The sequence below is a fragment of the Nerophis lumbriciformis genome, linkage group LG09, assembly GCF_033978685.3.
Source record: "Nerophis lumbriciformis linkage group LG09, RoL_Nlum_v2.1, whole genome shotgun sequence".
NCBI lineage: Eukaryota > Metazoa > Chordata > Actinopteri > Syngnathiformes > Syngnathidae > Nerophis > Nerophis lumbriciformis.
The window spans coordinates 31,823,636-32,083,902 of NC_084556.2; the positions used below are offsets into that span (position 1 = coordinate 31,823,636).

A 260,267-nucleotide genomic window follows, 5' to 3' on the forward strand; every position below is an offset into this window, starting at 1 on the left:
CAATTAAAAAAAACTAATTGCCGGTCAAAAATGGCCCGGAGCCTCGGTTAGGATAGCCGTGACTTACAGTTTAGTCTGTGTTTGCACTTTCACAGGCCCATGGTCCATGTGACCAGACTAAACAATCCCTATCTGACAGACATACACACACAGAATCCCCTTACTGGGCTGGAGTTCAACCACTGCTCACAAAAGCCTGCAAGCAATTAGACATCCACATGCACGGCTACATGTGTTGGATGTACAGGTTATTTTAGGACGTTGTACCGTGTTGCCATGGTGAATCCGATACTTGCTTGAGAAAAGGTCTTTAAGTCTTCTTTTTTTGTTCATTCCCAGCATCCTTCTCACTCTGAAGCAAAATCTCAAAGCAAATCTACATAAATCTAATACTGAAAATATAAGGCACAAAAACAAAACAAAGAAAACATGTAAGGGCCAGTTTTCCCAGAACTTGAAGGAGGTGTATCCCAGTCCAGGAAAGAAACTATAAAATGTTCAGCCAAATTCATTTAACAGGGGAAAACACAGAAACACATTTTTTTGACATTGTCATTGGCAAAGATGTGCCGGTTGGCCAATATGTAAGCAACAAACCCAAAATTAAAATGATTTGTTAATATGCTTTGTTTTGAATGGACTAAATGCATTTAATTCCGTTGCAGTCCACAGTAGTGGATTCCCATCAACTATCGGGGAATTGCGGCCCTTCCCCCTTATTGACATTGCAACCCCTGCAAACCACCTTTTCCACCATAGCCTGACCCCTCACTGGAAGCCAAGAGATTTGTGACCTAATCCATCACTTCCCTCTGCTAGCTAAACTGTCCTGACTCATTGTTGGCCACAAAAGGAAGGGTAATGGCAGAGGACAGAGGACATGGCCCTGTAGCTACCCCCACTTCTTCATGCAAATACATACACTATAATATCTCGATGTGCATGCATGTGCTGTCGTTTAAGCCTCCTTTGTCCCAATACAAAATAACTCAGTGAGTGTCGTTTGTTATGTCAACATAACTCAGATTTTGGTGAACCGGCTATGAAATGCACTGTTGATTATTGTTTCAGGAGATAACAATTACTAGTACAGTGGTACCCCAACTTAAGAATGTTTTGAGATAAGAACTGTCTCTCGACTAATTGTTATAAATTAAGTTGGTTTGGAAAATGTCACAGTTAACCCCGTAAGATCCTTCTCAAAATATCTGGTCCTACTCGCTAGAAGGAGAAGCGGATGATATTCATTGAATTGAAGAAAATCATCAAAAACATGACCGAGCTTATCACTGCTAGTCCGCTCCATACTGAAGCAGAATGAGTCTTAACACCAACCAAAGACGTTAAACTATTATCTAAACGGCAGACATTTATCCATGAAAATATGAAAAATCTGCTGATAGTATGTTTGACGGAGAAGCAGCTAGAAAGAGATACCGTTGAAGTCCACTCTATTATTACTTCAAAAAATCTGCACTTGTTAGTAGTACAATTTATTGTATTGTTTTTATACAGTATTATCTAAAAGTTTGTTTTTCATTTGACAAAGTGTCTTCTGTGTTAAAATTATGCTATTTAGGGGCACCAAGCACCCATAAACTTGAATTCATTTCAATGGGAGACGCTGATTAGAGAAACAAGTGTTCTGAGTTAAGCGCTCCGTAACATAACAAATGAAGCTTGTGAGTTAAGGTACTACTGTATGTTAAGTGCATACAATATATGGGGATATTCAATGTGCCTTCTGAAATCCACAGGCACTGCGTGGCAATGCATTAACAAAGACGCTTCATATTTCCTTGCATCCATTCCAAATTGTAGACTACACACTGTATAGGCGTCTTTAAATGGTGTAATTTGGTCGAGTAAAACCAGAGTTATGATCAATAATATTCACTGTGTTTTCATGGTCACTTTTCATTGTGCAAGAAAGCACGCGCTTTGTAAGCAAACGTAAATCAGGCGATAAAACATGACACCAACTTCCTTAGAAAAAGCTTGTGTTCAATCAATCAAAGAGGCTGTTTGGCTGCAAAAGGGGACAAAGGACAAAGTAAGCCAACACTTCCATCAAGTGTCCAACAACACACCTTTGCGATTCCTACACAAGGCTGACACTTCAATGATGTTATATTTATTTTAATGGCACACATTATTTGTTGTGTAAACAGTTAGTAAATTATAACTGTCTGATCCTACTGTTTCTGTAAAATCTGTGCATTTGTTTTTTATGTATACCTTTTATATTTGCATTCGTTATAGCAAGGGTTCATTACACACAATTTTACAGTACCGGTATAAGAACAATCTTACATTTTCCCTATTCAGATTTTACTGTATGCCAGGGATATTCAACTAGTTTGTCATGGGGGCCACATTTGCAGATAGCTAAGGACTGGGGGGGCCGGAATTTGAAATGTGTATATTTCCTAGAACCAGTGTCCTTTAGTAGACATTTGATTTTGGGGTGTGTTATATAGTCAGTTACAAGAGTGCTCTGTAATTCTGCAAAAAAGCTTGTCAAAAATTATCTCAATGACAGCACTCTAGTGTTTTTAGGAAGCAGCTGTTTTTTAACTAAACTCATGGGCCACCAGTTGAATAGCTCAGATGATGAAAAAGAGAGCGCCTAAAATGGAACCTTGAGAAACACTACTAGTATAACTACAAAAGAAGTTGAACAAACCACTACTGCATCTGAAGTAAACAAACTACAGCAACACCTGTGTTACATAAATCACATTATGAAAATTGTAACTGCCAAAAAAAAGAGAGGACTTAAAGGGGTGCCTTGAGGAATTCCTTGGTTATGTAAATCACAAGTTTGGACCCCAGTGGTTTATGCAAGGTTAAAATGTCAGTGCAAATATTTGCCAATGTGCTTACAATGGCCCAAGTTCCAGGAGCATGCTAGTGTTTTTAGGAATTTGCCACAAAAATGTTTGTCTCCCAAGTTTTGAACTGAACTTGGGGGCTGGTTTGTTGTCATTCCTGGGCTGCATTTGGCCCCCAGACCGCCAGTTGAATAGCCCTGCTGTAGCTAGTTTGTTAATAATAATAAAAATGACAGTACAATCACTCGTGAGGTTGTACTGAGGGAAAAAAGGCAACCAACTAAGGCAAAGTAAATAGTTTTTTGTTGAAAACATAAAGGAATGAAACCGTTAAACTTTCCAGCAGTTAAGAACAGTTATAACTAGAAAAGCCACATCAGCATCTTAAATTGACACAGAACAGCTCCCAGAACGATGTGTTGATTCCTATTTTTTTAGACAGTTTTTTATCAATGAATTATGTTTTTAGCTTTTTAACTGCCATCTTTGATCAGGATGCAACCCATTTTTTTGTCTTTTCATATGTTTCTCTGTATCCTTTCTGTGCGGTTACAATCCAGACATGATGTACCGCATGCAGTAAAACGTTGCTGCAACCGAGTGATACCAGAGTGCACTTCTTTGCCTTCCAGGAAACTTCCAGACGATCCCAAAGTCGAATGGAGCATCTCCTTGGCTGCCTCTATAATTGCGAAACACTTGGAAGCTCACTCTGTCAACATGGTATGCACACTTCTGGTCTCCTTTTCTCTCTGACTTTTCTGTGTGATAACACATACTTTCTGTTCAGCCAAATAAATCTATATGTTATTTTCTTAAGCCTATGTTTTGGCTGTGTGTGTGTCACCCTTGCCATGCAGCATCTTACTTTGCACTTGTGGTTTCTATAAAAATCCTGCAAGCCACCTATTATTTCTGCTCAAGCATGACTGTACTTAGAGCCTCCCTGAGGTTTTAGAGGGGGCGTTTTTAGATTTAATTTGTGTGTTTACAGAAAGATTCATATCAACCCTGGTGCAGTTCCGTGCCATTGGCTAATGGGAATGTAAAATGAAAATCAAGTAGTTGTTTACAAAAAGAGGTACCAATAGTGAGTGCAGCGATACAAAATAAATACACAAAAGCAGTATTATCGATGAATGGACAGTAGTTTATTTACACTATCCTGCTAATGAGGGTCTTTTTAATTATCAGATAGGACAGATAAACACACCATCTCCTCCAAACACAATCCATCGATTGACTTCCAAGTTGTTCTCATTTCCAATGATCTCAAATTTCTCCATATAAAATTATGTCAAGCCTACTTAACTCAAATGTCATTCAAGTGTAAAGAAGTTAAACTCTGTATAAACACAAGTTAATACACATATAATTTATGTAAATTAAAATGATGATGCTTGCCTGAGAGTGGACAGTGAAGTGCAGCAAAGTCATACTGGCACCTAGTGACTGGAATTAGTAAGTATTACATGTCTCCTGTCAGCGGCCAGCATTAGAAGAATAGTTACAGACGGGTTATATTCATGCTATTCTAATGTATGTAATTAATATTTAATCATTTGTATTGTCCATATTTTACTGAGCAGCAAGACTCTTTACTATGTCAGAGTGAGTTTCATTTCAGGTTTAATGGTTTAATTGGTTCTATTATAACGCTTCTGCTTTTTTCCATGACTTTTCGTCACAGTTAATACTGATGCAGCTGTTCTTCTGCTATGTTTTTTCGTTTGGCTATCGATTCATATTTTCCAGATGTATTTATTTTTACTTCCAATTCCAACCACTTTTAGGGCACTTAACATTTTTGGTAGACAGAGGTCTCAAACCCAATTTAGATGGGGCAGCTGTAGGAAGAGTCGGGTTGAGCCTATATTGCGATATATATCGCAGCCACATGCGATAATTATATAAATCGCAATATATTATTTGTTATATGAATTATAATAGAAATGGGTTACAAAGGCTCCATTTGTTTACATTTAAGAGTTCTACTTCCCGGTTAGCGGTTCGCATAAAGTGTAGCATGTTTACTATTTTTGTATAAGAAACATAGTTTATTTACTGCCATTGAAGCGAGGATTACTGACCTAGCCGCTAGCTAGAATGCAAAATTGCTTTGTTCACCTTTGTTCGATTGTCACTGTCAAATTTGCGGGACACAGCTAGAATATGTCATCAACATCCATTATCACGATATAACGATTGTATTAAAAGCTCTATCGTTGGTAGATTTATACTGTATATACTGCACACAAAGTATTTACTTCACAAGTATGTTGTAATCATGTGACAAAATGTTTTAACTACTTCTACACAGCTGTAGTGACCCTGAGCTATGGTAGACCAAAGGTAATTTTATATCTTAAATTGAAAATAAAAAATGTATATTTTGACTTGGGTTATCAAATTATCGTGTTAATTGTGATTAATTTAATACAGTCATATTTAGCAAAATGTTTTTTTAATGGCGTAATCCAATTATTTATCTCAATTCTTACGGTCTCTGTATGTCTGCAAGTAGTTTGGCCCTCTTCTTGTACCTGACTGAGAGCAACAACAGATACTGTCATTGCACAATTGGTACCGAAAGACACAATCGTTCTACGCATGCGTGAAGACTGTCATTTCCGTCAACTTTTTTACGGCAGTTATTTTCGTGCACGCCGTCACTGTTATCATGGTTTTCTTTATTGTAATCTTTATTTGAGTAACAATATCATATAAAAAGATTACATACAAAACAAACGTTGCTTAAGAACAGGGTATTTATTTTTGAAACCGTACAGAAACCTGAACGATGTGCTCAGCAGCATTAAATGGCAAAGAAATCAGTCTTTTTCCTACTACTTTATTTTCATCTAATACATCGATTCAAAAATACTGATTATTTATAAGTCTTATTTTTGTTAGGCCGCAGATATAGATTCAAGTTACAGTAAGTGATTTGTTAAAAATAAAAAAAATCAACATTTTACAAAAGAAATTCAAAGTATATCAAACCAACCTTTAACGATGAGTCAGTGGTGCCCCCGTGTATTATTCATTGCACTGACAGAAGAGTAAAAGTGGTTGAAACTGTGGCAATAATACTCCCTGATTTTTTTAAATCTACCCCTAGTTTATGTTTATATTCGTGTTCCCTTTTACTCATAAGTAAGGTATTTTTTTATAGGAAACATTAATTATACATTCAAATATCAAAGAAAATTATGTCGCAAGGCTCCATCGTAAAAATATGCAAGTCCAGGAAGTGACGTAGTCTTCGCGCCTGCGTGGACCGATCGTGACTTCTGGTATCAATGGAGTAGTGACAAATACCATGGCGGCACAAATATAATATGTAGCCACTGCGAAAAGGAGATCTCACTCTGCCACGAGAATAATGTTAGCAGCTTTTAATAGTGACGCTGTGTGAAGTAAAGTGAATTATATTTATATAGCCAGGGTGTACACCGCCTTCCGCCCGATTGTAGCTGAGATAGGCTCCAGCGCCCCCGTGACCTCGAAGGGAATAAGCGGTAGAAAATGGATGGATGTATGGATAGCGCTTTTCTCTTGTGACTCAAAGCGCCTTACATAGTGGAACCCATTATCTACATCTTTAAGTTACATTTAAACCATGTAGTGTGTGAATGTGAGTGTGAATGTTGTCTGTCTATCAGTGTTGGCCCTGCGATGAGGTGGAGACTTGTCCAGGGTGTACCCCGCCTTCCGCCCGATTGTAGCTGAGATAGGCTTCAGCGCCCCCCGCGACCCCGAAGGGAATAAGCGGTAGAAAATGGATGGATGGATGGGTGGCACTGAGAGCAGGTCCCCAAGGACACAACAGCAGTGACTTGGATTGCGGAAGCGGGGATCAAACCTGGAACCCTCAAGTTGTTGGCACGGCCGCTCCACAATTCGAGCCACGCCATCCCCCCTATGATGAAGTATATCTAACAAATAGCGTAAAATATTCATACTAATTAAAGAGTTTCAGACCCGTGCGGTAAGATGTAGTTTTGGTGTACATGTAGATTACAAACAACCCTGAATGATTACGCTTTTTTCCCAGCCCTCTTAACAAATATTGTGGAATTTCGTCTACATTTACATGGCTGTTTGAAGTGCTAAAGCATAGTTACATCGGAATATGCTTTGTAGAAAGGTTTTTAGGCGACCCCATTTGTTTTTTGCTCTCAAGGTCTGTTTTTTATTAGAAACGTGTTCTTGGAAAAAGTATATCAAGTATCAGTTGATGGCTGCCAAGTACCTCAACTAATTTTGAAAAATAATTCTCTCACTAAACACCCCAATCTGGCTTTTCACCCGCAGTCTTTTGTTCTGTCAGGTGCTGACCTTCGATGGAAGAGGAGTGAGTGGCCATGCCAACCACATATCCATCTATAAAGCTGTCAGGTAGACTGAAATTTCACAGCTTTAATTAATCCACATTGACAAAAAGTTAGTTACCGGTACATAAAAATCTTTCCAAAAATGTGAGCAGGGTCCAGCTACGGCCTGGACGTTTCCATCATGACATAAGAACGTCTAATGTGAAGTGAATTACATTTATATAGCGTTTTTTCTCAAGTGACCCAAAGCGCTTTACATTGTGAAACCCAATATCTAAGTTACATTTGGGCATTTCTGGATAGCGTTTCATTAACCAATCATGTATAGTTTTGCGAAGCTGACAGGATATGATATACTGTGATTTCTCCTTCCGTATTGGTAATTTTACGTCGTTACGGGGGGAAATGATGAGAGATAATTTCAGTAAGCAGGCTATTGTTTCTTTTTCTTTTGTCTTTTATAACTATGGCCTTTCCCCTCTTCCTAGTCCTAAACTTAACCAACTCCTTAGACTAATGTTCTTTAGATGGCTTACTTAGTTATTTCTACGTTTGTTCTACGCAACCTGTACCGACTGAAGATCTGATATTGAAACTCTGAGCGGATGTTGGGGAAGGGGCTTTCCATTCTGTGAAAACAAGAAACCCACCATCACAAGCTCGCCCATTTGTGGCCGCAATTGGATGACACTGAAAAATGTCACCAACAACGACACACACGCACAGGGACGCAGGACCAAATTCTAGGCCCCCATCCACAAGACTCCTTAAGTGCCCCCCATCCCACCCTAAACCCGACGTCATCGCTCCATACACCCACACTCGGTATGTTTACGTGCACTAAAACCACATTTTTTGCATGGATTTGATTGAAACTAGCTTTTTAAAACACTTAATTAGGTTTTTTAATTTTTAAAGATGGGATGAACACTTCTAGAATACAGTAATACCTGAATTTACGGGCTTAATAGTTCTGTGATGGAGCCCCTAACTCAAAACACTTGTATCTCAAACCAATGTCTCCCATTGGAGAGAAAAAAATGTAATCAATTTAATTGCTGCTTTTTTACCACAACTTTATAACTTTTAAAAAGACAAACAATCTTTGAATTAAGAAATATTGTATAAAACAATACAATAGAATGTAGTACTAACGACGACAACAGTAGTTTTATGAAGTAATTTTATAATAATGTGCAGCACTATTACGGTATCTCCATCAGCGTTAATTCAGTCACTTCTTCTCAGCACTATCCTTCAGACCCAATTTCTTATATAAGCTAATGCTCGCGAGTATGACCAGATGTTTTTGTCGGATCTTACGTGATTCACTGTGACATTTGCTACACCAATTAATGGTGAAGATGCTTGTAACTTAAATGTTTGCTTGCAACTTAAAGCACAACAATTAGCCAAGAGACAGCTCTTATCTCATAACACTCTTAGGTTGAGGTACCACTGTCTATCTAGATAAACCATCCAGCCATCCATTTTCTACCGCTTGTCCCTCTCTAGGTCACGGGAGTGGCTGAAAACATAACGCAGTTGCATTCGGACGGAAGACAGGCAACTAAATAATTTGGTTTTAGTTAAAAAAAAAGAAGTATAATGATATGAGTACAATACAACATGAATTTAAGTAATCAATATATATATACTTAATTATAATTACAAATCTGACAAGTTTGCCTTTTCTCAAATTACCATTATAGGATTATTATCAGTGGATAAAACAAATCATAATAATAAATCAATGTTATTATTAAGATTATATTATTAGTGCATCTTCTGGGAGTTCAGTCTTTCCATATTTTTTAAAAACTAGTAACGCCTCTGTTTCTATCTTTAATGAAGGGTCTTTGAAAGCACCACAGTTATGGGCAATGAGATGCAAAAGTGACACATGTACATAACGTTCTACTATTCTGCCACAAATGTATTTAGTATATTTTTACACTTTGTCTATCACCTCATCTTTATTCCAAAATGCTGGTGCTGTGTGTGATCAAAGTGGTGAAGCCTTACCAAACAAGCTGCATTAGCCTGCTGCTGTTTTCTTGGCAAAGATCACCTTGTTATCTTCCAACCAGATAGGTCTCGTGACATTCTTGCTTGCTGATCTTTACCTTAACTGTGCCACAGCCTCACATTGATAAAATGTGAAATCTTAAAATAACATTCCTGTATGAAACTAAAAGTTGTAACACTGCACAGCTTATTTTCAAGGCATTGATTGAATTTGTGTTGTCGTTTGTGTCCGTGTTGCCAACAGCAGCCCCATGTTGTTGATCATGATGATTTTTATAAAATGTTTCTCTTTTTTTCCTCCTACAGGCACCTTGTTTACACTGACCAAGTACCCAATGGTATGATTTTTTTATTTTACATGGATGATTTGCTGACCACTCCAAAAAAACACTAGTTGTACTGATATAATATTAAAGTAATACATACACAATCACTTTTCCCAGTTCAGTCTTACAGTTGATACGTTTTTCGTTAATGTATGGCGCCCTCTTGTGCACACTAATCACCATCTACTGCAATGATGCCACGTTCTTTTCCAGTTTAAATCACGTTTTGTAATAATGTTTAATACTGACAACATGCTTGAAAGTATTGATTTTGTTTGTATTCCTTTAACTATTCTTAGTTTCTTATCGTAAGAAAACATACCAAATATCTTAGCAGTAAGGTCAACAATGTCTATTGTCTGTGTGCACAGAAACCATCTAAGCAGGCATGACCGGTTACTGACGTGCATGCATGACGTACCTATTGACAGGGTAAACAAACACCCAAGTGAGTCATCTGTAATTAACAGGAGTATCATCAATTAAGCTCACAAGGGTTGTACAGTACATAAATGACACGTGCCCTGTCTCGTTGGCCACGCATGTGCCTGGAGGCCTGCCAGTCAATTAGTCCCAATCTGACTGTTAAGCTTATTTACTGGCTGTATAGCAAGTCTGTGTTATCTGAACACACAGAAAAGGCCTTAAGTGGCCTGCAAAGTGCTTTTCACCCGGCAAAAAAAGATTAAATAGCTGAAATTTAAGGTAGAGCTGGGCGATGACAAAAAAATGATCACGAATATTTTTTTTATATCATCCTATCTCGATTAGTGCCACAATTTTTCTTTTGTCCTGTGCAGGATTATAGCAAGTACAGTTGCATCCCTACTGTTTACTACTGCGGTATCTTATAACAAACATTTCCACCATCTTTGATCGAGGTAATATATAACCGCTGACTAGAGGTACAACAGTACAAGTAACCCACCCTACGGTTTATTATTTTCTCTCCCTATTAAAAAGACAGGTGAACAGACTATAAATAATTGTTGAGACATGTAGATAGGTAGGATTGATTTAGCTCTGCTTTATCATCCTTCTCAGAGGGCGATTTGAGCAAAAGTAATACTCTTAATATAAAGTGTTTAGTACGTTTAAACCAAAAAACAATTACCATAATGTAAGCAAATTTCACTTTTGTTTTTGAATCATTTTATTTGGGGTTTCATTCACATACAAGAGCATTTGAGACACCCACAATGTTTTCTCAGAAAAACATAGGCAATTGTTTTGTGTTTACACAATGCACATTTGTAAACAAGCAATTTTCACTTTTTAATTTTGCTTAGATCGCCTCCTGTTTCATGTCCCCAAAAAAGACTGAATATGTTTGTAGAACCGTATACAACCGGCAAGTCATTTAATTGGAATAGTAAAATATTTGTGGATCAAGTGGTTAGAAAAATGCTATATTAGACAGTTGAATCAGTTTTTGACATTGAAGTCTTCCCTGCACTATCCTCCATTCCTGGAACCAGAGTATGCAGTTATAAATGGCTTACAATATTCATAATCATGTGCAGCTGTAGTGAACATTAACTACAAACTCGGTCTCTTCCTGTTGCCCCAGACTGTTGTTTTCTCTCCTTGGTGACTGTTGGCCTGCTCCGGAAGTATGTTTCTTTCTTGGAACTTCCTTTCAGCTGGCTGCTGCCCTCCTCCCTCTGCTGTATGAATGGCTCGGATGGCTATAGCCAATGCAAAGTAGGACGAATCAACACCACTCCGAGTTTGATTGCTATTGGCTGTCTTTATGATTTATTTTAATCTTTAAGCTATCACTTTTTTTAACAGGCTGCCATGCTTTGTCATCGCACTCAACTCGTCTGGTTTCGTTATCTGTACGTCACCTTCTCAAGATACATGTACATCAACACATTCCAAATGATTCCACAAGCACCAAAGTGTCACAAAATGTATTAGAAGTTGCTCTAATGTATCCATTTTTCTTTACACCTTGTTAATAAGTCATAAATCTGATAAACCTTTTTTAGGTCAACTTTGTAATAAAATGTACAAATGCACTCAGGTTTGCCACATGAACAACTTCATGACTATCAGTCATTAAACTGTCATTGCACTGTTTGACCTTTGATTAGTACTGAATAAAAACATCTGAATTTGAGACAACACTGGAATTATTTAGTATTTCTCAGTTCTTTTGGTTTGGACATGTCTCTGATGGTTTTGTGCACTTCCATGCTTTCTTCCCATTTGTCTCCTGTAAATGTTTCTACTGTGATGCTTTGCACAGTACCTGGATCAAGACAATGTGGCGCAATACCTGGGAAGAAGATGGTAGCAAAAACAAATATGTAATAATTTGAACAAAACTACCGGCTACTATATTAGCAAACCTGCAACAATGACTTTTTATTATTGAATTATGTTTTTTCCATCTAGATCTGTTGTCTAACCACATTATAAAGGGGTGTCCAAACTTTCAGAAAAAATGAGGTACAGTATGTGGGGTGAGGTCCACTTTAATATATTTTGTGCATCAAAGGTGAACTTCACTTTTTGGGGAAATTTTCCCAATCATTTACAATCCCTGTATCTTTCGCTTTTCTGTGCATTTTAAATCGTAAAAATCTGCGAGCAAGAGGTGGCTAACAATGAATGGGGAATGGGATTCATCTTTACCACCTATAAACCTCTCAAAAAAACCTCCATCAACATTTAATATACATGCTGTAGTTATATATGTAATGTAGAAGCAGGCACATTCTTAATATCATGTAATACTTACAGTATTTCGGTCATTTTAAGCATTACCGGAACTTCTTACCTGGACACATTTATTTCACAGAGTACATTGCATCGTTCACTATTTCCTTAAACAACAACTACTAATTATGGCAGACTTCATGAGAGCCAACGATGACAGCTTTGTGACAAATATTGATCCAGAACATTATATTTTAGAGCCTGATTCAGAGGATATACAGTGGATGAGCGACAAGTTCTAGGATTTGAGTGCTAAGCAGATCCAGCTATAGTAAAACACATTAGGCCTGGTCTACTAAGATAAAAATACCACATGCTAAACAACGTGTGAAAGCTATAAATGTGCGTGTACTATTAGTGAGCGTGTTGCGTGGAATCTACTAAGACTGTGTGTACAATTGATAACTGGTGCAGACCGCCATATTTAAATAACGTTCTTTACTGCCCATCCATGTTATCATGCTCATACCTGTGGCGTTTTGTAGCAGACATGTACCGTTTTTTCTGGGTATTTTGATGCCGTCTTCCATCTACAATAGAATCCACTTTTTGCGCGTTGAAGGTGCCCTAATGAAAGATGCTGGCCACTAACTGCGAACATCCCCTGGAATGTTCCAGGCGCAGGAAAATGCATATTGCAATAGAGATGTTGATAATGTTAATATCTTCTATATGAACAAACCAACTTCATTAAAAAAGAATGCCAGCAGATACCAAAACGTATCAATTGAATGTGTTTATTAATTAGCCCCATTAGTCATTTACAGCTATAAATTATAAAATGATATTGCTGAATAGACAATATCTTTAATATTTGTATTTTAGACATGTACCTGCGATGAGGTGGCGACTTGTCCAGGGTGTACCCCGCCTACCACCCGAGTGCAGCTGGGATAGGCCGGTACATGTACATGCCATTTCTAATACAAAGTAGCATATAGTTCGAACTTAATCTGTCAGACATGCAATCGAGGCGCTAAAATTACAACAACATGGCGGCGAGAAGACGATGTCGAAGTGGAACCACGTTAATTAGACCCGCCCACAAAACGGCGCATGCTGAAGAGACGGTCAGACAGCGCCTTGAAAACGATCTGTAAAACAAAATCTATGCAAAATTTTGACCAAAGAACCACCATCACATGTTATAAAGGCCACGAGGAAGTGTTTTATATGTAGAAAAAAAAAATCGTAACCCTTTTAAGAGATGCAATCCCCTACACACACTTTTCTCCACAAAACTGAAAAAGTGGCTTTAGGAAAATCAGAAGTGCGAGCATTAGAACTGGATGTAGTATGGACAAATGGGGCCAATTATTTTCAATGTGTTTTTATTTTTTTACTTGTCTTAATACCTTTGTATGTGTTTTTCACTTTTCGCAACTTTAAAAAAAAAGTCTAACCAGGGAAAAGGATTGCAAATTAGCCTGTGGCTATATGTCTTATGTACTTTGACATCGGTTACCTGTGAGTAGCAATGTTTAATTGTACTGTACCTGTCAAATAAACGGATAAATAAAAATAAAAACATGTTTAGTAGATCAGTTTGTCAAGCGCTATCAAGTTTCCACGTGTTTTAGTACACGCAAACCTTTAGTAAATCAGGCCCTAAATATAACGTTGACGGTTTTTGGATGTTTTAGAGGACTTCATAGGCAAAATAGATTACTTAAAATTACCTGCATTGTTAGCCGCCTCTTGCTAGCACTTTTTTTTTGCAATTTAGAATGCACAGAAAGAGAAAGATGTGCGTTGTCTCACATAAAGATTGTGGATAAAAATTCCCCAAAAACATTGCAGTTCCCCTTTAAGATGCTAATACAAATCCGATGTAGGTCAATGCATGCCAAGTTAACTTACCAAAACATCCAGATTGTGGCTTAGTGTTACAGTTGTCAAAGCAAATTATATCTTATTTATAATGTATTTATTTTATTGTAGGAACAATAAAAAAGCAAGCTGCGGGCTGAAAATTGGGAAACTCTTGGCAAGCTCTTTGGACACCCCTGCTCTGCACAGTAAATCATTTTGGAAAAACAATAAATAGACACGGCATGTGAAGAGCGTGTGAGTCATGTGGCGTGTCAGCAGCTTTTGCTCGTACCGTATCCATCAGGGTTGGAGCGTGGCGTGTAGAAACTCTGAACCCCGCAGTTTCTACAGAAGGTGTGCTTCGCATTGTGAGTGTTAAATGTATATGTGGTCAGATGATCCAAACCCTAGAGGGGGAAGGGGAGATATGCTGAAAACATTATGCTTATAAATGAAAAAATTGGATGCTGTGTTTCCTACCTGCAAAAGTGTAAAGTTGTCTTTGGGGACAATGAAATGATGATTTTGTTTCTTTGTACAAATACTGCAGCTGAAGATAGGAAAAACAAGAATAATTTAAAAACATATTTGGATAATACTTTTTTTTCCCAATTAACAAATGCTACTGATAAACCTAATTCTGTACTGAATGTCCATACTTGCAATGGAACACATGGAGGTCTGGAGAGCTCCACACTTCAAACCTCACAGCTCCACAATGGCAGCCACCGGTATGTTTCACAAGATCCATTCTGTAGGAGAAAACAAGAAAAGATGACTATTTCCTACTTAATTGCTCTGGTATTTTTCTTACATCTACAGTGTTTACAAAATAAACATGATTTTATTTACCTAACCTCAGAAAAACAGGTCTGAGGGAGTATGTTGCGAAACGTGTCGTGGGCTCAGACGTCCCACCAGGAACGCCTCAAAGTTCGTCACAGTAAATACTATTTACATAAGTAAGATGTCCTCATTCACGGCAACTGATCACGGAAATGTAAAAGCCTCCAACGTCTTTGTTGTCCACAGCCTTAAAAAACTATTTTCATATGAAAATTCATTAACTTTTTACAACACAAAGCTAGCAACAGGCCTTTTCCTGGAACATTGAAGAGGCACTGATTATTTCCAGGCAAGGGTCAGGGCAAAGTACAACAGACCCGCACAAACACGTGCCTGCAGGGGTGAACTGGTTCAGCCTGACACACAACTCAGTCTGTGTGTGACGTGGCACATCACGGGTTGGGTGTCATATGACATGCTGCTGGAGGAAATGTTATGACCCAAATGCTGTACATAATGAGCTCCATCATAACAGCACAAATAGAAAACCCCTACTTTTTCAATTCATTGATACATTTTTTACGTGAATGACTTTAAAACCAATAGGCAATCAATACATGTTGAACTCTCTGGAAAAAAATACACAATTTAGCTTTGTGTCATACGTGACAAAGCCAATTAATGTCATATCTAATCTGACCCCCTGGAGTGGAGATATTTGAATTTCTTCCGTGTGATTTTACGGTAAAAAACAAACAAACCCTGAGTCGCCAGAATTAGACTGTAAAAATAAAAGTGGTACCATTTTTCAGTTCCAGTAATACAGCAACTGTAGATTTTACAGCAAAAAAATCTCTGTGACCAGAATTTTACCATGAAAATAATTTACATTTACAGTAATTCGGAGTAAAAACCATGGTAATTTTTAAGGCCAAATTATATTTTTAAATTCAAATAACAAATGTACATTCTACATTTTTTTACTACCGAGTTTCTATTTTTTTTTTTTTTTACAAATATTAGTATTATATAATTACCCCAATTAAAACCTGTTTGAGAGCTAAAGCAAACTCAAACACTTACATTATTTGTACACATGTTCATCATGACAAGACGCGGGGAAATCAACAAAGACCATATACAGTACAGTGAGACGCACAGGTTGTTGGACATTTTGGTTTTTAGCGCTCATTTTTGGAAGGATGTGGGCCGGTTACATTTTTTCCTAAATTTTGTAATGTTTTAATCCAGGATGTGTTTCTTTAGTCTGCAGAATGTGCCGTGGGCAAATAAGAAAACGAGCTACGGGCCACAGCAGCTTGGACAACCCTGATTTAGAGTACCGTATATAGAGTTTACACCCTCAGGAATTAGTTTTTCAACATTGCCCTCTAGACATGAAATAACAACCTTTAGTCAGCTTTACACTATTTTAATTCAATATATTAATACTGCCTGAGGCTGAGCCAATCAATGGCCATGATATTGAACAGCGTGCTCTGATTAATCTGGTCTTGGTATATACTGTACAAGTCAACTCATGTGATTAATCACAAAAAATGGTTGCATTAATCATGCACACTCTTAGATTAATGATTAATTTATATTGACCATACAAGCTCTCTTATCTTAACCGTTAACAGTCAGTGATCAGGTCAATGCAATCGTCAGTACAAAAATGAGTAAGTAGACTCAGACTGGTGTGCTTGCTGGCAAATTTCACTCCAAAATACAGCCTGAAAGAACTTTAGATAAAACTGTTTCCAAGTTTTGGGCAAGTAGATTACATGGATTTAAGTAAAACGTTTAAATACATCCCTGGATGACATTTTTAAAATAAAATTGCATTTGTGTACAAATATTGGGGTCTTTTTTCAAGCAAATTGTAATTATGCAAGCAAGTAATCAACTGTGGTTAATCATGATTATTCCAAATTCCAAAACGTGATTAGTCTGATTTAGAAAAAATAATCATTCGACAGCTCTAATATATGTATACGCCAAAACAATCTGCAATATGGTTACCCCGTATTATTTAAAGAGCAAAGTGGTGATTAGTTGTAGTATCAACATCAGTTTTTCCTCGCTTTTTTGTTTTTTCCATTTTTGCTATTGGATATTTCTTTGCAGTTAATACATTCTTAGAATTTGCCCTGAGAAAAAAAAATAGCGGTGCGCCACAATTGGCCCCCTCGCCACACTTTCGACAACCCTGCTCAAGATGACTGAATTGTGTTCATCATTTGGCTTTTGGTGCCTGCAAAAACACATATTACGTGTTGTAATTAGGCAACATATTCATGTGACATAAACGTGAAATGTGTAAAGGAGACCATTAGGTTTTCCCCTGCGCCTAAAATAATCCAAGCAAATGTTGCAACAGCTGCTAGCATGTGTTATCCAGGCACGTTTTCCGACTGATCTGTTTCATTGAGATCACGTTGTATCTTCTCATTCTGCATTAGATGTCATTGAGCTAAATTTAAATGTATTTATTATAACAATATACTAAACAAGCTTTGGTACAGTACAGTATATAATACATATTGGTCTCTTAGCAAATTAAACTGAAAAAAACCCAAATCAGTTTGGTGTCTTTTACCGACATGTACCAATGGGTGTGGTTCATGAATATAACTCTTTATTCGACGTTTATTGTGTTTAAAGATAGTCATGTAATATTTAGGTCACTTCCTGCTCAGCAACCAATAGCAAACAAAACAAACAATCTTCTGTCCAATCAAACGTCGTGGACGTTGTTGTTGCGTGATCCTTCTCGAAAGTTCTAGAGAAAAGAACCGTAGTGCAATGTATTATTCCGCAAGGCCACTCACGTTTAAATGTCTCTTTCTAGTAACTCTATTATACATATGTATAAATATACATGAATAAAACATTTTTAAGGTGATAGGTGTCGAAATAATGAAAAATACAGCTTGAAATGGTGCGTCCGGAGAAAGATTGAACTATTTTTGGGTGCGGATGAATACAGCCGGATGACGTGGCAGCCTCTTGTATATAAAGGGGTTTGCGTTTCTACGCCATTATTCGCATCAAACAGCGTCACGACAGCTGCGGTTGAATTCTTCAACATTACTTCGTCGCAATCGTAAGTAATCAACTTTTGTAGTGCAAGGAATTTAAGCCGTTGACTAATGTAAACGGAATTGTTTGAAGTTGTAGTTTTACCTCAATTACGTAAGCGTTGGTGTCTGTCTCGTTGTAGAATGTACATTCTCAATTGAAAATTATGTTTAGACTTGAAATAAGAATAGTACTTTAATTCCATCGTCGTTGGTACGGCGTTGGTTGGTAATTGTTGGCTGTTGGCTATGACTCGTCATTTCCAGTACTAGCATCCATTAGGGGTGACTGCGGCAGAACAAAAGGGAGTCAACAGCCATTTCAAAATGGCGCTGTCGATCGGAATCTTTGCTAAGTTATAACTTCTCTCATGACCTACAACACAAAAACCGACACCCTATCAAAAAAAAAAAATGCCGTATTTGTTAGCACTGTAAATTGATAATGTAAAATGTTTTGTACCTAATTCTTATTTTGTCTTCAGTTTAAACATGCAGATCTTTGTAAAGACCCTCACTGGCAAGACCATCACCCTTGAGGTGGAGCCCAGTGACACCATTGAGAATGTCAAGGCCAAAATCCAGGACAAGGAAGGCATCCCCCCAGACCAACAGAGGCTGATCTTTGCTGGCAAGCAGCTGGAAGACGGCCGCACCCTCTCAGACTACAACATTCAAAAAGAGTCCACCCTCCATCTTGTCCTGCGACTGAGGGGAGGCATGCAGATCTTTGTGAAGACCCTCACTGGCAAGACCATCACCCTCGAGGTGGAGCCCAGTGACACCATTGAGAATGTCAAGGCCAAAATCCAGGACAAGGAAGGCATCCCCCCAGACCAGCAGAGGCTGATCTTTGCTGGCAAGCAGCTGGAAGATGGCCGCACCCTCTCAGACTACAACATTCAAAAAGAGTCCACCCTGCATCTTGTCCTGCGACTGAGGGGCGGCATGCAGATCTTCGTGAAAACCCTCACTGGCAAGACCATCACCCTTGAGGTGGAGCCCAGTGACACCATTGAGAATGTCAAGGCCAAAATTCAGGACAAGGAAGGCATACCCCCAGACCAGCAGAGGCTGATCTTTGCTGGCAAGCAGCTGGAAGATGGCCGCACATTGTCCGACTACAACATTCAAAAAGAGTCCACCCTCCATCTTGTCCTGCGACTGAGGGGAGGCATGCAGATCTTTGTGAAAACCCTCACTGGCAAGACCATCACCCTCGAGGTGGAGCCCAGTGACACCATTGAGAATGTCAAGGCCAAAATCCAGGACAAGGAAGGCATCCCCCCAGACCAGCAGAGGCTGATCTTTGCTGGCAAGCAGCTGGAAGATGGCCGCACCCTCTCAGACTACAACATTCAAAAAGAGTCCACCCTCCATCTTGTCCTGCGACTGAGGGGAGGCATGCAGATCTTTGTGAAAACCCTCACTGGCAAGACCATCACCCTCGAGGTGGAGCCCAGTGACACCATTGAGAATGTCAAGGCCAAAATCCAGGACAAGGAAGGCATCCCCCCAGACCAGCAGAGGCTGATCTTTGCTGGCAAGCAGCTGGAAGATGGCCGCACCCTCTCAGACTACAACATTCAAAAAGAGTCCACCCTCCATCTTGTCCTGCGACTGAGGGGAGGCATGCAGATATTTGTGAAAACCCTCACTGGCAAGACCATCACCCTCGAGGTGGAGCCCAGTGACACCATTGAGAATGTCAAGGCCAAAATCCAGGACAAGGAAGGCATCCCCCCAGACCAGCAGAGGCTGATCTTTGCTGGCAAGCAGCTGGAAGATGGCCGCACCCTCTCAGACTACAACATTCAAAAAGAGTCTACTCTGCATCTTGTCCTTCGGCTGAGGGGAGGCCTGTAAACTATTTAATGTTCAAAAAGTAAAATTGTGCAGTGAAAAAGGCATTTTCCGTTATGACCAAAAGTTAAGTGCATGTTGCTTGAATAAATGATTAAACCTGAACATCTGGTGTCGTTCTATAATAGCAAACATTAAAATGGAAAGTTTATATTGGTAAGCTTCAGCTAAGTTTTACAAATATCTGATTTATACATAGCAATTGCAAAAGTAAACCCTGGCAAATAAGGTGAGTCACTCAAACGGCAAATGTTTCTTTTTTTTCTGATGGCTATTTGGAAACACTTATTTTAATAGGTTAATAGAATGCAGGCAGTGCAGAAGAACGCTATTTGGCCCTTTGACTTCTATATAGTTCCAAGATTGTTCCCCAACAGCAGCAACATTTAAAATGCACAGTTTACCAAACTGATTTCCCAAGAGCTCAACATTTGGAAAACCTAATTTTAAGTTTTGCCAGATAAATTAAGTATATTTGCACAAAGTATCGCTGATACTAGTCTGAACTTTACTTGGCTTGGAAATAGATTGCGATTGCACATCACCAGTTTATATTGTATTTTGTGAAACTTTTTTCTTTTTTTTTTACATCAAAACCAGGCTTGGTTGAAATGTTTCATCCGTCTATTTTATACTGCTTGTCCCTTTCGGGGTTTGGGGGGCATCCTCGAGCCTATCCCAGCTGCATTCGGGCGAAAGGCGGGGTACACCCTGGACAAGTCACTATCCCATCACAGACAACATTCACACTAGGGCCAATTAAGCGTTTTTTACTCCTAATTAACATAGTAAACTTGGTTTATTTCAGAAGTGTCTTGCTGCAATGGTCAGCCATTGATCTGTCAGTAGTGATAATACAGTAAGAGTCATGTGAAGGTAGAATATTTTAAGTGATGAAAGTGGTGTAATGCACTGTGAGCGTGGTTTTCAAGATTAGTGTGAAGTGTTTGCATGGTAAGTGCAGTAGTGCACCCCAAACAGGTTTATGTGAGGAACGCAACTCATTTATCTGAACAGGAGACTTACAGTAATAAGAGGTGTGGGGTTATGGATGGACAAATGTGATTTTCAAGTGTCTTAAGCTATTGCAACTTCATTGTAATGTTTATTGTGATACTGACAGTAACTCCATGTTTAGCGGACAATCAATGTTCATAAAATAGTATCTGCTGATCTTTGGCAAACAACTCTTGATGTCATTAAGGCCGTGGCCAGGATTTGACAAATACTGAGGTCAAAAGTTAACCACTTCACCCTCTTCTCTTTCGTTTCCCGTATCCACTCTGTTCCTGCCACTCCATAATCTCTCTCTCCTGACAATTGTATTACAAGAGCATTAAGTAAAATGAAATTATATTAACATAGGCACATTTGAACAAGAATGACAGAATGTAATCAACACAATAAGCAGCACAAGAATACAAGTACAATTTAGGTAGAACAACACCATTACTCAATATTGTTTGTACATTGTACATTGGTGTGCTGTTACATTTAGAAAACATAAGTTCCACTATGATTGCCAAAGAAAACCTGTGGGAGTTATTTAAAGTCGATCGTCTGATCAGAGACAGTTTTGTTTTTTTAACATAATCAGTTTGAATTTGGTAGGGATGTCAATTTACATCCAAATCGTGATTCTTATTAATCCCGATTATAAATAGTATCATAATTTAGAAAAATTTATTGAAACAATTTTTTGTTTGTTTGTTTTGAAGAATCAAAGTTTAAAAAGGGGCTTCACGGTGGGAGAGGGGTTAGTGCGTCTGCCTCACAATACGAAGGTCCTGAGTAGTCTTGGGTTCAATCCCGGGCTCGGGATCTTTCTGTGTGGAGTTTGCATGTTCTCCCCGTGACTGCGTGGGTTCCCTCCGGGTACTCCGGCTTCCTCCCACCTCCAAAGATATGCACCTGGGGATAAGTTGATTGGCAACACTAAATTGGCCCTAGTGTGTGAATGTGAGTGTGAATGTTGTCTGTCTATCTGTGTTGGCCCTGCGATTAGGTGGCGACTTGTCCAGGGTGTACCCCGCCTTCCGCCCGATTGTAGCTGAGATAGGCTCCAGCGCCCCCCGCGACCCCAAAAGGGAATAAGCGGTAGAAAATGGATGGATGGAGGGAAGTTTAAAAAGACATGTTTAGGCCATTTCCGTGCAACCACAAATAACCTTTGTAACCTGTAACCTGTTTTGAAAAACTTTCAATATAATTATTATACCAAACGATACATTGCTAGAATCAGTTCGTTTCGATTCAGAATCGTGTTAAATTCGAGAATCGATTCTGAATCTTATCATCACTCCAGGATTTGAAATCGGATTGGATCAGCAGGTGTTCAAAGATTCACATTCCGAGTATGTAGTGCTACCATACTGTATATTGTCCTACAGTATGTGTATATGGTACTACAGTGTGTGTATATATGGTACTACAGTATGCATGTATAGTACTACAGTATGTGTATATGGTACTACAGTATGTGTATATGGTATTACAGACTGTATATATGGTACTGCAGTATGTGTATATGGTACTACAGTATATTTACATGGTACTACAGTACATGTATATATGGTACTGCACTGTGTATATAAGGTATTACAGAGTGTATATATGGTACTACAATGTGTGTATATGGTATTACAGTGTGTACTGTGTGTACTACTTTGTATGGTACTGCACTGTGTGTATATTGTACTACAGTGTGTATATATGGTACTAAAGCATTTGGTATTACAGTATGTGTATATATGGTACTGCACTGTGTATATATGGTACTACAGTGTGTGTGTGTGTGTACATGGTACTACAGTATATGGTATTACAGTATGTGTATGTATGGTACTGCACAGTGTATATATGGTATTACAGTATGTGTATGTATGGTACTGCACAGTGTATATATGGTAATGCACTGTATATATAGGGTACTACAGTGTGTGTAAATGGTACTGCAGTATATGGTATTACAGTAAGCGTATATGGTACTACAGTATATGGTATTACAGTATGTGTATATGGTAATACAGTATATGGTATTACAGTATGTGCATATGGTACTACAGTATATGGTATTACAGTATGTGCATATGGTACTACAATATATGGTATTACAGTATGTGTATATGGTACTACAGTATATAGTATTACAGTATGTGTATATGGTGCTGCTGTCGCAGCACTTGGCTTCTCTCTGTGTCACTCATCATTTTTCCCCCCATTTCTCCTCATCCTCCTCTTACTTTCTGTTTTTCCCCAAAGGGAAGCAAAGTGTGTGTACATTTCTTCATCTTTGTGAACGGACTAATCACCTGACTGGCATGACAAGTGACAGCCAGGGAATGTACTGGCACAAAACATTTGGCCCTGAATTTTTTGGTTCTAACCAGCCCACGACAATCCAAGTGCAGATATTGTGCCAGCTCACCCCACTGATGTAAATATCATAAAGCCCTTAATAACACCACTATACTGAACAATATCCCTTTACATTCTGGAGCTGGGATTAAACTAATGACAACTACATAGTGGGTTGCTCACTTGCTTTTAAAAAGGTAATGGAGTAAGGATTTAAGATTTAGGACTGTTTTTTATTACTCACCCGTACAGGTAAAACTATCAAACTACCATTGTATTGGCAGGCTGGCAGTCAGGTACTGCTGATACTCAATGGGGTCACCGGTGATATCATCTCCATCAAGGACTACAGATACTGCATGGGGTCACTGATGATATCCATCCATTTTCTACCGCTTATTCCCTTTTGGGGTCGCGGGGGGCGCTGGAGCCTATCTCAGCTACAATCGGGCGGAAGGCGGGGTACACCCTGGACAAGTCGCCACCTCATCGCAGGGCCAACACAGATAGACAGACAACATTCACACTCACATCCACACACTAGGGCCAATTTTAGTGTTTCCAATCAACCTATGATATCATCTCCATCAAGTACTGACAGGGGTTGCTGGTGTTATAATTTCCAATAAATATGTTGTACTGGGCCTGTCACCTATCAAAACATCTCACCATAGAAAATACAGCAATGGTGTAGAATACATTTGAACCAAATTACATGCAAATAGTCTGCATGCAATCAGAACTTTGACTGGTTGGCTGAAGTATTGAAAACAATAATATCAATCAATCAAAGTTTATTTATATAGCCCTTAATCACAAATGCCTCAAAGGGCTGCACAAACCACAACATCCTTAGCTCTGATCCCACATCAGGGCAAGAAAAAAGTCAACACAATGGGAACAATGAGAAATCTTGGAAAGGACCACAGATGTGGGGACACCCCCGAGTGACCGGTGCAATGGATGCCGAGTGGATACAGTTTATAATGTGGGAGGTCAGCAGTGGATCCTCTTGCATGTAGACATGTCGGGGCGCAGAGACATCACCAATGCAAAAGGAGTAGTCTAGACTTTGAACAGCTGACACATCCTACGTGGAAAGTGATCAGTGGCCACCTAAAAGCCTCTCCATGCAGGAGAGGGGGGCAGAGCAGAAAAGAGAGACAGCAGATCAACTGGTATAAAAAGGTGTCTATTTAAAGGCTAGAGTATACAAATGAGTTTTAAGATGGGACTTACTGTAAATGCTTCTACTGAGGTAGCATCTCTAACTGTTACCGGTAGGGCATTCCAGAGTACTGGAGACCGAATAAAAAACACTATAGCCCGCAGACTTTTTTTGGGCTCTAGAAAACACTAATAAACCAGAGTTCTTTGAACGCAGATTTCTTGCCGGGACATATGGTACAATACAATCAGCAAGATAGGATGGAGCTAGACCGTGTAGTATTTTATACATAAGTAGTAAAACCTTAAAGTCGCATCTTAAGTGCCCAGGAAGCCAGTGCAGGTGAGCCAGTATAGGCGTAATATGATCAAACTTCATTGTTCTTGTTAAAAGTCTAGCAGCCGCATTTTGTACCAACTGTAATCTTTTAATGCTGGACATGGGGAGACTCGAAAATAATACCTTACAGTAATCGAGACGTAACGAACGCATGAATAATGATCTCAGCGTTGGTGGTGGACAAAATGGGACAAATTTTAGCGGGTCATATTTAGATTTTTTCCCCCTAAGTTTAGAACACTTCCTTGTGGTCTACATAACATGTAATGGTGGTCCTTTGGTCAAAATGTTGCATAGATTATGGTTTTACAGACTATTTCAAGCTGCTTTCTAGCCTTCTCTTCAGAATGCGATATTTTGTGGGTGGTCTTATTTACGTGGCTCCACTTCGACTGCGTCTTCTCCCTGCCATTTTTTGTTGTAGTTTTTAGCACTTTCATCGCGAGTCTACAGACAGCTAAAAGTTCAAACTAAACTTTACTTTGTATTGGAAATGGCAACAGAGGAGCATGCATGCGCTTGTACGAACCAGTCCGCCCCACAAGAAGAGGATAGAGAAAAAGAAAAAGCTTATTGACTACAGCGCGGACTACAATGGCAAACTGGCGCAAAGCACTCTGGGTACATTTATACCATATATGGATAATCCCGTGATGTTTTTCCCAACCGGTGACGTCCCAAATTGTGCAAATTCCAAACGGAATGTTTGACGGAAGTAGTAAAGAAGGCAAGATTATTTTATAGATATCTTAGCAAATTGTTGGGACTTATGCAGATCCAAAATACACAACAGCTGGTACAAATAGGTTAAAAAAAAGTTGGTTAAATCTTTCTATCTCTCTCTTAAACGTGGACCAAAAGATACCAGACTGGAATGATTTTAAGAAAATGTGAATGATGGAGTCATTTTGTGTTTATGGCAGGCAAGCATTGTTTTTAGAAGTAAAAATATGTTCTAAATTGAAATAAGGTGTTTACCACACTGTAATCTGAATGCTTAATGTTGTATTTTACAAAAATCCAAGATGACCTCTGTTGAACGACGAGCATTTACTTTTTGGCATAGTTATAGTAGTAATAGTTCCAAATGATAGAAAAATGAAAAAAAAAACATGTTTTTTAATGTCTTATGGGGTAAGGAATCTTTTGGAACTATTATTTTTAAGTTAAACTTTACAAATGCGAGAATACAGGGTACTTTTACGGACTTTTCCACAGAAAATACAGAAACACATGGGCCGTCATGTCATTATCAAGCAGAAATTTGTCAATATAAAATATATATTCCTTTTAATGATTACCTAGCTGCGTTCTGACAAAACCCGTATAAAAACATTAAACCCGTTTTCACAAAAAAAATCAAGATCAGAAAAATGTACTTACAGATTCCATACATTTTGAAACAGAAATTCAAACATAATAAACGGGTCAAAGTAATGATGGCAATTGTTTAACAACTTATTGTCCTTGAATTATTGTTTCAATTAATTAGATGTCAATATTTTACAACAAATTATGACGTCTGGCACTTAAGAATAATCTCTAGTATAAGAATTGAGATGTGATATGTCCCTTTTATATAATCAAACTTATCCTTGCTGATCAATATGCACCATAAGAGCCCAAATTGTAGATGAATTGGCAACAAAGTCAGTTGTGGGTTTTACTTCCAATTCATCAGAAAATACCTAAAAAAATAACATTCATAATCTAGCTGCTTATTCCTGCAATCACCGTGTTCGTGGCATTTGCATGATTCTATGCATGGTAAACACAATTTTCTGCAACTGCATAGCTTGTTACGGCACTATTTTGAACATCCACAAGATGTTTTTGTTGTGGTGGTAGTGAGAGCAATTTTGGTATCAAGTGACCCTCTGTATGTGTCCCTCCCATATCTGTAACAAGTGGAGTGGGAGTAGGGCTACATGCTTGGTTTCAGATACTTGTTTGGCAGTGAGCTTGCCTGATGTGGAACTGAATTGCATCTGATGTAGGTGGCAGAGCCTCCTGTGCGTGTCCCGAACAAAAAAGGTACATGCTCCATATGTAAAGCAGATGGATTTTTCAGCTGATTTGATTGTTATCTAATAAAATGCCCTTTCCCAGATCCTTCCACGTCTTGTGGTGTTCTTGGAAGATATGACATGCAGTTTTCTTACTGTGACCACTAAGGTGTGACACACTATCACATCCAGTAAAAGCATGAAAGGTCAGTATAGAAGACACATCACAGCGAGGATATTTAGCCCAAATCTAATGTACTGGATTATTTGGGGCTGTTTTTTTTATTTATTTTTTTAACTTTATTTATTTATTTATTTTTAATCAATCCAACAAAACAATACACAACAATACCATAATAATGCAATTCAAATTCCAAAACCAAACCCGACCCAGCAACATTCAGAATAGCTATAAACAGAGCAATGGAGGACACACAAACATGACACAAAACAATCTAAAAGCAGTCGGACAAAAATGAATATTATCAACAACAGTATCAATATTAATAACAATTTCAACATAGCAGTGATTAAAAATCCCTCATTGACATTATCATTACAGACATTTATAAAAAATAAAAATATTTAAAGAAAGAAAAGAAAGAATAATAGCATCACAGTGGCTTACACTTGCATCGCATCTCATAAACTTGACAACGCACTGTGTCCAATATTTTCCACAAAGATAAAATAAGTCATATTTTTGGTTCATTTAATAGTTAAAACAAATTTAAATAATGGATCCCATATTCCAATATATGACTCATTATTATCTAAACTAAATGCAGTTTTTTCTATTGCTATCATCTCCATAGCTTGTGTATACCAGTCAGTATGAGTTGGACTATTAACATCTATCCATTTGTTAAATATTACCCTTTTTGTTATGATGCATATTGACAGAAATGCATTTTTACTCTTTGATGACACGTTACTAAATTGATGGAAATGGGGCTGTTTTGATGTTCCTGCCTTAATGGAAAGAGATGTACATCCAATTTTGTCCTAGTGTCCTAGCAGAAGTCCACAATGATGAAAATACGGTTTGGACTTACAAGCTCATAACGTGAGGAATATATTTTTTTTATATTGCTAGGCTTTGCAAAGCCTAGGTTTAGATGTTGGTATTTTTTTAACATAGGTAAATGGTTGAATTTACAGTTGTATAGGTCTTCATGTGCTAAAGATTTTGACACCAACATTCATGGTTTGGTCCCCTCTAAAATTAACATTTAAACTTTCTCGCCTTTTTGTTCCTTTTCTCATTTTTGCTATTAGATATTTTTTGTAGTTTTATTATTTTATTGTATACTCTAAACTACCTCTGCGCCACAATTGGCCCCTGCGCCGCTCTTTGGACACCTCTGCTAAGATTACTTTTGTGTTCATCATTGTGTTTGTGGTGGCCACAATACATGTATGTGGTGTAATTAGGATACATGCTCATATGAAACAAAAGTAAAATTGGTAAATGAGGTCAACAAGTGGTATATTTTTTCCCCTGTGCCTAAAATAATCCAAGCAAATGTTGCAACAGCTGCTAGCATGAGTTATCCAGGCACGTTTTATATTTGATGACTGATTCGTTTCATCGGGATCATGTTTTTTTCTTCTCATTCTGCATTAGGATATGTCACTGAGCTCAATTTAAATGTATTTACACTGGTAATATACTAAACCAGTATAGTATCCCACAGTATGATACATGTTGAAAAAATAGAAAATTAGACAAACAAATCAGTTTGAAGTCTTATACCGACATGTTTAAATGGGTGTGGTTTATGATTATAACACTGTACGTTTATTGTGTTTAAAGAAAGTCATATAACATTTAGGTTACTTCCTGATCAGAAACCAATAGCAAACCAAACAAAAATATCGTCTGTCCAATCAAACGTCGTGAACGTTGTTGTTGCTGCCATCATTCCAGAAAGTTCCAGAGAGAAGAACCGTAGTGCACTGTGGTATTATTCCGCAGGGCCACTCGTGTTTAAATGTCGTTTTCTAATAAATCTATTATTCATATTTATAAACTTACATGAAGGAAACATTTTAAGGTGATGGAAGTCGAAATAATGAAAAATACAGCTTGAAATGGTGAGTCCAGAGAAGGACCGAACTACTTTTGAGTGCGGATGAGTACAGTCAGATGACGTGGCAGCTTTCTGTGATATAAAGAAGTTGGCACTCTGTCGCGTCAGACAACGTCAGGAGAAGGTAAACTAGAGGACCGTAACTGTGGGCGAATTATTTTACAGCTCCACGTCGCAATCGTAAGTAATCTAATTTTGTTGTGGCAGGAGGTTAATCTGTTGACTCAATTAAACTGAATTGTTTGAGGTTGTAATTTTACCTGGGTTTCGTTGGCGACTGTCCTTTCAGTGTATGTTTTCAACTTAAAAATGAACAGTCTCCTAAATCCATCGTCGTTGGTACGGCGTTGGTTGGTAGTGTTTAGCCGTTGGCTATGACTCGACGCTTTCTTTACTCCAATCCATTACAGGAGACTGCGACTGAACAAAAGGTCGACAACAGCCATTTCAAAATGGCGCTGTCGACCGGAATGTTTGCTAAGCTTTATTCTTTCTCTTGACCTCAAACACCAAAACTTATAACCACACGATTTATTATACTCAACGGTATGTTGAAGTATAAAACTTATAGATCTATTGGTGCTGTACAGTACTAATGTAAAATATGTTTTTATTCATTATTTGTCTTAATTTTGTCTTTAGACTAAACATGCAGATCTTTGTGAAGACCCTCACTGGCAAGACCATCACCCTTGAGGTGGAGCCCAGTGACACCATTGAGAATGTCAAGGCCAAAATCCAGGACAAGGAAGGCATCCCCCCAGACCAGCAGAGGCTGATCTTCGCTGGAAAGCAGCTGGAAGATGGCCGCACCCTCTCAGACTATAACATTCAGAAGGAGTCCACCCTCCATCTTGTCCTGCGACTGAGGGGTGGCATGCAGATCTTTGTGAAGACCCTCACTGGCAAGACCATCACCCTCGAGGTGGAGCCCAGTGACACCATTGAGAATGTCAAGGCCAAAATCCAGGACAAGGAAGGCATTCCCCCAGACCAGCAGAGGCTGATCTTTGCTGGAAAGCAGCTGGAAGATGGCCGCACCCTCTCCGACTATAACATTCAGAAGGAGTCCACCCTCCATCTTGTCCTGCGACTGAGGGGCGGCATGCAGATCTTTGTGAAGACCCTCACTGGCAAGACCATCACCCTCGAGGTGGAGCCCAGTGACACCATTGAGAATGTCAAGGCCAAAATCCAGGACAAGGAAGGCATCCCCCCAGATCAGCAGAGGCTGATCTTCGCTGGAAAGCAGCTGGAAGATGGCCGCACCTTGTCCGACTACAACATTCAAAAAGAGTCCACCCTCCATCTTGTTCTGCGACTGAGGGGCGGCATGCAGATCTTTGTGAAGACCCTCACTGGCAAGACCATCACCCTCGAGGTGGAGCCCAGTGACACCATTGAGAATGTCAAGGCCAAAATCCAGGACAAGGAAGGCATTCCCCCAGACCAGCAGAGGCTGATCTTTGCTGGAAAGCAGCTGGAAGATGGCCGCACCCTCTCCGACTATAACATTCAGAAGGAGTCCACCCTCCATCTTGTCCTGCGACTGAGGGGCGGCATGCAGATCTTTGTGAAGACCCTCACTGGCAAGACCATCACCCTCGAGGTGGAGCCCAGTGACACCATTGAGAATGTCAAGGCCAAAATCCAGGACAAGGAAGGCATCCCCCCAGATCAGCAGAGGCTGATCTTCGCTGGAAAGCAGCTGGAAGATGGCCGCACCTTGTCCGACTACAACATTCAAAAAGAGTCCACCCTCCATCTTGTTCTGCGACTGAGGGGCGGCATGCAGATCTTTGTGAAGACCCTCACTGGCAAGACCATCACCCTCGAGGTGGAGCCCAGTGACACCATTGAGAATGTCAAGGCCAAAATCCAGGACAAGGAAGGCATCCCCCCAGATCAGCAGAGGCTGATCTTCGCTGGCAAGCAGCTGGAGGATGGCCGCACCCTCTCAGACTATAACATTCAGAAGGAGTCCACCCTCCATCTTGTTCTGCGACTGAGGGGCGGCATGCAGATCTTTGTGAAGACCCTCACTGGCAAGACCATCACCCTCGAGGTGGAGCCCAGTGACACCATTGAGAATGTAAAGGCCAAAATCCAGGACAAGGAAGGCATCCCCCCAGATCAGCAGAGGCTGATCTTCGCTGGCAAGCAGCTGGAGGATGGCCGCACCCTCTCCGACTATAACATTCAGAAGGAGTCCACCCTCCATCTTGTCCTGCGACTGAGGGGTGGCATGCAGATCTTTGTGAAGACCCTCACTGGCAAGACCATCACCCTTGAGGTGGAGCCCAGTGACACCATTGAGAATGTCAAGGCCAAAATCCAGGACAAGGAAGGCATCCCTCCAGACCAGCAGAGGCTGATCTTCGCTGGAAAGCAGCTGGAAGATGGCCGCACCCTCTCCGACTATAACATTCAGAAGGAGTCCACCCTCCATCTTGTTCTGCGACTGAGGGGCGGCATGCAGATCTTTGTGAAGACCCTCACTGGCAAGACCATCACCCTCGAGGTGGAGCCCAGTGACACCATTGAGAACGTCAAGGCCAAAATCCAGGACAAGGAAGGCATCCCTCCAGATCAGCAGAGGCTGATCTTCGCTGGTAAGCAGCTGGAAGATGGCCGCACCCTCTCAGACTACAACATTCAAAAGGAGTCCACCCTCCATCTTGTCCTGCGACTCAGGGGAGGCATGCAAATCTTCGTGAAAACCCTCACTGGCAAGACCATCACCCTTGAGGTGGAGCCCAGTGACACCATTGAGAACGTCAAGGCCAAAATCCAGGACAAGGAAGGCATCCCCCCAGACCAGCAGAGGCTGATCTTTGCTGGAAAGCAGCTGGAAGATGGCCGCACCCTCTCGGACTATAACATTCAGAAGGAGTCCACCCTCCATCTTGTCCTGCGACTGAGGGGTGGCCTGTAACAATTCCAAGTTCTTATACCCTAAAATATTGTGCAGTCTATTTGAGAAGGCCTTTGCCATTATGACAAAAGTTAAGTGCATGTTTGAATAAATAATTAAACTTAAACATCTGGTGTGTCTTTTCTATAATATCAAACCACTATAATGTGAAGTTTATACGGCAAGAAAGTTGTACTTATCTTGAATCTTGTAATATATTTTTTTAACATCAAGACTGTTTACAGTCAGCATAGTAAATTTAGCTGCATTGCTTTCACACATTTCCTGCTGGAATGGCCAGCTATTGCCCCACCACTTATACAGACCATGAAGATAACATCTTACAAGTTATGAAACCTGTGTAATATACTAAGTGTGGACTTTGTGACGTGTTTGGTCGGTAAGTGAACCCTTAACTTAAAATTGAGGAACACCACATAATTGCCTAAACGTTTACAGTAATGTGTTGGTTAAAAGGCAAAATTATTACAACCTAATGGTAATGTATATTATAATTATGTCAGGGACTCTTAGTTGGACAATGCATAAAATAGTATGCTAATTTATTGATGTGTTAAATTAACGTTATAACAAAATTGGGGACTACAATGTTGTACAGTGCATCTGTCTCTTGTGATTCAATATACAATCGAGGACCATGTTAAATATAACAATAGATTATATTATTGCAATTATATTTGTATGGTTTAAAGTGATTCAATATACAATCGAAGACCATGTTAAATATATATTACAATAGATTATATTGCAATTTTTGTATGGTATAGTAAGTCAAAAGTGGTTCATTTCTTCTATTGTAAATACAGTATAACATGGAACTATTTCCATTGCGGATGAATATGAGCTGGTTACCGAGCTGTGCTGTAACTACTGCCGCTAAGGAAAGTACCGGAAACGGATGTAAAAGGTATTGTGAGCGACTCGACAGTTCCTGGCTATGTTTCGTCACAATGGAATTGAAATAGGTATAATTTGAAAAATGTTGTATTACATACGTAATAGTAGAGTCTGAGTTTGGACACCAGGCTCAATAAGTGCTGCTTGACTGGGCAAAAGTAGGAGACAAGGAAGAAAGAGGAGAGTAGAAGACAGACAGATAAAAGAGTTAATAGGATAGACATGTGAGTGTGATGAACATAATACAGTGAACAAAAAATAAATACAAGACTGCTTCTTAAGAATACCACAATATTGTGTCAGAGTATTTGCCATACTGTGTAATGAAGCTATGATGCCAACATTTGTGCTAACAGCCACTAGAAGGCGTACTTGCTTAGTATTTGGCAGAGTCATGTATAAAGGAAGTATGGCCAACTAAACAGGCGCCATGACTGCTACCAAGGACGTGTGCAGCGGTGCCTGGAATCGATATCGATATCAATTGCATGCAACCGGGGCCTGGATGGATGCAATGTATATCGTTTTGACGAAAGTTTTTTTTGAAGAAATAAACCAAAAATAATACGTTCCATTGGACATACTCCAGCTCAAATTATTACCCTCATTTTGGCAAAATCTTCATTAGCTTAGGACCAACGATCACGAAGAAATCATGACTTGTGTGTGAAGTATGTTAAGTGTGGTGGCTGCCTCCAATGTATTTGTAATCACGTATGTATCACTCATTATGTATTATTCTAACTGATCTTTCTTTTTTGTAACATGCTCTGTGAGTATGTGTTATTTTGTACTTATTTCTCCATATTTTTGCACAATAACTCAGATATGGTAACAGAATATGGAGTGATTTTTGGTCCACAACTATTTTTCTTTATTCATTATCGCCCCATTTCTGGCCACCTTATGTTGTATATATTTTTTAATGAGATTCACTTTCCTATCTATTACACACCTCAAATTAGGTTTATTTTTACTCAATTCAATGTCCTTCTATTCGTATTTGTGTTTGACTTGAATTAAATCATTTTGTTTTACTGAGATTCAATGATATTTGTACACGTTGAAAAACCAAACCTAACTAGGAATCACCGCAAACACATACTGTTGGTCTGTGTTATTTTTTTGCCTCATCCCACACTTAAATGGGTCCTGGTTAGCGCCTTGCATGGCAGGTCCTGCCATCAGTGTGTGAGTGTGTGTGTGCATGGGTGAATGTGGAAATAGTGTCAAAGCGCTTTGAGTTCCTTAAAAAGGTAGAAAAGCGCTATACAAGTATAACCTATTTACCATTTACCATTTAAAGCGCAAGTGAAGAATGTATGAAGAACACACTACCGACCTGCTAAGTCTGAAAAAGAAAGAGATGATACAGTATTGTCCGCTACCTGCATGGTGGTTGTTTGAGCACACTGCAGCAAGTCCTAGATAAATTAATTAATCGCCACTCCTTAATGCTTCAGCCACACACAGGATTCTCACAGGAATGAGACAAAAAACTTACCAAGACCTACAAAGTTGATAGCAGTCATGGTGCACGGTAGTTACATGAGTGCTTTTTGTCCACTCATTGAAGAGATCGCCTGAAACTGGGTTGGCTATACTCTCTTTATACACTACCCTGGTATTTGGGGATTGCTATAGCCCATGGTGCACTTGTTATGTTTATTGCCTTCACTTCATCCAGCTGAACCTCAAATTCCTGTTAAAATATTTTGATACCCCATTTAAACCCTTGATGAAATAGTGAGTTAAATGTATTGCCCTATAGATCTCACAATTCACTTTGTTGCTTCTGTCAGCCGTCATCAATAATGATAAAAAACACAAGTCACCGTTCTATTGACTTAACTGTAGATAACAAAACTGATTTTCTGTTCACATAAAACACAAACTACATTATTTTGAGGCTGTCGCCCATTTTAATGACTAATTATTTTTTTTAATGTCTTTTATTAGATACAAGGATTGTTGACAATTTCACAAAGTATGCATTTTACTGAAAAATCGTCATCACTAAAATGCAATGTTAACATCCACAAAATACATTTTAAAAATGTTACTTGGTTTTTGATGTACTTATTTCTAAGCTGGTCAACATTTAATTTTATATTGTGGGATCTGAGCCGAGGATGTCATTGTGGCTTGTGCAGCCCTTTGAGACACTCGTGATTTAGGGCTATATAAATCAACTTTGATTGATTGATTGATAATGAATGGATTTAATCATATTAGTACTGCTGTCAAATGGTTAATTATTGTAATCAGATTTATCAACCTTTGAAATTTGAATTAATCACAGGTTACTACTCGCTTGCATAATTTAAATTAACTTACAAAAAGAGGCCAAAATTTGGACACAAATAACAAAATGTTTGAATTGCTTTACTTACATGCACATTATTTAATTGTTCAAAATTACACCAACAAATAAATAAATACATACCCAAACAATAATAACAACAATATAAACACCTTGTCAAAAACCCTCATTCTTATATCTTGAAAATCATGTCCCTAAAACACCCTCTCTCTCTTTCTCTCTCACACACGCTCACTCACTCACTCATTAATGATCTTGCTGGCCAAAAAAGTAAACCATCGATTCTGATCAAAAGAGAATCCCCTGAAAAACAGAAAGAAAACTGGTTATCTCACTTTAAAAATCTGTAGGAGGGGAGCAACCAGCTTACACCCAAGAGAACAGAGCCTTACCTCTCTTCCAGATTGCTGAGCTGCTCGACATTAGCGTGTCTCCATTCACCATACAGGAGCTACGCAAGGAAGTAGTCTCTGAGAACCACCAAGTCTCCTTGCCTCGATAACATCCCGAGTCTCATCTGAATATATCATGTTTTTCACGACCTACTGCTCAGGTTTTGTAACCACACTTTTTCTGTTTTATCGCCACAATCTGCCTGGACGAAGTCTGGTATTGTGCCAATTCCCCCAAAAAAGCAACCTGATATTGGCCTGCGATTATCGAGGCATTGCTCTTAACACCGATCGCAGCCAAAATCTACAACAAGCGCCTGCTGAATCGGCTTGTGCCTGCAGTTGATCCGCTGCTGCGCATAAACCAGAATGGCTTTAGAAGAGGCCGATCTACCATCTCACAAATGTGGGCTCTACGTCGCATTATTGAAGAAATTAAAAAGATCGACAAGCACTTTATAATGTGCTTCGTGGACTTTCGGAAAGCAATCGACTATCAATCGGGAAGCCATGTTCAACATCCTCCCCCTTTACGGCATCCCACAACCTATCATTGCCGCCATTAAAGCACTCTATTCCAACACTCAAGATAGAGTTATTACAGCTGATGGTTAAACTGCGTTTTTCTAAATCGAGGCAGGAGTTTTACAAGGGTGCACACAAGCTCCATTCTTGTTTAACATTATATTGGACTATGTTCTGCGCCTCTCTCTGGACACAATTAACCACAAACGCCTGCAGCTCCCTCCGAGACGCAGCAGAAGGCAACCTGCCACACACCTTACTGACCTTGATTTTGCAGATGACATGACTCTGGTCTGGTCTCCCATCTTGTCACAAATGCTGGATCCCTTCTCCACTCACAAGAAAATGTCGCTTGTCTGATAGGACTCCATTGCAATGAAAGAAAGACTGAAGTAATCTTGTCAGTTCCAAATTGCTGCATTTTGTCATCTTCTGGGAACAGTATAAACCAGGGGTGTCAAACTCATTTTAGATCATGGGCCACATAGAGAAAAATCTACTCCCAAGTTGGCCGGACTAATAAAATCACGGCACGATAACTTAAAAACAAAGACAACTTCAGATTGTTTTCTTTGTTTAAAAATAGAACGAGCACATTCGGAAATTGTACAAATCATAATGTTTTTTTTATTTTTTATTTTTACAATTACCTGTTGGGGTTAATAGTATTCTATCTTTATTTGTCGTTATTCATATTTTCTGAATAAATGATGTGATAATGGTCATCAGTCAACTCCATCCATCCATTCATTTTCTACCGCTTATTCCCTTTGGGGTCACGGGGGGCGCTGGAGCCTATCTCAGCTACAATCGGGCGGAAGGTGGGGTACACCCTCGACAAGTCGCTACCTCATCGCAGGGCTAACACAGATAGACAGACAACATTCACACTCACATTCACACACAAGGGCCAATTTAGTGTTGCCAATCAACCTATCCCCAGGTGCATGTCTTTGGAGGTGGGAGGAAGCCGGAGTACCCGGAGGGAACCCACGCAGTCACGGGGAGAACATGCACACAGAACACACACAGAAAGATCCCAAGCCCGAGATTGAACTCAGGACTACTCAGGACCTTTGTATTGTGAGGCAGACGCACTAACCCCTTTTCCACCGTGCTGCCCTCAGTCAACTCATTGGTGTCAATTTTCAATCGACCAAGATAAAAAAAAAATATAAAAATTAAATTACAGTATGTTATCTATGTCGTTTGATCATTTTCCTCGACTGATCATTTTCCTCGACTGATGTACTAACAAATGTGGTTTATTTTGTACATATGTAGCATCATCTACAAAGATACAAAGAATTGCTATTGCGACATCCAGTGGACACATTTAGAACAGCTGTTTCTTTCAATCAAAAATTTCAGGTTAAATTTAATACTTAGAAAACCCATGCTGCTGGCCGGATAAAACCTGTTCGCGGGCCTGATCCGGCCCTCGGGCCGTACGTTTGACACCCTTGGTACAAACCAAGTAACCGACTTCAAGTATCTTGGATCTTACATAATGGATGCTGCAAAATATATGAAGTCCTGCAAAGCCTCAGCATGGACAGCCTGCAATAAGCTGCATAAGTTATAGCACTCGACCATCGGTAATGAGATGAACATTTACACCTTTAGAATGCTGATAGAGCCTATTCTCTATGGCATAGGAACATGGACTCTCACCACTCAACAACAGAAGCACCTGGATGGAGCTTACACCAACTTGCTCAACTGGTCTGAGCATACTACTTTAGAGCGTGTATACGGAAATATTATGCCACTATCTCAGAAGGTTGCTAAGCGGAGGCCTTCGTTGGCTGGGCACTCCTATTCGTGCCACTGCCGGCTGCCACAGAGGCCTCACCTTCCCAAATCTACTATCAAAGGATGCAGGGCTCGAGAAACAGGACATCCCTGTTGCCATGGCGAACCGCAAAGTGTGGCAGCGTATAATCCACTGCGCCCCGGTCCCCAGGTTCGACCAATGATGATATTAAATGATGTGAGACCACATTAGATGATGTGATGGACAAAACTAAATGACATGGTGAGCCATGTTAATGACGTGGCAGACCACGTTAAATGAAGTGGCGGGCCAGATCTGGCCCCCGGGCCTTAGGTGTGTGGTCTAACGGGTTATTTATAGGAATTTTCAAATCATCCATGATTACTCTATTATCTGCATGAGTCACCAGGTCAGCAACAAACTCAAGATAATTTGTTGATAAAGTCCGAATAAGGCCAGATAGAGCAGTAGTTGTACTATAAAGACGTCATAATAAGAACCTCAAATAAATTATATTTAAAAAAAAAGACTAATCACACTTTCGATTTTGGAATAATCATAATTAATCACAGGTTATTACTCGCTGATAAACTTAAAAAAAGGCCCTAATATTTTAATATTTACTTTACCCCCCCCCCCCCCCCCCCCCACACACACACACTTTCTTGTATTTCTTATCTTCTTGAGACCTCCGAAAAATGCCTACTTCTTTAGGACAACCCTTTCTAGATCAGTGTTGGGACTAACGCGTTACTAAGTAACGCGTTACTGTAACGCCGTTAGTTTCGGCGGTAACTAGTAATCTAACACGTTATTTTTTTATATCCAGTAACTCAGTTACCGTTACTACATGATGCGTTACTGCGTTATTTTACGTTATTTTTTAATGTAGTATCGGCTAGAAACAGAAAAAGTGTCGTCCTTCTGTCTCACAAGGAAAAGAAAAGGCGTGCTTTCCTCGACCGAGGAGCGGAGCGCAGGGGAGACGTTCCTCCAGGGCCTATGTACTTCGGGGCTAACACCCTTCACTTTACCCGGCAGTGGGTCTTTACAGCTCCGGACTCGAGGGTGAATGACGAGGCCGGCGGTTTGTTGCAATTTTGTGACTTTATTGGTGTCTTGCACGTAGCCATCCACCAAGCTAGAGCACCTGCACGCATCCACTGTTGCGCTCCCTCACCTCTCTCGCCCACTCACTCACTGACGTCACTCACCTCACATGCTGTCATTTCTTAAAGGGCCACACACACACACGCTACTCTCATAACAACTAAAAAGACATCATGGCGAAGCCAGAAGTCGAGTTACATGGAGACATTGTCACTACTTTTCTTTTGTCGAGCACAAAGAAAATAACATTTTAGTTAAATGTAAGTTGTGTCTTGGATCAAAGATCCCATCTACTTAAAGTTAAAGTGACAATGATTGTCACACACACACTAGGTGTGGTGAAATTATTCTCTGCATTTGACCCATCACCCTTGATCACCCCCTGGGAGGTGAGGGGAGCAGTGAGTAGCAACAGTGACCGCACCCGGGAATACTGCCCAAAACAGCAATTCAAATCTGCTGAAACAGCTACATAAATGTAAATGGGTTATACTTGTATAGATTTTCTACCTTTTTCAGGAACTCAAAGCGCTTTGACACTATTTCCACATTCACCCATTCACACACACATTCACACACTGATGGCGGGAGCTGCCATGCAAGGCACTAACCAGGACCCATCAGGAGCAAGGTTGAAGTGTCTTGCTCAAGGACACAACGGACGTGACTAGGATGGTAGAAGGTGGGGATTGAACCAGTAACCCTCAGATTGCTGGCACGGCCACTCTCCCAACTTCGCCACGCCACATAAGCAACATGCTTTGACGAAGCTAGTAAAGAGAGACACAGACTCCGATGCCACTTCACCTCCACCTAAGGATTTTAACGGAGGGACTGCTAGCCAGGACAACATTGATAGAGCCATTGCAGCGTATGTGCTAGAAGACATGCAGGCTATTTCTACAGTGGAGTCACCCGTTTTCTGGCAGCTAAATAGCATGATACCGGCATCAAACAACAAATGGCACAGAAAACATGTTCCAAGTACCTGGACAGTGAGTACATAAACATGGAAAGCGAGCTAAAGAAAACACTCCAAACTCTGCCTCTGCTCATCATTGAAGGTACACACTGTCAATTCTCTTATATACTATTTCATTCTAGACTTCTAGAGTGTTTGATTATCACATCACTCTAAATGTATAGACTATAAAGTTCACAAACATAAAGAGGGATGCTAGTGGGCCCGGCCAATCTTTCATTTTCTCTAAACTAAAACTGGCGAAATGTGTAGAGTCTTCTGGGCTTCACTACAGTGTTGATCTCCTGAATACATGATTTTATTTCACAATTCCTTGAGAGAGAAAAAATGCCTGATTAGGCTTTGTGTATGTCATGTGTGCCTTCCTTGGGTGAAGCCAGCTTTACAGCTATGTTGTTATTATGCGGTTTGTTACTTATGTATGTTATGTTGCAGCTATTTCAAATAGTTTTGTCAATTTGTTGTGGCCTGAAATAAATTGGCCCTTTGAAACATATCTTTGTCTTTGTGTGTTGTATGTAGACCACATTGCTTAGCAGAGTTCAGTGATGCAAATGCATGTCAAGTTGATCAACACATTGTATTATTCTCCAGTGCAATAACAGTACTGAAACGAAGGCTAAAAGGGCATTAATGGGAGCCTTAAAAAAAGGAGAAAAAAATAAGTAACTAAATAGTTACTTTTCACAGTAACGCATTACTTTTTGGTGTAAGTAACTGAGTTAGTAACTGAGTTACTTTTGAAATAAAGTAACTAGTAACTGTAACTAGTTACTGGTTTTCAGTAACTAACCCAACACTGTTCTAGATATATAAAGATTTGTATTTACAACATTAATAATATATACATACTATGCAAATAATTAAAAAGCTTGTTGTGAAAAATAAGTTGGAATTTCACAAGAAAAACTTTGAATTTTGGCAGTACCATAATAAAAGTCGTAATTTTACTCGACGCAAGTCAACATTTTACAAGAAAAACGGAACATTTGTGCAATATTATGATAAAAGTTGTAATTTTACTCAATTACAGTCGCAATTTTATAAGAAAATATTAACATTTTGGCAATTGTATGAAAAGAGTCGTAATTTTACTCGATAAAAGTCACAATTTTATAAGAAAACTTTAAAATGTTGGTAATATTATAATAAAATCGGAATTTTACTTGGCAAAATGATGACAAAAGTCATAATTTTACTCAAAAAATGTCACTCTTTGACAAGAACAACCAAAAAACTGGTAATATTGTGATAAAAGTCAGAATTTTAGATGACGAATGTCGCCATTTTGCATTAAAAAGTAATAATTTTACAAGAAAATATTGCAATATTACAAAAGCAGAAATAATGTGAGAAATTGTTCCCAATTTTATAAGAAAAAAGTCGGCACATTGTGAGAAAAAGACTGCTTTTAGTGATTTTTTTTGTTGTTGAATATTTTGTTGGTACTTTGTTTTAATCTTCATTATTTACTTCAAGTTATTACAGTATGTCTCTGTATACATATTTATTTTGTTTTTTAAAATTAATTTTGGCCAAAGGGGGCGCCATTCAATTTCTTACACACACTTGTTATTACATATGTTGGCCAGAGGAGGAGCACTTCAAATTTTTACACACACTTGTTATTTCATATGGCGACCAGAGGGGGCGCACTTCACATTTTTACACACACTTGTTATTTCATATGTTGACCAGAGGGGGAGCACTTTTAAAAGCGACACACTGTCAATGTGAAAAATCCCTCCTTTTTGGGACCACCCTCATTTTGATAGATTTCCCCACCAGGGATGCAAATGAGATCTCTAATTTTTGTTTTTTGTAATGTGCTTAAGGCCGATGACAAAGGAGTCACAGACCACAGATGGCCCCTGTGCCGCACTTAGGACAACCCAGCTGTAGAAGCTAACTGTTAATGGTCACTATAGTCTTAGTACCATAGTGTATTTGTTCATCCTATGGTCACATCCTATGGTCTTACGTCAGCACCATAAGTCGTAAAATCGGTTGTTCACCTGGTGGGTTTTTTCCGGGATGAATGGGGAAGTCCTTCTTCAGCTGCTGTCTTCCTTTGTCATATATTGCTGCCTTTGCACCTGTCAATGTTTACTTTTGTATGCACATTAAATCAACCAAAAATCCTGACTTTGGAGCAATGTTCACGGACTCTAGTATTTGGCTCTCCATTAAATGCAGTGGTTTTCCGTATTGGGACCATGATTTCGGTCCTACTTGTTCACTGGTCCTCACATGGACGGTACTTTTCCTTGTTGATGTCTCCAGAAGGGTAGAAACACACACACACACACACACACACACACACACACACACACACACACACACACACACACACACACACACACACACACATACACACACACACACGGCCCTGCTTGTATCTCCCTTCCAATAGAAACTTTATAAAGTTCACCCATGTCCAGTTTGAGTTAGATGGAAGTGAACACATGTTGACGTTGCTTTCAGGCATGTTTGAGGAGCATGCGGACTGACTGAGTGGTCCTGACGAGAGGACCAGCTGAGCAGGGGACACTCCGCTGACAACATGGCTGGCTGGGGCACATTCTTCGTTTCTCTCCTCAACTACAAGACGGAGAAGTACGTGATCGCAGAGAACAGGAAGATCGGGATATTGTTTCGAATCTACCAGCTGGCGGTGCTGGGATACATCATCGGGTGAGCTGCACTCCATGTCGTTTTTTTTTAGCCGTTTGCGCTACGTAACCTTGCACAAAGTGATTCAGCAAGTTAAAAATAGTTGCCCATTAGGCGGGTTTGCTTGGTTAGAGCGGCAGAGCAATTGTGTCCTTTTTTGTTCTTTATTACGACTTTTAACTTCCTAAAGTGAGAGTAAAGAACCCATGTTTTGTGACGTCACACCAGAGACATAATGAAAGTGGAGCAGGTGACAGGAGGCATTCGGGAAGCGCGCCCGGGGGCCATTTAGGCACATGTCCCTTTTTTACTTTATTGTAAAAATAATTTAGATTTATTATAAATGAGATATATCATATATGAAAAAGATTTGTCTTCTATATACAAAGCTAAAATGTGGATGTTTTGTTTGTAGCTCAGCATGTATGGTGATATAGATCAGGGGTCCATCCATCCATCCATTTCCTACCGCTTGTCCCTTTCGGAGTTGCGGGGTGTGCATTTGGGCGGAAGGCGGGACAAGTCGCCACCTCATCACAGGGCCAACACAGATAGACAGACAACATTCACACTCACATTCACGCACTAGGGCCAATTTAGTGTTGCCAATCAACCTATCCCCAGGTGCATGTCTTTGGAGGTGGGAGGAAGCCGGAGTACCCGGAGGGAACCCACGCCGTCACGGGGAGAACATGCAAACTCCACACAGAAAGACCCCGAACCTGGGGATTGAACCTAGGACCTTCGTATTGCACTAACATAACCCCTGTTCCACCGTGCTGCCCTAGATCAGGGGTCCTCAACTAAAATTTAGATGGATCGAGATTCAGAACATTTCCTCATGTAAGCGTCCGGGACACCCTCCTTAATAAAAAACACAAACCAGAAAAATGCAGGTCAAAATTTGACACCCCTAGGTTTGTATTGAGAACCAGGGGCGTAGGAACCGGGACACACGGGAGGACATGTTTTACCCAATATTGAGGAAAGAAGCCCACCTAAAAAATGTACAGCGGACGTATACAGGCTTTTATTTTTAGGGCGCAACACCGCGTCATGTGACTTCATTCATTCTTTCTTTTTTTTCATTTATCTCAGACAATGACACATAAAAAGTACAAGGCAGACAGCATATAATAATATTAGGTCATGTAGTGCAAAAAGGACTGCACAGTATGTAAACATTACGATCCAATTCTGCCTGAAAGGGAGTGGAAAGAAGATCTTTTATTTAATTTATTTAACATTGAGCTTCACTGTTACTTTGTTCAAGGATTATTATACAAATGTTGTATCATGGTGGCGTTACCACAGGTAACAAATCATTTTTACATTGTGACAACAATTTATTCATCATCAACCTTCATCAGCTCTGAGTGCAGGGGGAGCGAGAGAAAGACAGAGTGCAGGCTGAGAGGACGACACTAGCAATCAGACGGTCTGCTGATAATGTTGCCATAAATATTGCTTGTTTATAACGCCTTGCTGTTTGTTTACACTCATATTTAGAAACAATGTTTTTTGAGTTAAGTCATCTTAATTCTGCTAACTTCGTCAGTTTTCCCAAGTGACGTAAATACTAGTTGTGTGAATGCCACATGGCATTCAGGTTGTTCTACACCAAAAAGTGTTTAATTTATTATTATTATTATTATTTTCAAATGATTGTTTAGTCATCCCCTTCCAGATAGCAACATTTCACCACTAAAAAATAATGAAACAGCAGCAGGACTTACTCTGTTATTTTAAACAGAATAATGTTACTGTGAGTAATGGTTACACAGTACAAGACAAAGACAGCACCTACCGGTAATTATATTCGACCATTTGTATGTATAAAATTATATTAGATCTGATGTGCAGTTATTATGTCTTATCAGTAGAATGGTAGTACATAGAGTATTGAGGCATGTAACTTAATGAAAGGTGGACAAACTGAGGAAGCTCAGCCTGTTATCACTTTTTAAACCGTTTATTTTAACAAGAAAATAACTAAAATAAGTCAGGGATTGAGGGTGTCAGGTGGCGTTTCAGGGTGTAAGGATATATTTCAAAATCATATTATTGATTATAATAAGAAAGGAGAACAGCTGATGCCTGATGTCAACTAGATTTATTAAGATACATTTAATTTAATATGACAAATATTGAATCATGTGTACATTATTCTACGGTTTGGGTTATGTTTATAAGTTAAATGCTGATACAGTACATTACTAATGTTGTCTGTTGTAAATATGTTAATGCCATGCAGAAACCTCACAGGCTTGAGGCAGGGAGTCAAAGTGAAGGAGAGACAGGAGCAAACTGACAGGTAAAAAAGTATAGTAGCATAACATAACAGTGGATATTTAACAAGAGTTCACAAAAAAGTGGAAAACGGTGTTGCTTGCTTGTAGTAAGTGCAGTTGAGTGGTGTTGTGTGACATTGTGACTTTTGCCACACCAAAAATTCATGGACACTCAAGTTCTGTCTAACAAAACTTGGAAGTTTTCAAGAAAAGTGGTACAAGGACTTTCCTTGGGTTCATTATGATGCAGTACAGAAGGGAGTTTTGTGTTTTTATTGCAAAGCAATTACCCAGGACAAACTCAGACTATTGTCTGTAAAATCAGAGGCCATGCACCTTTATTACTTCTGGATTTACAAATTGGGAAAAAGCATTCGAAAAATTTAAAGCACACGAAAATGGTCATACACATCGGCATGCTGTCTCTGTGACAGCACAACCTTATAAATGCACAGTTGTGACGTCTCCCAGTCACTCCCTGCAGCTGCTAGATGTTGTCCCATGTGGCTCTTTTGCTGTTAGGTGTTCTTTCCCCTGCACTTGTCCTTTCTCCTCATCAAAGCCAAAAGTTGTTTTTTTCTGCCTCCTCTGCAATTCCTTTACTGCCCTCTTCATCTTCCCTCCGGTCACTCCTGTGTCCCTCAGGAGATGTGTGGTTGACATTCTTACAACATTTCCGCATCCAACTTCAACTGGGTAGTCTTCCAGCGAGCCTCTCTGCACTCGGCAGCCAACTCTCCGTATTTGGCCTTTTTGCACTCAAATCAATTAATCAATTAATCAAAGTTATATATTGTATTTATTTATATTAGTTATTTATTTATATAGCCCTTAATCACAAGTGCCTCAAAGGGCTGCACAAAACCCGAAATATCCGCTGATCTGAAACCCACATGCAGGCAGGAAATAACTCAAAACCCAAAATGGGAAAAAGCAGAAACCTTAGGAAGGGGCCGCAGATGTGGGGATTCCTGCAATGAATGCCAAGTGGGTACGGTTATTGCATTATTCATGTAAATGTGAGAGTCTAGTCCATTAGGAAGGAGGTCCTCATCTACGTCACAGAGTAGTGGTATACCCCAGGTCATGACTTAGAACAGCTAGTGTCTTCTTTCAGACTGGTAACTCTCCAGGGATTATCCGTGGCCACCTGGTAACATCTCCATGCAGGAGAGGAGGCTAAAAAAGAGAAGCAGCAGGTCATTTGGTCTTAAACAGAATCTATTTAAAGGCTACAGTATATGGATAAGTTTCAAGGTGGAACTTAAATTGGTGGCATCTTTAACTGTTGCTGGTAGGGCATTCCAGAGTACTGGAGCCAGAATGGAAAACACTCTAGAACATGCAGACTTTTTTTGGCCTCTGGGAATTACGAATAAACTGGGGTTCTTGGAATGTAGATTTCTGGACGGAACGTAGGGTACTATACAATCATCGAGATAAGATGGTGCTAGACATTTTAGTATTTTTAATGTGAGTAACAAATGCAGCCTCAATCTCTTCCTCCTGTGGAATTGTCAATTTGATTAGATGCACCGACTTTGCTTTAGTGGACCAAACAACAATGTCGAGACGAAGAGATGTAGTGGTAATCTCTGTAGGAAAGCAAAGTTGTCTGCCGAGGTCCACCCTCGATCTGTTGTATCTACCATTCCCCGCCTTCCACGACAAGGTTGATGTGGTTCTTTACTGGTGGTGACTTTGGATAGTTTTCTCAGGATCTGGTCGCGGCGCCATCTGTAGCGCCCCTGAGAGTGTGCGATCTTACAGACTGACATGATGTGCTGGAGACTTGCGTTTCGAGTATTGCAAAGGTGACAACATTCCTCGTTCCCAAGCCACTGGTGGAGGTTGCGAGGGCAGTGGTGGCATAGGTTGACCGAATTAGGAAACTGTGTAATTTTCCATAATTCTGACCAGTTGATGTTGCGGTCGGTAACTTTCTCCCGAGCTTCCTTGTTCGTCCTGCGATACAGCTTGAATCTTATAGCATTCTTCCTGCCTGGACTGTAGCAACAATCTCCTGGTGCATAGCAACAGCTAATTAATACATTAATATAAACCATAATAATTATATTAATAATATAAATGATAAATTAATAAACCTCAATTAAAAAAAGCAATGGCATTTCACATTGGCATGTTTTATGAGAGCCACCGACTCTGAAGATAAGACAAACTAGTTTTGTGCTTCCAGGGGAAAGAATGAGCATAAATGAGCACTGATCCACTTTCCTGTTCTTGTGTGTTCATTATTCCACGGCCGGTGACCAGGGCAAGGGAGGGCAGAAGTAACAAGTGGGGACATATTGCTTTTTTCCCCCTTTCTAATGCTCACTCGGATCTGTCCTCTCTCTGCATTATCCTTCTTATTTCTGTGGATATCACTCATTTTTGGCCCGTGGAAAATGAGTTTGCTAAGTTTTAAAATGAGATGCAATTTTTTAATGAAAGAAACTGCTGTTCTATATATGTCCAGTGGATTTTGCACAAGCAATTCAAGTGTAACCCACGTCACACATGACAGTGTTTTAAGATGACGTGTCAGCTGACTTTAAGCGCTATGTGAATTGGCTGCCGCTACTCCAATCAGCGCAGGTGCAAGCAATCAGCTGCTCCATTTGTGACTGGAGTAATGCTGTAGCTACGCACAATACCTGTTTTCATTGTAAATTATCCACTCGACAGATAAAACAACGAAACGATAAGATGCTAAGACTTAAGTCAGTCCTTCATAAATAGTGGGGTGGTGAACATACTTTTTTTTGCCGTACCAGAATATGATGAAGCGTATGTAGCTCTTGGCTTCACTGTAATCATGGTGGGAGACGAGGAAAGACAGGGGTGTTGTTTCCTTTAATGTTAATAAGCTTACAATGTTTTTCAGAGGTATAGTTAGAACAATTTTAGAGACAAATTATACTATTTATAGTCACGGTGGAGAGTGGGGGGGTGCGAAATATTTTCTTCTTACGAGGGGGGGCGTGACAGAAAATATTTGAGAAGCACTGACTTAAGTCAACATTACCATCATCCTTGTAGTTAGAGTTCCATCCATCCATCCATCCATTTTCTACCGCTTGTCCCTTTCGGGGCTGCAGGGGGGGCTGGAGCCTATCTCAGCTGCAATCGGGCGGTATCCATGCAGTGCTCGCAATTGGTTAATGGTGCGATGCGCACCATGAACTCTATTGTAAAAATGGGTGTTTCTACATTTGTTGTTTGTTCATTTTATTTTATGCTAAAATCTACCATGTTTACATTGGTTAAGTTTGTAGTTATGTTACCTTTAATTCTGCAATTTTGGTGCCATTTTGACAATTGTTCTGATTACATTATAATTGTAATATTTCAGTGATGATACATTAATGTGTTGTGGCAGTTGTGGAAGTCACCAATGTGGCGGTTTGAGGAAACACGAGGTTGCTTTTCCAAACGCGTCTTTAATAATGAATTGCCAACATGAGAATGCTAAATAGCAAGTGCTTAAAGTTTAATGGCTTTGTAAATACACTGAGACAGTCTAAGTTCATTGTGTTTTTCATAATGTTTTGAAACTGCACCAACTTTAAGTGTTTTGCCAAGAGGATTATTTGTAATGTGTACATTTTTAGAATGTGCTTTTTCTATTTTTGGCCAAAGTAAGACAAAGAAAACGATTTTGAAGTTGTCTTTATTTTTTAGTTATTATGCAGTGACGTGCGGTCACTGGAGGTCATGGAAAGAAAAAAAAATGTAAAAAGAAAAACAATTAATTAAATTGTTATATGTATTCAGTGATTATACTATAAAGTTATTTTCCATTTAACTTCACCAGTTTTAGATTATTTTTATTCAAAATCGCTGAATTTTCACATTTGCCGTTCAAGTACTGAGAAGAGAAGGTGCGGTGATCAGCAGCCAGTTGAGGCACGTCACTCAGTTTTGCCTCAACATGGATTGCGGACTCGGCTAACTGCTGGCCTGCTGTGCAGTGAGACCGTATTGCTATATGAACTATAGTGTATTTTGTCAACAACTGTATGTGTGTAAAGTATTTCTTGTGCTGAGCAATCATAAAACTGCTGCGAAGACGCACTGTGTGAGGCTCGCAGTAAACCTGCCTCCTGGTGCCGGTTAATGCACACCCACTGCAGAATGCACCCCCCGACGGGAGCGCCACACCAACCAAAGCCCACACCCAAACCCTCCACGTGCAAGACCGAATCCATCCAAAAAAAGTCACTTAACAAGAAGCCAAAAAGTGCAAAAACAACAACGCTCGCGCCGGAGGAGCCGTGAACGACTGCAGGGACACAACATTAGGTACACCTGCAGACTGCAGCACGGATTTCATATTTCATTCATTCACAACTCCTCCAACACGGACACCACTGTTCCCGCACTTATAAGTAAAGGTAAGACCATAATAACGTTTTTTTAATTAAATGTGCTTTTTTGTGTGCTACAGTTTGTATGCGTAAAGTTAAAGTTTAGTTAAAGTACCAATGTTTGTCGCACACACACAAGGTGTGGTGAAATTTGTCCTCTGCATTTGACCCATCACCCTTGATCACCCCCTGGGAGGTGAGGGGAGCAGTGGGCAGCAGCGGCGCCGCGCCCGGGAATAATTTTTGGTGATTTAACCCCCAATTCCAACCCTTGATGCTGAGTGCCAAGCAGGGAAGAATGCTGGTATGAGCTTTTGAACATAACCCGTTAACTGCTGCCAATCAAATGGTGAATAAGATACTCTGTAGGATTCATATGTTTGTAAATCTGACTGTGATGAAGTCAGTGCCTCACCAGCCATCAACCTCACCGCACGTCACTGTTATTATGCCATGATTTTATCAGTCCGTCCCACGTGGGAATAGATTTTCCTCGATGTGGCCCCTGATCTGAAATGAGTTTGTCACCCCTGATTTAGAATATAAATCATGCCTCTCATCTGGATAATAGGAGGATTTAGCTTTGAATCTCAAAGTTTTTCCTCTGTGACATTCAATTCAAACCAAGAGATGGAGACAAACACACTACAAAAGAAGACAGTGTCAGACTCAGCAGCAACTTTTTTTAAACCCTTTGTGTGGATTATGATTAAGATATGGACATCCTATTAATCGTCATCACAGTGAGAGCAGACATCGTACAGTAAGCAATTGTTTTATTATGTTTGTAGTTTGTATTTGTTGTTAAGCACTTAGCAATATTGCTACATGATGATTAGTGTTTCACTAAAGCTGGGTCTGTTTAGCAGAGCTTTTAAAACTTGTAGCCGACACTCCCTATATACAGGATAAAAAAATCTAAGGTTCTGGACCAACATTTGTCTGAAAGTAGTTGTTATTTGCTCCTACAAAGTTTGCATGATTTGCATTGTTGTTGGTGATGAAAGGATCTGTGGTTCCTACCTCTATGTCATGCCATCACGTGACTGGCTATCTCATTATCTCCCAACATAGCTCGAGAATGTCAGTGAGATTGATACTACTTTGATCAGATCTATTTACTCGCAAACTTTGGGAGTCTTTCGGTGTCATAAATCAGACATATATGATAATAGTTTTAATATAGAGGCAACTTGTTTTTCCATTCTACTGGTACTTTAAAAAAATAACTGACTATTAGTCCAGGTCTGAATGGGTTAGGCGTCTGGGTAGATGATATTAAAGATATGCAATTTCATGCAATAGATAGAATTGCTCTGTCAAAATGGCAAGAAGGAATACATTTATTATGAAAGCTGGGCCACATAAATTGATGTGATGGCCCAAATGAGTGTGACACCTTTGGTTTAGGGAGTCAATTGAATGATACGCAAACAAACGGATTCGTTTACTACGCGTATGGTTTGGCCATACAATAATTGAGACAAAATCGTGGAGCAAAATTTTGGTAAAAACCGAATTATACAAAGTGTGATGTACGAAAACAAAGCTATTATTCAGTTCTCCAGCTTTACGTAATGAAGTGGCGAGAGTGTGCATACAATGTGTGCCAACACAAGTGTCCACTCACCAAGCCAGATTTATGTCAGCCAGCCACTACACAAATAAAGAGGCTTGTTGGCGTTAAATCATTGTTTTGTGGTTCAGGTGGGTGTTTGTGATGAAGAAGGGCTACCAAGAGAAGGAAGAGGCTATCCAGTCATCCGTCATCACCAAGCTCAAAGGTGTCACACTGACCAACAGCTCTGAGAGTGGACCTCACCTGTGGAGTGCCGAAGATTATGTCATTCCACCAAATGTGTGTTCTCTTGTCAAGTTAATATGCCTTGGTGGAGGCCTCAGCAGCAGACTAAATAGATTAATATTGATTGTCTCCAAAGTGTAATTCATTTAACCTTTTGCTTCTGAATGCTAATTTTGTTGCGTAGGGCGAGCAGGTTTTCTTTGTTGTGACAAATTACGTCGAGACCCCAAATCAGAGGCTGGGCTTCTGTGCTGAGGTGAGTGCACACAGGAGAGCTCACATCGTATTTATTAGAGTAGATAGTAATCATAATACATCATAATGTTGCTGTTGCAGAATTACAAGGTGCCGAATGGGCGATGTCTTAGTGATGATGACTGCATCGAGGGGGAGACCGTTATAGCTGGTCATGGTGAGGAGTAATTATATTATACCCTCAAAATATTCATTTATTTCATATGTAATATCACACAATTGGAACTAACAAAAACTACATTTTGTGGAACTGGAAGTCAATATGTACTGTATGTATATTATATATACAGTACATTTCTTAGGAAGGTGCATATTAGGGGGTTGCACTTTGGTGGTAAGTGTCCAACTCAGATCTGGCCTGCCACTTCATTTTATATGGCCCGCGAAAGCTGAAAAACAATAGGCATCAAACTACTTCATCTTTTTGTACTAAATGTATTCATTCTAAAACATTTAGTAAGAGAAAAATACATGTACATGAAAAATATGAAATTACAAGCCTTTTAAACTTTAATTGATATGTTCTGTGTTGGTCCCCGTACCCAAGGTTGCATAGGCGGCAGGTGAAGTGCAAGTAAAAATGTATTTAACGACAAAGATAGTGAGCAAACAAAACAAATTGATCCAGCACCGTCCTCTCCTCTGGGCTGGCATAAGAAGCTTTATTTTTCTTCTTAGGGATTGCCAGCACGTGACAATCCTAATTGCAAACTAGGGGCGAGTGCTCAAGACAGAAGTGAAGTAAAGTGAATTATATTTATTTAGCGCTTTTCTCTAGTGATTCAAAGCACTTTACATAGTGAAACCCAATATCTAAGTTACATTTAAACCAGTGTGGGTGGCACTGGGAGCAGGTGGGTAAAGTGTCTTGCCCAAGGACACAACGGCAGTGACTAGGATGGTGGTGGCGGGGATCGAACCTAAAACCCTCAAGTTGCTGGCACGGCCGCTCTACCAACCGAGCTATACCGCCCAAATATTTGTTTCCCAGAAGCAAGATGTCTGGGGAAACAAAGGCAGACAGGAAGTAGAAACAAAAATAAAGACTCTGGTCATGAAATTTATACAAAAGATAAGAAGCTAATAATAATATCCAAACTGATGTGGGATCATGACATTAATATTATCTAATAATGTAACAAATATTATGATGTTATACATTCCAAACACTTTTTTGTCAAAATAATAATAAATACTTAAATGTCTGCTTGTGATTTTAGAGCAAGTTATCCATCAAAGTGTACACTGTAAATATGACAATAGGTTTTACGGGCAAAAACTGGCAGCTCAGTTGCCAGAACTTTACCATAAAAAGCAGTGGAACCATTTTTTTCAATTTCCAGTAAAAAAAACACCTTAAATTTTAGGGTAAAAACTGGCAGCTCAGTTGTCATTTTTACCGTAAAATCTGTGTACATACTAGAGATGCGCGGATAGGCAATTATTTCATCCGCAACCGCATCAGAAAGTCGTCAACCATCCGCAATCCACCCGATCTAACATTTGATCAGAACTGCACCCGCCCGTTGTTATATATCTAATATAGACGATGCAAGGCATTAGTGAGGTTATAAAGCTTTTGCCTGTTAAAGAAAGGAGACTGATCCAACGCAGCACAGACATTCGCGTGCCACGCTGTCACGACCCAGACGCACACCAGTGCGCAATCATATGGGAGCCGCGCTGAGCGCACCTCCAAGCGCGTCTCGCTGCCGGCGACGGCCGGGTATATGGGCCCGACGCTCCAGCGCCATCCATTTTCAGGGCTAGTTGATTCGGCAGGTGGGTTGTTACACACTCCTTAGCGGGTTCCAACTTCCATGGCCACCGTCCTAGCTGCTGTCTATATCAACCAGGGTGAGCCCCACCCCTTTCGTGAGCGCACTGCGCGCGGAGTGACCCCTGTTACGCGCCCCCGGCCACGGGGGTGGCGGGCAGGTAAGCTGCTTACCTGCTGCGCGTGACGCCGGCCGCGGCGAAGGCGGACGAGGCGGGGTGTCGGTGCGGTGGGCGCGGTGGTGACCCTGGACGTGCGTCGGGCCCTTCTCGCGGATCGCCTCAGCTACGGCTCCCGGTGGGGCCCTCTCGGGGGAAGGGGCCTCGGTCCCGGACCCCGGCGAGGCGTCGGGGGCCTTCTCCGCTCCGTAAAAGTGTCCATCTCTTTTTTTTTTTTTCTTCTGTTGTGGCATATGCAGCAGGTGCCTGCTCGTTTTTCGTATGTGGGTAACAACATTTAACTATGTATATATTGTAATGTTCCCAGGAACGTGGGCTCATAGACTTATTCGTTTGTCTCGTATTTATTGTAATAAGATGCAATGTAACCACACAACATCTCCAATGTGCGTCTCCCCTCTTTCCCGGCAAAACTCGAACAAACACTTCCTGTCAACAACGTCACTTCCCTAACTTGCCCGGAAGTCCCGCCCCCCAGCCAAAGCCATTGGCTAACACCCCGTAGCTAGCCGCTACATCATATTTCCGAATTGGTTTAACTGCCACCCGCCTGAATCTATTTAAAATCTAATTTTTTTTAATTTCAATCGCCCGACCCGACCCGACCCGACCCGCTGATAAAATCAAATTTTTTAAAATTTCATCCGCCCGATTCGCGGATAATCCGCGGACTCCGCGGTTGTGCCCGCAAACCGCGCATCTCTAGTACATACAGTGTACATAATAATAATAATAATAAAAAAATCAAAGCAAAGGCAACTGTGTAATAATATCATGAAGTGAATTCTCATATATACACACATATTATATTCATATATGTATTATTCACTGTTAGAAGTGGCTCTCGGAAGGTAGCCATAACTGTGATTTAGCCTTCAATGCAAACAAGTATGACACCCCTTTAATATTACCTAATATTGCAACAAAATTATTCTCTGTATTTGACCCATCCCCTTGTTCACCCCCTGGGAGGTGAGGGGAGTTTAGAGCAGCAGCGGTGGCTGCGACCGGGAATCATTTTTGGTGATTTAACCCCCAATTCCAACCCTTGATGCTGAGTGCCAAGCAGGGAGGGAATGACTTGTCAACCAATAATTAGCGCGCCATTTCCGGGGTAATGATTAAGGTGCTAGTTCCTAGCCAGCATTTAGCGCACCAGTTGCCAGCTTGTGATTAGGGTGCTAGTTGCTAGCTAGCGATTACTGTGCTAGTTGTCAAATTGCGATTAGCGTGCCAGTTGCCAGCTAATGATAAGGGTGCTAGCTGCCAGCTAGCGATTAGTGCGCTAGTTGTCAACTCGGGATTAGCACATCAGTTGCCAGCTAATGATTAAGCCGTGTTCCCAGCCAGCAATTAGCTCACCAGTTGCCAGCTAGTGATTAGGGTGCTAGTTGCCAGCTAGTAATTAGTGTGCTATTTGTCAGCTAGTGATTATGATTAGCATGCCAGTTGCTAGCTAATGATAAGGGTGCTAGTTGCCAGCAAGCAAATACTGCGCTAGTTGTCAGCTAGCAATTAGTATTGCACAATCATAAGGTAACTTTCTTTAAAACACAATCACAATTTTAGTAGGGGGTCCCTGCACATTCTCTGGATCAGTTTGGGGGTCCCTGGCCTGGAAAACGTTAAAGGCTCCTGCTCTATAGAATACAGTTGCTGAAATGTGAGGGGTCTTTCCAGCCCAAAACATATACAGAAGTGAATATTTGTAACATGTCTGCGTTTCGCATCAAGAATGTTTCCCCTCTCTTCATCAGGAATTAAAACTGGCTTGTGTGTAAACAGCACCGGGACGTGTGAGATCTACACCTGGTGTCCCGTAGAATACCGCAAGAGACCCATGTGAGTAAAAGTAGTGGGAGGATTTGTTCGGTCTGAGATTTTCACACGTTGCCATTCCTCTCATACATACAAACGCCCTTCTTCTCCTTCCCAGAGAGCCTTTACTGAGAGACGCTGAAAACTTCACCATTTATATCAAGAATTTCATCAGGTTCCCTAAGTTTGAGTTCTCCAAGTAAGTGTGGGTGTGAGGTGCTGATGGGAGGCGTGCCTCTGGTCTCAAGCCGTCATCACCCAGATGAGCGAGTGAGCTGGGACATATATGTCTCCCCATGAACGCTTTAAATAGCTTCGGGGGGAGAAAGCCTTCTATTAATACAAACACTATTCTAACGGTCATCTGAGCTGTCCTTGACACCCTAACTCTGGACAGGTGGTACATGAGAGGGGCTCCCCCGAGCTCCGCTTTCAAGCGCTGAAAGATTGCACTTACATGACAGCAGTTATTGTAATTATGCACCACAAGATCTCATTGAAATTCAGCATCTTCTGTCAGTTTCTTAACTGCTTTCATATCTCAAAGGGATGTGCTTAATTGGTACTGGAAATTCAACACTTTTCCCACGTGTTTAAAATGAGAGTTTGGCATGCTAATGGTATGGTTGCAGCTATATGACACCCCATACGTTACCGCTGATGTGCGTGTGCGCTGTAAAAGCTTTTTCGATTGGCATGGCATTTAGCTGCATACTGTTATTCACATGATACATACACTGCACCCGGAAAGTATTTGCACTTCACTTTTCCCACATTGTTATGTTACAGCCTTATTCCAAAATGTAATAATTAATTTTTGTCCTCAAAATTCTACACACAATTTCTTATAATGGCAATGTGAAAATGTTTTTTTTTTTTTTAGAATTTTCTGCAAATTAATTAAAAATAAAAATAACACATGTACATACGTATTCACAGAATTTGCTCAATACTTTGTTGATGCACCTTTGGCAGCACTTACAGCCTTTTTGGCACACCTGTCTTTGGGCAATTTAGCCCATTCGTCTTTGCAGCACCTCTCAAGCTCCAAAAGGTTGGATGGGAAATGTTGGGTTTCATTCAGGATGTCTCTGCACATTGCTGTATTCATCTTTCCCTCTATCCTGACTACTGTCCTAGTTCCTGCCGCTGAAAAACATCCCCAAAGCATGATTCTGCCACCACCATGCCTCACTGTAGGGATGGTATTGGCCTGGTGATGAGCCGTGCCTGGTGTCCTTCAAACATGATGCCTGGCATTCACGCCAAAGAGTTCAATCTTTGTCTCATCAGACCAGAGAATTTAGTTTTTCGAATTTTGAGAGATAGAGAAGAGCTTTCATAGAGTTTCGAAAGAAGTGTTTCATAAAGGTAATAAAGTCAGGGAAAAACGTAAGTGTGTAGACGGAAATTGCTCTTAAAAATATAATTTTTTATCATTTTGTGGAATACAATTGTACCTTTCTTGTGTCTACAGCGATCACTTTGTAAAATGTTTGTGTGAACATTTGATTTGTTTGAGAAACGTTCAGTGATGCAATCCAGTTTATCCTCTACTATATTAGTAGTGTTTGAGAGCAGAACTAAACGTAAAGAAACAAGCCTCGATATACGCTTTGCGGATTTGCCCCCATATTACTCGACACACGCCTCGAAGCCTCCACACAGCTCTTCACATTACTGGATTAAGCACACTACCGCCATCCGCAGGATATGTACGGACACAATACCGGCCGTTGTTTTACTCCGCTATGTTCGTATGCTTCAAAATGCCTTTGAGTGGGGTGGCACCTGGGGTAGCCCATCGGATTCTAGGAGTGGCAGGCGTGATGTCAGGCCACCCCCTAGACACGCCACTAAAAGTTAGACGTTATTGTCGGTAGTAAGAGAATTAGTGTAGTTTTCACAAGCTTGAACAAGAAATGCATTCATTAACTTTAAATACATTTATCCTCAACTCTCTCTGTTTAGTTACTTGTCATCTTTGTTTAGGTGCGTGACCAACTGCAGCGCTCCTGACGGGTGATTCAGATGCACATTTTTTTATGATATTTGAGATATTTTTCAAACTTATTATGGCCAATAATATGTAAATAATAGATTATATACAGTATATCCATTCATACAATATATTACTCACATTTGTTTTCATATAAAAAAAAGAAGTTTTTATTTAAAAAAAAAAAGAAAACTTATTCTGAAGGTGTGGCGGCATTTATCTTGCCGTGGAGGGTGTGCCATGATAAATTACATGTAGGGATTTTCCTGCATGCTATCTGCTAATTGAACAGAAACCTATTCAAAGTAACATTTCAGGAACATTTGTGACCTCTACTTAAGTGCTTTGTAGCCAAGACAAACATTTCCCAAGACTCAAACGTTTAGAGCACACACAGCTGGATGAGTTTTGCCAGTGTAGCACCCCTACTGTAGAATAGCAGGTTAGTACAACAATTAAGATTGCTAGGTTCTTGGCTGTATAATTGAGAGACTCGCAATGAGACGTTACGTACTTAGTGGACCACAGAACAACTGCTGGCAAATTTATTGCACAATAATAAACGATAACACATGAACAGTGTGCTTTTTAAATTGAAAATACCCCCCAAAATAAAATAAAAATAGAGCTCTGTTGCAAAATTCAAAAGTAGCAAAATAGAAGAAATGTCCTTTTTAAATTGTCCTTTCAAAAAATACAATCTACCCGGGTAGTATTGAATTGAACACTGTTTATATTCCTTGGTTGGGAATCCTTAGTTCAATTGTAATCCGTTATTCCATACTGATTCGGTTCGATACTTGCGACTCTGATGGTGGATCAGTTCAGTTATAGATCACTGCAGAGTGTGGAGACCAATGCAGCTGGCCACACCACATCCAAACGCTCCCTCTCCGCAGACTCTCACTCACTGGGACTGGCTCGCCATCATAACTCAAGTCCAGCTTGGAACCAGACTTCAGGATCATACAAAAAAAAACAATCTGCACATAGCAGTACAGAATGTAATTAGTTAGAATACTCTTTTTACTCTTAGTTCTCTTCCATATGGTACCATATTAACTTCAATTTTAAATCACTAAACACAGTTACTCATTTTAACCATTTAGTCATGGACATATGAATACTGGTCGGTTCACACTGTACTCCATATAAGTCTGTAAGACTTTAATAGCAGCATCAAATCATGAAAACTATAGTAGCTTCACCTTTTACTTAAGACTTCAATGAATGAAATGAGTTACATCCATTTAAGGATTTTTACCTTTTTATCTTTAAATTATGAACTGTGAATTATCACTTTTTAAACCATCACAAAATAAAATAAATGATTATTTAACTGAAATCACATTTTGGTCATCATGTATTATAATGATTATCATTTTAACTGTATCAATTTAATAAATGAAATGTATCAACAGTTCCCCTTTAAGCAGCATGACAAGGGTGCTTTTAGCAGCATTGGAATGAATGCAGCTTCTCTGCTCACTGCTAAGGCTGAACACAGTAACATTAAATATACATCTCTTTTACACAAAACGAAAATACAATAAAGTTATCCAACTGCAACATGCTAACATGTCACAAGGCATTCTTTAAATACATCATATTACTCCAATTGGTTTTGTACATCTTAACTCTGTGTCTTGTTATCAGACTCCCCTCTTTAGCACTAACAGGATGCTAGGCTAACAGCTAACAGTTATATTCTGTAGGCCTCATTTACAAAGTAACACTTACTGGAGTTCTCAGCAGCACAAAACACAGCAATCCAGCTCCCACTGGGACCAGGCTATCTTATGCTGCTTTTCCAACACTCGGTTTGAGAATTGACAAGTATTTTAACGTATAAACCTTGTCTTTGCAACACAACGATATGACTCGTGCCTTCACTGTGACGTTCAGTGAAGGAATGCCGGGAATGACAAAGGTGCATGCGACCTCTACTGGCCAACATGTGAATAACGTGCTGCGTGCATGCATCATTAATTTAAACCTGTAGTGACAACATGACTTTGACAAATCAATTTTAACATTTTTTAAGTGACAATAGTGACTTTGGCACACCATAGATCAGAAATTAATAATAGGGGAATATATTCGTGACCCTATATTTCCATATGGGTTACACCCAGGCCCGGCCCTAACCAATCTGGCGCCCTAGGCAAGATTTTAGGTGGCGCCCCCCCCTTCACAAGAAACCGAATAGCTTTATCTTTGACCTTTTTTTTTTACTTACAACTATACCTAATATATAAAGGGGTGGACAAGTGACTATTACCTGCAGGGCAAACATTAGCTAACCAGAAGGTAATAACAATGAAAACAAAAACACCTGCTTAAAAGATAATACCTGAGGAATGTAAGGTGGGAGTACAGTAATTACCTAACATTACATTATTATTTTCCATAACAATGTAGCCCCCTCCACAATATTAACCCGACGTTAAAACAGAACTAGCTATTTATTGATTAGCAATTGCCGAATCATGTAACATTAGCTTAATGCTAACAAGCCAGGTTACTATCACATTCTGTAACAGACAAATAATTTCATGTAGGCTAACGTTACCTACCTGCTACCTCTGTCTTTTCTCGTTTCTACTCCTCTTCTTTTCTCTTTTTTCTTCCTTGGGCACCTGACAGTTTTGGCCGTTTTGACATCTTGTGTTGATTTTTTGATGTGGTGACGTCCAAAAAGAGTCATGATACGGGAAGGGAGGGGGGAGGGGGGGCGTAATGTTGTAACAAATAATATTTCTATTAAATAGGCTTTACTTTGCATTTTAATTAACGTGGGATTATTTTTTTGTATTTAGAAATAATAGTACCAACTTTCTTTCTTTTTTTTTTTTCTCCAACATTTGTGGCACTGGCATGGCGCCCCCTGATGGACGGCGCCCTTAGCATTTGCCTATACGGCCTATGCCACGGGCCGGCCCTGGTTACACCAGACTTCCTTTTTGCCTTAGCGCTAGCTTGTGGTTCTTCGGGGAATAAAATGCCAAATATTTTCTATATGCGAGAAGAGCACTCACTTCGTTAACCTTTTAACCATAACTTTTGAAATAATTTTAACAATGCATTTTAACTTGTTTATTTACCTATTAAACCACTGTCTTTGACCGAAAGACAGGTGTGAGTTTGGCGACGACAGGTTGAATGGGGAATCTTACAACTAGAAATCATAATCAAATAACTACAAAAGTACAATTCACATAATGTTGGATATAGAGGACATTCAAACCCTTTATTTATTGAATTAACAATACTGAACTTCAAAGATTTGCTGTATTTGCAAACAGCTAAAATTATGTACAAAGCAAACTATAACGTGCCAACCACGAGTGTGCATCAATTCTTCTTAAGCAAAGAGGAGATAGATAACCATAAGGAAAAATCTAACTTAAAACATTTGTATGCACATACAATACTTAAAACGTTTAACATATCAGTATGTGGAATTAAATATGGAAGAGATTATTAAAGAAATCAAACAATGTACTAATATGATCCAGTTTAAGAAACTGTTTTAAACTCAATGTGTTTACAAAGTACAAAAGAATCCTGATAAACATTTTGAACCCTACTAAAAATTAGATAACATTATTCATCTCATTACGTGAATCACAACTTTTTTAACTACCGTATTTTTTGGACTACAAGGCGCAGTTATAATACTTTCATTTTCTCAAAAATTACAATGTGCCTTATAACTTTGAGCCCGCAATGTTCGTATTAATTCTGGTTGTGGTTCCCGCTTTGAAGCAATTTCATGTGGGACAAGGTGTATTGATAAGTGTGACCAGTAGCTGGCAGTCACACATAAGAGATACATGTAGACTGCAGGTTTAAGCCTGTTCAATAAATGGTGCTAGTAAGTACCTGTAAGCAAGCAAGGCCAACGCTTTGATGTTTCATTGAGAATATAGAACATTACACACAGCGCTCCAAAATCTGTCAAAATGTTTTGGTACAACTTTGGTAAGCTACGAAGCTGCACCGCGGAGCATTATGGGTACCGTTGTCGAAATACGTATATTACTATGGTGTGTGTATAGGATCCCCAAAATGGCACCAATTAGGAGACGCATTATCTGTCATTTTGTTTCGCAATATTATGCAAAAACAACTTTTCTTACCTGTTGGTACCTGTTGATGTTGTGTATTTGGGATCTGCATAAGTCCCGAAAATTTGCGGAGCGTTTGCCACTGTAGTCCACGGCTTCTTCTTTTTCTCTATCCTCTGTTGCCATTTCTGTTATAAAGTACCGTACAGTTTTAACTTATATCTGTCAGTAGACTCGCTGTGAAAGCGCTAAAACTACTGTATTTTTCGGAGTATAAGTCGCTCCAGAGTATAAGTCGCACCGGCCGACAATGCATAATAAAGAAGGAAAAAAACATACAGTATATCAGTCGCACTTTTGATAAGTCGCATTTTTTGGGGAAATTTATTTGATAAAACCCAACACCAAGAATAGACATTTGAAAGGCAATTTAAAATAAATAAAGAATAGTGAACAACAGGCTGAATAAGTGTACGTTATATGACGCATAAATAACCAACTGAGAACGTGCCTGGTATGTTAACGTAACATATTATGGTAAGAGTCAGTCAAATAACTATAACATATAGAACATGCTATACGTTTACCAAACAATCTGTCACTCCTAATCGCTAAATCCCATGAAATCTTATACGTCTAGTCTCTTACGTGAATGAGCTAAATAATATTATTTGATATTTTACGGTAATGTGTTAATAATTTCACACATAAGTCGCTCCTGAGTATAAGTCGCACCCCCGGCCAAACTATGAAAAAAACTGCAACTTATAGTCCAAAAAATACGGTACAACAAAGATGACGGAGAGGAGACGCAGTCGAAGTGGAGGCACATCAATAAGACCACCCACAAAATGGCTCATCCTGAAGAGATGGTCAGAAAGTGACTTGAAGATGGGCTGTAAAACATATTCTATGCAACATTTTGACCAAAGAAACACCATTACACCAAACACCTGCTCAGTGGCCTTGTGGTTAGAGTGTCCACTGTGAGATCGGTAGGTCGTGAGTTCAAACCCCGGCCGAGTCATACCAAAGACTATAAAAACGGGACCCATTACCTCCCTGCTCAGCATTAAGGGTTGGCATTGGGGGTTAAATCACCAAAATGATACCCGAGCGCGGCCACCGCTGCTGCTCACTGCTCCCCTCACCTCCCAGGAACAAGGGTATGTGTCAAGGGGATGGGTCAAATGCAGAGGGTATTTTCACCACACCTAGTTTGTGACTATTAGTGGTACTTCAACTTTATTACATGTTAACTAGACCACAAGGAAGTGTTTTAAATGTAGAAAAAAATATATCATAATTTGAGCCCTTTTTTGCACCTTATAATCTGATGCACGCGCCTTTTGTTTAAAAATAGCCCTGGACAGTCGGCAGTGCGCCTTATTATAAGGTGTGCACTATGGTCCGAAAAATACGATATTTATTATGAGAACTGTAGTATTGATTATTCTGTGATTTAAATTGTGTTGCAAATTGAGAACAGGAAGTGGACAAAGGTATTAGTAATTGCTATGAAGTGGAAAAGGGGTAGGATTAAAGCATCTTCCCACTCCTTCTGAGACATGTTGAAATGAGAAAATCAGAAAATGATTAAATATGTAATGTCTCATGTTGTAACTGTATGCATGTTTGAAATGCATTTAAACAGCAACAGTGTAAAATGCCATGGAGGACCTTTGTAACCCCTGTTGCACCGTGCTGCCCATGATGATGATGATCTAATCAATTACATTTACATTTTGGTGTCAGGGGTTGTATGTTCCGCCAGTGTTTAGGCTGAAATGGACTTGTTTGTGGGTGTGTGTTCCATTCTTAAAAATCATGAAAATATGACATGCCTGTAATGACGGCTGTCTTCACCTCTCCAGGTCCAACGTTCTTGACACGTCTGATGACAGTTACTTGAAGACATGCTCCTACGATCCTGTCACTCGTCCTTACTGTCCCATCTTTCGCCTTGGAGACCTGGTTAAATGGACCGGACATGACTTTCAGGACATGGCTGCTAAGGTACACAACGCCAATAATGTAACAATTAACTAAGCATTGCTTCACAGTGTAATGTTGTGTTGTAGACAAGCAAAATATACTCCACAAGACATTGTTTGCATTTTTACAAGCGTTCCAGATTATTAGTGAAGGGTTCAGATGCAAAAACAGACATGTCGATTTTCCTTGTTTTGAGTAAATCAATGTTTTTTGTGGAACTATTCATGAATCAGCCATCCTGTGGATTGCAATTGAACCATTTCTAGCAACCAAAATAAAACTCCCAATTTGAAAAATGCACATTTATTACAAAAATGGAACTTTAATAATTTTGTAAACATTTTGCAGCAAAAACAGACTCATGGTGCCTTTTCTGGCCCTACAAATGAGTAAAAACAGATTGGTTTTCTTCAAAGAAATGCTTATTCCATCCCTGTAGTGAATTAATTGAATCCAAACAGGGGACAGGGGTTCCGGGGTTTACATTGACCGCTGCATCATGACATCAGACGTTGAAAGCTGCATCAAAAGACAACAACAGCAGACTAAAGGCACGATTCAGTTCGTCATTTGAGAGAGTAGTGGCGACACACGAATCCTGTACATTATGTACAAAGGCAATACATGGAATTTTTTGCACCTAAACTCTTAAAAACACTCTTTAGTACCGTAGTAGTTTGTTACTTGTACTGGTGAGAAGTGGATAGTAATGTGCTACATTTACTCAAATAACTTTTTGGCTAATTTGTACTTGTCAGAGTAGTTTTGATGCAAAGATTTTTTACTTCAACTCCGTTACATTGAGTTTCATCTATATTGTTTTCATCATTATATTAATGTATAACCTTTTGCATTGTTTTGGCTGGTTAGAGAGACTTCCTCAAGCGGGTACTGTCACATGACTCCATTTCACCAATCAAATGGAGCCCGGCAGTCACATGACTGCAGTTAAACTTCGATGTAAAAGCATGCAGAACAACCATTGACGGAAGAGACACTTGCATTTTCATCATTATTCCCATAGCCTTATTAATCTTACTGAACAACATAACTATCTTTGAGTGGAGTACTAGACTCCTGTTGTTTGGATTTTTATTTATCTTTTTCAAATTGCTGTGTGGAAACCAACTTGCTCTTATCTCGCATCTGACTGTTGATTGGTCAGCTGCTGCATGCTGGCAATGATTGTCACATTGCCAAGAAGGCAGCCCCAGAAAGACAACCAATGAGCTTGTGGGCGGTCGAAATGGACAGAAGTTCAGCCTGAGCGGCCATTTTTCGCCGGGCGCCAGTTTTTGACATGGCTCAATTTAATAGTGTAACATTATTTTGGACGTTAAAAAGCAGTGTTCGTAAGATATGACAGCCATGGAGGCTCATTCAGTCTCTTTATTAACCAGAGGTAACAATCCAGTGAAAAGCTTCAAAAGAGCGGCCACTGCTAAGCTCAGCTAAAATGCTGCTCTGAGCGTGCTGTCACTGACATTACACGACAACAGGCACCGCCTTTTAAAGACACACACACACACACACGCATACACACACTGCTCTTCTATAAAGCTCCTCAACAGCATATGCCAAATATTTAAAAAAAGTTGTTTTAAGTAGCGCATTAATTAGTTTCCTAGTAATGAATAGAGTAATTATGTTAGTAATTCAATTACTTTTTTGGTAAAGTAACAAGTAACTTGAATTAATTACTTTTTAAAACTAATTTTCAGAACAAAAAGTGCATCGAACAAAAACTGTCTTTTGAAAAAGTGCAGGGGACATGGCCTCATATAGACTTAGACTTACACTTCCTTTTTATTGTCATTCAAATTTGAACTTTACAGCACAGATAAGAACGACATTTCGTTACACAAGCTCATGGTAGTGCAGGATAAAAAAGCAATAAGTTGCATATATAAATAAATAAATATATATAATATATATATAAAATAAATAAATATATATATAATGTATATAAATAAATAAATAGATTACTGTACAGATAAATATATTGCACTTTTTCACATGCGTCCACGTTTATGGATGTATGTTATATTGTCTTTTTTATTCCAGCGAGTTAATCCATTTTGGGGGGAGTTGAGGGGATAATTTAATTATGATGCGTTTAAGAGTCTTACGGCCTGAGGGAAGAAGCTGTTACAGAACCTGGAGGTTCTGCTTCGGAGGCTGCGGAACCTCTTTCTAGAGTCCAGCAGTGAAAACAGTCCTTGGTGGGGGTGGGAGGAGTCTTTGCAGATTTTCTGAGCCCTGGTCAGGCAGCGGCTTTTTGCGATCTCCTGGATAGGAGGAAGAGGAGTCCTGATGATCTTTTCCGCCGTACTCACCACTCTCTGGAGAGACTTCCAGTCTGAGGCATTGCAGGCTCCAGTCCAGACAGAGATGCTGTTGGTCAGCAGGCTCTCTACAGGTAAAAGCCAGTAAATTAGAATATTTTGAAATACTTGATTTATTTCAGTAATTGCATTCAAAAGGTGTAACTTGTACATTATATTTATTCATTGCACACAGACTGATGCATTCAAATGTTTATTTCATTTAATTTTGATGATTTGAAGTGGCAACAAATGAAAATCCAAAATTCCGTGTGTCACAAAATTAGAATATTACTTAAGGCTAATACAAAAAAGGGATTTTTAGAAATGTTGGCCAACTGAAAAGTATGAAAATGAAAAATATGAGCATGTACAATACTCAATACTTGGTTGGAGCTCCTTTTGCCTCAATTACTGCGTTAATGCGGCGTGGCATGGAGTCGATGAGTTTCTGGCACTGCTCAGGTGTTATGAGAGCCCAGGTTGCTCTGATAGTGGCCTTCAACTCTTCTGCGTTTTTGGGTCTGGCATTCTGCATCTTCCTTTTCACAATACCCCACAGATTTTCTATGGGGCTAAGGTCAGGGGAGTTGGCGGGCCAATTTAGAACAGAAATACCATGGTCCGTAAACCAGGCACGGGTAGATTTTGCGCTGTGTGCAGGCGCCAAGTCCTGTTGGAACTTGAAATCTCCATCTCCATAGAGCAGGTCAGCAGCAGGAAGCATGAAGTGCTCTAAAACTTGCTGGTAGACGGCTGCGTTGACCCTGGATCTCAGGAAACAGAGTGGACCGACACCAGCAGATGACATGGCACCCCAAACCATCACTGATGGTGGAAACTTTACACTAGACTTCAGGCAACGTGGATCCTGTGCCTCTCCTGTCTTCCTCCAGACTCTGGGACCTTGATTTCCAAAGGAAATGCAAAATTTGCATGGTTGGGTGATGGTTTGGGGTGCCATGTCATCTGCTGGTGTCGGTCCACTCTGTTTCCTGAGATCCAGGGTCAACACAGCCGTCTACCAGGAAGTTTTAGAGCACTACATGCTTCCTGCTGCTGACCTGCTCTATGGAGATGGAGATTTCAAGTTCCAACAGGACTTGGCGCCTGCACACAGCGCAAAATCTACCCGTGCCTGGTTTACGGACCATGGTATTTCTGTTCTAAATTGGCCCGCCAACTCCCCTGACCTTAGCCCCATAGAAAATCTGTGGGGTATTGTGAAAAGGAAGATGCAGAATGCCAGACCCAAAAACGCAGAAGAGTTGAAGGCCACTATCAGAGCAACCTGGGCTCTCATAACACCTGAGCAGTGCCAGAAACTCATCGACTCCATGCCACGCCGCATTAACGCAGTAATTGAGGCAAAAGGAGCTCCAACCAAGTATTGAGTATTGTACATGCTCATATTTTTCATTTTCATACTTTTCAGTTGGCCAACATTTCTAAAAATCCCTTTTTTGTATTAGCCTTAAGTAATATTCTAATTTTGTGACACACGGAATTTTGGATTTTCATTTGTTGCCACTTCAAATCATCAAAATTAAATGAAATAAACATTTGAATGCATCAGTCTGTGTGCAATGAATAAATATAATGTACAAGTTACACCTTTTGAATGCAATTACTGAAATAAATCAAGTTTTTCAAAATATTCTAATTTACTGGCTTTTACCTGTATAGTGCCTCTGTAGAATGTGGTGAGAATGGGGGGAGGGAGCTGTGCTCTTTTCATCCGACGCAAAAAGTGCATGCGCTGCTGAGCTCTTTTTACAAGAGCTCCAGTGTGTAGGGACCAGGTTATATTGTCAGTTATCTGCACCTTCAGGAACTTGGTGCTGCTTACTATCTCCACCGCTGTGCCGTTGATGAAGAGTGGAGCGTGGCTGGACTGGTGCTTCCTGAAGTCAACGATGATCTCCTTGGTCTTGTTAACATTCAGGACCAGGTTGTTGGTTCTGCACATATCTGGTTCTGCTTCATATTATGTACATGTAGAAAAAAAATGTTTTGCCTTTACAACAATGACATGTGTCAGGAAGTGTTGGTGACAAACCCCAATATGCAGAGATGGCAGACTTGAAAACATTACTTTTAATGTCAAAAATAAAATGCAGGAAAACAGGAGTTAGGAACCAGGCAAACTGGAAACAGCTAACAGGAACCAGCATACAGGAAACATCAAACAATACTCCAGCCTTGACTGGAGGGCGAGGCAGGTATAAATAGCAGCCGGCTGATTGACACCAGGTGTGGCCCGGCTGCCAATCAGCCGCAGGTAGGGGAAACAGCGCTCAGGGAGACAAGCAGGAAACGGAACCAAAATAAGAGCGCTGACAGGAAATAAAGCACAAACACAGAGGAAAAACTAAAACATAACCAAACTGTCAGGGACAAGCCTGAAAACATGCACATGCAACATGGCCAATTATGCCAATGATAAAATACTGTCATTTACAAATGTAACTGATATATACCTTTGTTTTAAATGTGTCATTTGAGCAACATTCACAGACGCAGAGTTGATATATTCCTTATTCATTTCAGGGTGGCTCTGTTGGTATTCTTATTGAGTGGTACTGCGATCTGGATAAGGACTACTCGAAGTGTAACCCAGAGTACAGCTTCACCCGCTTAGATATGAACTTGAACAACTCGGTCACATCAGGATACAACTTCAGGTACGTCCTTATTTCTTCTTTCTCTCCTCAGTAACCCATCGAATGTTACTACTGCCTTGCAGGTACGCCAGGTATTTTAAGGATCAACACGGGGAAACCTTTCGCACTTTGTATAAAGTGTATGGAATTCGCTTTGACATCATGATAAATGGCCGGGTAAAAGCTTTCATTGGAGAAGTTTGTGAAGAGCAGAAATTCTTGTAATAATATTTTTTTTACTCTTGTTTTTTTCAGGCTGGGAAATTCAATATTATTCCTACAATAATCGCCATTGGTTCTGGTGTTGCTCTGCTGGGAATAGTGAGTCATTTATATTGTACACTAAAATACACCAATTACTCTATTGTTTACAAAAAAATGTAATTTCCTTCCAGGGAGCTTTCGTCTGTGATATGATACTACTGTACATGATGAACACCAGCTCTTTCTACCGAGAAAGGAAGTTTGAAATCATCAATTTCAAGTACGACTTTGCGCAAACGTGGAATAGCATTTTTTTTTTTTTTAACATTTAATCATTGTATGGACATTTTTAGAAAAATATTTCTAAATTGTTGGGGACACAATGAAAACGAAAAAAATTTAAATTAAAAAAAGTTGTTATATATATGACATGAAACATGTAATGTAACAAGAATTAATAATCTTAAAATTGCCACACAAAAGCAATAGTTAGAGATAACCCTAAAGGACAAAATACCATAACAAGTTTGAATTGTATTTGTTAGTTAAATAATTATTTCCAAAATAAACATTTTAATGTTCACTTTTTACCCCCAACAAAAAAATGTTTTTGACATACAAACGCCATACTGTTTCCCTGGAGGTGTCCTGATTTGATATTGGATATCAGTCCGATATGAGCAAAAAAAATTAATATTGGATGATATCAGCTTGCATCTGAAATCTCTGATTGAAGCAGTCCTGAAGTGTGTTTACTTGTGCAAAGCTGGACAGCCAGTTAACATCTAAATGTCCCACGATAAGCACACAAAGTTGGTCTTTTCTTATATTTTAGTGAAGTCATTTACAAAAGGTAAACATTGTAGGCTATAGGCTACTACAAGCGAGCAGCTACACCACAGCTAAGCCCACAATACCACACATGCTAAACATACGTAATAAATGTCCGAAATTGAACAATATTGCAGTCTAAAACATGACATGTGTCAATATAAACAAGTATAAAATATACTTGCATAAGTTACATATACAAAGGCAGAAGTGTATCAGAAAGTATCCAGTAACAAACGTGTCTGCATCATTGAACTTACTGCATCACGCCTTTAATTCAATGCATTATTATGACCACTAGGTGTACTAAACACAAATTAACACTGCACTTCAGAGGCATAAATCTGTCATAAGATTAGTGTTTTTTATACCTACCGTTGCTCTCTGAGTAATTTCACTTGATCAAAACGTTCATAACATTCCACACTACAAAATAATAAAAGTATCTCTTGTGATTTCTGCTGATATCATATTGCATTTATATCGATATCGGCCAACACGCAAGGTTCCACTATTGGTCTCGTATCGAAAGTGAAAAAGTTGCATCAGGACATCGATTGTTTCCTCTCTCATTGAAGCATCGTATTTTGCCTTGTAGCTGAAGTTGGCTTAGAAGTTTCAAACAATAGTTTTCCCAAACTGCTGCGCCTCCCCTGAACTCCTCTGGTGCCCCCCAGTGGTCTTACACTTTTTTAATTGTTGACCTTTGGTCCGGCATGTACAGTACTTGGTTTTGTAAAGATATAATTAATTCAATGAGATATTGTATATTATTAGATACTACACTGAAATGCTTTGTTACCTCTAATTAGGTGTGGGGAAAACATTTATTTTAGAATTGTGATTCTTATTTGTAACGAGTCTTAAAGGGGAACTGCACTTTTTTGGGAATTTTGCCTATCATCCACAATTATTATGAGAGACCTGACAATTATTTTTGTATTTTAAATATTAAATAAATGTGATCAAAAGTCTGCTTACAATGGAGCCTATGGGAGCCGCTCTATTCTGTCTATAAAACCCTTAAAACCACCTCCATTAAAGGGGAACAGCACTTTTTATTGGAATCGTTCACAGCCATTATGGGAGACAAGAAAACATATCTTTTTTTTTTAAACGATTTTAAAGATGATAAAAAACGCTTGAAAGATGCGGCTAATGGTGCTTAGCCTTCAAAGCCCTCTAAATCAATTTCAAAACCCTCCATTAACGTTTTATATACAGAGTGCAAGTCTATATATAATGTAGTACCAGACACGTTCATAACAATATGTAATATACAATATTTACCATTTTTTGATCATTTCAATCATTCCCGGGACTGATTTTTCCCGCGCATTGATTTCTGTTTCCACAGCAGCACATGTCTGACTTCTGACAACAATTGTGTGTTTCTACTTCTGGAATAAAACACGAGTGCGTTTTCTAATCATGGCAGACTTGGTAACAGACAACGAAGACGACTATTTTTTGACAAATGAGGATTCACAACCTTATACTTTTGTAGCTAAATATACTGATGCTTATATAAGCAAGCACGGAGAGTGAGACATTGGAGCAGACGGAAGCCGATAGAAGGGATGAAAGCGATTTTGACGCTTCAAATATGGAACTTGGAGCCAAGCTATTTCGACATAAATGGATTGCTTACCAAAATCAACAGGAAACGTCCGCGGCCATGATACACACAGCGCGTCATGCGTGTTAGTACAACTACAGTACATACGCTGTCTGGCTAGCTCACCTGTGTACAAAGTACAAAACATGAAATGCGGGCTAATACTTTACAGATACTGTAATATGATTGTTCATGTTTTTCAGTCAGTACAGGTTGTTGTCCTATCGCAGTGTTGTGCATTACAAACTCAAACACGTTTTGTGTTGTTGTAGAAGCTAGCTTATCTCTTTCCGTAGTTAGCTTTTACGGCTAATACCGTAGCATGGCGATGTGTTACTACGCTAGAAAAATAGTTCCTCAGTGTTCTCTCTTACAATAACAATGTTGCTACAGTTTGGTTATTATACAGGTTACAAAACGTAAATGAAGCATTGTTGATGGTTTTTGAATGCATTTTTTAAGTGATTTAAAGGCAGAATTGATTGCTCCCATCACCTGCATTGCTAGCCACCTAAAACGAGCCGATATTTATGTTAGAAAGCGAAAGAAAAAGAAAAAAACTTTTGTCTTCTTGTCTCTCATAATAATTGTGATAAGCAAAATTCCCCAAAAAGTGCAGTTCTTCTTTAAGATTTTATATACATGATGTAGGTATATATGTAATGTAGTAACAGGCACATTTATAATAACATTTAATATTTACATATTTTGATCATTTTATAATAACTTTTATAATAACTTTACAGTACAGGTAATCTTATAATTTACAAGAATTTCAAAAACGCATCACGTTTGCTTTTTTTTCTTCATCACTAATTACTATTCACTGCAGACTTCATGAGAGCTAACAAACATAATAAAATATCACTTACTGTACAAGGTCTGCTGTCATTAGAATGCCGACTGTTAAAATGTTCATATAGTCCCACAACCATAATCCTCGCGAAAAAAAGGGGCGGGGGCACGGAGGGGACCAACCGTCTTTTCGTGTCGTTCTCTCAATTTCCGGCTCCTAAATGCCTGTCAAAGTGTACCAACTGTCAATGTGTATGTCCTCAGAATTCTTCTGTACAGGTGAGATGCATGATTTATGATGTACAATAAACTTCCAGGGAGCAAAGTAGTGAGGAAACACCTCGCCAGTCGATCATGTCAAAATTGTACACAGGCTTGTGTGCCGCTATAAATAGTTAGTCTGTCGTAGCGCTTATCGTAAATGGAGTATTGTTGGCGCTTTTTGAATGTTTTTTATTGGGTTTTATGGGCGAAATAGAGGACTTCCTATTGGCTGCGCTGTAAACTGACTTTTATTTACTTTTATCTAAGAATTCCTCTTAAATTCATTTAAAAGAATAAATACATCTAAAATAATTTTTTTAATCTGTCCTGTCCAGCTACTCGGGCAAATCATATTGTTGATGTAGATGCACATATCTGCTGTACAGATTTAATTTAGAAAAGTGTGAGATAATTCTCTTGTTGCCTTATTTCTGTTTGAGTTAATTAAATGTTCAGATAAAATTTTCCATCCATCCATTTTCTACCGCTTATTCCCTTTGGGGTCGCGCGGGGCGCTGGAGCCTATCTCAGCTACAATCGGGCGGAAGGCGGGGTACACCCTGGACAAGTCGCCACCTCATCGCAGGGCCAACACAGATAGACGGACAACATTCACACTCACATTCACACACTAGGGCCAATTTAGTGTTGCCAATCAACCTATCCCCAGGTGCATGTCTTTGGAGGTGGGAGGAAGCCGGAGTACCCGGAGGGAACCCACGCAGTCACGGGGAGAACATACAAACTCCACACAGAAAGATCCCGAGCCCGGGATTGAACCCAAGACTACTCAGGACCTTCGTATTGTGAGGCAGATGCACTAACCCCTCTGCCACCGTGCTGCCCCAGATACAATTTTATTAAACAAAAGTTGTTTTCTTTTGATTGATACAAACATTTATCAGAGCTGTTTGTCTATTTTATGGGGGAATGTAGTTAATCATAGAACTGGCACCCAGTGTTATTAAAAAAGTATTGATATTGAGTCTCGAATCGGTTTGACTCGAGATTTGATTGTAAATCGAATCGTTACCCCCAAGAATCAAATCGAATCGTGTGGTGCCCAAAGATTCACAGCCCTACCTACAACCATAATTTAAACCTAAACACAATAACATAGCTAAAAGCATAAAAGTAAGCAGCTTCTAAAGTTTATGCTCCTAAAGAAGGGGTTTCCAAAGTGTGGCCGGGGGGCAATTTTCGGCCCACAGCTTGATTGTATTGGTCCTGAAATAAATTAATTTATATGATATATATATCAGTAATTCTCAAACTGTGATACGTGGGCTCCATCTAATGGTACGCCTACGACGCACTTAATTAAATGTTCAAACACAGTGTTACTCTTCAAACTGTGTGTAATCTTAAGATTAAATATACTTGTTCGATAAAACCGTTGCCTTGTTTTTGATGAATATTTAGGCCTACTATGCTACTGTATTTTAATGTTGGTTATTTTGGTGGTACTTGGAGAGCCATGTGTTTTCTGAGGGGGTACTTGGTGAACAAAGTTTGAGAACCACTGATATATATTTTTAGATATTACACTTATTTGCTTTGTCACTCCAAAAAAACATAAAGCTAAGTTTAGTTCAGATAGTTAAGCAGGGATTTCTTTTTTTTTTTTAGCATTTGTAATCTACAATTTGCGGCCCAATATTTCTGTGTGTGCTGCAAAAGTTTGGACAGCCATGACTTAATAATGTATGTATTGTGGATTTTAAAGATCCCAGCTAACGTACAAATTGTTTAATTCAGGAAAGAGCGGACCAAAGACAAGGCGGACAAGCCAGGACAACGGGAGAAGAAATCCAGGAAATCTGCAGCAGAGAAAGTGTCTGTGAACGCCATCAAAACAACAGAAGACATCGTGGGCTCGTCCGTTAACGCGGACAAGAAATCATCAGCGGACAAGCGGGGTCCAACCATTCCACGCAACACGGGCCAGCGCTACACCTCCACTCTCTCTCCTCAAGGTGCAGAACCGAAGCATCACATCACATTCTCTTCACTCAACTGAAAAAGACAAAACGACCCACAGTGGTGCTCTTGGTCAGTTAGGTTGCAAAAGGTGGAAATGTTGACCTGTTGGCTCGTCCTGACTAAAGACTGCATGGTCCGTCCACACAAACGCATGTTTGCTAGGAAACTGATGCATGGAACCTTGCAAATGATAGGGATAAGCTGTCCTAAAAGTCATTATCTTACCAAACGTGGCAGCCATTTACATGTTTAAGTCAGTCCAGCTTATGTGCACCAGTGAAATGAGCACAGCAGCTCTGTTAGATAAGAGTGTATGAGGAAAACCGTGTCAAAAAACTGCCGTATTTAAAACATAACTTTATTATCACCCATGTTATACCAGAGATAAATGTGCTTAAAAGGCCTAGTTTTGATTATGTAGACAGCTGCTTATGTTGATTGCAGGAGTATGGACATAAACGGGTTCCGCAGTAGTCGTAGATCAATTTGCAACAAAGTACATATTTGCAGTGTGTACTATGGCACAAATGCATATATTCAAGAAATGATGTTTTATTTCAGTGGAATATTAACATGTTATAATATATATAGTGTAATATAATTAATTTACTGTAAACAATACTTCAATATATTATATTAAAAAATACATTTTTAATATATTAAAAATGCATTTATTCAATTTAAAAAATTGCATTTTTAAAGAAAAGTACATTTTTTTATTAAAAATATTTTTAATTCAAAAAAATATTATTTTTTATTATTTAAAAATAAAACAATACTTTTGTTAATTTAAAAAATTGCTTTTTTCATTTTTGGGAAAATCTGCCCATTTGTGCTTTCGCTCTCCAAAAAATAGTATTGTTTTCAGAAACCCTTCTCATTTACACTAGTCATGATTTAGAGATCTGTTATAATAAAAAACGTACACTTACCCGCATAATACGGAGTACAGGTTAGTACGTATGTGTGGTTTGACAGGCTTAGAGCTTTAATTTGTGCTCTACATCCACAGGAAAGGAGCACGAGATGCACAGCTCTAATACACATGCATGTTTTTGATTGCAAAGTTAAAGCATAAGCCCGCACATCGATTCAACCAACATTACAGATCATTATCATTAATTAGTGCCTTTACATTCTACAATGAAGATGTTTAATACATGTGTGGGGCATATTTATTCAATGCATTTGGCTTGTTAGCTTCATTTGACAATGAAGATTACAAAGATGGGAAGGGTTGGTGTAGTTACAATTCATTTAAAAATTACAAGTCACTTTTATTGCAAATATTGATCTGACATCAGACAAGTCAACTTCATACTAGGGTTTGGAGGGGTGGCGCGAGCTGGCGTAGTGTAGTTACCCCAGGCTGTATTATATTAGTGAAATATAACATAACCGGTGTCTCAATTCTTCACGTTTATTTACTATTCGTGGGTGGTTGACAGTTACTCGATGCAATTATAACTCAACTCCTTGTGTGCAGACTTTAGGGACAAACTGCCTCCATATGACAGGACTAAGTTCTCTACTTGGAAATGCCACCGATCCCTTAAGTAAACAATGAAATCAAAAAATATTCCACTGCAATCATACTGTGTGGGCTGTTTTACTAGTTTACAGTTTTTACAAACAAAATTACTGTTGGATATTTTGCTTTTTTTAAATATTAAGTAGGTTACATGCATGGAGGTAACTTAGACTTGCTTCAAACTGTATGAACCACATTTTCAAAATGTAGGAATTTATTTTGGTTATGGTGCATTTTTTTATTGAATGTACAGAATTTATGTTATGAGTGATATCATCACTTCAGGCTTTTGCCAAGTTCCAAAAAGTTCATTTTAAACAAATTAGATTAATACGGTTGGGGAACATAGAATTTGGTGTCTGATAGATTAGACATTTTTAAAGTAGATTTTGGTCGCTGGTTGGGAATATGCAATCAGTCTATCCATGACCTCGCTTTATTTTAATTCTGTTTTTTTAATGTGCGTCGTGTCAAAATCACCTGCTCAAAATGAAAGTAATATTCTTTACAATAGAATATTTTGATGTTGTGTGCTGAAGGCCTACTGTGACAATTTAATTTAATGTATTCCTGTGTTTATTTATTTGAACTGTCTTTGTTGGAAATGAATGACTTTTTGATGATAAGTAAAACATAAAAATGACAGGATGATGTAAGCAAACAAGTTGTTGAGAGGTATTTATTTCAATTAGTAATCACATTTTATGTATCTAACATCAGTACTGCACATTAAGTGTAGATGAAGGTGGTGTGCTCCGTAGATGTAACACTATAACCACACAAAAATAAAAGTTACGGGCACTGCGAGTAGTAGCAAGTGTGGGAGGACAATTGGAATTATTAACACGCTCCCTCTTATATCAGCAGGTCATAGTGGAATACAATTCTAACTATTCTGGCTCATCTACAGATCAAATCAAGTTGAATTAGTTCAGGAGCAAGGGGACGGGTTTAGTATACGTGCACCATTCCATAAAGGAAAGTCCAGAACAGGACGTAGGTGAAAAGACCTCCAACGAGGCCCCCAGTGAAGAGTAGCCGCCTGGACTTGAAGCATTTGTTCCATCGCCGCCCAGCCTTGAGAATGAGCAGCAGAGACAAGAGGAACGAGGACAAAACGTAAAAAACGAAGCCATACAGTCCCGTCAAACCCAGGATACCAGCTGTAGCTCCGGACAGCGCTGACACGGAGGTACGGCAATAGTCCAGCACGGCGGCGTTGCCCCTCATGGCCACTTCGCTGATGAACTGTGGCCCCTCTCGCTTGGCGACAACGGCTGCCATCTTGGCTGTGGTTGCCGGTGGCAGGAAAATGCCTGCAGAGATAGGAAAGTGTTTACTCAAACGCTACTTTTGAAAACAATCGACCAGTGTGCTAACAAAAGGTGACACGGTGGTACCTCGACTTAAAGGGGAACTGCACATTTTGGGTAATTCTGCCTATCGTTCGCCATCATTATGAAAAACATGACGACTGATGCATTCCAACTCGTAAATAATCCTAAATAAAAGTCCATTTACAATGGAGCCAAAGGGGGGTCCTTTATTACGTCCATAAACCCAATAAAAAAACATCCAAAAAGCACCCAAAAGCTCCATTTACATGTTGTGACTTGAATATGAACCAAGTATTAGTGATATTGTTATAATAAGCGCTAAAGCAGACAAACTATTTATAGCAGCGCTGTGATCACCAGCTTGTGTGCCTATGTTGTCATCATTGAGTGGTAACCTGTTTCCTTGCTCGTGTAATTGTAGTCTAGATCATAAATCATGCCTCTCATCTTGATAGTAGAAGGATGAGAACGTATTATGACAAGCTGGTACATGTTGACAGCCAATTTAGACCTGGCAATGGCAAGAATGACACGTAAAGACGCTTGGTTCTACCCCACTTTTCTTGGCATGGATTATGAGTCATTTTTCATCTAAACAGGAATAGAACAAGATTATATCAGTCGGCATTCTATTGACAGCAGACGTTGTACAGTAAGTGATGTTTTATTATGTTTGTTAGCGCTCATGAAGTCTGCAGTGAGTACTGATCATCCATCCATCCATCCATCCATCCATTTTCTACCGCTTATTCCCTTTGGGGTCGCGGGGGGCGCTGGAGCCTGTCTCAGCTACAATCGGGTGGAAGGCGGGGTACACCCTGGACAAGTTGATGTTGAAAAAAAAGAAGCAAACATCTTGATGTGTTTTTTTTCAATTAATTCGCAGCCATATGCTTAAAATGAGCAAATACGTAAATATTAAATGTTATTATAAATGTTCCCGTTACATTACATGTATACTTACAACAAAAAAATCCTTAATGGAGGTGTTTGGATGTTTTAAGGGCTAGATTGGCAAAATAGAGTGACTCCAATTGGCTCCATTGTAAGCTGATTTTTGATCGTATTTATTTACTATTTAGAATGAATAAAAAAGAAAAATGTGTTCTTGTCTTACCTAAGGATTTTGATTGATTGGCAAAATTCCTAAAAAAAAAAAGTGCAGTTTGCCTTTAAGAGTGTTTTGCGGTATTTATCTAGGCCAATTGCTTTAAGTTGCGAGCGAAAATTGAAGTCAAAAGCATCCTCGCCATTAGTTGGTGTAGCAAATGTCAGTCGCCCCTTAATATCGTTTCACCACATCGCAGATTACATCCATTTTCTACCGCTTGTCCCTTTCGGTGCACGGGGGGTACTGGAGCCTATCCAAGCTGCGGAAGGTGGTGTACACTCTGGACAAGTCGCCACCTCATTGCAGGTTTTATAATTACTTTTTTTTTTTACAACGTTCTACAACATTTTTGCCCTAAATTTAGCATTTCCAAGCATAAATATGGCTAAATGAACTTAAAAAATCAATACCACATTAGTAAGGCCACTGGATGAGACCAGATCACGCTGTTCAGTATCGTGGCCACTGAATGACTCAGTCTATAATAACATTACGATATTGGATTAAATTAGTGTAAATGTGACTAAAGGATGGTATTTCATGTCTAGAGGGCTCTCACAATGTTAAAAATATACTTAAATGTAGTAAACAACTTTATTATGGAGGCTATGAAAATATTCGATTCATATTTCTACTTTGCGAAATTTATTTTATAGCAGTCATCTCCGGACCAAATTTAAAGCGACACATCTCCGGACCCAATTTAAAGCGACACACAAGGAATTACTGTATATATAATGAATCAAAACGTCATAAAATCCTTTTAAAATAATATTTCAATAATCAACACGAACCCTTTGTACAGCAAGAGCAGGGTATGTTTAAGTACTGTTTCACACCATTTCTATCTTATTTCAGCATACATTTATAGCATCGCTAGTGTTAGCATGCTAACGTATTGCTAAACGACGCGAGGTTCTTACCGGAGGTCAACGAAAGGGATTATTTTGCTCCTTTGACGGCGCAATCACAAACGCATCATCCGTAAAAAGTTACGTTGCCGACTTGAAAATGAAACAGCTTGGACGAATGTTAGCCAGAATTGCCAGGGAAACGCAAATGTATTCCAGTGTGTATAATACCCGGAGCCAGATAGCGTCCATGCTATTCGCAAGGAATTGTGGGTAGAGCCAAGTCATCAAACAGGAGGTGGTCGATGCTGCATTCTTGTCATATTTGTGATATTTGAATGTTTTATACATTTGTTGAATACAAAAGTAGCTTACCTACGAGTAAAATGGTTTACAAATATAAACATGAGATATATATTTTTTTAAATCAGGGAGTATTATCGCCACATTTTCAACCACTTTCACTCTTCTGTCATTGCAATGAATGACGCACGGGGGCGCCACTGACTCCATCCATCCATCCATCCATCTCCTACCGCTTGTCCCTTTCGGAGTCGCGGGGGTGCTGGATCCTATCTCAGCTGCACATGGGCGGAAGGCGGGGTACACCCTGGACAAGTCGCCACCTCATCACAGGGCCAACACAGAGAGACAGACAACATCCACACTCACATTCACACACTAGGCTCCCATAGCGTAATTTATTTTGTAAAATGTTTTTACAAGGCACTTACTGTAACTTAAATATATATCTGCGACCTGACAAAAAGTTGACTTTTAAATCATCAGTATTGTGAATTGATATATTTGATATCAATTTAGTAGTAAAAAAAAGACTATTTAAGCACATGTTCATGTTTCTGTGCGGATCTGTTTCAAAATAAGTACTGTGTTCTTAAGTAACGTTTTTTATGTAACCTTTACTTGATACTGTTATTCAAATAAAGCTTACAAAAAGAAAACCATGGTAACTGCCGTAAAACAAGTTTGCGCATGCGTGGACCCATCAATAGTTCTGCAGACATGCTTCTCGGACCGATCGTGTCTTCCTGAACCTGTCGTAAAACAGGTTTGCGCATGCGTGGACCGATCAATAATTCTGCAGACATATGCTTCTCGGACCGATCGTGTATTCCTGAACCTGTCGTGTCGTGACAGTACAACAAGTGCTACCTGGTACCTGGCCGTCATGTCTGCTTACATTCTGGGTTTGGATTTGGGCACCACCTCGATTAAAGCAGTTTTACTAGAAAAACAGACTAGGGCGGTTGCTGCAAGTCAGAGTTTACCATCTGCTTCTGATATCGCAGATTTCAGCGGCATAAAAGTAAGTGCAAAACTTAAATAGCGGCTCTGAACTTCTCTAACAAACATGTCAACATGTGCTTCCTGTCTGGTTACCTGCTGTCCTCCACGCACAGGCCAAGGAGCAGGACACTAGACGGATTGTGGACACTCTCAACCGCTGCATTGCACTTCTGCCGAGAGACAAGCTGCAGAATGTGGCCAAGATTGGGGTATCAGGACAAATGCACGGGGTTTTATTTTGGAAAGCTAAGAGCGGTAAGAACAGCTGTTTGTTTGTGTATTATTGTGGCTATTGGACTCACTTGCTCTGTTTTTATTCTGGTGTAAGAAAAACGCTTCGAGATATTGAAAAGTAATATTTGACCAATGTAAATTCATGTCATTTTTTAATTTTTTTTATTCATCTCCTTCATTGATGTGCATCTTTGATCGATAGACAATTATACCTCAATTATACATTTACACACCAATGCCTGAGAAGGAGCAGGATGAAGAAACATCTTATATTTTCCTGCCCCCTTCAACATAATACGTTAATGGATATCATATAAACCAACAATTACATCCAACTATAATGAAAACAAACAAAAAACACACACTAAAAACACAAGTGCAAAACTTCATGAAGTACAAACCGAACAAAAAAAAAAAATAATATACACCTCACGGGATGATACAAAACAAATACAAAACCAAGTAAAAAATAAGTAAAATAATAACCATAAAGCAAAATGTAAACACTTATGGCTGTCCATATGATCTTATTTGTGACGACCGGGGCGCATGGTGATGCGGGGTTTCGTTCTCCCCAGATGCAACGGATTTCGGACACAGCGTGAAGGTAAAAGAAATGATTTATTTACCGGAATAAATTATACTGGAACAAAGAAAAGGGTGCTCATAGCACATAAGGCAAAAACTAAAAGAGCTAGCATGGGAGCTAGAAGGTAAAAAAGGAGTTTAGCGTGGAAGCTAACAGGTACAGAGCCAGAAGTCGTCAACTGTTGCATAAAAACAAACTACGAAGCAAGAACGAATGACAGGGAGGACAGGCTTAAATAATAATGTCAGTGATGACAAACAGGTGCGTGTCGGGAACAAACGCGGCAGGTGAAAATAATAAGCAGCCATGGCAACAAACTCAGGTGTACAAAACAGGTACTCAAGGAGTCCAAAACTAACCAAAAACACAAGTATCTTGAAAACGTAAACAGAAAATATGATCCGGGCAGCGGATCATAACATTATTGTTCTGTCTTTATATTTATTTTTCAATTGGAATATATTTTTACAATCTTTTATCTCATTGTAAAGAGAATTCCATAGTTTAAGCCCCACCACTGATATACACATTTGTTTTAAAGTTGTCCTTGAATACTGATGTTTGAAATGACCTTTTCTTCTATGCTCTTCATTCTCAGAAGTGATGACAACATTTTTTGTAAATTTGCTGGTAGTGTTTTACTTTTAGCCTTAAACATGACACATAATGTCTGTAACTTTACTAGCTCCTGTAATTTCAATAAACCCGAATTAATAAATAATATGTTAGTGTGTTCTAAATCATCTACTTTATGAATAATCCTTATAGCTATTTTCTGTAGTTGATACAATGCCTTTATGTTACTCTTATATTTGTTTCCCCACACTTCCACACAGTAGCTGATATATGGCAATATAAATGAAAATGACTAGTGACACCCCCTCACAAAATTGCATAAATTAAGTGGCTTTAAAAGCCTGTAGCTGCTGTTGTTCCTAAGAGATATTAGGATTTCTTTTTCTTTTTTGATTAAAAAATGGAGTAAAGGTTACACGGTAGAACACGTGTGCCTCACAATACGAAGGTCCTGGGTTCAATCCTGGGCTCGGGATCTGTCTGTGTGGAGTTTGCATGTTCTCCGGGTACTCCGGCTTCCTTCCACCTCCAAAGACATGCACCTGTGGATAGGTTGATTAGCAATACTAAATGGGCCCTAGTGTGTGAATGTTGTCTGTCTATCTGTGTTGGCCCTGCGATGAGGTGGCGACTTGTCCAGGGTGTACCCCGCCTTCCGCCCGTGTGCAGCTGAGATAGGGTCCTGCACCCTCCGCGACCCCGTAAGGGAAAAAGCGGTAGGAAATGGATGGAAGGTGTAAAGGTTGACAAAACAGCATCATTTTCTAAATTAATTGCACATTTGTTGATAATGCGTAAATGGCTATTCATGTGAAATAAGGCAGTTTTAGAACAAACATTTTGTGTAATTTGTCATGAGAAAAAAAACATACATTGTTCCGCCTGGTATGTTATTTAAAATCACAACATGACTGTGAACAATATCCCCCACATGTCCTTGCAATTGACATGGACAACAGTTAAAGGTGAACTAGATTACAGGCTCTGCACAAGTTCTTACTGTACTTTTTCTATTTATGGCATTTAAGTTAAAGTTAAAGTACCAATGATTGTCACACACACACTAGGTGTGGCAAAATGTGTGCTGTGCTTTGGAATGTATCCGGTCGGTGTAATAGAAAGTCTGTCTTAGAATCAGCGTTGTGCAAAATTCTGAATTTTTCAATTATTTGTGCAGCCCCAGCCTGGTGAGTCAATTTCATAAGTTACTACAACTCAGCAAGTAATAATACGGCATATTGTTGTTGACCAGTAGATATTAAGTCTCATGAATCTAATCATGATTTACAATACTAAACCCACTAAGTTGTACTAGATCTAGTGCTGCATCGCCAAAGTTGCCTAAAAAGCACTATAAATTATAATCACAAATGTATTAAGATTACATGTAATAAAAAGCATCATGTCATAATTGAACAAACAAACCTGTTGCATATACCAGTGGTCCCCAACCTTTTTGTAACTGCGGACCAGTCAACGCTTGAAAATTTGTCCCAAAATGTTTTTTTGCCATAAAAAAATACAATCATGTGTGCTTACGGACTGTATCCCTGCAGACTGTATTGATCGATATTGATATATAATGTAGGAACTAGAAATATAAAACTTTTTTTTTTAAATTAATTAATTTATTTTTTAATTTCTTGTGCGGCCTGGTACTAATCGATCCACGGACCGGTACCGGGCCGCGGCCCGATGGTTGGGGACCACTGGCATATACCATGAATGCAATCTTACGTCTATGACTTTACTAAGTGACTCACCAGTTCACTATATTAGAGTTTTTACAATTACAATATTTGTTAACAAATATAGCCGTCATATCTCATGTATTCATGACATGCCTTATAGTTGTGTAGTGCAGAGATGTTCTCAAGCCAAACAAAACATTGAACTAATGATACAAACCATGGATGTTGTACATTAACATATATTGGGGTGGTGTAGCTCGGTTGGTAGAGTGGCCGTGCCAGCAACTTGAGGTTTCCAGGTTCGATTCCCTGCTTCCGCCATCCTAGTCACTGCTGTTGTGTCCTTGGGCAAGATACTTTACCCACCTGCTCCCAGTGCCACCCACACTGGTTTAAATGCAATTTAGATAATGGGTTTCACTATATAAACGCTGTATAAATATTATTCTTTATTTTGGAATGGCTTGTATTGATATGGTGAATATATTTTCTCACCAAAAACCATTAACTTTTGATGATGTGGTACAGTCATGCATAAGGTGTGACTTTCAATTTATAGCATTTTATGTTGGAAATACCTTCCAAAGTATTAAAAACAAATTTAAAATCTTTTTAACTTCACTCAAACCCCCAAAAGAGCCCCTTGACCCCGAGCTTACTCTATTTTTTTTTTACCTCACCGTGATCCCTGTTAATGGTTACCTGGAAGGCAGCACAGGTTGTTATAAGGTCATTCACAATGAATACACAATTTCAAAGGTGAGTAAGGAGACTTTGATAGGGGTGCTCTGTGACAAATTTCACTTGAAAATACACCCTGACTGCACTTTATGTAAAACTGTTACCAATTTTTGAGCAAATAAACGATGTGCATTCAAATAAAACATTGAAAAAATGTTTCTGGGTGACATTGTGAAAGTAAAAATGTATTTGTGTCCAAATATTTGGGTATTTTTAGGTTAATTTAAATCATGCAAGCAGTTAATAACCTGGGATTAATCATGATTCATTCAAAAGTGTGATTAAAAGTGTGATTAATCTTAATGAATTAATTAATGTTAATTAATTAACATTATAATTTGACAGCACTAATTTGTACAAATGCTCGTATGAATGTTTCGTTCCTTTCAGGTTGTGATTGGTCCAATGGCAACTTCTTCACGGCCGGTCACATCAGTCAGCTGATCACCTGGCAAGATGGCCGATGCAACAACACTTTCCTGTCTTCCCTTCCAAAACCGGACTCGCATCTCAGCGTATCCACAGGATTTGGTTGTGCGACAATCTTTTGGTTCATGAAACACAGGTGAGCACAAATCACACAAGTCAATATTGTTTTTGCTTCCCTTTTTAAAATATTTTTATTTTTCTATTCTTCTGCAGGCCCGAGTTCCTAAAGGACTTCACAGTTTCAGGTACTATCCAAGACTATGTGGTAGCCATGTTGTGTGGCTTGGACAGATGTGTCATGACGCCTCAGAATGCAGCCAGCTGGGGTTTCTACAACACATCTACCAGCATGTGGAATGTGGATATGTATGTACTAAAGTTCTGTACACAGTATTGTTAATAATTAAGTGTGTGCATATAACTTTATTCCTAAATGCATGGTATTATCGGCAAGCTGAGCGTGTTACACATAACAGCTGTTTGTGTGTGCATGCATTTTCTAGTCTGAATGCCACCGGCTTCCCTTTGCACCTGCTACCTCAGTGTGTCCCTTCTGGTAAGCTGGTGGGTCACACATGTCATGACTGGCATGGCATCCCTGCTGGTACGCCAGTAGGGGGCGCTCTTGGAGACTTACAGTGCGCTGTCTACTCCTGCCTGAGTGAAAATACTGATGCAGGTGAAGCAGGAAGTCATAGAAATACAGTGGAGCCTCTTAAGATTTACCAGGACGCTCGTTCTAATTTTACAATAGAATTAACAAAGAGAGTTAATCTGTTCCAGGGTCAAACTGTCGCTATCATAACACCATTATTTACCGTGCAATGTCAACAAAAGCACCATGAGGATTCTAGCGGGAACTCTCGTTCAACCCTTTTTCTATTACGCATGCCTCCAACACCTCCAAAACCCTCAAATCTAATCTCCAAACATCCCAGAACAAGCTAGTCAGATTACTTCTAGACCTCCACCCCAGATCCCACCTCACTCCTACCCACTTCTCCAAAGTGGGCTGGTTCAGGGTGGAGGACAGAGTAAAACAACTTGCACTGAGCCTAGTCTATAAAATCCGCTACACCTCCCTGATACCGAAGTACATGTCAAACTACTTCCTTAACGTAAATGACCGCCATAACCACAACACCAGGGGGAGCTCTACTAACCACGTTAAACCCAGATTCCGATCTAACAAAGGTCTTAACTCATTCTCTTTCTATGCCACATCAATGTGGAATGTGCTCCCAACAGGTATAAAAGAAAGGACATCTCTATCCTCCTTCAAAACCGCAATAAAAGTACACCTCCAGGCAACTTCAACCCTAAACTAACACCCTCCCCAGACTGTTAAGAATCAAATGTAAACAATAAAATGTAGATACTTTCTCTTATGCCTTCGGCTCTCTCTCTCTCTCTCTCTCTATGTCCACTACTTGCTGTACATATCCTACCAAGTCAGACCTGCACTGTTTCAATATTCATTTCTCTGTTGTCAATTGTTGATGACTGATGATAACAACCAACCCCCCACACCCCGGATTGTAAATAATGTAAATAATTCAATGTATATACCCTGATGATTATCTTGTGTGATGACTGTATTATGATGATAGTATATATGATAGTATATATCTGTATCATAAATCAATTTAAGTGGACCCCGACTTAAACAAGTTGAAAAACTTATTCGGGTGTTACCATATAGTGGTCAATTGTACTGAATATGTACCGGTACTTCACTGTGCAACCTACTAATAAAAGTCTAAATCAATCAATCAAAAACCGAGGGCTTACATGGCTAAAGATTGTACTCATGTGAAAGATTCATTCAAAAGGGATGTACGCTTAGGGAGACACAATTACATGTCCAAATTCCTTGTTGCACACTTCCAAATATCATTATCACTTGAGGGCTAGAGGAAAAGGATTGGCTCAGGATGCTACACACATACAGTACACCAAGCAGGACGACCTAAGAAGCTAACCGCTAAAGCTTTAAAGAGGTCATATGATTTTTTTTCTACATTTAAAACACTTTCTTGTGGTCTACATAGCATGCAATGGTGGTTCTTTAGTAAAAAAAAATGGTATAGATTAAGTTTTACAGAACATTTTCCAGCTGCTTTCTGACTGTCTGTTCAGGATGTGGCGTTTTGTGGATGGTCTTGTTTATATACCTCCACTTGGACTGCGTCTTCTCCCCGTTAGCAATGTTGTAGTTTGTAGCACTTCCATAGCGAGTCTACTGACAGATATTAGTAAGAACTGTACGCTACTTTGTATTCGAAATGGCAACAGCGGAGGATGTACGTGCATGTACGAGCCAGTCTGCCCCACAACAAGAGGATAGCAAAAAATAAGGATCTTATTGACTACAACAGAAACTTTAATGGCGGACTTGCGTAAAGCCCTTTGGATAAATTTCTACCATGGAGATATCCGCTGACATCACAATTTGGAAAAACGTCTCTAATGGGGAAAAATCCAAACGGCTCGTTTGAAGGAAGTAAGAAGGAAGGCTAGATTGTTTTATAAATATTTCCGCCATGCCTCCATGGTTTGACTTAACATTATATTTATTTTATGCAGATCCCCAAAACACAAAAACAGGTACCAATAGGTAAGAGAAGTAGGTTTTGCATAATCGGTCCTCTTTAATGTAAAGTAAGGGGGATTAATCCAGATGTCTTTATTATCGATAACTAGTATATTGTCAGTATATAGGATACTAAAATAATTAGATTATTATTTTCTTGTTCTTTTTATTAAATAATAATGTTTTGGTGGTTCTTATTATTGTTAACCAACTCAGTGAGTAAGTCTCTGGATAGAGGAAGGGTTTGAGGGCAAAACCCAAATGATTTAAATGGGAGGCAATAGTAGTTTTGGTTTTTGTTTAGTTATTGTGTACTAGCCACTTTGTTTTGTTTAAAAAATTGTATGTAGCATTTAATACCACAAATGTAATACAGCATCTGATTTACAACAACTATAGAAACTTCTAAATGTACTAAGATAAGAAAAAAGTGTTATTGTGTTTACTTTAGTTACTTGCTGTAAAACATTTTTAGTTCTATGATCTACTGTCAAAGAAGCGGCTCAGGACTCAAAATTGAATCGGATCTAAGACCAAAAAATCCAATCGTTATTGGAGGCCAAAAGCGTTGATCCGGACATCCCTAGTATAGGTTCTACCGGTGTAATAATATGATAACACAATCCCGGTTCAGTACATACTTCGGTTTTAGGGTCACAATTCAGTTCATTTTTGGTACGGCGAGGGAACAAAATTCAATACAAACTGCTCAGTTTTTTATTTTAAAATTAAATATATAAAGAAAACCATACTGATACATTTTGTGAATTAAAGATGCAAAAACCAATCCAATGTCGGTCAATCTACCATATCATAAGATACATAATTTGTGTTAAATGTGTTCAAATTAGTGTAATATCTAATATTATATTGGAGTAATAGCAAATTTTTATTTTGGGGAATAAACCATGGGGCAACAACACAAACCAACTGCGAGCTAACAATGCTCCTCGGGTCACACTTTGAACATTCTGAATTACTTTATTTTTAGTAAATGCGAGTGCAGCATTAATCGTTTCAGCTTGTACCCTTGTTCTCGACCTCCACTGAACAATGGCGGCACACTGCTTTTTCATCTTATCCACTTGTATTTGTGTACGTATTTCACCTGGAGGCTCGCTTGTGGAGGTGCATCGCAATGTGGAATGTACACGCCTCTTGTCCCTCATTTGAAATGTGTCCTGTATGGGAAAAAGGTACAGAGCTGTATAGAACCAAGGACTCTGTAGTGAAAAATCTGAAACCGAAAACACGTACCATGACACCACTAGTCGGTACTCACCACTAATTAATGCTAATGAAAGATGCTTGATTGAACAGCTAGAAAGAGAGTGACGATCTAGCAGCCATTAGCTTGTTCATCAGATAAGCGCTATAACCACACTTCCATTTGTTGTGGTACCACTTCTATCCATCAAACGTCTCGTAGTCGTATATGGCTCTGCTGCTTTGCGGGCTACTTGGTTGTCCTTCATAGCTTTTGAAACAATTTGTACACTGTTCATCGTAGCTTTGTGTTAATAGCTACTAAGGTTGTGTGATATAGACGATATAAGTTTGGTTGTCGAAAGATATTTTAATACTATCGTTATATTGTGATAATGCATGTTGATGACACATTCTAGCTGTGTCTGCAAATTTGACCGCAAATGAACGCATCTTCAAAACAATGTAGCATTCATGTCCCTCCACAGTTTAAAGCCACAGTTTATATATCAGTATCCCTCGCCTCCAAGGTGGCAAATTAACTGTTTTTTTACAAGTATCATCACTGTAGGACAAGGAATAACTAAACATGCTACACGACACATTGTAAGAGGACATGCTAACCTCGAAGCTAGAGCCTATCAATGCAAATATCGACTGTAATGATACCAAGTATAACCTCAGTATATGGTCGATGCCATAGTGGTTAGAACGATTTTTTTTTTTCAAATGTATTTGTGTTTTTTCAGAAAAAAACTTTTGTTGATATTGTTTCAGGCCATCCGTGGGGTCTCAAAAAGTTTGAATTGAAGGCCTTGAAATGTCTAAGTTTCTCCTAAAATCTCATAAAAGGTCTTAAATACAATTTTGAAAGGTCTTAAAAATCTATTAAAGTTACTTTTATTTAAAATACGCATAAACTTCATTCTTACGTTTTAAATGTTTACATTTTTGAGGACGCTATAACGTAACTACAAATGGGAATTTTATTAGGCTACCAATGCTGCCTGGTCCGAATTTATCGCGCACCACCAGCAAGTGTGTGCTGTGCATGCGCAGCAGTGTGTTGTTACAGCTTAGCATAGCAGCGTACAAAACTTCACTTCATAATATTGGTAAGTGCAAGTTCAAAGATTTGTGGCTCCAGAACGATCAATTTAATGCATGGTTGAAGCTGGTGGAGGGAAACATATATTAAGTGTTTTCACAGATGTCACAATTTGGGTTAGGACCCGGATGTGGAGCCATCGAGGAGAGAGGCGTTTGTAAACATTGTGGTGAAAGTGAATGGAATGTTAATATAAAAGTTCAAAGTCCGGGATAAGTCTGTGTCAAAAGCTGCAGAAACGGCACAAACACTTGTACAACTTTACAAATATCAACTTAACCCCCTAAAGGAGTGTTATGTAGGTAAAGTGGCGCTAATTGCTGAAGGAGATCAATAAGAGATGTTTACTTGTGAAATCATACTATTATTTATTCCAATATTTTTAAGTCAGCTTCTCATGCCTAATTGTTTCTCTAAGTCATTGCAGCAACTGACATTAAAAGCTATAAAGTTTGTGTGTTTAGTCTTTACACTCAGTTTATGGTTGGGTGAGCAAAGCAAGGAAGATTTGCGAATGTCATCTTGTCATGCTTGATGAAAAAACTACTCCGTGTTTATTAGCAATATGTTTTCAAAAAAGTCACACAAACAGGTACAAATGTATTCATGCAAACCAGATGAGCTGAGCACATTATTCACATCCAAATTCTGTCCTGGGCTTGCAAGCCATAATCACCTTCTTTCTTTTTAGACAATCGCTCTGTCTGCACTCTGTCTTTCACAACTTTGTGCAGATACAGTAGTAGTAGTACTGTAGACGTTTTTATCTGTTTGCTCAATCCTGACAGCAGCAAAAACAATGCAAAAGTTAACCATTTAGCTTTAGCAGAGATGCTAACAGTCCCTTTCACAGACAATATATATTGTTGTGCTGTCTCTACCATTGTTGATGTTGTTGTTACATGAAAACAGTTGATATGAAGCACACTGCACATTTTGCAAGAAAACACTTCTATGTCAAATCTGAAAAAATGGCTGTTATGATGTTTGCTATTATTTCAATTAGATTACAATAGAGAAGCTTCTGGTGAATTTAGTTTAACCATTTTGTTTTTCAATGTGAAAGAGCAATGAATGAATTAATATACTGTACTTACAATTAATTCTGGCCCTTGATTTTCCTTTAAGTCTTTGTAGTTTTTTGTCTGTATGGATGTGAAATGGTCCTAAATTATATTCATTATGGTCTTAAGAAAAGTCTTAATAAGCCATTTGACATTGACATTTTACTTGCTGAAACCTGCATAGACCCTGCGTTTACAACCTCGGGAAGTAAGTCCTTGGACACAGGAGGGCTTTAAGGGCAAAAACCAAGTTATTTAAATCAGAGTGAATAGAAGGACATAATTTACATAATTAGTTGATACTGTTACAGCGCCATCTTGTTTTTGTTTGATTATAATTGTGATCAAAAATATAATTATTCAATGATCTTGAAAATTCTAAGTATCAGTATCAGCATTGGTTGCACCAATGCTGCCCCTGTAACTACTTGATATTGGATCGATACCCAAATGTGTAGTATTGCCTAAAACTAATGTAAAGTATACAAACAACAGAACAATAAGTGCTTCTTACATCTTAACAGAAGTGTAGATAGAAACATGTTACAACAGAAAGTTACCAGATATTAACCGTAAATTAGCAAGTAGATTAATAATAGTTCTGATAAAATAATACAACCGGAAATTACACAATATGTTAATGCATGCGTAACAAGCCGTTATGAAATAGTTCTATTATAATTTACATACCAAATAATATTTTGTGATGTCGTCATCGCAGGAGGCTGCAATATATATCGCAATATAGATTTTAGGCCCACTCGCCCATCCCTACTATCTACATTACAATAATAATGAAATTATTTTGTTTTCAGAAAATGGCAAGGACCAATAAAAACAACAGGCCGTAAATGGCCACTCTTTGAACTTCCCTACCTTTGCAGCTTTAAACTTTCGAGGTTCCACTGTGCTGTACAGTGCGTCCAGAAGGTATACACAGCGCTTCACTTTTTCCCCATTTTGTTATATTACAGCCTTAAGGAATACATTAAATATCCCATAATGACAGTGTGATTTTTTTTGGGGGGGAGGGGGGGGGGTTTAGCAAATTTATGAAAATAAAATACTAAGAAATCACATGTATACATAGGTCTTCACAGCCTTTGCTCAATACTTTGCTGCCAAAGGTGCATCATCAATTACAGCCTCAAGTCTTTTTGAATACGATGCCACAAGCTTGGCACAACTATCTTTGGGCAGTTTCGCCCATTCCTGGTTGTAGAACCTCTTACGCTCCATCAGGTTGGATTGGAAGCCATTTTCAAATCTCTCCAGAGATGTTCAATCGGATTCAAGTCTGGACTCTGGCTGGGCCACTCAGTTGTTGTTTTTCCAGGATGTCTCCGTACATTGCTGCATTCACCTTTCCCTCTATCTTAACTAGTCTCCCAGTTCCTGCCGCTGAAGAACATCCCCACAGCATGCACAGCACAGAGATGGTTGTCCTTCTGTAAGGTTCTTCTTTCTTCGAAGAGGAATGCTGTAGCTCTGACACAGTGACCATCGGGTTCTTGATCACCTCTCTAACTAGGACACTTATCCCCAGATTGCTGAGTTTCGACAGCCGGTCAGCTCTAGTAAGAGCCCTGGTGGTTCCAAACTTCTTCCATGATGGAGGCCACTGTGCTCATTGGGACCTTCAAAGCAGCAAATATTTTTCTGTACCAGTTTCCCAGATTTGTGCCTTGAGCCAATCTTGCCTCAGAGGTCTAGAGACAATTAATTTGACTTCATTCAAGTGTGGGACCTTTATATACAGACCGGTGTGTGCCTTTTCAAACCATGTCCAGCCAACTGATTTTACCACAGGTGGACTCCAATTAAGCTGTAGGAACACCTCAAGGATGATCAGCTGAAACAGGATGCACCTGAGCACACGTTTGAGCTTCATGGCAAATGCTGTGAATACTTATGTACCTATGTGATTTGTTAATTTCGTATTTTTAATACATTTTGCAAAAAAATCTAAAAAAGAAAAACCTTTTTACATTGTCATTGTGGGGTATTGTGTGTAGAATTTTGAGGACAAAAATGAATTAATTCCATTTTGGAATAAGGTTGGAAAAAGGGAAGTGGTGTGAATACTTTCCGGATGCACTGTATATGCTAACGTTTCAACCAAATGTAACTTGCATTATTTTGTTTGTTTAACCCCTTTAACACTCGTGCACCCTTCTCTTTAACTTCCCAGTTCTTAACATAAGCACCTCAGCACAGTTGACATTCGCTATGCCAGCTGACTTCAAACCTCCCGACTTTCCTCAGCCGCACTCCTCCACCACATTCTTCCCGTATTTTGGCTGCTCGTACTTGGTGGTGGCCGCGTCACTCAATGGAGGCAACGTGCTGGCCACGTTTGTGCAGATGCTCACTGGCTGGATGAAAGAGCTTGGTATGTTTTGTTTAATATTTATCATGTGCAAACACAAGTGGGCTCAGTGGGAATTCACAAGACTTTATATCAATTTATAGGTATAAATGGGGATAAGTGTGTACATAAAAGGAACGTAAATTAATTGTTGCAGATAATCTTGGCTATCAGGGTGTGAACTGTACACTTCACATATATTAGTCATGTTTAAAGGAATTTATTGGTTATTCAATTTTAAATATTTCAAATTAAATTAAATGTAAACACTTTGCAATTGTTTTAAGCCACTTTAAGATACTATAGGTTGTTTCAGTAATATTTTGTTGACCACATATAACTAGGAAAACACTTAGTGGACAGAATTTTTAACAATTTAAGACAGAACAAAACCGGCAACTTTATTTCGTTGTTGTACACACTTCTTAAACTCAAGACAACTAACAGGAGTGAGTTTTTAGCAAATAATTGGCAAATACAGTGGTACCTCGACTCAAGAGTGTTTTGAAATAAGAGCTGTCTCTCGGTTTATTCTTATGCTTGAAGTTGCAAGCAAACATTTGAGTCACAAGCATCCCCGCTGTTAATTGTTGGATCAAATGTCACAGTGAATCCTGTAAGATCCGCCCAAAACATCTGGTCCTAAAGGTTAACATTAACTTATTGCTTGAGATGGACACAATTATTGTTTTCTAACCATGGGAAGGAAGAGAGCGAGTGTGAAAGACAGTGTCGAGAATAAGAAATGGATAATATTTATTGAATTAAATAAATAAATCAATGAACACGTGACCGATTTTGTAATCGACTTGGTGAAGCAGTATAAGCGTATCACTGCTGGTCTGCACCATACTGAAACAGGAGGAGTTTTAACGCCAGCCAAGGACGTAAAAATAATATCTAAACATTTATCCATGAAAATATGGCGAAGCTGCTGATGGTGTTTTTGACAGCTAGAATGAGATACAGAATCAGAATCAGAATAGTTTTTATTGCCATTGTTTGAGAACGGGTTCACAAGCTAGGAATTTTTCTTGGTGCAGTCGTGCAACATAAAACACATATAACACAGATTTGGTAATAAAAAGAGCTGTAACTGAGCTATCGGATCTTGTTATCGTTCATGTGCCTGATGGCTGAGGGGAAAAAACTGTTCAGGTGTGGGTCTGGATGGACCGTAGTCTCCTGCCTGAGGTGAGAATAGTTTGTGTCCAGGGTGAAAAGAGTCAGCTGTGATCCGACCCACACGCCATTTGGTCCTGGAGGAGAACAGGTCCTGGAGGGATGGGAGCTTGCAGCCAATCACCTTTTCAGCAGCACATACGATGCGCTGCAGTCGATGCTTATCCTGGACTGTGGCGCCAGGGAACCACACGGTGATGGAGGAGGTGAGGATGGACTCGATGATGGCTGAGTAAAATTGCAACAGCATCTCGGTCGGCACCTTAAGTTTCTTCAGCTGCCGCAGGAAGTACATCCTCTGCTGGGCCTTCTTGATGAGGGAGCTGATGGTCGGCTCCCACTTGAGGTCCTGGTTGATGGTGGTGCCCAAGAAATGGAAGGAGTCCACAATGGAGACGGGGGTGGGAGAGTCAATCAGGGTGAGGGGGGATGATGGGGGTGTGACTTTTCTGAAGTCCATGATCATCTTCACTGTTTTCTGGGCGTTCAGCTCCAGGTTGTTGAGGCTGCACCAGGACGCCAGCCGGTCCACCTCTCTCCTGTAGGCGGACTCACCGCCATCCGAGATGAGCCCGATGAGGGTAGTGTCATCCGCAAACTTGAGCAGCTTTATGGACTGGTGACTGGAGGTGCAGCAGTTTGTATACAAGGAGTAGAGCCAGGGGGAGAGTACACAGCCCTGAGGAGTACCAGTGTTCGTGGTTTGACTGTCCGAGATAATCTTCCCCAGCCGCACGTGCTGTCTTCGGTCTGTCAGGAAGTCATTGATCCAACTGCAGAGGGAGTCGGGCACGCTGAGCTGGTAGAGCTTGTCTCGTAGCAGTCCAGGGAGGATGGTGTTGAAGGCAGAGCTGTAGTCCACAAACAGGATCCTAGTGTAGGTTCCTGGGGAGTCCAGATGCTCCAGGATGAAGTGGAGGGCCAAGTTCACTGCATCATCCACAGACCTGTTGGGTCTGTAGGCGAACTGCAGTGGGTCCAGGAGGGGGGGCGGTGATGTCCTTGAGGTGGGGCAGGACCAAGCGCTCAAAGGACTTCATGACCACAGACGTCAGCGCAACCGGCCTGTAGTCATTAAGTCCTGTGATCCGTGCTTTCTTGGGGACAGGGACAATGGTGGAGGTCTTAGAGCAGGACGGCACGCAGCATAGCTCCAGAGAGGTGTTAAAAATGTCAGTGAAGACAGGAGCCAGCTGATCCGCGCAGTGTCTGAGGCCCGGGGGCCTTTCGCGTATTCAGCTTCAAGAACTGCCGGCGTACAGCCTTTAAAGTCCTGTGATGTTCTTGGAGACCTTTAAATCCTTTAATGAAGTGCTGGCGTTGGTGGGGAGGGTGATGGTGGGGGGAGCGGAGCTTTGATGAGCTGAAGGCCGTTCATGACGACAGTAATGTATGTAGAAGTCCACTTTCCAAGGTAAATGCTGTACATTATTGTTATTATCATAAAAGTACTGGAGTAGTTTGTACTACATCCTATTGTATTGTTTTCATACAATATTTCTATCTAAAAGTTTTTTTGTTTTTTTAAAAAGCATGTTACATGGTGCTGTTTTGGAGGGGCAACTACCAATAAAATTGCTATCAATTTAGAGAGACGTTGATTTGAGATACAAATGTTTCGAGTTAGGAGCTGCGTCCTAGAACCAATTAAGCTCGTTAGTTGAGGTACAACTGTACATGAAATACAGCAACACGACATTCATGCTGATACCATAAATGCCAACTAAAACTTGTATTGTTAAAAAATATATAATAATTTATGTAACAGGACTGAGATGTTTTGCTGTGAAAAAAAAAAAAAAAATGGTGACCTAAGACTTTTGCACTGTACTGAATATTACATAATCTAGCCTTTCCAGGTCAGCCACTCCCATTGCAGTAAAAGTATTTTGTACTTTGACAGGCGTGGAGCTGAGTGATCAGTCTCTCTATGAGAAGATGATTCAATGTGCGCTGAACCAAGAAAGCAGCGAACTCCAAGTGATTCCGACCATCCTGGGAGAAAGACACGCCGCTTTCTCTCTGGGTCAGATGAACAACATCTCTCCATCCAACCTTTCTCTGGGTCACGTGACGAGAGCGGTATGCCGCGGTATCGTGGATAACCTCTGCGCCATGATGCCTGCGGAGCATCTGCAACAGGCGGGGATCAGCAGGATTGTGGGAAGCGGGAGCGCCATCGCTCGTAATGAGGTTCTCAGACAGGAAGTGGAGAGAGCGTTCACTCAGTCTGTGATATACAGACAAAATGCTGACTCTGCTGTGGGTGTGGCTTTGGTCTTCTGTGACTGACTTGGATCCACTGAGGATGCTTGTGTCTGAGTGACATCTTTCTTGTCAAGCTGGGAAACTAGTGGTTTTGTTTAATCGAAGGGTTAAATGGGCTAACGCAGTGGTCTTTTTTTTAATCTATGGCACATTCTAGAAAAAAATTCAATACGGACCACATAATATTTGTATGGCATATATTGCAATACTTTTTCCAATGATAAAATATAGATTTAAATATCGATTTTATTTTTCTTTAGTAGTGTTCCGGGCCAATTGTAACTCACACCCTTGCGTATCTCTGCGCCGCAAAGTGTCTATGCACTGCTACCTGACTGTGCAGGGTAAGTGATGAGCAAGGCAGTACCATAAGCTGACAGCAGGCCTGGAATTTTGTCATTTTAGGGGCAAGGCCACTTGGCTTTTGGTGTCATCAACCTTTTGAGGGCCATCCATTTCTTCCGCTTATCCGAGGTCGGGTCGCGGGGGAAGCAGCCTAAGCAGAGAAGCCCAGACTTCCCTCTCCCCAGCCACTTCGTCCAGCTCCTTCCGGGGGATCCCGAGGCATTCCCAGACCAGTCGGGAGACATAGTCTTCCCAACGTGTCCTGGGTCTTCCCCGTGGCCTCATACCGGTCGGACGTGCCATAAACACCTCCCCAGGGAGGCGTCCGGGTAGTATCCTGACCAGATTCCCAAACCACCTCATCTGGATTCTCTCGATATGGAGGAGCAGTGGCTTTACTTTAAGCTCCTCCCGGATGACAGAGCTTCTCACCCTATCTCTAAGGGAGAGCCCCGCCACCCGACAAAATAAACTAATTTCAGTGCTTGTACCCGTGATCTTGTCCTTTCGGTCATAACCCAAAGCTCATGACAATAGGTGAGGATGGGAACATAGATCGACCGGTAAACTGAGAGCTTTGCTTTCTGGCTCAGCTCCTTCTTTACCACAACGGATCGATACAGTGTCCGCATTACTGCAGACGCTGCACCGATCCGCTTGTCGATCTCACGATTAATTCTTCCCTCACTCGTGAACAAGACTCCGAGGTACTTGAACTCCTCCACTTGGGGCAAGATCTGTTTCCCAACCCGGAGATGGCACTCCACCCTTCTCCGGGTAAGGACCATGGACTCGGACTTGGAGGTGTTGATTCTCTTCCCAGTCGCTTCACACTCTGCTGCGAACCAATCCAGTGAGAGCTGAAGATCTTGACCAGATGAAGCCATCAGGACCACATCATCTGCAAAAAGCAGAGACCTAATCCTACAGCCACCAAACCGGATCCCCTCAACGCCCTGACTGCGCCTAGAAATTCTGTCCATAAAAGTTATGAACAGAATCGGTGACAAAGGGCAGCCCTGGCGGAGTCCAACCCTCACTGAAAACGGGTCCGAATTACTGCCGGCAATGCGGACCAAGCTCTGACACTGATCATACAGGAAGCGAACCGCGACAATCAGACAGTCCGATACCCCATACTCTGAGCACTCCGCGCAGGATTTCCCGAGGGACACGGTCGAATGCCTTCTCCAAGTCCACAAAGCACATGTAGACTGTTTGGGCAAACTCCTATGCACCCTCAAGGACCCTGCCGAGAGTATAGAACTGGTCCACAGTTCCACGACCAGGACGAAAACCACACTGTTCCTCCTGAATGCAAGGTTTGACTATCCGGCGTAGCCTCCTCTCCATTACACCTGAACAGACCTTACCGGGAAGGCTGATGAGGGTGATCCCACGATAGTTGGAACACACCCTCCGGTTCCCCTTCTTAAAGAGAGGAACCACCACCCCGGTCTGCCAATCCAGAGGTACCGCCCTCAATGTCCACGCCATGTTGCAGAGTCTTGTCAACCAAGAAAGCCCCACAGCATCCAGAGCCGTGAGGAACTCCGGGTGATCTCATCCACCCCCGGGGTCTTGCCACCGAGAAGCTTTTTAACTACCTCGGCAACCTCAGCCCCAGAAATAGGAGAACCCACCACAGATTCCCCAAGCACTGCTTCCTAATAGGAAGACATGTTGGTGGGATTGAAGAGGTCTTCTAAGTATTCCCTCCACCGATCCACAACATCCCCAGTCGAGGTCAGCAGCACACCATCCGCACCATACACGGTGTTGACAGTGCACTGCTTCCCCTTCCTGAGGTGGCGGATGGTGGTCCAGAATCGTTTCAAAGCCGTCCGGAAGTCGTTTTCCATGGCCTCCCCGAACTCCTCCCATGTCCGAGTTTTTGCCTCCGGAACCGTTGAAGCCGCACACCGCATGACCTGTCGGTACCTGTCTGCTGCCTCCGGAGTCCCATGAGCCAAAAGGACCCGATAGGACTCCTTCTTCAGCTTGACGGCATCCCTCACCACCAGCGGGTTTTAGGATTACCGCCACGATAGGCAGCTACCACCTTGCGGCCACAGCTCCAATCGGCCGCCACGACAATAGAGGCACGTAACATGGTCCACTCGGACTCAATATCCAGTGCCTCCCACGTGACATGATCAAAGTTTTTCCGGAGGTAGGAATTGAAACTCTCTCTGACAGGAGACCCCGCTAGACGTTCCCAGCAGACCATCACACTGCGTTTTGGCCTGCCATGTCTGTCCGGCATCCTCCTCCACCATCGGAGCCAACTTACCACCAAGTGGTGATCGGTAGAAAGCTCCACCCCTCTCTTCACCCGAGTGTCCAAATCCGATGACACAACTACAAAGTCGATCATGGAACTGCGGCCGAGGGTGTCCTGGTGCCAAGTGCACATATGGACACCCTTATGCTTGAACATGGTGTTTGTTATGGACAATCTGTGACGAGCACAAAAGTCCACTCGGGTTCAGATCCGGGCGGTCATTCTTCCCAATCACGCCTCTCCAGGCTTCACTGTCATTGCCAACATGAGCGTTGAAGTCCCTCATCAGAACAACGGAATCACCTGAGGGAGCACTTTCCAGTACTCCCTCAAAGGAATCCAAAAATAGTGGGTACTCTGAGCTGCATTAGTCATATTATTGCCAGCTGCACACACATGCACATACATAAAATGAAAGTGAACAAATGGGATGTACTTAAAGAATTTGTTCAGAAGGCAAAACAGAAAAAAAGGGTATAGTCTACTCAAGTTGTACACGGAACACCAAAAAAGGAAACATATGGCGTTAGACCAACCAAATATTGCATGATATCCTTTGACATCAAATCATTTTAAAAGTTTAATTTTTGCTAACTTTCTGTTTTTCACCCGTGGCTTGCTGCTTTAGGCCATTTCCACACAAACACAGATACTTAATAAAGGTATACTTATCACTGTGTTTATACCTCTTGTCCACACACAGACGCATACTTTTGTCTTTAAAAACGCAGACTTTTACAAACGCTGGCCAAAGTGTAGAGTTCCAAAACTCTCCGCTGGGCGTATGCGTGTACACCGCACAAACGAAGACTTGTGATGACGTCACGGTTGTACGCTGTCATTTCCAAGCTCAACACCACTGACTTGCTGCCTTTAAACACACTATAAGATGACTTAATGTATGTTTGAACGTAAACACGCTGCTATTTTCACTCAATATTAATAAAAAAGACACATCGTCGGCGCTAATGACAGTCAGCTGTTTTGGATACGATCGCTGTGGAACCTCTACCTGATGGAACAACTTTAAAAAGCAAGACATTTTGCTCCGTGTCATAAGAAAGGTGCAACATTGTCTTATGTTTTACTCCTTGTTTAACGACAAATCATGAAGTTAACTTATGTGTCTTGCTTCCATTCTTGTAGATGGAGCCGGGCGCGACCATGCTCGCGTGTAAAATGCGACCAAGCAACTAAAAATAAAACCCCATCGTCCTCCTTGTAGTGTGTACTGATGTTAAAGACAACATACACTTCATTACACATGTACCGTATCACTATATCCATGAGTAAATGCTTTATAATTCCATGACAGTTTTGCAGCGGTACATGCACGTCCGTGTGCTTTATATAGGCACTTAAACATGTTAAAGGGTTTCGTTAGTGTGCGCTGATTTTATAAATAATGTACACTTCACTGCACATGTAATACATCACCATGTTGCTGAACATTTTATAATTCTATCAGTGTTGGTCGCACCGGAGTATAAGTCGCACCTGCCGAAAATGCAAAGAAGGAAAAAGACATATATAAATCACACTGGAGCCCGGCCAAACTATGAAAAAAAATGCGACTTATAGTCCGAAAAATACGGTACATGTCATTGTACATCTAAAGTCAACCAAAATAAACATAATAGGAAGTGTAATGCCACCAAGTCAGATATTGCTGCTTTTTTCAGGCTTCTGATTTAACAAAATGTGCATGACAACAGGAGTATGTGTTTGTATGTAGACTGAGACACTTTTGAAACTACACTTGTGTGGATAGACATTGTTTTAACCCTAAATATGTGTTTTTGAAACTCTCCGTGTTCGTGTGGACATGGCCTACACATCAGTGCGCTTTTTTTTTTTCTTTTTTTTTTTTTACTATTGCCTGGTACCTAATGAAGGGGACCTTCTGCATGCACATCGCCTACCTTCTCTGCATTACTCATGCTTCTCATCATTTGCAAACAGGAAGTGGCATGTTGCTAGCTGCACATACACACGCGCGCATGCACGCATGCACACTCAACGAAACTGAACAAATGGGAAGTACTTAAAAAAGAATTAGCTTAGAACAGTGGTTCTTACATTTTTCTCAGCAAGTACCACCCCTTACAAAACACTTGGCTCTTCAAGTGTCACCGCAATGAGCAACATTAAAATACATTAGTGTAGCAGGCCTAAGGTTTCATTTAACAAGCATGTTTGAATATTTTTACATATTTTTGGCCACACAATTTGAACGGTAAAACTGGGTTTGAATATAGAAACAGAAAACACTACTTAGATAATGAACCAAATATTTGGCCCTGTGTACCACAACCACAGTTTGAGAGTCATTGGCTTATAAGACAAAACCAAACGGTACTTAAGTTGTACATGGAAAAAAACAATAGAAAACAAATAGCGTTAGATCAACTTCATATTGAAAGAATTTGAATTTAAATTTTTGCAAGCTTTCTGTTTTTCACCCATGGACTGCTGCTTTAGCCATGTCATTCCTCCCTGTTTTTTCCCTATTGCCTGGTACCTAATAAAAAGACCTTGTGTTTGCACATCGCCTACCTTCTCTGCATTAATCATAACTAATGTTTCAAATCATTGTCAGAGACAGGAAGGGGCATGTTGCCAGCTGCAACAGTCAGGAAGTGGCATATTGCTAGCTGCACACACCCACACACATGAAATGACACTAAGCAAATGGGAAGTACTTAAAAAAAAAAGAGCTTAGAAGACAAAACAGAGAAAAGTGTATCATCGTGGGGCGGTATAGCTTGGTTGGTAGAGTGGGCGTGCCAGCAACTTGAGGGTTCCAGGTTCGATTCCCGCTTCCGCCCCATCCTAGTCACTGCTGTTGTGTCCTTGGGCAAGACACTTTACCCACCTGCTCCCAGTGCCACCCACACTAGTTTAACTTAGATATTGGGTTTCACTATGTAAAAGCGCTTTGAGTCACTAGAGAAAAGCGCTATATAAATATAATTCACTTCACTTCACATCAGTCAAAGTTTAACAATGTAGCCCTTAATCACAAGTGTGGCGAAGGGCTACACACACCACAACGATATCTCCCGATCCAAAACTCCGTAAGCCCAAAATGGGAAAAATAAGATAGTTTGGGAAGGGGCCACAAACGTGGAGACCCCGCTCCTTGGCGATCGGCTGCAATGGATGGCAAGTAGGTACAGTTATTGAATTATTATTGATAATGTGACAGTAGTAGTAGGAAATGTTCTTTCATGTCTTAGGAGTGGTCCATCCCGGGTCACGACCTAGAACAGCTAGCGCTTCCTCCAGACTGGTACCTCTTCAGAGATTATGGGTGTAGTCCTATGTTTAAGTTGTACATGGAACAGCAAAATAGGAAACACATAGTGTTAGACCAACCTCATTTTGCATGGAATCTTTTAAAATAAAACAGTAATTTCAAGTTTCATTTTAAGTGAAATCATTTAATCAATGTACAGTGAAGCCCGCAATGATTAACGTCTTTGCAACATTCTGAGTTAAAGATTTTTTTGAATGTGTTGAAAGAATATATTTTAGCTGGAAATACCAAAATAAGTTGTAGAAAGGGAGCTATTGTCACATCCTTGTGACTGTTTTTGGACTTGTGTTGTTTTTTTCCCTATTTGTGTGGTGTTTTACTTCCTGTCCAGTACTCTTATTTTGTAGTTTCACATACCCTGTCTTTCCTATTACTGACTACCACACCTGTCCTTGATTGGCAACCAGGACACACCTGGGCCCGGTTGCCATTCAGTCTCCCATCTAGTCTTTCAGACAGCGCCGGTTGATTGTCGCATGTCAAAGCTATGCTCTGTTGTTCGTTTTCTTAGCCCTGCATGTCGCTAATCTTGATTTTCAGCAAGGGAAATTCAGTCACTTATGCATTTACTTTAGCATTCACCTTCCTTTGCTCCTTTCCCCCACTCCCTCGTGAGTGTGTTTCTTTTATTAAATATTATTTTACTCACCTCCTGCCTCCCGTCTGCTGCATCCTGGGGTCACGTCACCAAAACGGCTTTCCATGCTTCTACTCCTGACAGCTATATTACAACAAAACTTTCTCAACTCATAATATCATATAGAAATGTCTAAGTAACTAAAATCCATCTATCCATTTTCTACCGCTCGTCCCTTTTGGGGTCGCGGTGGTGCTGGAGCCTATCCCAGCTGCACTCGGGCGGAAGGACGTGTCGCCCCCTTCATTGCAGGGCCAACGCAGATAGAAATTTTTTTTAAATATGCAATATATCGCAATTGTTTTCTTTTTGAAAATGTGACACGTTTTAAATTGACTTCTCTAATACCCATACCTAAATGTTACACCTCAATAGTTTGTTTCTCATTTTTAGCTAGAGAGGAAAATATTACAACCACAGTATTACACACTTTTAGATTCGATACCTATCCGACAGTGTCAATCACAAATCAGACTTATATTGATATGTCAAACCATGGTTTAATGAAGGGAATGTGTGCAGAAGCCTTACACCGTATGCTCGATGCTACCCAGCTGGTCAATACATCCTCCTTTCAAGCACTCACATCTCCACTGATGTGCTCTGATATTCTCTAGGGCGGGTCATTCTTCCCCCCGCTGGCGTCTTCTCACTTATCTTGTCTGCGTTACATTAAAGCAGCATCTTCGGACACACCCAGAACCTCTGCAGGAGACCCTACTCACTGTGTGTGTGTGTGTGTGTGTGTGTGTGTGTGGGTTGTTTCTATGTTAGAAGAGGACAATCATAAGCTGCATTGTGGACCTCTGTGGTGAGTCAAATCTCCTTTTTTGTTTCAACATCTTCAAAGGATTACTTTAGTTTCATTTTGTATCGTGCATGAGATTCTATCACATAAAGACAATAAAGTGTCGTTTCTATTATGTTTAAAAGCAGCCAGTCAATAATTGCAGTAGGAAGTATGAATAAATAATACAGCACAAACTACTTTAGGTCTAATGTTCTGGTCACAGTCTGAAATTAAAAATGCATTTTTTGTAATGGAAACATGTTTTGCCTCGGTTTTTCATCTTTTTCCACCAGATTGCTTTTTGTTCCTCATGTTTTCACACTGAGTCATTCATTCCTTCATTTTGAACAGAAAATAGTAACAAGTTCCTGTTGTTATTATTATTCACCATTTATTTGTAAATTTTTCATACATTTTGAAAGAATACTTTTTATTCATTGGATGTTAGTTTGTAAATATAAGACATGTAAGGTCATCAGCCCAGCTAAATTGTGCGCTGCAGTCATGACATCTTTTCATAAACCAACTCTTTGTTAGTCACTGCGGGCAAACATCACATGTCTACTGCAGAAATAGTCATGTTTTAGACACAGTGTCACGGTAACTTCAGGGTGCACTTCTCCAAACACAGATTATAAGACTAGAATAGAAAATGAGCATATTGGCATTGCAATACATACACTTGACGGTACAGGGAGATAACATAAGGCATGTAATCATTTAAAAAATAATCAATTTAAATTATGTACAGTATACTGTACACTAATATGCAACTACTGACATGTGTGATGAGGACAAAAAGTGTTGTATTTACATGTTTTGTGACTGCTTTACATTCCTAACCGATTACATGACGTACAATGGCAGTGGTACGCACGTTCTACAATGATAGTTTCTATGGATATACATCACCTTTATTTAATTCAGTGTTCTAAAGCAAAGCAAAGGCCTGATCCAACACAGTAAGTGACTCGAATCACTTAAATCAATCAGATTATATTATTGGTGATTAATAACGTTACGTTTTATGTCACGGTAGTAGTTGTGACCCCAGGATGCAGAGACGAGTGGCCTATCCATCCATCCATCCATTTTCTACCGCTTATTCCCTTCTGGGTCGCGGGGGGCGCTGGAGCCTATCTCAGCTACAATCGGGCGGAAGGCGGGGTACACCCTGGACAAGTCGCCACCTCATCGCAGGGCCAACGGGTGGCCTAGTGCAGGCAAAATTTATTCTGTAGGAAAAATAGTGCAGCAGGGAAGTGCACAAAAAGGAACGGCACAGGAAGCATAGAGAAAGCTATACAATATGGAAGTATAAAGCACAAAGCAGTAATTATTAGGCTGGTATAAGAAGCAGCCTGATTTGCAACCAGGGACAGGTGAGGGAGCCAGTACTAAGGTGGTGGCAAGTGGAGAAAAACAAGAAATTAAAACAAAAATAAAAGCCCTGGGTAGTAAATAAAACAAAATGCATGAACCTAATAATAACTGTTATGTAAGATCATAACAAATATAGCACTTACAGGCTCTTAGAGCGTGATTATTTTGCTGTATAAATGTACAATGTACAAATGCAATACAATATAGTACATATTATTATAATGGAACTCTGTCTACATACATTTTTGAATGTTTTGTTTTTCACATTCCTTTCACATGAAAAATGTCCTCCAGCTAAATCATATGAACACATGATACCCATTTTTTTTTTTAAACTATTCATCAAATAATCAGTTTTGCTTTAAACTTCAGCTATCGAAATCTTTAAACATGAAAATGTTAAGCTATTTCTGTCAATATGAATTATAAACATACTTTATTTATTGGTTTGTTAACAATAAATATATTACATCCATCCATCCATTCGTCCATTGTCTACCGCTTGTCCCTCTCTGGGTCGCGGGGGTGCTGGAGCCTGTCCCAGCTGCATTCAGGCACCATTAATTAATTCATTACCCTTTTGAGTGGAGGGGGAACCAAGTTGCCTCTTTGGACCAGACCCAGTTTAGTTCCATGGGTGCAGGCACTCACCATGAAGCCCCGCACCCAGGCCATGACATGTCGCAAAAATAAAAATAATACATTATTCCATCCATCCATCCATCACTCTTACATTTCTCTGAAGTTGTGTTGCGGGGTCAGCAGACTAAGCAGAGAAGCCCAGACTTCCTTCTCCCCAGCTACGTCATCCAGCTTTTCCAGGGGATCCCGAGGCGTTCCCAGGCCAGCTGGGAGACATAGTCGCTCCACCATGTCCTAAGTCTTCCCCGTGGTGTCATACCGGCCCTAAACACCTCCTCAGGGAGGCGCTGGGGGGAATTCAGACCAGATGCCCAAACCACCTCATCTGGCTCCTCTAAATGTGGAGGAGCAGCGGCTTTACTCTGAGCTCCTCCCAAATGACAGAGCTTCTCACCTTATTTTTAAGGGTGAGCCCAGCCACCCAACGGGGGAAACTCATTTGCCTGCTTGTACACGTGATCTTGTCCTTTCGGTCATAACTCAAGGCTCATCACCATCGGTGAGGATAGGGATGTTGATCGACTGTTAAATTGAGAGCTTTGCCTTCAAGCTTAGCTCCCTCTTCACCATGACAGACCGATACAGGGTTTGCATCACTGCAGACGATGCACCGATCCGCCTGTCGATCTCACAATCCACTCTTCTCTCACTCGTGAACAAGTCCCCGAGGTACTTGAACTCCTCCACTTGGGGCAGGATCTCCTCCCCAACTCGGAGATGGCACTCCACCCTTTTCCGGGCGAGAACCATGGACTCGGACTTGGAAGTGCTGATTTTTATTCCGGGCGCTTCACACTCAGCTGCGAACCGATCCAGCGAGAGCTGAAAATCCTGGCCAGATGAGGCCAGCAGGACCACATTATCCGGAAAAAGAGACCTAATCCTGTAGCTGCCAAACCGGATCTCCCTTCAACACACTGACTGCGCCGAGAAATTCTGTCCGTAAAAGTTATGAACAGAATTGGCGACAAAGAGCAGCCCTGGCGGAGTCCTACCCTTACTGCAGACGGATACGACTTACTGCCTGCAATGCGGACCAAGCTTTGACACTGATCATACAGGGATCGGTCCAATACCTCATACTTTCTGAGCACTCTCCACAGGACTTCCCGAGGGACACGGTCGAATGCCTTCTCCAAGTCCACAAAACACATGTTGACTGGTTGGGCAAACTCCTATGCACCCTCAAGGACCCTGCCAAGAGTATAGAGCCGGTCCACAGTTCCACGACCAGGAGGAAAACCTAATTGCGCCTCCTGAATCCGAGGTTCGAATATCCGGTGCAGCGTCCTCTTCAGTACACCTGAATAGACCTTACCGTGAAGGCTGTGGAGTGTGATGCCTCGATAATTGGAACACACCCTCCGGTTACCCTTCTTAAAGAGAGGAACCCCCTCCCGGTCTGCCAATCTAGAAGCACCGCCCCCGATGTCCAAGCAATACTGCAGTGTCTTGTCAACCAAAGCAGCCCCATGGCATCCAGAGCATTAAGGAACTCCGGGCGGATTCCTGCCACCGAGGAGCTTCTTAACTACCTCAGCCCCAGAAATAGGAGAGCCCACCGCGGAGTCCCCAGGCACTGCTTCCTCAATGGAAGACGTGCAGGTGGACTTGAGGAGGTCTTCGAAGCATTCCTTCCACCGATCCACAACATCCCCAGTCAACATCAGCAGCACACTATCCCCACCACACACGATGTTGACAGATCACTGCTTCCCCCTCCTAAGGCGGCAGATGGACGGCATCCCTCACCATTGGTGTCCATCAGCGGGTTCTGGGATTACCGCCTTGGCAGGCACCGACCACAGCTCCGATCGGCTGCCTTGAAAATAGATGCACGTAACATGGTCCACTCGGACTAAATATCCAGCACCTCCCTCGTAACATGTTCCAAGTTCTCCCGGAGGTGGGAATTGAACCTCTCTATGATGGTAGACTCTGCCACACATTCCCGGCAGACCCTCACTATGCGCTTGAGCCTGCCAGGTCTGTCCGGCATTCTCCTCCATCAAAAGCGCCACCCCTCTCTCACCCGAGTGTCCAAAACATGAGACCACAAATCCGATGATACATCCACAAAGTCGATCATCAAACTGCGGAGCCTTTATGTTTGAACATTGTGTTTTTTATGGACAGTCTTTGACGAGCACAAAAGTCCAATAACAAAACACCACTAAGGTTCAGATCAGGGCAACACTTTCTCTCAATCACGCCTCTTCAGGTCTGACTGTTGTTGCCAATGTGAGTGTTGAAGTACCCAGTAGAACAAGGGAATCACCAGAAGGAGCACTCTTCAGTACTCCCTCTCGGGACTCCAAAACAGGGCAGGTACCATGAACTGCTGTTTGGTGCATAAACAAGCAATGGTCAGGACCCGTCCCCCCCACCCGTAGGTGGAGGGACGCTACCCTTTCGTCCACCAGGTTAAATTCCAACATGCAGGCTCTGAGCCACGGGGCAACAAGTATTGCCACCCCCGCCCGCCTCTCACCAGCAGTGAGAGGCGTCCATCCCCTTTCGAGAGGACTGGTTCCAGAGCCCTTGCTGTGCGTTGAAGTGAGACCAACTAGATTCAGCCGGAACTTCTCCACTTCGCGCACCAGCTCAGGCTCCTGCCCCCCCCCAGCGAGGTGACGTTCCACGTCCCAAGAGAACGCTTCTGTAGCCGAGGATTGGACCGCTAAGGGCCCTGCCTTCGACTTCCGCCCAGCTCACAATGCACCCAACTTCTACAGGTGGTGAGCCTATTGGAGGGGGGACCCACGTTGCCTCTTCAGTCTGTGCCTGGCTGGGCCCCATGGGGGCAGGCCCGGCCACCAGGCGCTCGACATCAAGCCCCACCTCCAGGCCTGGCTCTAGAGGGGGGCCTTGATTCTGATTCTGACCTGCGTTTAGGCAAGGGAAACCTAAAAGTCTTTGAATACATTATTAATGAGATATAATATTAAATATTCCACAAATCTTACACGTCACCTAAAACATAAAGCTAATATTTAGCTAATATAGCATGTACTATCATTCTTTGTTTACTGTGTAATCATCAAACAAACTCAATGCATTGGTACTTCTGCACAATCTAGTAAAAATTAGTACAAGAAAAAATACAAAAATATTGTCTTTACAAAATAATAATGCACAGTTTTGATAGGCAACATTGAAAGGTAAAATTACAAAAATAAATAAATGTTTACATTAATCACAATGTGACAGTGGAAGTCAAAACTAACTAACCCAATTATTTTTTAAATCATCTGCAAGATTACTGGAAATTTACTGAAAAACAACTGAAAAAACATGTATTAATATCAAAACAAACCTTTGCGTGAATGTGTAGGACATGTGCTCCCAACATGCTGGTTATATATTGTAACTCTTATAAGGCTCTTATTGGTTTATTTAGGAGTGCCTATTAAAGTTTATACCATTGCTGTCAACCGACTAAAATGTGTAGATTAATCCCATGCGTGATGTAGTCAAATAGATTAATCATGTTTAATATCCAATTAATCTTGTTTTGTTTAATTTTTTTGAATTATTATTGTGTTTCTCAATGAGGTTTTGTACAATGCATCTTAAAATTGTGTAATTCCGAGTTACTGTGTGCTACTCATCACGATTACTCATACAAATTAATTACTCTTGATTAAGTAGTTTATATATCACAGTGGTCCCATATTTAATGCAATATAGTGTCATGTTTATTCCTTTTAGCACCTCTACCTGCTTTTCCATTAACTCCTTCAAATTTGTTTTTAGACATCTGGGCACAAAAATGAAGAAGTCAGATTCTTCTGTCTTCTCCCTGGAGGCTGACGACAGGACGGAGGCGGACAAACATCGCCACAAATCCCCAAATCAAGATGCTCTAGTGTCGGTTTTAAGTGTGGGCCACGAGGCGCCCTTAGCCCCCATGGACACTGACTACCAGGAGGAAATGGAGAAGACCAAACCTCAAATACGCTTCAACCTCAACTTTGGCAAGTAAGCTTCGCCATGCTGATTAAAAATCATAATAAAACCCCTGGCTACCACATTAGAGCAATGCTATAACAACCATGTGTAATGTTTTGTAGTTCATTATGTACTAGGGGCGGGCGATACTACAACCTTTGGTATCTATTAGCTATGAGGTATATACAGAGTCAGTATTGCCAATACTACGGTAATACTTTTTACTTTTGAATTTTCAAGATCTTTGAAAGATTTTGCCTTTAATTTATTGACAATGATTAAAACAGAATAAAACACATGATAAAGATTTGATAAGAAAGAAACAAAAAAAAGGTATCTATGATTTACAATTTAATAATATATAGATAGAACAAGAAAAGCATTTGGAGAGCGCATACTTCCACTAGCTAGCTAAGTTCTGAATCCAAATAGTCATCCGGATCAGCCCCACAATGTAATCACTTGTTCCATATCCCATTGTTATGGTTCAATGGGACATATGCTATGCCAACTAATTGCGGGGATGCTTGTAACCCAAATTTTTGTTTGCAACTTAAAGCATACCAATTAGTCAAGAGACCACGTATCTGAAAACACGCTTAAAGAATTTTGTCTATCATTCACAATCCTTATTGGAGAGAAGAACACATATGTATTTTTTTTTGTATTCTACTGTGTAATAATCGGTTCTTACCAGGTAGCTAGCAATAGTGCTAATGAGAGGAATCCATTTTGCCTCTAAATCACTCTTAAAAACCCATCCAAAAAGCGCCAACAATACTCCATTTACATCTTGTGACCTGAATAATAACCAAGTATTAGCAATATTGTTATCATAAGTCTTTACATAAAGAAACAATTTTTAGCTGTGCCATAATCCAAGAGCCTGTGCAGCTGCAGTTTTGACGTACTGAGCTGCTGCTTATGATCGCCTGTTAGCTGGTGAAGATCAATTGTAGATAATAAATCATGCTTCCCACCTGGATAAAAAAAGGTTGTGGACATAAACCGAGAAGTTGGTCATCTGTGACATTCAACTATAGATGGCGATAAAAGCATACTTGCCAACCTTGAGACCTCCGAATTCGGGAGGTTGGGGGGTGGGCAGGGTTAAGGGGTAGGAGTATATTTATAGCTAGAATTCACTGAAATTAAAGTATTTCTTATATTTATACGGCCTGAAGGAAGAAGCTGTTACAGAACCTGGAGGTATATATATATATATATATATACAGGTAAAAGCCAGTAAATTAGAATATTTTGAAAAACTTGATTTATTTCAGTAATTGCATTCAAAAGGTGTAACTTGTACATTATATTTATTCATTGCACACAGACTGATGCATTCAAATGTTTATTTCATTTAATTTTGATGATTTGAAGTGGCAACAAATGAAAATCCAAAATTCCGTGTGTCACAAAATTAGAATATTACTTAAGGCTAATACAAAAAAGGGATTTTTAGAAATGTTGGCCAACTGAAAAGTATGAAAATGAAAAATATGAGCATGTACAATACTCAATACTTGGTTGGAGCTCCTTTTGCCTCAATTACTGCGTTAATGCTACGTGGCATGGAGTCGATGAGTTTCTGGCACTGCTCAGGTGTTATGAGAGCCCAGGTTGCTCTGATAGTGGCCTTCAACTCTTCTGCGTTTTTGGGTGTGGCATTCTGCATCTTCCTTTTCACAATACCCCACAGATTTTCTATGGGGCTAAGGTCAGGGGAGTTGGCGGGCCAATTTAGAACAGAAATACCATGGTCCGTAAACCAGGCACGGGTAGATTTTGCGCTGTGTGCAGGCGCCAAGTCCTGTTGGAACTTGAAATCTCCATCTCCATAGAGCAGGTCAGCAGCAGGAAGCATGAAGTGCTCTAAAACTTGCTGGTAGACGGCTGCGTTGACCCTGGATCTCAGGAAACAGAGTGGACCGACACCAGTAGATGACATGGCACCCCAAACCATCACTGATGGTGGAAACTTTACACTAGACTTCAGGCAACGTGGATCCTGTGCCTCTCCTGTCTTCCTCCAGACTCTGGGACCTCGATTTCCAAAGGAAATGCAAACCAAACCAACCCATGTCATCTGCTGGTGTCGGTCCACTCTGTTTCCTGAGATCCAGGGTCAACGCAGCCGTCTACCAGCAAGTTTTAGAGCACTTCATGCTTCCTACTGCTGACCTGCTCTATGGAGATGGAGATTTCAAGTTCCAACAGGACTTGGCACCTGCACACAGCGCAAAATCTACCCGTGCCTGGTTTACGGACCATGGTATTTCTGTTCTAAATTGGCCCACCAACTCCCCTGACCTTAGCCCCATAGAAAATCTGTGGGGTATTGTGAAAAGGAAGATGCAGAATGCCAGACCCAAAAACGCAGAAGAGTTGAAGGCCACTATCAGAGCAACCTGGGCTCTCATAACACCTGAGCAGTGCCAGAAACTCATCGACTCCATGCCACGCCGCATTAACGCAGTAATTGAGGCAAAAGGAGCTCCAACCAAGTATTGAGTATTGTACATGCTCATATTTTTCATTTTCATACTTTTCAGTTGGCCAACATTTCTAAAAATCCCTTTTTTGTATTAGCCTTAAGTAATATTCAAATTTTGTGACACACGGAATTTTGGATTTTCATTTGTTGCCACTTCAAATCATCAAAATTAAATGAAATAAACATTTGAATGCATCAGTCTGTGTGCAATGAATAAATATAATGTACAAGTTACACCTTTTGAATGCAATTACTGAAATAAATCAAGTTTTTCAAAATATTCTAATTTACTGGCTTTTACCTGTATATACCTCCAGGTTCTGTAACAGCTTCTTCCCTCAGGCCGTAAGACTCTTAAACGCATCATAATTATCCCCTCAACTCCCCCCAAAATGAATTAACTCGCTGGAATAAAAAAGACAATATAACATACATCCATAAACGTGGATGCATATGAAAAAGTGCAATATATTTATCTGTACAGTAACCTATTTATTTATTTATTTATATATGCACCTTATTGCTTTTTTATCCTGCACTACCATGAGCTAGTGTAACAAAATTTCGTTCTTATCTGTACTGTAACGTTCAAATTTGAATGACAATAAAAAGGAAGTCTAAGTCTAAATGTATATATATATATATATATATATATATATATATATATATATATATATATATATATATATATATATATATATATATATATATATATATATATATATATATATATATATTATATATATATCAGTGACGTGCGGTGAGGTTGATGGCTGGTGAGGCACTGACTTCATCACAGTCAGATTTACAAACATATGAACCCTAAAGAGTATCTTATTCACCATTTGATTGGCAGCAGTTAACGGGTTATGTTTAAAAGCTCATACCAGCATTCTTCCCTGCTTGGCACTCAGCATCAAGGGTTGGAATTGGGGGTTAAATCACCAAAAATGATTCCCAGGCGCGGCGCCGCTGCTGCCCACTGCTCCCCTCACCTCCCAGGGGGTGATCAAGGGGATGGGTCAAATGCAGAGGACAAATTTCATTACACCTAGTGTGTGTGTGACAATCATTGGTACTTTAACTTAACTTTAACTTTACACATACAAACTGTAGCACACAAAAAAGCACATTTAATAAAAAAAAACGTCATTATGGTCTTACCTTTACTTAGAAATTAAGTCCGTGCACCGCAACTAAAGCCCTCACTTAAACTTTCCATGTGCAAGATTGAATCTATTTAAAAAAGTGTAACCGAGGGTTTATAAATGTCGCCTATACTGTATGAAACTACAAAATAACAAACACGGAGGCTCCAGTTTACACGAGGACCACTTTATTTACCTTCTTTCAAAAACCTCCGCAACGTGACATCACTTCCGCTCTTAGCGCCTTCAAAATAAGAGCTCAAGGCATATACTGTATAACAGCGCATAACAGGAACTTAACATCACAAAGAGGAAAGCCCATGAAAATAGGTTACAAAAGTTATTTAATAAGAAGCCAAAAAGTGCAAAAACAATAATGTTCGTGTTGGAGGAGTTGTGAATTAGGTACACCTGCAGTCTGCAGGTGTATCTGCACAGCAGGCCAGCAGTTAGCCGAGTCATTGCGCAATCCATGTTGCGGCACTGAGTGACGTGCCTCAACTGGCTGCTGTTCACCGCACCGTCTCTTCTCAGTATTTGAATCCGGCAACATATCCTTCACAGATTTGTTGAAAACATCCGCAAATGAGAACGGAATGTTGCTTGCATGGTGGCCCATAATACTGCGTTGCCGCCGCCTTGTGCTTCTCTGACCGTTCATGAGTGACTATATCCATTCGCCCACCGTGTTATGCGTTATAGATAAACCTATGGATCCATCCATCCATTATCTAACGCTTATTCCCTTCGGGGTCGCGGGGTAAACATATGGATAACGGAGACATATGTAATAGTCTCCTTTTCAGGTGAAAGGACGCTAAAGGCAGTGCCTTAAAGGCACGCCCCCAATATTGTTTGTCCGGCTGGAAATTTTGGATATTACAACTTGCCGTAGTTTTGAAGCAATGCATGATGGGAATCCGGATGTTGTGTGTCAGTGTATTAACGTGCCGGCTGGTATAAACACACGCTGAGAAATAGCTCCGTGGCTGCCTACTTTATGGGTTATAGATAAACCTATGGATAACGGACACATATACTGTATAATAGTCTCCTTTTCAGGTGAGAGGCGACGCTAAAGGCAGTGCCTTTAAGGCACGCCCCCAATATAGTTGTCCGGCTGGAAATCGGGAGATTTTCGGGAGAATGGTTGTCGCGGGAGACTTTCGGGAGAGGCACTGAAATTCGGGAGTCTCCCGGAAAATTTGGGAAGGTTGGCAAGTATGCGAGAAAGACACAAAAAGACTGTAGTTTGCGGCACCATTTTTTTGTTGCAAGGATTATCATTCATTCTTTATCTAAAGGGTAAGATTTGAACATCCCATCAGTCGGCATTCCAGTGAGAGCAGACATTGCAGGGAAACTAGGTAAATATTACATGTTACTATGAATGTGCCTGTTACTAGATTACATACATACTTACAGTGTGTATATAAAACGTTGATGGAGGTTTTTGGATGTTTTTAAAACGCTTTATAGGTGGAATAAAGCGACTCCTATAGGCTCCATTGTTAAGGGATTTTAATTTATATTTATTTACGAGATAGAATGCATAAAATAGGAAAAATATATGTGTGCTTATCTCACATAGGGAGTGCAGTTCCCCTTTAATTTGTGGGCACTCTTAATCTGAGGTATCACTGTATTTTATTATTGCATTTAAGTTATAATAAGGGTTTCTCACACATGTTTGTACACATTTTTTACAATAAAACCATCTAATTTTCACTCTGACTTGAGGTTTTAGTGTGTTTAGCACACACACGGTCAAAATTGAAAAAGAACTGTACTGAGGTTGTACTACATCTAGGAAATCAACTTAAGAAAAATACATATGGCGTTAAATCCTTATCTGGATGTTTACAGTTGCACAATTCAACTTTGTTGCCTAATAAATGGATGTTTCCAGAGGAATCCAAGGTGAGGATCCAAACAAGAGAGAAGACAGTCAGTCCTTTAACATCAACGGGTTGTTTGACGCAGTGGCCAGCAGGGATGCTACAAGGTTGGACGGCCTGCATCAGTACTTGCATCAAAACATGAAGAAACTTTCAGACACTTTGTGTGAGTGTGACTGCTGCTTTAGTGTTGTCATGACAATACACTTCCTAGATTAATGGGATTTCTCTCACAGATCAGTCGTACGGTAAAACTGCCCTGATGAAGGCTCTGCTGCACCTCCAAGACGACGAGAACCCGATGGTTGAATTATTGTTGGACATCTCGGAGAGGATAGGGGACATTAAAGAGTTTGTGAATGCAGCTTACACCGATACGTACTACAAAGGTAAACACTATGCTTGAATTTATTTAAATAGGATGCAGAATTTTAATAAAGATGTATATTATAATGTGTATATAGGGGTTCTCAATTATTTTCTGTCGCCCCCCACCCAATTTAAGCGCTATTGAAAACCTGATAATATCTATTAATTTATCTGTACAAACCACTGTATGAGTTTCCGCATTTTGCATACTTGTGAAAAGTGGAAAGTAAAATTATATACGTGAATGCCACTGAAAATCTCGCCTGCCACTTCCACTCCCCGCCCCTTTATCTTGTTTGTGATTGAACAGGGCAGACAGCGTTGCACATCGCCATCGAGAGGAGGAGTCTGAAATATGTCAAACTTCTGCTCAGTAAAGGAGCAGACGTTCATGCAAGAGCCTGTGGAAAGTTCTTCCAGCCTCATGACGGCCCAAACTTCTACTTTGGTAAAGTCACGTGAAGTTCATATAAACAGTTTGTGCACTTTTATGTACCGGTACATCACCTGAAACCTCGTTAACACCTATATATTATTACAGCACTTAAAATTACAGTGCATACAGAAAGTATTCACAGCGCTTCACTTCTTCCACATTTTGTTATGTTACAGCCTTTTTCCAAATGTTAATAAATAATTTTTTGTCCTCAAAATTCTAGACAATACCTCTCAATGACAATGTGAAAAGTTTTTATTTTGTTAATTTATTAAAAAGGGGAAAAAAATCACATGTACATAAGTATTCACAGCCTTTGCTCAATACTTAGTTGTTGCACCTTTGGTAGCAATTACAGCCTCAAGTCATTTTGAATACGATGCCACAAGCTTGGCACACCTATCTTTGGGCAGTTTCTCCCATTCCTCTTTGCAGCAGCTCTCAAGCTCCGGTTGGATGAAAAGCGTTAGTTTTCATCCATTGTAGAATTTTGAAAAGCTGTGACTACTTTCCAGATGAACTGTACTATACTAGATTTTAAAAGCTTATATTATGCATTACTCTGTTACTGTATATTGATATTCCACTATAACACATTTTCCTGTCATAATCTCTAATCATTCAGGGCATATGGAAATTATTAACAGCTGTATACTTCACTCTCATTTTGTTATCCATCCATCCATTTTCTTACGCTTGTCCCTATGTTACTGCTTAATTCCAAAATGTAATGAATACATGTTTTTTCCTCCAAATTGTACACATAATAATCTATCATCATCATCTGGTATCACTCGAGGGTAGGATTTTTTCCCCTACTTGTGCACTCGTTGGTGACTCACAAGGCCAGCTCCAGATTTGCAAGTCCTTTGGCAGACTGGGTATTCACTTCTTCTTCGTTTGGATAAAGATAGTGATTAGAGGTGTAACCACTATACAGCTGGGCGAGTGTTTAACAGCCAACTGATCAAGCTCTCGTCCACAATTGCCAGACCACGATAGGATGGCGGTATATGGGACAGGATGTTATGATGTGGTCTGCAGTCTGCTCCTCTGCACCACACTCACATGCCGCAGATGAAGCCATACCCCATTTCAACATAGTTGAGCGGTAGTTGTGTTCACTAATTCCCGATGGAAGAAAGGAGCAGGCTTTCTTTCTTCTCTTCTTCTGACGGCGCCCCGGTGTATACTTTCTTTGTGATGGCCTCTGTCTGGAGCAACTAAACGCCTCCTGACTGCGCAACCTTTGGCTAGATTTTCCCAGTTGTTCTACATCAATGCCGCTTCTCTTGAGATCATACTTCAGGTTGTCTTTCTATCCTTTGCGTTGATCTCCCTGTGTCCGTTTAACAAGGTGTGGGAATAAAAAAGTTGCTTGGGCAGGCGATGATTGGACATGCGTCACAAATGCCCTGTCCAACGCAGCTGATTTTGAACAATAATTGTCTCAATAGTCATACAGTTGGCTTGTTCCAAAATGCTGATGTTTGTTTGTTTGTCTTGCCAACTGATACCTAACATCTTGCGTAGACAACATTGGTTGTACATCTCAAGACTTTTCAGGTGGTGCCCATATGTGGTCCATGTCTCACTTGCATACAGCAGCGTAGGGAGAACTCGTTTTCTGGCTCAATTAAGATGATGCTTCACTTCCGCGTCAATGTCGGCATTCACTGGAAGGTGGCTTCTAAGGTACATTTTCAAGAACTGCATTGTTAATTTAGAATTGTGGATCTAAATGAGGTTCAAATTCAGAAGCTTTGGGGGGCGTTTGGAACATTCCTTTAGTCTTCTTGATGTTTAGCTCAAGGCCAAGGGCATCATAGGCTTTGATGAAAACAATCAAGATGATTTTAAGGTCTTCAGCTAAAAGAGCGCTTACAATGTGGTCATGGGCATGCTGGAGTTCTATGACAGAGGTTGTAGAAGTCTTGGTCTTTGCTTTTAGCCTGCTTAGGAGAAAAAACTTCCCGTCCATTCTATAGACAATACTGATGCCATCCGGTGGCACAGAAATTAAGATGGAGAACAAGGTAGGTCCTTGAATGACTCCGGTGATAATGTTGAATGCATCAGAATTACTTCCAGTCAGTGGCCTTCATGTCATCATGTAGTAGTGAAATTATACGAATTGATTTTGCAGCACATCCGCATTTGGACAGTATGGTCTACAGTGCCTCACGATTCACCATGTCGAAAGCCTTAGATGTCTCTATGAAAGCTGTGTACTGTGGGAGATTTTGTTCTCGACATTTCTCTTGCAGCTGCCTTGCACTGAAAATAATGTCCACGGTGCCTCTCGATTGTCGGAATCCACATTGTGTTCAGGATAGTTTCGTACACAGGAAGGAGGCGGCTTGCTAGAATCCTGGCAAGTATTTCACCTGCAATTAAAGTTAAAGTACCCATGATTGTCACACACACACTAGGTGTGGCAAAATTATTGCAAGGGAGGAGGTCCCCTATAATTTTCACAGATGGTCTTGTCCTCTTTCTTGAACAGGGTGACAGTTAGTGCATCCGAAAATTTGCTTGCATCACCTCATTTTCTCAGATCTTTGTAATCGGAAGATACAGCTAGTAGGTAAGGGATGAACATTCTTGCTTAAATATTTTGGCGGAAATACCGTTTGCTCCAGTGGCTTTGTTGTTTTTCACATGACTAATTGCTTTCTGTAGTTCTGCCAGAGAGGGAGTGGCTGCTAACTCATCTATAATGGGATATTATGGATTGTTATCAAACACCCACTCTTCAAATGTTGAGTTCTGGTTTAACAGGTTTTGAAAATACTCTCTCGCTTTTATTTTCAAGAACATCTTCTTTTTGAAAATATCAGATGTATCCTTTTGCCAAGCTTGAAATGTTGCCCTCTTTTTCTCTATCATCACGCTTATGACGGTGTCGTTCTCATCAAACCAGTCTTGGATAATGCGCTTTTAGAAACCAATTGGCTTTGAGAATAGCAGTTTTGAGCGTTAGTCAGTGCTCTTTTATATTGTCTGGATACTGATCTTTGCAGATCTTACTTCTGAGAATAGTACCTAGTGCGTCCTGTTTAGCAAGATCCTTCAGTAAGGCGACGTTCAGTTTACGCCTACAAAACTTGCGGTAGAGCGTCATTCTGCTGGCGATGTTTATGTTCATCATAGATCGGATCAGACGGTGATTTGTCCAACAAATATCTGCAGTAGCTCTTGTAAGAAGCTTCTATTGCGATTGCTACAGAAGAAAGAAATAACGCACACACAGGCGACAGTCTAGAAAATAGTCCTCCCGTCTTTATTCAACAGAGCCCTTTTATACACTCTCCTAACGTTGTATCGTACATGCTGTTCCGCACACTAGACATTACATTGTAAGAAATACTGATCCATTTTAAGAATTACTTGTCTGCACAAAATCTTGTCAACAATTGAACTTGGCACTCAGCATCAAGGGTTGGAACTGGAGGTTAAATCACCAAAAATGATTCTGCGCCAGTAGATTCCCGATGATTCACCCTTCCAGTCGTGTACATCTCCTCTGCTTTGGCTCCACTCACACTTTTTTTTACATGTGGCTCAGTCCCAGCGTTGCGGTGTAGTGTTAACTGTTACCTCTCCCCACCTTCTGTGTGCTATTTCTGCTTCTCACACCTTAAGTGTGCATCCTTAGTTTTTGTGTATATGTATATATATGTGTGTGTGTGTATATATATATATATATATATCCATTTTCTACCGCTTATTCCCTTCGGGGTCGCGGGGGGCGCTAGAGCCTATCTCAGCTACAATCGGGCGGAAGGCGGGGTACACCCTGGACAAGTTGCCACCTCATCGCAGGGCCAACACAGATAGACACCGCGACTTGTCCAGTGTGTACCCCGCCGTCCGCCCGATTGTAGCTGAGATAGGTTCCAGCGCCCCCCGCGCCCCCGAAGGGAATAAGCGGTAGAAAATGGATGGATGGATGGATATATATATATATATATATATATATATATATATATATATATATATGTATATATATATATATATATATATATATATATATATGTATATATATATATATATATATATATATATATATATGTATATATATATATATATATATATATATGTATATATATATATATATATATATATATATATATATATATATGTATGTATATATATATATATATATATATATATATATATATGTATATATATATATATATATATATATATTAGGGGTGTGGGAAAAAATGTATTCGAATTCGAATCGCGATTCTCACGTTGTGCGATTCAGAATCGATTCTCTTTTTTTTTTAAATCGATTATTATTATTATTATTTTTTTTTTTTTTAATTAATCAATCCAACAAAACAATACACAGCAATTCCATAACAATGCAATCCAATTCCAAAACCAAACCCGACCCAGCAACACTCAGAACTGCAATAAACAGAGCAATTGAGAGGAGACACAAACACGACACAGAACAAACCAAAAGTAGTGAAACAAAAATTAATATTATCAACAACAGTATCAAAATTAGTTACAATTTCAACATAGCAGTGATTAAAAATACCTCATTGACATTATCATTAGACATTTATAAAAGATTAAAAAAAAAAGAACAATAGTGTCACAGTGGCTTACACTTGCATCGCATCTCATAAGCTTGACAACACACCGTGTCCAATATTTTCACAAAGATAAAATAAGTCATATTTTTGTTATTCTATACGCTATTATTTTTGATAACATCTTTAATGTCAAATATGTTTATATCAACTGATTGAAGAATAAAAACACTATATACAGTATTTTAGAACATTTGGCATTTATCTGCTCTCAATACTGTAGATTGCAGTGTGCCATATGAAATGCATAATATTTAAAATGTCTAGGCAATATTCCGTAAAGTAACAATATTGAATGTAAACGTAGGTAAAAAGACACAAAAGAGCTTTTGGCCTTTAAGTAGTACAATAAAAAATACAAGTAAAATAAATAAAATAAAGTATCCTTCACCCACATTTTATCAACCATCACAACATTCATCTTAACTTTGATGGCCTAATTCTTCAATTGAATTTAACCAAAAGTAGTACTTCACACACAATAGTCAATATTTGCAAAACTGAAAAGTACAGCAGTCTTATAAATAATACAAACACAATCTTCTCAAACTACTTTATCAGGTCAGCTGCATCATGCCTCAAAGTTTCTGTATTCTCCACTCATTTACACAAAGAAACTTAAAAACAAGTTTTGATGCTTTGCCTCTGGCTAAACAGTTAAACGGAGCTACCATGCATCATTTCATCATTTGTTGATGAGAACGGTAGAAGCAGCAAATACACATACAGTATATTGCCAAAAGTATTTGGCCTCCCATCCAAATGATCAGAATCAGGTGTCCTAATCACTTGGCCACAGGTGTATAAAATCAAGCACTTAGGCATGGAGACTGTTTCTACAAACATTTGTGAAAAATGGGCCGCTCTCAGGAGCTCAGTGATTTCCAGCGTGCAACTGTCATAGGATGCCACCTGTGCAACAAATCCAGTCGTGAAATTTCCTACCACTTGTCCCTTTCGGAGTCGCAGGGGGTGCTGGAGCCTATTTCAGCTGCATTCGGGCGGAAGGCGGAGTACACCCTGGACAAGTCGCAACCTCATTACACGGCCAACACAGATATCCTCGCTCATAAATATTCCAAAGTCAACTGTGGATGACAGAGTCTGGTGTGGATGAACTTGACTGGCCTGCACAGAGTCCTGACCTGAACCCGATAGAACAACTTTGGGATGAATTAGAACAGAGACTGAGAGCCAGGCCTTCTCGACCAACATCAGTGTGTGACCTCCCCAATGCGCTTTTGGAAGGATGCTCGAAAATTCCTATAAACACCCAGAAGAGTTGAAGCTGTTATAGCTGCAAAAGGTGGACCGACATCATATTGAACCCTATGGGTTAGGAAAGGGATGGCACTTCAAGTTCATATGTGAGTCAAGGCAGTTGGCCAATACTTTTGGCAATATAGTGTAGCTCACTTACAGTCTGTAGATGTCACCATGACTTGCCTGCTGATGGCATTAAAAATAAAAGGTGCCCTCTTCACTCGAACACTGTTATTACCAACACTGTATATATGTATATGTATATATGTATATATACAGTCTATATATATAAAGCCAATAATAAAATAAGATAAGATACATATTTGTTTGTTTGTTTGTTTGTTTAGTTATTATTGGCTGATGTCAGCATTTTGGCTTTTTCTCATTCTTCTTCTTTTCCAATTTTTGTTTGTTTTTTGTGTGACCCCTGTGCCGCACTTTGGGTCATAGAAGTAGAAGTTAGTAGAAGCTAACTGTTTATGGACACTATAGTCTTAGTACTGTAGTATATCTGTTCATCCTATGATCACTTATGGGACGCCGGTCACATGGTTGTCTTACATCAGCGCCAGAAGTAGTACAATCAGCTGTTCACCTGGCGGGTTTATCCTAGGAGATAACCAGGGGATGATCAGGAAAGTCCTTCTTTGCTGCCGCCTTGTTTGCCTTTGCACATGTCAATGTTTACATTTGTATGCACACTAAATAAACACAAAATCCGTACTTTGGAGCAATGTTCACAGACTCTATTATTTGGCTTATTAGCTTCCCATTGCAGGCAACTGATGATGGTGTGGTTGACGGAAGAGTTGTTTGATGTTGGATGCTGGAAAATGTTTGATGCGTTGCAACAGTCATTCTAAATGCATTGCTGCAGCTCAATGATTTTTGTGCACGTCATGCAAAGCGCGTGTGCGGCAGTGCTCGGGAAGTGTGGCCGAGGTGTCGAGAGTGGCGGGATGTGAGGCTGATGAGAGGTGAGGCGTGCGGGTGTGTTCAGGGGTTAAAATGCATGCCTGTTGGTCACTGATGTCATATCAATACTTTTTTTCCCCTACTAATTCGTTGTCATGATCGGTGCAGTGCATGTCCTGGTATCTGGGTCATTTTCTCTTGACTACTTAAGTTCTCCAGTTCCTTCACTCTGCACCAGTAAATTTCCTGATGTTTCACCCTTCCAGTCATGTACATCTCCTCTGCTTAGGCTCCACTCACGCTTATCGTTCCCTGTTGCTCAGTCCCAGCTTTGCGGTTATGGTGTTAATTATTATTCTCCACACCTTCTGTGTGTGTGTTTTCTCACTCCTTTTTGAGTCCTCTTTTTGTTATTGTTCTTGTTTCTTTTTCTGCTCCGCTTTGGGGTCCTACTCCGGCGAAGCCGATCATGACAACCAATTAACGAAAATGAATATGTGGCCACATTTCGATACCCCTGTTGCACGTGACGTCACGCACCAGCTCAAGCACTTAGAAACAAGAAGTCAAGCAATCAGACCATCCTCTAATTAAATTAGCTTTTCTCCATGCCAACAAAATGAGAAGAAGGCACTCGAAAGTACAGTAAAATGCACTACCTCAAGGCTAATTTACTTTGGATTTGCCATAGACATGCTCCTGAGACGCCTTAGGGATTTTACATGCCGATTTCAACACCTCCATATTTGGTAATGAAAATGACTAATTAGGTGCAGGTTAGGTGTTTTATAAGTACACTACTTATAATATAAACACTTTGTTGGCTTCAAAAAAAGAAAATACTAGTACATTGAACTTAATGGCAAATACTACCTGAATGTACACTACTGCCATCTAACAATTTGGAATTGCAACTGCATGCAAAGTCTGTTATTAGAATACTTGCAAATGAGACAGACATGTAAGAAGACAAGATAACAACTTGACAGCACAGTTCAGTTCAAAATTTTTTTTTTTAAACAATTAACCTTAACGCATTCGAACACACAGACACAAAAGTCCCAAAAATTGGTACCGTCAGGTACCGATATCAAGTCCCAGGTAGCAGGAATTGGTACCCATCCCTAATTGTTTGAGATCATTCTAGAAGTTATGTGTTTTGCAAAGTAGCAAACTGTGAACAAACTGTTAAAATTATTGTTGAGGCACAAGAAAGGTGACAATGCTCACATTCCAAAAGTGCTAAAACAAACTTTAATAAACGTTTTTGAAATGACAATGAATGATATTTTTGTTTCTCAGGTGAGCTGCCTTTGTCTCTGGCTGCGTGCACAAACCAGCCTGACATGGTGGCCTTCCTCCTGGACAATGACTACCAGCAGGCCAATGCAAATATCGCCGACTCTCAGGGCAACACGGTGCTGCACGCCTTGGTGGTGGTAGCCGACAACACCAAGGATAACACAGACTTCATCACCAGTATGTATGACTTCATCCTGACCACCACCGCCCGACTCAAACCCAAAGTCAACCTGGAGGAGACCGAAAACAACAACAGGCTGACGCCTTTTAAACTGGCTGCCAAGACCGGAAAAAGTGGGGTAAGAAGTTTTCTTGATACAACATTATATAGACTCAAACAATTTAATAGGATCCAGTGCAAGAAAGCCTTTTGTGTTGCTAAGAAATATACGGCTCACAGTTTGATACACTTTAGATGATACAATTGCAGTACTAACTATAATGTGATGGAGGAATTGTGTGTGAATGCTGAACTGAAATGTTAACAGGCAGCGTGTCGGCCAAAATATGGGACTTTAAGAAACGTATCGGCAAAATTAGCAAAAAATGATAGCATGTTAACGCTATCATGCATGCAAAGCATTTTGACATTCAAACGGTTGAAATCAGTTGAGAAATGTGGAAATAGTTCCACTTTTTAATGAGAGAATAATGGTGTGCTCCGTTAACTTTGGAAGTTGGAAGTCGGAGCTGCTAATGACGCCACAGCCGAGTTATGATCGTTCCAGTTACGAAGTCGGAAATCAAGTTGGCCACATTCACAAAAGCTATTCTTGCGCTTGCCTTATCTGAATATTAACAACTTATGGAAAAATATCCACTCCTTCTGCAACCTTCAAACAACAGGTACACACATGTATGTATGTATATATATATATATATATATATATATATATATATATATATACATATACACACACACACACACACATATACGTATGTACCACGATACTAATGAATCATATTCGGTACTATACCGCCTCTAAAACGTACCGGTGACACAATATGTTACTGCATACGTCAGCAGACTAATAAGGAGTCTTTGTTTGCTTACTTACTAATAAAAGACAAGTTTTCTTGTATGTTCACTATTTTATTTAAGGACAAACTTGCAATAATAAACATATGTTTAATATACCCTAAGATTTTTTGTTAAAATAAAGCCAACAATGCCATTTTTTGTGGTCCCCTTTATTTAGAAAAATACCGAAAAATATCGAAATAAAAAGTACCGGTACCAAATATTGATATCGGGACAATACTAGTATGTATATACATATATATGTATGTAAGTGCATATATATATATATATATATATATATATATATATATATATATATATATATATATATATATATATATATATATATATATATATATATTGTATTTAGTTAATGTGAGTTATTGTTGGTTAATGTTTGCTAAGGTTAATTAGTTAATGTTGTGAGTTAATTAGTTAGTGTTAGTTATTACATGATAGTTATATTAATGAGTTAATGTTATTTAGGTCATGTTAGTTTGTTGGTGATGGTAATGTTAGTTAATGTTAGATAGGTAATATTAGTTAGTTAATGTTAGTTAGTTAATTAGGTAATGTCAGTTAGTTGACGTTGGGTATTGGTATATAGTTAAGGTTAGTCAGTTGCAGTTAGTTAATTAGTTAATGTTTGGTAATGTTAGTTAGTTATTGATAGTTAATTTAATGGTCGTTAGTCAATGACAGTTAGTTAGTTAGTTATGTTAGATATTATTCCAGTTAGTTAGAAACAAAAATGGAATTAAAAACAATTGATTAGATTTTGGGGAGGGTATGGATCACTGTCTGGATTCTGGATTTTTTTTAAATGATTTTTTCAATAATTAGATGACAGGGCATGGCAGAGGATCTTGATCGGCTTCATCTCCCACATGACCCCAAATGAGTCAATGACGTGCTTTTCTGGGCTTTGCGCCTCTTTGCAGATTTTTGCACACATCCTGAAGCGAGAGTTCCACGAGAGTCACACCAAACACTTGTCTCGCAAATTCACTGAGTGGGTTTACGGGCCGGTCCACTGCTCCTTGTACGACTTGGCCTCTGTGGACTCCGTGGACGACAAGTCGGTCCTGGAGATACTGGTCTACGGCAGCGACATCCCTGTGAGTTCCGCATTATTGCTATCTAGCCAAAACCACGATCGTCTTCTGAAATATTTAGCCTTCAGAACCGCCATGCGATGCTTCAGACAGAACCTCTGAGGCAGCTGCTGAACGACAAATGGAAAAGGTTTGCAAGTCGACTCTTTGGTGTCAACTTCTTGGTCTACTTGGTGTACCTAATTATCTTCACTATGGTGGCCTACAACAAAAAGAATGGAAAGGTGGCGGATTCAGACTGTCCTGTTTTACCTTGATGACATCACTCCACTAACAATGCTTGTTTTGGTCCTCAGACACCATTCCCTGTGGAACACAACACTGTAGGTTATTTGTATGTTGCAGGGCAGATACTGTTAACTTTCGCAAACTGCTATTTCTTCTTCATTGGGGTACGTATGCCTTACATTCCTTCGTCTTCAACCTTGCATTGAAGGCTACAACTGGTCAAATATTGTCTCCAGTTATTAGATATGAAGAGGAAACAACCGAAGCTGCAGACCCTGCTGATTGATGGATATTATGATATTCTTTTGTAAGTAAACGTGATCCAATGCAAATTCTAATGGTGACGATAATAGTGATTGCAGAAAAACAAGCATGTGCTCCAATCACCCTATCACAAAAAAACAAGAGTTGTAGAAATGATTGGAATAACACAAGCTCAACTCATATTTTCTTTTTTGTTTTGCTCTGTGGTTGTTAGCTTTTTGCAGGCCGTGCTCTTCCTGGTAGCGGCTGCCCTTTACGTTTTAGGTTGGGAAGCATACCTTGGCTTCCTGGTGTTTAGTTTGGCTCTCAGCTGGGTCAACATGCTGTACTTCGCCAGGGGCAGCAGACACATGGGCATCTACAGCGTCATGATACAGAAGGTAACCTTCACCCTTGGCTTGTTTGTGAAGTCTGGTGCCTTTGCTGAGGGGAATGCGGCCTTCTGAACCCTAGTGTGTACCAAAGACGCGGACTGAGACCGAATCAGGGTTAGGCTCATGCAGTGTATCATTAATATTTTTGGTCCATGAAGGGGAATTGAAAAACTAAGCGTTCCTTTTCAGTGTCGAATCAGAATAGCAATAATTATATCTAAAAATGGTTAGATTTTTACTTTATATTTCACACAAGCAGACATTAAAAAAACTTACTAAAAACAAACTGGGATGTTAAAAAAAAATTGGTGTTGTCTTCATGTTTTCCACATTTTGTTATGTTACAGCCTTATTCCAAAACGGAATAAATTCATTTTTGTCCTCTCAATTCTTCACACAATACCCCATAATGACAATATGAATAGTGAAAGAAACAACAAAATGATAAATCTGAAAGAGAAAATGTGTTGTAAGTCTCTCTCTCTCTCTCTCTCTCTCTCCCTAAAAGTGCATATTTTTGATACTCTAAACCAGAAGCTTTACAACATGTTTCCACTGTTTCCATCAAAGGATGTGAGGGGCCACTTTGATATGTTTAAACATTTTTTATTCAGTAAAAGGGCAAAAAAAGGTTTTGTAAACTCAAGGCAAATGCTATGTCTTGCATTGTTAGTACCAATATTTCAGCCTTCTTCTCCTCACATATTTTTTTATAAATTATTATTAGTAAAATGTATGTAGTTATTTACGCAACATGACATCTGGTCAAAGCTTCTTCCAGCTTGAACAATGTTTGCAGAATTAAAGTGTGAGACAGTGCCCTTTGCTGGATTTATAACTGCAGCACATTTTTAACCTTATTAATATGCCGCTGGGATAGGCTCCAGCACCCCCGTAACCCAGAGAGGGACAAGCGGTAGAAAATGGATGGATGGATGGAATATGGTGTAATTTGATGTAGCGTTACTTCAAGATTCAGGATACAATAACATGATGGAAATTTTGTCCAATTAAGTATTAAATTAACAACATTTTAGAAAAAAATGCAAAGTCAGGACACAAAAAAAGAAGCATAGAAGCTTGGTCGCAGGAAATAACAGAAAACTCAGAAAATCTCACGGGAAAACTAACGCTTGTGAACAAATGAACTGACTAAATGTGGATTAGATTTAAATAAAATAAAATGAATTGTAACGTGAGTAAAAGTAAGGCATTGAGCACCAAACAGGAAACACGTGACCAGATAACAGCATTGAACAGGAACATATTAATACGAGGGATTGAATGATGGAAGATGTGCAAATTGCAACACTTACGTTCTAGCATAGTGTGAATGCAAACATAGTGTCTTTTTTAAAAGTGTAAAATAAAAATCCTCCATTCAGACCATTTGGATCCCTGGGGCTTATTATAATATACTTATACAGAATAAATATAATATATCCTTATCATATATATTAGGGTTGTCCCGATACCAATATGTATTTCAATACTTTTGGATAGTTTTCTAATAAAGGGGACCACAAAAAAATTGCATTATTGGCATTATTTGAACAAAAATCTTACGGTACATTAAACATATGTTTCTTATTGCAATCCAAGAACAATTTTGGCCTTAAATAAAATAGTGAACATACTAGACAACTTATCTTTTATTAGTAAGTAAGCAAACAAAGGCTCCTAATTAGTCTGCTGACGTATGCAGTAACATATTGTGTCATTTATCATTCTATTGTTTTGTCAAATTATGAAGGACAAGGGGTAGAACATTGCTTATTAATCTACTTGTTCATTTACTGTTAATATCTGCTTACACTTCTGTTAAAATGTAGGAAACACTTTTTCCTCTGTTCTTTGGATGCATTACATTAGTTTTGAATGATACAACAAATGTAGGTATCGATCCGATACCAAGTAGTTACAGGATCAAACATTGGTCATATTGAAAGTCCTCATGTGTCCAGGGACATACTTCCTAAGTTTATAAACATAATACACATTTTTTATAAAGGATAAAAGATTTTGTGACGATAACAAATATCGATGTAATCATAGTAGTATCGACTAGATACGCTCTTCTACTTGGTATCATTACAGTGGATGTCAGGTGTAGATCACCCCATTAGTACCGCGGGGCTTTACTAGTACCGGTACACCGTACAACCCTAATATGTGTATATATATATATATATATATATATATATATATATATATATATATATATACATATATATATATATATATATATATATATATATATATATATATATATATATATATATATATATATATATATATATATATATAGGTAAAAGCCAGTAAATTAGAATATTTTGAAAAACGTGATTTATTTCAGTAATTGCATTCAAAAGGTGTAACTTGTACATTATATTTATTCATTGCACACAGACTGATGCATTCAAATGTTTATTTCATTTAATTTTGATGATTTGAAGTGACAACAAATGAAAATCCAAAATTCCGTGTGTCACAAAATTAGAATATTACTTAAGGCTAATACAAAAAAGGGATTTTTAGAAATGTTGGCCAACTGAAAAGTATGAAAATGAAAAATATGAGCATGTACAATACTCAATACTTGGTTGGAGCTCCTTTTGCCTCAATTACTGCGTTAATGCGGCGTGGCATGGAGTCGATGAGTTTCTGGCACTGCTCAGGTGTTATGAGAGCCCAGGTTGCTCTGATAGTGGCCTTCAACTCTTCTGCGTTTTTGGGTCTGGCATTCTGCATCTTCCTTTTCACAATACCCCACAGATTTTCTATGGGGCTAAGGTCAGGGGAGTTGGCGGGCCAATTTAGAACAGAAATACCATGGTCCGTAAACCAGGCACGGGTAGATTTTGCGCTGTGTGCAGGCGCCAAGTCCTGTTGGAACTTGAAATCTCCATAGAGCAGGTCAGCAGCAGGAAGCATGAAGTGCTCTAAAACTTGCTGGTAGACGGCTGCGTTGACCCTGGATCTCAGGAAACAGAGTGGACCGACACCAGCAGATGACATGGCACCCCAAACCATCACCCAACCATGCAAATTTTGCATTTCCTTTGGAAATCGAGGTCCCAGAGTCTGGAGGAAGACAGGAGAGGCACAGGATCCACGTTGCCTGAAGTCTAGTGTAAAGTTTCCACCATCAGTGATGGTTTGGGGTGCCATGTCATCTGCTGGTGTCGGTCCACTCTGTTTCCTGAGATCCAGGGTCAACACAGCCGTCTACCAGCAAGTTTTAGAGCACTTCATGCTTCCTGCTGCTGACCTGCTCTATGGAGATGGAGATTTCAAGTTCCAACAGGACTTGGCGCCTGCACACAGCGCAAAATCTACCCGTGCCTGGTTTACGGACCATGGTATTTCTGTTCTAAATTGGCCCGCCAACTCCCCTGACCTTAGCCCCATAGAAAATCTGTGGGGTATTGTGAAAAGGAAGATGCAGAATGCCAGACCCAAAAACGCAGAAGAGTTGAAGGCCACTATCAGAGCAACCTGGGCTCTCATAACACCTGAGCAGTGCCAGAAACTCATCGACTCCATGCCACGCATTAACGCAGTAATTGAGGCAAAAGGAGCTCCAACCAAGTATTGAGTATTGTACATGCTCATATTTTTCATTTTCATACTTTTCAGTTGGCCAACATTTCTAAAAATCCCTTTTTTGTATTAGCCTTAAGTAATATTCTAATTTTGTGACACACGGAATTTTGGATTTTCATTTGTTGCCACTTCAAATCATCAAAATTAAATGAAATAAACATTTGAATGCATCAGTCTGTGTGCAATGAATAAATATAATGTACAAGTTACACCTTTTGAATGCAATTACTGAAATAAATCAAGTTTTTCAAAATATTCTAATTTACTGGCTTTTACCTGTATATGTATATATATGTGTATATATATATATATATATATATATATATATATATATATATATATATATATATAGCATTCTTCCCTGCTTGGCACTCAGCATCAAGGGTTGGAATTGGGGGTTAAATCACCAAAAATGATTCCCGGGCGCGGCGCCGCTGCTGCCCACTGCAAGGGTGATCCCCTTGATCACCCTTGGCTGGTGATCAAGGGGATGGGTCAAATGCAGAGGACAAATTTCACCACACCTAGTGTGTGTGACAATCATTGGTACTTACCTTTACTTATAAACAGAGGTGGGTAGAGTAGCCAGAAATTGTACTCAAGTAAGAGTACTGTTACTTTAGAGATTTATTACTCAAGTAAAAGTAAGGAGTAGTCACCCAAATATTTACTTAAGTAAAAGTAAAAAGTATGTTGTAAAAAAACTACTCAAGTACTGAGTAACTGATGAGTAACATACACACACATATCATATATATATATATATATATATATATATATATATATATATATATATATATATATATATATATATATATATACCCACCCTTTTTGGATTCACTCGAGGGAGTACTTGAGAGTGCTCCCCCGGGTGATTCCCTCGTGCTACTGGGGGACTTCAATGCTCATGTTGGCAACGACAGTGAAACCTGGAGAGGCGTGATTGGGAAGAATGGCTGCCCGGATCTGAATCCGAGCGGTGTTTTGTTATTGGACTTTTGTGCCCGACACTGATTGTCCATAACGAACACCATGTTCAAACATAAGGGTGTCCATATGTGCACTTGGCACCAGGACACCCTAGGCCGCGGTTCCATGATCGACTTTGTAGTTGTGTCATCGGATTTGCGGCCTCATGTTTTGGACACTCGGGTGAAGAGAGGGGCGGAGCTTTCTACCGATCACCACCTGGTGGTGAGTTGGCTGCGATGGTGGGGGAGGATGCCGGACAGACCTGGCAGGCCCAAACGCATTGTGAGGGTTTGCTGGGAACGTCTGGCAGAGTCTCCTGTCAGAGAGAGTTTCAATTCCCACCTCCGGAAGAACTTTGAACATGTCACGAGGGAGGTGCTGGACATTGAGTCCGAATGGACCATGTTCCGCGCCTCTATTGTCGAGGCGGCTGATTGGAGCTGTGGCCGCAAGGTAGTTGGTGCTTGTCGTGGCGGTAATCCTAGAACCCGTTGGTGGACACCGGCGGTGAGGGATGCCGTCAAGCTGAAGAAGGAGTCCTATCGGGTTCTTTTGGCTCATAGGACTCCTGAGGCAGCGGACAGGTACCGACAGGCCAAGCGGTCTGCGACTTCAGCGGTCGCAGAGGCAAAAACTCGGACATGGGAGGAGTTCGGGGAAGCCATGGAAAACGACTTCCGGACGGCTTCGAAGCAATTCTGGACCACCATCCGCCGCCTCAGGAAGGGGAAGCAGTGCAGTGTCAACACCGTGTATGGTGGGGATGGTGCTCTGCTGACCTCGACTGCGGATGTTGTGGATCGGTGGAGAGAATACTTCGAAGACCTCCTCAATCCTACCAGCACGTCTTCCTATGAGGAAGCAGGGCCTGTGCAATCTGAGGTGGGCTCTCCTATTTCTGGGGCTGAGGTTGCCGAGGTAGTTAAAAAGCTCCTCGGTGGCAAGGCCCCGGGGGTGGATGAGATCCGCCCGGAGTTCCTTAAGGCTCTGGATGTTGTGGGGCTGTCTTGGTTGACAAGACTCTGCAACATCGCGTGGACATCGGGGGCGGTACCTCTGGATTGGCAGACCGGGGTGGTGGTTCCTCTCTTTAAGAAGGGGAACCGGAGGGTGTGTTCCAACTATCGTGGATCACACTCCTCAGCCTTCCCGGTAAAGTCTATTCAAGTGTACTGGAGAGGAGGCTACGCCGGATAGTCGAACCTCGGATTCAGGAGGAACAGTGTGGTTTTCGTCCTGGTCGTGGAACTGTGGACCAGCTCTATACTCTCGGCAGGGTCCTTGAGGGTGCATGGGAGTTTGCCCAACCAGTCTACATGTGCTTTGTGGACTTGGAGAAGGCATTTGACTGTGTACCCCGGGAAGTCCTGTGGGGAGTGCTCAGAGAGTATGGGGTAACGGACTGTCTTATTGTGGCAGTTCGCTCCCTGTATAATCAGTGTCAGAGCTTGGTCCGCATTGCCGGCAGTAAGTCGGACATGTTTCCAGTGAGGGTTGGACTCCGCCAAGGCTGCCCTTTGTCACCGATTCTGTTCATAACCTTTATGGACAGAATTTCTAGGCGCAGTCAGGGCGTTGAGGGTATCTGGTTTGGTGGCTGCAGGATTAGGTCTCTGCTATTTGCAGATGATGTGGTCCTGATGGCTTCCTCCGGCCAAGATCTTCAGCTCTCACTGGATCGGTTCGCAGCCGAGTGTGAAGCGACTGGGATGGGAATCAGCACCTCCAAGTCCGAGTCCATGGTTCTCGCCCGGAAAAGGGTGGAGTGCCATCTCCGGGTTGGGGAGGAGATCTTGCCCCAAGTGGAGGAGTTCAAGTACCTCGGAGTCTTGTTCACCAGTGGGGGAAGAGTGGATCGTGAGATCGACAGGCGGATCGGTGCGGCGTCTTCAGTAATGCGGACACTGTATCGATCCGTTGTAGTGAAGAAGGAGCTGAGCCGGAAGGCAAAGCTCTCGATTTACCGGTCGATCTACGTTCCCATCCTCACCTATGGTCATGAGCTTTGGGTCATGACCGAAAGGACAAGATCACGGGTACAAGCGGCCGAAATGAGTTTCATCCGCCGAGTGGCGGGGCTCTCCCTTAGAGATAGGGTGAGAAGCTCTGTCATTCGGGGGGAGCTCAAAGTAAAGCCGCTGCTCCTCCACATCGAGAGGAGCCAGATGAGGTGGTTCGGGCATCTGGTCAGGATGCCACCCGAACGCCTCCCTAGGAAGGTGTTTCGGGCACGTCCGACCGGTAGGAGGCCACGGGGAAGACCCAGGACACGCTGGGAAGACTATCTCTCCCGGCTGGCCTGGGAACGCCTCGGGATCCCCCGGGAGGAGCTGGACGAAGTGGCTGGGGAGAGGGAAGTCTGGGCTTCCCTGCTTAAGCTGCTGCCCCCGCGACCCGACCTCGGATAAGCGGAAGAAGATGGATGGATGGATGGATATATATATATATATATATATATATATATATATATATACACACACACACACACACACATATATACATATATATATATATATATACACACACACATATATATATATATATATATATATATATATATATATATATATATATATATATATATATATATATATATATATACATACATTGATATATGCAGTATATAATTTATATTTATTTGTTTTGCCGTTTTTGTTTACATGTTAATAGTGTTTTAATGAATATACATGCATGTTTAACACATATAGATTCCTTTCTTTCATGAAGACAAGAATATAAGTTGGTGTATTACCTGATTCTGATGACTTGCATTGATTGTAATCAGACAGTAGTGATGACAAACGTCCACGTTTTCAAATGGAGGAGAAAAAAAGTTCCTCCTTTTTAGTCTAATACCACATGAAAGTGGTTGGTTTTTGGCATCTTATATGTCCAGCTTCCATATTCGTTTTTATACACTTGACAAGAAATACATTGGCGGCAAACTCCGTAGCTTGCTAGCTTGTTTGCGCAGGCTTTCGGAGACTCTTATTTTGAAAGCGCAGGCGCGATGGAGCGGCACTTTTATTGTGAAGACAGGAACTGTGCAGTCAGTCTTTAGGCTTTTGACGGGGTGTACGGTTGAAATAAAAAATTGTCTTTTTTCCTTCACACTTTTGATTGATTGATTGGAACTTGTATTAGTAGATTGCACAGTACAGTACATATTCCGTACAATTGACCACTAAATGGTAACACCCCAATAAGTTTTTCAACTTGTTTAAGTCAGGTCATGTGACCCCTGGCTCTGTTTGATTGGTCCAACGTCACCAGTGACTGCATCTGATTGGTGGAACGGAGTGAACGTCACCAGTGACTGTATTTGTTGAAACGCAGGCACTATGACAGACCAAAACAAACAAAGCGTGCATTAACAGATCGATAAAAATTAGTAGCGAGTAGCGAGCTGAATGTAGATAAAAGTAGCGGAGTAAAAGTAGCGTTTCTTCTCTATAAATATACTCAAGTAAAAGTAAAAGTATGTTGCATTAAAACTACTCTTAGAAGTACAATTTATCCCAAAAGTTACTCAAGTAGATGTAACGGAGTAAATGTAGCGCGTTACTACCCACCTCTGCTTATAAATGAAGTCCATGCGCCGCTCCTTTTGAACAAAAGCATCGATAACTTGTTTATAGAAGTCTTCCTTATCCTTCTTCAGTTTTAAAAATCTCTCTGTCTCGATGGAGATCTTCCTTTAATTATTACCTCCTGTTTCCATTGAAAGTCCAGTTTAGAAAACTGTTTTATTTTAGATATGTAATCCTCCATGTTAAAAGTCCAGGCGAGAGGAAAAAATAAACGATCGCTGCTAACTGTTGCTGCTTGTTGTCACTTATTCTGCAGCCGAGTAGTCGCAAGAATTATCGCTGGGATCACTACCGCCCTCTACCACAGCCGTTTAATGATTGCTCAGCACAAGAAATTTTGTTACACACATACAGTTGTTGACAAAATACACTGTACATTATATACCTCAGCTAACTAAACTATGGAAATGTATAATATAATTCATATAGCAATACGGTCTCACTGCACAGCAGGCCAGCAGTTAGCCGAGTCCGCAATCCATGGCGAGGCTCAACTGGCTGCTGATCACCGCAAGTCTCTTCTCAGTATTTGAACGGCAAATGTGAAAATTCAGTGATTTTAAATAAAAATAATCTAAAACTAGTGAAGTTAAATGGAAAATAACTTCATAGTATAATCACTGGATACATATAACAATTTAATAATTATTTTTTCTTTTTACATTTTTTTTCTTTCCATGTTGGCACGTGAGGCCCCGCCTCACCTGCCTCCCCTGACTGCACGTCACTGATATAGATATATATATATATATATGTATATTTATGTATATATATGTATAAATATTGTCCCTTCTTTCTTATTTTGCAGATGATCCTCAGCGATATCCTGCGCTTCCTCTTTGTCTATGTCGTCTTCCTGTTTGGATTTTCAGCAGGTACTCTTAAGTGTAATTATGACAAAATTATTATTTTTTTGTGTTATTATTTTGATTAATTTGAATAAACTTTAGCTCACAATTTGCTTTTGGATCAGGACAAAATAATGCACTGCTCTGAGAATACAATCTATGTTCTAAATTTGAGGTGTCAAACTCTTTTTTTATTGAGGGCCACTTGGCAGTTATGGCTGCCCTCAGAGGGCCGTTTGTAACTGTGAATAACAATATATCATTATTGAATGAATGTATTATATATTTTTTTACGGACACTGTAAAAAAAAATCTGTAGATTTTGCAGTAGAACCTGGTAGCTCATTCACCAAGATTGAACTGTAAAGTTTACAACGATTTTTACAGCAATTTGCTGTAAATTGAAATACACTATTGTTTCAATGGTAAAATTCTGGCGACTGAGCTACGAGTTCTTTTTATAATGTACATTTTGATGTATAACTTGCTCTGAAATTATAAGTCAAGCAGTTATTTAAGTATTTATTTTTATTGAAACTTTTTTGGGAGTTTATGATAATATGATAGTAAAAATGTATTCTATTTTCCTGTGCTTTGGTATTGTTTCCTTTCCAGTGCTCCTATTTTCAGCTCTACTTCCTGTATGTCTCCTTTCTTTTGTCACCTGTTCTCCAGTGTGAGCGCTGGCTTCCTCACCTGTCCCTGATTGGCATTCAGGATGCTTTTACATGATCCTTGTTTTGCTTTGAATCTCAATGCAGCATTGCTTTTCCCTATGCCTGCTGTGCCTTTCTGTGCACTTTCCTGCTGCACTATATTTTGTAGTTAAATACATTTTACCTGCACGTCGCCCGCCATCTCTACATTCTGAGGTCAAGACCGCCAGTCCCATAAACTGTAGAAATGTTGAAAATGTAACTTTTCGGTAACACTTTAGTATGGGGAACACATAATCACCATTAATTAGTTGCTTATTAACATGCAAATTAGTAACATATTGGCTCTTAATTAATCATTATTAAGTACTTATTAATGCCTTATTCTGCATGGCCTTATTATACAACCAGTAAGCCATTAACTAAGAGTCTTCCCTCAATAACCTCAGAATTATTGCTTATTAGTAACCCTAACCCTTATATGTTCCCCTAGTGTCCAAATAACTCTAAATTAAGTCTTTGTTACTTTAATAAGCAACTAATTAATGGTTCTCTATACTAAAGTGTTACCAACTTTTCTATTGAACTGTGCTTGATTGATTTTGATGTCTGTCAGCGTAATTGACATACATATAATAATAATAATCATGAATAATAATAATGGATTAGATTGTAGCGCTTTTCTATCGGGTAGATACTCAAAGCGCTCACAGAGAAATGAGAACACATTATTCATTCACTCCACATTCAGACTTATAATAATAATAATAAAATAAATAATAATAATAATGGTGTTATTGAAATGATAATAATTATAATAGTGTTATTGACATGATAATACAAATAATAATGATAATAAAAATAATACTTGTGTGATTGACATGATGATAATAATAATTATAATATTAATATTTGTATTATTGACATGATAATAATAATAGTGTTATTGGCTTGATAGTAAAAACAATAATGGTAACAAAAATGATAATAGTAATAATAATAATTGTGTGATTGACATGATGATAATAATAATAATAATAATAATAATAATAATAATAGTGTTATTGACATGGTAATAAAAATAATAATGATAACAAAAGTGATAATAATAATAATAATAATTGTGTGATTGACATTATGATGTTTGTGACAGCGGTGGTCACGTTGCTCATCGAGCCCCCAGCGGAAAACAACACCAAAAAGCAACAGCGCCTCTACGGACCCACCTACCCCGAGGCCGAATGCGTCAAACCCACTTTCTATAACATCTCCTACACCACGCTGCAGCTCTTCAAGTTCACCATCGGCATGGGTGACATGGAGTTCACCGATGACTACAAGTACAAGGAGATCTTCTACGTGTTACTCATCTCCTACATCATCCTCACCTACATCCTGCTCTTCAACATGCTCATCGCCCTCATGAACCGCACCGTGGAGAAGATCACCGCGGAGAGCGCCAGCATCTGGAAGCTACAGGTCGGCCATGCTGTGAACGGGCTCAAGGAGCAGCATCTGCAGATTTGACTTGATGTGTGTGTGTGTGTGTGTGTGTGTGTGTGTGTGTTTTCAGAGAGCCATCACCATTCTGGATATGGAGAAAAGGTTGCCATTCTGTCTGAGGAAGAGGCTTCGCTGCGGGGTGGATAAAAACCTGGGCACCACCTCCGAGCAAGACCGCCGACGCTGTTTCAGGTCAGTTTCATCCATACAAATGAGGGGTTCCCTGAGCCAAAATTTGAAATTGTTCCAATACCAGCAAACAAACAAACAAAAAAAACATGTATGGGATGATATCGGCTTGAATCTAATATCTCTGATACAAAGGAGTCCTGCAGCTTGTTTACTTCTGTAAAACTAGACAGGTTATGACCTTTCACGCCAGGTCATGTTCTGTCCTTGTGTTTAGTATTATTCTCCTTAGTTTAGTGTTAGGTTTTGCTCCTTTCCTCCTTTGTTTGCATTTTCTTGTTGCTCTGCGCATTGAGTTTTCACACCGCCAATCAGGACTCACACCAGTTGCCAATCCTAATCACTCCCCTGTTTAAACCCGTCCCAACATCATGTGGACGCTGGGCCATTGTTTGCTACATGCAACTGTTTTGTTGGCCATGAACATTTCCCAGTAGCTTGGCAGTAGAGATGCGCGGTTTGCGGGCACAACCGCAGAGTCCGCGGATGATCCGCGGATCGGGCGGATGAAATAAAAAAAAATAAGATTTTATCCGCGCGCGGGTCGGGTCGGGCGGATTAATTAGATTTTTTTTTTTAAATTTATTGATTTTTTTTATTTATTTTTTTTTTGCGGGTGGCAGTTAAACCAATTCGGAAATATATATACATAGTTAAATGTTGTTACCCACATACGAAAAACGAGCAGGCACCTGCTGCATATGCCACAACAGAAGAAAAAAAAAGAAAAGAGATGGACACTTTTACGGAGCGGAGAAGGGACGCCTCGCCGGGGTCCGGGACCGAGGCCCCTTCCCCCGAGAGGGCCCCACCGGGAGCCGTAGCTGAGGCGATCCGCGAGAAGGGCCCGACGCACGTCCAGGGTCACTACCGCGCCCACCGCACCGACACCCCGCCTCGTCCGCCTTCGCCGCGGCCGGCGTCACGCGCAGCGGGTAAGCAGCTTACCTGCCCGCCACCCCCGTGGCCGGGGGCTCGTAACAGGGGTCACTCTGCGCGCTCCGCCCGCGCAGCTTACTTGCCCGCCACCCCTGTTGCCGGGGGCGCGTAACAGGGGTCACTCCGCGCGCAGTGCGCTCACGAAAGGGGTGGGGCTCACCCTGGTTTATATAGAGAGCAGGAAAGGTGGCCATGGAAGTCGGAACCCGCTAAGGAGTGTGAAACAACCCACCTGCCGAATCAACTAGCCCTGAAAATGGATGGCGCTGGAGCGTGGGCCCATACCTGGCCGTCGCCGGCAGCGAGACGCGCTTGGAAGTGCGCTCAGCGCGGCTCCCATATGATTGCGCACTAGTGTGCGTCTGGGTCGTGACAGCGTGGCACGCGAAAGTCTGTGCTGCATTGGATCAGTCTCCTTTCTTTAACAGGCAAAAGCTTTATAACCTCAGCATATCTGCCAACTTTTGAAATCAGAAAAACCTAGTAGCCAGGGTCCAAGGGCCGCAGGCCCCGGTAGGTCCAGGACAAAGTCCTGGTGGAGGGTTCAGGGCTTCGCCCCCCGACGCAAAATGATTATTAGCATTCAGACAGGTTAAAATGTTGCTAAAACCATCACTTTTCTATCAGTCACAGTGACTTTTCAAAACAAAAATATTACAGCAAAAATCATATGGGTTGATTGGCATGTTTATTCTGTAAGCTAACTTCAATAGTTTGAAATTATTTTGACAGTTAATGCCAGTTATCCTGTCAACCTTTCACAAGACTTCAATTTGTTAATTGAAAGTATAAACAGTATAAACACTTTTTACAGTAAACAAATGGTAAAACAGTACTAAACAATTCCATTAAAAAAAAAATTGGTGTCATTATTAACTTTCTGTCCAAGCTTGTATAATCTACTGCCTATCTATCACAATTATCATACTGTAAACATGGTAAGCTAACTTCATTAAAATTAATAGTCCTGTCAATAGCATGGAATTACAATTCAAATGTAGTTTTTTTGTAAGCCTTTCAAAAGAATTCAAAATATGAAAAATTAATGAAAATTAATTTAAGCCATCAGACACTTGAAAAGTGGCACATCACATCTCTAATGTAATCATTTGAACTTTTCAACAGAAATAGCACTGCAAAAATATTAAGGACATACTTCTGTATTTTGGTAGTTATGCTGTCAACATTTAACAAGATTTCTTCAACTTGGACTTGAAAGCATAAATAGTATAAACACTTTTAACAGTATGTCGTGCTGTGAAATACAGCCGACAGGATTGCGCACCAAACACGAAGCAAGGCCAAAGCGCATGTGGTGCAGGAGAACAAAGGACTTCTTTCATTTAAGGTTTGTGATAAACCATCAAACTCATTCGTTAAAAGGACTCTATAGTAATATAAAGCAAATTTTTCTGGACATTATCATGCAAGAAAAGTTTATTTTTGGGACCGCGATCACCGCGTAATGATTCTTAAAGGTTGCATTACAAACATTTAACTGTCCCATGTGATCAGCCAGTGCGATTGGAAGTCCATGCTCAATTATTGCCTCCGTAAATAAAACTTCGGCATTTATCACATCCAAAGAATCTGTTTGGGCGACGAAAAACGTTGAAAGTTTTCCACTTGTATCGCTAGCAACGGCATTAGACTTGTGTTTTTTTGTCCCAAAGTGGTCTTTTACATCGCTAATTCCTCCGTGTCCGATCGAAAAATCTTGTCTGCACAAGGTGCAATTCGCGTAGTTTTCACCCTTTTTTTTTTTTTAATTAATGAAAAACCGTATTTTTTATCACTGCAACGTAACCCGGAATAGGTTGATGAAAACCGTACGAATTACGGGAAAACCGGAGTAGTTGGCAGGTGCCTCACTAATGCCTTGCATCGTCTGTATTAGATATAACGGGCGGGTGCGGGCGGATGGCGGGCGGGTGCAGTTCTGATCAAACGTTACATCGGGTGGATGGCGGATGGTTGACGACTTTCTGATGCGGTTGCGGATGAAATATTTGCCTATCCGCGCATCTCTACTTGGCAGTAGCTTCACTACTTTTTGAACGAGTAGCTATTCCTGTAGCCTAGCTACATTTAGACCCATGTCGCGAGGTAGGTTGCATCAAAGCTACAAGCCACAAAGAGAGAGAAAGGACTGTGAATCCAGGCTAAAAATGCAATGACCTGGATGAACATCCATACATACGGAGAAAATCCATGATGATTGGTGTTCGTATGATGAGTCACAATTGGCTAAGATTACGGCGAAACATTACGGACTGACCAATAAGAGGCAAGGTAAGGCGGGTCATCGAAACCAGGTAGCAAAATCATAACAAGACACTCATGTAATGACGACGAGGGGGTCGGAGACAGAATGTCAAGACTTGGACTTTGGCGTGGTTTGTTTTCCCGAGATGCATAAGAATTGGACCGGACATGGCGTGAAGTTAAATACATGATTTAATAATAGACTATAAAAAGTACACACAAAAGGCGTGCACAAGGCTAATAAAACAAAACTAGCACAAAGGCAGAACTATCGAAAAAAGGAACAAACAAAAGGCGCTCACAGCGGGGGTACAAAACAGTGGCTTGCATTAAAAAAAAACTTACGTGGCAAGAAAAGAGCAGCATGAACTATGACCTGGACAGAGTAAGCAGCGTGTCAAGAGTGCAGAGCATGAATGTGATGTCGCCAGGCCGACCAACAGAAAATGACAGGCTTAAATAGTCATGTGGTGATTGAAAACAGGTGCGTGAGTTCAAATGAATCAGGTGCGTGAGTCGTGAGGACAGGTGAACTGATTGGTAGTCATGGAAACAAAACAGGGAGTGAAAAAACAGGAACTGACAGAGTGCAAAAACCAAACAGAACATAGCCAAACTAAACATGATCACCAAGACATGACACAGAAGGACGCTTCAAACTGACCACTCAAAAAAAAGGAAACCTAATTAAAAATGGCTGAGGGATTTTTTCTCGCAGATTAGATTTTTCCTTTAGTGATGACAACGTCCAGGAAACCCAGAATAATGCGTGTCCTTGGCCATATTTAGACAAATGTATGTGTTTAGAGAAAACAATGCCCAAAACCTTAATTGTAGTTGTTTACTCTGTAAACCAAAATCATGACTGCTCTCTTCATCTAAGACGTCCAACACAAATTTAGGAACACACATTAACGTGATGTGAGTTCATGAAAAGTTTTACTGCACATAACCATTAACAACTGTTCCTAAACAACACACAACACACTCTTGGATCTGAAATCATTATATTCTGTTTTTATTTACAAATTACACAACGTGCCAACTTCACAGGTTTTGTATGTATATATATATATATATATATATATATATATATATATATACATACATACATACATACATACATACAAATATTTATATAAACATATATACATACATATATGCGGGACGGCGTGGGCGAAGTTGGGAGAGTGGCTGTGCCAGCAATCTGAGGGTTACTGTTCAATCCCCACCTTCTACCATCCTAGTCACGTCTGTTGTGTCCTTGAGCAAGACACTTCACCCTTGCTCCTGATGGGCCTGGTTAGCGCCGTGCATGGCAGCTCCCGCCATCAGTGTGTGAATGTGTGTGTGTGAATGGGTGAATGTGGAAATAGTGTCCAAGCGCTTTGAGTTCCTTAAAAAAATGTAGAATAGCGCTATACAAGTACAACTCATTTACCATATATACAGTATATATATGTATATACATATACATATATTTATACATACATATATATATTTATAATATATATTTATACATAAATATATATATATATATATATATATATATATATATATATATATATGTATATACATAAATATATATTTATATATATGTATACATATATATCTATATATATGTATATATGTATACATATATATATATATATATATATATATATATATATAAATTTCACGACTGGATTTGTTGCACAGGTGGCATCCTATGACAGTTCCACGCTGGAAATCACTGAGAGCGGCCCATTCTTTCACAAATGTTTGTAGAAACAGCCTCCATGCCTAAGTGCTTGATTTTATACACCTGTGGCCGGGCCAAGAGATTAAGACACCTGATTCTCATCATTTGGATGGGTGGCCAAATACTTTTGGCAATATAATGTTTGTAGCTTTTCTGTAACAAGCTACTTTTGCCGTGTAGCTTGCTACAATTCTCCAGGGATAACTTCCTCTATAGCTTAGCTACATTTAATCGAGCGTTACTTGTAGCTTAGCTTAATACATTTTCCAAGTAGCTTGCCCATCACTGGCTAGATATAACAAGCTACGTTTTTGTTTTATGTTATGTTTACAGTTGTGAGTCGGCTACACTTCACAAGTGCATATAAGCAACACATGCCTGGATCTTGTTGCTGTGATATTTAGAAATACAACTTTTCTTACCTGCAAGCTGCCTACGCTACGGTCCTCTGCATTACTGGAATTTCAAATCACCACAACATGCCAGCATACCACAAGACAGCCAGTTAACATCTAAATGTCCTCCAATAAGCACACATGTAAATGATCTTTTCTTGTATTCTTGTCAAGTCATTTACAAAATGTAAACATGGCAGGCTATAGGCTACTAAGAGCTAGCAGCTACACAACAGCTAAGCATGCAATCTAGACATACGTAACAAGTGTCCGTCATTGAACAATATTGCAGTCTAAATTATGACATGTTTCCAATATAAACAACTACACATTAATTATAGATGCATAGTACTTACATATACAAAGTCTCCAAGGCAGAAGCTTTACTAGAAAGTGTCTAGTGACAAAAGTGTCCATATCGTTCAATTCTTTTGTCATGCCCTTAATTTAAGGAATTATTGTGACCACAAAAATTAACGCTCCACTTTAAAAGCATAAATCTGTCATAATGTTAGTGTTTTTCATACCTACTATCGTTCTGTTAGACTAATTTCACTTGATCAAACCTTTTGTAACATTCTACACTACAAAATATTAACAGTGTGTACTACGACTCTTCTGATATCGGGTTAATATTGTGATCGGCCAACCAGTTTGATCAAAAGAAATTATTCAGAGAAATATTGTCGGTATGAGAAACTCCTAACCTGATTTTAAAGTGAAGATTTGTGCTTTAGTGACACCTAGTGGTTATATTAATACAAATAAAAAATAGGGCATGACACGGAAAGTTGATTGATGCAAATACGTTTTTTACTGGATACTTTCTAATACGTTTCTGTAATATGCAACAATATTTATTTGAAATGTGTTTATTTTGACAAAGGTGTTGTTTTAGACTACAATACTGTCCATTTAAGGACACTTATTACATATGTCTAATTTGTGTGCTGCTAGCTCCTAGTAGCCCATAGGCTACTATGTATACATTGTGTAAATGGCTTCACTAAAATACATCTCGATGTCAACTGCCTTAACACAAGTAAACACGCTGCAGGACTGCTTGTAGTGGAGCTTATATTGGAAATGTTTACTTGCAAGCGGATATCTTCTCTTACTTTTTTTCTGATATCAGACTGATATACAATATCAGTATCGGATTGGGACGCTCCAAAACTGAAGCATGGGTGGTTTATATGAAAACACCTGTCCTAACTGGAGAGTTGCCCACAGATGTGTGAATGGTTGTTTGTGTGTGCTCTGTGATTGGCTGACCATCAGTCCCGGGTGTACGTGGCTTCTTACCCCGAGTCAGCTGGGACTCACCCCGTGACCCGAATTAGGACTTTGTGTAGAGCTGACAAAGCAACCTGTATCAGTGTTCTTCCTCCACAACGATGAACGTGTCCTCCTCCTGTCATGGCAGAGTGGAGGAAGTCAACTGGAACAAATGGAACATCAACCTGAGAAACATCAGCGAGGAGCCAGGTTACTGCGATCAAACCCGTCAGATGGCCTCAGACAACCAGCCTGTCAGAACAAACCGAGGTGCTGCTGCAACTTCAACGCACTCATACTAGTATTCTTTCCCCCCCCTTTTTAACTGTCGTGAACACTTCCACTTTGTTCCACAGGGAGGAGCTGGATAAATTTATTTTCAGAGAGCAGGAGAGGAGCTTATGAGTCCACTGAGATGAGGGACATCACCCACACATGAAGTAGCCATCTTATATTGCAACATTAATTCTTGGACGGGTTATGTTTTGTTAAAGTCTTCTTTTAGTGGTGCTATAATAACATACAACGTGGTCAGTTGTGATCATGATTTTCATTACAACAAATTGTACGAGTTGAGAATAGAAAAATAACAGATTTGCTGTGAAGTGGAAAAGGGTAGGTAGGATTAAATAAATTCTGCATCTCCTAATGTATCATATTGTAACTGTATGCAAGTTTGAAATAAATCTAAACCATAACCAAACAGCCTACTCTGTCTCTACTTTGGAAAGAAAGGCAGAACAAACATCCCATTGGTGGTTTATATATATATATATATATATATATATATATATATATATAAAACACACACACATATAGATGTGTATGTATATATATATGTGTGTTTTATATATATATATACACACACACACACATATATATATATATACACGTGTGTATACATGTATATACACGTGTATATATATGTGTGTGTGTATATATATATATATATATAAAACACATATATATACATCATATCTATATAAATAAAGATTGATTGATACATACACATATATATACACGTGTATATACATGTATACAACTATATATATAATATACATACATAAATATATAATATATACATACATATATATACATACAATATATATATATACGATATATATATCATATATATACAGTATATATATATATATATATAAAATCTAATAAACATTTTTATTTATGACAAAGACAGTTTAAATATCTGGAATAAAGATTTAAAAAAATTCACTAACAAGATGTACTACAATATTTATATGTACAAAAATTAAATTCCAAAAAATAGATATTTATTTATCACCAAGGCAGATTAAATATCTGAGGTCAGGTATAGATAGAATATATTCATTCTTTGCTAACATTATATAGCACAGATTTTCGTTGTATTTAGAATAATGGAATGACACAAAGTATACAGTTTTTAATAATAATAAAATAAGACAGATTAAATATCTGAAATCAAGGTTAACAAAAATCGTCTTTTTTGCTAATAGGATAAAGCATAGATTTTGGTCATATTTACAATGATCAAAAACAAAAAATAAAAAATCTAAACAAATCCAATATTAAACACCTAAAATCAAGTAATATGGTTTTCCTATCAGTATTTTATAATGATAGTATATTTTGAGAAAAAAAAACGATTGTCACCTAGTAGGTTACGTTGAGAGTAAGTTACCATGGTAACTGGCTGAGTTTACTTACCTGTCTTTTGCAACGGAAAACCCTGAATCCTTCATCTCAGGCTTGATATACTCAACATTTTCACTTGACCTGCTTTTCTGGAGTACGCCCCAGGACCAGTCAACTGTCAATCAATCACATGTTAACAATTTGCAGTCACACCTACTGTCAAATAGTCTACAGTATAGATTTTTGGGGGACGTGGAAGGACAGGCACTGAGAGAACATGCATGACATGACGAAGCTCCAATGGAGGGTTTATGATTGTTTCAAAATGAATGCAAAACATAACCCAAAGAGTGTCTCAGACCAGGTGAAAGCATAAATTAGAATTTTATTTTATTATTACAATATTACAAAAAGAGTAGCACAATTCTCACGCTCTTCTTGCTTCTTCATCATCTTAAAAAGATGACAAAAGATAGGCTGTGGACCTTCTTCCTTTTCACAGCAAGGAGGAAAAACAAAAACTTAAATACCAAGTGAATCAAGTATTATAAATAGTCACGACTGCAAACTGAAGCTTTGAAACCTGGGGGTTGGGGGAAGTTACAGCTCAGTAACTACACATTGCTAAAATATACTTTAGAATTAGAAAATATCACTTCTTTCCTTGCTTCTCATAACGAATCACTAAGGAATTGCTTGGTCTAGTCAATAAAAAGAAGACAAAGAAAGAAATGCTGTGTCTGTGTATGCTCACGTCTTTCTTCCTTATTATTTGGGGTTGTCATTAAAACCATGCTTGAGGAAAAGTCCAAGGACCAAACAATTAAGGCTTTTTAGGGGTCGTTAGGTGAACAAACAATTGTGACACACACGCGCGCACGCACACAACCTGGCAACACTCACACTCATCGTTAAAATGTTACAGTAGTCTAGTAGGTAAGCCAGTGTACAATAAAATAAACAATGCATTTGCTGTTCAACTTATATATATATATTTAAAAAAAAAGACAAGTCTGTTGTTTTTACTTCCTGTGATCTTGCAAGTGATCAATTTGGTCTTCACATGAGAATCAGTAGCAACGACACTTCACTTGAAGTAACACTATGTACTTTATGTACTCTTGTTTGGCCTGCAAAGCAAATCATCTCCACATTCAAGTAATATATTTGTCATGGTTCCGGAAAAAGAAATGCTGTGTAAAATAAAGTCAAACAAATGGCACATCTCTCAAACAGAACCGTCAGTGTTGGACTTTGGCTGATGTTTAACTTTAAACGTCACAACCGAAGCCTTCCTGGCCCGGTGACACTGCACTTTTTTCCTTTTTCTTTTGAAACACCTGAATTCATTGCAGCATTTGAAGCAAGATGGAGCAGAAATGCGCTCCCTCCTGGCTCCTTGCTATGTACATACAACCTGATGGCGAGGAATCAAGTTTCAATATCACACAAATAAATAATGACATGTCATTCTGCGTACGTACGTACACACACACACACACTTTCCTGGCTTGATTTGGAAGTCTTTTCTTGCCTAATCATCTACAGCCAGAAATTCCTCAAATGTAAAAACAAAACAGAAGGAAGGAATCAACTTTTCTCTATTTACCTTGCAAACTAGGGATGTGCTGATCAGCATCGGCCAATTTCATGAAAAAGTATGTGGTCGCCATTGTCGATTAATGCCTTTTAATGACGATCACAAACGCTGACCCCCTCTGGCTAACACTGTATTTTTTTTTAGATCCCAGCTGACTGGCTAGCAGTTAAATGTGTATCTCCATACACAGTGTGAAGCCGCTCCCCTAAACTAATAATCACCTCCATTACGACAAATAAACGGCATTTTTTTAGTATCTTATGTAACATTATCACTGGAGGTTGAGGCTAAACATGTTACACACCAAGAGCAAGCAGGAGCAGGTATGCCAATAGCTAAATGAGTTAGCAGCTAAGGTAGCTTGAAACAATATAAGAAATAAGTGCTTAGTAAAGTTTAAGAAGTGTTGATGGAACCACGTTGCAGCAGATATTAACCTTGAATTAGCAAATAGATTAATGAAGTAGATTAATGAAAGTCTAAAGAGAGGATAATATAACAACTGTTGCTGTGTCAGCATTATCACAGTCAGTACACAACACTTCAGAGGAGGGCGGATCGATCCATAAATTGGTAGTGTCAACACAAAGGACAATATCAGTATGTGATCAATACTAGAGTGATTAAGTTAATATTTTTAATTTCTTAAAATATATATATTTTTTGAGTGTTTGTTTACCAATATAGGGAATAACTCATTGGACGGCGGAGGGCTTTAGTGGCAGAATAAGGAACTAGTATGAATATTGTGTTGACATTGTTAAACTGTCAATAGCACTCACCGTTAAAACAGAGAAAAATGTACAGTTAATACATCTGATCAGTATCAGTATTGGTATCGTACAATCTCACTCATGGATAATTGGTATCGCAGTCAGCAGCATACATCCTTGATCGGAACATCCCTACTGCAAATGTGTGAAGTGGAACTGACACAGGATCTGTTGAGATCCAGGCGCACGCTGAACGTGAGGCAAGAAAGCAGGGAATGACACAGTAGATTTGTCCTAAATATTCCAGGTAAAAGCATTCACTAACAAAAAAAAAACTAATAAATAAAAGAATTGATCACTTGCAAGATGTATCAACAAAGAATACTATTCTTCATGAAGGAAACGTATTCATTTAAGACTAAAGAAAGTGTTGGAGACAAAGCCATAGCTTATCTGTACCCTGGATGCTGGATGAGAGCACTTCTGCCATCCCCGACCTCCCTGCTCACAGGGGGTCCGTGCATCTTAACCATCAACCCTAGATTCTGATCGCGGAAATAGGGCGCCTGGAAGTCCCCGCCCATGTAATCTGTGGTTTGCATCAGATTAGTCTGGGCAGAGGAGATCGGTGGTAGCCGGTAATGGGGAGGCCCAGGGGGCCCGCATTCTAGCGCGGCGCACCCCCCTGGGCCTGCCCCGTGGAATGGCATGGCTACGTCCTGAGAGCCGGAGCTGTCGCTGTTGGGCGTGGGGAGGATGCCGCTGTTCCAAATGTGGGACTGGAAGTAGTGGCCGTTGTTGTAGTGGGCCATCATGCCGTTGTTGACGGGCGGCGAGGGTGTGGGCCGCTCGATAGGAGGTTTGAGTACATACGGCTGACCCACGCACATGTCTGCAGGGTAGCTCATTCCCTTAAAATGGAAGGTGGCTTCCCTCGGGGGCTGCTTGCTGGGTTGGTTCACGCAATTCTGAATATGGTGGGTCAACTGAGGCTGATTCCAAGAGCGCATATTCTGTTGTTGCTGATTGGCTTGTGGTTGCAGATGCTGTTGAGGGTGCTGTTGCTGCTTGAGATCTGTGTGGTTGGAAGGCAAGTGGTTCATGGTCACGGTGGGTGGAGCGAGGGCCCCTACCGGGATGGTGGCTTTCTCATGAGGGCCAACGATGCAGTTGGGTGGGGGGAAGCCGGAGGCGGCGGAGTTGTTGTACATGGACACCCTGGAGCAGGCGTTGATGAGCAGGTTGCGACTGATGGGGCTTGGGTTAGCAATCTGGCCCTCGCATAGGGATGCCGAGCCAGCACTGTGGGCCCGAGCTTGGCAGAACTGGTTGATCTGGTGCACAATGGTGCTCAAGTCCGGCTGGCGGCCGTGATGCAACCCTGTGGCCATGGGGAGCGGAATGGTTGAGGTAGAGACGGTCACATTGGGCGGCACGTCGCCATCCGGCAGCTTTCTGCTCCCCTGCAGGCCGGGTGGTGCCTGCTGTTGCTGCTGCTGAAGGTGCTGCTGCTGCTGGAGTAAGACAGTGGAGGGCACCTGAGGGTGACCGAGGGCTGGGTGCTGAGAGACAGTCTGCAGTCTAGGTGGGCCCTGAGGGTGCTGGGCCATGGTGAAAGGGTGTCTGAGTGGCATCTGTAGAGTCTGAGGTGCGTCCTGCGGTTGCAGGGCTAAGCTCTGGTTGGACAGAGTCGGGTGATGGTTTAAAGTGCTGGTCGAAGCCACTTGGTAAGGTCCGCTGAGGTGGTTCATGATGACTTCAGGGTGCAGGCGAGCCCGGCTGCCGGCGAAATCCTTGAGGATGCCCTTGACGGCGGGCACCTTGACGATGGCGAGGAGGCCGGTCTTGGAGCTGGCCTGAGAGGAAGGGTAAGGGCTGTAGCGCTGGCCTGATGTGTCCAGCCCGTTGACTGTGCGGCGCACGTGATTCCGCTGGGGGACCTTGACGCTGTTGGGGAAGATCTTGATAGTGAGGGGGTTGTTGGCAACCTTCTTAGCATAGGCATCCAATTCTGCAGGGGTTGGGAAGGGGGTGGATCTCATCCTTTGAGTGGTGTCCCCTGCAAGAATAAAGTGAAAATCGTATTTATTAGAAACGCAAATTCTTTCGCTAGCATCAACTTGATTTGAGACAGTTCTGTATCATTACAGTTGGGTCCCAACGCCATTTTTTTTTAGAACAATACTCTTAGTTTTTGACAAACAAACACAACCATCAGACAGAAATAAGAAAATGGGGTGGCACCATCCTCGTCACTGTCATTGTGTCCTTGGGCAAGACACTAAACCCACTGCCACTCCCTCTGGTGAATGAATGTTAATGTTTCCGTCAGGGCAGCTGTGGCTACAAATGTACCTTACCACCACCATAGTGTGAATGAATGCTGGATTCTCAGTGTAGCTAGAAAACAGCGCTATGTTAATGTACTTCATTATTAGTATTATTGTTGCTTTTTTTTTTTTTTTTTAATACCTTTTTGGGTGTAAAATGTGTGGCAATGATGTTCCTTGAGGCTGTATAAAGAGCGCGACGTGACAGCAGACGAGTAATTAGATACATCAGCAGAATCTCTGATCTGCATGGAGACTTTTCTGGCTTCAGCTAGCAGACGTTTGTTACACCTGCTAAGCATCCAGGCTATATTTAACCAGTCAAAGTGACAAGATGATTGTGTTTGTACGTGACTGAGCATGTGTTTCACTTAGCAGCCCGTTTGAAAGAGCTAAGACACAAAAAAAAAGATATGCAGGTGCTTGATAATGTCCATCCATCCATTTCCTACCGCTTATTCCCTTCGGGTTCGTGGGGGGCGCTGGAGCCTATCTCAGCTACAATCGGGCGGTATTGCTGCATATTTTTTGAAATACCATATAACTTGTTTTATGTTGCAATTGAGTTGGTTGCGTTCACAATGGATCCAGTTCATGCCGACGCTCCTTTGACTGGCTGACTGATGTCGACATAAGCGGTTGCCGACATAACTAGCTGTTGCTTGCACATTTACTTGTGACTTTGTCCACAGACATTAAGTGATAAATGTTTTTTTAATCCACGGCAGTTTGTTGACATATTGTACAGTGGAACCTCGATTTGCGAACCACAGGCCAAATAGAAATATGCTGTGTTGTACAAAGCTCGCCTCATTTACAAACGTTTCATCCACTCATTGTGTGCCTCGCAGCCCAGCCGGGCTGATTGCTCTCTGATGCACATTCAGTCAGGACAGCAAGTGCTGTCGTTAGCTACTCTGCTACTTTGTGTGCTTTTTAAGTGTTTTTGTTTTTAGCTTTTTTACATTTTTTCTAGTTTTGCTAGCTTAATATAAGTCGAAAACAAACAATGGACAAGTGATGTGTGGTTTCAAACATTTAGGAAAAATCTACAGCATTGTCGACACTGCCTCCTCCCGTCGAAAGAAATATCTCCCAAACATGTCGCTTTTATCTCGTAGAATTCAATCGGACCATGCTTGTGTCTGCAGCGATCACTTTGTAAAATGTTTGTTTGAACATTTGATTTGTTTGAGAAACTTTCTGTGATACAATCAAGGTTTTTCTCTACTATGTTAATTGTGTTTAATAGCAGAAATAAATGTAAGAAAAGGACAAGAGATCGCATTCGTTTGTGTTCTTTTGTGGTTGCTATGCCTAAATATAACTACAAAGGCCTACTAGTGCAAATAAACTAACGTCATGTTAAGTCCTAGTAATAAATATTGTGATTGTTGGTCCAATCCACCCAATTTTTGTTGTCCATTTTCATAACAGAAACTAAAAGCTTGTCGTTGTGGCTTGTGCAGCCCTTTGAGACACTTGTGATTTAGGGCTATATAAATAAACTTTGATTGATTGACTGACTTTTGAGTTGTTGTTGTGTAGGAAAGCCAAGTGCTATATTCAACTCTGATGGCCACATTATTGCATCTTTGGTGATATTTGTTATAATCAAGACAATATCCTTAATAGTATTAATAACCTAGATGAATAAATCTCTCATAGGCTCAACAGCATACTGAATCTTTATATCACTAGCTACAGGGACAACTCTAGCTATTTAATGAGACAAAATATGAATTTCACAACATAAAAACTTAGACTTAGACTTCCTTTTTATTGTCATTCAAATTTGAACTTTACAGTACAGATAAGAACGAAACTTCGTTACATAAGCTCATGGTAGAGCAGGATAAAAAAGCAATAAGGTGCATATATAAATAAATAGGTTACTGTACAGATAAATATATTGCACTTTTTCCACATGCGTCCATGTTTATTGATGTATGTTATATTGTCTTTTTTATTCCAGCGAGTTAATCCATTTTGGGGGGAGTTGAGGGGATAATTTAATTATGATGCGTTCAAGAGTCTTACGGCCTGAGGGAAGAAGCTGTTACAGAACCTGGAGGTTCTGCTTCGGAGGCTGCGGAACCTCTTTCTAGAGTCCAGCAGTGAAAACCGTTCTTGGTGGGGGTGGGAGGAGTCTTTGCAGATTTTCTGAGCCCTGGTCAGGCAGCGGCTTTTTGCGATCTCCTGGATAGGAGGAAGAGGAGTCCTGATGATCTTTTCCGCCGTTCTCACCACTCTCTGGAGAGACTTCCAGTCTGAGGCATTGAGGCTCCAGTCCAGACAGAGATGCTGTTGGTCAGCAGGCTCTCTATAGTGCCTCTGTAGAATGTGGTGAGAATGGGGGGAGGGAGCTGTGCTCTTTTCATCCGACGCAAAAAGTGCATGCGCTGCTGAACTCTTTTTACAAGAGCTCCGGTGTGTAGGCACCAGGTTATATTGTCAGTTATTTGCACCCCCAGGAACTTGGTGCTACTTACTATCTCCACCGCTGTGCCGTTGATGAAGAGTGGAGCGTGGCTGGACTGGTGCTTCCTGAAGTCAACGATGATCTCCTTGGTCTTGTCGACATTCAGGACCAGGTTGTTGGTTCTGCACCAGTCAACCAGATGTTTCACTTCTTCCCTGTAGTCCATGTCATTGTTGTCACGGATGAGGCCCACTACTGTCGTGTCGTCCGCATACTTCACAATGTGGTTAGTAGTGGACCTGGCGCAGCAGTCATGAGTCATCAACGTGAACAGCAGCGGACTCAGGACGCAGCCCTGGGGGGAGCCGGTGCTCAGGGAGATGGCACTGGAGGTGTTGTTGCCCCCTCTCACAGATTGGGGTCTGTCTGTGAGGAAGTCGAGCAGCCAGTTGCATAGGGGGGTACTGAATCTAAGGGGTGCCAGTTTGCTCACCAAGTGCTGTGGGATGATGGTGTTGAATGCTGAGCTGAAGTCCAGAAACAACATCCGCACGTGTGTGTCCTGCATACAACTGCATACATGAATTGTATCTGAGACTAACATTTGTACCAGAAAATTAAATGGTTAAAGCATCACGATGATAGCAGCACGGCACTCGTTTATCAAACACGGTGCTTAGCGAGCAACGCATGAAAAAGTCCAACATTGTCTTTCATGAATTATTACTTAGTTTGTTGAACCCATCAGATTTAAAGTCTTAATGTGCCTCCAATATTTTCTACTTTAAATCCTTGTGTCGAAAGAAGTGAGGTCGAAGTGAGCAGTAACGTCTTGGTGATATAAATGGTTTAAATCTTTCAAAAATTATTTTTCTTAAGAGTGTATAAATCTACTCATCCCATTTTAAATCATTTTCCATGATCACTTTTATAGTTGCCTCAAATCCTTTCAAAATACGCACAAATTTGCAGTGATTTGCACTGATACAGGTGAATAAGCAGTAGCCTAATGGGACTCTAGACCATTGCCTAAAACCTAGAACAGGCTGGAAATTCTTCTGGGTCACGTGATTGCAACTCAGCAATACAGGTTACTACTACCATGCTTTTATTTTAAAGCTGACTTGGGTCTGAACAGGAAGTCACTGTGTGCGCGTTATTACACTGCATAACTATACATTTGTTATTTTGCTGTTTTTTCACGCTGCTCAGCGATAATGATGAAGATACATGTTGACATAAACTGACTGCTTTTTCATAGAAACGATCACTTTAAGATCTTATGTTGACGGATACAATTGAGCAAGTCTGTCGACGTCGACTTAAAGCTGGGGTACCCAAGTTATAATCTTTAACAACAAAAAAACGTAGCATTATACAGTATTTCGTAACAGTAATAATTTCTTTAAAAATGTACATCTGTGTGCTGTCTGTGCCTTATAATGAAGCATTTTAGTAAATAAAACCCCGGAAAACAAACTCATTTGAGCCCACAAAGGAGCCTCCTCATTGGCTGATGCAATACATAGTGAAGCGCATGCAGGGTGCAAACTTGTTTTCAGTAAAGCATGGCTGCCAAACACCCACCTGGAAAGATCGCATATACTGCTAAAAAAAACATATAAAAAGAAGAAATAAGGGGAAGAAAAGAAAGACGCTGTACGTCTAAAAACAAAAACAAAGAAGAGCCAAAACTCAAATAAATATTGGTCCAGCGTATTCAAGGAGGACAAAATAACAGTCAACTCATCCTTATTTAATATAGCCTTATCAGTTTAGGTAAAATTGATTAGTAATACGTTACAGTCAGTTGTTAAAGCAGCAACGTTTGTGGTTTCATACAAAGTTGGCTGTTCTACTCAGTCTCACAGCGACCTGACTAAGCTTAAGGGATGAGACATGGAACTGAACTCGAAACCGTCTGCACCAATCAACTGTGCCAACTGGCTAATTAATTCCTCTTTTATTTGTGAGCAGGAAACAATGCGCAGTGATGTGCAGGGTCTATATAGGGCGGTACACAAGGGGGGCTGCTATGTGACAAACTGTCCAGCCTGCTGATGGCAGCCTCATTAATGTCGGGGTCTGGGCCAAGGAGCGCGAGCCGGCACCCGCCAACGCAGAGGCCCTAATGTCTGTCACTGAATAAATGCCAGTGCAAGCAAACACAGATGGATGAATGCACCTTCACACAAGTACACATAGTCTTCAGCTGTCAAAACATCGCTAATGATAAATGACCTTCTGAAATGAACGCTGACTACAGAATTACTAAATGGTATTCACATTATTCATGATGTCAATATACATAATGGACCTGGCAATGCAGTTTGTTTATCCATAGTGAAGTTACATGTGTGTGCGCAGATGTCCCACCTGTTGGGAGCCATACCATGGGTTTTTTTTTTTTTTTTTTTTTACACATTTACAATTACATATGCTCACTGGGCACAGTATTAGTGTCAGGGAGGTACTGTATCAAAAAATATGTTTATTATTGGCACCTATTATTTAGTGTACACTGACACTACAGAGCTTTTGTATTGTATCTAGACTGGATAGTGTAAATACAAACAGCTACATGACAAGATAACGCAGTCCTTGTCAAATAGTGGGGCGGGCTCTCCGGGGGAGGGGGCACGGTGCAATGCCAGGGGCGGATGCATGTGACCTCGGGCAACATGCCTTTTTTTCCATACCAGAATATGATTAAGCGTATGTAGCACTTGGCTTCACTGTAAGCACGGTGGGAGACGAGGAAAGGCTGCTGAGTTAATTCCTTTAGTGTTAATAATCTTACAATGTTATGCAGAGGTATAGTTATAACAATTTTAGAGACAAATTATACTATTTTTTTTTATTTTTTTTTAGACAAATTATACTATTTATAGACACGGTGGACAGTGCGGGGGCGCAAAATATTTTCTTCTTCCTAAGGGGGCGTAACAGAAAATGATTGAGAAGCACTGGGTGTTTGAGTCAATTTTCTTCTTCAGTGTACACATTACTCAGGCTGCAAAGATTAGTCGACGTAATCTACATTGTCAACTTTTTATTGATGTCAACTATTTGTTATTGTCGACATGTCACTTAATACAATTTTTAATGTGCTTTTATTTTCTTGTACCGCTAACCCACAACCTAACTCTCGGGGGTAGAACTTCCAAAAAAGAACAAGCAAGGGAAATTAAAAAAAATGCAGTCAGAGAAGTTACCGAAGATAGAAAGTAAGCCCAAACACTCTAAAGCGTGGCAACATTTCAATGAAATCAGGAATTTGCATTCTTATTCATGTTTACAAACACTAAATTGGCCCGAGTGTGTGAATGTTGTCTATCTGTGTTGGCCCTGCGATGAGGTGGCGACTTGTCCAGGGTGTACCACGCCTTCCCCCCGAATGCAGCTGAGATAGGCTCCAGCACCCCCCGCAACCCCGAAAGGGACAAGCAGTAGAAAATGGATGGATGGATTCATGTTTACAAACTCAGGGAAAAATTCCTTGGACACAGGTGGACTTTGAGGGCAAAAATTATTTAAATGAGTAAAAATGTAGTTATTGTGTACTATTGGTATTGTTTCACTCAAACAATTGTATATAATAACATTGAATAAGGAAGGAGTTTAAATATTGTGTTGATAATGTTAAAAACATTTTTACAGTTAACGCATATGATCGGTACTGGTATTGGCCAATCTCATTATAGGATAATCGTATCGAAATGGGCAGCATAAAACCATGATCAGAACATCCCTATTCAAAGTATTGTAACCTCTCTGTATTTAAACCTTAGCATAACATTGGACTGGGTATGTTCGCTGCCACAGCCTCTAATCATCCCTTCGCTTTGATTTGTTTGCCTCTATTTGTAGCACAATAGTGAGTGGTTACAAAAGCAATGCATTGCATCTGGAAACTGACCAATCCATTACATTGGAAAAGGGATTATGCATTGCTAACAAAACAAAGGCAGTAGGGAAGGGCGTTATGCTGATTAATTGGGTCCTGAGGCAAAATGGAGTGCCCTGCTTTCTTGCAACGAGCAAAGGCGCTGGTGATTTAGTCTAAGCTAATTTGCGAGAAAGTTGAGATACTGTACAAGTACGTACAACACAAGACATCTTAATAAATCACTGGAATTGGAATATTCAGTGAGAAACGACCATCTCCAACAGGGAAGCAAATAATGGGCATATGTAATAGGTTAGCGAAAATTAAATGGAGTAAAAAGTAAGGGCTGTTGATTATGTGTGCTCATAAGCAAGTGTTGCCTATTAGCATTTGACCCTTCACTTCAAACCTGGATTAATTGAATAACTTTAAGTAACAAGGGAGGGTTAATGAGGATGCAAGTAAAGTTTGAAGGTGGCTGCTGTTGGCGACGAGTGAATCATCTCAGATCTCCAGCTAAGCAGGAGAAAGGGGCTGGTTTGGCCACGTGTTAATTACCCCGCTGCTGGCACACAAGTGCACAGTCAGCAGGTCTCTAATTAGGGCTTCTTTTATTCAAACTACTGTTTTTATTGAACAAGGTTTAAGCAGTAGGGGGCTGTGCCTCACACTGATGTAAATTACAATTTTTTTTCCTCAGGAACGGGAAATTGAGTCTAAAGCTTGGGTGTCAAATTAGACAGCGGAGTTTATACCTCCTTCAAAACGCAGCTGCACACAGCATGCCAGGCTGACGGAGCAGGGAACTAAGATATCCTGAAAAAATATATTATAAGGAGTAAAAGAAAGATGGTTGGGTTTTGATCTCAGTGAGATGTAAAACAATAAATAAATTCAGCCCTGTGGCCTCGCAGAGCTCCATGTTTGTTCTGCCTGGAAGAATGGAGGATCAAGGGCCACTTCCTGGTGTTTCAGACATCCCGCCGGTGCGATGAGCCCTTTTCTTCACGACCCCGTTGAAACTATGTGCACCTGATATACTTCTCAGCCATCATCTACTAACAAGCGCTACGTGATGATAAATAGAGCATCTGCTTTGGCCTTAGCGCTGGCGGAAACCTGCTAGCTCTTAACTTTAAACAACTTCTTTTGTGCACAGGCTCCGCTGCAGCAAAGCAGGCAGAAGCACGGCGACCCTGGTGGTGGTGGCGCTCATGGTGAAAATAGAGGAAGGGGAAAGTGTCAAAGACAGCTTGTAGCAGTCCAGGACTCTATGGGACTTGAGTGGTGGTAGAAGGATAGTGGTTACAAAAATAGGAGCTCATTATGTCAACGCTGTCTTTAACTTGATTTTTTGTGACAACTAAACTAAATGTGGTGGAGCAAATATCTCATTAGTTTCTTTCACACATGTTTCTGGGCCAGAGAATGTTACACCTCTGTTTCGCCGCAGAGAAACAGATACCATGCAATTGCTTGTGTAACGGTTCCCATAGCGGAATGCAGTTGGCATGGGATTAGGTATATAACATTAAACGGTAATAATGATAACCGCGGTAAAACCCAGACAGTTAGTATTACCGTTTCAATAAAAATTATCAAAAAAATGTGATTGATAATTGCACTTTGATAAACTCATGGACTGACTGGCGCCAGCTAACTAGCTTAAATGCTAATATGAAAACAAGATACATTAATGTATTTCTCCATTAACAAACAACATACTCCAATCTCAATTTGTATAAACACATTACTGTCTGAGCAACAAAGCTATTTAGTTGTGCACATTGAACATACAAGCTGTACTCTCTTAAAACAGAGTGAATGTTCTATAGTAATACGAAATTGAGGTGTTTTTACGATGCGTTCACGGCCCGCTGAACAGAGTAGGACGCCACAAAGCCTACCAGAAATAATAAACAATAATAATAGATTTTACTTGAAATCAGTTTTATTATTTAACAAATATCATTTACATGTTTTAGAATTCTGTTTGTTACCGTTGTGAAATTATATATTTACATTTTTTAAATGTTTATTTACATACCTAAACTGTTTCCAAACGGTGCCTGTAACAAAGCAATACAACGGCTGATCAAACACAAGTCATTGATGTTTTTTGTCATCATTCTCCTGTGCACTGAAACCACTGAAGTCATCTTCTTCAGTGTTGGAGTTGAAGACTTCATCTTTGTCAAGATGTTTATCAGGATAATTTTTCCTTGTATTTTGTCAACACTTTGAGTTTGAACAGTTTCTTAAAGTGGATAATTTTAGTACGTTGTTTGATTTTTTTGTCTAATCCAATCCATAGATTAGCCACACCTGTGTGCTGCAAATCAGCCAGCTGCTAGGGTAGTGACCTTTTGTGTCAGCTTGTCTGTAATCTCCTTTTTCCCCCCTCTTCTCTTAGGGCAGTTGCTGGATGTTCCATCTCCATCGTTGGGGTCCCTACAGGCCGGGTGGGTGGTTCCCTTGGCCCCGTGCTGGTCGGTACTGTGGCGGCCAACCCAGTCAAGTAGCCTGGGGCGGCCGCGCCGTGCTCTTCTGGGGGGTTTGGCTTGTGGGGGCCCGGTTGTTGGTGGAGCGGGGGCAGTCTTCCCGCCTGGCTGCAGGGAGTCTCTGAGCCCCTCGGGGCGGGGTGGCCCATCTTTCTGCCCGCATGGGGTGTGGTCTCTGGCTGGCTTGATGATAGTAGAGATGATAGGCAAAAAAAGTGTAGTTCACCTTTAAAGGCGCCTGACGGCTGCTAAGTTCTTGAGTAGAGACGACTCAAGGCTGTTTTGAAATAGAAAAAAAATCGTTTTTCAAGTTAGGGCGTTTGTCTTGTTTGCACATTGAACTTGCATTGGTGGTGTCTACAACACAAGCAACTGTGCTGTGGTGGGATGTGTTGTCCTGGCCAGCATTATCTTTGTAGTTCGTTTCGACATTTTCTAGTTTGGGAGGGAGCAGTTAAGTGTTTCAAGGACAATTGAGCGATCCCAGAAACATGCGTTCCCTTCCCCAGTCAAACTTTCTTTCTTCTCATATTTACGGAATTTCAGTCACATTTATATCAATTTCCATGATATTCTGTGTTTTACAGTCAATTCCGTTTTTATTGGCCAGTTGTTTGATTCTGTCTGTGATTCCGTTATTGCGGTGTGTGTTTAGATGAGAAACAGCTACAGTGGAACCTATTTGTGTCAATGCCCCCTAGCTGTAGGGGTGCAACAATACATGTATCTGTATTAGGGCTGCAACAACTAATCGATTAAAATCGATTATAAAAATAATTGCCGATTAATTTAGTCACCGATTCGTTGGATCTATGCTATGCGCATGCGCAGAGGCAATTTTTAGGTGCATGTTCCCCAGGTGCATGTTTTCCAAAAACATGCACCTGGGGATAGGTTGATTGGCAACACTAAATTGGCCCTAGTGTGTGAATATGAGTGTGAATGTTGTCTGTCTATCTGTGTTGGCCCTGCGATGAGGTGGCGACTTGTCCAGGGTGTACTCCGCCTTCCGCCCGATTGTAGCTGAGATAGGCTCCAGCGTCCCCCGCGACCCTGAAGGGAATAAGCGGTAGAAAATAGATGGATGGATGGATTCGTTGGATCTATGCTATGCGCATGCGCAGAGGCAATTTTTTTATTTTATTTTATTTTTTTATAAACCTTTATTTATAAACTGCAACATGTACAAACAGATGAGAAACAATAATCAAAATAAGTATGGTGCCAGTATGCTGTTTTTTTTCCAATAAAATACTGGAAAGGATAGAAATGTAGTTTGACTCTTTTATCCAATTATTAATCGATTAATCGAAGTGATAATCGACAGATTAATCGATTATCAAATTAATCGTTAGTTGCAGTCCTAATCTGTATTGAACTGTTCAATATAATGGTCTCGGTTCGAAATTACTACGAGCAGAACGATACACAATATTATATTTTTTTCATCAACTTCTTGCAGACAATGCAGCCTAGTGTGAAATAGTCGACCAAGCCGCTGAGACAGAAGCTACAAGTTTGTTGCAACATAAATAATGCTTGAAGGAAATACTTCGAAGTCGAAGATCCTCCACCATCCTTCAGATCTGGCGTTTGGAGATACTTAGGGTTTCGTATTACGTATCACCCTGCAAGTAAGCGTGACATGCATTAAAGTACAACTGTACAGTGTGTCGCAAGTGTCACACTCAATTCTAAACTACATTGATGGAAAAACAACAAACATTTATGCCGACATTGACTCAATGCAAAAACAAGGAGAACCAGATAAAAAGAGAAGCACGCATGCTAGGGCTACACACTTTACCTGGGTTAGTATGATTTAAAGAGGTCAAAATATATCGACTGCTACTTTTATTGCTGTTGACATGCTACCTTTTTCTGTTGCAGACATCGGGCTTCAGAACATGCTGCGTTGAAACAATTGTTAATAATTTCAATAAACTGTAAGTTAAAAAGGCATGAACAGTTCTCATGTTTATTGGAAGAATATCAAACTGTGACATTTAGGAATCAATCTGTACATTTTGTGTATCGTTGCACCACTAAAAAGTGGTTTTCCACATAAGCGAAATTGAAACCAAAACGAGCCATTGTTTGCACATTTTATTTGTGTTTTTTGCCAGCGATATAAGGAGAATGGGCAATATAGTATTTTTGACGATATGGCGGTTTATTGACATTGATTTCCTTCATTTGTGTACATTTTTTTGGGGTGAGATTATTAAAAAAAATCTGAATTGTACTGTTCACATTGACATGAAAAATAACCAGATACATTTTACATTATATAGACTGAAAAACAATTGGCTTTGTAATGTTTACATTAAAAAAAAAAAAAAATCAGATGTCACATATGGGCAAAAAAAATAAATCTGAATTTACCTGCAGAGTGAACATTACCGTATGGAGACATTTCAGATTGAAAGTGTATGTGGGAATATCTCATAATTCCACATTATGAAGATGATTTATTTGGTATTTATCATTTGATGTATTTGTGACACATAGTAAACAGTGCTAGTGATGCATTGATTTGCAGTAGTGTTTGTGATATATATATCAGTTTTAAACTACTCTACTTCAATCCTGCACTTTCTACCCCCCTTAGTGTACTATGGTAAAATTAGAAAGAAATTGCCACATTCTGAGTTATCGCATCAATATGTCAAAACCAAACGTCATTAAAATAGGAATGACTAATACATAACCTTGGCGATAATCGAGGGAACAACTCTATGCGTTTTTTTTTGTACTTACACACATTCTATAGTTCAATCCTGTGTATGAATTTTGAACCTTGGCTACGCAAAGGTTGATAAATGAAGTCCAAGGCTAATGTTAAGCATTCATTTTGAATCTTACTTTTCACTGAACAGGAAGTCACGGTGTACACAATATATTGCTGTTTAACTGGACAGTAGTTTTGTTGCATTCTTATTCCACACTGGTTAGCGATAATGAGGAGGTTGACAATACTACAACATATGTAAACATAAACGGATCAATTTTTTTAAATAAGAAAAGCGGTCCACCATGTAAGTTGACACCACTTTTTACTAATGACAATATGGAGGACAAGACTTGATGAGTTGGTTGTCAGAGATGGGTTGTCGACATAAGCAGACTCCACTCTAGACACAATCTTTTAAGAGTTATTTATTTTTTTAGTTCACTTGGATTCAAATGATTTGGTTTCAATGAGCACTGGAGTCCTTGATGTGACACCGACTGCTAATGATACTTTGAAGAGCGGATGAAAAAGGAAACCATTATGTGAGAATGATGAGAACGGGGGTTGGGGGGGGCGATAGACACACAGCTAAGACAAACAGTGCTGAGTGAAGTACGCAACACCCCCAAAAGAGATTATAGAGTTGGACAGAAAATCCAATTGAACTACACTTTGGTTCTGAGCTTGGTTGTGTCATGGTGAGCCGCACAAAGGGGAAGCGGAGTACCAGTCTTGTTGATAGCAGCACCATGTCACTAGCCTGCCTGAGTGAGGCAACAGACGCTGGCACTTAGCAGACTCCCTCATGCTTGCTGATCTCCCAGGGGGTTGGCTGATTACTGTGATTCTGAAATTACAGTCTTGATGAGCTGGAGCATTTTACGGCAAAGGAAAAAAAATGCTGTAGAAAATAGGTCGCACTGAGGCGGAGTTGCCATTTCTGAAGAAAAAGACACGACGATTGCCCTAGTGTGAGAATGTGAGTGTGAATGTTTGCCGTCTACCTGTGTTGCCCCTGTGATGAGGTGGAGACTTGTTCAGGGTGTAGCCCACCTTCCGTCTGAGTGCAGCTGGGATAAGCTCCAGCCCCCCCACAGCCCCGAAAGGGACAAGCGGTAGAAAATGTAAGGATGGAAAACAGGAGGAGGAGGAAGACTTTTGAGGATTGAATTGATATTTTGAAGCGTCTTTTTATGATCAAATAAACAACATGTATTTTTGTGAATAAACTACTCTTTTAATCACGTTTTGGACTCCAGTCAGGGTGAGGATGACATCCCATTGCAAGGCCATATATTAACAATTGCAGGTGATTCTGACCTGAGAAATTGAGTTATAGCTATGAAAACCCTAATTACTATAATTACTTGACCCTGATGTGAGGGAAAATATCTTTAAAGGTGCCCAGTGATACAAATTCACTTTTTAATGATGGCACATTCATATTTAATGAAAAATATATCAACTCCCTTACCATTTTTGAGATAAGAGGTGCTGAAACGGAAGGTTTTAAAGTTCCCGTGCCACTGATTTTTCCCGTGTATACAGCCAAAACTTCATAGAGGGCAGCTTTGGAGTGGTAAAAAGGCTTTGCTACACACCACAAAATAAAGCCTGGCGCTCTGCTAACTATCTGCCATGCAGCTCCAGAAGTTCTACGATTCTGCAAATCGGCCAGTCTAGCATGATAGCCAATTAAAATCTGATATTAGCACACATAGCGGTGTTGTTCATCTATTAATGACCAAACTTTATCATGTGAACAACGAGATTACGCTCAACATTTAATCCTCCCTCCATGAATGCGTCCATACATCTGAATATATAGCCCATGTCTTCTTTGTTACATTTACCTGAACATCATTATCCAGCACCATCTGCTGGTCACATTGTGTATCAAAGTCAGTTTAGCTGCATATCATGACATCCTCCTTTATTTAAACTTTTGATCATACATACCATGCAGAAGGCAACTTGATTTAACATCTGCTCTAATAGACATAGTTGCTGTAAAACAAATGCATACATGTCGTAAGGATTAATCACATTAGTTTTTTTAACAATACATTTTTTTACCTATACTTTCACTATATTATTTTTCTAAAAAATATATATCCACAATATGCAGACTATTGCTTTACAAATCAAGTCTAACAGGTTTCTTAATATGACGCTCAGATTTTCTCAATGTGGGTAGCACTGGAGTAGCATCATTTAAATTAGTCTGCACGTGTCCATCACAGTTCATCTGAGGAATTGTGTCATCTTGAAACACAGCATTACTTCCATCATCATCATCTTCATCAATCTTTTGGAATGTCTTTTTGGTTTTCAGAAGGCTTCGACAGTTTCTTCTCAGAACGTGTCCCTCCTCAGTTCTCACTTCATAGGATCTTGGACCTACTTCCTTAAGAACAGTAGCTTTTCTTTTCCACGCATCTTGATATTGTACTCTCACAATGTCATCCTTTGCAAGTGGTTTGAGTGCTTTAGTTGTCTTGTCAAAGTACTGCTTTTGCTTTAATTTCAGGTTCTCCAGTTTTGTTTGTACAAACCCCTTTTCCATATGAGTTGGGAAATTGTATTAGATGTAAATATAAACGGAATACAATGATTTGCAAATCCTTTTCAACCCATATTCAATTGAATGCACTACAAAGACAAGATAGTTGATGTTCAAACTCATAAACTTTTTTTTTTTTTTGCAAATAATAATTAACTTAGAATTTCATGGCTGCAACACGTGCCAAAGTAGTTGGGAAAGGGCATGTTCACCACTGTGTTACATCACCTTTTCTTTTAAAGGGGAACATTATCACAATTTCAGAATGGTTAAAACCATTAAAAATCAGTTCCCAGTGGCTTATTATATTTTTCGAAGTTTTTTTCAAAATTTTACCCATTACACAATATCCTTAAAAAAAGCTTCAAAGTGCCTGATGTTAACCATCGTTATAAACACCCGTCCGTTTTCCTGTGACGTCACATAGTGAATACAAACAAACATGGCGGAAAGAACAGCAAGCTATAGCGACATTAGCTCGGATTCAGACTCGGATTTCAGCGGCTTAAGCGATTCAACAGATTACGCATGTATTGAAACGGATGGTTGTAGTGTGGAGGCAGGTAGCGAAAACGAAATTGAAGAAGAAACTGAAGCTATTGAGCCATATCGGTTTGAACCGTATGCAAGCGAAACCGACGAAAACGACACAACAGCCAGCGACACGGGAGAAAGCGAGGACGAATTCGGCGATCGCCTTCTAACCAACGATTGGTATGTGTTTTTTTGGCATTAAAGGAAACTAACAACTATGAACTAGGTTTACAGCATATGAAATACATTTGGCAACAACATGCACTTTGAGAGTGCAGACAGCCCAATTTTCATCAATTAATATATTCTGTAGACATACACTCATCCGTGCTCTTTTCCTGAAAGCTGATCTGTCCAGTTTTGGAGTTGATGTCACCAGGCCAGGGAAGCTAGGGTCGATATTCTTCTCTTGATCATCTTCGGTGGCATAAGGGACGATGTGAGCCAAAACATCCAGGGGGTTTAGCTCGCTCGTCTGCGGGAACAAACTGCCGCCATGGCTTGCCGTGCTACCGAGGTCCTTTGTTCCTGAATTGCTCACACACTCCGGCAGATTCAATGGGGGTCTGGCGGCAGATTTCTTTGACTTTATCGTTGGAAATGCATCTGTGTCGCAGGATATCCACACATTCTTGCCATCTCTGTCGTAGCATAGCTTTCGTCGGTAAAGTGTGCGGAACAAACGTCCAATTTCTTGCAACTTTCGCATCTTTGGGCCACTGGTGCAACTTGAATCCGTCCCTGTTCGTGTTGTTACACCCTCCGACAACACACCGACGAGGCATGATGTCTCCAAGGTACGGAAAACAGTCGAAAAAACGGAAAATAACAGAGCTGATTTGACTCGATGTTTGAGAAAATGGCGGATTGCTTCCCGATGTGACGTCACGTTGTCATCGCTCCGAGAGCGAATATTACAAAGGCGTTTAATTCGCTCATTTAGAGTTCGGAAATCGGTTAAAAAAATATATGGTCTTTTTTCTGCAACATCAAGGTATATATTGACGCTTACATAGGTCTGGTGATAATGTTCCCATTTAACAATACTCAATAAACGATTGAGAACTGAGGAAACTAATTTTTGAAGCTTTGAAAGTGGAATTCTTTCCCATTCTTGTTTTATGTAGAGCTTCAGTCGTTCAACAGTTCGGGGTCTCCGCTGTCGTATTTTACGCTTCATAATGCACCACACATTTTCGATGGGAGACAGGTCTGGACTGCAGGCAGGCCAGAAAAGTACCTGCACTCTTTTTTTACGAAGCCACGCTGTTGTAACACGTGCTGAATGTGGCTTGGCACTGTCTTGCTGAAATAAGCAGGGGCGTCCATGAAAAAGACGGCGCTGAGATGGCAGCATATGTTGTTCCAAAACCTGTATGTACCTTTCAGCATTAATGGTGCCTTCACAGATGTGTAAGTTACCCATGCCTTGGGCACTAATGCACCCCCATACCATCACAGATGCTGGCTTTTGAACTTTTTGTCAATAACAGTCTGGATGGTTCGCTTCCCCTTTGGTCCGGATGACACGATGTCGAATATTTCCAAAAACAATTTGAAATGTGGACTTGTCAGACCACAGAAGACTTTTCCACTTTGCATGAGTCCATCTTAGATGATCTCGGGCTCAGAGAAGCTGGCGGCGTTTCTGGATGTTGTTGATAAATGGCTTTCGCTTTGCATAGTAGAGCTTTAACTTGCACTTACAGATGTAGCGACGAACTGTATTTAGTGACAGTGGTTTTCTGAAGTGTTCCTGAGCCCATGTGGTGATATCCTTTAGAGATTGATGTCGGTTTTTGATACAGTGCCGTCTGAGGGATCGAAGGTCACGGTCATTCAATGTTGGTTTCCAGCCATGTCGCTTACGTGGAGTGATTTCTCCAGATTCTCTGAACCTTTTGATGATATTATGGACCATAGATGTTGAAATCCCTCTTGCAATTGCCCTTTGAGAAACGTTGTTCTTAAACTTTTTGACTATTTGCTCGCGCAGTTGTGGACAAAGGGGTGTACCTCGCCCCATCCTTTCTTGTGAAAGACTGAGCATTTTTCGGGAAGCTGTTTTTATACACAATCATGACACCCACCTGTTCCCAATTCGCCTGCACACCTGTGGGATGTTCCAAATAAGTGTTTGATGAGCATTCCTCAACTTTATCATTATTTATTGCCACCTTTCCCAACTTCTTTGTCACGTGTTGCTGGCATCAAATTCTAAAGTTAATGATTATTTGCAAAAAAAAAAAAAAGTTTATCAATTTGAACATCAAATATGTTGTCCTTGTAGCATATTCAACTGAATATGGGTTGAAAATGATTTGCAAATCATTCCGTTTATATTTACATCTAACACAATTTCCCAACTCATATGGAAACAGGGTTTGTATTTGTTCCTGTTTGAACTCTGTGTAGTATGGTAGAGTTGTACGTAGATTTTGATTCATTAAAAGTTCTACTGGGGAAAATCCACATTCAAGAGGAGAAATAAGGATCTGAATTACTGTCCTTTGACTTTTTTAGAAGCCGCTTGATGATATACACACCTTTTTCAGCTTTGCCATTTGCTTGTGCATGTAGAGGACTGGATGTGACGTGGTTAAAGCCATACTGTTTTGCAAACTGTTGCCATTCCTTACATTTATAACAAGGATCATTGTCACTAACCACAGTTTCTGGTATACAATGTCTGGCAAAGATGGATTTGACACAAGTAATGACAGTGTTGGCTGTTGCACTTGAGAGTAGAGCAATCTCAGGATAGTTTGAATAATTATCAATCACCAACAAGTATTCTTTGCCATTACAGTGAAATAAATCTGGGCCTACTTTCTTCCAAGGAGCGATAGGAAGATCAGGAATCAACATGGGTTTCCGTCACTTGTTTGCTTTGGTACTTCTTGTAAGCTCCACATTGTCCAATCATTTTTTTCAATGTCCTTGTTGATGCCAGGCCATTAAACAGTTTCTCGAGCCCTCCTATTGCACTTTTCGATTCCCAGGTGTCCTTTATGTATTCTATGAAGTATATCCAATCTCAGGCTTTAGGGAATCACAATTCTACTGCCTCTAGTAGTCCATCTGCAACACTTAGCTCTGATCCGAAGTGGTAGTATTTATCACATGATGACACCACGACCCATGAAGAAAGTTTCACTCAGGTCTGTTTCCACGACTTGCCGCACGGACTTGAGATTTACAAAGTTATTTTTCCCCATTACAGTTGGAGCATCTTTTTCCATAGGCTAGACATTGTCTGGAATCATGTTTGTAACCACATTGTTTGCAGGGGTATTTCACATAATTTTTATCAGTATTTTTTGTCATAATTATTTTCGTTTTGTTCTTGACCACAGCTATTCTTGCATTATCGATAATAGAAGCGACGCTTGCAGGTTCATTAAAAGTCTTTGCATGTTGCTGGGACACCTCGATTGCAAGGCACATTCGCTCTGCCTCCTCCAAAGTTAACTTAGCCTCTCCTAGCAGCCTTTCCCTTGTCCGTTTATCGCAAACGCTATATACAATTTGATCGCAGATCATTAGGGCCTTTTAAATCGCCAAACTCACACGACAGCGCTTTTAGCTTTAAATCAGTCATGGAGCTGTCAAAAGTCTCAGCGGTTTGTTGCACACGTGACCGGAACTCGTACCTTTCATATACAGTGTTCTTTAGTGGCGAACAATATGCATCAAACTTCTCAATCGCTTCATCATATTTGGGTCTGTCATCAGCTCCTTTGAATTCAAACATGCTGAAGACTTCGATGGCTTGGGGTACAGCTACTGTGAGAAGCAGCGCTATTTTCCTGGCGTCGGATTTTGACACCAATCCCACCGCAGCCATGTACAGTTCAAACTGCTGCTTAAAGGATCGCCAGTTGCTGTCCACATTACCAGTCAGCTTTAGTCCCTCTGGTGGCCTCAATGTCTCCTTGAATCCAGCTGATGCAGAATTAAGCTTGTCCCCCTCCCCCCACTTCTCACACAATGTGTTGTTCATCTATTAATGACCAAATTTCATCATGTGGAAACGAGCTTATGCGCAACATTTATTACCCCCTCCATGAATGCATCCATACATCTGAATATATAGCCCGTGTCTTCTTCGTTACGTTTACCTAAACATCATGATCCAGCAACATCTGCTGGCCACGTTGTGTATCACAGTCAGTTTAGCTGCATATCATGACAATAGCTATGCTAGTGAGTTAACATTGTGTCCTTCTCTACTCCTTAAAGGGGACTTCTGATACATTTTGTCTTTTCTGACTTATTATCATTGTTACAATGTTGGATACTCGTGTTAAACAATGCCAAAGCGTCAAATAAAAAGGTTAATGTATTTTGGCATTAGCTTGTGCACTGTTCTGGATGTCTCTGTCCGTGGTGTTTTGCAGTCTGGCTAAGTCGTGAAATAAGAACGAGATGGAGGTACACTAAGTAAAGCACTCAGTCAGAGGCGGAGGAGCGTTTATGCTATTATAGTTTTAATGTTAACATTTTATGGCTCTCATTTAGCACACAATAAAAATGACATCAATATGAAACATTAATAATGCATAACATAATATCAATCAATCAATCAATCAATGTTTATTTATATAGCCCTAAATCACAAGTGTCTCAAAGGGCTGAACACAAGCCACAACGACATCCTCGGTACAGAACCCACATAATAGTCATATTTAAATATTTGTTTATATAATAAACTTACCAATGAAAAACTTTGTGTATGTCTGCATGCGTCCTGTATGCACTGTGCCCACTGCATTGCCTTGTGTGTTCGGCACATTGCTGTTCACAAGATGAGGTTCAAGTGCACTGCGTAGTATGAGGGTTTAGACGTATTCACGTACCCTTATGAGAATTGGCAAACCCTTAGGCATACACATACTCCACTTTGGGAGGCTAGGATCTAGGTACTTCAATCTTTAAAAAGTAAAACAATATAGTTAAAGTGTAAACATATGTTTGAAAAAGCTTGTTTAAAGCCAATTCCTGTAATAGAGCTTGAAAGGGTGACATTGTAAATGCAGTGCATTGTGAGTTTTATTGGTATTTGAATAAGCTTTTTACAGAGCTGAATGCAAGACTGAGTCCTAAAGTTTTGATCTTTAACAGGTACATGGCACGAACGTGTTGCATTAACAACTGCCACAATCGTTAATATGATCACTTCAGGAAAAAAAAAGTATTTGGTGTGAATTTTCCCATTTCCAGCATGGAAGCAAAGCCAAACAATGGGACCCATTGCCTCCCTGCTTAGCACTCAGCATCAAGGGTTGGAATTGGGGGTTAAATCACCAAATGATTCCTGAGCACGGCCACCGCTGCTGCTCACTGCTCCCCTCACCTCCCAGGGGGTGAACATAGGGTCAAATGCAGAGGATATTTTCACCACTCTTAGTGTGTGTGTGACTATCGTTGGGACTTTAACTTTAACTTGGATTAATGAGCTAACAAAAAGACGGCAGAACATCACTTTTAACATGTTGGTGTGTTCACGGTATTTTCAGACTGGTAATTTCGAATCATTGCATGTGTTATTCTGTTTCTCATGTAGCATTTACAGTAGGTCTGGGTTAGTTTTTGCCTCATTCCTGTAAGAATCCTGCTTGTGACTGAAGCGTTAGGGATTGTGGGTTGGTGAGACTAGCAGCAGTGTACTTAAACAACCACCAGGTAGCATCTGTGAGAAGATAATAATGTATCATCACTTTCTCGGTCTAACTTATCAGGTCTTATCAGATCGGTAGTGGATTCTTCACTCATTCTTCACTCACCCTTTAAGTGAGGCATGAAGCAAAAACTAACCCACTGTAGTAGTCTGCTAGCTCAAGCTAGCTGCTGGCTACAAACAATGTACACTATTTTGGAAAAAAGTACTGTATGTTATCTGTTTACTTTTGGTCATAGGTAAACACAAGCAAGAATGAATATTATTTTTGGAATAAAGTATAATTATTTTGAACAAAGTATTTTTAAATAATCATAGGTGTGTGCTTTTTCTAAGCACCTGCTTATGAAAGGAATGAATGAACTGTCCATTGGACATGCTTATATGGATCAATTCCACCAATGTTTTCAAGGCAGTGAGCTTTTGGAATGGGGGCCAATTTGTCTCAACACTGTCCCTTGATATTTTTATTTTGTCCAATTTGTTGCTCCCTCTCTTACAATACATTCATCTAAACAAAAGCTGCGTGGGTTCCCTCCAGGTACTCCGGCTTCCTCCCACCTCCAAAGACATGCACCTGGGGATAAGTTGATTGGCAACACTAAATTGGCCCTAGTGTGTGGATGTGAGTGTGAATGTTGTCTGTCTATCTGTGTTGGCCCTGCGATGAGCTGGCGACTTGTCCAGGGTGTACCCCGCCTTCCGCCCGATTGTAGCTGAGATAGGCTCCAGCGCCCCCCGCGACCCCGAAGGAAATAAGCGGTAGAAAATGGATGGATGGATGGAAAAGCTTTAGCCTGCATAAATTGTAACTGTTTTAATAGTTGCACTCATAAAACGATACATCAAAGCCACTAAATGTAAATCAAAGCTCTGGTTCATAATCAAACTAATTGATTTTATCAATTAATCGTTACAGGCTTGGGTGTCATCATATAGTCACACATTTGGTGCATTAAAATTGACCAATCTAATGTAGGTCAATACATGATTAGCTATCTTAAAGGGGAACTGCAATTTTTTTTAAATTTTTGGCTGTCATTTGCAATCATTATGAAAGACATGACGACGGATGGATTTTTTTTTTTAATGCTTTCTAAATATTAAATAAACGTAAATAAAAGGCTGCATTACAGCAGAGCCAATGGGAGGTCCTCTATTCCGCCCATAAAACCCAATAAATAACCATTCAAAAGTGCCAACAATACTCAATTTACATTTCGTGACTTGAATATTAACCAAGTATTAGAGTGATATTGTTTTTATAAGCGCTAAAGCAGACTATTTATAGTGGCGACGTGATCACGACAGTGTTTGCATATGTTTACATTATCGAGTGGTCCTTGCTTTCCTGCTCCTTGGACGTTTATTGTAGTTAATCAATCATTTATCTCACCTTGAAAGTAGATGGCTGAGGATGTAATCCAACAAGTTGGTACACTTTGACAGCCATTTAGGACCCGGAACAGGCGAGAACGACACGGAAAGACGCTTGTTTACCCCCTTGCCTTCTCACCCTGTTTCGTCGCAAGGATTGTGAATCGTTCTCCATCTAAATGGGAATATATGAAGATCCCAGGGGTTGGTATCTAATGAGAGCAGACCTTATACAGTAAGTGATGTTTTATTATGCTTGATGGCTCTCATGAAGTCTGCAAAGAGAAATAATCAGTGATGAAGAACAAAAAAAGCAAACATTATGATGCGTTTTTGTAATTAATGATCTCAAAATGATCAAAATATGTAAATATTAAGTGTTATTATTAATGTGCCCATTACTACATTAGATATATACTTACAGTATGTATATAAAACCCTAATGGAGGTGTTTGGATGTTTTTTTAAGGGCTTTATAGGCAGAATTGATCGGCTCCCAAGGGCTCCATTGTAAGCGGACTTTTGATCGCATTTATTTAATATTTAGAATGCATAAAAAAACAAAAAAACATCCATCATCATGTCTCTCATAATGATTGTGAACGATTAAACAAAAAAAGAAAGTGCAGTTCCCCTTTAAAGGGTAACTGTACGACTGCACTAAAGCAAAAATATGCTCAAGTGTCGGCTGGTTGCCGGCGAAATCGTACAGCAGTGCAGAGAACGTACTCGCACAGCTGCGAGACCACTTCTACTGTGACCAGTATGAGCAGGAGCACCTCAAAATTGCCAAAAAAGTGCAATTCCCCTTTATGGAAACATATCAATGTGCATGACAATCCCGGAAATTATTAAAATGATCAAAATACGGTAAATATTGAACATATTACATATTGTTATGAACGCGTCTGTTACTACATTATATATAGACTTGCATTGTGTATGTAAAACGTCGCTAGAGGGTTTTGAAGTTGTTTAGAGGGCTTTGCAGGCTACAACGGTGACTCACATCTTTCAAGCATTTTTTATCATCTTTAATATGGTAAATAAAAAAGATGTGTGTTCTTTTCTCTCATAATGATTGTGAATGTATTTAACAAAATATCAACTTCGCTGTGTGGTATGGGTGACAAAATTGGTTTCCTATCTAACATAGTATCTCACTCATCAAGATATCATGCAAAATTAAGCAAATGCCGAGGACCAATAAAAAAAAGAAAAGGAGCAGGATGAAAATATTGCACAGCCTGCACTTTCAACACACCTGAACCAGACAGACCTGTCATTCTGTAGCAAGAGCATCTCATTGTGCTGCAAATAGGAATCAGTACCAAGGCGAGCATGAATATGTGATATCAGCATTGGAACAGACTGGTTTGTTGTGAGGGCCTGTGCTGAGAGCTCATTTTGTCCGCACCGCACTACTTACATTTCTGAGGTCCAGTGTTCATCTGCGTGTGGGGGAGAAGCTGGAGGGGGAGGTCACCTGGCCCTGGCAGACAGGCCAGCATTTCACACGGACACTAATGCAACATGGGACACACACTTCTCCTTACACTGCAAAGGGAGAATAAAACAAAGAGGTGGGTGGTTAGTTTGCTTAAGGATACCGATGCAGTGCTTTTATTCCGAGAACGCAAACACCTTAAGACAGGGATATTAAAAAAAATAGTTTTGGGGGCTAAGGACCAGAGGGCTGGACATCTCCCTTCACTATTATTCTTATTTTGTACTTTCTGAGAACCAACATCCTGTACAGCAGACATTTGACCCCAGTGTTCCATGTTTGCAAGCAAGGTTACAATGTCAATGCAGGTATCTGCTCCTCCTCCCCCCACACATCCCCACTAAGGAAGTCAAAGTTCCATTATTCACACTTGCAGTGACATTTGATGCCACTAACAACCTGAATTAAACATCACACATCTGAAGTACAGTGAGTCCGAGGGTCTGTGGCTTCAAATGAAGCATCACCATTTCGTCGCACCGTATGTTAGTCAGTTAGTAGGACCCGGCTACCTGCCCTTTACCTCTTTGTTCTCGCTAGACCACAGCGGCGCAAATTAATGACTCCTGTACACTTGAAAAGGACACATTTAAGAAACCCGCCGCTGACAAGGTAGTGTCTGATCGATACTACAGTCTTGCAAGCATTTGTTTTGGAGGACAATGGAGCTGGTCCAGGATGGAGTGCAGATAAATGAATAAATGAGGCTACAGCTTCAATAAATGCCTGCCACTCTGTGCAATAACCCTGATGTAACAGAGAGGGAGAAAACGTTAGCCATGCTCCACTTGGCTTACCGCTCTTCTACCAACAACACAGATGCTTGCTTAATCAGCACTAAAGAACAGTCAGGGAGCAAATTAAGTCTAAAGAGTTGGTGCCCTCTTATTTTACTGCGCGGCATCAGATGAATGCGGCAAGTATGTGCAGACAAACAACTTCCATGAGGAGAGGCAATTACCCACAAAACGGCCTTGGCATGCTCGTCTGCCACGGGGTGATGGCTTAAAAGTGTCTCACTCCTCTGCGGGGAGAAAAGACACAGAGGGAAGGGTGACAAAGTGAAACAGAGAGAGGTGGGAAGATGCAAAGGGCAGGTTGCAGGTTTCGGAGGGTTGGGCTATTGCAGAGGGGGGAAGGAGGTAGCTGAACTTCTTTTAAAAAGCAGGAGCTCGAAAAGGTCAGGTCGACAGCTCATTTAAATCCTCCCAGTGAGAGGAGGGGGAAAAGCCTTAATGAAGCTGCCACCTTCTACACAGATACCTGAGGGTGTTGCACCTTGGGGTGCTGCAGGGGCACATCAGCAAGGTGGGGGTGGGTGTCAGGGGGTATGGAGTAAATGCTAGATTGGTGGGAGGGAGGTGTAGCTGCTGTCTTGTGATAGATGTGAGGATTTTGGTTAGGGCATTTGATTCTGAATGCCACTGAGCCACCTCCTCTTCCCCTCCCGAGCCCTGTGATTTACAGCCTGGACCACCATATGGCAGCAATCCCTGCTCTCGATTCACTATGTCACCATGCATTAACTTTAATTGGTCTGATATGTTATTCTTTTCCCCTTAGCCTTGGAAAGAGTTTAGGTACACAGCGCCTTGATGTCAGCAGGCAGGATTTCCAGCTCTCATTTATCATGTTGCCAAGATTTCACATAAAGATATAACTGCAATCTCTCTGACAACAACTGGGGCCTGGGTTTGAAAAAAACAAAAAACATATCAAATACCTCGCTGCTTTTGCTCTGGTTTTCAAAGCTGAAAATTGTGACACGCCAGTTTGATTTATGTGATGGGTAATAAAATTTCAGAGCCAATTGTACCGTACTTGGGCCCACTTCACACCCAAGGCCATGTCCACAAGAATATGGATCTTTTACATAGGGTATCGCGTTAGTTGCAATTAATTAATTACAGTCATTTTTAGATTTTTAATCACATTACTAAAACGTTTTATCTCTAATATTATTGGGCAAAGGGAGGAGCAGTGAGCGATGAGCTTCTCGTGTAAAATGAGTCGTCTCTTCTCCGCATCAGAGACTCTACTTGGGTTGTTGGCTCGATGAATGCTTTACAAAAACTCACCAATAGCACCATTGGTAAAGGTAGAATGATAGTATTTCTTTGTAAAAAGGAGTTTGTTTACCACCGAAGCAGCTCAACCACAGAGTCACACTCCAGCAACAGCTAACGTTAGCAACAAAGATGTTAGCAAATCAGCAAGCCATAGCATGAGCTTTTCACCAAGCTAAACTCAGAGTATACACTCTATATCAGCAAATCTATGTCTCAGAATCTATGACCTTTTAGACCAGTTTATCTGCAACTTTTTTGCTCTGTCCCCCCTCTTCTGCCTGGAGAAAAAACCAGGTGGCCACGGATCATTTCTGGAGAGAAACCAGTATGGATGAGGTGCTAGCTGACCCGAGTTGTGACCCAGGGTGGAACACTCTTCCACGCACAGCTGCGGGCTGACATGGCTAAGCCCGGGAGAATATCCCCCTATGACTATCAGTTGGCTTCCCGATGGACTGTACTCCCACATTATCTATTTATTTAACAATTTAATAATTATACACACTTGACATCCCTTGCAGTTGAAATGTAAATAGTGACAGCGGGCTCCTTCTACCATATAAATATTTAGAATGCCTAAAAATATGAGTGGAAATACAAAAATCAGGGAAATTGCAGTTATACAGCACTACAGAATTGATGGCTAAAGAAGGGCTGGGGGCCGTTAGAGGGTGGGGGAGTTGTGCCCAAGTCCAGCCATAATTGAATGGCCTAGTGTAAGTACTCCCCTTTTGAAAGAACACACAGACATCAACTCACTACAGGCGAAAATCAGCCACAAGGCCATCAATTTCGCCCCCTTCTTGTGTTCCCCCACAGCGCCCCTGAATGTCAGAAAGCGATGCAGTGAGGAGTGCGACGGCAAAGGTCAGCCTATGGTAATGTCCCAGCTGACACGCTGCCTTACAGTGCAAAGCTGGGAGGGAGAGGAAACCCAACTGTCCGTAGCAGCACCACTGTCAAAGCTACTTGTACATATTGGGCACACACACACTGACATTTTTAACAGTGCCAGACTTGGGCACGATTCCCTCTGCCTCCTCTTTGCTGACCTGCGCTCACACAACTCTAAGGCATTTGAGCTTTGACCCATTTGTGCATGTCATCACTTCATTATACAACAGTGTATTACTGCAACTTCCTAACTATGTGGCTTATTCCCAATTGTTATATAACTATTGTGCAGAATGGTGGTTATCATTGAATAAGCGTAAATTATATGGCACATATGCAGCATGCACGCATGTGTCCGTGTTTGAGCGAGCGCAGATGGCTTGGACTTTGTGTATTTTGCAAAGAGGTGGCTATTAATAACTGGTGGGAAGAATGATCACATTAATTACAGTTGCACTCCAAATTATTCAACCCTCATGAACAAATTATGTATGCAGACTTCACTTAGCAGACTCATTCATATAAGTAACTAAGCTAGTGTGAGTGAACATCATGAAGATTTATCTGTTTACATCATGTGGTTAAGTACTGTTCTGCTTGCCACGGTACAGGTTGGAACTAGCTAGGAGTGGGTGTCGAATCCGGTACTTTTTTTGTGACACAGAATGAATCCCGCTAGTCCTACCGGGCACTGATTCATGTAAATTCTAAGGTTGCCACATTGTGGTACCTGGGGTTGCGTGTGACGTCACGTCCAGACGGCTGTAACTAGGGATGTAGCAATAAACGGTATTAATGATATAACCACAGTAAAACTCTCCACAGTTAGTATTACAATTTTAAATAAAATGATCAAAAACCGTGATTGATAACTGCACTTTGATATGCTCATGGACTGACTGGTGCTAGATCGCAAGCAAGAATTACTTGTATAATTGTATTTGAAACACACTTTAGATTTAAATCAATCTTAAAGTGGGCAGCACGGCGGTGAAGGGGTTAGTGCTGGTGCCTCACAATAATATAGTCCTGGGTTCGATCCCCGGGTTTGGGGTCTTTCTGTGTGGACTGCGCGGGTTCCCTCCAGGTACTCCAGCTTCCTCCCACCTCCAAAGACATGCACCTGGGTATAGGTTGATTGGCAACACTAAAATGTCCCTAGTGTGGGAATGTGAGTGTGAATGTTGTCTATCTGTGTTGGCCCTGCAATGAGGTGGCGACTTGTCCAGGGTGTACACCGCCTTCTGCCCAAATGCAGCTGGGTTAGGCAGCAGCCATCACAGCGACCCCAAGAGGGACAAGCGGTAGAAAATGGATGGATGGAAGTCTTAAAGTGCTTAAATACAATCAAATATTTAAAACCATAAAAGCTTAGATAAAAAAACAGATAAAATACTAGGACTAAAACAATATCAATAATGCATAAGAAACATGCAACATAGTGGCTTTTCTAACAGTGTGTCTATTTATTTTAGTTATTTAAAAAAATAAAAAAATGTCAGTGTGTGTATAAGTACTTTTTGGGCACATTCAAGAATATTGTAATTATAATAACGGTGCTAATTTTGATCATGATAACCGTGATATAAAATGTACATATTGTTACATCCCTAACACTTGGCCATCACTCTAGCAGCACTGAGAGCAAACTCAGTCAAACTTCTTTCAGGTATTGTTGCAATTTTCAATGCCAACAATGCAACTGACTCAGAAATTTGATGATAAAACAGCAGTTGTCATAATCAGATAATTTTCAAATGTTGCAATACAAAATTGGATATTGTTATTAAAAACAATTCATGTTTATTAAGACACACAAAAGTACTGAACATTGGTACCGGTATTGATTACCATGTACCAGGAATTGGTACCGTATTGGTTCAACTGTGAAAGGTACCCATCCCGAGTTGTAACCATTCCATTTGCCAGGGTTTCCGAGTTACGACTCGTAAATTTTAACCCCTGAGGATGGATTTCCTACTGGAAAAGTTGAAGAGTCCTCACCACCCTCGAATTGGCTTCAAAGATGGCTGCTCTAAATGTAAATGTAAATGTAAATGTAAACTATAGTAAATGCTTTTGTAATACCGGTTACTAGCACTTCTACTTATTTTTGTAGCATTAAATCAGTCATATACAATGTATTGTTCGACGTTTATACATTTGGTAATGTTACTGTAATGTAAATTAAATGTTGTCATGTGTTTTAAACACTCGACATTGCTAGCAATAGCGTCTGTGTTTCCTCTTCATCCACCATGTTTTGAAGGTTGCAGAAGGACTACATATCCATCTATCCATCCATTTTCTACCGCTTATTCCCTTTTGGGGTCGCGGGGGGCGCTGGAGCCTACATATATGTTCCATAAATTGTTTATATTCAAATGAGGAAAGGGCACAAATAGCTTTCGTGGATGTGGTCATCTTGATTTCTGACCTCTGGTAACTGGAACGCACTATTAGTTTTACAGGCAAGATGAGAAAAGCCGCATCAACAATGGAGGACATAGCGCATTCCGTAACCTTTCTTTTTGACAAGCTAGGTTTGAGAAAATGCAAGTAGCATGACTGAACTTTACCGGGCTACACTCGGAGGTGTTCCCAATATCATAGCAAAGTCAGTGAAACGGATGCAGATTTCAGGCTGGCTTCGCGGTCTCTGGCACCTCTCTGCAGGTGATATTCTGCACTTGACTGGCTTGGCTGCAGGCTTCTTCTTGTTCTGATGATAAAAAATATAAATGTGGCCGACTATAGAGCTTTTATTACGGTGTTCTTTGAAACATCCCAATGGGCAGGGACGGACATGAAAGTAACTTGTCAAGGGTTTTCACCTTGTTGACACAAATGGATGAGGACATGCTGTTATTGGTAGCCCAAAATTAAAAAATCATATTACAGGGATATCTTGGACAGCTACTAGGGCACCTGTGTTAAATACCAGCTGATACATGGGCCGGGGAAGCAGGGAAGTGGTTAGTGAGAGTTGAATGAGATGTGTGTGTGTGTGTAAATGGTAATGGTATATGGGTTATACTTGTATAGCGCTTTTCTACCTTCAAGGTACTCAAAGCGCTTTGACACTATTTTCACATTCACACACTGATGGCGGGAGCTGCCATGCAAGGCGCTAACCACGACCCATAAGGAGCAAGGGTGCAGTGTCTTGCTCAAGGACACAACGGACGTGATGAGGTTGGTAGAAGGTGGGGATCGAACCAGGAACCCTCAGGTTGCTGGCACGGCCACTCTACCAACTGCGCCACGCCGTCCCCTTGTGTGTGTGTGTGTGTGATATGTTGGCAGTCCACGCTATTTCGCTGCAAGGCCTAGGCACAACAGTGCGCATCAAATGGCAGTAGGGATTGGGGGATGGGCGAAGACGTTTCCGCAGCGGTGCCGTTCAGCACTCGTTATGCATCCACAGCAAATCCGGGGTAAGCCATGTTAACTACTAACCACTAAGCTAGAGCTCTTGAATGTAAACAGAGGTGGCGGATCGATACAATTGACAGTAACAATACCATATATAGTATCTATAATTACGGTTGATATTACTGTGATTGGATCGACATTTTTTATTATTACAAAATATGTTGTTGTATTTGTTATTGTTCACAAACTCAGGAAATAAATCCCTGGACAAAGGAGAGTGTTAAGGGCAAAAACCAGAAAAAAAAACATTAGACTAGGCTATTAGACGGCATGTTAATATCCAAACTAAGCTAGCTCGAAACTCCAAGAAATAAGTGCTTCGTAAAGTTTAAGAAGTGTATATGGAACCATGTTGCAGCAGAAAGTAAGCAGTTTTAACAGGAAACTAACAAGTAGATTAATAAGAATCTAGAGAGAGGATAATACAACAACAAATCAGAATCAGAATCAGAATAGTTTTTATTGCCATTGTTTGAGAACGGGTTCATAAACCAGGAATTTTTCTTGGTGCAATCGTGCAACATAAAACACATAACACAGAATAGGTAATAAAATGAGCTGTGCCTGATGAGCTATCAGATCTTATTATTGTTCATGTGCTTGCACTGGCTCCCTGTTCATCTTAGAATTGATTTTAAAACCTTGCTGTTTGTTTTTAAAGCTTTACATGGACTGGCACTTCAGTATATCTCGGACCTCATCCAAATTTACAATCCTGCACGCGCTCTGAGGTCCGAGAGCCAGCTCCAGCTCGTAGTGCCCAAGACCAGACTTAAAACCAGGGGAGACAGGGCCTTCTCTGTGGTCGGCCCTAAGCTCTGGAACACTCTGCCCCTCCATGTTCGAACTGCTCCCACAGTGGAGTGTTTTAAGTCTCATCTTAAGACTCACTTTTATTATCTGGCTTTTAACACTACGTGAGTTGTGTGGTCCTCTGTTGTCCTCTTTTTTTTTTTGATTTTGATTTGTATTTACTGTTCTAATTGGTTTTACCCTTTAAAATCGTTTTTAATCATATTTATTTTATATTGGATTTATATGTATTTATTTTTTGTCTTTATTCAGTCATTGGTGGAGCTAAGGATAATATTTGAATATTGTTTTTAATATTGTTGTGCAGCACTTTGGAAACATTTTGTTGTTTAAATGTGCTGTATAAATAAAGTGGATTGGATTGGATTGATGTGCCTGATGGCCGAGGGGAAAAAACTATTCAGGTGACGGGAGGTGTGGGTCTGGATGGACCGTTGTCTCCTGCCCGAGGGGAGAGGGGAGAATAGTTTGTGTTAAGTGTTAAGTGTGTCAGCATTGTCATCAGTACATGACACATACGAGGATTATCGGATTGATCCATCAATTCATAGTGTCGATATTAAGGGTCGCATCTAGGGGTATAAAAAATTATCGGTACAAATCGATAACCAATCTACAAAACCCAAAACCAGTGAAGTTGGCACGTTGTGTAAATCGTAAATAAAAACAGTATACAATGATTTGCAAATCCTTTTCAATTTATATTTAACTGAATACACTGCAAAGACAAGATATTTAATGTTTGAACTGAGAAACAATTTATTTTTGCAAATAATCATTAACTTAGAATTTAATGGCAGCAAAACATTGCAAAAAAATTGGCAGCAACACATTGCAAAAAAGTTGGCACTTTTACCACTGTGTTACATGGCCTTTCCTTTTAACAACACTCAGTAAACCTTTGGGAACTGAGGAGACCAATTTTTGAAGCTTTTCAGGTGGAATTCTTTCCCATTCTTGCTTGATGTGCACCTTAAGTTGTTCAACAGTCCGGGGTCTCCGTTGTCGAATTTTACGCTTCATAATGCGCCACACATTTTCAATGGGAGACAGGTCTGGACTACAGACAGGCGAGTCGAGTACCGTCACTCTTTTACTACGAAGCCACGCTGTTCTAACACGTTTATTTTTTGCTGAAATAAGCAGGGACGTCCATGAAAATGTCGTTGCTTGAATGGCAACATATGTTGCTCCAAAACCTGTATGTACCTTTTAGCAATAATGGTGCCTTCACAGATCTGTAAGTTACCCATGCTTTGGGCACTAAACCACCAGATGCTGGCTTTTGAACTTTGCGCCTACAACAATCCGGATGGTTCTTTTCCTCTTTGATCCGGAGGACACGACATCCGCAGTTTCCAAAAATAATTTGAAATGTGGACTCGTCAGACCACAGAACCCTTTTCCACTTTGCATCAGTCCATCTTAGATGAGCTTGGGCCCAGCGAAGCCGGCGGCGTTTCTGGGTGTTGTTGATAAACGTCTTTCCCTTTGCGTAGTAGAGTTTTAACTTGCACTTACAGATGTAGTGACCAACTGTTGTTACTGACAGTGGTTTTCTGAAGTGTTCCTGAGCCCATGTGGTGATATCCTTTACACACTGATGTCGCTTTTTAAAACAGTACCCCCTGAGGGATCGAAGGTCACGGGCCTTGCCACTTACGTGCAGTGATTTCTACAGATTCTCTGAACCTTTTGATGATATTACAGACTGTAGATGGTGAAATCCATAAATTCCTTGCAATAGCTCGTTGAGAAATGTTGTTCTTAAACTGTTCGACAATTTGCTCACACATTTGTTCACAAAGTGGTGACCCTCGCCCCATCCTTGTTTGTGAATGACGGAGCAATTCATGGAAGCTGCTTTTATACCCAATCATGACACCCACCTGTTCCCAGTTAGCCTGTTCACCTGTGGGATGTTCCAAATAAGTGTTTGATGAGCATTCCTCAACTTTCTTTTTTGCCACCTGTGCCAGCATTTTTGAAAAATGTTGCAGGCATCAAATTCCAAATGAGCTAATATTAACAAAAAATTAAGTTTCTCAGTTCGAACGTTAAGTATCTTGTCTTTACAGTGTATTCAATTGAATATAGGTTGAAAGGGATTTGCAAATCATTGTATTCTGTTTTTATTTACGATTTACACTAGGCGCCAACTTTACTGGTTTTGGGTTTTGTATATTTATTATGGATCGGTCCATGTCCGGTTGGAAAGTCATGAATCGGTTGACTGGAGATCTGTTACAATATATGGTCGTTCTAATCTTGGGAGACTTCTGCGATGACGTATAACCACAGTAACATTCTCGTTTGCGACTGTCGACATCAACAGAGCAACCTAGCAGACAGCACCGAAAGAGTTAAACAATGCTCCACTGAATAGAGATGTAAACCGAGTACCGGTATTTTTAGGTACCGTTTCCTAATTGGTTGCAATTCTGGACTAATTGTACTGCTATTCATACTTTTTTTATCCATCTGACCATCGTAATTATGAAACAAAAGACACAGTGGAATGGCTATTTTAATGCCCCACTACTGGGTATGCGGAAATAAACAGAATCATAGATTTGTGCTAAGAAAAGACTCTAAATGCGGAAAGCAGCAGAAATTGGCGCAATGTGACTGAGATTCGGTCATTGAGAAGAAAAGGGGAAATAATTTTCACCGAGCACTGGACAAACACTCACCTCCATGGAGTCGTGCCAGCACTCTATACACGGCAGCCCTGCAAGGTGCACTGTTCTGGGGCCATTTCTGTGCTTGCCTCCGGGACTCACGGCCACCTCAAACTACCAAACTAACTCCAAAATACAGAGCCGAACATTTCCTAAATTACTTCTACGTGTCAGGTGATGTTTTTTTGCAAATATGATGACTAATTGTCGCCATAAAGCTGTGTGAAAAACACCTGCTACTACTGCAGCCAGTTGTGCATGCGACCACCAATTAAACATCTTCATTGGTAAGTTCATAATAACTTGACATCTTCTAATACTACAGTTGGACTACTGTAGTGTTATGTTATCTCTACTTGATTCACAGCCTGCTTTTCTCTGTATTTAATTGTTGCTACTTGAGCAAACAGCTTTTCCAAAAGAGTTGTTTTTTACATCTTCTTTTCTTAAAGTTTATGGACTGCAATGCACTGAAGTTAGTAGTTCCACTATTTGTTCATAATTAATACAGGGACTATCAAGACATTGTTCTGACCTGATATATGATACACAAACTTTTTACCCACCATGCAAAGATCCCATCTGCATCGAACCGTATCGGACTGAATCGTATCGCATCAAATCATAATGTTTTAAAATGTATTGTTAGTGAATCGTAACTAGATTCATATCGGATCGCCATCTACGGTGAAGATGCACACTCCTAGTACCGTATATGATCTATGCTAGAGTGATCAGATTGATATTTTCATTTTCGTTGTTGTTTTTGTTAATGTTTACAAATTCAGGGAATAATTCTGTGGACACAGGAGGACTTTTATTTTTTTTCTAAATGAGTGATAGGAGTTTTTCCAGTTGTGTTTAGTTACTGTGTACAATTGACTTAAGTGTTGAGGAAAAAAACACAACCGGAAATTATGCGATATGTTATTTCAATGTTATTGTTATAATCTAAGAGCCTTCATAACCGGTTTTGAAATGGTTTTATCATCATTTACATAATAAAAGTATATTTTGATATATATCGTAATCAGAGGAGACTGCAATACTTATTGCAAAATAGATTTTAGGCCATATCGCCTATCCCTGTTCTGAACCCTCCAGCCATCAGCCCCACAGAAAAAGAAAAGGCTTAGCAGTCTTTGTGATGCAGAAACACAGGCTGTTCTGTCCTGTGTGGAAACTACATCTGGTGGGGACTGGGCCTGAGCCAGCTGAGCTGGCCTATAGCGCAAGGACTGGTTCAGGAGTTTAGCCAGGCATCTCACACTATCAGCCTCATGCAGACAGTCGGCAAACGGTTCTCAGTCGGCAAGTCGCCATCGGCTACTTACAGAAATATAAAATCATGCAAATAAATGTGCCGCTTGCATTTTGGCCAAATAAAAGCGAGACAACAAAGTAGGACTTAAGCAAGGGTTGTCTTGTGCTCTGTCAAACTGTTCCCATAAAAGCTGACCTATTTTCTTCTCCTTATTGAAAATAAATAACAAAAAACAAATTAAGTAAACTCTTAAAAAGAGAAGAAACATCAGAGGTAAAAGTCATTCAGGAATTAAGATCAACTGACTCCAGAATCATGACACGAGAAATCAAACCGAGAAATTTGTCAGCATTTCTAAAGAAAGAAAGCAAAATAACTTTAGTATAATCACATACCCAGCAATAACAACAACACAAAAAGGTGAAGAAAGGGTCTTTGGTGCAATATTTGCAGCATTCTATACTAATTAAAAGCTAGAGTAATTAGGACAACCAAGTAACCATGTTGTTCAGTGCTTGTGCTGGAGAGAAGAATGGTGGGGAAAGCAGGCTGATGGTTTTTTAATTGCATGTTTACCCCCAGGTTATGGGTCTGAAATAGAGCTAAGAAAAAAGTAGAAATTCAATACAACTTGAGTGTGTTGATTCTTCCGAGGGCAGAAGGAGAAATTACTTTTCTTGCGAACCGGCTACGTAAACAGGAAAGAAAGAAAGAAAAAGAGCAGGAGAAAAAAAAAAAATTCCCCCAAAAACAAAGAAAAAAAGAGCTTCGGCTTCTGAGCAATGTTAGCTAGAAATGACACATTGCAACAACCAAAGTCAGGCTTTTCAAACAAAAGTGCTTGAAAAGAATTGCTAGCTGCTACATTAGTAGAAGGCCTCAGCAGCAGGATGTAGCGTACATAGCAGAGTCACGCGTCGACCCCTTTTGCTTGTACCACCCATTTTTTTCATGATGTATTTCTGTATTTTCCACAATATTTGTTGATTATTCCAGTCTTTTTTTAGTTGTTCTGATTATTTCTATTGTGCAAGGAGGCGCGTGTCTGTCATTTACCTTTAAAGGAGCATCAATTTATTATGCAAAGGGATTAATCGAAGGCCCATGACAGTTATGTGTGTTTTGATTTTTTGATTATTTTGAGTCAATTTAATTCTATTAGACATGTCAATTGTAGTTAAGAACGGCTAAGAAGCAATAGCATTACGAGTAAGAATGTGCCCGTGTTCGTGAAAAAGTATTGTGATCGGCCATTGCTGATTAAAGTCTTTTAATGCTGATGACGAACGCTGATCCTGTTTGACTGACACTATTTAGTTTTGGTCCCAACACTGACAAGCGACCAGCAGCTAATTATGTATCTTCATACACAGTGTGGAGCCGCTCTCCTAGATTAACCTCCATTACGCACATTAACAGCATTTTCTAGTTTCTTAAAGGGGACCTGAACTTTTTTTGGAATTTTGTAAGACAAGCACACATATGGTTTTCTTCCTTTATGCATTCTAAATAGTAAATAAATGCAATCAAAAGTCCGCTTACAATGGAAATCGGTCTATTCTGCCTATAAAAACCTTTAGGGAACTGCACTTAGTTTTGGAATTTTGCCCATTGTTCACAATCATTATGAAAGACATGACAAATTATGTATTTTTTCAATGCATTCTAACTCGTATATAAAAGTCAGCTTATGGGAGGTCCTTTATCCCACCCATAAAACCCAATAAAAACATTCAATAAGCGCCAAAAATACTCTATTTACATTTTGTGACTTGAATATTAACCAAGCATTAGTGATATTGATATTATCAGCGCTAACGCTGACAAACAATAGCGCACAGTGTGCCTATGTTTACATCATTGAGTGGTAACCTGTTTTCTCGCTTCCCTTTTTGTCAAACATTATTTTAGACCATATATCATGCCTCTCACCTGATAGTAGAAGGATGAGGATGTAATCCGACAAGTTGGTACACTTTCACAGCCAATTTTAACCCGGGAAGGGCAAGAATTACTCAAAAGACGCTTGGTTTCATCCCCATTTTGTTTGCGAGGATTAGGAGTTATTCTTTATCTAACGGGAATATATGCAGCTGAGATAGGCTCCAGCACCCCCCGCGACTCCGAAAGGGACAAGCGGTAGAAAATGGATGGATGGATGGATGGGATAACAAGATCATGTCAGTCGGCATCCTAATGACAGCAGATACTTCACAGTAAGTGATGATTTATTGTTTGTTGGCTCTCATTAAGTCTGCAGTGAGTAATAATCAGTGATGTTGTTGAAAAAAAAAGCGAACGATGTGATGTGCATTAGTTAATTTAAAATGCTTAAAATAAGCAAAATACATAAATATTAGATGGTATTGTAAATGCGCATATTATTACATTACATATATACTTACATCATGCGTATAAAATCTTAATGGAAGAGTTTGCTTTTAAAAGGGCTTTGTTGGCAGAATAAAACGACTCCCATAGGCTCCATTGTAAGCGGACTTTTGATCGCAATTTTTTTTTTACAAATTAAAATGCATTAAAAAAAAAAACATACATGTTCTTCTCTTACATAAGGATTGTGAATGATAAGCAAAATTTAAAAAGTGTAGTTTCACTTAAAAAAAAAAAACATCCACACCTCCATTAAGGTTTTATATACATGATGTAAGTATATATGCAATGTGGTACCGGGCACATTTATAATAAAATTGTATATTTACGTATCTTGATTTAATTTATTTGAAGCATAGACAGTGCATTACTGATTACTACTCACTGCAGACTTCATGAGAGCTAACAAATATAATAAAACATCACTTACTGTGTCATTAGGATGCCAACTGATAAAATCTTGTTATAGTCCCGTTTAGATGAAGAATTACTCATAATCCGAAGAAAAAAGGAATGGAACCAAGCGTCTTTTCGTGTTGTTCTTGTAATTTCCGGGTCTAAATTGGCTGTCAAAGTCTACCAACTTGTCGGGTTATGTCCTCATCCTTCTCCTATCCAGGTGAGAGGCATGATTAATGATCTAGAATAAACTTTCACGAGCAACGAAGCGAGTAAGCAGCTCACCAGTCGATGTCAACATAGGCACACAAAGCTAGTGAACAAGGCACCGCCATAAATAGCTTGGCTGCCTGCCAAAAATGTATTCTTGCCGCGGAAGCGCGCACACTGCTGACCTTTATCCATCCACAACTAATTACTACATGTAAGACAAACACTTTATATTTGTGGTTTTCATAAGGATATGTGTTTGAAATTATTTAGGCTTTTATCGTGTCCGAAAAATTAAAGAGTTGGCCATTTCTTGGCCAAAGGCTACTTCAACACGTAAACAGTACAGTATGTGTACTTCACTATATATATGTAACTCTCTTGAATGAATACATCCAAACACTATTAGTATGTATTATGTGCATGAACAAAATTCAGTTATTGTTGTATGTAGCTACTAAACAATTCAGTTCAGTTTCACTTTATTTTGAACATGCATATGATTCAATGTAATGCATCACTGTATTTCCAGTTTTTTCATTACAGCATGTCCAAAAACGGAGTAGGAAGAAGTAGACCTTATTTAATCCTACTCATTATATCATAGCAATTTTATCCCATGTCCTTGTTCTCTGTCTGTAACAGAACAGTGAATAAATAAATAATACATAAATATCATAGTAAGTGAACAAATATAAATACATAAATAATCATTATCTCAAAAAAAAAAAAAAAAAGGTTCAAGATGTTCATCATAATTGTTCTTCTTTGTATTTTGTGAACACTTGTACTTCGAACAGTCTCTTAAACTGGTGCTTTGTTTGATGTATTTGCTTAATCTATTCCATAATTTAATTCCAATATTATATATAAATATATATATATATATATATATATATATATATATATATATATATATATATATATATATATTCCACATATAGAAATGCTAAAGGTTTTAAGTGTTGTACGTGCATACAAATGTTTTAAATGAGAATTTCCTCAAAGGTTATATTTCTCCTCTTTTGTTGAGAAGAATTGTTGTACATTCTTGGGTAGCAGGTTATAGTTTGAATTGTACATATTTTTTGAAAAATGCACCAGGTTGTTGAATTTCAATATTTTTGATACAATAAATAAAGGGTTTGTATGTTCTCTATTTCCAACAAACAACAAAGAGGTTTTCGCACATTAACGTTTGATCAGTCGCAGTCCTTTACAATCTCATTATTACTATAAAAATGGCCAACTCTGTCGTTTTTCGGACTTGATAAAGGCTTAAATAACTTCAAACACATATCCTTACCGTAACCACAAATATAAGTATAGCTCGGTTGGTAGAGCGGCCGTGCCAGCAACTTGAGGGTTGCAGGTTCGATCCCCGCTTCCGCCATCCTAGTCACTGCTGTTGTGTCCTTGGGCAAGACACTTTACCCACCTGCTCCCAAGGCCACCCACACTGGTTTAAATGTAACTTAGATATTGGGTTTCACTATGTAAAGCGCTTTGAGTCACTAAAGAAAAGCGCTATATAAATATAATTCACTTCACTTCAATAAAGTAATCAGTTGTGGACAGACAAAGCCTAAAAGTGGGATACGCGCTTTTGCAGTTCGGCGGCGGGAATCAATTTTTGACACGGAATCAGTTTTTAGCGCAACACCGATTGCAGCAAACAATAGATTTGACTTGCAGTTGTGACGATGTCACGATCAATGAAAATGAAAATGCGAAGGGTTCACTATTTCCCTGGTGTGCACATATTTCATGTTAAAGCCACACATTTTCCCCCATAAAAACTAACCCCCGCCCCTCGTTCAATGTACGCCAGGGGTGTCAAACTCATTCTAGCTCAGGGGCCGCATGGAGGAAAATCTATTCTTACTTTGGCAAAGAGTAGAAAAAGTACATTCTGAAAATGTATACATTACAAATAATCCTCTTGGCAAAACACTTCACCAAATTCTGAGGAAAAAATTGGTGCAGTTTCAAAACACAATGAACTTAGACTTTGTCTCAGTATATTTACAAAGCAATTAAACTTCAAATAAATAAATGATAAATGGGTTACACTTGTATAGCGCTTTTCTACCTTCAAGGTAGGTTGACAGTATTTTCACATTCACCCATTCACACACACATTCACACACTGATGGCGGGAGCTGCCATGCAAGGCGCTAACCAGCAGCCATCAGGAGCAAGGGGTGAAGTGTCTTACCCAAGGACACAACGGACGTGACTAGGATGGTAGAAGGTGGGGATTGAACCCCAGTAACCAGCAACCCTCCGATTGCTGGCACGGCCACTCTACCAACTTCGCCACGCCGTCCCCTTCACTCAAGCACTTCCTGTTTAGCATTCTCATGTTGGCATTTCATCATTAAAGACGTGTTTGGAAAAGCAACAGAGGTTTCTTCAAACCGCCGCATTGGTGAGATCCGCAACTTCCACAACACATTTATCATCATTCAAAAATTATCATTATAATATAAACAAAACAATTGTCAAAATGACACCATAATAGCCAAATTAACGGTAACATAGCTGCAAACTTAACCAATGTGAATATGGTAGATTTAAGCATAAAATAAAAAGGAACAAACAACTAATGTAGAAACACACATTTTTACAATGTAGTTCAGAGTGCACATCGTGCAGTCAACAAATTGCAAGCACTGCACGGAATTCTAACTGCAAAGATGATGGTCATGTTGATTTAAGTCTTTGCATCATACCGTTTCATTATTTTATCTGTTGAGTGGGTTATTTACAATAAAAAAAAAAGGTATTGCGCAGCATTAGTCCAGCCACAACAGGAGCAGCTGATCGCTTGCACCTGCACTGATTGGAGTAGCGGCAGCCCATCCAGAGAGCGCTTAAAGTCAGCTGACACGTCATCTTTAAACAGTGTGATGTGTAATGTGGATTACACTGAAAATGCTATTGCGACATTCAGTGGACACATTTAGAACAGCAGTTTCTTTCATTAAAAAATTGCAGCACATTTTTATACTTAGCAAACTCATTTTCCGGGCTGGATTAAACCTGTTCGGGGCCGTACGTTTGACGTACGCGATTGGATATATATTCAGGAATATGTCCCACCCATCGACATGACAAAATTAAATATGATTGGATTTAATTTCTGTCATTTCATTTTCGTCTTGTATTTATACTTTAACTACCAACATGTCAGTTACTTGTTTTATCATCTTAGTCAACATGCCTTTGTTTTGATTACTGATCATCTTATTTTTACCTGCTCCGATGTAAAAGTATCGATAAATAAATAAAATAAAATAAAATAAACAGCTTCCAGCCTAAGGCAGGGATGGTTTACTCTGTGGGCGGGCCTAACCTGCACAGGCCCGCCCATGACGCCAGGACTGCTAATAGCTAAGCTAACGACTAAGCTAGCTTAAAACAATACCAACAAATAAATGCTTAGTAAAATTTATGAAGTCCAGATGGAACTGTGGAAATGAACAAGTAGATTATTAAAACTCTGGAGAAAGAATAATATGAGGATAGTCAGCATTGTCACAATCAGAACAAGACATTAAAGAGGAGGGTAAATCCATCCATGAATTGGTGGTGTTGATACCAGATATTATTATATAATCAATACAAGAGTAATTAAGATGGATATCTTTTTTTGCTGTTGTTTTTGGTAATATTTACAAACTCAGGGAATACATGGATGATCGGTATCGGCAGCATAAAAGCCTAATCGGAACATCCCTACTTACAAGCATTCTATGACTCGACTACGCATGTATTTGCTAGTGTATCCAATTGTGCCGAGCACTGGCCCACCTTTTTCAATAGTGGCAACTCAAAACTTGAGTGCGGTTGAGACACTCCGCTAGCTAAACTTGCTCCCATCATTGCAAGAAGAAAGAATCTATGTGAACACTGAAATCGGACTTTTAAAATCGACTGCACTACAAAAAAGGCATTCACCGAAAATAGAGTCGGGAAGCCAATATGCTTTGAAAGAATCTACAGTGCACACGGCTGACTTAATGCACAGGCTTCAAACCACTTTACTTGAAGTTTACTGGCTTCTATTACATTCGCACAGACGTGCATGCGCCTATCACGAAACAGCTAAAAAATATTAAATAAACTTGTTAATTAATGCCTCCGCCTTGTTTTTAATGAATATTAGGCCTACTATGCTACTGTATTTTAATGTTGGTCATTATGGTGACTTGAAAAGCCCTGTGTTTTCTCAGATGGCACTTGGTAAAAATACTAAAAATAAAGTTTGGGAACCCCTGTTTTAGCCAGTAACTACTCGATGAGGTGACAATTCCCTGAGACAAAAGTAATTAACAGTGTAATGCATTGAATAAGTACAGTACATGTCATATTTAAACAGCTAATTTTCAGAGACACTCGACAAAAGAGGTGCTCACGGATTCCTGAGCTGCAAATGGAAGACAACTTATTCTTCTGTGTTGTCCCAATTAAATCCTTTGGCCGCAACCATTCAGATGAGTGGCTGTGAGTAGCTGGGCCCAGCTTTCTATCAAGGCCAGAGGCATTTTAGGACCATTAACCGACCCCCTCAATGACAATGCATGGACAGCCAACTGAAGTCCTCTCTCTTTAGCTTGGGCTTCAAAAACTTGCCACTTAAGACCATTCAGCTTCCAAAACGAGTTCTAAAAATTTAAAAGATGGGGGAAACTGTGTCATGCATAGTCAAGTCAAGGTCGGGTGGACAGACTCTGAAGCGTTGTACGCTTGATGTCATGAATGCCAAGAATAACGAAAAGCCCCCCCCTGTATCGTTTGACAGACATGTTTACACCTAATGAAATGCAGTGTGGATCAAAAGTGAGGGGTGCCATCCGAGTTATTTATTCATTTGCAGCAAATCCATCCGGAGTGCAGCCAGGAGCTGACTGAAGAAACGGTCAGTTTACTCTGACATGACAGAAACCACTTGCAGAGGGGAAAAATGTGACATTGAGAAAAAGTAAAGTAAGCAGCTGGAAACTGATTTACTCAATGATTATGAACCCATGACATGACACAATGGTAAAAATAAATAATTATAACTGTCTGGACTAACTTTAAGTTAGTCCAGAATAAACAAGAGGTGCCGAACAGACAAAAACATTTGCAATCTGAAAGTGCAAACATTTAAAAACATATTTCAAAGGGGTTTTTGTTTTTTACATTTGTACTGTTGCAATGCTGGAGTCCCAGGTGAATTGCAAATGCTGGCTAGACACAATTTTTTTCTTAAATAATAATTGGAAATTTGAAGAACATTAAAATGGTCAAAACGATTTTAGTTGTTCAACAAAATAGACGGATCAAGTGTAGTTACATTACCATCTCCAAATAATTCAACCATGTTATTTTACAGGCAGTGTTCCACCTTCAGGTAACCATCAAATACCACAACTCTTAAGACAGGGTTTGCACATGTGAGCATTATTTCCCCTTTTCTCTGCCTGCACCATCAGTTATCACATACCCCCAAGTCACAGCACACAACAATGAGCTGATTCATATGGCTTTGGCTTAGGGCGTACTAGAAAAACATAATTGATAAGAAGATGTCATGCTGCCTGTCAGTCTGTCATCTGAATGTGCGTACGTGGGAAGGCGTGTGATATAATCAGGATACTTTATACGGGTGTTTCATAAACTTGTTTATGTGAACGTGACTACTTTTATATACAAAACCCAAAACCAGTGAAGTTGGCATGTTGTGTAATTCGTAAATAAAAACAGAGTACAATGATTTGCAAGTCCTTTTCAACTTATATGCAATTGAATATACTGCAAAGACAATATATTTAACGTTTGAACTGAGAAACTTTTTTTTTTTTGTTGAAAATAATCATTAACTTAGAATTTAATGGCAGCAACACATTGCAAAAAAGTTGGCACTTTTACCACTGTGTTACATGGCCTTTCCTTTTAACAACACTCAGTTAACGTTTGGGAACTGAGGGAACCAGTTTTCAAAGCTTTACAGTTGGAATTCTTTCCCATTCTTGCTTGATGTACAGCTTAAGTTGTTCAACAGTCTGAGGTCTCCGTTGTCGTATTTTACGCTTCATAATGAGCCACACATTTTCAATGGGAGACAGGTCTGGACTACAGGCAGGCCAGTCTAGTACCCACACTCTTTTACTATGAAGCCACGCTGTTGTAACACGTGGCTTGGCATTGTCTTGCTGAAATAAGCAGGGGTGTCCATGATAACGTTGCTTGGATGGCAACGTATTTTGCGCCAAAACCTGTATGTACCTTTCAGCATTATTGGTGCCTTCACAGATGTGTAAGATACCCATGCCTTGGGCACTGACAATCATTGGTACTTTAACTTAACTTTAACTAATACACCCTCATACCATCACAGATGCTGGCTTTTGAACTTTGCGCCTAGAACAATTCGGATGGTTCTTTTCGTCTTTGGTAAGGAGGACACGACACCCACAGTTTCAAAAAACAATTATGGAAATGTGGACTCGTCAGACCAAAGAACACTTTTACACTTTGCATCAGACCATCTTAGATGAGCTCGGGCCCAACAAAGCCGGTGGCGTTTCTGGGTGTTGTTGATAAATGGCATTCGCTTTGCATAGTAGAGTTTTAACTTGCACTTACAGATGTAGCGACAAACTGGAGTTACTGACAGTAGTTTTCTGAAGTGTTCCTGAGCCCAAATGGTGATATCCTTTGCACACTGATGTCGGTTTTAGAGCATTTGGTTCGGTACATGGTTCCCACCCGTACACATTTCAAGTCAGGCATCAGAAAGTGTTAAAGGGGCACTGCATTTTGTTGGGAATTTTGCCTATCATTCACAATCCCTATTAGAGGTGGGAATCTTTGTCTGTTGTCTGTTTAACATATTCCCTTTTGAAGCCAAACCACCGCCAGACGATGGACCCTGTGCTGTTTTTTTTGGGAATGAATTCTTCTTCCTTCATTTGTTACGAGATTTGCACCTTCTTTCTCTCGTATTACCACTCGCACCACTCCGCTAGCATCACAGCTAACGTTACCATGCCGCTACCTCTCTGCTCCACGAGAGCGTATAACGTTGCACGTGAGACAGTATGTGACGTATGTAAGAAGGTGCGTTTGTTTTACCACTCTGTGAGAAGGAGAGACAGAAAAGAGTGAGAAACGCCTGAAGTGTAATGCCCGCAGCTAAAAGCAACTGCGTGAGAACGTATACTCGAATATCCCGATAAAGTCATTTTCTATATCGCACAGAGACAAACCCGCGATATATCGAGTATATTCGATATATCGCCCAGCCCTACCAGACATATCGAACTATTGTGCTCCAGACATCATTCTACACGACAAAACGTATGAAAACGTGAAAAGCATGGAGGTTTACAACTTTTGTGTGTGGCTGGGTCAAGGAAATTGGTATCAAGACTCTCCCAGATAAATATGCATCGTTTTTGCTCGGGTAAGGTTGCATTTCGCAATTTAACTTTGCGTCTACTTCCATGTTTGTTGCTGTTGCACACGCCGTTTTTCCCCGTGTCTATCAAAATATAACTATAGATGTAAACATTGTGTATGTGCGAAAAGCTTCATTTATGAGTGTTGCCTTTCGTAAAAAAAACGTAACTCTTGGTTTTGCTCACCTGTTTTCTTTTATTGAGACTCGCCAAGTTGGTGCCTTTCGAAACACTTGTAGCAAACGTGTTTAAGAAATACAAATAATATCAAGATAATACTTAAATGGGAAATAATGACTGTTAAAGGTATATCAAAGAAACCTTTAACAAAGTGATTAATTCAAACTTTTGCATTTTTTGACTGTGCTCCAACGGACTTGAGTGTGAGCTGCATGCTTTTCTCCTCGTCGTTTTGTAAAATCTTGCACTTTCATGCCCTTTTTGATTACCTCTTTAGGAACTCTAAGGAAACGTGTATCCTTTTCGCTATTTTAACGATTCATACAGCTGAAAACAACACAAGCAGAGGGCATTTTTTCTTTGAGAAAGGCAAAATCATGCCTCGTACCCATTGACAATAGAGCTAGCTTGACCACCACGCATATTTAATGGGAGGACGAGAGCTGAACGTGACGTCAGTAAAATCCAAGCAATACAATATATTATTTATTAAAGATGCATACATAATTTGTTTAAAATAAAATCATAGCCCCTGAATCATAATTGTAATCGGATTGTGAGGTGCCCAAAGACTCCCACCTCTATTCATCAATGTCTCTTGTACTAGATCCCCTCTATCCAGGTGTTCTTATGACACGCAAAGGCGATAAAATAACATTCTCCTCCACAAAGTGTGCTCTGTACAAACTATAGCTCTATTTGAAGCCGCTAACGTTACTCCCGTGCCAGAGTGAGACCTAGTTTTTGCCATGGCTACATACTATGTTTGTGTTGTTGCTCTCAGTCGAGCACAAGAAAAGGGCGAGGTAACTCGCAGGCATACAAAGACAGTAACATTACAGATTACAAATTTGATTGACACAATTTAAATTGGCCCTAGTGTGTGAATGTGAGTGTGAATGTTGTCTGTCCATCTGTGTTGGCCCTGCGATGAGGTGGCGACTTGTCCAGGGTGTACACAGCCTTCCGCCCGATTGTAGCTGAGATAAGCTCCAGCGCCCCCGTGACCCCGAAGGGAATAAGCGGTAGAAAATGGATGGATGGATGGCAATTAAAAAACACCATGCTAAATATGACTGTAATTCCTTAATTAGTCACAATTAACATGATAATTTGACACACCTAGTCACAGGCGCTATTCAGGAGGTAACATTAGGCCTCCAGGTATACATCAAGAAGACTTAATGCACGTCAGCAACGAACTACCCAGTATATGCTTTGGGCAACAGAAGCCCGGAAAAGAGGAGCCACATGGGCTGTCATTTGTGTTTTGCACAACAGGTCTATTTATTTCTAATTTGTCACTGACTCAAGAACTGGACCAAAAAAAATGTCCACTGTAGAGGAAATGAATATGATTATATGATTAAAATGACCAAACTACGTCAACATTAAATGTTATTATAAATGTGCCTGGTACTACATTACATGTATACTTACATCATGTATATAAAACCTTAATGGAGGTGTTTGTATGTTTATAGGCAGAATAGATCGGCTCCCATAGGCTCCATTGTAAGCGGTCTTTCGATCGCATTTATTTACTATTTAGGATGTATTAAAAAAACAATACATCCGTCGTCATGTCATGTCTTTCATAATGATTGTGAACAATAGGCAAATATCCTCAAAAAGTGCAGTTCCCCTTTAAGCGCTTATGAGAAATTGGACACCCCAGTGACAAATTGAGCATACAATTAAAGGAAGGGGAACACTTTGTTAATGTTTGTGATCGGAACCAAGGCTATACTCACAAATCAGAGGTGTTTGTTTGTGTATGCACGTTTTTCTTGGTACAGAGCCAACAGCCGAGGTGACACCACCACTTGTACTAGATCCCCTCTATCCAGGTGTTCCCACAGCCTATGTCTCAGCTTCGAGTGCTCTGTAAACAAAACTATCAACGTAGCTGTTCCCACAAGTCTCTCCCCCATTCAGACACATACAGATGCCCCACAGACCTCCTATCGTGTTTCTACTTCTTTCCTATTGATGTGTGCACTGAAAAATGTCCAATCCTGTCTAAAGTCCTACTCCAATGAATATTATCGAGCCACCTCCTTCCCGTTCTTACAGAAGGTTGGGAAGATCAGCAATCTTGTGTCAGGTCTGACATTCAGTCTAGCCTCCAGCTAGAACAAAACAGTTCTCTTCTTGCTTCAACAGACCAGCACAGGAATAAAAATAATCTTTCTCTGGCAACTCACTAAACATTTGGAGTTTTTACTGCTACCTCCTGTGTGCTTGTGGTTGCCTCTCAGCCCTTGGCACTTCCCTCAGCAGACATTGGTACAGGGCATCAGGTACAGTCAGCCAACTGGTGACACTATGGAAAAGCAGGCAAGCGCAGGCCAAGCATTGCAAACATCTCACCTCTGTGTCTGCATGGGAACATCTGATTCTCCCAGAACTTTCAGTTTGTCTAACTATGATCCTATACAAGTGCTGAGTTGTATACTGCTGTTGTCAGGGCACCAGTTTAATGACTTCACAGACTCTGCTGTAAAACAGCCAAAAACCCTTTTGAACCAAATCAAGAAATGCTGAAAGTTATATGAAACCCAAAACAATGAGCTTTGAAATGCTAGTTTAATGCACAAACGTCTTTGTTTTCTGTCTGTCCTCTGCTCGCTTTGAATTCAAAGTTTCATTGAGCAAGTGAACCTCTTAATATTTTTGGAACGCATGGTTTAGTCAGAATACACAATATCCTCACACATACAGTACTACTGTGTGTGGGGTAACTCAAATGGATAGTTTATCCTCACAGTCATGAGTAATAGAGTTAGCTCAGCTGATAACATTTCTTTACATACCTTGCTCTCTCACTTTTCTGCATCACCCAGATCTCCAGTGACCATCCAGTGATTCAAGACTGATGAGGCATGCTCAAAGGTATATACCATTGGACAGAGTATTAATGCAACCAGCAGCAAATTTTTGCCATCGACCCTCATTGCCTGCTATAAGGACAGCACCATCAATCAGGCCGAGATAGCCCGTACCAGACGTGGGCTGATGAAGTAGGGGACTTTGGAGCTAATGACAGATGGATCTTGCAGATATTGTACAGTGTACTGTGAGAATTCGGAGGGAATGATTGACCTTTAAAAATAACCTAAGCTACTTTTCTACAAAACCTGCGCCTTCCTAATATGGAGAACAATAAAACATGTTTTTGCTGTATAAAGAATCAGGTGGCTATTGTGTTCACCATCCATCTGAGAATCTCGTACACTTAATTCAGGGTCTCTCCTGACCCTCCCAGAACTCCTCTGTTCACACCAACGCTCTGGGAGTGACCTTCAGGAGGCCTGCTAGTCCTGCTAATTGGGGTTTGTTCAGAGCACAGTTCTCCACCCTCGAAACAAGAGTGGAAGAGGGACTGTGGGGCAGGAAGAGGGTGAGAGAGCAGTGGCCTGTTGTACATGCAAGTAGGAAACTGACAAAAAATGGTTTAAAAACTGGAGAAAACAGACTTAAACTGACGCAAATTACAAGTTGTAAATATTTGGCAAGTGTATCCATTTAGTAACAAAGCAAAAGCATCTTAAGAGTTTCCCCTAGATTGCCAATATACATGTGGCGGTGGGGGTGTGGTCAATATGACATCGTCATATAACTGACATCATGATTAATTTAATCGGCAATATTGCATAATTAGGGCTGGACCGATAATACGATATCAATATATATCGCAATAGACACATTATATAAATATGAAAAGCATTCGATAAAACATTCAATATAAATGTATATTTTTTGGTTGGAATAAACCAGAAATTATGGAGCAACATTTGTTTCATGAAGTCACTCATGCTTTGGGAAACCATCAAACAGGAAAAAAGAAAGTGTCACTGAGCAATGGGAGAGACACGCTAACCGCCAATCAGGTAAAAGTATTGACTGAGCAACGGGAAGGACACGCTAACAGCCAATCTCGTAAATGTATCAACTAATGGGTGTTACACTTTTTCTGCTGCTGTTCAGCTCCCAGTCCCAGACTGTAGTCAAGGAGCGCGGGGGAGACGTTCCCTCCAGGGTTGATGTTTTTGTCGGGGATAACACCCTTCACTTTACCCAACAATGGGTTTGCTCAGCTCCGCTTTCAGTTTGGAATGACAAGGCCGCAGATTTGTGACAATTTGGTCGCTTTATTCTTACATCTGCAGGACACAACCAGACACATTTGCCAGTCGCTACTACTGCGAACTCTACCGCTTGCTCTCCTCACTATTTCACTTACTCACTGATGTCACTCACCCAACACACTGCCATTCTTAAAGGAGCGCACACGCACGCACGCACGCACACACCTCTCATAAAACTAGTGTGTTGATCTGTCTTTCCGTCTTGCTTTGGATTCTCTGTATGGAATGAGAAGAGAAAGTGCAATATCTTGATATATCAACTCAATATCAGGAACTTGTCTTTAGTTTTGTTGGTTTTAATGCAGATGGTGCGGAAACACTCTCACTTCCAATGTGTCGTTTTAATGAGCAGCTTCCCGAAGTGCTTTGTGTAGTGTTCATTAGCTTATACATTACTGCCATTTAGTGTCTCAAATCTGCAACTACCGTCAAATTTATTTTAACAATTTTATTACATTAGCCGCGCTTATGCTACCTGGCTTCCAGACACCCTTTCCACTGATAAATAGCACCTTTAGTAAGTTGTAAATAGTTTTAAACAAATCAAACTTTATGAAGCACTTTTCATATATCAAGGAAATGCGCGCGCACACACACACACACACACACACACACACACACACACACACACACACACACACACACACACACACACACACACACACACACACACACACACACACACACACACACACTTGCAAATATATAAACAAATGAATGCACAGCTGAGTACAGAGGAGACATGTGAGTAAACACCATCACAGGAGCCATCTGCACCAGGAGGTCATCAGAATGGCCACCAGGACCCTGACACAAAGCGACCCAACAACACGGCCAATAACCCCTGAGGCAAATGGCTCCCCCCTAGGAACGCTGGAAAAGAAGAAGAATAAAACCTGTAAAATAGTAAGAACTATGAGTAGAGATAAAGGATAAAATACAAGTAAGACATATGAAAATTAAAAATTAAAAATAAATAAATATACAGTAAATATATAATAAATAAATAGAACTAAAACAAATTTGCATAACTAATGAAATAAAAAGTAAAGTACGAATGACTTAAATAAAATTAATAAATATTAGGTAAAAGCCAAATCTAAAATGTGGATCTTAAGCCTGCTCTTAAAAACATGAACGTTCTTCGCAGCCCTGAGGCCCTCCGGCAAGCTGTTCCATAGACAGGGGCCATAATGGTGGAAAGATGCCATCCCGTGACTTTGTGTCCTGACTTTGGGAATAACTAGGAGATGAGTGTCGGAGGATCTCAAGACCCGTGAAGGTTCATAGGGTAAAAGGAAATCTGAAAGATAAGAAGGCCCGATACCATAAAAACATTTATAAACCATAAATAGAAACTTAAAATGGATCCTGAAACACACAGGGAGCCAATGCAGACATTTTAAAACTGGTGTATTGTGAATCTGCCTTCTGGTCTTTGTCAGGACATGTGCGCGAAATTTTGGAGTGGTTGTAATGGTGCAATAACATTTTTCGGAAGACCAGAAAGCAGGGCGTTAAAATAATCTATACAACTTGTAATAAAAGCATGCATTAGAGTCTCTGTGTTGACCTGAGAGAGTATTGGGCAAACTGTAGCTATAATCTTAAGATGATAAAAACCTATTTTTGTTATCTCAGGGCATTTAATCGATCGCAATGATGACAATGACCTGAATGAATGAGAATATTCATTGACCTATTTTTGTTAGATTTTTATATGTGGTATAAAACTAAGTGCGGAGTCGAAAAAGACGCCTAGATTTTTTACTTGTAGTGATGGATTTAAAGACTGATTGTAGTTTTGATATGTGTTCCTCTCTCAGGGCCAATGACTAAAACTTCAGTCTTGTCCTGGTTAAGCTGTAAAAATGTATCTTCCATCCAGGACTTAATATCCAACATGCAATTAAAAAGAGTATCAATTGGTCTCTCCTCTCTGAGCTGCCACCTTATCATGGTAGAGGAGTTTGCGTGTCCCAATGATCCTAGGAGCTATGGTGTCCGGGGGCTTCCATGCCCCCTGGTAGGGTCTCCCAAGACAAACAGGTCCTAGGTGAGGGATCAGACAAAGAGCAGCTCGAAGACCTCTATGGAAATGCAAAAACCGAGACTCCGATTTACCTCGCCCGGACGCGGGTCACCGGGGCCCCCCTTTGGAGCCAGGCCCGGAATTGGGGCACGATGGCGAGCGCCTGGTGGGGACAGGCCCGGCCGGGCACAGCCCGAAGAGGCAACATGGGTTTCCCCTCCAATGGGCTCACCACTCATGGGAGGGGCCATAGAGGTCGGGTGCATTGTGAGCTGGGCGGAAGCCGAAGGCAGGGCACTTGGCTGTCCGATCCTCGGCTACATAAGCTAGCTCTTGGGACGTGGAATGTCACCTCGCTGGGGGGAAGGAGCCTGAGCTAGAGTGCAAGGTGGAGAAGTTCCGGCTGGATATAGTCGGATTCACTTTGACGCACAGCAAGGGCTCTGGAACCAGTTCTCTCGAGAGGGGCTGGACTCTTTTCCACACTGGCGTTGCATGCAGTGAGAGGCGATGGGCTGGGGTAGCAATTCTTGTTGCCCCCCCGGCTCAAAGCCTGCACGTTGGAGTTCAACCCAGTGGACGAGAGGGTAGCTTCCCTCCGCCTTCGAGTGGGGAGACGGGTCCTGACTGTTGTTTGTGCTTACGCACCAAACAGCAGGTCAGAATACCCACCCTTTCTGGATACAGTCGAGGGAGTACTGGAAAGTGCTCCCCCGGGTGATTCCCTTGTCCTACTGGGGGACTTCAACGCTCATGTTGGCAATGACAGTGAAACCTAGAGAGGCGTGATTGGGAAGAATGGCCGCCCGGATCTGAACCCGAGTGGTGTTTTGTTATTGGACTTTTGTGCTCGTCACAAATTGTTCATAACAAACACCATGTTCAAACATAAGGGTGTCCATATGTGCACTTGGCACCAGGACACCCTAGGCCGCAGTTCCATGTTCGACTTTGTAGTTGTGTCATCGGATTTGCGGCCTCATGTTTTGGACACTCGGGTGAAGAGAGGGGCGGAGCTTTCTACTGATCACCACCTGGTGGTGAGTTGGCTGCAATGGTGGGGGCGGAGGATGCCGGACAGACCTGGCAGGCCCAAACACAGTGTGAGGGTCTGCTGGGAACATCTAGCAGAGTCTCCTGTCAGAGAGAGTTTCAATTCACACCTCCGTAAGAACTTTGAACATGTCACGAGGCAGGTGCTAGACATTGAGTCCGAGTGGAACATGTTCCGCACCTCTACTGTCGAGGCGGCCGCAAGGTAGTTGGTGCCTGTCGTTGCGGTAATCCTAGAACCCGTTGGTGGACACCGGCGGTGAGGGATGCCGTCAAGCTGAAAAAAGATTCCTATCGAGTTCTTTTGGCTCATAGGACTCTGGAGGCAGCGGACAGGTACCGACAGGCCAAGCGGTGTGTGATTCTGGACCACCATCCGCCGCCTCAGGAAGGGGAGCCAGTGCACTGTCAACACCGTGTAAGGTGAGGATGGTGTTCTGCTGACCTCGACTGCGGATGTTGTGGATCGGTGGAGTGAATACTTCGAAGACCTCCTCAATCGTAGTGATGTTTTGGAAGTTAAGGTTATTGATATTTACAGTGTTGTGTGAATGTGATCTGTATCATTCTCTGTTAATGATGATGGGGGGAATTAAGGAATTGCTTTTGGAAAAATTAGGTCCACGTCCAGTGTTGTGTATATTGTGGTTAAAAATAAAACCATGGGGGCCAGGACCAGGGGTACATCAGGGGCATGCTGCACGCCATACATCAGGTTGGCAGATAAGAGGCGGCTGCCCTGCGTATTAAGGTGAAGCCCATCATTACCAAAATGATGTCTCCTCTGCCAGAAAGCATTAAAATTGTCAGTAAAAGGCATGTTGTGGGAGGCACAGGTGGATGCAGGCCAGGTTTTTTCAGGTTAAGTAGTCAAGTGAAGCGACCTATTCCTCTTCCGCAAGTTGGAGTGGCGGCAGAGATAAAAACACTCAAAAGTGTGCGATTTAAGGAGTTAAAAGGAGCAATAAAATCACGCTTGAGCAGCTCCTACTATTGTTAGCGAGTGTCATTGGTCCCTGCGTGGATGATTATCTTGCTGACCTGTGGGTGTAAGTTGGGGATGTCGGGGATTTGTCTGGTTATGTCAGCAACAGTACCACCTGGGAATGACAGCGTGAGAACTCCTCTCACACACATGTTCCTAGGGCTGGGCGATATATCGATATACTCGATATATCGCGGGTTTGTCTCTGTGCGATATAGAAAATGACTATATCGTGATATTCGAGTATACGTTTTCACGCAGTTGTTTTTAGCTGTGGGGCATTAAACTGCATGCTTTTCTCACTCTTTCCTGTCTCTCCTTCTCACAGAGACTTTAAAACAAGCGCACCTTCTTACACACGTCACATACTATCACGTGAGCAACGTCACACGCTCCCACGGAGCAAGAGGTAGCAACATGGTAACGTTAGCTGTGATGCTAACAGCTAACGGTGTGGTGCGAGTGGTAATAGAGAGAAAGAAGGTGCGAATCTGGTTACAAATGGAGGAATAATTAATTCCCAGGAATAACAGCACGGGGTCCATCGTCTGACGGTGGTTTGGCTTCAAGCGGGACGATGTCTTTACATCATGTCAACATCTCCGTTCGGTGCCACACCAACTAAATGCCGAAGCAACTATTTCCACATCAACACCGTAGGACATATACTATTTGATATGCAGCTCATTTTTATGTGACACTTATTGAAATATCTTGTGTGTCATCATCCACAAAAGTGCACTTACAGCTTGTTTTAAAATGTCGCTGACAATCTTGCACTTTCTGTTTTGGAAATGACATGAATGTTTGTGCCACTGCTTAATAACTGTTTAATAAATACACTTTTGCTAAATTGACTAAGTTGTGATTTCCCTCTCTGCATGAAAGTTTAAAATGAGCATATATTAATGCAGTATGAACAAGAATGTTTTAATGTAGGCACATAGAATCATCATACTGCTGTGATTATATGTATCAAGTGTTCATTCAAGGCTAAGGCAAAATATCGAGGTATATATCGTGTATCGCGATATGGCCTAAAAATATCGAGATATTAAAAAAAGGCCATATCGCCCAGCCCTACATGTTCCTCACTATAGAGTACCCAATTAGGAGGGGATTAGGAGGGAGGATTTATACAGGATGAATGTTGGGTTTAATGCCGCTAGCTTAATGCCAACGTATAATGGACCAGCAAGTTGACAGGCTAATGAAAATTAGCAGGGTCAAACACAGGGCACATATATAGACAATCATTCACAGTCATATTCATACCTATGGACAATTTAGAGTCTCCAATTAACCTAAATTGCATATTTTTAAATGTGGGAGGAAGCCTAAATACCCGGAGAAAACTCACACCTGTGCGTGTAGAATCACGTTAGAGATTTGAAGACTCACAAGGCATAAAGTTAGAGGTTACTGTAGGTAGTAGTGTTTTTAGTGTAAGTTTTCTCATTTTCGAACAAGAAATGCATTAATTAACTTGAAATACCTTTCTGTTGAAATTTCTTTTGCATAGTGACAACTCCGTTCCAGGGCCGGTCAGGTGCATAACCAGCTGTAGCGCTTATGCTGACAGGCAATTTATATGCATGTTTTAAAATAAAACATGGAGGACAATTTTTTATGATATTAGAGATGTTTTTCAAACTAATTACGGCCAATAGTGCTCGATATACAATACATAAATTCATGTAATATATTTCTCAAATTTGTTTTCATGTTAAAAAAAAAATCTAAATTGCATTTTGCCGTGGCGGTGGGCCACGATTAATTACATGTAGGAGATATGCTGATTTTACGTGGGCAATTCATTACACAGTAACTTCTTAATGATAATCTAGATATTTATAATGTGTAAATGTGTTTCCGACTATAGGTGATAAATTCCTACCACTATAGTATAACTGTGCATGAACACAGCTATCCATCCATTTTCTACCTCTTAATGTTCATAAAATTCAATAGGTTTCCGTACGGGTAGTTGGTAAATTCGGTACATACTATCCCTGAGTTACTATGGACATTAAGAAGGCAACAATGTCAAGTCATTGTTCTTCATGTCACAGTCACTTTCTATCAGCATAATTAGTGCTTTGTCATAAAAATGAAAGAGAAGGACCAAGATTTCAGCCTGAGTAGAAAAGATGCCCAGAGGCTTTATGATGGCCAAGACTGTATGAAGTATTTCTTTTCTTGAATTAAACAGTTAATGACCTAAGAATATGTGTGGCATAGATCCTGAGAAGACTTTGCAGAAAGGATGTCTATGAATAGAAATGTCTGCATTTAATTTGCTAATCCATCATTTCAATTGTACTCTGTAACAAAGACAGAGAGGAGAGTAGCAGGGCATTCAGAAGCAATGGAGCATACTGAGAGCCGAGTGTGTGGTTCTCCATAGAGCAGGCCAGGCCACAGCCTGTGGCCCTTGGCCCTAAAAGCCCAGCTTGTGCTGGATAGAATGGACTCTAGTGAGCTAAGGGGTAGGCAAGACTATCTCTTCATGTCCAAAGAATTGTTCAACTATGTTTGACTAATTAACCCGAAGCTCTCGATTCCTGTTACAATCTATTTGTTCAATCAAATCTCCAGCACTCGTCATGCAGTAGAGTTAAAAAAAACCAACAGGTGCCTGTAACAAAAAAGCCTGCAAAATAATCCATTGCTGGATGCAGATAAGTCAAGGAGGAGAGCTTTTTGAAATCTTTAATGCTCACCAAACACAATTGAAAGAGCTGCTCCAAACATTACAAAGGTCAGAGGAATCTTGAGCACTCCAAGCGCAAACTGTACTGTCAGACTGGCTTTCAGCAGCTTCATGGGGAAAGGAAATTTAAGGCACTCTCTCCTGCGTGGAAAAGAGGTTGCCAGGAAGATTAACCCAGCTTCCTTTTATAGCTTCTGCGAAGAGGTTAAATCACATATTAGATTGCCTGAAATGTCTCCTCGTAATTAGATCAAGAATATTACTCTCCCCTATTTTCTTTCGCAGACTGCAGCTGATCAAAGCCTAATGATGGTGTCAGTGCCTTCGGCAGTGCTGGCTGGATAAATCTCCTCATCGGGACGGCAATCTGTCAGAGCCCCAAGCTCTGCTAAACAGCACAGGACATGAGTGGAATGGGGCTTGACACAAAATATACTAAATGAACCACATCCTTTACCAATAAGATACCCATCAGCAGTGCCGCGTTAAAATTCACAACGATCAAACTTCTTTGTTTTGGCGGCAACCTTCTTGTTTCTATGTACACAGTCAGGTGATATGTATACAAAAAAAAGTATGTCAATTAGTTCCGTCCTATTAACAATGACACCACTAACCGTCAGCGTGTCTTTGTTGTTCAATACCAGACCAGATCCAAGCAGCACCTGGTCTACTGATGGGGCGTAGGACTACCGGCTATTAATTACAGAAAGCTGACACCCAAATCCTGGCAATGTGAGCCGGGAAGTTTGCTACTCGACAAGACGAATGCTTGCCTGTCACACAGCAACATGACCTGCCTCAGGACTCCCTTACACATAAGAACAAGAATGTCTTTCAAATTGGGCCCCCGACTTCCATCTCCATCCCATTCTGCAGATGTAGCACGACTTAGAGGACATTTTCCAACTAATGCGAAATGGTTGTGCAGTGGCATGATAAAGGTTGACATTTTCCTAGTCTAATTCAATGCTTCCTTTGTAAACAACCTTGAGGCGTTGTGTGCACACAGGCTGCAAACACATTACACATAATGGTCAATTTCATTATCTGCTCTCAGACTGAATGGACGCAAACAAAAGGTGGAAATAGCAGTAGATATGCCAATCATTTATCGTTGAAAGATGTCGGACAAAAGAGAAACTAAGACCCGGACGCCTTTTCTTTTTGTGTCATGTTCCATGTCCGTCCCTTGCTGCTACAAAATAGGGGCCCTGTGACAGGTCTGACCCTAATCTTAACCCCATACAGGTGGCAAAGCCTGAACACAGGAAGCATGTAAGCCAAGGTGAAAACTCTGTTCTAGCTCAAAGAACCTCTTACAGATCATTTAAAAATATATTGGGATACATCCAAATAAAAGGTGGTAATCATTTCAATCAAAAAGGTCCTCTAACTTTAACAATAATAATATAGTATAGACTCATTGTGAAGGTAAATCTAAAAAGCATCTGCTTAAAAGTCTTAATATTTAATTTATAGCTTAGCCGTTAAAAGGTCACACAATAAATCAGCTTCACATTTGAAAACATGGCAATGTCCATTAAACAAAGGTGCTGCTTTTCAGCAGCAACAAGAAACATTGTAAACCTGTAATCCTGTGACTCCAGTCTTAACAAGAGATATGTAGGAATAAAATACCGAAATGACAAACTGTCGCAATATTTAACCTTACAATAAAATGATCTATGAGCCCTTGCTGCATATTTTTCTGCTTTAAATTGGTTTTATCATTCCTACTTAGTAACACAGTTCTGTCTCATTTAAAAAAACATGGCTGTGCCGATCGATTCGGCCACCAATTTGCATTGGTCAATTTTCATGAAAAAGTATGTGATCGCCATATGGTAAATGGGTTATACTTAAATAGCGCTTTTCTACCTTCAAGGAACTCAAAGCGCTTTGACACTATTTCCACATTCACACACTGATGGCGACAACGGATGTGACGAGGTTGGTAGAAGGTGGGGATTGAACAAGGAACCCTCAGGTTGCTGGCACTGCCACTCTCCCAACTGCGCCACACCGTCCCCATCGCCGTCCCCACATATCCGTTTAATTCCTTTCAATGCGGATCACAAACGTGTATCCCCTCTGGCTAATATTGTATTTATTTTTAGTCCCCTAACTGACAACCAAGTAGCTAATTAGTGTATATATTTCTGTCTACACAGTGTGGAGAGACACCCCTAAATGAATAATAATCACCTCCATTATGGAATTTCTTAATATCTTAAGTTTCATTATCAAGTGGCATTATCAATAGAGGACACGACTAAACATGTTACACGCCAGCGTCAAGTATGCTAATAGCTAAGCTAACAGCAAAGTTAGCATAAGTGTTAGTTATAAGTGTTTCATAAAGTTTAGGAATTGTAGATGGAACCACATTACAGCAGAAAGTAAGCAGCTATCAACAGGAAATTAACAAATAGATTAATATTAGTGAGCTGGCGGATCAATCCATAAATTGGTAGTGTCGACACCAAAGGTAGCATCATAAATAATTAAAACTGCAGTGATTAAGTTGATATTTTTATTTTCTTAAAATCATGGAATAATTCATTGCAAACTGTGGGCAAAAAGGATTTCAATGAGTAGTAAATAGTAGGGCTGTACAATTAATAACATTTTAATCGAGCTCAATCACAATGTTGGCTGCCACGATTAAATGGGGTGATCGTCGGTGATAGTAACATTTAGAAAACAGGCCCTGCTTCATATCAAATCAAGTACTTTCACAACCGCGACGGCAGAGAACAGCCCTGTGAAGCGCGTGCCCATCTTCGCCAGAGGCCATTGCTATGGCCGTCAGCGTCGAAAAATCCATAAACTAGCCATAGGATACAAAGTGTAGAAAAAAGAATCGAATTATAGTCGGGATTTACTGTAATTCCTATATGACATATATCTGCTCAAACTCTTTATGGATCTGTCCGGTTACCAGCACTGTATGTGTACCCTAACCGTCGTGCTCAATAGGACTCTGGGGACACTTTTCATTCAAGTGCCAAAATTCATTGCCGATGTTCTAGCGAAATCTGCTCCATGTTGGAATTCATGCAACTCCTGCATCTGCGCCTGCGTATGATTTCATGGAATGTGGAAATGTAATTGCGCACTGGAGGACTTTTTCGCGCAAATGCAATTGTTACACTAGCAATATTTTTGTATTTTGTACATATTTCATACTACAAACGATCAAATGTATATAAGTCAAGCGAGGGTGTTCAATTGATGACACGCGGGCAACCCATGAAACGTGGCTGTTTTTTGTTTTTTTAAATGTTTATTTTTAAATATATGGATAACGTTTATTTAGCATTTTTATTAGACTATTAATTAGCAATCACAAATGTATTATTGCAGTGAGATGAAAAAAATTACTTCTTTAAATTACAATGTAGCATTGCACATTGCGTGTAAATAGATACTCCAACCACCTTCTACCATCCTAGTCACGTCCGTTGTGTCCTTGGGCAAGACACTTCACCCCTTGCTCCTGATGGCTGCTGGTTAGCGCCTTGCATGGCAGCTCCCGCCATCAGTGTGTGAATGTGTGTGTGAATGGGTGAATACTGTCAAAGCGCTTTGAGTACCTTGAAGGTAGAAAAGCGCTATACAAGTATAACCCATTTATCATTTATTTATAATGGATAAATCAATAAAGATACCAATAATCATTAAATAAATAGTAATAAAAATCAATCAGATCAAAAAATGCGAAATTAAAACTTTTTTTTTTTTAAATACTGTTTTGAATAAAATACTACTGTAAATAAAAATTTAATATTGAACATTGTATGCAAATAAATAATCAGGTAAAACATTGAGATGACTATATAGTGGAAAAACGCAGGCCTTTCCGTGAAGTATCCAGGGCTCCTTGTTAGTGTGTACTGATGTTAAAATCAATGTACACTTCATTGCACACGTAATATATCACTATATTGATGATTAAATGTGTTATAATTCAACAAGAGTTTTGCAGCACACACACACACGTTTGAGCTGTCCGGTTTGAATGTGCAGAGTGACTGCCTTAGTGTTCGCTCTGTGCATTGTTCTCCATTTTGTACATGGTACCTTGTGTAAATGAATTCGCCACAGTAAGCTGCTTCTTAGGTAGAGTTGTTGTTGGGGTCTTGTTCGCCTTGTAAAGAGTTGCTTTCCCCCACTCGGCTCAATGCTGATTCAGATGTAGGAATAAGTATGTTGTGCTGCAGCCTTTGTAATGAAAGTTTGCAGCATGCAGTCACTTGTTCTACGCTTGTTGCCGCGAATCTAAAGCACTGGCAACACTTTTCTTTTCTTCGGAACAAACGGATTGCTCTCATTAGCCATATTTTGCAAGGCTTGCGGATCTCTGCTGAGGTCTACGGAAGGTCTACGGAAGCTCATGAGGGCAAATAATAGAATATGCCGGCGCAAGAGGAGAAAAACATAGTTTAAAAAAAAAAATGTAATAGTCTTCCACAAAAAAATTAAATTGCATTTTTTTCGTTAAAATCAATAAATTGCCCAGGCCTAGTTAATATGTGTGATTGGCATTGGTATGGGCCATCTAATTCATGTATGATCGGTATCGGAATCAAGATACAAGAGATACAAGATGCTTTGTCATTGCACTTAAAAAGTACAACAAGATTTATTTACAGTCAACCGGTCTAAGAAACAGAAATACAATATGACAGAGGCAGACGGGACAGGAGGCTGATGGGTCGCCACATGGGCGATGGCCAGTAAAAGATGGGGGAAAAAACACAGGGGGGGGGGAGATAAAAAAAAAAAAGCCACTCCTAAACTGTGTTCCTGTTAAGGGCGCAGTGTGGGATTGGAGAAAAACCCTGCGCATGTAATATAATCAGTACAACAGTACTACAAAATATACTTTTTGTTTAAATAAGAGATAGTACTTTAACTTTAGGAGGGAAATAAGAGATACTTTTTAACCTAATAAAACCTTGTCTTGAATTGTCACTGTCATTTATAATTATCATTTCTTTAAAAGGTAGTTGTATTTAATTGTTGTAAAATCTACATATCTTATTTTAGGTCAGTCCTAGTTCCACCACTTTAAATACAAATATATTGTAGGTTATTGGGCCAAATATATTTATAATTGCCATATAGAGATTTGTTTTTATCGTGATCCCCCCTGCAGAGTAACGACGACATCTATACACAGTGCATAAAACACCACTTGCCGATGAAAACAAATACACCAAAGAATAGGAAATAAACAATTGGCTAGTTGGAAGGGTGCAGTAATGTTTACAGCCTCACTAAGTGTATTTGAATAACCAATGCTTTTTCAGGAGTAGTAGTATTTCAGTAATGGCATGGACGAGGGGGTTACTGATGCCACAAGTTTAAGTACACAGCCCTCACTCGCACGGACCAGAGATTGTCTGGACAACTTAGGTGTCAGACTTACTGCCTGTCAAGAATAACGATTTAGTACAGCTGCAACAAAACTCCTTCTGGTTCTTCAAGGTACACATTTAATTTAAAAATGCTTCTGGGGTGTAACTGTTGAAAACTGTGTAGGAATGTGGACCTTGTTTGATTTGTTTGACAGCTATAACAGGAAAAGAGATCTGCGTTTACTTCATATAGCCGAGTGAATGACATGCTAGAGATTAGCCTGTGAAGGTCACAACCTGTGCCTATCGTTTCAGCTGCTTTTCTCAACATAACCCCGGGCCCTTTCCAACAACAGGAAGAATGTCATCTGGTTACTTTTCAGGGCACGAAGATACCATTCACTGTGACCAACAATGGGTGCAAACAGGACTAGAGGGTGAGGAGGTTATAAACAGCCTCATTTTAAGTGACGCTTGCTCTCCAGTGCACTGCACGCACATATAGGGGAAAAAAACACACCCACACACTCAGGCCTGGAGAAGGGTCACGACAAAAGGCTGACAGCCTGCTCACCTCTGCAGCTCTCTCGAAGTAGCCTCCATAGTATCCAAACACGGCTCCAAAAGCACTTAAACTGAATGTCTCTCCACAATTATATGCAATGCATTTATCTTATTCAGTTGTTTTTTTGTGCAGTTATTGTTAGAAATTATTTTGATTGTGCAAAACTAATTGTTGGTGTGGGTGGGGAGATTGTGTTTTTGTTTTGTTGTTTGTCCCTGCATGGTGCACTTGTACAGTATGTGCAGCATATGTAAAACGTATTAATCATTTTTGGTTTGTCATTTCATTTGACTTTTGTTGCTGTATGCCACTGAAGGAGTAGCAGGTAGCAGCAGCTCTGTGCTCGTATGTCGTCCTTTGTGTTCTTTAATGTTTACCTCTTGTTTTCACCTTATTATTGTTGACTTGAATCTGCACTTTTGTCAACTATCAATCACTCGGGTTGCGCGATATAAACAATGTATGATATAAATTAAATTTGGCCGACGATAAGCGTTTTTAATACTATTGTTATATCATGGTAATCTATGTTGATGACACATTTGACAGCGAAAAGCGAACGGCCGCGTCCTCAATGCAATGTAGCATTCTAGCTACCAGCTAATGTCCCTAAAGCTACTTCTAAGTCAGCAATCCTTGCAATCAACGACATTTCTTACAAGTATAATCACTGGAAGACGAGGAATAGCTAAATATGCTACACTACCCACCGATATGGTAACCGCTAACTGCAAGCTAGAGCTTTTGAACATAAACAAAGGTGGACAAATCGATTCGAAATTCAATGGTAACAATACCTATATATTATAAATGTAAGGTTGATACTAAAGTTGTTAGATCGATATTTTAGTATCACAAAAATCTTTTGTCGTTTTTGTTATTGTTTACAAACTCAAGAAATAGGTCCTTCAATAAATAAGGCTTTAAAGGGCTGATCAGCTGCTTCCTCGCTCGTCAAACTTTATTCTAAATCATAAATCATGTCTCTCACCTGGATAGTAGAAGAATGAAGACGTATTCCAACAAGTTGGTACACTTTGACAGCCAATTTAAAACCGGAATGGAGAGAACGACACAAAAAGACGCTTGGTTCTACCCCCTTTTTTTTCGCAAGGATTATGAGTCATTTTTCATCATAATGGGACTATATGAACATCCTAGAAGACGGCATCATAATGACAGCAGACCTTGCACAGTAAGTTATGTTTTATTATGTTTGTTGGCTCTCAGAAAGTCTGGAGTGAGGAGTAATCAGTAATGTTTAAAATAAAAAAAATAAAAAAAATGAACGTCGTAATGCGTTTGTGAAATTAATGAGCCGCGTATTCTAAAAATGAGCAAAATACGTAAATATTAAATGTTATTATAAATGTGCCTGTTACTACATTACATATATACTTACATCATGAAAAGGAAACCTTAATGGAGGTGTTTAGATGTTTTTAAGGGCTTTAAAGCCAGAATAGAGCGGAGGATCAATTGTAAGCAGACTTTTGATCGCATTTATTTAATATTTTGAATGCATTAAGAAAATATATCCATCTTTCATAATGATTGTGAATGATGGGCAAAATTAAAAAAAAAAAGTGCAGTTCCCTGTTAAGGGAAAAACTCAAAAGATTTAAATCAGAGCCAATAGTAGGAAATCATTTAAATATTTCAACATTGAATATAATGATTTGCAAATCCTTTTCAACTTATATTCAATTGAATACACTGCAAAGACAAGATATTTAATGTTCGAACTGAGAAACTTAATTTTTTTTTTTTTTCAATTTTTTTAATGGCAGCAACACATTGCAAAAAAGTTGGCACAGGGGCATTTTTACCACTGTGTTACATCGCCTTTCCTTTTAACAACACTCAGTAAATCAACAATCTAGTACCAGGACTCTTTTACTACGAAGCCACGCTGTTGAAACACGTGCAAAATGTGGCTTGGCATTGTCTTGCTGAAATAAGCAGGGGCGTCCATGAAAAAGATGTTGCTTGGATGGCAACATATGTTGCTCCAAAACCTGTATGTACCTTTCAGCATTAATGGTGCCTTCACAGATGTGTAAGTTACCCATGCTTTGGGCACTAATACAGCCCCATATCATCACAGATGCTGACTTTTGAACTTTGCGCCTATAGCAGTCCGGATGGTTCTTTTCCTCTTTGGTCCGGAGGAAATGACGTCCACAGTTTCCAAACAATTTGAAATTCGGACTCGTCAGACCACAGAACACTTTTCCACTTTGCATCAGTCCATCTTAAATGAGCTCGGCCGAGCGAAGTCGGCGGCGTTTCTGGGTGTAGTTGAGAAATGGCTTTCGATTTGCATAGAAGTTTTAACTTACACTCTCAGATATAGCAACAAACTGTAGTTATTGACAGTGGTTTTCTGAGGTGTTCCTGAGCCCATGTGGTGATATCCTTTACACACTGATGTCGGTTTTTGATGCAGTACCGCCTGAGGGATCGAAGGTCACGGACCGCTTACGTGCAGTGATTTCTCCAGATACTCTAAACCTTTTGATGCTATTACGGACTGTAGATGGTGAAATCCCTAAATTCCTTGCAATAGCTCGTTGAGAAATGTTGTTCTTAAACTGTCGGACAATTTGCTCACGCATTTGTTCACAAAGTGGTGACCCTCGCCCCATCCTTTCTTGTGAATGACTGAGCATTTCATGGACGCTGCTTTTATACCCAATCATGGTACCTCTCAATTAGCCTGTTCAGCTGTGGAATGTTCCAAATAAGTGTTTGATTAACATTCCTCAACTTTTTCAGTCTTTTTTGCCACTTGTGCTAGCTTTTCTGTAACATGTTGCAGGCATAAATTTCCAAATGAGCTAATATTTGCAGTTCGAACGTTAAAGGTGCCATATGTAGTAATGAGGCCAGAAATATTACTGCAATCACAGTCAAAATTCTGTAGTCCCCTCCCACTCTCCATGACTGAGGTTGCCAGATACGCACCCAAATCCGAATCCGACTCCAAGGAACTTCAAATGGCAATCGACGAGTCCTACGCTGTAGGTTTCTCTTGTTCATGCTTCTTGCAGGACGGTTTACTCAGTAATTATGCAACATTTTACTGATGTCGATTAGCCAATTGTATTTGTAAAGTTACGCAGCAATATTTTCGTCAGGAGTCGGGACAGATTGTTGGCATTACCCTGCTAAAATGTCTAGTTTGACCGCACGGACCACCATCGAAATAATTATAAATAATAATATATAATATGTTATATATCGCATAGGCCTACTTTGATGGCAAGCCATGGACAACAGTAAAATTACTGCCACATTTCGTTCAACATAACTCCATGTTGCATCCAACCTGACGCACTGCATTCTCTTCCATGTACGCACAGCACCATCTTTCAGTGCAGAGTGCAATTCTATGAGCCAACCCAAGTTACGCAAAAACCACGTGTCGCATAAATCATATATAGCTTACTACCATGTACAAAAGTAGAAAATCATGACATGTAATGAATTATATTGTGCTAAGCAAATACCACCCCATATGTGCCTGATGCACATACAGTACCATCCATCCATCCATCCATTTTTTACCGCTTATTCCCTTCGGGGTCGCAGGGGGCGCTGGAGACTATCTCAGCTACAATCGGGCGGAAGGCGGGGTACACCCTGGACAAGTCGCCACCTTATCGCAGGGCCAACATTCACACTCACATTCACACAGTAGGGCCAATTTAGTGTTGCCAATCAACCTATCCCCAGGTGCATGTCTTTGGAGGTGGGAGGAAGCCGGAGTACCCGTAGGGAACCCACGCAGTCACGGGGAGAACATGCAAACTCCACACAGAAAGATCCCGAGGCCGGGATTGAATTGCAATTAGCCGTGCTAATGTTGGAACGCATTTCCTCAGCGTATCAGCATATTGAAAACAAAATAGGCAATTACACTACCAATATCCACACAGGTTTTATTTGTCGAAAATATATTTTGCCCTGTCAGTCGGATGACACATCAACATACAGGCTAACAGGCATATATTTCCCCCGTTAGCCCATATGTCAATGTGTCATTGACCGGGTGAGCATGCTAAGCTACACTAGTGATGGTTCTTCGGTCCTAAGCATTCGTTGCACAAACATACTGGCTTTGTTAGACAAGATCATACACTATATTGGACAATATAGTTTAGATACGAAATGTCCATTTCCATTATTTACAACGTAAATGCCTGACTTACCTATCAAGGAGGAAATTAGCAAGTTTGGCGTCAGATGAAAAAATCTTCTCCGCCTTTAATTGCCTCCATCTTTCAAAGGCATCCCCGATACAAATCCTTGTTTTGTTCCTGGATTTGTCATGGATAAGTTGAGAATCATAACGACGCCTTTTAGATTTACTAAGGTCTAACATGTTTAGTAACTTTACCAGTGGCAGCAGCTGGACAAAGAGGGTGGTGCGTAACTGGCAACCTGGATGTGACACACTCACAGACTTTTTAATTGGTCAAATGGTGGAGGGCGGGGCATCGAAATGAAAACAATAACAATATTTCAGGGCTGTAAAACTAATTTTGAAATGAGCATGTCCCGGCTGAACTACCGTTATCAGTTATAAAGGTATTCGAAAAGAAGATGATTTATTAATGCCTTTTGACATATCAGGGCCATTCAATGATGACTTGACATAAAATTATTACATATGGCACCTTTAAGCATCTTGTCTTTGCAGAGTATTCAATTGAATATAGGTTGAAAAGGATTTGCAAATCATTGTATTCTGTTTTTATTTGCGATTTACACAACGTGTCAACTTCACTGGTTATATTGTCTCACAGATTTCCGTAGAAATGTAAATCTTGTGAACACTTGAAGCTTAGCCGTCGTATCAAAGAGTGAATTTAAATAAGGGATCAAATTAGGTGAGCATTCTGAATCAAAAGTCAGACATCAAATTCCAATTATTTTTATAAAAAATGTTAGCAAGTTCGTTCCATGACCAATTACATAATATATTTCCTGTTCTTCCGCTTGTGAGGCCTCTCTCAAAAAGACTCCAAACAGAGCATACAGTATATTCAGTCTCTAATAAACCATCTGAAATATTAAAAATAAAGCCCAATTAGCCGACCGACTTTTACATCTCTTTCCCCCGCTTCTAATCCTTTGGAAGCTTGATCCAATGTCTGTGACATGTTGAGCTCAGAGTCTCTGTACGCCCTCCAACATCAGCGGCTTTACTGGCGCTTTGTTGCGGCATTCTTTGTGACCCCGCAGACTGGGTCATGCTCTGAGCCTCTGGAGCTACAACTAATGATGCCCTGATATGCACAGTTGGCAAGAAGAGTGGAAAAGTGCGGCAACAGCCACATACACGATAATGGCATTTATTAGCATTGCTTAGGATATGATACGGGGCTCGCCTTGCAGGCTTTTATTAGAGAGAGAGCATATCATCTTGGGGGTGTGGAGGATCGGTGGAGGCTCAGTGATCTGATTGAGACGGCCTTATCTAGTGCCATAAACAGATTGCTGCATCTGCCCTGCTACTCTGCTGTTCCTGCAAAGATGAAGGTGGATAAACTGGCTGTGTTGTCTGCTGTGACTCCGCTGAGGCTGATCTCACAGTGATGCCCTCGTGCCTCCTGCTGCTATGGTTGCTGTCTCTCCTGTGAATGTCACAGTGAGGCTCACATTCTTCCATGATTGCCCTCAAGATGAAGACAACAACTACCAAAAGCCCTTTGTGTCTGTGTATTTTTGGTTGAACTCCCTGGCTTGGGGCCTTCAGGTTGGTTGATCATGCAAACTACCCAGCAACGGAACAGATTGTTGTTGTTGTTGTTGTTGTTGTTGTTTTTTACTCAATTGGAACCTGCCTCCTACCATGCAAATCCATGCAGAACAAAATTAAGAGCACACTTAAGCGTAGGTAAACAGTGAAAAAATCAATAAAACCAATAAAACAATAAATGCTTAGCCATTAAAACAGATAAAATACTAAGACTAAAACACTGCAATTTGAGCATAAGAAACACAAACATGCAAAATAGCGAGTTTTCTAACTCTATTTATTACAGATGTCCTGATCAACATTTTTGGCCTCCAACCCAGATTTTTCTTTTCTTTTTTTTTATTGTTTTCCTTTGAGTTATCTTTCTTTATCCGCACTACGCTCCCCTCCCCTCCCACATGCACACATGAATCACATCACGTCAGCGTAACCTACATCATCAATAGGTGGACACTCATACCCGCTCTATTGGAACACCCTTGCGCTTTTTTTACTCATTAAACCAGGGGTGTCAAACTCAAAGAGTTAGTGCTGCAAAGGGTTCTGGGTATTTGTGCTGTTGTGTTTATGTTGTGTTACGGTGCGGATGTTCTCCCGAAATGTGTTTGTCATTCTTGTTTGGTGTGGATTCACAGTGTGGCGTACATTTTTAACAGTGTTAAAGTTTTTTATTCGGCTACCCTCAGTGTAACCTGTATCGCTGTTGATGAAGTATGCGTTGCATTCAATTGTGTGTGCGTGCAGAAGCCGTACATGTTATGTGACTGGGCCAGCACTCGTTGGACTGGCTGAAAAGCAGACGTGACGATTTTCGGAGGGGCGCTGAAGTTTGGAAGACTCCCGGGAGGGTTGGCCAGTATTAAAATTAGCGGTGAATGCGGTGTTACCGCGGCACCGCTGCAATATATAATCGGCGGGCCAGCTTTAGTGTTAATTTGATATCGCCTCAAGGGCCAAGTGAAATTACACGGCGGGCCAAATATGGCCCAAGGGTCCGAGTTTGACACCCATGCATTAAACAAATCATCGAAAAAGCAAAATACAAATCAATGTTTTTTTTCTAATTGATTTAATCTACAGTATGTATTCGATGAATCATTGCAGCCCTAACTGGGACACAACTGTGGTAAAGATCGGTTGGGCTCGGCAGCTCATCAGCCGATCAGCGATCAGTTAAACAAAAGGCACATAACGGCCCTGATCTGATCCCATGATTCGGATCAGGACATCTCTACTATTTATTTTAGTTGTTTTTTTAAATAATAAATTGGTCAAAAGATTTCAGTGCATGTGTAAATACTTCTTGAGCGCATTCAATATACCACAAAGATAATGATAACGGTGATAAGTTTGGACACGATAACTGTGAAATAAAATGTTCATAGCGTTACATCCCTATTCGGCAAAATACAAAATGATCCATATGAAGCAAACAGTCATATGACCTACAGCCCTGCAGGGCATTCCGCTATTCTCAGGACCAGGGGCTTGCCTACCCTATGATGTCCACAACACCCAATCTGGATGGATTAAAGTCCACCCAGTTTTCGACTCCCAGGTTGACCTGGTTGTGACCCTCACAGTGTTGTCGCTGGACTTTGACCACTCACACAAACTACCAAACATCTGCTTTAGTTTATTTAGAGCACACTACACAACTGAAAAGACACACAAGATAGGGTCGGGGGAATATAGGGACAACTTTCTCTTGTAAATCTACTGAGGTAAAAAAAATTAAATAAAAGACCCTGCTTGTTTTGCGGGGCATTCCAATCAACAATAACAGAATGAGGTCCGACTAACCAGTGAGATTTAACGAGCGCCACGTGAACCCTGGCGACATCTAAAAACATAAAAGACAGTTAAGTTCTTCACACTCTCTGTACCGTGTGATCCGTTATTCATAGTCTTGCACCGACGTCTCATGAATAAGCAGGGCTTTGATATTATCCTATAATTACCACCGTCTTTATGTTGTGCGGATATTGTATGGCTGACAAGTGCAGAAACTTCTTCTGCATTTAAGGGGAATTGTACTTTTTGGGGAATTTTGCCTATTATTCACAATCCTTATGTAAGACAAAAATACATATGTTTTTTTGTTTTTATGCATTCTAAATACTAAATAAATGTGATCAAAAGTCCGCTTGCAATGAAGCCTATGGGAGCTGCTCTATTCTGCATGTAAAGCCCTTAAAAGAACATTCAAACATCTCAATTAAGGTTTTATTTACATGCTGTAAGTATACAGTACATGTAATGTAGTAATGGGCACATTCATAATAACATTTAATATTTACATATTTTGATCATTTTAGGAATACATATTAATTTCAAAAACGCATCACGACGTTAGTTTTTTTTTTTTCTCAAACAACATCACTGATTAAAACTTACTGCTGCAAACTTCATGAGAGCCAACAAACATAATAAAACATCACTTACCGTACAATGTCTGCTGTCATTAGGATGCCGACTGATAGACTCTTGTTATGTTACCATTTTGATGAAGAATGACTCATAATCCTCGCCAAGAAAAGGTGGGTGGAACCAACCATTTTTGTGTCGCTTCTTGCCCTTGCCGGGTCTAAATTGGCTGTCAAAGTGTACCAACTTGTCGGATTACATCCTCATCCTTCTACTATCCAGGTGAGAGACATGATTTATGATGTACCAAAAATAAAACTTCCTCGAGTGGGGAAGCAAGTAAACAGCTGACTAGTCGATATTGTCAACATAGGCACACAAGTTTGTAAACAAGGCGTCGTCATAAATACTTTGTGTGCGCCAGCGCCTATAGCAACAATATTAGTAATAATATTATTATTTTATGTGGTTAATAATCATATTTTTGTTGGCGTGTTTTTTGGATGGTTATTTATTGGATTTTATAGGCGGAATAGATTACCTCCTATTGGCTCCGTTGAAAGTGGACTTTTATTTACGAGTTAGAATGCATTAAAAAAAAACAATACGTCCGTCCTCGTGTCTTTCATAATGTTTGTGAATAGCAAAATTCCCAAAAAAGTGCAGTTCCCCTTTAAGCATTTGGACCTATATGAGGCCACTGGAACTTTTATTTGGTAAGACCAATCATGGCTCCCTGCTAGCTTAATCCAGTGAATTCAGCATTTGGAAAACTGAGAGGACATGTGCGCTTTGCATTCACATTGTACTCCCAGCCATACTCTTGACGTTTCCAGCAAGTAGTCTTCTGATGTACATTAGGTGTTTATGATCACCAATATTTACTTAAGCCATGAGGGCGTTTTTTTGTAATGGGTGTGATTTTATTTATTGGTTTTAGTCAAACTTCTTCTCTGCGGTTTTTGATACATCACACTAGGCATGTCCCGATCCGATAGTTGGATCGGATCGGCTGCCGATATTTGCCAAAAATTGCGTATCGGCAATGGGCAGCACGGTGGTAGAGGGGTTAGTGCGTCTGCCTCACAATACGAAGGTCCTGAGTAGTCGTGAGTTCAATCCCGGCCTCGGGATCTTTCTGTGTGGAGTTTGCATGTCCTCCCCGTGACTGCGTGGGTTCCATCCGGGTTCTCCGGCTTCCTCCCACCTCCAAAGACATGCACCTGGGGATAGGTTGATTGACAACACTAAATTGGCCCTAGTGTGTGAATGTGAGTGTTTATGTTGTCTGTCTATCTGTGTTGGCCATGCGATGAGGTGGCGACTTGTCCAGGGTGTACCCCGCCTTCCGCCCGATTGTAGCTGAGATAGGCTCCAGCGCCCCCGAAGGGAATAAGCGGTAGAAAATGGATGGATGGATGGATGCGTATCGGCAAGGCATGGGAAAATGCCGATCCAGATCCAGTTTAAAAAAACTCCGGTCCGTGTTTTCCAACGCACCTATTTAAATAATACATTCCACTTTTCTGCTGCTCCGTAATTTCCGTTCCGCATTTTCCAGCACACCTTCAACACATCCACAATTCTCACGCAGTTGCTTTTAGCTGCTGGCATTACACGACAGGCTCTTCTCACTCTTTCCTGTGTCTCCCTCTCACAGACAGCGAGCGCACCTTCTTACACAAGTCACATACTGTCACGTCATACGTCACATACTGTCACGTCATACGTCACATACGTATACGTCCTCTCCCAGCAGAGAGCGAGGTAGCGGCATGGCTAACGTTAGCTGTGATGCTAGCGCAGCCGCTAAGGTGCGCGCCTGCTCAAGCGTCCTCTGCGCACGGAAAATCTATGCCACGCACAAAATCAAATAAAAAAATAAGCGCATAACAATTTTCGACACACGGACACGACAGAGACAACAGTTTTCGTCATCATTGTTCAAATATTGTGACGTCTGTCAAGACGCTTATCTCCATTCGGTGCCACACGTCCAGACTCCACACCATCAAAATGGCAAAAATTTCAACATCAACACCGTATGGAAAAATTAGTGATTTTTTTAGTTGTGATTTCCTTCTCTGCATGAAAGTTTAAAAGTAGCATATATTAATGGAGTATGAAGAAGAATGTTTTAATGTAGACATGCAAGCCTTGAAAGAACATTTTGAAAATCAAGACTACATTTCCTGCAGATGGGTGCATTTCTACCCTATATTTTAACTTTAGATATATTCTCATATCAAACTCTTTTGGCTGTCTTTTTGACACTTACATCAGGCGCCCCCCTCCACACCCTGGATTATAAATAATGTAAATAATTCAAGGTGATTATCTTGTGTGATGACTGTATTATGATGATAGTATATATCTGATAGTATATATCTGTATCATGAATCAATTTAAGTGGACACCGTCTTAAACAAGTTGAAAAACTTATTGGGGTGTTACCATTTAGTGGTCAATTGTACGGAATATGTACTTCACTGTGCAACCTACTAATAAAAGTCTCAATCAATCAATCAAAACACATAGAATCATCATACTGCTGTGATTATATGCATCAAGTGTTCATTCAAGGCTAAGGCAAAATATCGAGATATATATTGTGTATCGCAATATGGCCTTAAAATATCGCAATATTAAAAAAAGGCCATATCGCCCAGCCCTAGTTCAATGATGCCATTTCTGTTTGTCATGTATAATTTTGTCTATTTTGTGTTTATCCTTGAATAAACAGGTCAGTTTCTTGTTACCAACCATTGTGTATTATTCAAACTCCCCTAATTCAGCTGGCTAGTTGTTATCAAGAGTACTAAAACCCTTTTCAACATGATTCTGACAACTAAGTAGGCTAAATAACTTTAAACTTTAATACATGCTCGGATAGGTCAGTATCGGTATCGGTCAGTATCGGTATCGGATCGGAAATGCAAAAACAATATCGGTATCAGATCGGAAGTGCAAAAACCTGGATTGGGACATCCCTACATCACACATAGATTTTTTTATTGACAGGCTTCTCTGATGACGCACTGCGACGCGCATCAAACTTTTTTTTCCTTTTAAATATGGCGGTGCGGTGCCAATTTCTCGACTCTAGAGTTATACAATGCTTTAGACAGCGACTGCATTTGCCGATTGGTGAGTGACTACAGCATTATTTACACATACACCAAATTGCTTTAGAACCTATCTCTCCTTGTAGCAACTTTATCACTAATCTCATCTGTTTTTGTTAACTTCTGTTAGCAACTTACCACATAAGCTAATGATAGCGCCTCTCTGCTGTTCGCTCGGTGTGTCAAATGTTTAGCTACACCTAGGCCTGGGCGATATGGCCTAAAACTAAAATCCACAATTTTTAACAAAAAATTCGATTCACGATTTACTTTTGTGTGTGTTAATAAACCTTAATTGTTTTGTTGATAAAATCCCATTTTTATTGCCACAATTAAAAATGTGTTGATTATAACTGCTGTCCAGCGGTTATATCTGTCATGTCTGTGTGATCATGTTTTGTTTTAGTAATGTTCGGTTTAAATTTTGGACTTTTTGTGCACTTTTGTTTTGTTTTATCACCATAGCAACCATTAGTTTTCACCTGTCACGTCACGCACCTGTTTCACGTTCGGACTCACACACACCTGTCACCAATCATGTCACTGTTATTTAAGCCTACCTTTGTTCATCACTCGTTCTGCCTGCGTTGTTTTGATGTCACACCGGTTTATGTCTTGCTCTGTCCAAGTAAGTTTCCATGTCCATGCCATAGCTTCTGTTTAAGATTAGCCTCACTTGCGTTTTAGGCACGCTTGCCTCTTTTTTTGTTGTAGTTGTTGTTGTATTGTTTATGTTCGCGGTAGTGCGTGATTTATATTAATAAATCCCAGCCTACCTTCACGCTGTTGTCCGGAGCCGTCTATTTTGCATTGGAAGAACAACCCCGCAGCTAGCTGCGAACCCCACGTGACAGAACGCAGGCAGCAGACGTTCTTCCGCAGACCGGCCACGAGGAGGTGATGGAGACGCGCTGGCAAAGCTGGAAGCCAACCAGAAAGGCTTTTTCTCGCCAGCATGACGCGTCGTTCCCCCAAAACCCTCCCACGGACAACAAGATTCCCCAAGCAGCTCATTTTTCCTTGCCGCCGCAGGAGACCTGTGCTGATGACGTCATCCCGCCCACTGGTGATGACGTCAGAAACCAAGATTTTTTTTTTTTAGATTCTATTTACGCCCTCTGCCAGCCGCCCACCAAGGACTTCGTTTCAAAAAATAATCCTTTTGAGAATTTTTTTTCTAAATTTAGATTTTTTCAGACCCAGTCTAAAGTGGGGGTGGTGAATAGATTTTCTGGACAATTTAATGGGGAGGATTCTGCCCCCCTCCATACCTCCCCCCACCCACCCTTAAAGAGAGTTCCAGACCGCAGGGAGCGCGTCTGGTATCCGCTCCTTGAGGGGGGGGCTAGGGCTGGGAACTGTACAGGTGGGGTGACTCAGCTTCGCCATGCCAAGCCGCAACCCCCAGCTAGGCCACCTCCACCTGCACCAAAGCTAGCACCTGTAGCTGCTCCACGGCTAGCACCTGTAGCTGCTCCACGGCTAGCACCTGTCGCCGCACCAAGGCTAGCATCAGCTCCACTACGCCAAGACCCACCACGCCAAGCTCCGGTACCAGCTCCACGACGCCAAGCTCCGGTACCAGCTCCACGACGCCAAGCTCCGGTACCAGCTCCACGACGCCAAGCTCCGGTACCAGCTCTACGACGCCAAGCTCCGGTACCAGCTCCACGACGCCAAGACCCGGTACCAGCTCAACGACGCCAAGACCCGGTACCAGCTCAACGATGCCAAGACCTGCCATGCCAAGACCAAGACCCGCCATGCCAAGACCAAGACCCGCCATGCCAAGACCAATACCCGCCATGCCAAGACCAAGACCCGCCATGCCAAGACCAAGACCCGCCACGCCAAGCTCCGGTACCAGTTCCACGACGCCAAGACCAAGACCCGCCACGCCAAGACCAAGACCCGCCACGCCAAGACCAAGACCCGCCACGCCAAGACCAAGACCCGCCACGCCAAGACCAAAACCCACGCCGAGCTTCGCCGCCTGACGCGCCACGCCGAGCTTCGCCGCCTGACGCCCCATGCCGAGCTTCGCTGCCTGCATCATCTGCTGCTTCCACGCCTGCCACGATGACGACGCACCTCCCTCCTCGTCGGTCACGGATATGGCCGCTACCTGGTCGCCCGCCACGCCAAGTGCGCCCACCTCCCAGTCGGCCACGAATGTGGCCATTCCCTGGGCGCCCGCCTCGCCTGCTGCAGCGGCGTTCTACTCGCCGCCGCCACCTAACTCTGCCCCGGTGGATACAGGGACACGTGGCCTGGCGACCCACCGCCATGTCCCCCTCCCGCCCTCCCATGACTCTTGTTGATATTTTCTGTTTTTGGACATCTGGGATCTGTCCGTAAGGGGGGGATTCTGTCATGTCTGTGTGATCATGTTTTGTTTTAGTAATGTTCGGTTTAAATTTTGGACTTTTTGTGCACTTTTGTTTTGTTTTATCACCATAGCAACCATTAGTTTTCACCTGTCACGTCACGCACCTGTTTCACGTTCGGACTCACACACACCTGTCACCAATCATGTCACTGTTATTTAAGACTACCTTTGTTCATCACTCGTTCTGCCTGCGTTGTTTTGATGTCACACCGGTTTATGTCTTGCTCTGTCCAAGTAAGTTTCCATGTCCATGCCATAGATTCTGTTTAAGATTAGCCTCACTTGCGTTTTAGGCATGCTTGCCTCTTTTTTTGTTGTAGTTGTTGTTGTATTGTTTATGTTCGCGGTAGTGCGTGATTTATATTAATAAATCCTAGCCTACCTTCACGCTGTTGTCCGGAGCCGTCTATTTTGCATTGGAAGAACAACCCCGCAGCTAGCTGCGAACCCCACGTGACAATATCTTGTTTTAAAATAACATTTCTGAGTCTTAATTACAGTTGCAACTTGCAAGTCTAAGAAGCAGCAGTTAGCAGTAGTGTATAATTTATAGTGTTAAGTAGTCATTTCAGTCTTTGCAGTCTTGTGTTTTGTTGCGCCCCACAAAGTGTTAGTAATGTAAGTTGTGTACTTATTACGCACCAGCTGTTTGAATGTAACATGCATCTTAGTTGTAGTTCATTAACAAATTTGGAGGTGATATTGCCATGTAAAATTGCCAATGCTAATCAGTAACATGTCAATAGCAAAGCCAATGTATATTAGCATTAAGCTGGCACATTTTTGGAAGAGTGGAGCCTTATTTTACATACGTTGCAGCGTTTTTTTGGTCAATTTCTTTGTTGGAAAAGTACCGGATTCCCTAATCAGCATTGGTATTCCTAATACTGCTTCTGTAACTACTTGGTATTGGTTTGACACCTTGATTTGAAGTTTTGTCTAAAACTAATGTTAAGTATACAAACAACCGAAGAATAAATGCTTGTTACAGTTTAACAAAATTGTAGCTGGAACAATGTTACAACAGAAAGCAGGGGTGTAACGATTGATCGATACATTGCTAGATCGATTTATTATTTCAAAATTTCAAGTATATCGATCTGTGCTCTGCAAGTTTGCCTTTTGGAAGATAGGAATCAATCCAAGATCATTAAAAAAGGGAATCAATCGATTTTAACGACATTAAAAAAACATTGGCTTTAAGAACGACAGACTTTATCTGAAGTTTAACACTGGATACCTACGATGGCTTAGAAAGGTCACAACAAACGCAAACGCCACAAGACAATATCATCAATTACAACACAACTTTCAGCTACAGCAGGAGTGCAAAAGCCACAACAAATACAAACGGCACAACACAATAATTCAAAGCCCCAACACAATTTAGGCCACAAAAGACATGACTGACAAAACGGAAGTGACAGCGGAGCAAGTTACGGCGGTGCACTGACTTCCCGAACACAACAACATGAAGTGTGACACACAACTGGCAGCCAAGGAAAATATATTTCATGAGATACAAATAAATAGAAGAGATACATCATGGAGGCAATGGAAATTAGGAAGCGAGGGGCCAATATCATTAACAGGGATGGGGGGGGGGGTCATACAGTACATCAGTACACGTTTTTGCACACCTGGGACACTGTCCTTCTTCGGCAACACCAGGGCGGAGAACAAATACTGTATGGCCGGGTCAGGGAACTTTACTTAACAGGTAAATCTACTTTTAAAATGTTGGTTGCTATACTTATTGAACATTGCTTGAATGTTGAAAATGTGAGCAGAAAATGTTTCCTCATGTTAATTCATTCTAAAGTGTTGGTTGCACTTTATTCAAATAAGATGTGAATGCATTTGGACATTATTTACCTGCTTGTTTGTATCCATTATTCATTTAAACCTAATTCCCTTTCAAGAAATAACCGGAATATAGGAAACTTCACCTGCTAAAAAGTTACTGAATCGTTTCGAATCGAATCGTTACAAAAATTAGATTGTTCCTTAATCGTATTGGCAACCACAAATATTGAATAGAATCGAATCCTTAACAGAAAGTAACCAGATATAAACAGTATATTAGCAAGGAGATTAATAAAAGTTTTGAGAAAACAATGGAGTAACAGAAATCAATCAATCAATCAAACTTTATTTATAAAATGCTTTTTATACATAAAATAAATAAATAACCCTGATGACCGAGATTCCCAATTATCACATACACATGCATGGACACAGATACCAGGGTTTCCCGCAGCGCTTTGTTGTTAAGGCGGCCGCCTTAACAATCAATCAATCACTCAATGTTTATTTATATAGCCCTAAATCACAAATGTCTCAAAGGGCTGCACAAGCCACAACGACATCCTCGGTACAGAGCCCACATAAGGGCAAGGAAAAACTCACCCCAGACACAACAAAGAGCCACCGCCTAAACTAAAGTCTTAACAAGCTGCTCCGCATAGTTCTGCCTCTGTCAGTACGTCTCTGCAGCACCCAGCATTGTCCCACCCACACAACCATATGATTGTATTCACGCAGAGCGGTAACAGCCAATCAGCAGTGCGTATTCAGAGTGCATGTAACAGCCAATCAGTAGTGCGTATTCAGATCGCATGTAACAACCAGTCAGCAGTGCGTATTCAGAGCGCATGGAGTCAGTGCTCCAGCGGTGGGGTGAGCAGAAAGGTGTTTAGCAGGTAAGCATAAGGCAGCGGACTCTCCCCAAATTATAATAAACACATCCCAGTCAACTACTAGTAACATCACTATGAGCCCGTTGACGTTCTAGAAACATAAGCGGCAGCTCAGCTCGATCGCAGTCCTTGAGGTGAAGGCTAATTAGCTTTTAGCGTAACGTTAGCTCATTTTGCAGTGTGTGTGCATGTGTGTGTGTGTGTGTGTTACGGACAGCAAAGCCCTGTCTGTCTGACAGAAAGACAAGCATTATTGACCTACAGTTAACAACTAAGTTATTTCACTTTACCTTTTTCTGTGTTGATTAAGCTGTGTTGAAGCAGCAAAAAACGACATTATGTTAAATGAAGAGTTTCCTGAAGCTGTCTCTGATAGTTGATATAATAATGTAACTGCATCATAAAGCCTACATGAACTCCATGGTGTTCAGGGATGAATAGTCTCTCCTATTGCTATTGTACAATTTTTTTCAGCTATAGTTACATTAACCGTTAGTAATGTAGCAGCAATAGTTTTGAATGGCATGGTCCCTGCTATCACATGTTGATAAAAATATAACATTTACATAATAAAAATCAACTACAGGCTTCCTAAATGCTGTAATAAATTAAGCATGATGAGTTGAACATATGTCAGCATGTGGCCCCACTTTTAACTCTTTTTTTTCAAACGCTTATTGCAAACGCTTACTTACAGTAAGTCATCAATTTGACTTAGTAAGTCATTATTTTGACTTTGTAAGTCATTATTTTGTCATTACTTTGACTTAGTAAATTAGTAAGTCAAAATATTGACTTACTAAGTCACAATAATGACATACTTAGTATCTCAGGTAACTAAGACTGTTTTGTTTTTACTTTACGGACAAAATATCGAGATATATATCGTATATCGGCATTCAGCAAATGGAGCGGAAAACACAACCAAAAATTGTAGGCTTCTTCACGCGACGAAGCCGGCCTACTTCACCGCAGTCTGTAGTCTATTGCCCCCCAGGCTGTGGTGGCAGCGACGAGGTGGAGACGAGATGGCGACAGGGCGAGTTACACCGATCCTTACACCCACCCACCCCCTTCCCCGGTCTGTCTGCCGGAGAGACACCACCTTAACTAACACATTTTCTGGGGGAAACACTGGATACCAAACTCAAACACACACAAACATATGCAACTATATGTACAAATGAATGCATGGCTGAGTACAGAGGAGACATGTGAGTAAACACTATCACAGGAGCCATCTGCACCAGGAGGTCATCAGACCATGGCCACCAGGACGCTGACACAAAGTGCCCCCACAGCACGGCCGATAACCCCTGAGGCAGATTGCTCCCTCTGAGGAACGTTGGAAAGCAAAAATAATAAAACTTGAAAAATAGTAAGAACCATGAGTAGAGATAAAGGATAAAATACAAGCAAGACGTAAAGATAAAAAAAAAGAAAAATAATAATAAATAAATACAAATGATAAAAATAAAATGAATATACAGTAAATAGATAACAAATAAATATGACTAAATAAATATATTGCATAACTATTAAGATAAAAAGTAAAATACGAATTACTTTAATAAAAAATAATTAATATTAGGTAAAAGCCAAATCAAAAGGTGGGTTTTAAGCCTGCTCTTAAAGACATGAACGTTCTCCGCAGTCCTGAGGTCTTCTGCCAAGCTGTTCCATAAGGCCATAATGGTGGAAAGATGCCATCCCATGACTTTGTGTCCAGACTAAGGTTGTATGGTATACCGGTACTAGTATAGTATCGCGGTAACTATGAATCAAAAACGGTACTATACTCTGTTTGAAAAGTAACGGTTCCCCATATATATATTTTTTACCGGCATGATGGCGCGTCGTCGTCACATCCTGATATTGCTGGTTTTGCGAGCATGTTCGGCAGCGCACAATCACAGTGTACTTACAAGCAGACCCAGTGTGTAGACAGAAAAGGGAGAATGGACGCATTTTGGCTTACAACCTAACAATAAAGATGAAGCTATAACACTAAAAACACCCACAGAAAGAGGTGCTTTAAAACATGGCTAGCTAGTTAGCAATCGATTCGCAATTGGTAGTGTTTTAGCTACTTCTAAATTACTAATCCTCGCCTCCCTGGCGACAGATAAAGTGAGTTTTTTACTAGAATCACCCCTGCAGGACGAGGAATAGCTAAACATGCTTTACTATACACCGTAGGAGGATACGATAGCTCACCGGCGTCACAATGTAAAGAAATGCCATGGGTGGATGTACACCTGAGATCCACTGTAATGATACCAAAAACAAGAGCGTATCTAGTCGATACTACTATGATTACATCAATATTTCTTATCGTCACAAAATATTTTTTTATTTTTTTTATTCATATTATATTAATAAACTCAGGAAATATGTCCCTGGACACATGAGGACTTAAATTATGACCAATGTATGACCCTACTTTGTATCAAATCGATACCTAAATTTGTGGTATCATCCAAAACTAATGTAAAGTATACAAACAACAGAAGAATAAGTGTTTATTACATTTTAACAGAAGTGTAGATAAAACATGTTGAAACTGAAAATAACCAGATATTAACAGTAAATGAACAAGTAGATTAATAATCATTTTTTACAGCTTGTCCTTAATAATTCTGACAAAATAATAGAATGGGGAATGCCACAATATATTACTGCATACATCAGCAGACAAATTAGGAGCCTTTGTTCGCTAAGTTGTCTAGTATGTTCACAATTTTATTTTAGGACAAAATTGTTCTTTGATTGCAAAAAGAAACAGATGTTTAATGTACCCTAAGATTTTTTTGTTAAAATTTTTTGTGGTCCCCTTTGTTTAGAAAAGTATCGAAATACATTTTGGTACCGGTACCAATATTGGTATCGAGACAACCCAAGTCCTGACTTTTGGAATAACCAGGAGATGAGTGCCGGAGGATCTCACACCCCAGGAAGGTTCATAGGGTAAAAGCAATTCTGAAAGATAAGAAGGCCCAAAACCATAAAAACATTTATAAACCATAAAAAGAACCTTAAAATTGATCCTGAAACACACAAGGAGTCAAAGCAGTGATTTTAAAACTGGTGTAATGTGAGCACGCCTTTTGGTCTTTGTGCTGCTGAATTTTGCAGTAATTGCAAAGGTGCAATAAACTTTAAAAAAAGAGAAGGACTTGGATAGAGTGACCTAAGCATAGGGATGCAACATTTCAATAATTTCATATCACAATTTTTGTGACCAAAATTCTCACGGTTTATATTTTTGCTGTATTGTTGAATGTAAGCCTGGGCGATATGCCCTAAAAATAAAATCTCAGATTTTTTCACCAAAAAATATATTTTCAATGTTTTCCTTACATTTAAAGAAACCAATAAATACAAATGACAGGGATAATTCAAAACAAATTTTGCTTTTATTAGATCAAAAACTAGTTGTTTTAAATTACACTGCATACACTGCATCTTACTCTTAGCAAAATTCTACTTTGTATAATCCATCCATCCAGCCATTGTCAACCGCTTGTCCCGTTCGGGGTCGCGGGGGTGCTGGACCCTATCTCAGCTGCATTCGTGCGAAAGGCGAGGTACACCCTGGACAATATAATGTTGTTCTTTATAGACCAGATATACATTTTATTTTTTATGCAATAATTTTCAAAGAACTTAATTAAGAGCTTCTTCTGGGAGTCAATACTTATATCTTAAATAAAATATTTCTGTAAAAAAAATTGTGCATTCTACATTGCATGAAAATAAATAATAATCTCCAATATTGAGACTAATAATGTGCAAACTTAAAACTTCTGTCTTGAAAGAAATACTTCTGTAAATAAAATTGTAGCATTGCACATTGCATGCAAATACACTCCAATAAATCAACAAAGATACCAATAATCTATAAATAGTAGGGGTGTTTCGGTTCGGTTCGGAGGTGTACCGAACGAGTTTCCACATGGACATATTAAGTAGCGTAACGCAAGTTGTGTAAACAATGCACACTGAGGCACAACACACGGCATGCTAGTAGCGACCGGGCTACGATAGACTGACCCTACGTCCTCTTTTCACTGGACATGTCCTCTTTTGCGGGGCTGTCCGGGCGGAGTTTCTTAAATGCCTCAAATGTCCGGCATTTTGAGTTAGGGTTGCGTGTATTTTCTACGTACGTTCAGGGTTAAGAAGGGGTTAAAAACAAAACAATTGTGCGCGCAGTAGCATTCATGGGGGAGGGGTAGAGACAGAGAGAGCGAGAGTTATGATAAACGCGCATGGGTCGCCAGGCTCTGCTTTTTATCGATAGATTTATCAGATTTAATTTTTTATTATCTATAGCAGGAGTGTCAAAAGTGTGCCCCGGAGGCCATTTGCGGCCCACAGCTAATGTTTTAAAGGCCCACGGCACATTCTAAAAATACTATTAAAATAAACAAAAACATAACAAAAGTGAAATAAAGAAGCTTAAAGGTGAAATGTAATTTAGAAAAAGTTGCAATGTTGACTAATAAAACAAAGCTGTTTTTCTTTCTTTCAAACTGTCATTGCTCAAAACATAATATTATATATATATATATATATATATATATATATATATATATATATATATACATATATATATATATATATATATTATATATATTAACCCTTGCAATCGACCCTGTGTGTAAATGTATGTTATTGTTATGCTTAGCATTCATGACTGCCTGCTGTTGCACTGATCAGCCTAGTGGTGGCTCACATCCATCACACACAGAGCTATTTAAATTTTTGGCAGAACTATTATAGTGTTCCCAATGTTAAAAGGATAAAGTCATTGTTTACAAATTTGGTATATAAATAACCAAAAAATTTATATATTTTTTTTTTTTACTGTACTGAAAATGAACCGAACCGTGACCTCTAAACTGAGGTACGTACCGAACCGAATTTTTTGTGTACCGTTACACCCTTAATAAATAGTGATACAAATCAATCAGATCAATAAAGTACAAACTTAACACTTCTGTCTTTAATAAAATAGTTATGTAAATAAAATGACATTTTTTACATTGTATGCAAATAAACAAGTAAAACATTGAGATGATTATATAGTTTTAGTAAGTGGATAAACACAGGCTTTTCCATGAAGTGTCCTGGCCTCCTTGTTAGGGTGTACTGATGTTAAAGACAATGTACACTTTAATATATCACTATATCAGGGGTGGGCAAACTACGGCCCGCGGGGCACATCCGGTCCGTTGGTCTTTTTGATCCAGTTCGCCAAAAAATAAAACAGAATTGAGCAAATTGTGTAATAATAATCAGGACCGCATTAATTGTCCTATAATATCAAGTAATTCCACAAAGTGGCGCAATAGGACTGCATTATGCTTGATTGATTGCACAGCACAGGTACACTTTTTCTACTACTACTGCTCTGACAGCAGAACCAATTTGCAACAATGAGAAAATTTGACACCGAATGCCGGGTGTTTAATAAGGAATGGACAACTAATTACTTTTTCACTGAAGTCCAGTCAAAGGCTGTATGTCTTATTTGCCAAGAAACCGTCGCGGTTTTGAAGGAATACAACGTAAGTCGTCATTTCTCCACCAAGCACGCTAATTATGCAAACAACCAATCAATCCAAGAACGGACCACTCAGAAGTTGGAAGCTAATTTTGCAGGCTCAGCAAAACAACTTTATCCGACGCACTACCATCCAGGAATCAAGCACAAAGGCAAGTTATGTACTGGCATTCAAATTAGCCAAGACGAGTAAGCCTTTTTTCCAAAGGAGAGTTTCTAAAAGAGTGCATGGTGGTGACAGCAGGTGTTTTGTGCTGGAGCAAGAGCAAATTTGCAAAAAATAGCTTATCACGCAGAACAGTGACTCGCGGTGTGGAGCTAATTGACAAAGACTTAGTTTTAGTAAGCTCAACAACAAAACCGTCATTTACAATACATTCATTGGCACTGGATGAAAGTAATGACATTCGGGACACCGCTCAGCTTTAGATTTTCATCAGAGGGATTAATGATAATTTTGAGATAACGGAGGACTTTTTGGCCATAGAATCCCTAAAAGGAAAAACGCGAGGAGAGGATTTATTTAACAGCTTGGCGGAAGTTGTCATGAAGCACAAACTGCCTTGGAGTAAGCTAGCTAACGTTACCACAGATGGGTCGCCAAATCTCACAGGAAAAAACATCAGGTTACTAAAAAGAATCCAGGTGAGGGTGAAAGAGGACAACCTCCAACACAAGGTACTTTTTTTACACTGCATAATCCACCAGGAGGCACTGTGCAAATCTGTATTGCAGCTTGACCACGTAGTGAAGCCAGATATAAAGCTTGTTAACTTTATTCGTGTGAGGGCACTTCACTGATGTCGACCACCAGGACTTGCTTTAGCATTCCAATGTCCGCTGGTTAAGTTTGGGTAAAGTATGTCAATGTGTGTGGGAGCTAAAATAGAAGATTGTCTCATTTTTGGAGCAATTTGAAAAAGCTGACACTTTCCCTGAGCTGAGTGACACCGATTGGCTTTGTGATTTAGCGTTTGCTGTAGACAAACTGGCACACATGAATGAGCTGAATGTGAAGCTACAAGGCAAAGACCAGTTTGTACATGAAATATACACAAATGTCAGAGCTCCATCCTGACTACGCTAACAAAATAAGAGTCTTAAAAAGCGAGCGCACAAAAGCTAGCAAGCTACAGAGTTTGCCGTCAATGTATTTCTTGTTAAGTGTATAAAAACGAGTATGGACGCTGTACAAATAAGATGCAAAAATCAACCACTTTCATGTGGTATTGGACAGAAAGGAGAAGTTTTTTTCTCCTCCATTCAAAAATGTGGAAGTTATCAGCACTACTGTAAATCCTGTCTGATTCCAATCAATGCAAGTCATCAGAATCAGGTAATACACCAACTTCTTTCTTGTCTTCATGAAAGAAAGGAATCTATATTTGTTAAACATGCTTGCCTTTTTATTAAAGACCTTTAAGATGTTAACAAAAAATGTCTGTTTCATAAATAAATAAACATAAATGAGAAATATATATATATATATCTCATTTATAGGGCTGCAACAACTAATCGATTAAATCGATTCAAATCGATTATAAAAATAGTTGCCGATTAATTTAGTCATCGATTCGTTGGATCTATGTTAAGCGCATGCGCTGAGGCTACGTTTTTTTTTAACCTTTATTTATAAACTGCAACATTTACAAACAGCTGAGAAACAACAATCAAAATAATAGGGGTGTAACGGTACGTGTATTTGTATCGAACAGTTTCGGTACGGGAGTTTCGTTTCGGTGCGGAGGTGTACCGAACAAGTTTTCACACGGACATATTAAGTAGCGTACTGCACGTTGTGTAAACAATACTCAAAATGCCGGACATTTGAGGCATTTAAGAAACTCCGCCCTGACAGCTCCGCAAAAGAGGACATGTCCGGTGAAAAGAGGACGTATGGTCCCGTTAGCTGCTAGCATGCTAGCAAAAGAGGACATGTCCGGTGAAACCGATCGCTGCTATAGCCGGGCTAGGTCCTGACCATACGTCCTCTTTTTACCGGACATGTCCTCTTTTGCGGGGCTGTCGGGCGGTGTTTCTTAAATGCCTCAAATGTCCGGCATTTTGAGTTAGGGTTGCGTGTATTTTCAATGTACGTTCAGGGTTAAGAAGGTTAAAAACAAAACAAATTGTGCGCGCAGCAGCATTGGTGAGGGAAGGGGAGAGACAGAGAGAGCGAGAGAGTTGTGATGAACGCGCATGCGTCGTCAGGCTCTGCTTTTTATCGATAGATTTATCACATTTAATTTTTTATTATCTATAGCAGGGGTATCAAAATTGTGCATTTTTGTAACATTTTTCTTGTTTTATTTGGAAAGCTGAAAGAACATGGCGCCAGTATGCTGTTTTTTTTCAATAAAGTACTGGAAAGGATAGAAATGTAGTTTGTCTCTTTTATCCGATTATTAATCGATTAATCGAAGTAAAAATCGACAGATTCATCGATTATCAAATTAATCGTTAGTTGCAGCCCTAATATATATATATATATATATATATATATATATTTTTTTTTTTTTTTTTTTTTTTTTTTTTTTTTTTTTTCTATTTATGAATATATATATATATATTATATATGTATGAATATACATACAGTATGTGTGTGAATAAAAGTGTGGGCACCTCTGATTTAGATAGACTACTTCTTGATCAAAGGAGACACAATTTGAACATTTTTGTATGGGCATAGGCTGAATGGCAACACTAAATTGTCCCTAGTGTGTGAATGTGAGCGTGAATGTTGTCTATCTGTGTTGGCCCTGTGATGAGGAAGCTACTTGTCCAGGGTGTACCCTGCCTTGAGTTCAGCTGGGAAAGGCTCCAGCCCCCCGCCACCCCGAAAGGGACAAGAGGTAGAAATGAATGGATAGATGGATAGATTAAAAGCCTCGGTATACTCTTCTAATTGTTTGCAAGCTTCAACCTTGTATATGCACAGCTGATGCCAAAACAAAGTCAAGATGCAGCACTTTAAAAGCAAACAGACCTATTTTTGCCCACACTGTAAATCCATTAATTCCAATACATTTGTCAGTGGTTGGCAGGAATGCTAAAAGGCAAACTTGCTTTTCTGTCACTTTGCCCTCAGCAAAGATTGTTGAGTTTGTGGTGACAGGTCAAAGAGTCAGCACATGACTCATGAGCAAGTGGTATTTCCCTTTGGTGGAAGCAGTCATTTTCTCACACGCTGACCAGCGTGACAAGAACAAATAAACCAGGTGCTCTTGACATTCAGGCTTGTCTGCTAGCTTTATAGGTGACTGCGCAAACACACAAATCATGCACATACTTAATCAGAAATAAGCACTGCAACTTCTGCGCCAACAACACTAACATATTCTAGCTGGACAAAGGAAACTCACAACTGGAATGCTCAAAAGGTTGCATAAAAGTCTGATATTTGGGAGAAAACTGTGGCACAAAGCGTGGAGGTTGAACATCATCATGACTCACTTCAGCAAAACTGGGAAGATCATCGTACTTGACACAAAAATACAGTGGGAGTTACGTTTAAGTAAACTGAATGGAATGTCCAGGACTGCCGAGTACCTTGGCGCTAACAGGTGATGATGGGATGCTAAGCTAGCAGGTGGCTGCTGGTAGCCATGGAGATAATTGAGCAGAGGGGTCAGCCATTACAAATGTGCAAGCTAAAGAAGAGATGGTAAAGTCCAGGTGTGTGAGTTGACGGTGTTAAAATGTGACTTTAAACACTGCCTGTGTAGTTATTAAAGGTTTTAGGATGGAGACATTTAGGCCCTGGTTAAGTTAAAAAGTTAAAGTACCAATGATTGTCACACACACACTAGGTGTGGCGAAATTATTATCTGCATTTGACCCATCAGATTATACACATTTCCTTCTTTCTGTAATAAAATCATTGGTCAACCATGGAACTGATTTCGTTCAAACTCTAAAAGGTTGTTTGCACTCAATTGTTTTACACTCACAATATCTCCCCATAAAAGCTTTGTTTTAGGCAGAGGTGACTTTAGAGCATTTTGCAGATGGAAAAGACCTTACAGTCATTTGTTTCTAGGACCTAATTAATCTTCATTGCGCTGGGAAACATAGCACCTCATTGCAAAAAGGTTTCCTTCAACTCGATAATTGCACAGTCTGGGGGCCTGGGTTTCTCAGGCAACATGGTCTGAAATTTAATTATGCGCACTTTGGAAAAATGTAAGGCAACTAAACTGCACTTTTGGACAAGTAAGGTCAGTCTCCTGCCTTGGTAAGCAATCATTTCTCCCAGCTGTTGTGAACTTAAAAAGACTAACCTTTGTTATGCTTGAGTGAAGATAATGTCATATCTCTCTCAACCTAAGTCCAATACTTGCAAACATGGATTTAGCTATTCGCATACACTTAAGTCATCTTACCATATGAAAAACATTCCTCAGCATTATCCATTCATAATCCTTAATCATCTCCAGCCATTACATTACAATAAAACCCGACTCGGAGCAGCCAAAAAACAGCAGCAGCATTAACATTCCGCCGTGAAAAGATCAGGCTTAGAGGGTGGGGAAAAACATCGATAGGATCCCATTAGTTAAGTGCGCCCTTAGGATACCCGAAATTTGATCAGAGCCAGACCTCTTCCTTTCCAGACACCGACCATTAGATGCTACAATGAAAAAAGGCTGCTACAGTACTCCTCCTCCTCTTCCTATGAGGTTGACGTGAAGCAGGATCAAGCAGGACGAGTCTGGTGACGTCAACCTTCTGTTATCACCTTTTACACTTTGCCTTTTGCCGGTGCAGACCAGCCGTGCCCGTGTGTTTCAAGATAAACAGGACCGAAACAACTACATACCATATTCAGTAGCAAGAGACAATGCATTCATCACATACGAAGCTGGCAGTAAAATAAATAAACATATCATAGATGTGAAATGAATGCACAATTGTCAACATAAGAACTATACCTACACCAGTGGTGTCCGAACTACCGTAAACAGAACAATTTAATTTAAAGGCCAGGGATGTAGGGCACTAAACCATCAACATTAGTTTTGTGTCATAGCTGCCCAAGTGTAATATATATTAATATATACCATTAATAATGAGTACATGTAATAAGTCGAGGGCCAGTAAATGATGAACTGCGGGACAAAAATGGCCCCCGGGCCACACTTTATAGACCTAAGCAGTTCCTTAACACAAATAACCGGCATCATTCAATACTTATTATCTGACATATAAACGTATGGTGCCCAGACTAACTTGGAATAGAATATTTATGCGAACAATGACCGTCAGAATGCTTGGAGAAAGCAGAGGGTGAGCAGTAAAGCAGGTTGCTAGTAATAAGAGTGGCAGCTGAGTGGCTAGCTAACTTAGCTCGTCTCAAACATTCAGTCCCATTGTTGCCCTCTCCTCATCGTCTGCTCCGAATATCCGTGCCGAATACAGTGGCCGTGTCAGCCAGTGTGGAGCAAGCGGGATGGGTAGCAAAGGCAAGACTACTTACTCTCCGTCAACCTCTGCGAAAGGCATCATTTAGTTCGTCGCCATGGTTCAAAACGAAGAGATTTACTCCCGTTGCTCTGCGATGCCGAATCACTGCTGCTGCTGCTGTCTGCGGCAGCAACTTCCGGCGCATGCGCAGTACCCGGCGACATCTTCCCTGTAGTTAAAGGTACAGTCACTTTACTATACTACATGTACTGTTAAGTATATATAATGATAATAGTTATTATTAGGGATGTCCGATAATGGCTTTTTTGTCAATATCCGATATTCCGATATTGTCCAACTCTTAATTACCGATACCGATATCAACCGATACCGATATATACAGTCGTGGAATTAACACATTACTATGCCTAATTTGGACAACCAGGTATGGTGAAGATAAGGTCCTTTTTAAAAAAAATAAATAAAGTAAAATAAGATAAATACATTAAAAACATTTTCTTGAATAAAAAGAAAGTAAAACAATATAAAAATAGTTACATAGAAACTAGTAATTAATGAAAATGAGTAAAATGAACTGTTAAAGGTTAGTACTATTAGTGGACCAGCAGCACGCACAATCATGTGTGCTTACGGACTGTATCCCTTGCAGACTGTATTGATCTATATTGATATATAATGTAGGAACCAGAATATTAATAACAAAAAGAAACAACCCTTTTGTGTGAATGAGTGTGAATGAGTGTAAATGGGGGAGGGAGGTTTTTTCGGGTTGGTGCACTAATTGTACGTGTATCTTGTGTTTTTTATGTTGATTTAATAAAACAAACAAACAACAACAACAAAAACGATACCGATAATAAAAAAAACAATACCGATCATTTCCGATATTACATTTTAAAGCATTTATCGGCCGATAATATCGGCATGCCGATATTATTGGACATCCCTAGTTATTATTTCAATAAAATCATGGTTCTGTTTCTCTCACAATTGGTCAGGCTTTAGGACCTGGGAGGGAGCACTCCTAATGTAATTTATTGGTGTCTTTTAATTAGAAGTGGGCAATACTGCAAAATTTGGTATTGATGCGATATCATGTTAATACTGGGCATGTATTGCCAATATCGATACTAATAGTAGTCCTTCTTTCTTTACATTTTGAAGGTTTGTAAATTACTTTGTGATTTTGCCTTAATGTTTGATTATGCTTAGAGTTAAATTAAAAACACAGGACAAATATTTGAGGAAAACTAAAATAATGTTTTACCTACAAAAGGTTGGGGAAAAGGGGACAATTCAACAATATGTAATGCAATTAAAGACAATGTAACAATACCCATACTAATTTCAAACCCATCCATCCATCCATTTCCTACCGCTTGTCCCGTTCGGGTTTGCGGGGGGTGCTGGAGCCTATCTCAGCTGCATTCGGGCGGAAGGCGGTATGGCTGGGGAATTAGAGTAAAACATGTAAAATTAGCTAAAAAAGTTATCACTTTAATGTTAGCATGCTAACGTTAGCACGCTAACAGTTAACATGCAAAATGTTTGCATAAAAATGCAAAATGGCGGCGCCCTGACGGGCTGCGGCTTGCAGACGCTCATGGTAGTAATAGAACAATTTGGCAAGAAATAACGGAAAATTCTGTGAAATTCATGGCTGGCTTCCAGCGTGGACACTCCGTGGTCACATACGACCGCCAGACAATTCTGGATGTGGATAGATCGGGCCGTTTTGGACTGAAAGATGCGTGTACGTTGGACCTCCTTGCTAGCATGGGAATACTACGCCGGCTACATCCAGCGGCCTTTGAAGCAGCGGAGTCAAGCACCAGCGGGGACCGTCAACGGAAGAGACGTAAGCGGTGTGATTGGAAGCAGAAGCGGGGATGCCGAGCAAGGCTAACAACAAAGCTAAAGGCTAATCCTCATAGATTGCCGCTTCCTTTCATCCTGCTTTCAAATGTCCGCTCCCTGGAGAACAAACTGGACTACCTGAATCTGGATTTAAATGCAAGACGCGAGGTGAGAGACTGCTGTGCCATATTTCTAACAGAAAAGTGGCTGAAACCATCCGTTCCGGACGAAGCAGTTAGCATCGAGGGGCTAACTATATTTCGGTCGGACAGGAGCAGCACTCTCACTGGTAAATCCCGGGGCGGTGGTGTTTGCATATACATCAATAACAACTGGTGCAACAATGGGAAGATAGTATCATGTCACTGCTCTCCTGATGTAGAACTATTAACTATAAAATGCAGGCCATTTTATTTACCCAGGGAATTCAGTGCTATGGTCTTCACAGTAGTGTACATTCCTCCCAGTGCTAACACCAAAGAAGCTTTGAATGCTTTGTACTGCTCCATCAATGAATTGCAATCTACACATCCAGAAGGAGTTTTCATCGTGGCAGGGGATTTTAATCAAGCTAACATGAAAACTGTGTTCCCTCATTTCCATCAATATGTGAATTTTGCAACCAGGGGTGGAAGCAAGCTGGACTTGGTTTATAGTAATATTAAACAGGCGTAAAAAGCTGCACCACGCCCCACCTCGGCTCCTCAGACCATCTATCTGTGATGCTAATTCCTGCATACAAGCCCCTGCTGATCAGGAAGCAAGCTACAGTGAAGCAGGTGAGGACCTGGCCAGAGGGAGCAATGTCAGCATTACAAGACTGCTTCGAAACCACAGACTGGGACATGTTCAAGGCAGCTGCCACCGAAAATCATCACACATGTGTGGAGGAGTAAGCAGAGTCTGTGTCCGCATACATTCAGAAGTGCATGGAGGATGTCCATGTGATCAAGAACATCCCCACACGGGCCAACGAGAAACCCTGGAGGAACAGTGAGGTACGTGCAATGTTGAAGGCTCGGAACAAGGCTTCTAAGTCTGGCGACATGGTGGCATTAAAAACAGCCAGAGCTAACCTGAACCGTGCCATTAAGGTTGCAAAGCGTGCTCACAGTCAGAAAGTGCAGGACTTCTTCGAGAACCCCACAAACACTAGACGAATGTGGCAGGGCATTCAGGTCATCACGGACTATAAATCTGCCCCCTGTCCCTGTGACAACAGTATCAGCTTCCTAAATGACCTTAACAACTACTTTGCAAGGTTCGAGGCACTTAACACCACTCCGGCGAGAAAATCCATCCCTCGCCCTGATGAGCAGCCGCTCAACCTGGACATAGCAGATGTCCGGAAAACCCTGAGGAGAGTGAACCCCCGGAAAGCACCGGGACCTGATGACATTCCGGGCAAGGTGCTTAAAGGATGTGTAGACCAGCTGGCTGGGGTTCTCACAGACATCTTCAACATCTCGCTGGCCCAGGCTGTGATACCATCATGCTTTAAGACGGCCACAATCATTCCAGTGCCTAAAAAACCCACAATCTCCTCCCTCAATGATTACCGCCCCGTTGCACTCACCCCATCATAATGAAGTGCTTCGAGAGGCTGGTAAAGGAATATATTGTCTCCAGACCTCCCCCCACATTTGACCCATACCAGTTTGCTTATCGCCCTAACCGCTCCACAGAGGACGCCATCTCCTCTGCACTCCACCTGAGGTTAGAACATCTGGAAGGAAAGGACACACACGTGCAGATGTTGTTTCTGGACTTTAGCTCAGCATTCAACACCATCATCCCACAGCACTTGGTGAGCAAACTGGCCCCCCTTGGATTCAGTACCCGCCTATGCAACTGGCTGCTTGACTTCTTCACAGACAGACCCCAATCTGTGAGAGTGGGCAACAACACCTCCAGTGCCATCTCCCTGAGCACCGGCTCCCCACAGGGCTGCGTCCTGAGTCCGCTGCTGTTCACGTTGATTGTCCATGACTGCTGCGCTAGGTCCACTACTAACCACATTGTGAAGTATGCGGACGACACAACAGTAGTGGGCCTCATCCGTGACAACAACGACATGGACTACAGGGAAGAGGTGAAACATCTGGTTGACTGGTGCAGAACCAACAACCTGGTCCTGAATGTCGACAAGACCAAGGAGATCATCGTTGACTTCAGGAAGCACCAGTCCAGCCACGCTCCACTCTACATCAACAGCACAGCGGTGGAGATAGTAAGCAGCACCAAGTTCCTGGGGGTGCAGATAACTGACAATATAACCTGGTGCCTACACACCGGAGCTCTTGTAAAAAGAGCTCAGCAGCGCATGCACTTTTTGCGTCGGATGAAAAGAGCACAGCTCCCTCCCCCCATTCTCACCACATTCTACAGAGGCACTATAGAGAGCCTACTGACCAACAGCATCTCTGTCTGGACTGGAGCCTGCAATGCCTCAGACTGGAAGTCTCTCCAGAGAGTGGTGAGGACGGCGGAAAAGATCATCAGGACTCTTCTTCCTCCTATCCAGGAGATCGCAAAAAGCCGCTGCCTGACCAGGGCTCAAAAAATCTGCAAAGACTCCTCCCACCCCCACCAAGGACTGTTTTCACTGCTGGACTCTAAAAAGAGGTTCCGCAGCCTCCAAAGCAGAACCTCCAGGTTCTGTAACAGCTTCTTCCCTCAGGCCGTAAGACTCTTGAACGCATCATAATTATCCCCTCAACTCCCCCCAAAATGGATTAACTCGCTGGAATAAAAAAGACAATATAACATACATACATAAACATGGATGCATGTGAAAAGTGCAATATATTTATCTGTACAGTAACCTATTTATTTATTTATAGATGCACCTTATTGCTTTTTTATCCTGCACTACCATGAGCTTATGTAATGAAATGTTGTTCTTATCTGTACTGTAAAGTGCAAATTTGAATGACAATAAAGAGGAAGTCTAAGTCAAAGTTAACAAGTGTCACATACCAAGTTATATAACTCTGGGGTAAACGGTAGCAAAATTAGCTCAAAAAGCTAGTACTTTTAATGCTAGCAAGCTAGCATGCTAACCTAAACATGCATACAGTTAGCATGTTTCAAATACCAAGTTATATGACTGTAAGCACCATGAATATTTTAGCGGGAACTCTCATTCAACCCTTTTTCGACTACGCATGCACCTCCTGGTACCCCAGAACCTCCAAAACCCTCAAATCTAGACTCCAAACATCCCAGTACAAGCTAATCAGGTTACTTCTAGACCTCCACCCCAGATCACACCTCACTCCTACCCACTTCTCCAAAGTGGGCTGGCTCAGGGTGGAGGACAGAGTAAAACAACTTGCACTGAGCCTAGTCTACAAAATTTGCTACACCTCCCTTATACCGAAGTACATGACAAACTACTTCCATAACGTAAATGACCGCCATAACCACAACACCAGGGGGAGCTCCACAAACCACGTTAAACCCAGATTCCGATCTAACAAAGGTCTTAACTCATTCTCCTTCTATGCCACATCAATATGGAATGCACTCCCAACCGGTGTAAAAGAAAGTGCATGTCTATGCTCCTTCAAAACCGCACTAAAAGAACACCTCCAGGCAACTACAACCCTAGACTAACACCCTCCCCCCATCACATCCCACCTCCCCAGATTGTAAATAATCAAATGTATATACTTGTTCTTATGCTTTCTGAGCTCACTATGTTCACTGCTCGCTGTACATATCCTACCAAGTCAGTCCTACACTGTTTCAATGTCCATTTCTCAGATGATATAATTGTTGATGACTGAAGTGCTGATATCAACCAAACCTAACCCCCCCCCCACCCCCCACCCCAACCCGCTCCACATCCTACCCCACAGATTGTAAATAATGTAAATAATTCAATGTATATACTCTGATGATTAACTTGTGTGATGACTGTATTATGCTGATAGTATATATTTGTACCATGAATTGATTAACGTGGACCCCGACTTAAACAAGTTGAAAATTGTTGCCATTTAGTGGTCAATTGTACGGAATATGTACTGTACTGTGCAATCTACTAATAAAAGTTTCAATCAATCAATCAATCAATCAATCAATCAATCAATCATTAAAAAAGGTGTATGGCTATGGAGTTAGACAGAAAAGTGTTAAATTAGCAAAAAAAGTTAGCACTTTTATGTTAGCGTGTTAGCATGCTAACGTAAGCACGCTAACAGTTAACATGTGTCACATTCCAAGTTATATGACTGTAAGGTGTATGGCTGCGGAATTAGACAAAAAAGTGTAACATTTATGCTAATGTTAGCATACTAGCGTGCTAACGTTGAGAAGCTAGCGCATGACTGGGTGAGAAGAAACCCCAAAATGCGGTATTTGTTGGTGTAGACATACAAAGTAGCAAAAAAGCTATCATAAAACATTAGCATGCTAATATGAGACTCTAGCAAAAGTCAAACAATACTGATAGGTAACTCATCGATCGGAAAATCCCTACTGGATTTACTACAATAATCGTCCTAAATCTAGCCCAGAAGCCTCACTTCCCATAGTAGCGAGTGAAAGAATTAGAATGCAGTGTGAAAGCGCAATCACATGTGACGCTTAAAGTTCAGCAGGTGGGGAAGAAGCAGCAGCAGCAGCATGCTCCAACAGGAAATGATACAAAGTTAATGATGCAGAATGGTGTCTTTTCCTCCATTGCCAAGGCGACGTCAATACAGGACGCTCAAGAACGCTCTTCCCAATTATGCTTTTTATATTCACCAATGACATGATTGATGAATTCAAAGGGAGGCATTATTGATCCGCGCCACAGACAAGTCCCATCGATTGCAGGTCTTTACTTGATCCCCCCTGCTGAGAAAGCGATTGTACAATCAGAGTGGGAGTGTGACCTATATGGTTATTTGGGGCCTAAATTGCCTCTTTTCAAAAGAGCAGGGCCAGAGCACTGATTGCTGCATTCAGAGACCTCGGGGGTCCGTGGCATAAGATGGCCATGATGTTGAGACATTTCTCCTTGATGAAACCTCAGAAAGTTATCCATCTGTTCATTAATCTGTGAGTGTGAAAAGTGAAAGGTTTCAGACTGCCTGCTGTGCAGCATCATGCGTCTGACTGCAATCAGGGTGATGGATGCTCTGACGTACTGACTTCTTTTTCCATCTCTGCTCCCTGTTGACATGCCGCTTGTGTTTATTATTCCATGAACTTTGTTATTCCTTATGAGCAGCCAGGTCTTATTAGTGGAGAAGCTGCCAGTTATTGCATGTCTAATCCAAGCTGCTCTTATCAGGGAAGCACAACCCGATGTGTCAGTGCAGCCAACATCACTTTGTTTGTTATGTACGTCATACGCTGCACATGCGCGCTGGGATAATCGATCAAAAAAACAATAACAGTATCAATACCAATGGTTGTATCAGTATTGGACCAATACTGGCATGATGAGATGGACATTTGTCAGTTATATTCTATGTTTATGGTGTTTTTGTTGTTGGTAAAATCATTCAACAATTTTAACTTATTTTTTATTGGAGTCTTTAGACAGAACAAATATACATAGACTTGATAGAAGAACATATAGATATCTAAACTTTAGAGAAGAAAATGTAATTGTATTTTGTGAAAAATAAATACAAAAGTTAAACAAACATAATAATAATAATGATGAATAATCAAAACAAAGATGGTTGTAGGATCATACATATATTAAGTGTTGAGACCTTCTTTCCCTTTTCTGGTCGCTGTAGGGATGTGAATAGGTCTTTGTGGCGCACTTTTTACTCTGGAGTGCATTCGAAGTGGGTTTATGTTCACAAAATAAGATGACAAAATAATTGAATCTGTGGACTAGGGTTGTACAGTATACCGATATTAGTATAGTACCGCGATACTAATGAATTATATACGGTACTATATCGCCTCTGAAAAGTACCGGTAACAACCATTGTAATGATACCAAGTACAGTAGCGTATCTAGTCGATACTACTATGATTAGGTTGATATTTTTTGGCATCACAACATCTTCTTTCGTTTTTTTTACATTTATATTCTGTTTATAAACTCAGGAAATATGTCCCTGGACACATGAGGACTTTGAATATGACCAATGTATGATCCTGTTACTACTTGGTGTCGGATTGACACCCAAATTTGTGGTATCATCCAAAACTAATGTAAAGTATCAAACAACAGAAGAATAAGTGATTATTACATTTTAACAGAAGTGTAGATAGAATATGTTGAAACAGAAAGTAAGCAGATATTAACAAAAAATGAACAAGTAGATTAATAATTCATTTTCTACCACTTGTCCTTAATATTGTTGACAAAATAATAGAATGGAAAATGACACAATATGATACTGCATATGTCAGCAGACTAATTAGGAGTCTTTGTTTGTTTACTTACTAATAAAAGACAAGTTGTCTTGTATGTTCACTATTTTATTTAAGGACAAACTTGCAATAAGAAACATATGTTTAATGTACCCTAAGAGTTTTTGTTCAAATAAAGCCAAAAATGCAATTTTTTTGTGGTACCCTTTATTTAGAAAAGTATCGAAATAATTTTGGTACTGGTACCAAAATATTGGTATCGGGACAACACTACTGTGGACAGATAAAACTAATAACAAGATGAAATATAATAGCAAAAAAAGCAGTAAACAAAGAGCATGGCACCTCAAACATATCCTCTCTTCTATCCTCACTTCGCAGTTGCATGTGCTCTCCTTAAATGCTGAGTTATGTGCACACAACCACATACACCCATTTGACTTACAACTCCTCAAACCAAAAGACACACCAACACACATTGCTCCTCAAACTCCTTGTTCTGTCTCCTACATATATTATTCTCTTCTTCTTTTTTTTTTAACCTTTTTATTGTCTAAAAAGTGCTTCTTCACCAAACATCCTTAATAAGGATCTTGTAAAACTATCAGCAATACTGAAATGATATTACCAGGAATGTTGCTAATCCCAGGCAGCGTCCTCCTGGTACTTTTTGGATAAATTGTACCTGAATGAGTAGTTTTAATGCATCGCTCTCGCTGCTGGTGGCCATGATTGTAAACAATGTGCAGATGTGAGGAGCTCCACAACCTGTGACGTCACGCTACTCGTCTGCTACTTCCGGTACAGGCAAGGCTTTTTTTATCAGCGACCAAAAGTTGCGAACTTTATCGTCGACGTTCTCTACTAAATCCTTTCAGCAAAAATACGGCAATATCGCGAAATGATCAAGTATGACACATAGAATGGACCTGCTATCCCCGTTTGAATAAGAAAATCACATTTCAGTAGGCCTTTAAGACGAGATACCACTGTATATAACATTCCTAAGAATGTTGCCCTTTCTTAAGAGTCCCATGCAACTGCTGAGCTATCAGGGATAGTGATCAACAAACTTATGGTGAAATCACAAAATAATTCAATAACCTTGAACACTTTTAACCTAAAAGTATTGCTTTAAGGTAACACCGGCCCTGTATTTAATTGGTATTGAATCGATACCAAGCTTATTGCACATGAATTACATTGAGTTGATTGATTCAACTGGAATGCGGCACATGAAGTCTCATTGGAGGCTGCTTAAAATGGCAAAGTGGAATACGGCTCATGATTAAATGGTCTGCAGGCAGAACCTTTTTTCGTGAGAGTGCTCTTCCTGAAGGCCAAAGTTAATGCAGTCAGAGAGAGAAGTCTGATACATGCCCTCGTGAAACAGCCATGTGAGGGAAACCCTGAGGGAGGGAAGGCCTTGAATGAATTTGAGTGAGCGTGGGAGTGAAGGTTTAGATCCTCAAATGTCCTTTTGGTGTCTGTTTCACTTTGAATTCTGCAGCAAGTGTCGGCTAAAAGCTGCATTTTTGTGTTTCTTCTCCGTCATTGAAGAGCTTTTAGTGTTTTTGATGATGACAGATTGTGAGCTACCTGATATCCTTCATCATCCTCCCCGCTGGAGGTGTGTGTTCCACCCCGGGCAGGTCCTGCAGGACTAACAAACAGCCGGCGTGTTTGATGGACGACATGGAGACATCTGCTCAGCCTGGCTTTTGCGCCCCGTATGAAAAAAACATGTTATGTTAATCAATCAATATGCTGATCATTAACCTCACATGCACAGAGGGCTGCAATAAGCCGGGGCGGGGGCGTGGGTGAGTGGGGGGTTGCACTTTTTTATGAGGTGCATACAAAAAAATTCAAGGATGCTTGGCGGGCATTTTGATACATTTTGTACATTAAATATGGACTAAAACTAGCAGACTCACGAGCAGCTCTTTCCCCAGATATGTCTCTCTTTTAAACTCTCACTCCCACTGATCCCACTTATTACATTCACACTGTTTTTACTGATTTTACCCATTTGTATGTTTGGAACATAATCATGTATATTAGTTTTGTACATTCATAATTATTTACAGTATGTGCTATAATTTAGTTTGTATATTGATATCATGTCTATATCCATATTATACTGTTGATTCATTACATCTCGTTTGTATATTTAATTTAACAAAAAATTAATATTGTATTTAATTTCATTTTTTTGTTTTATTATTTGTTTTAACCTGTCTTGTCCAGGATATATATATATATATATATATATATATATATATATATATATATATATATATATATATATATATATATATATATATATATATATATATTTTTTTTTTTTTTTTTTTAAATAAATTATTCTGTACACAGATGTATAAATACTGTATACAAATAATGCACTTCTGGATTAGATTGTAAACCACATTTCGTTACCCTGTATTTTTTTATGCATGTATTAGGACAATAAGTTGAAGATCAGTACTGGTACTTCAATTTTCGGGAGTAATTCTTTCCAAAATGGCCGACGAAGATTGAATTGTACTTTTAATAAAAGTAAAATTTTATTAAGAAATAATAAATAAATAAATGTTTTATTAATTGAAACAATAAAATAAAAATAATATAACAAAAAATAATTATAACTATAACTATGTAAAATAACTGCAAATTACATGACAAATTTTGGGCTGCAGCTATCGATTATTTTACTATTCGAATAATCTATCAATTAGTTTGTTCAATTAATCGAGTACCGGTAATTGGATAAAACTTACTCTATAACCTCAATGCATATTTTAGGGAAAATATGTGCAATAAACAAAGCCTTTTTTCCCAATATATGCAAATCATCAACATTGAAATTGCACATTCAATGCCTGATACACAGATGACGGCACCCAGCTGCGCAGAAATTATTCCATGTGGTCCTGATTTTATCAGTTACAGTACACTCAATAAACAATTAATCAAAGCACCAAAATATAAATCAAAGCTTTTTTCTAATCCATTAATCATTGTAGCCCCACACAAATGAACTTGATAAGTGAACATTTTACATCACTTTTGCCTCTGATAAAGACTCTTGTTGGCGAAGATGGTGATGAGGGAAGAGGAAGGTGGGGAGGGATGAAGTACCTTTGAGTCCTGTCTTGAATTAATAGTGTTTCTCACAGTCTTTATCAAAATGTTGGCACTTGCAACTTTTATTTCGTAGTTGTACTCAATAAAATAAAGCAGAGACTAGTCAACCAGTTATGACATCATTGAGGGGCTATAGGGTTGGGTGTGATGATGGTGTGTGCATGGGCACGTTTTCTTGAGCCTGTTAAAAGACGAACATTTTGGCCCACAGGCGGATTCAGTCATTTGAGGTTTATTTTGACCGTGACTGTAAAGAAATATATATATCTTGTCTTCAAGATATATATTTAAACACTTAAAAAGACAAATTATGATACTTTTGTAGAGGGTGGGGCGGGGTATTATTTGAAATCTGGGAACCTCTCCAGAATTGAAAATCCTGCATAACAGAGAAATAGGCCTTCAATAAGCTCTTCAATTAAGTCTCTACTCTCTACTATATATGGAGCTATCCATTTGCGTCACAACTGGGAACAATGTCACAAATTGGGCAGATTCCAAACAGCTCGCTTAGAGGAAGTATGAAGGAAGGCAAGATTGCTTTATAAATATATCCACTATGCCTCCCTGGTTTGATTTAAAATTTTTGTGACTTATGCAGATCCCAAACACAAAAAAACAGGTACCAATAGGTAAGAAAAGTTGGTTTTGCATAATACTCACACATACTTGTTATGATAAGCGTCATTTTCCACTTGCATCCTGCACTGACAGTAGCTTGTGTTTTGTTTGTCACATACATTCTGTCACTGGAAAAAAAAAACGTTGACATTTTGGGTAGGTTTGATAAAAGAATGTTTGCTTTCGGGATGTGCCGATCGATTGACCACTAATTAGTAATGGTCCATTTTGTTGAAAAAGTGTCAATCACAAATGACGATCCTCTCTGACTAATATTTATTTTAATTGGGGATTTTGGATTAAGACAAAAATAGAAGTTAAATAGTCTTATTTTAACAAAATGCTGAGGGCCAATAAAAAAAAACCTGATTTGGAGGTGGTGCACTTTTTTGTAGCTTTTAGCAGGATGATACATCCTCAAACTGTGGTAACAGTGCGTCAAGCTTCCCTCAGGGACCAGCTCTGTTTTGTACATTCTAGGTAGAAGAGGGGGGGAAATAACTGCAGTGCAATGTGATTAATGGTTAAAGACTCTCCATCCTTCACAAAGAAGCAACCTTTGCACACTGTCATCTATTTAAACATGTGCAGACTTCATGTCATATGATGTGTGATAGATGTTGCATGTTGTCTGATATATGTCATATGATGTGTGATATACAGTGTATGATGTCTGATATACAGTACAGTATGTTGTATGATGGTACCCTATATTTTAGCCTCTTTAAAGGGGAACTGCAGTTTTTTTTAACATTTGCCTGTCATTCACAATGCTTATGTGAGATAAGCACACATATTTTTGTCTTTTTTTATGCATTCCAACTCATAAATAAACTTTGGCAAAAGTCAGCGAACAACGTAGCCAACGGCAGCCGTTTTTAATCCGCCTCTAAAGCGCTCTAAAAACCTCCAAAACCTCCATCAACGTTTTATATACATGATGTAAGTATATATTTAATTTAGTAACAGTCATATTTATAATAACATTTAACATTTACATATTTTGCTCATTTTACATACGGCGGTGTCTTAATTTCACAGACGCATCACAAAGTTTGCTTTTCTCTCAACAATAACTACTATACTCTGCTCATGACCGACTCCATGAGAGCCATGAAAGATTACTTTGGGAAAAATGATAAAACAGAACTTTATTTTTTTTTTGCCTAAATATAAGAAAGATGGTCTACATGTTTAATAAGCGGTGTGCTAAACAGATCCATCTTCAGTTCAGTTCAGTTCATTTATTTATTTATTTCATAAAAAATCCAACAAAGGAATAACATACAAATAAATCAATCAATATAACATTAAAGTACAATATGAATGAAAAGGAGCAGAAAGAAGTTAAGAACGTATACTATCTGCCCCCTTGATCTTTAGTGAAACATTATCATGCAGCAGTATTACTAAGTGCTGCACAAGAAATACAAACTACGAACTTAATAAAACCATCACTTACTGTACAATGTCTGCACTCACTGGGATATCTACCCGTTTAGATGAAGAATTAATCATAATTCACCTGCAGGTCAAAATAAAATAAAAAGTGGCCACAGACGAGCAATTTATCATTCCTTTCTCACCATCTCCGGGTCTAAATTAGATGTCAAAATGTAACAATCTCTGTGTTTTTGCTAAAACCTTCTACTATCCAGGTGAGAAGCATCATTTATAATCTACAATCAACTTTCACCAGCTCAGATGCGATGCAGCAGCTCACTAGCTCATCGGACTTCATGATCACGGCTCCACTACAAGTAGTTTGTCTGCGTTAGCGCTTATTGTTGTGATCCGTAGCCCGAATCATGTTTTGTCTGTTAGTTTTGACTACCTTAGTTCTGTTTCAGCACCCCTGTTTTGTGTCTCCTTGGTTACCATGGGTGCTGATTGGTTGCAGCTGCCTCTGATTAGTGTCTGGGATGCTCACCTGCTGCCAGGCACTAATCAGACTGCTATTTATTTGCGTTGCTCGCCACACACTGTCTGGCTTCCTAATTTTCTACAAGCAACAGTTAACGAAGGTTTGTTTGATTCCTGTCTTTATATGCTGGCTTCCACGCTAGGCTCTACTTTGCTTTGCCATCCGTGCTATCGGCACACTTTTGTGTTTCCTGTTTTTTCCCCGCATGATTTATGAAGAATAAATAATTTCCTACCTGCACTCTGTGTCCGTAGTCCGTCTGCATCTTGGGAGAACGACCTTTGCATAAACATGTGACCCAGTCGTTACACTTATAACAATATCGCTAATACTTGGTCAATATCCAGATCACAACATGTAAATGGAGAATTGTTTTTTGGATGTTTCTTTAGAGGGCTTTATGGGCACAATTGTTGCGATGTTACTGACATCACATCCGGTTCACGTCACGCCCAATGAATACTAGTGGTGGTCAAACTAGCTCTGTTTTCAATGGGTATGAGGCGCCATTTAGTCTTTCTCGAAGACAAAACGCTCTCTGCTTGTGTCGTTTTCTGCTTTACAAACCAAGCAAATCAGGGAAAGGATAAACATTTCCTCAGAGTTTCTCGAGAGGTTATCAAAAAGGACTGAAAAATTAGCAAAAATGCAAATTTTTTGGAAGCAACGAGAAAATCATGCAGCTCAGACTCTAGTTCAAGGGAGCAGAGTCGAAGAATGCACAAGTTTACAGTGATCACTTCGTTAAAGGTTTGTTTGACAGATTTTTAACGATTATTTCCCATTTAAGTATTATCTTGACATTATTTGTGTTTCTTAAACACGTTTGCTACGACTGTTTTCAAAAATCACCAACTCGGCGTGTCTAAATAAAAGAGTAAAACGTCTAGAAACGCGACCAACATAGTCCTTAATATCACTAGAGAAATTTTTTTTAGATATAAAGTATAGGGATACATTCAATTGCATAGTTGAATTTTTTGCTCGGATCTGCTTTTTGCAGGAAGATTTCAGCCTCTTTTGTACTTAGATAGTTTGCGCACGGTTTGCTGTACAACAGTCATCTTAGCTTGGTCAACCGCCACTGGTTCTCACTTCTGGGATGTCACACGTCAGAATACCAGCTCTGGGGTACACCCATTAGCTGCATTCTTAGCCACATTGTACTTGCCATAATTCACAAATTATAATGCACAAAAAAATGTGTTCTTATCTTACACAAGGATTGTGAATGATAGGCAAAGTTCCAAAAAAAGGGTAGTTCTCCTTTAAGGTTCACCTGCTATTGACAGGTGGCCACTGAAATATTACTTATTTGTTAGAGCATACTTGCCAACCTTGAGACCTCCGATTTCGGGAGGTGGGGGGAGGGGGGTGGGCGTGGTCGGGTTGGGACGGGGGCGTGGTTGGGGGCGTGGCTAAAAGGGGAGGAGTATATTTACAGCTAGAATTCACCAAGTCAAGTATTTCATATATATACGTATATATGTATATATATATATATATATATATATATATATATATATATATATATATATATATATATATACACGTATATATGTATTTATTATATATATATATATAAAATAAATACTTGGATTTCAGTGTTCATTTATTTACACATATACACACACATAACACTCATCTACTCATTGTTGAGTTAAGGGTTGAATTGTCCATCCTTGTTCTATTCTCTGTCACTATTTTTCGAACCATGCTGAACACCCTCTCTGATGATGCATTGCTGTGTGGCACGCACAAAAGTGCTTTCATCAAATGCACTATATGGCAGTATTGTCCTGTTTAAGAGTGTCACAACATTGCTGTTTACGGCAGACAAACTGCTTTACGGTATACAAAAACGTGACTGCTGTTGTTGTGTGTTGTTGCCGCGCTGGGAGGACGTTAATGAAACTGCCTAACAATAAACCCACATAAGAAACCAAGAACTCGCCCTCCATCATTCTACAGTTATAACGTGATTGGGCAGGTATGCTGTTTATATTGTGGGTTAGTGGACTCAGGTCCTCATGGACTCAGGTCCTCATGGACCTGAGTCCGCCTGAATTTCGGGAGATTTTCGGGAGAAAATTTGTCCCGGGAGGTTTTCGGGAAAGGCGCTGAATTTCGGGAGTCTCCCGGAAAATCCGGGAGGGTTGGCAAGTATGTGTTAGAGTATATTGAGGACAATTTCATCCTTTGAGGTAGATTTTCGCTCTAATTCTGTCCATAACTTTGGTTGTGTAACTCTGAATGGAAATATTTTTTCTATTATTTTTTTCCTAAGAGGGTTTTTTCATTTTTAATTTTAATATTGTAATTTCAAATACTTTCATAAATCAGTGATACACTAGGATTTTTATGTAAATCAATTGAATAGCTAAAGGACCAATTAGTTAAAATGGTAGTCAATGGAGACTTTGTTTTGTCCCCATGATATTACACTGCTATAAAGTTTGCAATTTTACACAGCAAAAAAAACACAATGCATAAAATAAGTTTCATTACTGATCTGTATATTTAGGTCTCATCTTTAACTCAGTACCTTGCAGCCATTGGACATTTACTACATGGACGATAACTCATTTTATGCAAATCTTAAAAAACAAAAAAATCAAATGAACATTCAAAGAGTTGAAAAAAAAACATGACATCTTTGTTAAATATATTTAGGACAAAGTTGATTGAGGGATTTGAGAGAAAAAAAGGCGAAGAAAATATGAATCCGAACATGTTTTATACGCTGTTAACTCCCTGGTTACTTTTTTGTCCTTTGGTTACTCTATTGTTATTCAATCTCCCAAAGAGTTAATTTGGTTGCAATTAGCTTTTTAAAAACTTAAGTTTTTTGCATGCAGTTTGTAAATTCTCCAAGATTTGTTTATGGTAAAAAAAAAAAGTTAAATCAAACTTTATGTATAAAGCGCTTTTCATTCATAAAATAAATGCAACACAAAGGGCTGTACAGACTTAAAATCAATGCCCCAAGCCCCACCTTCCCCATCATCATTCACGTACACACACGTACGCACACAAACACACAAAAATGAATGCATGGGTGAGTACAGAGGAGCCAAGTGAAGAAACACTATCACAGGAGCTGTCAGAAGCAGGAAGTCAGAAGACCACAGCCAACAGAATGCTGAAGCAAAGCACAGCCTTAGCCATGGCTTAGATAATACCTGATGCAGAGGGAACCCTCCGAGGAATGCTCAGAAGTAAAAGTAATAAAATGCGTTAAAAAAAATAATTATGATAATCGGATTCATGTAGAATGATCATTAGTGGATAATTATTAACATGATAAGACATCTTTATTATCATTGCAATTGTTAGTGTGTCTACTGGGGGATAAGCCTCTCCTCTTTTTAAAAAACTAGTGAAACCTTTTTAATCAAGGTTCCATGAACGCACCACAATTATGTGCTACAATATGCAAAAGTGAAACTTAAACATATCTTTGTCCAATGCTGCCACAAATAGATATACAGGCCAGTATACATTTTTACCTTTCTTCCATCACCTCATCCTAGTTCCCAAATGTTGGCGCTGTTTGTGAATGTCTGTGTTACACATTCCTAATTTGATTAGAACAACCGTATCATTGAACTTTGACAGCCAAATTGATTTTATCTTAATTTTTATGACATTGTATTTTAAAAACTTAACTTATATTTCTAAAACTGCACCTCATGCTCAAGGCATATAGGGATGGATCTTATGACACTATAAGTACAGAGTTTGACAATTAAATTTTACATTGCAACCACTTCTAACTAATTTCATAATAAAAGAGCAACATATTATTTGAGTTAATTAAACTACCCAATTATTAATTTCAAAAAGCTTGCCTCTTAAAAGTGAAACCAATTTTATTGAAGGCTTCAAATGGCCTTGTGGTTAGAGTGTCCGCCCTGAGATTGGTAGGTAGGTATGTAGGTAAAAAAAAAATGGCACCCATTACCTCCCTGCTTGGCACTCAGCGTCAAGGGTTGGAATTGATGGTTAAATCACCAAAAATGATTCTCAAGCGTGGCCACCGCTGCAGCTCACTGCTCCCCTCACCTCCAGGGTGAACAAGGGGATGAGTCAAATGCAGAGGACAAATTTCACCACACCGAGTGTGTGTGTGACAATCATTGGTACCAATGTTCCCTCTAATTTTTCATGTGTGTGAGCAAACACACAAACACCCTGAGCATTCAGTGGAATACAGACGTGCACACTGTGGTCATACCAGCAGCACATTTGTCTCAAACCAGACATAACAATTTAAATGTCTTATTATTATAATCAAGTGACAGTAGTCAATTTCAAGAGATTATTTTCTAATATGTGTGATTTGGCCCACTTAGATATTGTTTTTTTTTTAAATCAGCTATGCACTATTAAAAAAAAAGGTAGAAAAGCGCTATACAAGTACAACCCATTTACCATTTACCATATAGTATTTTATGCCTGGGTGGGGGTCCTGCTTTGGAAAGATTGTGTACCCCTTTCAGAGATCACATTTAGTTCCCCTTAAAACATTCACATGTTGCATGAGATGAAGTGTTTATTAACTTTCTGTCCGTAAAATAAATATTTTTATTAGCAATTATATAGTCCTGTAACATCATTTCATGATTAATATCCAAAAAATAACATTCTTAACAAATGACAGTAGAATAAGCACACTGATTGAGGAGTCATAGTAAAACGACCTGAAATTTACACTTTACGTGTAGTGTTGGAGTTGTCCAACTTTTTGTGTGGCCTTAACGCATCAGGGGCTAATTGCCATAGTGTGTGTGTTGATGCAGGTGAGCGAGAGAGCAAGCGGCTGCTGTTGATATAACAGATGACAAAGAGTTGCTTTTGGCTTGGTTTGTACGGTAGACAACGACCAGTTTTGCTAGATCAAAAAAAAGTATTTTACACATTGTTTTGGTGTGGTTATGGCCGACAAACAATTTCGCTAGTAAAGAGACCGATATAATTCCTGTCCTCCTTTAAGTGTCTCCACAGACGTTACAATAATTTAGGTGTTGACTAACATTGTTTTATCTGTTGTGGCCGCCTTTCGTCACCTGTTACTCACAGTTGCATTGCAAAATCATACAAAAACGATTTGTTTATTTTGTTTAGAGTGGGATTTGATTTTTTGCGCAGCATAGATTTGCTGTGCGCAGAGGACGCGTGATCGAGCAGTGCGCAATTGCGCAGGTGCGCACCTTAGAGGGAACGTTGATTGGTACTTTAACTTTAACTTCACCAATATTGGCATAATATTGTAGCGTCCAGAAGAAGTGCACACAAAGTCTGTCGGCGCTCTTTTGAAACTTTTATTGAGCAACCTATACTACCACAGCATTATCTCATTCCTTCCATATCACGTCTATCCTCATTCCTCATTTCTGCAACCGAACACTTAACGTGGACAAGTTGAAAAACTTATCACCATTTAGTGGTCAATTGTACGGAATATTTACTGCAGGGGCGCCGAAAAGGGGGGGTAAAGGAGACGGATTCTAGGGGCCCATGATGGAGGGGGTCCAGAGAGGCCCCTAATGATGATGAAATTATAATACAGAAAAAATAATGACACTAAGTTATTAACTAACATATAATCACACAGGTTTTATTTCCCATGTCCTGGTAACAATACCTTTATTTCTTTTGGAAGCATCAACCCCTGCAGGACCCTCCCTTCCCCCCTCTATTTACGTAAAATGGTTCAGTCCGACTGGATCAGCTGCAGGTGGCGCACCAGCGATTTGTCACAGACAGCGCCACAGCGGGCAAAGCGGAGGAGACAGCTAGCAGTATGCCTCAAAAATCAGGCAGCCAAAAAAGAAAGGAAAAAAAAATAAGAGAGGAGAAGGAGTTGAAGGGTCGACAATATGTCACCCAATATTTCCAAAAAAAAAAGGTGAGTTTGTTAGTTGTGGTGGAAAGTTATGCATATTAACTTTGTCCCTGTCTGTGGTAATAAGCTAGCTCACTTTTCTCACCATGTTAGCTCAAGAAAACTCTGGATTTTTACATTTTACTGCTATATTAGTTAAATAATCAATCCAGTCAAACATTTATCAAGCTGTTCTTATTCAATAAGAGTTTATTTCCAATTTAAGAATCAGTGGTGCATGCAAATAAATTACTCAAAATGAATTCCATTGTATTCAGAGTGCTCAGTTCTTCCCCTACTGTACATGTCAACTGTGATGCTGTTCTTCTTTCAAAAATATGGTAATGATAGTCAAAAATACCATTAAAATGCATATATGTATGTAAAACAGCATCAAAAAATGTTGCCGCTGTGTTGGGGGCCCTGTAAAGATTCTTTTCATGGGGCC

The 260,267-nt window shown here is 40.2% G+C and overlaps 7 protein-coding genes and 1 long non-coding RNA gene across 16 annotated transcripts in view; 5 read left to right on the forward strand and 3 right to left on the reverse strand.

The window, feature by feature from the left end:
- Window positions 1–11,549, forward strand: part of pigl (phosphatidylinositol glycan anchor biosynthesis, class L) — a 19,440-nt gene extending 7,891 nt beyond the window's left edge. The window contains exons 3-7 of the mRNA XM_061961967.2: window positions 3,467–3,557; window positions 7,168–7,235; window positions 9,506–9,537; window positions 11,096–11,229; window positions 11,320–11,549. Of these exons, the coding sequence (XP_061817951.2) occupies window positions 3,467–3,557; window positions 7,168–7,235; window positions 9,506–9,537; window positions 11,096–11,229; window positions 11,320–11,448 (454 nt within the window). The 3' untranslated portion in view covers window positions 11,449–11,549. The remainder of the gene's footprint in view (window positions 1–3,466; window positions 3,558–7,167; window positions 7,236–9,505; window positions 9,538–11,095; window positions 11,230–11,319) is intronic.
- LOC133607396 (uncharacterized) lies at window positions 11,072–15,201 on the reverse strand. The gene is made up of 5 exons (XR_009815410.1): window positions 14,917–15,201; window positions 14,724–14,816; window positions 14,545–14,608; window positions 14,357–14,471; window positions 11,072–11,213 (listed from the first exon to the last, which is right to left on the reverse strand). It is a non-coding gene; the product is annotated as an uncharacterized lncRNA (long non-coding RNA).
- A 2,614-nt stretch (window positions 15,202–17,815) lies between these two features.
- Window positions 17,816–31,800, forward strand: ubb (ubiquitin B). 2 transcript variants are annotated; one of them, XM_061963314.1, is made up of 3 exons: window positions 17,816–17,959; window positions 18,419–19,613; window positions 29,457–31,800. In XM_061963314.1, exons 1-3 carry the CDS (start codon window positions 17,847–17,849, stop codon window positions 31,692–31,694), a joined length of 3,546 nt encoding a protein of 1,181 aa, XP_061819298.1. In that variant the 5' UTR covers window positions 17,816–17,846; the 3' UTR covers window positions 31,695–31,800. The 2 variants fall into 2 exon arrangements, with proteins under 2 accessions (XP_061819298.1, XP_061819297.1); XM_061963313.1 differs by lacking the exons at window positions 17,816–17,959; window positions 18,419–19,613 and adding an exon at window positions 28,782–28,939 and having other exon boundaries at window positions 29,402–31,800.
- Window positions 31,801–41,931: 10,131 nt separating this feature from the next.
- Window positions 41,932–74,203, forward strand: p2rx5 (purinergic receptor P2X, ligand-gated ion channel, 5). Of its 4 annotated transcripts, XM_072913828.1 has the most exons (14): window positions 41,932–41,987; window positions 42,185–42,394; window positions 44,628–44,687; window positions 50,742–50,892; window positions 51,023–51,094; window positions 51,175–51,250; window positions 54,807–54,891; window positions 54,986–55,066; window positions 62,811–62,952; window positions 67,806–67,939; window positions 68,002–68,095; window positions 68,174–68,239; window positions 68,314–68,402; window positions 73,389–74,203. In XM_072913828.1, exons 2-14 carry the CDS (start codon window positions 42,264–42,266, stop codon window positions 73,648–73,650), a joined length of 1,443 nt encoding a protein of 480 aa, XP_072769929.1. In that variant the 5' UTR covers window positions 41,932–41,987; window positions 42,185–42,263; the 3' UTR covers window positions 73,651–74,203. The 4 variants fall into 4 exon arrangements, with proteins under 4 accessions (XP_072769929.1, XP_072769928.1, XP_072769930.1 ...); XM_072913827.1 differs by lacking the exon at window positions 41,932–41,987 and having other exon boundaries at window positions 42,063–42,394; XM_072913829.1 differs by lacking the exons at window positions 41,932–41,987; window positions 68,314–68,402 and having other exon boundaries at window positions 42,063–42,394.
- Window positions 74,204–75,809: 1,606 nt separating this feature from the next.
- On the reverse strand, window positions 75,810–79,977 carry emc6 (ER membrane protein complex subunit 6). Of its 2 annotated transcripts, none has more exons than XM_061961947.1 (2): window positions 79,845–79,977; window positions 75,810–76,460 (listed from the first exon to the last, which is right to left on the reverse strand). In XM_061961947.1, the coding sequence occupies exons 1-2, from the start codon at window positions 79,912–79,914 to the stop codon at window positions 76,096–76,098; spliced, it is 435 nt and encodes a 144-aa protein (XP_061817931.1). In that variant the 5' UTR covers window positions 79,915–79,977; the 3' UTR covers window positions 75,810–76,095. The 2 variants fall into 2 exon arrangements, with proteins under 2 accessions (XP_061817931.1, XP_061817932.1); XM_061961948.2 differs by lacking the exon at window positions 79,845–79,977 and adding an exon at window positions 78,516–78,710.
- On the forward strand, window positions 79,479–96,630 carry shpk (sedoheptulokinase). Its single transcript, XM_061963309.2, has 7 exons — window positions 79,479–79,770; window positions 79,865–80,006; window positions 83,973–84,147; window positions 84,225–84,377; window positions 84,515–84,690; window positions 92,174–92,374; window positions 95,436–96,630. Exons 1-7 carry the CDS (start codon window positions 79,633–79,635, stop codon window positions 95,822–95,824), a joined length of 1,374 nt encoding a protein of 457 aa, XP_061819293.1. The 5' UTR covers window positions 79,479–79,632; the 3' UTR covers window positions 95,825–96,630.
- A 6,418-nt stretch (window positions 96,631–103,048) lies between these two features.
- trpv1 (transient receptor potential cation channel, subfamily V, member 1) lies at window positions 103,049–145,271 on the forward strand. 3 transcript variants are annotated; one of them, XM_061963307.2, is made up of 16 exons: window positions 103,049–103,196; window positions 108,957–109,181; window positions 114,706–114,860; window positions 114,931–115,083; window positions 115,374–115,511; window positions 123,590–123,888; window positions 125,552–125,728; window positions 125,794–125,949; window positions 126,022–126,117; window positions 126,190–126,260; window positions 126,432–126,597; window positions 135,568–135,634; window positions 137,417–137,742; window positions 137,837–137,958; window positions 144,722–144,843; window positions 144,930–145,271. In XM_061963307.2, the coding sequence occupies exons 2-16, from the start codon at window positions 108,973–108,975 to the stop codon at window positions 145,010–145,012; spliced, it is 2,340 nt and encodes a 779-aa protein (XP_061819291.1). In that variant the 5' UTR covers window positions 103,049–103,196; window positions 108,957–108,972; the 3' UTR covers window positions 145,013–145,271. The 3 variants fall into 3 exon arrangements, with proteins under 3 accessions (XP_061819291.1, XP_072769931.1, XP_061819292.1); XM_072913830.1 differs by lacking the exon at window positions 103,049–103,196 and having other exon boundaries at window positions 109,046–109,181; window positions 114,708–114,860; XM_061963308.2 differs by lacking the exons at window positions 103,049–103,196; window positions 108,957–109,181 and having other exon boundaries at window positions 114,716–114,860; window positions 114,936–115,083.
- Window positions 145,272–146,591: 1,320 nt separating this feature from the next.
- fam222ba (family with sequence similarity 222 member Ba) lies at window positions 146,592–240,220 on the reverse strand. Of its 2 annotated transcripts, none has more exons than XM_061961941.2 (3): window positions 240,100–240,220; window positions 173,978–174,105; window positions 146,592–150,577 (listed from the first exon to the last, which is right to left on the reverse strand). In XM_061961941.2, exons 2-3 carry the CDS (start codon window positions 174,057–174,059, stop codon window positions 148,968–148,970), a joined length of 1,692 nt encoding a protein of 563 aa, XP_061817925.1. In that variant the 5' UTR covers window positions 174,060–174,105; window positions 240,100–240,220; the 3' UTR covers window positions 146,592–148,967. The 2 variants fall into 2 exon arrangements, with proteins under 2 accessions (XP_061817925.1, XP_072769932.1); XM_072913831.1 differs by lacking the exon at window positions 240,100–240,220 and adding an exon at window positions 172,568–172,723 and having other exon boundaries at window positions 173,978–174,101.
- Window positions 240,221–260,267: the final 20,047 nt, after the last annotated feature.

Coding starts and splice junctions, on each gene's coding strand:
- ubb (XM_061963314.1), top strand. CDS start 17,847: ATGACGTGGCAGCCTCTTGTATATAAAGGGGTTTGCGTTTCTACGCCA. Junction 17,960..18,418: donor AACATTACTTCGTCGCAATC/GTAAGTAATCAA, acceptor TTTTGTCTTCAG/TTTAAACATGCAGATCTTTG. Junction 19,614..29,456: donor GCAAGACCATCACCCTCGAG/GTGGAGCCCAGT, acceptor ATCACCCTTGAG/GTGGAGCCCAGTGACACCAT.
- p2rx5 (XM_072913828.1), top strand. CDS start 42,264: ATGGCTGGCTGGGGCACATTCTTCGTTTCTCTCCTCAACTACAAGACG. Junction 42,395..44,627: donor GTGCTGGGATACATCATCGG/GTGAGCTGCACT, acceptor AATGCCATGCAG/AAACCTCACAGGCTTGAGGC. Junction 68,240..68,313: donor GTGTTGCTCTGCTGGGAATA/GTGAGTCATTTA, acceptor ATTTCCTTCCAG/GGAGCTTTCGTCTGTGATAT.
- shpk (XM_061963309.2), top strand. CDS start 79,633: ATGTCTGCTTACATTCTGGGTTTGGATTTGGGCACCACCTCGATTAAA. Junction 80,007..83,972: donor ATTTTGGAAAGCTAAGAGCG/GTAAGAACAGCT, acceptor CGTTCCTTTCAG/GTTGTGATTGGTCCAATGGC. Junction 84,691..92,173: donor GAGTGAAAATACTGATGCAG/GTGAAGCAGGAA, acceptor TTAACTTCCCAG/TTCTTAACATAAGCACCTCA.
- emc6 (XM_061961947.1), bottom strand. CDS start 79,914: ATGCAGCGGTTGAGAGTGTCCACAATCCGTCTAGTGTCCTGCTCCTTG. Junction 76,461..79,844: donor CTGTGCGTGGAGGACAGCAG/GTAACCAGACAG, acceptor CTATCTCTGCAG/GCATTTTCCTGCCACCGGCA.
- trpv1 (XM_061963307.2), top strand. CDS start 108,973: ATGAAGAAGTCAGATTCTTCTGTCTTCTCCCTGGAGGCTGACGACAGG. Junction 123,889..125,551: donor CCAAGACCGGAAAAAGTGGG/GTAAGAAGTTTT, acceptor GCCTCTTTGCAG/ATTTTTGCACACATCCTGAA. Junction 135,635..137,416: donor CCTGTTTGGATTTTCAGCAG/GTACTCTTAAGT, acceptor TGTTTGTGACAG/CGGTGGTCACGTTGCTCATC.
- fam222ba (XM_061961941.2), bottom strand. CDS start 174,059: ATGCTGGCCTGTCTGCCAGGGCCAGGTGACCTCCCCCTCCAGCTTCTC. Junction 150,578..173,977: donor GAACACTGGACCTCAGAAAT/GTAAGTAGTGCG, acceptor TTATTCTTGCAG/GGGACACCACTCAAAGGATG.